The 288,358-nt window shown below is 40.2% G+C and overlaps 4 protein-coding genes across 6 annotated transcripts in view; 2 read left to right on the top strand and 2 right to left on the bottom strand.

Moving 5' to 3' along the window:
* The window catches only part of LOC103120162 (collagen alpha-6(IV) chain), a 414,904-nt gene extending 348,777 nt beyond the window's left edge, over nucleotides 1-66,127 (top strand). Inside the window, exons 14-46 of one of the 2 annotated variants that reach the window (XM_060182558.1) lie at nucleotides 4,290-4,349; nucleotides 5,661-5,705; nucleotides 6,200-6,253; nucleotides 16,504-16,573; nucleotides 17,622-17,729; nucleotides 19,666-19,815; nucleotides 20,709-20,795; nucleotides 28,007-28,167; nucleotides 28,728-28,907; nucleotides 29,564-29,747; nucleotides 32,960-33,013; nucleotides 35,117-35,188; nucleotides 35,468-35,575; nucleotides 36,390-36,611; nucleotides 36,990-37,151; nucleotides 38,398-38,568; nucleotides 39,249-39,392; nucleotides 39,807-39,932; nucleotides 40,700-40,881; nucleotides 43,956-44,019; nucleotides 44,957-45,031; nucleotides 45,689-45,796; nucleotides 45,885-45,992; nucleotides 46,215-46,286; nucleotides 46,601-46,726; nucleotides 54,004-54,120; nucleotides 54,456-54,617; nucleotides 54,822-54,920; nucleotides 56,623-56,769; nucleotides 57,656-57,772; nucleotides 58,679-58,870; nucleotides 62,094-62,380; nucleotides 65,539-66,127. In XM_060182558.1, the coding sequence (XP_060038541.1) occupies nucleotides 4,290-4,349; nucleotides 5,661-5,705; nucleotides 6,200-6,253; nucleotides 16,504-16,573; nucleotides 17,622-17,729; nucleotides 19,666-19,815; nucleotides 20,709-20,795; nucleotides 28,007-28,167; nucleotides 28,728-28,907; nucleotides 29,564-29,747; nucleotides 32,960-33,013; nucleotides 35,117-35,188; nucleotides 35,468-35,575; nucleotides 36,390-36,611; nucleotides 36,990-37,151; nucleotides 38,398-38,568; nucleotides 39,249-39,392; nucleotides 39,807-39,932; nucleotides 40,700-40,881; nucleotides 43,956-44,019; nucleotides 44,957-45,031; nucleotides 45,689-45,796; nucleotides 45,885-45,992; nucleotides 46,215-46,286; nucleotides 46,601-46,726; nucleotides 54,004-54,120; nucleotides 54,456-54,617; nucleotides 54,822-54,920; nucleotides 56,623-56,769; nucleotides 57,656-57,772; nucleotides 58,679-58,870; nucleotides 62,094-62,380; nucleotides 65,539-65,799 (4,275 nt within the window). In that variant the 3' untranslated portion in view covers nucleotides 65,800-66,127. The remainder of the gene's footprint in view (nucleotides 1-4,289; nucleotides 4,350-5,660; nucleotides 5,706-6,199; nucleotides 6,254-16,503; nucleotides 16,574-17,621; nucleotides 17,730-19,665; nucleotides 19,816-20,708; nucleotides 20,796-28,006; nucleotides 28,168-28,727; nucleotides 28,908-29,563; nucleotides 29,748-32,959; nucleotides 33,014-35,116; nucleotides 35,189-35,467; nucleotides 35,576-36,389; nucleotides 36,612-36,989; nucleotides 37,152-38,397; nucleotides 38,569-39,248; nucleotides 39,393-39,806; nucleotides 39,933-40,699; nucleotides 40,882-43,955; nucleotides 44,020-44,956; nucleotides 45,032-45,688; nucleotides 45,797-45,884; nucleotides 45,993-46,214; nucleotides 46,287-46,600; nucleotides 46,727-54,003; nucleotides 54,121-54,455; nucleotides 54,618-54,821; nucleotides 54,921-56,622; nucleotides 56,770-57,655; nucleotides 57,773-58,678; nucleotides 58,871-62,093; nucleotides 62,381-65,538) is intronic. The other variant, XM_060182559.1, reaches the window with a different exon arrangement.
* Nucleotides 66,128-70,292: 4,165 nt separating this feature from the next.
* ATG4A (autophagy related 4A cysteine peptidase) lies at nucleotides 70,293-169,388 on the bottom strand. The gene is made up of 13 exons (XM_007530516.3): nucleotides 169,229-169,388; nucleotides 100,121-100,231; nucleotides 97,450-97,521; nucleotides 93,848-93,946; nucleotides 91,184-91,285; nucleotides 90,926-90,998; nucleotides 88,316-88,395; nucleotides 87,197-87,384; nucleotides 86,997-87,075; nucleotides 75,270-75,415; nucleotides 74,042-74,098; nucleotides 71,537-71,645; nucleotides 70,293-70,834 (listed from the first exon to the last, which is right to left on the bottom strand). Exons 1-13 carry the CDS (start codon nucleotides 169,236-169,238, stop codon nucleotides 70,764-70,766), a joined length of 1,197 nt encoding a protein of 398 aa, XP_007530578.1. The 5' UTR covers nucleotides 169,239-169,388; the 3' UTR covers nucleotides 70,293-70,763.
* A 21-nt stretch (nucleotides 169,389-169,409) lies between these two features.
* PSMD10 (proteasome 26S subunit, non-ATPase 10) lies at nucleotides 169,410-195,248 on the top strand. 2 transcript variants are annotated; one of them, XM_007530518.3, is made up of 5 exons: nucleotides 169,410-169,652; nucleotides 172,771-172,869; nucleotides 174,701-174,847; nucleotides 175,503-175,669; nucleotides 194,495-195,248. In XM_007530518.3, the coding sequence occupies exons 1-5, from the start codon at nucleotides 169,539-169,541 to the stop codon at nucleotides 194,646-194,648; spliced, it is 681 nt and encodes a 226-aa protein (XP_007530580.1). In that variant the 5' UTR covers nucleotides 169,410-169,538; the 3' UTR covers nucleotides 194,649-195,248. The 2 variants fall into 2 exon arrangements, with proteins under 2 accessions (XP_007530580.1, XP_007530581.1); XM_007530519.3 differs by having other exon boundaries at nucleotides 175,503-175,590.
* Nucleotides 195,249-205,543: 10,295 nt separating this feature from the next.
* VSIG1 (V-set and immunoglobulin domain containing 1) lies at nucleotides 205,544-271,465 on the bottom strand. Its single transcript, XM_060182655.1, has 9 exons — nucleotides 271,449-271,465; nucleotides 270,909-270,997; nucleotides 269,390-269,482; nucleotides 231,165-231,328; nucleotides 214,050-214,248; nucleotides 210,126-210,281; nucleotides 209,604-209,723; nucleotides 206,915-207,068; nucleotides 205,544-206,018 (listed from the first exon to the last, which is right to left on the bottom strand). The coding sequence occupies exons 1-9, from the start codon at nucleotides 271,463-271,465 to the stop codon at nucleotides 205,733-205,735; spliced, it is 1,278 nt and encodes a 425-aa protein (XP_060038638.1). The 3' UTR covers nucleotides 205,544-205,732.
* Between the last annotated feature and the right edge of the window lie 16,893 nt (nucleotides 271,466-288,358).

The raw sequence follows: 288,358 nt of genomic DNA on the forward strand, positions 1-288,358 counted from the left end.
CTTTATTGTAAACCATTAATCCCCAGTTAAAAACAATAGGAAAAAAGTGGTCAAAATTTAGAAGACTGAAATTTTCTTTTTTCTTTTTCTTTCTTTCTTTCTTCTTCTTTTTTTTTTTTTTTTTTATAACCAGAGCACTGCTCAGCTTTGGCTTATGGTGGAGCAGGGTATTGAACCTGGGACTATGGAGCCGCAGGCACGAGAGTATCTTTGCATAGCCATTATGCTCTCTACCCCCACCTGAAGACTGAACTTTTCTAACTTCTCAAACTTCAAACTTTTGGTCACCACTGTAGGACCAAGCAGGACAGACTTCCAATGTAGCTTCCAAAGCATCAAAAATGACTCCCCCCCCCCTCTGCCATGACTTAACCTCCCCCCACCCACCCACATGCTTCAGTCTCCATCCTACCTCCTCCACTTGGAGAGGTTGCCCTTGTTGTGGCTGCAGGTCTAGCCCATCCCCATGTCCTGCACTGAGGCCACATGCACTAGAGAAGCTCAAGCAGAAGGGAACTGATGAGTCTCAAAGGAGTGTTCCTCAAAGGAGCAGACCTGAAGTCGTGTCTTTCACTCAGCAGTGGGGCCTGACACCCTAAGGTGCCACACCTGTATTCCCAGCCTGCCTTTTCCTTGCACTTCCTGGCTCACTCTGCTCAGGGGCCACCCTTCTTACTTCTGACCACGTGATCACAGTTGAGTTATTTCCAGGCCATTAACACTGGAATGAAAACACCAGGGCCCTGGAGAGTAGGCCTATACATGTACTCTAACAAGACCTTTCCAGCCATGGGCAAGAAGTGCTGTGGGAGCAATGGGTGCAGGACAGGGTCAGGTCCCAGGACATCATGCAAGAACAACTTGTTCAGGAACCCTGGTCAGTGCCTCCCCGTGATGGGAGATAAGATGAGCTTACAGTCCAGTATCTTGCCAAGGCAGATATTCTGTTGGCTTCCACCCACCCACCCATACAGAAATTGCTTTCACTAATCGTTTTTCCTTTTCAACATTTTGTACATTCACTTTTTTTTTTCAGACTGTAACACAAGCGCTCAGGCTGTTTCTCTGAGGAAACAAGAATGCAAAGGTTTTTTTGTTTTGGTCGGGTTGTTTGTTTTGTTTCTGAAGGAGAAGGGCAAGTGGAGATTGTCCATATAGGCAAAATAGGATGGCTGCGGTGAGGAGACTTTTTTTTTTTTTTGAGGTTTGACTTTTCTTTTCCTCACTGTTACCATTTACAACAGTTTATTTTTAATTTTTTATTTATAAAAAGGAAACATTGACTAAACCATAGGATAAGAGGGGTACAACTTCACACAATTCCTACCACCAGAACTCTGTATCCCATCCCCTCCCCTGATAGCTTACTTATTCTGTAACCCTCTGGGAGTATGGACCTAAGGTCATTGTGGGATGCAGAAGGTTGAAGGCTGTCTTCTGTAATTGCTTCTGTGCTGAACATGGGTGTTGACAGGTGGATCCATACTCCCAGCCTCTCTTTCTCTTTCCCTAGTGGGGAAGGGCTCTGGGGAAGCAGAGTTCCAGGACACATTGGTGGGGTTATCTGTCCTGGGAAGTCTGGTTGGCATCATGCTACCATCTGGAATCTGGTGGTTGAAAAGAGAGTTAACATACAAAGCCAAACAAATTATTGACTGATCATGAACCTAAAGGATGGCATAGTTTGTTGGGTTTTTATTCCACTTAACCTGCAGTAACATCTCTTGGAGAAGACAGTGTAATATAGACCTTCTCTTTCCAAGTTTTCATGCATAATCCATCTTAGTTCTTTAAAAGTTTGTGGCAGCAGTTTGGGCTGCCATTGCTTCCACAGAGAGGACTGACCAGGAAAGCAACATCAAGTGTTTGACTTCAGAGGCCTCTCCTTCCACCAGGTGGCAGCATGATTTGTTTCCCATTTGAAATGCAGAAGGGAGATTTCAACTAAGTTTGGCTTCGGTTTGAAACACACATCTTTTTCTTGTTGTTAAATTTATTCATTCATTCATACGATAGAAGCAGAGATAAATCAAGAAGGAAGGGGGAAATAGAGAGGGAGAGAGAAAGATACCTGCAGCACTACTTCACTGCATACAAAGCTACACACACACACACACAGATCCACTGCTTCACTGCATACAAAACCCCCTCCATACACACAGGTAAGGACTGGGCTCTTGAACCCACATCCTTATGTATTGCAACATGTGCACGCAACTCAGTGTGCCCAGCCCAAACCTGAAGGTATTTCAAATAGAAATCCTCTACAGTCCATGCTCCCAGAGGCTTAAAGAATAAGGAAAGCCATCAGGGGAAGAAATGGGATATGGAGTTCCAGTGGAGGAATTGTGTGGAATTGTACCCCTCATATCCTATGGTCTTGTCAGTGTTTCCATTTTATAAATAAAAACTTTAAAAAAAAAAAAAGAATAAATCCTCTACAGTGTGAGAGGTCTGAGCTACTTGACACACACCTACAGATGGAAAGATGGGGAAAAAAGGACAAGAAGGATTAAAGAGAGGTTACAGACCATCTCATAGTCTCCTTTGGACTATGAGTATTCTATACTACACCTAGAGAGAAATACACAAAAAGGGTGCTGTAGTCATGTTTTCCACAATTACAAGTTCTTCCCACTAGTATCAACTCCAAATATCAACAGAGTTCTACATTTGTGGTCCCAAGACCCAAATTCCTGATACCCACAAATACTTGGACCCACAGATAGAGAAATCTGTTGATCATAGCAGCACCTTTTGTAATAGTCATAACCTAGAAGAAACCTTTGTGCCCAACAACTGATGACTGTCTAAAAAAGTCTGTGTTATTTCCCTTCTGTTCTTAATTTTTCAACTTCTGTCTATGAGTGGGATCATCCCATATTCATCACCATCTTCATGAGATGAAGAAGGTGAAGTTGCACCAAAGGAAAATACTTGGGGGGGGAGTTTTAGGTCCTAGAACATGATGGAAGAGGAGGACCAAGAGAGGGTTAGATTGTTACATGGAAAAAATGAGAAATGTTACACATGTATAAACAATTGTATTTTACTATCAACTGTAAACCATTAATCTCTCCAATAAAGAAAAATAAACACTATTTTTAAAAAAGTTGTGTTATATATACACAATGGAATACTACTCAGCTATTAAGAATGATGTATTCACTTCCTTTACCTCAATTTGGATAGAGCTTAAAGGAATCATGTTAAGCAAGATAAGCCAGAAAGAGAAGGATGAATATGAGATGATCTCACTCATGGAGAGAAGTTGAGAAATAAGAATGGAAAGGGGAAACACAGAGTAGAGTGTGGACTGAGTTTGGTGTATTGCACGAAAGTAAAGGTCTGTTGGGAGGAAGAGGCTCTCAGTTCCTGGCTTATAGTGGTCGAGAAGGACCTAGGCTGGGGGTAAGAGTGTTTTGTAGAAAATTGAAAAATTTTACACGTGTATCAGTAACTGTATTTATTGTAAACCATTAGTCCCCCAATTAAAAAACCACATTCCTATAGGATGGTTGGTAATATGTTCTCATAGAGCCCTGGAGTGGAAATCTGAAGACTTTTCCATCTCATGGAGACTGTAACCTACACAAAATGCTTTGCCCTTGTTAAGTGTTAATTTTCCTACTGTAAAATCAGTTCGATTAGAAATGTACTCATGTCGGGAGTCAGGCAGTATTGCAGCAGGTTAAGAGCATGTGGCGCAAAGCGCAAGGACCGGCATAAGGATCCCGGTTTGAGCCCCAGGTTCCCCCCCTACAGGAGAGTCACTTCACAGGCGGTGAAGCAGGTCTGCAGGTGTGTATCTTGTCTCCCCCCCTGTCTTCCCCTCCTCTCTCCATTTCTCTCTGTCCTAACATCGACGACATCAATAACAACAATAATAACTACAACAACAATAAAAAGACAAGGGCAAAAAAAAAAAGGGAAAATAAATAAATTTAAAAAATACAAAAAAGAAATGTACTCATGTCTATACTGTTATTTCATTATGCTTAAATATATATAATTCTGTTTGTAAAAAGAAATATGATTTAAAACATCAAAGGAGATTTTGAGTTATGTTCATAAGGAAGATATTCATGAAATTAATTTGAAATATAGTCCAAGTTATATTTAGGCCCTATCTGCTTCTCATAAAGTGACAAGAGACTCAGCATAACTACTGCCTCCAATGGGAGATTAGTGCTGATCTGAAATTATCTTTTTGCTTTGGATGGAGCCAAAGGACAGATGAGGAAATTAATGTTATAACTTGTATTTTTGTTTGTTTGTTTTTTCTTTAGGGATTTGGAATTCCTGGAGAGAAAGGAGAAAAAGGACTCCCTGGATTGCCAGGACCTAGGGTATGAACCTAGCATGTTGCTTGTCTGAGTCTGTGAAGTCACTGGGTGCATGTTTTGCACGTGCATGTTTTGCACATTCATGTTTTGTAACTTGACAGCCACCTAAACTTCTCATGTTTATTTTTCTCAACTCTCTCAAAAGCCCCTAAGACCTCCTTCTCTTCATTTTGCCCCATTTCCCTAATTAAGTGGCTCCCTTGGAAAAGGAGTAATGGAAACCAGGCAGTGGCACACCTGGTTGAGCACACTTGTTACCATGCACAAGGACCAGGGTTTGGGCCCCTGGTTCCCACCTGCATGGGGAAAGCTTCATGAATGGTGAAGCTGGGATGCAGGTGTCTCTCGGTCTCTCTCCCTCTGTATCTCCCCCTCTTAATTTATCTTTGTCTCTATCCAATAATAAATTAAAAAATTAAAAATGGTACATTAAAAAAAGAAGTAAGGTAACCCAAATGCTTGATAATTCCACAGCTCATTTACTCTCCTTGCCCTCCTGTACAATTATCTTCTGAGCTAAAGGATGATGTAAATGTTGTCATGCTTTCATTTGGTTCTATATCCTAAGGGAGTGTGGGCATGTGGGTGGGGAGGAGGGTTTGATGTGATGGAAGAGAACTTATCAAGTGTAATCTTTATAGGACAGAAACAAGTCCAAGACATTTTAGATTAGAGTGAGTAATGTTTAAAGTCAACAGTCCCCAATAATAATCCCACTTAAAGTGGAAAAATAACTATTAGCCTCTCTGATTCTGAGCTTTAGGGACTAAGACCTCAGCTTATAAGCAATTGACCAGTCTTAGTTTTAAAGAAGTAACATTTCAAAGGACTGTGTTTTCAGTTTGCTTAGGAAACTTGTTAAGAGTCTTTTGGATATTCATTAATATTCATTCATTACCCTGCATTTTCTTTCTCCACTCTTTCCTACTCCTAAATCTTGAAAACACGTAATCACCAACAAAGAATGCATTTGGAGTGAGAGACAAGAGGCCCTCCCACAATCTATTTAAAAATCCTCATGACTTGGAACTAATACAGAATAAGTATAATACCACGCAGTCCTTCTACCAAATTCCTGCTACTACTTAAAATGTTTCCATTTATTTAGCTCTTTAAAAATGCTCTGTGTAGCTATTCAGCCTGATGGATTAGTGCTTAGAAATAAGTCATTAAGGCAAGTCTAGGAACAATGTCCTACCTGATTTTAGGAGCTGCTAAATCCTGAACTCAGTTGGATATTTTTGTTATGTAAGTCAATGGCTTTTTCTAACTTAAGCTATTAATCTTTCTAAGGAACCTCTATTCTCTTTACAGGGTCCCATGGGTTTTGAAGGAACCGAAGGCCCTTCAGGGATTCAGGTATTTTGGTCAAATGTTAAAGACTTGACTCATAAAATCCTACTCAAAGGTCGGGTTGCTTTACTTTAAGTGGCCAAAAATCGAAATGGAGACACTGTTAACAATATTGTTCACCTGTCTTTGACTGGTATAATCACAGCACTCACTTCTTTTGTTTTCATCCAAGAATATGAGTATCCAGTGCTAAGTTTTGTGCCATATCATGCCATGATGGGACCATACTTCATTAACATGGTTTCAAGATCTAGCAAACCAGCCTGCTTGTAGTTATGTTTAATCATAGGTTTCTTGTATTTACTCACGTGAAATTTGACTATCTAGTGTCATTTTGTCTTCTGGAACACTTAACTTCTAGAGTCAGACAGAATCTATATATACACCTGGAATGCCTCAAGATCCATACATACACTGGATTTGCTCTTACCTGGTTCACATACCTGTCCCTGTTGGGTTCTGAGACATTCAACTTAGAAATAACTATGTTTCTGTCACAGGGCACAAAAGGATCCTCAGGTTTCCCCGGGCTGAGTGGATTTCCAGGAATTAAGGTAATTTTGGGAAGTGAAAAATCAGGGGTTGGGGAAGCAGAAGTGTGAACAGTTACAGTAATGCTATTTAGATCATTTGGGCTATTGTAATCAAATACACACTCTGTCTAGCTAATATATAACAAGTGTATTTCTCACAGTATTGAAGACTGGAAATCTGAAATCAGGTTGGATTCTGCTGAAGACCTCTCTTATAGACTATATACGCCTTATTGTGTCTTCACATGGTGAAAAAGACAAGCTATTTATTTCTCAGATTTAGTAATGTATTTTATTATGTTGTATATATTAGGTCAACATTAATTTGGAATAATTTTATCAGTAGAAACAGAAAATAAGTAAATGTCTTGGTATCCTTTTTAAGTAGTAATGATACAAATTTAGTTGCAGATAAGACAAGTGAAATTGTTCTAGAAGTAGTATTTATCTGTTTTAATATTTGGTTATCAAATGTTTCCTGAAGACATGCCAACTCACACTGACCAATCATAGGGGAGGGGGCACACTCACAGCCACTCACCCAGCCTTAATCTCCAGAATGAATGGGAACCGGAGAGTAACTCAGGTCCAGCAGGCCAGCATCATCCTTCCACCCAATGGGGAGCATCTAAGGCTGTCTTCTGGCTCCAGGCACTGAAGCCCCTGAAGAGAAAAAAACCACTTGGTAGTACATAGGCATTTCCATCAGGGAGGGGTTGTCACAAGGCAGAAACCTGTTGAAAGAGAGAAATGGGATCCAAGACAAACTATTTTAAGGGATCTTTTGTATTGGCAGTAATCTCAATCATGAGGGCTCTGTACAAATAACTTAATCATACCCAAAGACCTCACCATCTAATACTATCATCTTGTGTCAAGAGAGACTCCTGACACACTGATGAAAAGATTCACCAAAATAGAGTAGAAAGGAAGCAAAGGATGATTTATTAGAAATATAGTGCGAAGAGTCAGCAAGCAGGGTAGAGAATAACTAGCTATCCTGAGAAAAAAGAGGCTTGGGTTTTCTATTTATTTATTTATTTATTTATTTTTTATTTAAGAAAGGATTAATTAACAAAACCATAGGGTAGGAGGGGTACAATTCCACACAATTCCAACCACCCAATCTCCATTTCCCACTCCCTCCCCTGATAGCTTTCCCATTCTCTATCCCTCTGGGAGCATGGGCCCAGGGTCATTGTGGGTTGCAGAAGGTAGAAGGTCTGGCTTCTGTAATTGCTTCCCCACTGAACATGGGTGTTGACTGGTCGGTCCATACTCCCAGTCTGCCTCTCTCTTTCCCTAATAGGGTGGGTCTCTGGGGAAGCAGAGCTCCAGGACACATTGGTGGGGTCTTCAGTCTAGGGAAGCCTGGCTGGCATCCTGATGACATCTGGAACTTGGTGACTGAAAAGAGAGTTAACATACGAAGCCAAACAAATTGTTGAGCAATCATGGACCCAAAGCTTGGAATAGTGGAGAGGAAGTGTTAGGGGGGTATTCACTGCAAACTCTGGTGTACTTCTGCTTTCAGGTATATATTTTGTATTTTATGGATACGTGTGAACATATGCTCTCTCTCACAGAAACTGGTGTATATCTAGGTTTTGGGACTTTGTTAGAAAGTAAACCACCTGAAATGAAATTAGAGTATACTATGAAAGGAAAGGTCTCACCCGAGTAATGAAGTTGAAGGGTTGTCATTCCACATGTGAAGTCTCTGGACACAGTCTGAAGTGAAGCATGTTGGGGTGGTAATTGTTGTGTTGGTTAGGTTGTGATCGGCAGATGCAATATTATTTGATATGGATTGGGAGAGGCATACGGGAAAGTGGGCCCATCCAAAAGTTCCAGGACTGGAGGAAGTAGAGGCTCTATAGTGGAGATGTGAGGTTCCTGCTGTCTTAGGGTTCAAAAAGACAATGGATAGTTAATGTTATCATCACATTATTTGGTAATTGGGTTAACTTTGAAAAGTCCTTTTGTTAGGGTTTCCTGTACAGTATCCAGTATCTTGTATATAGCTGTGCTATTGGTTGCTTCTTATCTACTTGGTCTAGGCTTTTGAGAGAGTCCGCATATCAAATACACAGCCTATATATTAAAAAGACTCAGTCTGTGTTTTAAAAACTTCGAGACATACAATTAATTTTCCCCCTCTCATATTAATTAAATAGTGATTTATATGACTACACTTTACTAGGAGTGTACAGAAACACCATTCCCACCACCAAAAGACTGTGACCCATCCCTCCCACCCACAACCACCCCCCCCACTGGCCCAGGAAGCTGCATGTCTACCCCTCACCACAGGGTTATTACTTTGGTGCCCTACTTACAATTTGGTCAGGTCCTGCTTTTAGTTTCCCTTTCAGATCTTCTTACTCAACTTCTGTTGATGAGTGGGATCATCCCATACTCATCTTTATCTTTCTGACTTAGTTCACTTAACATAATTCCTTCTAGCTCTGTCCAAGATGGGTCAGAGAAGGTGGGTTCATTGTTCTTGATAGCTGCATAGTATTCCATTGTGTATATATACCACAACTTTCTCAGCCACTCATCTGGTGTTGGGCACCTGAGTTGCTTCCAGGTTTTAGCTATTATGAATTGTCCTGCTATGAACATAGGAGTACACACCTCTTTTTGGTTGGGTGTTATGGAGTCCTTGGGGTATAAGCCCAGGAGAGGAATTACTGGATCATATGGAAGGTCCATGTCTAGCCTTCTGAGAGTTTTCCAGACTGCTCTCCACAGAGGCTGTACCAATTTACATTCCCACCAGCAATGTAAAAGGGTTCCTCTGTCCCCACAACCTCTCCAGCATTTGTTGCTGCTGTCCTTTTTGATGTATGCCATTCTTACGGGAGTAAGGTGTTATCTTAGTGTTGTCTTAATTTGCATTTCTCTGACAATCAGTGACCTAGAGCAGTTTTTCATATGTTTGCTAGCCTTTTGGATCTCCTCTGTAGTGAATGTTTTGTTCATATCCTGTAACCATTTTTGGATGGGGTCATTTGTTTTTTGGTGCTAAGTTTGCTGAGCTCTTTATATATTTTGGTGATTAGTTTCTTGTCTGATGTATGGCATACGAAGATCTGCCATTCTGTGAGGGGTCTCTTTGTTTGTTTAATAGTTTCTTTGGATGTGCAGAAGCTTTTCAATTTGATGTAGTTCCATTGGTTTGTTTCTGCTTTAGTCTTCCTTGGAATTGGGTTTGATTCATCTGTTGTTAAGGTTCGGAGGCTCCAGCCGGCCAGGCTAGCGTCACGGTGGTAGACAGAGACAGACTCGTGGACACACGGCTGGGCTGAAAAGCTGCAGTTTAATCTTTATTCACGAACGGGCAAATCACCACACCATGTGCTTTTCCATCATTCTCCCTCTGCTGCTGCTGCTGGTACTCTGAACGTCCTTAGCATAGGGGGCGGGGAGAAATAGGGGCATGAAACTAGCAAGGACCAAACCATTTCTCTCAGAGGTTGCGGGAAGCGGGCCAAACCAACATGAAGAATACCAATGTTTTCCTCTAAGTATTTGATTGTTTCTGGTCTAACATCCAGGTCTTTGATCTATTTAGAGTTGATTTTTCTTTCTGGTGAGATAAAGTGGTTCAATTTCATTCTTCTGCATGTTACAATCCAGTTTTCCCAGCACCATTTATTGAAGAGAGCCTCCTTTTTCCATTTAGTCCTTTGAGCCCCCTTATCAAAGATTAGATATACCTAGGTCTGGGGATTTATTTCTGGGATTTCAATTCTGTTCCACTGGTCTGTGTGCCTATTTTTGTTCCAGTACCATGCTGTTTTGATGATGATGGCTTCATAATATAGTTTAAGGTCTGGGAGTGTGATGCCTCCATTTCTGTTTCTTTTCCTTAAGATGGTTTTGGCAATTCTAGGTGTTTTCAGGTTCCAGATAAATGATTGTAGTGTTTGTTTTATTCTCTTAAAGAAGCTTGGTGGAACTTTGATGGGTATTGCATTAAATTTGTATATGGCTCTGGGGAGAAGATTCATTTTGATAATATCTATTCTTCCAATCCATGAGCATGGGATATCTTTCCATTTCTTGGTATCAGTTTCTATCTCCTTGAGTAGCGACTCATAGTTTTCAGTATATAAGTCTTTCACATCTTTGGTTAACTTTATTCCTTGGTTTTGCTGAAACAGTAAAGGGGATTTCTGGATGTCTTCTTCTTCAGATTTAGTGTTTGCATAAAGAAATGCCAGTGATTTTTGTACATTGATTTTGTAGCCTGATACCTTGCTGTATTACCTAATAACTTCCAGTAGTTTTCTGCTGGATTCTTTAGGTTTTTCTATGTATACTATCATATCATCTGCAAATAGTGAGAGCTTGACTTCTTCCCTTCCAAACTGTATTCCTTTGATTTCTTTCTCTTGCCTGATTGCTATGGCAAGAACTTCCAATACTATGTTGAAGAGTAACGGTGACAGTGGACAGCCCTGTCTATCCCCGATCTGAGGGGGAATGCTTTCAGCTTCTGTCCATTGAGTATGATGTTGGCTGTAGGTTTGCTATATATAGACTCCACTATCTTGAGGAATATCCCATCTATTCCCATTTTTGTAGAGTTTTGAGCATGAATGGGTGTTGGATTTTGTCAAAGGCCTTCTCTGCATTTATTGAAATAATCATGTGGTTTTGGCTTTGCTTTTATTGATGTGGTGAATGACATTGATTGACTTACGGATGTTGAACCAGCCTTGCATTCCCGGGATGAATCCCACTTGTTCGTGATGAGCAATCTTTTTGATATGTTGCTGTATCCAGTTGGCCAAGATCTTGTTTAATATTTTGGCATCTATGTTCATCAGAGATATTGGTCTGTAGTTTTCCTTTTTTGTTCTGTCCCTATCAGCTTTTGGTTTCAGGGTGATGTTGGCTTCATAAAAGGTGGAAGGGAGTATTCCTGTTTCTTCAATCTTATGGAAAAGCTTAAGAAGTATGGGTACTAACTGTTTCCTGAAAGTTTTGTAGAATTCATTTGTGAAGCCATCTGGTCCAGGACTTTTGTTGTTGGGTAGGTTCTTAATAAAGGTTTCAATTTCTTTGTCTGTGATTGGTGCATTCAGATTTTGTAGTTCTTCTTGGTTCAGTTTTGAAAGGGCATATGCTTCTAGGAATTGTTCCATTTCTTCCAGATTCTCTAGCTTGGTGGCATATAGTTTTTTATAGAAGTTTTGCATGATTCTCTGGATTTCTGTGGTGTCAGTTGTGATATCTCCTCCATCGTTTACAATTCTATTAATTTGAGCCTTCTCTCTTTTTTGTTTGGTGAGTCTGGCTAGGGTTTGTCAATTTTGTTTAATCTTTCAAAGAACCAACATTTGGCTTCATTGATCTTTTGTATGGTTCTTTTATTTTCGATGTTGCTTATTTCTGCTCTAACTTTAGTGATTTCTGTCCTTCTGGTTGCTTTAGGGTTCCTTTGTTCCTCTTTCTTTAAGTCCTTGAGTTGTGCAGTAAGGTCGTTCATTTGAGCTTCTTCTTGGTGTTTAATATGTGATTGTATGGCTATAAGTTTCCCTCTCAGTACTGCTTTAATTGTGTCCCAAATATTTTGATAGGTTGTGTCTTCATTTTCATTTGTTTCCAGAACATTTGAATTTCCTGCTTGAGTAAATCTCTGACCCAGTGGTTCTTAAGGAGTATGTTGTTTAGTTTCCAAATTCTGTGACTTTTACTAATTGTCTGTTTGTTGTTAAATGTTAGTTTTACTCCACTGTGGTCTGAGAAGATACTTGGGATGATTTCAATGTTCTTGAATTTATTGATGTTGTCTTTGTGGCCTAACATGTGGTCTATCCTTGAGTATGTGTTATGTGGATTTGAAAAGAAGGTGTATTCCAGTTTTTTGGGGTGAAGGACTCTGAAAATGTCCAAGAGGTCTAGTCTGTCAATCTCTTCATTCAATTCTCTTTTATCTTTGTTGGTTCTCTGCTTTGTTTATCTGTCTAAGTGTGAGAGTGGGGTATTGAATTCTCCCACTATTATTGTATTACTATTGATGTATTTTTGAAATTCTTTCAGTAAGTGCTTGACATATTTAGATGGTCCCTCATTGTGTGCATAGATGTTAATGATTGTTAAGTCTTCTTGGCTGATTGATCCTCTAATCATTATGTCCTTGCTTACCTTTTATTACTTTATTTAATTTAAAATCTATCGTGTCTGAGATGAGAATGGCTGTTCCTGCCCTTTTTTGTTGTCCGTTAGCCTGTCTGATAGTTTTCCATCCTTTCACTTTAAATCTGTGTTTATCTTGTTGTGACAGATGGGATTCTTGCAAGCAGCATATGGTTGGATTATGTTTTCTGATCCATCCCCCAACTCTGTGACTTTTGATGGGTTTGTTTAAGCCATTGACATTTATTGATATTATGGATTTAATGTATTGTAGTGCCATTGTTCTAAAAAAAATTTTTTTTTTGCTCTGATATATTGCCAGTATTATAGTGATGTTCTTGTTTATAAGAGGTCTTTTAGAACCTCTTTCAGGGCCGGTTTGGTGATGGTTGCCTCCTTTAACTGTTGTTTGTCTAAGAAGGTTTTGATCCCTCCATCTAGTTTGAATGAAAGTCTAGCAAGATATATTATCCTTGGTTGAAACCCTTTTTCATTCAGGGCTTGATAGATATCTTGCCATTCTCTTCTGGCTTTTAGAGTTTGAGTGGAGAAATCTGCAGATAATCTTATGGGTTTTCCCTTGTATGTGACTTTTTGTTTCTCTCTTACAGCCTTTAGGATCCTTTCTTTATCCTTACTACTTCTCATTGTGACTATGATGTGTCTTGGTGTCTTCAGATCTGGGTTGATTCTGTTTGGTACTCTTGGGCCTCTTGAATCTTGATGTCCTTTCTGTTATTCAGGACTGGGAAGTTTTCTTCTATGATTTTCTCTAGAATTTTTCCTTCCCCTTCCTCTCTTTCTTTATCTGGCAGGCCAATTATACGAATGTTACTTCATCTGAGATCATCCCATATGTCTCTGTTGTTGTTTTCAGTGTATCTCAATCTCTTTTTAAGCTCTTTCACCTCTTTCTTCATTTTCTCTAATTCATCCTCTGTCTGAGTAATTCTGTTTTCTGCTTCTGTTAATCTGCTTTCCCTTGCCTGAGCTTCTTTCTTCATTACAGCTATTTCAGCTTTCAGTTCTCTAATTGCCTCAAGATAATCAGTATTTTCCTTGGGGGTCTCAACTGTTGTTTCCCTAATACTGCCATTCCTTTCCTCCAATGTTGTTTTCATTTCTGTGACTAGTAAGTTTATTATTGCTTGCATACTTTTCTTATCTATGTTTACTTCTGGCTGATTTGTAGTTTCTTCTGGGCTCTTGTCTTCATTCATTGGAGTAGCAGTTTTATTTGTTTTTGATCTACCCATTTTTTTGATTTATGTGTTTCTTTTTTATGCTCTGTTGTTCCTCAGTTGTTGTGTCTTGAGCACAAGTAACACTGTACTAAATACCTTTATGACAATTGCACTCACCAACCTCAGGAATTACAGTAGCAACTGAAGCAAGTATTGAGGCAGTTTAATCACTACCAGTTAGCCAAACAATTTCTCCAGTCCGTGAAAAAATAGTAACCAAATATCATTGAAGAAGAAAGAGAAAAGAAAGAAGGGATAGCAAGAATAGACAGTTATGCAAATCTACTATCCACTGTATATTCTAGGCGTAACAAGAGGGGAAAGGGAAGTAGAACAGAGATACACACATAGAAAGTCCACTCAGAGTCAGATTTCTTCCCCCAAATAATTCACAAATTCAGAAAGGCAAAGAAGAAGGAAGAAGTGTATGACAAGATAAAAAAAAAAAGAAAAAGAAAAAAAAGAAAAGAGAGACAAGTGACAGAAAAGGGAAAAGATAAGAAAAAGTGCTGTAATTAAAGAGCAGTGAAAGGAAAGGTTTTTTATTACTTTATTTTTAATTTAATTTAACTTGATTTGTTTAATTAGCTAGGAGGAGAAGGGAGGGGAGAGTCTGTAGAGGAGGTTGGAGTAAGGAGACAAGTTCCTCCCACAATAGATAAGATGCCCAATACCCTATCAATGAAAGATACCCTAAGAGTTAATTCTGATCAACCTAAAGGGGGGGAAGATATATGCCTTTATATAATATTAATAATAAAATAGAGCAGGGTAAAAAAAAACCCTGTCCCAGATTACCTCAAACCTCGTGATCAGAGGCAGCTGATTGTTTAGAATGAGGAAAAAAAAACACCTCAGGACTAGACAAAGATAGCTGAAATAGACAGTTATGCAAATCTACTATCCACTGTATATTCTAGGGGTGACTAAAGGAGGAAGGGAAGTTGAGCAGAGACACTTGCAGTGAGAGTCCACACTGAGTCAGAATTCTTCCCAAAATAATTCCCAAATGTGTATCAGTGAATTCAAAAAAGCATACTGTTTGGTGGAGTGGGGGCTGGGTCCTGTGGCTTTGGAAGCTGTAGGATTAATGAAGAAAGGATGACAAGAATGAGAAAAAGAAAAAGAGAGAGAAAAAAGTAAAAGATAAGAAAAAGAACAGTCATAAAAGAGTGGTGAAAGGAAAGAGTTTATTTATTTATTTTTCATTATTTAATTAGCTATGCAGGGTAAGGTGGGGGGGGTTGGCTACTTAGAAAGAAAAAAGGCCAGAGGTTTCAGAAGGGTATAGACTTAGAATGAATGATACTCCCTGGTGGGACAGGAATTTGTTAAAGACAGAAGCTCAGCAGGGGAGCCTGCTAGGAGCTGGTCCCCAGGGACTGGTTATGGGGAGGGTAGAAGGGGGAGGAGGTGTGCTTAATAATTAAAAGGAAAGAATTTTCCCCCCTTTTTTCTACTCTATTTCTTAACCCAAATTAAGTTATAGTCACCTCCTTGGTGTCACCACTAGGACCCCTTATTGACTGGCCTACTAAAGGCAGAAAACCCTACCGTTTCCAGAAGATGTGGTCAGAGCTCAAGCCACTAGCAGCTTCTCAGTCCGCCATCTTCCGGGAGCCCTGAGGCTTGGGTTTTCTATAGTGAACTTATAACTACATTATAGTGTAATTTTTATTCTCTAGCCTTTGTCTATTTCTAATGAACTCTGTTGCCCACCTGTTCTGGTGGTCTATTTCTTGCTCTTCTTTGAAGATAGTGATTTTGTTATTGGTGTTTTGCTGGGTTATTCACATATTCTTATACTCACAGGAATGTGTTTACGGAGATGTGCTGAGAAGTATAATGTCAGCCTTTAAGTCATAGACCTCACAGGAGTGTCTTTATTAATTTAATGTTCACCCTTGGCACCTTGATCATTGGGTTTTCCATATGAGTGAGCAGGTAGAAAAGGAAGATTTGGACCCTAACAAATTCCAACATAGGAGATGAAGTAATTTTAATATTTCAACATTTTAGATAGCTATCCCTCTTATGCAATGCATGTAACCTACTTTGGTGAATATTCCTTTGATAAGACTTGGTCAGTGGAAAAATAAAAGGCAAAGGCTATGGAAGCAAGTTCACCTCTATAAAACAAAATATTTTATATTGTTTGGAACTGTTTAAAGTTGCAATTTTTAGTTGGGGACAGATAGCGAAATAGTTATACAAAGATACTTTCATGCCTGAGGCTTCACAGTCCCAGGTTCAATCCCTTGTACCACCATAAACCTGGTAAAACAAATACAAAAATAAATAAAGTTGCAAATTTTAATTTTCTTATTTATAAGTACTCTATAGACAATGCATGCCATTATTTCCCATGCCTAGAGAAGATAGCCCCCACTATCCCAACTTGACTATGCCATTGTATTTGATTCTGGTATCTATGTTTTGGGGAAAACGAAACTCCTCTGATTTCCATTGCTTAGCATCATTCACTGGCAAAGGCAACACCAGTATTAGAGGCCCAGGCTTTCTGTGAGTGGGGAAAAATGCTTAATATCCATTCTCTCCATAGGGCCTCATGGGTATAACCATGTTGTCAATTCATATGATATGTTTCCCAGGCCCAGAAGCTAGCTGTCCTGCAGAAGGGTTGCAAAATAGGGTTAGGGTTCGTTAATCTTGATGCCAGACATCTGATCTGCCTTGTGTAACCTTTATTTGAAATTTATTATACTTCCAAATTGAGCTGAGGACTACTTGGTCCTGGAAATCAGGGGTTACAGGAAAAGGAAACTTTTCTCCTAAGGAATGGCTTTAAGCATACATAACCCTTGAATTATAAGATCATGGAAACATTGCATTTGATATATTTAATCTTTACAGGGTGAAAAGGGTGGCATTGGCTTGCCAGGCCCAGATGTTTTCACTGATACAGATGGTGCTGTGATCTCAGGTACAACTTTACATTAATTTAAGTGGAGAAGAAAAGACAGGGAGTTAGATCCTATAGCCCCATAACTGTGACAAGGACAATGATGTACTGCTAAACCTAAAACTCTCAAAGGTCCCTCGTGGATCCTAAGCTTAGGGAATGAAGTTATTGTCAGTATCTTGGGAACTGAAACCAAGCTCCATACTCAATTTTGTGTTGGACCTGCCTAGACTAGGATTTGTGTTAGCTTTAGCCTAGATTTGATAAATAAATAAATAAATAAATAAATAAATAAATAAAATATGTTCTAATGCAGCACTAGGAAATATTGATATATTGACAGTTGGGCTAATATTAGCCTGAAACTATGGGGCACTTATACATCCCATGACTGTTCGAGAATTAAGATGTAGAAAGCTATCTCTGACCAAGGCAGTAAGTAGTTGACAGTCCTCAATAATATAATGCTTTGAAAATTTGTACTCACCATTCCTTGTTCTATTTATTGCGTGTCTGTGTTTTCCCTTTGCTTTCTCCAAATATTCAGACACTCAGTATCTCCAGCCTCTTCTTGTTTAACCAAAGGCTTCTGCTGTAGTGTCTTTTCCACCGAGGTCTTCAAACTTGCCCCTCTCCTTACATCCTCGCAGGCTCATGCCCAGTTTGGTAAATTTACAGAAGCTGAGATGTTAATTGTTGACAACAGCTTCCATTTGTGCCACTCCCAGGAAACTTGTGTGGACAACATGATTAGTAGTCTTTAGCATCTTCAGCCAATGGTAGACATGTGAGGCATAAGACAGATGAGTAGGAGGAGGGGAACCTTTCTACTACTCACCAGATATTTACGTGGAAGGCAAGCCCTGGCCAGTCCAATTCTAAGTAGTAGAATCTTACCTCAAGTTTAACCATTCTTGTATGAGGCTATTAGCATCTGGAGACCTATGAAGGATAAGAGAGACACATCTAGCCTGAAGATAGCTCTCTGCCACTCTTCATGGAATTTTATGGCATTTGTGTACATCTTCTGTGTGTACTTACTGCATTTTCTTTCTCATTTTAATGCTAGGTTATCCTGGAGACACTGGTATGCCCGGCCTCCCAGGCCTTAAAGGAGATAAAGGCATCCAGGGCCGACCTGGTCCCTCTGGCATCCCTGGATTACCAGCTTTACCAGGTAAAATGAAGTAATCCACCCTCGGCATGGATCAGGCCTCTACCCACTCTGCTGCCCACAATTCCTTTCTGTTAGGTCTAGACACATATCTAATTAAAAATCCAGGGAAAGGTAGACTAGTCCGTAAACTACACTTGCATTCCACTGCAAATTACAACAGTAATATGGCCTGAGTATACAGTTTTCCTTTGTCTTTAATAGAGCACCCAGAGATGGGCTGACAACTTCAGTGATCACTAAGGTTCATATCAATCAGTGGGAACCTGGTTGGGCTGCTAGAACTCTTCCGTGAGTGTGCGATCCCAGGTGATGCTTGTCAATATTACTGTGAAAGCCTAAAGGAGACAGTTTATCCAGACCTCCACTGTGCTTAAATCAGACACTAAAGGACCATAGGATCCTGTGACTAACACCATTAGACAAATTATCAATATAGCCATATGTCACTTAATAATATTATGCAGGTGGTGTCCAAATGTAAAACCTCAGATATTAATTTATTATTATTATTATTATTATTATTATTATTCTGCCTCCAGGGTTATTGCTGAAGCTCGGTGCCTGCACTATGAATCCAGTGTTCTGGAGGCCATTTTTTCCCCTTTTGTTGCTCTTGTTGTTTATTTTTGTTGTTGTTATTATTAGTGTTGTTGTTATTTCTGTCCTTGTTTTTGGATAGGACAGAGAGAAATCGAGAGAGGATGGGAAGACAGAGAGGGGCAGAGAAAGACACCTGCAGACCTGCTTCACCACTTGTGAAGTGACCCCTCCCTGCAGGTGGGGAGTGGGGGGCTCCAACCAGGATCCTTGCACTAGTCCTTGCGTTTCGAACCATGTGCTTAACCCACTGAGCTACCAATCAGCCCCTTATTATTATTATTATTATTGTTATTGTTATTGTTGTTGTTATTTTAATTGTCACCAGGGTTATTGCTGGGACTCGGTGCCTGCACAATGAATCTACTGCTCCTAGAGCCATTTTTTTCTCCTTTTTTTTTCTCTTTTTTCCTTTCTTTCATTTGATAGCACAGTAAGAAATTGAGAGAGCAGGAGAGATGAAGAGGGAGACAAAGGGTTCAGGTGGTGGCACACCCATTTAAGTGAACACATTACAATACACAGGGACCCATGTTCCAGCCCCTGACCCTCACCTGAAAGGAGAAAGCTTCAGGTGTTGTGAAGTAGGGCTGCAGGTGTCTCTTTCCCTCTATCTCCTTCTCCCCTCTCACTTTCTTTCAGTCTCTACTCAGTAATAAATAAATAAAATAAAAAAGGAGAGGGTAAGAAAGACACCTGTAGCACTGCTTCACCACTCTAGAAGCTTTCCTCCTGCAGGTGGGAACTAAAGGCTTGAACCCAGACTCTAAAATCTTTGGAAAGAGGCTGCTTGTGCTATTAAAGCAGTCACTTTGCACAGTCAACTCCAGTTTCATCTATTTTTTTGCACAGATTACAATATCTTTTTTTTCCTTGAAGAGTCGTATTCCAGGATATCTTAACTTCTTTATCCTATAATCTGTTGATGGACATTTAGGTTGCTTCTACTCTTTGGCTATTGTTAATAATGCAGCTATGAACACAGCAGTGTATATATTCCTTAAAATTAGTGTACTGATAGAAGTACTGATGCCCCTAGTACCAGTGAAGAAAAAATTAAGCAAGAATCTAGAGATTCTGGAGGATTTTTTTTTTCCAATTTGGCCACTAAGATGTTCTGTGTCCCTATGTTTCCTCACTCCTGTGGACCTCATTTTGTCCAGAGATTAGGGTAGGCTGTGCCTAAGGAGCTTTATAACTGATTCAAGAGAAGGCAAATGTTATCCCAAATTCTACCTTTGGAGTCACTTCCTAACATGTAAGAATATCCAACTGATTAGAACAACCCTGAAAAGTAGGATGATACCATTAACATATTTGTGGGGGTTTATCCTTCCAGGTGCTGCAGGTGCCCGAGGACCCCAGGGAGCTCGAGGCCTGAAGGGAGACCAAGGAAATGTAGGCCACAAAACAGTTGGGGCAGCCGGCACCCCCGGCAGAGATGGCTTGCCAGGCTTACCAGGCCTACCAGGCCTACCAGGTTTGCCCAGTAAGTTCATTTCACTTTCTAGTATTGGGACTTGATTGTGATTCAGACTGAAGACCAGTCATGATTTTTGAGAGGGGTGGTCATCTCATTAATGAAACAGTCAAGCCAAGGTGCATGATAACTTCAGAGAGAGGAATAATGAAGGTCCCAGGTCTTCAGACTCAGAGGTTTAGTCACTATGATAGCAAGACTGTTCATCAGGGAGCAAGGAAGCTAGTGCTACCTCAAGAGAACAAACTTGATCTAATGCTTTCTGACTTGAACACACCTTGCATTCCACTCATCATACTCCTCAGCCCTCTAATCCCTGGTCTTAAAGCTCCTATAGAAGCAGCATTGACTTTTTCAAGCTGCTCCTAGTCCAAAGGCTTCATTGGGGAGGGCTGAGAGTCTGACTATTGGGAAATCAATCCTCAGGATGACTGCTCAGGCATTCATAAGAGTATGTTCTCCCTAGATCTTCCTCCTGGGTGTGGGGCTTTAGATACTAGGAGGAAGAATGGACATAATCTCAGCATGTTTGTAATCTGAATCTCCCATGACTATTGTACCTTGCACCCTCTTCCTCTTTTGTCCTAAGGAGTCATTCTGTGATTTGGGACAACTGAGTCATTGAAGCTTCTTTGTTCATTCTTGTATCCCCCATGTTTAGTCGAATCGGACCTAGCAGAATTCTGTACATAGTAGCAGAGTGAATTGACCCAATGAAGGATGTGCTCACTGCAGAGTTCAGGTCCTAGTCTTGGATTTAATTTTCTTTTCTTGAACCCTGCTCTACTAACTGAGCCTCAAGAACCCAGGTCTTGGTAACTGAGCTGCTGTGGTAAGTCAGGAGAACCATCAGGTTAAGCATGAAAGCATGTGAAAATCTTTTATGTTTCCTTTTTCTGAAGGTCCATCTCTCCTACAAAACACAAGATTCCCTGGTCTCCGAGGAGAACGAGGTCCAAAAGGAAAACCAGGCATAAAGGGAGCAAAAGGTGATTTGGGTTCTTTTATTTATTTTTTAATTTATTTTTTATTTAAGAAAGGATAAATTAACAAAACCACACAACGACACTGGGTCCATGCTCCCAGAGGGATAGAGAATTTGGGTTCTTTGTACCACAAACTTCTTGAGTAATGCTTTATGTGGAAGAGTAAGTCAAAAATCATTAACATTATGAACAGAAGCAGTCTTGGATCTTGTTGCGGGGGGGAGGGGTCAGGGATTGATTGTAGGACTGTTGGATATGCTATATTTGGGGCTGTAAGACAGCGGAGAGGTTGACAATTGAAGTCACATGGGAGAAAGCAATTGACAGACATGCTACTCTTTCTCTTCCCTCTCAATTTTTAAGGCTAAGATCTCAAGTCACTTATCATCACCTTTAATGGAAAGGGGTCTAAACAGGCCTAGACTTGGCATGCAAACAAACAAACAAACAAAAACTAGCAAGCCAGTGAAATAGTTCAGTTTAATTGTGCACTGCTTTGCCATGTGTACTACTCAAGTTTGAGCTTGGTCCCTAAACTATTGAAGGGAACTTTGGTGTTGTGGTCTCCTTTCCTCTCTCTCTGTTTCTGTCTCTATCTAAAATAATAAAGCTGCAGGTGACAGAGCACTTGGTTGATAGCACATGTTATCAGGTGCAAGGGTTTAGCTTCAAACCCCAAGTCCACACCTGCAAGCAGTGAGGCAGTGCTGCAGGTGTCTCTATCTCTCAGCCTCTCTATTTACCCCTTCCTTCTGCTTTCTCTTTGTCTCTATCCAATAAATAAATAAAATATTAAAATAGCAAAAATTTAAATGATGAAAAATGAATAAAAATGAGAAAACCAAATGGATCTAGGAAAATAAATCCAGTTACCACTGGTACTGGAGAACTAATTCACTATCTAAGCCTTTGGCTGCACTCCTTTCTCCATCTTCCTGCTGCTTTTGGGTCATTCCACTATGGGGAAGGATCCTAAAGTTCAAATAAATCAGTTCATTACAGTTGCATCCCAGGTCAGGATAAAGAAAAGTTAGAATTACTTGGGGAAAAAAAAAGCATCTGGGGATGGCCTAGGGGATTCAAGTATCTGTAATATCTCCTTTTTCTTTTAAGTAATTAAGAACTCTATGAACCTTAAATAAAGAAGTGCTACCTTACTTCTCTCCTTTCTCATTGTCCTATCATAAAATGCCACTACTAGATCCTGGTGCATGATGGAGGAGGAGGACCTAGGCTGGAGATGAGAGTGTTTTTCAGAAAATTGAGAATTTTTTTACATGTGTATCAAAAACTGTACTTACTATAAACCATTAGTCCCCCCAGTTAAAAAAATAGGATTTAAGGGACTAGGCAGTGGCACACCCACATAGACTGCACACATTACCATGAACAATGAATGACCCAGGCTTAAGCCCCCAGTCTGCACATGCAAGGGGGGGATCTTTTTTAATTGTTTTAATTTATATCGGTGATTTAATATTTATTTACAAAATTACAAGATAACAGGGGTATAACTCTGCACTGTTCCCACCACCAGAAAACTGAATCCCCAATCCCTCCATGATAAGCTACAGCAGTTCTCCCAAGGTTGCAGATATAGGTTAACTATTATTTCTACAACTATCTATCTATATTTTATATATTTGCCCTTATTTTATTTTATTTATTTATTCCCTTTTGTTGCTCTTGTTGTTTTACTGTTGTGGTTATTATTGTTGTCATTGTTGTTGGATAGGACAGAGAGAAGTGGAGAGAGGAGGGGAAAACAGAGAAGGGAGAGAAAGATAAACACCTGCAGACCTGCTTCACCACTTATGAAGCAACTCCCCTGCAAGTGGGGAGCCAGGGCTCAAACCTGGATCCTTACGCTGGTCCTTGTGCTTTGCGCCACCTGCGCTTAACCGCTGTGCTACAGCCCGACTCCCATATTTGCTCTTTTTTAAGGCCTCATCTTCTTTTCCTTTCCAAGTCACACATACACCTATTACTATACCCAAATACTCCTCCCTTTTTCATCCTCTGTCTCTCTCTGAGTCCTGATGGAGTTGAAGTTCAGAGTCTTCTGGTCATCTTTCCCCTATCATTTCTCCCACAAGCCATGAAGAAGTGTTGCAGTTGTCCCACTTCCTCTCTGTTTCCCTCCTCAACTTAATTTCACTCTGTCCTATCAAATAAATAATTATTAAAAATAATATCAAGTAAAGAAAAAGATTTCATTCAACAGTTTTTGAGAGTACCAGATATACTTTAAAAATTATTAGGGGCCAGGCAGTTAATGTACCCAGTTGAGTACACATGTTGCTTACCATGTGCAAGGGCCCAGGTCAAGCCCTTGGTCCCCACCTGGAAGGGACAAAGCTTCACAAACTGTGAACCAGTATAGCAGGTGTCTCTCTTTCTCCCTATCACCTCCTCCTTTCTCAGATTCTCTGTCCTATAAAATAAAATAATTAATAAATAAAATATGTAATCTAAAATTTTATTATTGATGTGGTAGTCGTTTACAAGATTTTAAGATTAGAGGGTATAGTTCTAGATTGCATCCACCACCAAAGCTCTGTGCCCCCTGCCAACAATGACCACCACCATAGTTCTCACAAAATCTTAGAGACAGTTTGGCTAGTTCTTCTGGTTTTTGTTTATTTGTTTATTGCAAGTTCATGTGTTTCAAGTCTTTATACCCCACATAATAATGAAACAGCCCAGTAGTTGTCTTTTACTTCCTTACTTCATTGAGCATAATCACCTCTAGTTCCATACATTTTGTCCCAGAGGACAGAATGCCATTTTTTTGATCGACATGTAATACTCCATTGAGTAGATGTCCTATAACTTCTTTACCCAGTCACCTGTTGATCAGTGTTTAGGCTGTTTCCATATATTGGCTATTGTGAATTCTGCAACTGTGAACACGGGGCGTGCAAATGTACCTTTGAGTCAGTGTTTTCATGTGTTTTAGATAAATGCTGAAGAGAGGTAGTATTGCTGAATCATAGATATTTAAATTTTTTGCTTATTTAATCAATCTCCATACTGTTTTCCATAGGGGCTGAACCAGTCTGAATTCTCACCAGCAGTGTATCAGAGTTTCTTTTTCTCTACAAGCTCTCTAACACTTGCTATTTCTTGTTTTGTTGATGTGGACCAGTCTCACAAGTGTAAAATGGAATCATAATGTAGTTTTAATTTGTACTTCCCTAAACAATAAGTGAAGTGGAATATTTCTTCATATGTTTGTGGACTATGTGTATCTCTTCTCCATAAAACTGTCAGGAAGGGCAACAAATAGGGGAAATGGCCTCCAGGAGCAGTGGATTCATAGGGCAGGCACCAAGCCCCAGCAATAACCATGGAGGCAAAAAAAAAAAAAAACTGTCAAGAATATCAGTGGCACAACTTGTAGGGCACATATGTTACCATGCCTGATAACATATGTGATAACATATAGGTTGCAAGCCCCCAGTCCCAACCTGCAGGGGGGAAGCTTCAGTAGTAGTGAAGCAATAATGCAGGTATCTTTCTTTCTCTCTCCCTCTCTGCCCCCCCCATCTTTCAATTTTTCTCTTTTTCTATAAAAAAATGGCCTCCAGGATCAGTGGATTTATCATTTAGACTCCAAGCTCCAGAGATAACTCATATTCAACTAAATTAATTAGATGAAAAAGAAAACTGTTTTTCCAGATCGTAAGAGTAAACAAGAGAGAAGGATGGTAGTAATAGTGCTAGTGACCCCTTGAAAGTTTTTTTCTTCCAGAGGCATGACCATGGCATAACAGCTGCCTCATCTCACTCCCCTTATCAACTAGTTAAAACAATGAAAAATCACCGGAAAAATCACCAAATTACAACTTGAACTTTTTTTTTCTTTTTTATTTAAGAAAGGATTAATGAACAAAACCATAGGGTAGGAGGGGTACAGCTCCACACAATTCACACCACCCAATCTCCATATCCCACCCCCTCCCCTGATAGCTTTCCCATTCTCCATCCCTCTAGGAGCATGGACCCAGGGTCATTGTGGGTTGCAGAAGGTAGAAGGTCTGGCTTCTGTAATTGCTTCCCCGCTGAACATGGACATTGACTGGTCAGTCCATACTCCCAGACTGCCTCTTTCCCTAGTAGGGTGGGTCTCTGGGGAAGCGGAGCTCCAGGACACATTGGTGGGGTCTTCAGTCTAGGGAAGCCTGGCCGGCATCCTGATGACATCTGGAACCTGGTGACTGAAAAGAGACTTAACATACGAAGCCAAACAAATTGTTGAGCAATCATGGACCCAAAGCTTGGAATAGTGGAGAGGAAGTGTTAGGGGGGTACTCACTGCAGACTCTAGTGTACTTCTGCTTTCATGTATATATTTTGCAGTATTTTACGGATATGTGTGAACATATGCTCTCTCTCACAGAAACTGGTGTATATCTAGGTCTTGGGACTTTGTTAGGAAGTGAACCACCCGGAATGGAATTAGAGAATACTATGAAAGGAAAGGTCTCACCCGAATAATGAAGCTGAAGGGTAGTCATTCCACACGTGAAGTCTCTGGACACAGTCTGAAGTGAAGTATGTTGAGGTGGCAATCATTGCATTGGTTAGGTTGTGATCGGCAGATGCAACATTATTTGATATGGATTGGGAGAGGCATACGGGAAAGTGGGCCCTATCCAAGGGTTCCAGGACTGGGGGAAGTAGAGGCTCTATAGTGGAGATGTGAGGTTCCTGCTGTCTTAGGGTTCCAAAAGGCAATCGATAGTTAATGTTATCATCACATTATTTGGTAATTGGGTTAACTTTGAAAAGTCCTTTTGTTAGGGTTTGCTGTACAGTACCCAGTATCTTGTATATAGCTGTGCTATTGGTTGCTTCTGTTGAATTTCTTAAGAAATCACAGGCACTAGACCAACCCAGTGACTCATGATAGAATCTCCCCTCCTTTCCCCACCATCATATACATAAACAAGGAAATCCAACACTGTAGCCATAGAGCTACCTGCTGGCTCTACAACAGAAGCCCTGATAAATTCACAAGCTTAGAAGTACAGTGATGTCTGAAATTACAAATGATCAAACAGACAAAGACCTAGAAAAAATGACAGAGATAGAATTCAGAAAGTTACAAAGGCAATTTAACAAATTATTCTTGGCATACAGACATAGTAAATTCAAGAACTCAGAGAATATTTCACCAAAGACTTAAAAAACACAGGGGAAAAAATCAAGCAGAGATGTAGAGTGTGAAGGACACTTTGAGTGCAGTCCAGGCTCAGCTAGAAGTCCTAGGAAGTAGACAAAATTAGGTTGAGGATGGAATTTCAGAGCTAGAAGATAGAACCACTACTCTCTGAATTTAAAGCTGTTGGAGGGAAAAGGATTAGGAAAATGAAGCAATTGTCTGTAAAATAGCAGATTCCAGTGTGGAGTTGTACCCCTTCTACCCTATGGTTTTGTTAATTTATCCTTTCTGAAATAAAAAATAAATTTAAAAAATTTAAAAAATAGTAGGATTCCATCAGAAAGATGAATGTAAGAGTTGATAGAATTTCTGATAAAGAATAGGCATTTTTAGTGAAGAAAAATATTTCTTACCAGGGTTATTGTTGGGGCTTGATGCCTGAACAATGAATCTACCACTGCTGGTGGTCACTTTTCCATTTGTTTTTCCTTCTTTGTGATACAGGGTGAGAGATAGAAATGGAGTTGGAGATAGAGATGGAGATGGAGAGGATGAAAAAGAGGGAATGAGAAGCAGAGACTGCTCCATGGTTTGTTATGCTTCCCCCCCAACCCCCCGCAGGTAGAGATGAGGGAATTAAACCCAAGTCCTCATGTGTGGCAATATGTCTCTATCAAGTCAATCAGCACCCAACCTGAAGAAAATCCCCAGTATAACCTCCATAGTTCTCTTAAATTCTTAGAGATAGGTTCATTATTTTTTTATTTTTTGCAATTTCATGTGTTTCATTTCTCTGTATTCTTTTTAAATTTTTATTTATTTATTTTCCCTTTTGTTGCCCTTGTTGTTTTATTGTTGTAGTTATTGTTGTTGGTGATGTCATTGTTGTTGGATAGGACAGAGAGATGGAAAGAGGAAGGGAAGACAGGGAGGGGGGAGAGAGAAAGATAGACACCTGAATACCTGCTTCACCACCTGTGAAGCAACTCCTCTGCAGGTGGGGAGCCAGGGCTCCAACCAGGATCCTTACACTGGTCTTTGAGCTTCATGCCACATACACTTAGCCTGCTGTGCTTTCGCCCAACCTCCCATTTCTCTATATTCTACATAATAGTGAAACCATCCAGTAATTGTATTTCACTTCCTTAGTTCACTAAACAGAATCACATCTATTTCCATCCATCCATTTTGTCCTGAAGAATACATCATTTTTTTCAAATGCCAAGTAATACCACACTGACTAGATATGTCATAGCTTCTTTATTCAGACATCTATTGGTGGGCATTCAGGTTGCCTTCATAGTTTGGCTAGTGTGAATAATGAAGTTATGAACATGGGGGTGCATATATTCCCTTCAAATCAGTGTTTTCCCATCTTTTGGATAAATGCCTAACAGTTGTATTGCTGGATCATATTTCCTGAGAGAGACAGGAAGAAAGTGAGAAAGTTCAGAGCATCATTCTGGCATATGTGGGGCCTCATGATTAAGAGTCCAACATATTAGTTACTATGCCACCTCTCAGATCATAAGAAGAGAGCTTCATAGTGACTTGTACTCCAAACTCTCAATTAGTGAGCACAGTTCAGTGGTTCTCAACTCTGTCAGCATACTAGTTTTACTGATGCCTAGCACCCCCCACCCCCACTAATAAATTCACCAGTTAAGATACACATGGATGGAGAATGAAATTAGATTATCTGAGTCCTCTTCTCTCCAATCTTTCTGATTCCCTCCATGAAATTGTTCAGTTACAAATTGTCACTCAGGGTAGCTGGGCAGTGGTGCACTTAGTAGAGGGCACATGTTACAATGCACAAGGGACTCAGATTCAAGACTCCAATTTCCATCTGAAGGGGGGAGCTTAATGAGTGGTGAAGCAGTGCTGCAGATCTCTCTCTCTTTCTCTCCTTCCCCTTCTTTCTTGATTTCTTTCTGTATCTAATAAATAAATGAGTGAATGAATTAATAAAAACTTTGCCACTCAGGTCTTCCTTCTTCTTGGGAAGACAGCTTACTCTGCTTAATGTTGTCTTTCTTTCTCCCAGGGGAATCTGGTTTTTGTGCTTGTGATGGTGGCGGTTCCAACACTGGATCACCTGGGGAGCCGGGTCTGACTGGACCACCTGGACTCATAGGCCTTCCAGGACTAAAAGGAACCAAAGGAGATCCAGGCTCTGGAGGTGCACAGGGCCCATCAGGGACACCAGTAAGTCTTGCCAAACTTACACCCTGAGAAAACAGTGAGAGGTTTCAAGTGCTTCTTACTTCTCACCAATCACTTTATAAAACATGTTAAAGAAAGATGGGGATAGGACAAAGCTTCAGGGATTTGATCTGTAATAAATCAAACTAGATAGTCTCTGAAGTCTCTTTCTACTTTAACCTACCTATGTTCCCTCCTCTTCTCACTCTATAAATCTCTTCCTGACTTCCATACAATTGTTTACATTTGCCTAGAAGAGTTAGGCTCTACTCCTTTGGGGCTGAGTGGTGGTGCACCTGGTTGAGCACATGTGTTACATTTGCCTAGAACTGCTCTTGTCCTAAAGATAAATTGGAATTAATAAAAGGTTACCATCATCAAAGGTTCCAAAGTCTAGAAAGAATACAGAAGGGAAATGTGTGACTGTTATTCAACACGAGCATAATCAAGTTCCCAGAACAGTGCCAAAATGTACCCAAATGTCTGCTCTAGGTCAGTTTATACTAGATACAAGAATCCTGTGATTGTATCTTCTGATTATCCCCCACTTGTCACTGTTTTAGGGTTTATTTGGACCTCAAGGACCTACAGGACCCAAAGGAAAGAAGGGGGAATCGGCTAGCAGTACAGAATCTGGGATGCCAGGAGAGAAGGGTGATCCTGGCCCTCAGGGTCTCCCTGGTGAAAAAGGGACCTCAGGCAAGGATGGATTTCCAGGTTTACCAGGTCTTCCAGGCCTTTGGGTAAGTTGGCCATTCCTCACTGACTAATTCTTACATACTCACATTTGATGTAGAAGGAGGTGATTCTGATTACCTCTTGACCATGAGACAGGACTAAATAGCATCTAGAATATCTTTCTGCCTCTGCCACTAACACTGCATTTTGGACTTCTTTTTTAAAATGATATATACATTTTTTTCTATGACTGGGTTATTGTTTCATTTGATCAATGCTTCATAATCTCAATGGTCTTACCCCTTTAAGGAATCTGCTACCTTCTGTGTCTGGGGGGGTTATTATCCTTCTCCTCTCTGTTGTTCACTTCTCCCATTTTGCATTAGCACATCACCCTGAGCTTGGAAGGGTCATGCCTACTAACTAAACTCAGAGGACTGATATAAATTCTAACAGAAAACAAAACTGTTCACACTGATTATCTCTTTCCCATAATGACTCTCCCACATAAGTGTTTTTTTTTTAATCTTTCTCTTCTTTCTATTTTCCTTAGTTCTCTTTTTCTTCTTCTTATTTTTTTTTAACCAGAGCACTGCTCAACTCTGGCTTATGAGAAGGTTGAACCTGAGATCTTAGAGCCTCAGGCATAAGAATCTTTTTGCATAACCATTATGCTGTCTCTTAATGGGATTTTCATTTTTTTTTCTTATGTGTTTTCTAGGGTGATAGCAGACAAGGCTTCCCAGGTGGGAAAGGACTACCAGGACTTCCCGGGGAAAAGGGTCATATTGGTCCAGCTGGTCTGCCAGGAATTGGACTACCAGGAAGTCATGGACCTCGTGGACTTCCTGGAGATCAAGGAGTAGATGGGTTACCAGGGCCGCAAGGTCTCCCTGGGCTTCCAGGTGAGTTAGGGATCAGATGGCTTTGGACTTGGAAAATGGATTCATTGAATATATGTGACAGAGGTGCATGAAATGTATCTTATGAAGTCACTTGGCTGGCTATAATCAACCTTCCCTTTTTTTGCCTCCAGGGTTATTGCTGGAGTTCAGTGTCTGCACCACAAATCCACTGCTCCGGGAGGCCATCTTTTTCCCTTTTGTTGCCCCTTTTTTATTGTTACTGTAGTTATTACTGATGTTGTTATTGATGTCATCGTTGGATAGGACAGAGAGAAATAGGGAGAGGAGGGGAAGACAGAGAGGGGGAGTGAATGATAGATACCTGCAGACTTGCTTCACCGTTTGTGAAGCGGCTCCTCTGCAGGTGAGAAGCCAGGGGCTCAAACTGGGATCCTTACTCCAGTCTTTGTGCATCACACCATGTGCGCTTAACCCACTGTTCTACTGCCCAACCCCCAGCTTTCCTATTCTTTAACCCTCTGGGAGTATGGACTCATGGTCATTATGGGGTACAGAAGGCGGAAGATCTGGCTTTTGTAATTGTTTCCCGCTGAACGTGGGTATTGTTAGGTCGATCTATACTCCCAGCCTGTCTCTCTCTTTCCCTAGTGGGGCGGGGCTCTGGGGAAGTGGGGCTCCAGGACACATTGGTGGAGTCGTCTGCCCACGGAAGTCCAGTTGGCATCATGGTAGTATCTGGAACCTGGTGGCTGATAAAAAGAGTTAATATATAAAAGCAAACAAATTGTTGCCTGATCATGAACTTAAAGGCTGGAATATTGCAGATGAAGCTTTGGGGTCATGGTATCGTTTCCCCAGACAATAACTGCCCCCCCCCCGCATATCAGATGTCAAGCTCAGGAATTAACTAGTATAGTCATGCGCCCTTTGGGATCTACTTATATATTTACAAGTGAGAGATGGAGAAAGAGAGAGAGAAACATAGCATCACTCTGGCATATTAAATACCAGGGATCAAATGGAACCTCATGCTTGCAGGTCTGGCACTCTCTCCACTATGCCACCCCCCAGACTATAAAACAATGCTATTTTTTTTTTCACTGTCCTCAAACACAGTATGTGACTTAACAGGTCCCAAATTTTGTCAATATTGCCCTTGTTCTAGAAATCTCTTTTCTTTATGCAGTCACATTCTATTTGTCTTTTGGTGTCCAAAATAAGACCTCCTTCTAGTCCCCTGATCTCCACAGTAAATCAGATATGTTGCTTAAATCAGATATGTTTCTTCCATTAATAATTTCCTTTTCCCAACTGTAAGCCTCTGGACACTAGAAAAGGTGAGTAATGCTTGTTCACATTTTTCAACCAGTACATAATACAATGTTCCATAGAAAACTTACATATACTCAGAGAAGCAAAGTCCTTTCCAATACCACTGAGTTTTTTTTTTTAATTTTTATTGTGCTTCTATGATTTTTTTTTTACCAGACCACTGCTCAGCTCTGGCTTATGGCGGTGTGGGAGACAGAACCTGGACTTGAGAGCCTCAGGCATGAAAGTCTCTTTGCATAACTGTTATGCTATACCCCTACCCTATGAAATTTATTTTTATAGTACCATTCAGCAGATGCTAGATGAACTCCTGATTTCTTAGATGTGTTTCTCTTCTTTCCACTTTATAACCAGGTCTTTTACATTTTTATTTATTTTATTATCTATGTTTATGAATTGGCTCAATAAGGATGAGGATACAGGTTAAAATGGATACAAGATTCTTAAAACTAAGTTAGTATTACAGTTAACAAACTCATGTAAAGGCTGTGGGGAATTTTATCAAGTAGTTAGGGAGCTTAAGATATTAAATCTATTCCCCCTGACATGTCATATTAATAGTGATTTACCAAAATATAAATTAATAGGATTAAAATTTCATACCTTTCTTTCCACCCAGAGTCTGCGTCCTGCCCTTTCCCCCCTAAGTAACCATTATAATTTTCCAAACTAAATATGGATTGTATTGTGTCTTGCTTATTTTAAGTATGTTCTCTAAATTCCACATATGAGTGAAACCACCCTGTGACATTCTTTTATCTCTTAAGACAACTAAGTTTTAAAGTTACAAAAAATAAAACATCTTTAAAATTCCAAGCCTTCTAATATTATTGACATTACAGCTGCTTGAAAATAGGATGCCAACAAAAGAAAACCTATGGAATCATTTTTACCCCAAATTTCATTAGAACCTGTATACAGAAAGTTCTTATGAATATAGTAACACAGTTATGCATAAAATGTCTTTGGAGTACTAGACTCCTGAAATTTTTTTCTGTTCAGAGTGTTAGCTTTCTTAAGGTATTCAAAGATAATTAATCAAACCTTTCTTTCTACATAATTTTATCTCCATTTGAAAATTTATTTTTATCAGAGCATACATCAGCTTTGGTTTATTGCTGGTGCCAAGGACTGAACCTGGAGCCTTGGAGCTTCAGGCATCAAAGTCTTTTGCATAACCATTAGACTCCTTGTTCATCACAGTTTTGTTTTTTACCTTCAGAATTACCGCTGGGGCTCAGTGCCTTCACTATGAATCCACCTCTCCTGGAGGCCATTTTTTCCCTTTTGTTGCCCTTGTTGGATAGGATAGAGAGAAACTCAGAGAGAGGAGGGCAAGACAGATAGGCATCTGCAGACCTGCTTCACCTCTTGTGAGGCAACCTCTCTGCAGGTGGGGAACTGAGGGCTCGAACTGGAATCCTTATGTAGGTCCTTGTGCTTTGAGCCATGTGTGCTACCGCCCTGACCCCCACCACACAGTTTTTTAAAAACACATAAACCAGGAGTCTCAAAGATTGCACTATAACATTTACTGTTGCCATGAAAAATTAAGATGTTGTTTCTGAATGTTGTCATTTCAACTTCTGGTGGCCCAGACTGGGGCATCTGCATTACCAGGAAAGGGAATGTTTTCAAAAGTCCTTCAACTTAGAGCTGTGAATTATTACAAATTCTGGGCAAGCAGACAACTGAATATTTCCAAAGAGGCTCTGCTCCAGATGTTCACAGTGATCAATCACCCCAGTTATTACTGGAGTTGCCTCTGTGTCCTTGATCCTGTGTGGATGCCAGCATTTTACATTCATTCCACACAGGGAATTTGCTTAGTGGGTATATCTGGGCTGCAGACAAGACTTTCCTTGTACCTCAAGAGGTCCTGTGCTGGTTTAATTTTCTTCTTTACTTGATTGATTCAGGTGATTGCTGCTGCAGAGGGAAGGCTGATAAAGGAGATTTAGACACAGAGGGAGGTGAGAGTGTTGAGAACTCTAACAGTTCTCAAACACCAATGTTGATAAATAGATTACAGATTCTCACAATTACCTGAGCACTACACTGGAGTCTCTGGTTGGGGAAGACTGTTCCTAAGGCTGGACTGCTCTAGAGGCTGGTTTCCTTCATCACGCATGTTGATGGCTTGACTGATTTCTGCCTTAAGTATTTTCATTTTCTGAATTTAACCAAGACTGTAACTTACATTGGTTGGTATCCGGAAGAAGTTATGTATGTCTTATGGTTAATCCATGGACCCAGAGCAAACTGAGATGTTAAAATCTCAATGACTAGAAGGGGAGCTTTTTATTCTAAAGATTGATTGTGGCATTAGTATGGAAAGTCTGATTAGGTCATTTTCACTTATAAAACCAAGTATGGGTGGGTAGAGCTGATTTCTGTTTTGTGTGTGAGATGGGGGGTTCTGATTTAATCTAAAACAGGGACAGAAAGAGCCAGAGACCACCAGTATGACTTGAAGGCCCTATCTTTCCACAATTTTGACCCTCTGCTTATAATTACACATGTGTGATGTGATGTCTAGAACTGGTTTAAGACAAAAATCTATAGTATGCCCTTTATTTCCTCTGATTTCTACTTATCTTTTCTTAGACCATTATTTTCCTTGTACTGAAACCTATCCATATTCCTGTTCTTGGCTTCCTCCTCTAGGGTTTTGTTTTCATCTGACTGCCACAGATGAACAGAATCTACTAGAGTGACCTTATACATTTGGGATAGAAGGCTTCTTTCTGTCTCTGTGTCTATGTCTTAATCTGAAAAAGTCATCCTGGAGCAGTGAAGTGCTAGAGATGACAATAAATAAATAGAATCCTGCCCACACTTAATAATAGAAAGTAGTATGTAAGCTCAGGTCTGTCTGACTTCCAAATCCAACATCTTAACCAATACACTATACTGTTCAAATATTTTTTTTATTATTTAGAAACAGAACAAGTGAACCAAAAGTGCTATTGAGTCTTCTTCATATGGAAATATAGGAATGGAATTGGAGGCAGAATGCCAGCCAGTTGAGTAAGCAGTCTGAACCATAGGTTGTAAACACATCTTTAAGAAATGCAATTTGTGATTTATTTTAAGTGAAGGCATAAACTATAGCAGTTTATCAGAACTGTTGGTTCTGTGGCTTAAAGCAGACCTTAGGGGGTTTTTAATGAATAGGCAAGACTAATTTTACTTAGCGTAGCAATCATACTTTGTAAATGTGTAAATGGCACTTTGGGGAGCCTACTAGTTGTTCCCTAGTATTTTGTTAAACCTCCCCTTTGTGATCTTATACATTCTTTTAATTGGCATTATGAATGAACTGGGAAGATTTTCCTGGGAGGACTATAAACCACCAATTTAAATATCTTAAACACTGGAATTGACTACCCTTCTTGTGAATAGCCAAGTTCACAGTTTCAGATGAAGAGCAGAGGGAGGGGCCACTGTCTATCCCAGCGAAGAGAGTGACTCCTAGTGCTTGTCCAATACAGACCTATGGGTATACCTAAACAAGGACAATCATTAGATTTCAGTAGACCTAGATAAAGTCTATCCAAAGAACTCAATGTTTTATGAAGGCCTCATTCCAAGAAAATGACACACAGATGAATTTGAGAAGTCTTGACTTCAAATTCTTCACTTTGTTTATGTAAGCCTTATTGAGTCCTTGGAAAATCCCAAGTACCCATTCCTAGATGTTCTATCTGAGGGCAGGGTAAGTAGGTAATTGTTAGGTGCTGCTATTCTTGCATAGGTCATATCTAGGAAACCTTGGTGTAGCTGGTAGGCCACCTATGCACTGCATATATGACTGGCCGCCCACCAGCACTGAGGGTTTGGGAAGTATCATCCTGGCACTTAGACACATCTTACAGTTTTCTCTATAAGCAATTACACTAGGAGTAATGCTCAGGAGCTTCTGATGCCATGATTCTTCTGTCTAGGCTCCCCTGCTGTTAGATGGGAAGAACTTGGTTGACCAGTTAGATGGAATGAAAGTAAGGAAGCGTGGCAGGAAGGAATATTCTCAGATTTGGTAGGTTCACCAGATCTTTATATGTTACCACTTACAGGTATCACCTTGCCTTGTATTATTCCTGGGTCATATGGTCCATCAGGATTCCCAGGCACTCCCGGATTCCCAGGTATGGAATGAAATAAAAGAAAACTGAGCATACTTATAAGGGCCATGAGCCAAAGGGTGCAGAATCTAACCTGGTATTATATGGGGACACACATTCTTCCTGAGAGGGCAGCCTGGAACAAAGCGTGGATGGGACAAGTAGCTTCTAGAGAAGGCTATGTGGGGAGGTAGGAATAAGAGAGACCCTATAAGAACCTAGGATTCCTGACTAAATGTGACAAATTATACCTAGTCACATGGAGTTTTCTCTCCCCCTCACAACTCACATTTGACTTTTCAGGCCCAAAGGGAACCCGTGGCCTCCCAGGCATACCAGGACAGCCTGGATCACATGGGAAGAAAGGAGAACCTGGAGGTCCAGGGTTGGTTCAACTCCCCAAATTGCCAGGTAAGGAAAGGAGCTTTTCTTCTTTCACCTGCTTCTTTGCTGTGAGTGTGTGTTTGGATCGTGATTTCCATCCACCAATTGGAGGAAGTGTGGTGTACACTCTGTTGTGGGTCTGGTAGCTTTAATTTCACACTCAGTCTGGACAGAGTTTATTCACATGCTGTTGTTACAACCTGAGCTTCATTAGTCCACACTGTACCAGTGATACTCAGACTGCATCAGAACCACCTGCAACTTGCTGAAAATACATATTATCAGCTACCACCAACCCAAACCTACTGACCTTAAACTCAGGAGGTGGACCCAGCAATCTGGGCTTTAACAAGCCCACCCTGTCACAGGTGCCCTTGACATATCCACACACACTCTTATTTGAAAATCACCCCTGCTCTGCAGTATAGGGTTTCTCTTGGGACATAAGCTTGGGGCTTATTGGTACCTAGGTTCCCTCCACCACTCAGGATGATGGAGACATGACAGCAGTAGTAAGATGACACCCGAAGACACTAGTCCTTTGACATGAGGCCCCAGATATAACCTGTGCTCTTTAACTACCATATAAACCCGAAAAAGGGATATTGAGTACTACCCTCAGCCTGCCTTAATGAGATAGAACCTTCTACATGTCACATGGTGCAACATCAGTCTCTGTGATGAGTTGTCCCAGGGCCAGGAACACTCGACCTTTAACAGAAGTGCCATAAACGAGAATGTTAATTTTCAGAGTAGAAGAAAAACTGTCTCAGACACCTCCACCCAAACCAGTTGTTTCTAAATCTCCATGGCCTTTCATGTTTTGCCTCTTTGCACTTAGGATTTCCTGGACCTCGTGGGGAGAAGGGTTTGCCTGGGTTTCCTGGGCTCCCTGGAAAAGATGGCTTGCCTGGAAAAGCTGGCATCCCAGGCTTAGCAGGTTCCAAGGGAGCTCCTGGTGACATCTTTGGTGCTGAAAATGGTGCTCCAGGAGAGCAAGGCCTACAGGGATTGCCAGGGGACAAAGGATTTCCTGGAGACTCTGGCTTCCCAGGACCCACGGGTGACTCTTTTATGTCCCAATTACTTAACAATTCACAGAAACACCTCTTAGTAACCCAGCCACTTGCATGACTATCTGCATGAATCTTGGGTTTGGATTAACCAGGGGGTTCAAATACAGTGTTGTTTGCCCCACCCCTCTTACAACTCTTTAAACTACCCAAGTCCATTCTCCTGTCTTAATATTCCAGAAGTAACTGTAACCAACAGATTTCTTACAATGCCTCTGAATGATTTCTGGGACTAGCAGCAAGACTGGACCCGAGAAGACAGAGACACCTGGGATGAATCCTGGGTTGAGAGTCTCTGCTGGAACTTGGTTAGGTGACCCCTATTAGTCCCTGCTAGGCTGTGATCATCTGTTATTTCTTTTCCTCAGGTTTGCTGGGGAAGTCGGGTCTACTGGGCCCCAAAGGTGAACGGGGCAACCCTGGAGCACCAGGCAGTGTGGGACAACCGGGCTTCCCAGGCCCTGCTGGCCTATTTGGCATCAAAGGCAAACCAGGACTTCCAGGAATGCCAGGATTTCCAGGCATTTCAGGTAAGAAGTCCTTTAGAGGAAGAGCCACAGCTTGATAACTTAAGCTAACAAGGTCAATAGCAGCTATACAACATGGTCAGAGCTTACAAGGAAACCCAGCCTTCCTAAAGTCTTAGACTTCAAACCTCAAGTCAACATTGCAAGGCCAAACAGGACAGCTCAGTTTAGCTTCCAAATCACCACAAATCACTCACCCACTCCTGACTTCCGGTCACATGACTGCAGTTGAGTTATTTGCAGAACCACTGATATTCTTTGTGTCTCCCCTACCCTTCTGTTTTTCTGGAACCTTTACACAGGCCTGTGAAGGTGAGAAAGCTGCACAGATGTTCACAAACTAACATCCCACCAGCATGCAGGCTGACAAGGCCTGAGGTCCACGAACTCATGCTGTGTGGTTGCCCCTACCCTCCATTGAATTTCCTTCTCTTGTTGTGGAATCCCATTCCTAGACTCCCATTAGATTCCTGGGGCTAGCAGCTACTGGATGCTTTTCAATCCATAGAAAGCCAAGTCAGCCATTCACTGAGGTACTTGGGGTCCCAAATACCTCTGTCCTCAGTGATTTAATCCTTTGTGTTTTTTTTAATTTCCCTGCTTTGTACCTGAACATTCCACTCTGGCAGCCATTCAGGAAGTTAATCCCATTGACCAAGTTAAAGCTTGGTGAAGGGAAGTCTCAGAATACCTAGGAGACCAAATGGGCCTAGGGGATTTCTACAGTGCTTGGCACCAGGGGGTCTTTCAACCTTAATGCCAAATAACTGCCTGATTTAACTGCTTGCAAGAAGGATTAAAAGGGCAGCCCTGTTTCCAGAGCTCCCTGCCAGGTTGAAACAATAGCTCAGCTTTAACCTCTACTGTCCCGATTGGCTCAGGAAACGGCCATTGTGGTGCGATTAAGAAGGGGACTACCAGGAAACCAGAGCTCACTTGCCACCCTGGCACCCCTGAGCTCCATTCAGAGGCTAAAGTGTGAGCCACATTCATCAAGATGGAAAGTTATGATCAGAAAGGGGTTGCTCACCCTGCCAGCTACTGTGCCAAACTGGGTGGCAGATTCCAAGGCTTGAGCCAACTAAAAAAGAACTCTGCCTATTAGCAGCCTGCATAGTCATTTGCCAAAGGCCACTTACAAAACCCAAGAAGCCAACCAACCAGAAACTATGGGAATGGGCAGTGACCCAGATCTGGACAGAGCCTTTCTTGATGGCTACTCCTGTTGTTCTCTCCTATGCTGACTCAGGACATTCTGGAAAGAAAGGTCCAAGAGGCAATAAAGGTCTTCCTGGACCAATTGGCAAGAAAGGTCTGCCTGGACTGAAAGGTGTTCCTGGATCATCAGGGCTGATTGGCTTCCTGGGGAGCACAGGCCTTCCAGGGACATCTGGGTTGCCAGGGCTCCCTGGTCTGATGGGTAAGTGACCAGGAAGGGAACAAATGGCGACAATGTGTAGCTTCTGTACTGCTCAGCTTATACCTTTCTCTCTGCCTGGCGATGAAGAATGGGAGGGACTTCTGTGACAAGGCCAGTGCGAAGAGAGTCTACCACACCAGGGGCATCACCCCCACTGCCTGCTGGGTGGAATGCTCGGCTGAAGAGCATAATCAATAAAGCCCAGGACAGTAACAGTCATGTGAAGTGAATTCATTTGTCTGACTCCTGCCATTGATCTGGGCAGAGAGTTCTCATTGCTTGTGATTACTCTACTAGACACCGGGGAATGGCTTGGTGACATCTACATTTTCTACAATGGAAAGTGACTGGTCCAAGTTCCTACAACAGATTAGCAGCAGAGCCAGGCTGAAACTGTGGCCACAAACTTTTTATTCCAATGCTACACATAAGGTCTAAGTTGGTGAATCATAGAAGTATCCATACCTCTACTTTCCTGTCTGTTGCTTAGTGTCAATGGTGGTATAAGGCATAATGGTGAAGAACTTGGGTTTTGTTGTTAACTAACAAGTTATAGGCTTGAATCTCTTTACTGAAGCTTCCTAGCCATGTAACTTTGAGTGGATTATTTAAGTTCTTTGAGTTTTTGTGCCCTTGTAGGGGGAGCAGAGTCAATAACAGAAGTTCTTCTCTCTCAACAGGTGAGAAGGGCTCTGTCGGACTGATGGGCTTTCCAGGGGTGCCAGGTCTCCCTGGTATTCCTGGTGCCAGTGGTCTGAAGGGGTTGCCTGGGGCAGTAGGCAAAGTGGGGCCATCTGGACAAGCTGGCAAACCTGGTGAGAAAGGTGAGCTGGGGAATTGAACTCTGGAATTGCCCCCATACTTCCCAAGTCCTCTTTTTATTTGTTTATCATCTCTCCACAGCCTGAACTAGTCTTATGGTAACTAATAAGATTTGAGGCTCTTGAACTAAATCTTTCTGAATCGAAAGACCTAATGACTGACTCACCACTGCATGTCAGAGGCCTTGTGATAAATACACAGTGCACAACGAGGGGATTCTGAATATAGTCTAAAGTGTGTGGTGAACTGTGGGTAGTTGAAACAGTACAGACACAGAAATGCAAAGTTGGGGCATGAGGGTCAGGAAAAAACTAGAAGAGCCCAGAAAAGGAACTTGATCATGGTGAGGGTGCAATGGAAATGAAAAATCAGCCATGCTGTCCCCATATCTAAGCTCACATCCTCCATTCCTGCAGGAGACAGAGGCCAACCAGGACCAGGTGGAAGACCCACTCCAAGACCTTCAATGCTGAACCTCCTGTTCAAAGGAGACAAAGGCTCTCAGGGTTCAGATGGATCCACCGGATTTCCTGGACCTAGAGGTGCCAGGACATAGAATGGGCAGGAGAAACACCCCCCAAAAATTAATGACCAAACTTAACACCTTCTTGAGTAAAGATCCCAAATACAAGCCTCCTCAGATGTATAGTCATGGTGTCTGTAGGTATTCTAGAACTGCCTTCGGTAGGTCTGAACTGTGCTGTACTCTAACACAACCAGATTTCATTACTAATGTGGACTCAAGTGTTTGACACAGACTGCTGTACCCCTGAAGAGCTGGGCAGACAGTGGTACATGGGAACCTGGCAGCTTTCCCAATGCTGAATTTACCTGGTACTCCATAATTCTAAAGCATTCTCACTCTACTCCCATCTCCGCTCTGCCAGTAATTGTCCGAAGACCTCCACTTTACCTGCTTGTGACCCTGATTACCTGCACCTTGGGGCACATATTTTCACTGCCTCTGATTCTTTTCTTTTTCATTCTTTCTTTTTTAAAATTATTGTCACCAGGGTAATTGCTGGGTCTCAATGCCTGCAGGATGACTCCGCTGCTCCTGATGGCTTCCCCCCCTTTTTATCCCCCTTTTAAAAATTATTTAATAGGACAGAGAGAAATAGAGAAGGAGAAAGAGGGGAAGAGAAAGATACAGTATTGATTCACCACTTGTGAAGCTTTTCTCCTGCAGGTGAAGACCAAGGTATTGAACCGGGGTCTCTGTGCATAGTAGCATGTGCACTTTACTAGATGTACCACCACCTAGTCCCCCTCCAAGTTTTTTTTTCAAATCATTTTGATTCTTTCCCAGGTAACAAAGGAGAAGCAGGCCTCTCTGGGCTCCCAGGCTTGCCTGGAACGCCTGGATTCCCTAACACCATCAAGGGACTTATTGGAAGGCCAGGCCCCCCTGGTTCCATAGGACTAAGGGGATTACCTGGCATGAAGGGATCCCCTGGAATCACAGGTTTCCCAGGAATTCCAGGAGAAATTGTAAGTGTGTCCAGATCCTTGCCTGTCTACTAGGGATGGGCCTCCACAGAAGGGGATATGGCAGTAGTGCAGCGGATTAAGCGTACATGGCACAAAGCCCAAGGACCAGAGTAAGAATCCCGGTTCAAGCCTCCGGCTCCCCACCTGCAGGGGAGTTGCTTCACAGGCGGTGAAGCAGCTTTGCAGGTGTCTATCTTTCTCTCCCTCTCTCTGTTTTCCTCTCCTCTCTCCATCCTATCCAACAATGATGACATAAATAACAACAGCAACAATAACTACAACAATAAAACAACAAGGGCAACAAAACGGAATAAATAAATATTTAAAAAAATTTAAAAGAAGGGGATATGGCCTCATAGCCCTTCTTTCTGATCCCAACCCACTTTCCAGACCCTTCCCCTAGCTCGTGCCCAGAGTTCTCACCTTGATTTAGAAAGTTCTCCTTGGGCAGGGTTAGATAGCATAATGGTTATGCAAACAGTCTCTCATGCCTGAGGCTCCAGAGTCCCAGGTTCAATCCCCTGCACCACCACAAAACCAGATCTGATCAGTGCTCTGGTAATATATATAAAGAAAGTTCTTCTCATTCTTCCTTGGATATCCCCTCCTATGGGCCTTTGCTCTTGCCCCCCCCCCACCAAACACAAAACGCGCGCGCACACACACACACACACACACACACACACACATGCCTACTCTGTAATTGCCTAGTAACTGTCTCTTTTCATGCCACAGCCCAGGCACCTGCTCCTTCAAAAACCCCCAATCACCCACCATGCTGACACTCTACATTCCTCCCTGATATCTTTACTCTCTTAGGTTCTATATGGATCCATTTGCCTCAGTGAAGTTGAATTTGAGAACAACTGAAGAACTACCTTATGTGCTGGCCTGCCTGCCTGCCTTCTTTCCTCCCTCCCTTTCTTCCTTCCTCCCTCCTTTCCTTCCATCCTCCCTCCCTCCCTTCCTCCCTCCCTCCTTTCCTTCCTTCCTTCCTCCCTTTCTCTCTTTCATCTTCATTGCCAGCATCCTAAGTTCACTTTGGGCTTTCATCTAAATTCAGAACAAACTTCCTGATATTTTGATTCCAGAAAGGTCTTTGTTGCCACCAGAGGAAGCAAGTCCAGTTTCTGTGGGTCTTCTTAAAAGGCAGGATAGTGGAGTAACTTGGATTTGATTTAGTTTTTAAGAGAGAGAGAGAGAGAGAGAAAGAGAGAGAGAGAAGGATACTACTCAGCACCAAAGCTTTCATAAATGCAGTGGAAGCTAGTTTCAAACCTAGGTCGAGCACATGGTCAAGTAGCACACTATCGAGGTGAGCTATTTCATCAGCCAAGAGACTTGAGTTTGAATATCAATCCCATCCATCACTTATCAGCTTATCAGCTCTGGGATCTTGTGCATATCACTTAACTTCCCTGACCCTCACCATTTTTTACCTGTGAAAAATGAGAATGATATTTAAACCACTTTCAACAGTAGTGAGGATTGAGCAGGCTGATATGAGGCAAGCATTTAGTGTTCTGTCTGCCCCACGGCAGGCTCTGAACAAATAGCAGCAATAATAGCAATATTGAAGGAACTAAATGAGCTGAGTCATAGAGCACCTATGCTCCCTGCAGGCAAAGTATCTGCCCTTTAAAGCTGTCATTCTTTCTGGTGGGCAGAACATGCCACATCACACATACACCTCCACACATCCCTGGAGTAATTGCCAAGGAAAGCATTCTAAACCGGATATCCTGACTCTTTGCATACTGGAGGAGGGTTAAGGGGTCAAAGTGGGAAGGAATTATGAGAGGGGTCCCAAAATGAGCAGTGGCTTTGAATCTGTCCACATTCAGGGAAAATCCAGACAAATAGAGTGTCCTGTGTAGTGGCACAATGAACACAGTGCCCCAACTCAGAGCTGAGCTTTCTACTCCTGGTAATGAGTGACACATGTCTTTACTGGGTACATCTCAAACTGAATCAAAGTGGTAGCATATACCAGGAGGAAATCTTCTGATAGCAGCTGATATGCTTTCTTTCCATACTCAGAGAGCATGTTGGACACCAGCAAGCAAAGACAGGCTTTCCTGATAAAATGGTAACAATAGCTCAAATTCAGACATCATCACCAGCACATATAAGCTTGCTACCCAGTGGCGGGAAGGCTGTACATTCCTTGCAGTAGCTGTAATAGAAGGTTAGCCTCTCATACAAAGCAACAGTTTCTTTTGTGCATAATGCTTGCAAACCTTTGGCACAGGTTGTGGCAGCCAACTGTCAGCTGAACACACTAAGTTCATAGACCAACTGTCATATATATATATATATATATACATATATACAAATTATATATATTATATATATAATTTTTTTTCCTTTTACCACTAGATTTATCTCTGGGGTTCAGTGCCTATACAAGAACTCTGATGCTCCTGATGGCCATTATTTTCCTTTCTTTTTAATATATATTTTTTTATTTTTGGATAGAGACAGATAAATTGAGAGGGGAGGGGGAAATAGTAAGTGAGAGAGATAGAGAGACACCTGCAGCCCTTCTTCACCACTCATGACTGCAGGTGGGGGTCAGGGGCTTGAATCTGGGACCTTGTGCACTGTAACGTGTATACTCAACCAAGTGCGGCACCTCCTGGTCCCTATTTTTCTTTCTTTTATGATTGAGCCACACACAGAGAAAGAGATGGGAGAGAGAAGGAGGGACACATGTAGCACTGCTCCACTACTTGTGAAGCTTTCCCCTTACAGGTAGGGACCTGGGTCTTGAACCTGGGTCTTTGCGTATGGTCATACGTGCGTTCTACCATGTGCACACTGCCACACCCCTACATCAGGAAGTTATGAATGCCAAGATTTGAAGACCAAACATCTCCCCTGAATACCCAAAATGCATGTTTCTGACCTTCAGTCATCACCTTCCCTTCTGTATGATACCCCTGACCCAGGTCCATTAAGATCTCAAAGCGTGGCTGTTATCTCTCAGGCAATGGCTCAGGGATGGTAGAGGGACTGAAAGGTGGGAGGCTTGAGTTCTTGGCAGACATATTAATTTGCTTATTGCTTTAAAGGGTTCACCAGGTCTTGATGGGATTCCTGGACTCCCAGGAACACTTGGCCTCACAGGCTCCAAAGGTAATGAACATTGTGTCCTTTAATATGCACAAGATGAATTTCTAGTGATCTCTAGTATTGTACAGGAGACAAACCCTGTTTTAGGGGAAGCACTTGAAATGATTTGCATTTCTCCCTTGGTCAGCGCCTCATTGAATTCTTAGTTCCTCAAAGACCTGAGACAAACCGTGGTGACTACCTAACTCTCCATGGCTTTCTTGGGGCTCAAAAAAGGCTTTCTTTTTGGCTTTGTGGTTTCGTTAAAGGGGAAAGAGTAGGGGACAGCATCTGTTCCCCATTCCGGAGGTTCGCCACGCATGATCTCAACAAAAAATGAGGAAAAAACATGATTTTCAGGTACTTTAAACTTTATTGAAAACAAAACATGTTAGGGTATGAGAGGGAGAGAGAGGTTGAGGAGAAAAAGAGAGAGAAAGTAACTTACAGCATTTTGTTGGTCACATGGTAATACCAGAAAGAGAACGAAAGAGAGCAAGATGCAACCTTTTAAACCCAAAGTCCCGCCTACACCTTCCAAGCCACACCTGAACCCACTCCTATTTCTGGGTAGTATGTTTTCCCTCAACAGTTTGACCCACCTGTTTGCCAGATCCAGCAAAAGTGGAGAACCTTGGGTCTAGCTCATTTGACAGGAAAAACTTACCATTCTTGCTGTCATCACCACTCCATTCTGATGATGTCCAAGGGTCTCTTCTTATCCTCTTTTCTGCCCATACTGATCCTAAATATGTATTTGGATGTCCTAAACATAGCAGAAGTCCATACCTATAGCTAGATAGGGTACTTACCCCTTGTTTGTGATCATTCTCTTTTTACCCAGTGTGTAATTTTCCAGAGACTTTCTCTGATGATACTGACTCTGAAAAGATTTTGTATCCCCAAGATGTCTTTGCTATAGCATCTACTCCCCATTTGAACAATATATTGATATCCCCAGGAGACCGGGGCCAGACTCTTGGAAGTTCTGGCATCCCAGGACCCAAGGGACAGCCTGGAGAATCTGGCCTTAAAGGTAAGGCTGCTGAATTTTTCCTCTTGTGGCTCACAGATTCCTTTAAAATGAAGACTGGTGAGGGGATTTTGGAAGTCTTCTAAAAGTTCTACAACATCCATCCAGTGCAGAAAATGCTGTACCCAACATGTGTCCATTCATAGCCAGCCCACAATTTCTCCCAGAAAAACAGCCTACTTTCCCTTCCTGACTCTCATAGACATTTTTTTAACCTGGGTACTGCTCAGTTCTGGCTTATAGTGGTGCAGGGATTGAATCTGAAACTTTGGAGGCCCAGACATGAGAATCTCTTTGCACAACCACAATGTTATCTTACCCCTGCCCCTCTCACAGACTTGTCAAAAACTTGAGATAATGACATCTTCCCCATTGGTTCATAGTTATCTGAATTGCTCCTTGACCATTTCTACCTAAGGTCTTACCTCTAGGGATGCTCAAAACAAGTTCATTTAAACATAAAAGAATAAATTTCATACTTTTCAATTGAGTGGAACCCTTCAAACTATGAAAACAACCACCACACACCTCTTCAGTGTTTTTTCATGGAGTCAGCTCCCTTGATAGCTCACCATGGCTTCATCTTCCTGTTGTCTCTCTACTGTGCCAGACCACACTGTCTGAAATGTGATTGCTCATTCAATATTCTTGATTTGGTAGGTATGAAAGGACAAAATGGTCTAGTTGGCGATGTGGGTTTCCCAGGGAGCAAAGGTGAAGATGGGAAAGTTGGTGTTTCTGGAGATTTTGGCCTTCCTGGCTCCCCAGGTACCATGCTAGAACTTTATTCTGAGAAAGTGAATATAGGCTACATACCATGACCCATCCTGAATGTCTGCCTTGGTTTCCCTTTTAGGACTCTCTGGAATGGCAGGCATGGTTGGAAGTCCAGGCCTTCCAGGTTCTCCTGGCCATCCAGGGGCAAGTGGGCCTTTGGGACCACCTGGTTTAGCAGGAGCCAAAGGTATGTACAGTCTGCTGTAGTCCACCCACCCCCTCTCAGAAATCATCCTTGGGGTGATTAATCACTTATGTGTAAAAAAATAAAGAGAGAGAAGGGAAGAGAGAGAAGCCATAACCTCTAAGAATAAGCGTTTTAGAATGTTCTTGGGGTCAGGTATTACCTCTTGCTGATCCATTGTGATTCAAACTTCTTGGAGACATTGCTCATGCTCTTTCCCTTCAGGTTTTCCTGGACTTCCCGGTTTGCAAGGACTGAATGGTCTTCCAGGAACCAAGGGTAGCCATGGAACTCCAGGTAGGGACCCTCATGGGCAAAGAGGTTAGTATCTATTCTTCTAGAAGTTTGGCAAGAGCTGACCTTGAATTTCCAACTGACTGTACATCCCATATCCTAGGGGTCATAGATCACCTCACCAAGGACCAACTTGAGGTTCCCTTGGTGTTAAGTGGAAAGAAAACAAAAGTTGTACTTCTACCTAAATGAACTATCTTTCCCATTACTTTATTATTCAGTTTCTGTTTGTTTGGCAGGAATCTCGGGATCCCAGGAAGTAAGCTAAAAGTGAGGACCTCACTCCAACTGACTTCTGTCCTCCTATCTCTACATAGGACCTAGTATAAGTGGTGTGCCTGGAGCAGCTGGCCTGCCTGGTCCCAAAGGGGAAAAGGGATCCCCAGGAATTGGTGTTGGAACTCCAGGGAAGTTGGGGATGAAAGGACAGAAAGGTAGCCAAGGTAAGTGAGCCTCCTTAGGTTTGGGGAGATAGTATGACTATGTAAAAGACTCTCATGCTGGAGGCTCTGAGATGCCAGATTCAATTCCCAGTACCAACATAAGCCAGAGCTGAGCAGTGCTCTGGTCTCGGTATCTCTCTCTGTCTCTCTCTCTCTCTCTCTCTCTCTCTCTCTCTCTCTCTCTCCATCTATGTATCTATCTACCTTCTTCCCCCTCTCTATCTTTTTAATTAAAATAATTTCTTTTAAAGTGAGTCAGTCAAGCCTTGCAGCTGGAGCACATAAGGGCTATTCCATTCACAAGGTAGAGCTTTGCTTAGCATCTCCAGGAATCCCGGAAACTCAATGTTACTGACTTCTGAAAAAGAGAGCTGGTCATGCCTAAGATTATCCAGACAGAGGGTACTGTTCAGTGAGGATCCTTTCTAACTTCCAGTTTTTCTACCCCTCTCCTATTTATTTAGTTTTATTTATTTTTAACTAGAGTAATTGCTAGAGATCCATGTTGGGATGACACCTCTTTTCTGGCAGCCATTTTTTTCCTTCTAATTTGTTTACTTGGTAGATGGTATGAGAGAGGGAGGGAGAGAGAAAGAAGGGAAAGGTGTGAGAGAGGGAGGGAGAGAGAAAGCAGCACTGCTTCACTGCTTGTGAAGCTTTCCCCTGCAGGTGCAGACAGGGGCTCTTGAATATGGGTCCTCCAGATGGTGTGTGCTCTACTGGGTGTGTCACCACCCAGCCTTGTCCCTCTCCTTTAATAATTTCCAGGCCTTTTTTTTGGTACTCTTGTTTATAGCCTGGGTTCTGTGGTTCTGAGGGACAGGGCTTATGCACTTAATGAGAGTTTTTGCAGAAAATTCTTTGGTAGCCAGTATGGGTGACAGTTGAGGGCCCAGTGTGACTGCTGGAAGAAGTCCAAGACTAAGAAGAGAACAGTCTCCCCTGAACACATATACAGCAAGTAATGAGAAATTCTTGGCTTTGCCAGAAATAAGGCATCACTCACTCCTTCACTCATCAATTTATCTCAGATCCTTTTCGTTTCTTTCTTTCTTTCTTTCTTTCTTTCTTTCTTTCTTTCTTTCTTTGCCTCCAGGGTTATTGCTAGGACTCAGTGCCTGCACTATGAATCTGCTGCTCCTGGAGACAATTTTTTTTCTATTTTTGTTGCCCTTGTTATTTGGATAGGACAGAGAGAAGTTGAGAGAGGAGGGGAAGACAGAGAGGGGGAGAGAAAGATAGACACCTGCAGACCTGTTTTACTGCCTGTGAGGTATACCCCTGCAGGTGGGGAGCTGGGGGCTTGAACCAGGATTCTTGAGCCAGTCCATGAGCTAAGCTGCATGACCACCTGGCCCCCCCTAAGGTTCCTTTCTTAAATCTCCCTTCCCCACCTCTCAGACAGAATGAATCATGTTTTTTTTTTTTCTTTCCTTATGGATATTCTGAAGACTCACTCAGTGTAAACGGGACATGAACTTTATGTTGTATCACAATAAAGTGCTTGGATTGGGGGGTGACCAGGCTATGGACACCTAGAAGAGCACTCATATTAACAAACCCCTGTCCCCACCTATAGGTAGAAGTATCACAAGTGATAGAACAATGCTACAGGTGTTTCTTCTCCTCTCTGTCTCTCTCTGTCACTATTTCTGTCTATTAGAGCAGAGCAAATAAATAAAGTACATGAGTTGTGAAGCCAGGCCAACTGGCTTCAAATCCTAGCTTTCATCCTCACTAGTTATAGGAGTTTGAACAACAATTTTTTAATCCTAAATGAGTCCCTAGTTTTCCTATTCAGAAAAATGGACATAATAAGAGAGTCTACCCCATAGGTTAGGCAAGGAATCAATGAATAGTGAGATCGTCTATGTAAAAGTGCTTAGTATGTGCAGTGCCTGTCATACTGTAGGTCTTCAAGAAATGTTGGTCATTATGTTATGGCATGTTATCAGGAAATCATGTTTGCAAAATGTTCTCTTTATTGCTCCACCACATTTTCTCTCTTCACCCACTTGTTTATATAATGTAGCTATGTTTTCCAGGAACTATAGCCATTATTTATTTCTTGGCTATAAGTTTTACTGATACATCTTTTACTGATACATCTCCTCTCTCTCTCTCTCTCTCTCTCTCTCTTTCTCTTCCTCATTATTCTTTCTTCTGACCAGGATCAACCTTTTCTTTTCTGAAAACCAGTAACATCTGCACAGTGAGAACTCAGCAGGGGCTGAGCCTATAGGAAGACTGCATGGACATAGGAGATAGAGGAGATAGGACCTAATGGAAGCATATGGCATTTCCTTACCTGTTTCCAAACCTTGTCTAAAGGTAGCCATTAAATGATTCATTAGCTCTAGCTATCTGGAGTAATTAAAGGCAATTACAAATGTAGTAAGCAGCATATGTCAGGATAGATACATTTCAGGAACATAATTGGGGGAGTAGCAAGTAGCAAAGGAATGCATTTGATGTGGTTCCAGTGATAAGCATTTACACATAAGCAAATTCAAATAAGCTACTGCTTAGGGATACAGATATGAATTGTCCTACTTTGATGAGAAAGGAAGGTGAACACAAAATTCAAGAATGGTTACCTCTGAGAGAGAGGAAGAGCTGGGGTCTGTGAAAAGAGTGCAAAGTAGACTGGGGAGAGGACATTATGGATACAGAAAATACTTTCATGTCTGAGGCTCTGAGGTCTCAGGTTCAATCTCGGACACCACCATACACAAAAATTTAGCAGTGTCCTGGCTTAAAAACACACAGAGGAGAAGAGGAGAGAGACAGAGAGAGAGAGAGAGAGAGAGAGAGAGAGAGAGAAATCTTTGAGCTGGTAAAATAGCTTACTTGGATAATATGCTGCTTAGCCATGACTGTCCCTTACCTCACTGAAAGATATGACAGTGTTGTGGTCTCTCTCTCTCTCTCTCTCTCTCTCTCTCTCTCTCTCCATATTTGAAAAGGAAGTAAAATATAATATTTTATTTTTAAAAAAGAGTGTAAAAAAATAGAAGTAGACTAATAATATTGTCTGGGAAGATGGTGTCAGAGTTGATAATAGGATTAGAAAGCAGCATCAGGAGGACAAAGTGTCTCTCCCAAACTTGAAGAGAACATTTAAATACAATTAATCATTTATCCCATAGATCTGATAAAGGGCCCATATATATTCATTAGTACAGAAGCCTGTACAACTTCCAAGTCCTTGTCAGTCTGTGTTCACAGTTCATGGTCACAGCTGTGAACATTATAGACTGTACTCATTTTAGTACCAGTTTTCTTCAAGCGGCAGAGTAGGATGACCCAGCCTCCCTTTGGAGAGTGGGGCAGTCCCTATCATTGCTAGTTCAGTGAGGGTACAGTCCTGAAGAAGAAGCTCTCATGAAAGGGCTTATGATGACTTTCCCAAGGGATGTGACCAGTAATGGTAGAGATTGGGATCTATTAGATCTAAGCCCATATTATCTATGGAGGAATCCAAGTATTCCCTGTTTAGGACCCTGGGTGATAGGGTGGCCTGACAGTGGCCAAAAAGTCTGTCATTATGTATGCCAGTCTCTTGGCCTTTTACAACTTTTGTAGTCCCTTCTTTACGTGACAAGCTTGAGTTATCTCCCAGTTGTTAAAGTGTTGATTGTCATTTGTTGTATCCAAACTGGTGTAAGGTTAATGGGGTCTGGCCTCAAGTTAGGGAGGAAATACACCTCGGATCTCAGTTGTATCTAAGTTAACCTTGAGTTTTACAGGATTTATTTGTTTGGTGATTCTAGCAAAGGTTGTCATAGAGATAATAACTGTCCTTTAGTTTATAAATATTTTCCAGTATATCTCTTGGAAAATTGTACACAGTGTTTCTTCTAAAGATTATCAGGGGTGGGTAGGAGTCACGTGGTAGCGAAGTGGGTTAAGCACACGTGGCACAAAGCACAAGGACCAGCATAAGGATCCTGGTTTGAGCCTCTGGCTCTCCACCTGCGGGGGAGTTGCTTCACAGGTGATGAAGCAGGTCTGCAGATGTCTATCTTTCTCTCCCCCTCTGTTGTCCCCTCCTCTCTCCATTTCTCTCTGTCCTGTCCAACAGTGATAACAATAAAACAACAAGAAAAAAAGAAGATTATCAAGGAGTTACAATAATGCTGATGTTGTCAGAAACTAACAGATGTATCTTACATTTGTGTAATTAGTTGAGTAGATAAAGTGATTGAGGGAAGTGAAGTAGAGGGTAGGAGAGGAGAGTAGCCAAGCTTAAGTAATAAATGTTTGATTAGAAAACTTAGGGTGCCTTCTTTAGGCTATTCTTCTTGATTGTTAAGCTAAATAGTTCTAAATCTAATCATAGAGGACTATTAAGCACTTTTACTTTGATATATAGTTGCCCCTAAATAATGTATTTGTGTATACAGGCACCCAATACCCTAGGCCCCAGCATGTATCTGGGATCTGTAACTTTATTAGATAAAGCAGCATCTGAAGTATAACTAGGTAGTCCCATGTGTTAGGAAAGGTCTCATCAGATTATTGGGGTTAGAAGGTAAGCATCTCTGGCTTGGCATCTCTGGATAAAATATGAAGCAAAAAGTCAGTGGTGGCATAATGTGGCATGGTGGAACTTGGTTGCACTGATTTAGTTGAGGTCAGCAAAGGCAGTATAACAGGGTAAGGGATTGAGAGGGGAGGCATCAGGAAATACAAGCATAGTCCTAGAGGTCCCAAGACTGGAAGAAATACGAATTTTAAAGAGAATGGGGAAGGTTGTTTGTAGCCTTAGGGTTTCTAGCCTTCTGAAAGTTCTCCAGACTGCTTTCCATAGGAGATGGACCAATATACATTCCTACCAGCGCTGCAGGAGGGTTCCTTTGCTCCCACAACCTCTCCAGCACTTATTATTTTCTTAAATTTATTTATTGGGGAATTAACGTTTTACATTCAACAGTAAATACAATAGTTTGTACATGCATAACATTCCCCAGATTCCCATTTAACAATACAACCCCCACTATGTCATTCATCATCTTTCATGGACCTGTATTCTCCCCACCCACCCACCCACCCCAGAGTCTTTTACTTTGGTGTAATACTCCAATTCCATTTCAGGTTCGACTTGTGTTTTCTTTTCTAATCTTGTTTTTCAACTTCGGCCTGAGAGTGAGATCATCCCATATTCATCCTTCAGTTTCTGACTTATTTCACTCAACATGATTTTTTCAAGGTCCATCCAAGATCGGCTGAAAACGGTGAAGTCACCATTTTTTACAGCTGAGTAGTATTCCATTGTGTATATATACCACAACTTGCTCAGCCACTCATCTGTTGTTGGACACCTGGGTTGCTTCCAGGTTTTGGCTAATTACAAATTGTGCTGCCAAGAACATATGTGTACACAGATCTTTTTGGATGGATGTGTTGGGTTCCTTAGGATATATCCCCAGGAGGGGAATTGCAGGGTCATAGGGTAGGTCCATTTCTAGCCTTCTGAGAGTTCTCCAGACTGTTCTCCACAGAGGTTGGACCAATTGACATTCCCACCAGCAGTGCAGGAGGGTTCCTTTGACCCCACACCCTCTCCAGCATTTGCTGCTGTTACCTTTTCTGATGTATGACATTCTCACAGGAGTGAAGTGATATCTCATTGTTGTCTTGATTTGCATTTCTCTGACAATCAGAGACTTGGAGCATTTTTTCATGTGTTTCTCGGCCTTTTGGATCTCTTCTGTGGTGAATATTCCGTCCAAGTCCTCCCCCCATTTTTGGATGGGGTTATTTGTTGTCTTGTTGTTGAGTCTGGCAAGCTCTTTATATATGTTGGTTATTAAACTCTTATCTGATGTATGGCATGTAAAGATCTTCTCCCATTCTGTGAGGGGTCTCTTGGTTTGGGTAGTGGTTTCTTTTGCTGTGAAGAAGCTTTTTAATTTGATGTAGTCCCATAGGTTTATACTTGCCTTAGTCTTCCTAGTAATTGGATTCGTTTCATTGAAAATGTCTTTAAAATTTATGCGGAAAAAAGTTCTTCCAATATTTTCCTCTAAGTATCTGATAGTTTCTGGTCTAACATCCAAGTCCTTGATCCACTTGGAATTTACTTTTGTATTTGGTGAAATACAGTGATTCAGTTTCATTCTTCTGCATGTTTCAACCCATTGTTTCCAACACCATTTGTTGAAGAGACTTTGCTTTCCCCATGTAATAGTCTGGGCCCCTTTGTCAAAGATTAGATGTCCATACATGTGGGGCCTCATTTCTGGGCTCTCAATTCTATTCCACTGGTCAGTGTGTCTGTTCATGTTCCAGTACCAAGCAGTTTTGATGACAATGGCCCTATAATACAGTTTGAGATCTGGGAGTGTGATGCCTCCGGTTCTGTTCTTTTTTCTCAAGATTGTTTTGGCAATTCTAGGTCTTTTCTGGTTCCAGATAAACATTTGTAGCATTTTTTCTATTCTCCTAAAAAATGTGCTTGGGATCTTGATGGGGATAGCATTAAATTTGTAGATGGCTCTGGGTAATATATTCATTTTGATGATGTTAATTCTTCCAACCCATGAACATGGAATATCTTTCTACTTCTTTGTGTCTTTTTCAATTTCTTTGAGTAGTGACTCATAATTTTCAGTATACAAGTCTTTCACTTCTTTGGTTAGGTTTACTCCTAAATATTTTATTGTTTTAGTTGCTATATCTTTCTTTCTCCATCCCCACTCAGTTTATTTGTCTTTATCAAATGGAATGGAATGGAATGGAAAGGAAAAAAAAAAGGGAAGGAAAGGGAAGGGAAAGGAAGGGAAGGGAGGGGAGGGGAGGGGAGGGGAAGGAAAGGAGGGGGAGGGGAGGGAAGCAAAAGCAAAGGGGGAAAATGGCCTCCAGGAGGGACGGATTGGTTGTGCAGGCACCCTGCCTTAGTGATAACCCTGGTTATTAGAAAAGAAAGGAGGGAAGGAAGGGAAGGAGGGAGGAGGGGGCACTGAGAAACTTCAGTTCAAGGTGCTAAAGTCACTCCTTCTCTTCTTCCTGATTTGGGGAAAATCTGCCTAAACTATTTGCAATACCAATGAAGTTGGGAGCTAGAGCTTTCCAAAGCACTCTTCTAAAACTCAGCGCCTGCTCGAAGTCCTTCTCTGTTGTGTTTGTCTGCGGACTACCAAGGAAAAATGCGGGGAGAGGCGCCCTCTGCTGACGTTCCCTAGTCTAACACCTAGCTAAGCGCTTCCATTTTCCCTGAAAGAGCTCCGCCCTCTTCTGGGCACACAGATCACTGCAGCCCCGTTTATTTGCAGGCTTCCCTGGTCTCCAAGGTCCAGTTGGTCTCCCTGGTGCCCCTGGCTTCTCCTTGCCTTCAGTCCTAGCAGGACAGCCTGGTGACCCCGGGCGACCAGGCCTAGATGGAGAACGAGGTAAAGACAAGAAGTCCAAAGAAAACTGGCCATGACATTTTGTCTGGAGTTTGGGAGGTCCCATACACAATTCATTTCTGTCCCTATTAGTGGACATGCATGAGTCTGCTCAGTCTTATAGAAGCCCCACCCCCACCAGACCCAGTAGTGTCTCAGGGGCCAGGAATAGGCTGCTAAAAGGGTTTGGGAAGATTTGGGCACTGTGACCCCACATACGGCAAAGATTCATGTTCTGCCCTAGAAATGGGCTTTGATTTCCTTACACTTACTAGGTCTTCAGTAGTGGCTGCTTCCTACTCCTCTGTCTCTCATCCCTTTTCTAATCTTATCCTTAGGACGCCCAGGCTCCCCTGGGTCCCCAGGACCTCCTGGGCCATCCTCGGATCAAGGTGACACCGGAGACCCTGGCTTCCCTGGCATCCCTGGCCCTCTAGGGCCTGAGGGAGACCAAGGCTTTCCAGGTCTTGCTGGCGTCCCTGGAGAGCTAGGACTGAAAGGTATGGCTTCCTGGATGGATGTTGGACCTATTGTAACTCCACATTCAGATGTGGCCCCTTCCAGCCACCCCATGAAGAGGGATTACAGATACTGGGAGGGTGTTATTCCTGCCCTCACCTTGGCCTAGTACCAAACCACCCCCCTCACTGCCACCAGCACCACCACAATGGGCCCTGACTTGCTCCCCCTTTGGACTTTGCCAGGCATGAAAGGTGATCCTGGCTTCATGGGAACTCCAGGCAAGGTTGGGCCACCTGGAGAACCAGGATTTCCTGGGATGAAGGGAAAAGCAGGGCCAAGAGGTGAGTTGAAAGCACCTTCTAGGCTGATCCTAAGCCTGATGGGCCTGGGGGTACCATTCCTTCAAGAGTCATCACTTACCAAACCACACCAAGAAAGCCTGGAGATCTGAAGGTTCTGGCTCAAGCTCCTGCAAAGAGGTATTGGTTCTACTTTCTGGGTACTTCTACCCCTGTTAGCTTCCAGGAGTGAAGGCCCCTGTTGCTATCCTGCAGTGGGTTCTGCCACTTACCTCCACTCTCTGCACCATGTACTAGATCACCACCCACCTGTTTGCTCAATCCGGAAGTGAAGTACCACCTTCTGCACCCTTCTCCCACTCTCCCCACTCATAGATACCAATGCATTAACAAGCCCAGGAGCTCAGATTTTCTACATCAGCCTGGTGCCCACTCACCTCTCACCTTCACTGCTACCTCCCAGAATCAAGCCACCAGAACTTCTTGTGTGACTCACCACAGTAACCCACCAACTGCTATCCCTGCTTCCAATGAGCACCTCACCCAACAATAATTTCTCCACAAACTGACTTGAGAAACTGTATCCAAATGTACATCATCTACTGGCTCCCTTTGGCGAAGGAAGAAATGAATTATGCTCCATAAGGGCCGTGTGACAATTCCCTCTTCATTCTCATTATCAACCTATCACAAGACTCTTTCAGTCATCCCAGAATGCCATACTGACTGAGCACAGGGCCTTTGCCCAGGCTAGTTCAGCTTTATGGAATGCCCTTTCCCCCATCTCATAATGTTTTTCATGGTTTCCACCTAAATACCACTGTTTATAAAAGCCACTCATCGATTTGTAAAGCACATTCTCCACCTTATAGGTATCTCTGCTCTCTCCCAGAGGCACTGCACTGTGCATTTCCAGCAATGTACTTCTCTCAGCATGCAATAAGATGAATGGTGTTTGTCAAGTGATGCACTTTCCATCTTTATCTCCATAAAGGTCTCTCTTAGGCCAGTGAAATAGCTCACTTGGATAGTACACTGCTTTGCCATGTGCATGAGCCAGGTTTGAGCCTGGTACCCACTACACTGAAAAAAGCTTCAGTACTTGCTCTCTTTCTTTTGTATTATCTCTCTCTCTCTCTCTCTCTCTCTCTCTCTCTCTCTCTTCTCTCATTCCAGAGTGGTGGAGTGAAGCCTTGGTGGTGACAAAAAAATCTATCTTACTCACAATTCTATCACCAGATCAACTAGAGCCTAACACAGTGTACGCACTTAAGAAGCACTAGTTCAGTGAATTAATGAGGAGATTGGCTTGTTAGGTTTGTTATAAAACAGCTGGCCAGGTTCCCTAGGCCGTGATGCTGTTATCCTCTAGAGTTGGACATAGCCATTCAACCTTTTTGAGACAGCGATAATAACCTTTCTGACCAGTGATAATTAAACACCTCAATAAATCAAAGGCTAAGGCCACCATATTTGCAATGAACTTGTCTGTTGTGTTGCCACACCTGGTGCTGAGTCCCAAGAAGACTAGATGAACATAACCTAGTCCCTGCACTCAAGAAGCTACCAATCTACTAAGGAGATAGATGGGTAGAGAGGACATTGTAAAAAGCATGGCAAGAGCTCCTGGGAGTAACCAGCAGGGATTATAGAGACAAACAGGAAGGGGAAAAAAGATGTAAACCCATCCTGGCTTCCTCCTGTGCCTCCCATTGACGCTTCCATTCTACCCAATTGCTCGCAGGCTTTGCTGGCCTACAAGGTGCCCCTGGAAAAACACCAGTTGCAGAAGTCTCCCAGGCCCCTCCTGGACCCTCAGGTCTACCAGGCATTGATGGTGTCCCTGGTCTCACAGGGGACCCCGGCATTCAAGGTCCTAGAGGACAACAAGGTGAGAAGGGTGCTGGGGAAAGGGGAAATCTTAGGGGAGCCAAGAGAGCCCAAGTGGGAGGATAGGGCAACTGTGGGAACCTCTACTCCAAAGAAGCACATCTGTCAAGTGTTTCCTCTGCTTCCAAATTTCTGGCCAAGTTGAGTAGTAGTTGTATTTGGCTTTAGAGAACATATGTGGGGGCCAGGTGGTGGTGCATCTGGTTAAGCGCACACATGACAGTGCAAAAGGATCCAGGTTCAACCCCCTGGTCCCCACCTATTCTGGGAAAGCTTCAAGAGTGGTGAAGTGCAGTTGAAGGTGTCTCTCTGTCTCTCTCCATTTCTATCTCCCTCACCTCTCTCAATTTCTCTCCATCTCTATCCAATAATAAATAAATAAAAATACTTATATAAAAAAGAGAACATATGTGCAGAGCACAGAAGCTGCTCCAGACAGTCGGTGGGGAACAAAGGGCACCAAATAAAGTAGAGGACTGGGAGACAGGAAGCCTGGCTTCAAATCCCAGGTTTGCCTCCCTCCACCCCACCCCAAGTAAATTAGCTGTTTCTCTGGCCTGCCTCCATACCCTCATTTCTGCTGTGGGACAACCAGTAGTTCCCATAAATACTTCCCAGCATTCTGGGAGGAAGAGAGGAAGGAAGCAAGAAACTGGTGCCAATGGGGTTTAGAACGGCTATATTCAGAGCCAGGAGACAGGGTAGAGATGCCCTGACACAAGAAAGGACAAGCCCATAAGGCTTGGCCCTTAATGCTAGATTCACTCCTAACTGGTAATGAGTGTGGTGACTAATGGACGTGACACAAGAACCCCCTTTGCTGAGGGAAGCTCCTCAGTGTCCTCCAATTGAGTAAGAACCCCAGAATGAGCCTTCTTTCCTTCCAGGCCCCAAAGGTTTACCTGGCATCCCCGGCAAAGATGGCCCCAATGGATACCCTGGTCCACCTGGGGCTCTTGGTGATCCTGGTCTCCCTGGACTACAAGGCCCACCAGGATATGAAGGTCTCTGGTGCTGTTGGGTTAAGGGGTACAGAGGACTTCAGTGAGGGTTTGAGGCTTGGGGTTGAGTCAAACTCACAAACCTGAGAATTAGAAAGCCTGACTATAAAGGTGGAAACCACTCAGATTAAAAATCTGAGCTCGAACCCCTTCGCTCCCCAGACCCTTCTGAGCCTGTGACTATTTCATTAGAACTCTTGCATTCTTGAAAGTGAAGGGCTATTCCAAACCCTCATCCAGGTTCTCTTCCAGTTCTTAAGAGCTATCGGTTCATTGTAGCATGACTCTTTACCTTCCCTTCTGGCAAGGAAGGGGGCCAGCAGGGCACACAGGGATTCTGGCATGGGTGGGAGAGATAACAAAATCTGAGATAAGGTCTGGCTGTTCTACCACTTACTTTCCATTTTATGGCAAAATAGTAAACCAGTTATACTGAATAGAAAACAGCTTCAAAGTTTAGTGGGAAGGTACTTAACTCCATCTTTTGTGGGGCAGGATTTTACTTTGCTAACTCCAACTCCACTCCCTTGCCTCTGGTTCAGCAAGTCTATATGTACTTTATCTCCTGTGACAACCTGCAAGGTCAGTCCAAGAAGCAATCTCTCTGTCCTATCCTTCCTTCCTAGAGCCAAGTAGCTATAGGAGAGAAATGACATCGTGTGCTCAATAACATGGGGACTGTCCCTGGACTCATCTGAGTTAGCATTCTATCTCCACCACTTACAGGCTGCAGGGTCTCTGAGGTTTTGTGTTCCCTCATCTATGAATTGGGGTGATCAGGTTGCCCTGAGGGTCAAGTAATCTGCATGTGTGCATGACATGCCTTGATCCATCATGTGTATGAAATGAGAGTCTTCTGATATGACTGGCTGCACCAGGCTTACCCTTTTTCTGTGCTCTCCTTCTCAGGAGCTCCAGGGAAGCAGGGCACCTTTGGAAGACCTGGACTGCCCGGGCAGAGTGTGCAAGTGGGCTACACCTTGGTGAAACACAGCCAGTCAGAACAGGTGCCACAGTGCCCTGTCGGGATGACTCAGCTGTGGGTGGGTTACAGCTTGCTGTTCGTGGAGGGGCAAGAGAAAGCCCATAACCAAGACCTCGGTAGGTACTGTCTCTGACAGTCAGTCTTGGTCACTTGTCTGCACAAGGACCTAGAGTGACCCTCCTTGCTCTTCTCAGCCCCTGGTGGCCCCACTGTTGGGCAATGGGTTATGAACAGTAGCACTTGGAATCAAGCAGATGTGGGTGCTGACAGCTGGCATTACCATTTACTAGCAGCATACCCCAGGACAAGTTACTCAATCTCTTTAAACTGCCAATTCTTCCTTAATGAGCGAGACTAATTTTAGTACTTACCTTGGAAACTGGTGCAAGAATTGCATGAGTCACCCAATGCCAAATGCTTACAACAACGTTTGGCACATATGAAGCATCCATTACATGTGAACAATTATTAGCAATGTTAAATACTATGACCCATGGGGCCATAGTGATTACCCAAGAATTAAATTGTATTAACTACAGGTATGCTGACCCTGAAAAGCACATTTAGTCTATTAAATGCTTGCTTTACAAAGCAGATTAATCAGGAATCATTATTCAGTTTATTTAAAGGATTCTTCGTGGCCAGAAGGTGGCTAGTAGAGCACATCTGTCACTATGTGTGAGGGCCTAGTTTTGAGTCCTGGGTTATCACACAGCAGAACCTGCATGTGGGAAGCTTCACAAATAGTGGAGTTGCTGCTGTAGTATCTAGCCCCCATCTCTCTCCTCCTCTCCCTCCCCCTCCCTCTTACTCTCTATATCTTGCTGCCTCTCACTTTCTATCTAGAGGAAAGAAAAACATGACTGTTGAAAGCGTTGGCATCAGGGGCCAGGCAGTGGTGCACCTGGTTAAGCACACACATTACAGTGTGCAAGGACCCAGGTTCAAGCCCCTGGTCCCCACCTGCAGGGGGAAAGCTTCAGAGGCAGGATTGCAGGTGTCTCTCTGTCTCTCCCCCTCTCAATTTCTTTATCCAGCACTAAATAAATAAAAAGAAAAAAGAAAGGAAGGAAGAGTTGGGATCAGGCAGGCACTTAGCCCCAGCAATTAGTGTCAGAAAAAAATCTTTGGGGGCTGGGTGATGGTGCACCCAGTTGAACATGCATGTTATCAAGTACAGGGACTCAAGTTCATGCCCCTTGTCCCCATCTTCTGGCAGGGAAGCTTCATGAGTGGCAAAGCAGAGCTGCAAGGTGTCTCTATTTTTCTTTCCCTTTCCAGCTCCCTTTCCTCTCTCAATTTCTCTCTGTCCTATAAACTTGTGTGTGTGTGTGTGTGTGTGTGTGTGTGTGTGTGTGTGTGTGTGTGATTTAATAATGATTGACAAGATTGTGGAATAACAGAGGTACAATTCCATACAGTTTCCACCACCAGAGTTCCATATCCCCTCCCCTCTATTGAAAGTGTTCCTATTCTTTATCTCTCTGGGAATATAGACCAAAGGTCTTTATGGGATGCAGATGCTGGACGGCCTAACTTCCATAATTACTTCTGCACTGGACCTGGGTGTTGACAGGTCAATCCATACCCCCAGCCTCTTTCTGTTTTTGTCTAGTGGGATAGGGCTCTGGGGCGGTGTGGTTACAGGACAGACTGGAGAGTTCATCAGCCCAAGGATGTCAGGTTGGCGTCATAGCAGCATCTGCAACTTGGTGACTGAAAAACATTAACATATAAAGCAGGACAATTTGTTTAATAATCAGGAACCTAAAGGTAAACTTATATCAGATGAAATTTGGAGTCTTCATATTGAAAGGAGCTAGTAAATCTATTATAGGTATATTCCAAGGGGGCCATGACTTTACTAATTTTTGACCAAGCCCAACAGCTAACATGCAGGTAGGTTAGGAGTATTATCAGGGAAGGTGGTGTCAGAGTTGAGGATAGAACTAGAAAGCTGGGGGAGCTGGGCGGTAGCGCAGCGGGTTAAGCGCAAGTGGCGCTAAGCGCAAGGACCGGCATGAGGATCCCGGTTCGAGCGTCCGGCTCCCCACCTGCAGGGGAGTCGCTTCACAGGCGGTGAAGCAGATCTGCAGGTGTCTGTCTTTCTCTCCTCCTCTCTGTCTTCCCCTCCTCTCTCCATTTCTCTCTGTCCTATCCAACGACAACGACATTAACTACAACAACAATAAAAAGACAACAAGGGCAACAAAAAGGAAGATAAATAAATAAAATTACAAAAAAAAAAAAAGAATGGTTAACTTAAAAAAAAAAAAAAGAACTAGAAAGCTGGATCAGGGCAGAGAGCAGAGAGTAGCTCCCAAGTATGAGAAAAGTATATGAATACCATCATGGGCCCTGGTCTATATCTGTGTTCTATAATTTTGTTAGAAAGTGTGCCACCCAAAATGGAACTAAGGAGTCCTTTGAGGTAGGAAAGGTCTCACTAGGATATTAGAGCTGGTGGGTTGACATCCCAAACCTGGTGCTTCTGGACATAGTACGAAGTGAAACATGTTGAGGTAGCACTGGATACACTGACATTTTTTTAATTTGAACTTTTCATCATAATCATCCCTGGTTTATTGGAAATAGAACTTGAAGGGGCCAGACACTGTTGTATCCAGTAGAGCACACACATTCCCATGTTCAGGGATCCAGGTTCAAGCCCTCATTCTTCACTTGCAGGGTAGAGGCTTTATGAGCAGTGAAGCAGTGCTACAGGTCTCTCTCTTTTTCTCTCCCTCTTGAGGTCCCCCTTATCTCTCAATTTCTGTCTCAGTACAAAAAAAGGATTGCCAAGAGCAGTGAATTGGTCATTCAGGCACCAAGACCTAGCAATAACCCTGGTAGCAAATAACAATAATAACAACAAATGAGAATTTTTACAATTAAAAATAGATTTGCACATGGCGCAAAGTTCAAAGACCCATAGAAGAATCTCAGTTCGAGCCCCTGGCTCCCCACCTGCAGGAGAGTCACTTCACAAGTGGTGAATCAGGTCTACAGGTGTCTATCTTTCTCTTCCCCTCTCTGTCTTCCCCTCCTCTCTCCATTTCTCTCTGTCCTATACAACAATGATGACATCAGTAATAACTGTAGCAATAAAATAAGAGCAACAAAAGGAATAAATAAATAAAATATTAAAAAATATATTTGATCAAAATAATTCAGTGGCCATGGATGGTACAGAGAGGTGTCTTCACTCTGCTATAAACAAATGGTTGGCTGGGAACTTATAGCATCATCCAGCCCAGCCTCAGTTTCTTTTGGAGAATTCCAGCCCTGCCCCTCCCTTTGCCAGGCCTTGCCTAACTCTGCCTACCTTCTATCCTTCAGGGTTTGCTGGCTCCTGCCTACCCCGATTTAGCACCATGCCCTTCATCTACTGCAACATCAATGAAGTGTGCCACTATGCTGGGCGGAATGACAAATCCTACTGGCTCTCCACCACGGCCCCTATCCCCATGATGCCCGTTGGCCCGACTCACATCCCCCAGTACATCAGCCGCTGCTCCGTGTGTGAGGCACCGTCACGGGCCATTGCAGTGCACAGCCAGGATGTCACCATCCCACAGTGTCCCCTTGGCTGGCGCAGCCTGTGGATTGGGTACTCCTTCCTTATGGTAAGACCCTGTACTTGCCCCTCCCCCCCTACACAATGTAGATGCAGAGGGTAGGAAGCTCTAGCAGGCACCTTCAGACTGGTCTCCACATTCAAAGACACTGGGCAGAAAGTATGGCATGTGAAAAGAAGGAAGATAATCAGCCTGTGCTTATATGAAGAGAAGAGGACCCAGATCTGTATGAATGAGCAGAAAGTGGCAGCCTGCACCCAGTGGCTCAAGGCTGAGACTATCTGCAACTCACAAAGTTCCCGGCATCTTCATGCCTTTGCTTCTATTACACCATAAGCAAGGGAAGGAGCCTACTGTGATCTAGATGGACAGTGAGGGATCAGCTGTCCCACCCAGGATCAGGTCACTTTATCACTTGTCACACATAGGGTGCAGGTGTATGGCATTCTCCATTTTTATTCCCTCCCCACATCAACATCCTCTAGCCATTGGCATCTCCTTTCAGGAGACTCAGGTGAAGGCATGATTTGTTTATTTATTCTTCTGGGGGTTTGTTGCCTCTCCACTAGTTAGAAGGCAGTGGCCAGCAGGCTGTGTGTCTTGCTAAGAAAGAGTTAAAGGAGACCAAGAGAAGGCTCACATTGTAAAACACACACATTACTATTTGAAAGGACCTGGGTTTAAGCGCCTGACCACCACATGGCAGCTTCATAAGCAGTACTGCAGCCTGCGCCCCCCCCCTCCTTTATCTGAGGAAAAGAGAGTACCCTGAGAGCAGTGTAAACTCTGGTGACAAAAAACAAACAAACAAAAACCTGAGAACATCTGTAAGGATGCATTCCCTGAATGGCTGGGGACCTTTCAAATCCTTGGCTTAGATAACTCCCAGGGAACACAAGTGTAGCACTCAGTCACTGGAGTACTGTGCTTCAGCAGAACATCTTACCCAGGTTGCCAGGGGGCAATGTGATCAGAGCACGTTTGAAGAAATCCCAGTGACCACAATTCCCTTTACATTAGTGCACCTGCCTGGAAGGAAGTACTGCCTTGTTTTGCTCTTTGTGGATTGGGAAGTTTATTACAATACATAATGCAGTCAGCTCACCTATCCTTCTGTCCTGTGCACCACACAGACCAAGGAATACATAGAGAAGGCCATGGACATCTACAAGGAATGGTACAAGAACTGCAGATTACACCTGCTTTGTTTATGAGCACACTAATTTAAAGAACCACTTTCTTCTTCTTTTCACACAATTCTAACCTATTTGCATTCTTATTTTCTCCAGGAATTGTGTGAAAGTGGGAATCTGGGCTTCCTAGAAAGATATCTGGAAACAATAAGCATGCTTACTACATACCTGAGTATAGGAAATTTGTCCAACACAAAAACTAACATTCACAACACATCCTGCAGTTTAAATGCACCGTGTCAAAACAATACTTTTGGGGATCATTTCTATAGTTTCTTAAAATCCACAGTATTTGGGAGGTGAGTGGTGGCTCACACAGTAATGTGCACATGTTACCATGCACAAAGACTTGGCTTCAGGCCCCCAGACCCCACCTGCAGTAGGGAAGCTTTACAAGCAGTGCTACAGGGATCCCTTCTCTGTCTCTAAATCGTCTATTAAAATAATGGCCAGTGAGTATGGCAAAGATATACAGGTACCCAGTCTTAGTGATGAATCTGGTGGCAACAACAACAATAATATCCAGTATCTACCATCTAAAAAGACGGGGACATGTATTGTTTATTCTGGAAAGTTTTCTGAGGATCAAAATTAGGAAAACTATGATGTTTCCTTTATTAAGAATGGTCATTTGTAATGGAGTCTCATTCTCCCAGAGTCTTGTATTACCAAAGCAGAACTTGAAGTAAGGATATCCTGGACATGCAAATTGGACATGTTTCCAATTGGCCATTTGCTGAAAGTGGTTTATATCATTCCTTTTCCATACCTCCTACAGTTCAAAACTGATGGGAAGAAGGTTAAGAGGGTGTGAAACCTCCTAGGCTATGTCTTAGGTGGAACATGAAGGAATCACGTTAAGTGAAATAAGTTAAAAGAAAGATAAATAACAGATGATCTCACACATAAGTGGAATTTAAGAAACAAGGCAAGAAAATGGAAAGAGGCTCAAGTTTGGACTGAGTGGGTACATTGCAGCAAATCAAAAGACTTTGGACTAAGGGAGTGACACAGAGGGAAGACATCAGGTCTCCATTACAAGATGAACAATGAAGAGGAACTTGGGTTGGTAATAGGAGTAGTGTGCAGACACACAGGGAGATAAGAAAATGCACTTAAGTGTCAACAACTGTCCTATACACCATTACTTCCCCCAATAAAACGATTTTAATAAAAGATACAGGTGTGGAGAGGGCAAGTGAACAGAGAGGGACAGCCACTTCTGGGTATAGTGACAGGAAACTCTTAGCTCATGAGTTAAGGGGATGTCCCAAATGGGAAACTTCAATTTATATGCTGAGTGGGCAGGTGCTAAAGTGAAAACTAGGAAGCTTGGCTAAACACAAGGTTGGCTTGTCCTCCACAGATCACCAACTCTTTGTGGCACACTAAATCAAACTTATAGGGAGTTCTAATGCAGGCTTGTCATTTCAGAAATAAAACTATTGACAGCTAGACTGAGGAGAGATAGACCCATTGGTGGGTTCATCTGTGGGGAAGTGTTCTCTTCCTTCAAAGTGCTGTCAGAAGAACCTCATTCCTCAGCCTATTGCATTGTCCTTTCTCACACTTGCCTAGCTGCAGAAATAAATGATGGGGACATCCACTTATTAACATACCACAGAACTCAGTGAAATACAGCAGTTTGGGAAACACTGGCTTCAATGTAGAGCTACCCATACACAGGGGGTTTGGAGGGATCTAGGGAGTGTGTGTGTGTGTGTGTGTGTGTGTGTGTGTGTGTGTGTGTGTGTGTGAGAGAGAGAGAGAGAGAGAGAGAGATCAGGAGGGGTGGTCCTGTCCTGAGTAGCTATGGGGGGTGGAGGGGATAAGGGGTAAGCAGAGATGCCTGTCCCCAGACACAGCTTGTGGTATACTGACTAGAATCTGGGATGAACCAAGAGGCCAGAGTCTTGGCAGGGAGCATAGTGCCTACTGGAGCAGCAGGAGCAGCAAGGCAGTTGTCACTGTTGAGTGGGCACAGCTCAGCCATCACCTTTCTGTCTGTTGCAGCACACAGCGGCAGGGGCTGAGGGTGGAGGACAGTCCCTGGTGTCACCTGGCTCCTGCTTGGAGGACTTCCGGGCCACTCCTTTCATTGAGTGCAGTGGTGCCCGTGGTACCTGCCACTACTACGCCAACGAATACAGCTTCTGGCTGACGACCGTGGAGGAGAGGCAGCAATTTGGGGAGGAGCCTGTCTCAGAGTCACTGAAAGCAGGGCAGCTCCGCAACCGGGTCAGCCGCTGCCAGGTGTGCACGAAAAGCTTGTAGGCTGGTACCTGCCACTTTATTCTTCCTAGCAGTTCACCTCACAAGCCCAAAGAAGGACAGCTTAAGCCCTCTTGCTCATCTCTTCCCCATCAGAGGTGCATTTGAGCAGACTGGACTCAGGACACCACTACCTTCAGGCCCAGCTGGTGAGCCTGCACTGCTGAGATATGCTGTCCCATTTCAGTCAACCTGGTGCTGTAATTTTCTTCAGCTATTCTGGTGACTACTCTTGGTTACCTCAAAATGACCTGATGGGCTACCACCTTCTTAGACTGCCAACTTTTCAAACTCTGTTTATCGCAAAGCTCCCTGTAATAGTGAATAAAAATTTTTTTTGAAGTTTCGAGATTCCTGCTCATGATTTGATTTAAACCAGAACCCAGTGTTCTGCATTTAAAAATAAAAATTTTCCGGCAATCTTGCACTGTGTAATGGCACACTGGGTTGAACACATACATTACTATGCACAAGGACCTAAGTTTCAGTCTCCACTTCCCACCTACATGGAGGACACTTCACAAGGGGTGAAGCAGGTTTGTGGTTGTCTTTCTTTCTTTATTCCTCTCTATCTTCCCCCTCCCCTTTCAATTTTTATCTGTCCTATCAAATAAAATAGAAAAGAAAAAAAAAGGAAAAATGGCCATAGGGAGCAGTGGATTCATAGTGCTGGCACTGAGCCTCAGTGGTAACACTGGTGATAAGTAAATAAATAGGGGGCCGGCAGTAGCACAGTGGGTTAAGTGCACATGGTATGAAGCACAGGGACCAGTGTAAGGATCCTGGTTCGAGCCTTCAACTCCCCACCTGTAAGAGGGTCATTTCACAAGTGGTAAAGTAGGTCTGCAGGTGCCTATCTTTATTTCCCCCTTTCTGTCTTCCTCTTTTGATTTCTCTCTGTCCATTTCAGCAACAACAACAGCAATAACAACAACAACAACAACAACAAAGGTGACAATAAGGGCAACAAAATGGGAAAAATGGCCTCCAGGAGCAGTGGATTCGTAGTGCAGGCACCAAACTCCAGTGATAACCCTGGAGGCAAAATAAAAATAAAATAAAAAGAAAGAAATAAAAGGGGCTGGGTGGTGGTGCACCTGGTTGAGCATGTGTGTTACAATGTGCGAGGACCCTGGTTTGAGCCCCCAGTCCCCACCTGCAGGGGGAAGCTTTGCAAGTGGTGAAGCAGTGCTACAGGTGTCTCTCTGTCTCTCTCCCTATCTTACCCCTTCCCTCTAGATTTCTGGCTATCTCTATCCAATAAATAAAAATTTAAAAAACTAATAAAGTGATGCTCTGACTTAAAAAATAGAAAATAAATGAATAAATAAATAAATACCTTGCTGGACATTTATGGATGTCTTGATTCTGCACAGGACAAGCCCTACTTTTTTTTCATAAACATATTTTATTTATTTATTGGATAGAGACAGAAAGAAATTGAGAGGAAGAGAAGAGAGGAAGAGAGACACCTGCAGCACTGATTTAGTACTTGTGAAGTTTTCCCCCTGCAGGCGCAACCAGGGACTTGAACTCAAATCCTGAACATTGTAACATAGGCGCTCAACTAGGTGCACCACCATCTGGCCCCAAGGGAGGTGCTCTGACAATTTTTTTTCAATTATAAACTTCCCAGAACACTTTGTAACTATGTCGACATGAGGCAATTCCTTCAGGATGGTTCTTAACTTAAATATTGGGTTGTTGGAAATGTCATGATACGTTTTTGCATAGAAAATCATATAGAACTACATCAAGACTTTTCTGGCAGTCCAATATTAAATAAAATGTGCCAACACAGACAGAGCCCGCCAGTATAATCTGAATTATTTTTACCTTCACTTCCTATTTAAATAATATACATGGTGTCAGTTTTTTACCTGTGAAATAAATTAATTAAAAATGAACATTTAACTCTTTGGGAATTAGTGAAAACTTTTCTCAAGCACATCCAACTACAATGTATGAGTACCACTGGAGCCATGGGATTCCCGCTAAGCTTTACAACAAATAAAAAATACAATTAAAGTCAGGGGGTAATGGGGATGGGTGAAGTGCACATGTTACAGTGTGTAGGGACCCAGGTTCAAGCCCCTTAGTCCCCACCTGCAGGGGGAAAGCTTTGCAAGTGGTGAAGCAGGGCTGCAGATGTCTCTCTGTCTCTCTCCCTCTCTATCTCCCCCTCCGTCTCAATTTCTGGCTGTTTTTATCCAATAAATAAAGATAAATGCAAAAATAAAAATAATAAATAAATGAGAGCTAAAAAAATGCAGGGGGTAGAAAGAGTCCTCGAATAAGCAATAAATCCATAGCCTGTGTCAGGGTAAATCTACAACTACTTTTTATCTCTGTCACATGCTAGAGTTCAAGGAAAGAAATTCTATGCTTCCAGAGCCTCAGGACTATTTACCAATAAATAAAATGAGAGAAATTTTGAAATTGCTGAAGTAAAATTAAGATAGCTACACAAATAGAGGATGTACATAAAATGCATCCTCTGGGAGGATAAGCAAGAAATTAATAACAGGGAGTTGGGCAGTAGCACAGTGGGTTAAGCGCACGTGGCACAAAGCGCAAGGACCGGCATAATAAGGATCGTGGTTCAAGCCCCCGGCTCCCCACCTGCAGGGGAGTCGCTTCACAAGTGGTGAAGCAGGTCTGCAGCTGTCTTTCTCTCCCCCTCTCTGTCTTCCTCTCCTCCCTTGATTTCTCTCTGTCCTATCCAACAACGACATCAATAACAATAATAATAACTACAATAATAAAACAAGGGCAACTAAAGGGAATAAATATTTTTAAAAATTTTAAAAAGAAATTAATAACATTGGAAGCTTTCGTGGGAGGGGAGTGACCTGTAGGAGGGAGAGATTTCACTAGAAACCATTTTGAATCTTACATATTTTTAATCACTGGAAACTATGACCTGCTGCAAACAACAATGACAAAAAGTGGAATTTAAGGAAGCAAGTATTCCAATATACCTGAATACACAAAGACTTGGTTTTGTGCTAGCTTTCAAACTCAAGTTACTGGTCTTCCTCAGGACCAAGCTGAAGATGGAGGTGGAATCCATACAGTATAAGAGAGCCAGGAGAAGAAAATAGGAAGACACTACTGGGACTGAGGTACATCCATGTAGGACCCTGGATAACAAGGTCATTATGAGGAATACCTATTTTTACTTCTTTTTAAAAAATTTTTATTTATAAAAAGGAAACACTGAAAAACCACTGGATAAGTGGGGTACAACTCCACACAATTCCCACCACCAGAACTCCGTATCCCATCCCCTCTCCTGATAACTTTCACATTCTTTATCCCTCTGGGAGTATGGACCTAGGATCATTATAGGGTACAGAAGATGGAAGTGGGGTTTACAGTGAACAATATGAATACCTATTTTTTAAAAAAAATTATTGAAATTCAAAATCTTGCCAGTCCTGAAATTAAATCATTTAAAAAACTTTTTCAGTATTTTTAACTTTTATTAATATTTATTTATTGAGTGGAGACAAAAACTGATATGGAAAGGAGAGATAGAGAGGGAGCGAGAAAGCTAGATACCTGAAACACTACTTCACCACTCATGAAACTTGCCCCCCTACAGGTGGCGCCTGGGGGCTTGAACCTGGGTACATGGTTACATGTGCACTCTACTGGGTATACCACCCAAACCTAGCCCCTATAACATGGACTTGTATTTGATGCACAAATTAATTGTCACCCACCACTGGAATACTTGTAATTATGACTGCTGATTAAAATGGACTCTCATTCAAAGACAATTTTTAGTGTCCCAGAAAGGTTCAGTCCACAATCAGCAAACTGCAGCCTAAGGGTGGGCCAAATCCAAGTCGCCAACTGTTTTTCTTATAGTTTCGTTCTTTTTTCCTTTCCTTCCTTCCTTCCTTCCTTCCTTCCTTCCTTCCTTCCTTCCTTCCTTCCTTTCTCCCTCCCTCCCCCTCCCTCCCTCTCTCTCACTCTCTTTCTCTTTCTTTCTTTCTTTCTTTTTTTCTTTCTTTCTTTCCAGCCACAAGAGGGGATACTGTGAATAAGATGTTGGCCTCTAAAGCATGAAGTCCCAAGTTCAATCCCTGCATACCAATGTTAGAATGTTCTATTTTTTCTCTCCTTAATACATAAGCAGATCTTTAAAAAACAGACAAAAAATTGTATTGGCTTATAGCCCAACACTTTGGCATGCATATTGACTATTCCTGCCTTTGTGCTTCAGTAGTAGAGCTGAGTAGATAGCCTACAGAGCCTAAAATGTTTATTATGACCCTTTACAGAAAAAAACCTTGATGGCTCTTTATTCAAGTGATCATTTTGTTGTTTTAAAAACAAGAAGATATCTGATAAGATAGCTATAAGGATGTGGGACCATGACCTAAACAAGAAATATACCAACCAACACATTTGATGTAATTTCTTTGACTTTTCAATATAAATCACAATGATTTTTAAAACAGACATTTAAATCATTGAACAGGAACTTTTTTCCCCTGACACAGCCACTTTATTATTAGCACAAGAAAACAGATTACAGATTGCTTCTTAGTATTTAGCCAAAAAGAGGTTACACCTTAAAAGGGTGAAGAAGCACAGGGTAACCATCTCTTATCTGCTGGTGCTAGAAGCAAGGTGGGAATCCTCTGCCTTCCAAGTGTCCACTTCCTTATTTCAGTAGCTGAAGATTCGTGGCCATGTAAGACAAGCTGAGACTCAAAGGACAACTCCTAATCTTTCTGTTCCTAGATTCCATGATTGTTCTAGTTCTTTCTGGAAAGGGGGGGGGGGTGTTTGTTTCTGATAAGTGATAATTGGCTCAGATATGATTGGTATCAAGTTTGCATGTTGTTGGCATATCAGGCACTTGCTGACTAGAAAAGTTTTATGTAATTAGTTCATGTTCTTCTGGTACCAGCTGGAAGACAGATTTCTAAGTCGATTCCCCACTCACTATATTACACACTCAGAATCTCGAAGTCTTCCTCCAGGTCAAATTCCTCTAATTGTTCAGTAGAGTCAATGAATTCTATCAGGATGCAGAAATGAGAAAGAAGAACGATTTGACAAGTTGAAGCAGACAGTGCATCACTTAGACTATGCACTTAGAATTGCTTTGCTGAAAGAAAAGCTCACATGGAAGAGACTTACAGATAGTCTCTTCTATTTTTAATTATTTACAGTGGTAATATATTTAATTTTTTCTCTATGATGCAAAATAGGGGGCTGGGCAGTGGTACACCCAACTGAGCACACATTTTACCATGTTCAAATCAAATTAAATAAGTAAATAAATAAATGAACACTGTGTTAAAAAAGAAGCAAAATGATCAAACTTATTATATAATTATATTCACTACAATTAGGCTGAGGGTCAGCAAGACTTTTGAGGTGAATTATGAAGTTCCCATGACCCCTAATTTGTTGTTCTGCCATAATCAGAACATAGAACATAGTCTAGCCATTTTGATTTTGCATAGAACTTTTACACAGAACCTATTTTCTTCTTCAAATGTTCTTTGAGATTAGTATATGTCAGTTCACCAGAAGACTAAAGTAATCAGAAGTACCATTCTTTCATCAGTCCAGCTGAGTAGAACTGCTATATTCTACAGAAAGCCAAATTAGCTCCTGGCTGGTAAAAATAAACAAACAAACAAACAAACAAATAAATATAAAATTTGCTAATTGTGGGTCTGTTGTTTGGAGAGTCCCCTGAAGAAAAGCTTACCTGCCCCAGTGGTTGTCACTTCTGGCTTAGCAGGAGGAACAAAGGGAGGCCAGTGTGATGGATGTTTCTGAACTAATTCAAACATCCTTAAATTTTCCTTCAGAATTTCCTGAGGAGACAAAGAAATAGCTGAAGACACTAGAAAGTCAGTACATTTCATTGGCAATCTATGACTCCAAAACCCAAGAGTGGCCTACTTGGTGAAAGGTGACAGCAAAGGCCTGGCAAATACACCCATCCTCTACCTGACCCTTCTGAAGGCCCAGCCCTCCTCAATCCTACATAGAATTGGCCAGGAAGGAAGGAAACTGGAGGGAATATTTGATGGAAGCACAGTTCTCATTGCCTATGCTCCGTCAGGAGGATCGGGAAACAAGTGAATCACAAAGGCTCAACTCAGTTGAGAGGTGAGATGTTCTTAAAGTATTGGCTCAGAAGAATGTTGGTTACTCAAATTAAATCTGCCCCAAGAGAATATCAGTACATATTGTTCTGACTTCTGTTTTAGACTAGCATTATGGTGCATGTCCTAAGGTAAACAGCATAATCTTATTAGACATTTCTTTTCATTTTGGTTTTAAATGTGATAGAGGGTTTTGCTGTGTTCTGAAATGTAATTAATTCAATTTAGAAAAGCAGTCTCAGGGCCAGGTGGTGGCACACCTGGTTAAGGACCCAAGTTCAAGCCCCTGGTCCCCCATATGCAGGGAGAAAGCTTCACAAGTGGTGAAGCAGAGCTGTCGGTGTCCCTCTGTCTCTCCCTCTCCCCTCTTAATTTCTCTTTGTCTCCATCCAATCAAAGAAAAAAAGCAGCTTCCATGATGCCTCAGCTAATAATTAACCTGGGCTTCAGATTCATCTGGGGACAGTGGTGCTAATCATGTATTCATTTGTTGAAGAAAAAGATTCTCTCCTGACACTTACAAAAGACCCTGGGTGCCCATCACTCCAATTTCTTTGCTTTACTAATAGGACATCCTGTTTCCTGCCACCCCATCCAGAGCCCTTTAAACTACTCCCTATGATCTCCATTTAGTGTTTGAAAGAGGGCTGATCTCTAGCTTCTATATATTTGGCTTGTGTTAGAAGCTGAGGAGGAAGGAAGCAGATGCAAAGATTAGGAAGCTAGCAAAATACAAAATATCCTTGAAATACAATATATGAAAAAGGAAGAAAATACCGACTTTCTTTATTATTTCTGCAGATTATAATAAATTGTTTTGAAGTGGCAGGGTATCTATAGTTTATATCACTAAGATGATTAATAGAGAGGAAAGCTTCCGAAACCATGATGTACTACATTAAATGATAGTATATTTAAAAAGTAGTTTGGTGGTGGGTGTGGTGTGGAACTATACATGGTAGCCTTACAGTTTTGTAACAAACTATTAATATCAACTAAAAATTTTAAAAAGTAGTTTAATCATTTCAACTTCTCAGTGTTATAAAGTAAAGACTTAGTGGAAGGATTTAGACTGAGTTATAAGAAATCGGGATTTTTAGATTAAGACAACAGAATATTAATTAAATACTTTTATGACACAGAGGGTTAATAAGATAGAACATTAAGTAGCTAACTTAGATATCTAAGCATATTTGAAAACACAGTACTTATTGGGAATCAGGTGGTAGCACAGTGGGTTAAGCACAGGTGGCACAAAGCGCAAGGACCAGTCTAAGGATCCCGGTTCGAGCCCCCAACTCCCTACCTGCAGGAGGGTCACTTCACAGTCAGTGAAGCAGGTCTGCAGGTGTCTATCTTTCTCTCCCCCTCTCTGTCTTACCCTCCTCTCTCCATTTCTCTCTGTCCTATCCAACAATAATGACAACAATAAAAAAAATAAGGGCAACAAAAGGGAATTAAAAAAAACAGTACTTATTTGTTTCCCCAAATATATGTAAAATTCTCCAATCTCAGTGCCTTCCCCTTGCAATAATTTCAAGCCAATCTAGTTTTATGTTACTATTAAAACATATTGAACATAGGTATACACAATTCATAGCTGCACAATCTGTAATAGCTAAATCATGGAGACAGCCTAGGTGTCCAACAACAGATGAGTAGCTAAGAAAGTTGTGGTATATATACACAATGGAATACTACTCAGCTATTAAGAATGCTGGGTTCACCTTCGCCTCATTGTGGATGGATCTTGAAGAAGTTATGTTAAGTAAGATAAGCCAGAAAGAGATGGATTAATGTGGGATGATCTCACTTATGGACATAAATTGATAAATAACAACAGAAACAGGAAACACAAAGTAGAAATTGGAGGTTTGGTGTACTGCACCAAAGTAAAGGACTCTGAGGCGGGGTAGGCAGCTTTCAGGTTCTGGTGCAGGATAGTGGAGGAGAACCTAGGATGAAAGTGTTTTGCAGAAAACAGAAATTTTACACATGTACCAGCAACTGTATTTACTATAAGCCATTAATACCCCAGTTAAAAAATACTTTTAAATGATCACATTGAATAACTTTCCTTTTTAAGACTAAGAAACACATACCTTTTGGACAAGGCTACACCAGCTATCAAAGTCTTTTTCTTCTTTGCAGAAAAATCCCTTGAGGGAAAACAAAGGAACATAACTTAGGACTGGTCAGGGGCACCAATGCAGGCTATTTATTTTGCAAGATGGATCACTTTCCCCTGGGCTACATGTGCTTCCCAGCTAAAAGGAGAACTGAGTGGATTTCTCTCTCTCCTCTAGGCATTGTTGCATAAGGTATACATACTTACATTTGTTCTATCTTCTCTCTCTCTCTCTCTCTATCTCTATCTCTCTCTCTGCCTATCCTGTTTTCCCTTTCCTGAGCCCTCTCTTATCATGCTGTAAGATATAGTAACTTGAAGCTCAAGCTCCAAAACATAGAGTTAACTTCTTGAGTCAGTGCATAAACTCACATATCTATAAAGAAGAGTAAATGAGAACTGCAATCAGTAGCCGAAGTATGCCTTTGTCTACAGGCAATATTTAGTAAGATGTTTTTGACCTTAAAGTAACTGTTAAAATAAGCGAACCAGTATCCTCTTTCATCATCACCAAACCAATTCTATAGTAGTGAATGAATGGTTCAAAGTAAAAAGAGGACTCAGTTCTCAGTCACTGATGCTCTGTAAATCAGGATAAACTGAGAGAGAGGACAGATAGGTTTCAAAACCACTGGCTACTTTACCAGAATATGCACCTCCAACATGTCCAGATGGCAGGAGAGGGACCTCAACTTCCTGGGTGGAATGCCCAGAGAAATAAGCACAGTAACCCCAGAAATTCTTGCTGCCTTTTTTCTCCCCAGTTGTGCCCTACGTCATTACCTGCTGCCTGCACTGCAATACTTAGAAGGCAAGAAGGAGAAGGTAGAAACATAATTCACAGTAACAAACAAACATTTATAAAATTATTACAATGCTCCAGGCACTGTGCTAAGTGACTTACATAAAGTATACCTCATACAGCCCTACAAAAGGGGGGGGGGGCTATTGTTTAGCTCATTTTAGAGACAAGAAGTTAAAGAGATTTTTCCTAAGTCCATAACTAGTAAGTAAAAGGTCTGAACTTTAACTTGAGTCATTTGGTCTCAAGATCCATCCCATCCCCACTGTACTATGCTACCTCTTATGATGAGCAAATATATTCTAGTCAATCTATCTAGAAACTTTAGGAACTCCTAGGGCACAAATCTATAACAAGGCAACAGCACACCTCTTGGCCCATCCAAGCTTCAGATACCCACCAATGCTACAGAAGGATCCAAGTTCAGGATGTTCATTCTTTGTGGAGATTGCAGGCAATGGAAAGTTTGGTCATCAACCATTCCATTCTCTTCAGTGTCAACAAAGGTCTGGGTTGTGTGAGGATCCAAGAAAATGAGTTCATTTCCTATTGTGAATGAGACACACTTAACCTCCGAGGAACCACTGGGTCTGGCTCCACTGCTGTCCTTGGGAGGAGACTCTCTGGTTTCTCTAGGCCCTCCCATAGCAACAGTGAGAATGAGATGATAGAAAGCCTGAAGTAGGGTGAGCATGCTTGAAAGAAGCCACCCACACCCAAATCCAAACATTCAATGAGAAGATTTGCCCTAGCATTTAAATCTCTACAAAATTCACAATGGAAAATAGAAAGTATCAAGTTAGGCCAAAGGTGAGAATGAGAGAATACAGATGACAAGGTAGGCTCTGTGAGCAGCAGTAGCAAAGAGGCGGTAAGTAGATCCATCGAATTGTGAGTCTACATACAAGTAGAGAAAATCTGGCTTCTTCCAACATTGGAAAATTTCTTGTTCTCAACCACTGATTCTAAGACCTATGTTCAAAGTGTATAACTGATAAAGAAGAGAGTCTTGGTCTCTGAAAGAATGGGAAGTTCTGATCTGCTGTGGATGCAGATATCAGGGAAGAAAATGACTGTCTGATTAGCTAGTAAGTTAGTCATTGTTAGCAAGCTGGTAATTTCTATTGGAAAATATTACCTTGATCACATTAACATCAGTAAAAATATACCTCACTAGGGAGATTTTTTTTTGAGGTTATGGGCCCTTGCAATAAGAAAACAACAACAACAACAACAACATAAAATCTTCATTCAATTGAAAACAAAACAAAGCAAAAACCCTAACCCCAAAACAACCAGGGGAAATAAACTCTCTACTTTTCTCTGCTATTCAAATCGCTGAGAGTCCCTCTATCAGCAGCATACAGAAGAGGCAAAAATACCTACAGGGACACTCCAACCTTACTATCCAGCTTGAGGGCCCTTTGACCCTCTGAGTTCTAGATTGGGTCAGGTAACCATGTGAGATCTAAGTGCAGCAGGATGATGGGGATAGAGAGAGATGCCCTAAGATCAACCTGGGAATGGTGTCAGGACTGTGCTGGTGATATTCATTTACAAAGAATGTGTTTATGTCTGATGGATTCATTTGTCTCTATCATAGAACTGGGAGACATCACTTAACTATACAGTTTTAACTGCCTTGACTTGTTTTGATTTTTCAGACCAGTGCACTGCTCAGCTCTGGTTTATGGTAGTGTTGGAGATCGAATCTGGGAGCTCTGGGGCCTTGGGAATGAAAGTCTTGTACACTGTGCTGTCTCCCCAACCCTAATAGTCTTGTTTTTTAATCCAGGGTGACTCCACCTACTGCTATTACCTCACAAGGTAGTCTAAGAGCCAGAAGGTTTCACCTCTGCTAGGAAATCTTAAACACAATATAAATACAAGGTGGTCACAGGATTATCTTGTTTCAACTCAAAAGCATTCCCCTATTAATAGACATTTCAGAGTATATGGGAACCAGTACCCTCACGTGACTTGATTAATTAAAGTCTGGTTATATATTTCACCTAGATCAAGTCACAATTAAGAACAACTGTCAGGATAGAGTCTACCTAAGATCACAGAAGGTAATAGGAACAAAGTTGTACACAAGAATAACAAAAAGTAAAAGTGATGAGAACTGAGCCACTTGTCAGAGTGTTTCAAGTTAAGGTACTGAGAATAATAATAGAATCTTCTCTGACTCTATGCCTTTTTCTTCTTTTCTTTTTTTCTATGCCATTTTCTATGGAGGGCAGGTGTGTGTGTGTGTGTGTGTGTGTGTGTGTGTGTGTGTGTGTGTGTGTGTGTGTGTGTGTGTGTGTTTGCACAATGAAGAATCTGTCAGCTCTCTGTTTCTGAAAAGACACAAAGGACTATGGAAGATTTATAGGGGGCCAGGTGGTAGTGCAACAGGTTAAGTGCACATGGCACAAAGCACAAGGACCAGCACAAGGATCCAAGTTCAAGCCCCTGGGTCCCCACCTGCGGGGGGGGGGGCACTTTATGGGTGGTGAAGCAGGTATCTCCCTTTCTCTGTCTCTCCCTCCTCTCTTAATTTCTGTCCTATTCAACAACAGCAATAACAACAATGGCAACAAAATGGAAGAAAAAAAAACTATAAAGTTCTGAAAACTATGTGGGAACTAAGCCAAGGTCTCTAGCAAGGCCTGAGGAAGAGAGGCAAGCTGGTCAACTTCAACTAGCTGCCACGGGCTGGGGGGGGGGGGGCAAGGGGTGCAGGCACTGGCGCAACCAGCTAAGTTAACATATTACCAAGCGCAAGGACCCAGGTTTGATTCCCTGCGCCTGCAGGGGGGACACCAAAAGTGGTGAAGGAGGTCTGTAGGTGTCTATCCTTAACTCCCTTTCTCTATTTTCCCCTCTCAATTTCTCTCTGTCCTATCTAATAATTAAAAAAAAAAAAAGGAAAAAAATGGCACCAGGAGCAGTGGATTCATAGTGCTGGCCTGGAACCCCAGCGATAACCCCAGTGTTAGGGGCAAAAAAAAATTGCTGCAGAGAGAGGATTCATGCTATCGATCTTCAGGTAGCCACAGACTCTATCCAATAATCTCTCTAAGCAGGCCAGATCTGACAGTCAACTGGGAGCTTCTCCTAGTGAGCAAGGGGCTTCTAGGGAAGTGATGTGATGTGGTAGGGGTTATGGTCAAATTGGGGTCAAACCCTGACTTTACCACTTTCTTGCTAGTTGACCCTGGTAAAACAATCATTCATAGTCTCAGTTTCACTATGTATAAAATGAAAAATAGAGATCTCTACCTTGCAAGGCATGTTGTGCACACAATATCCCTACACACACCTGTAGATATACTTTAGCTAGCCTATATATTTATATGTATTACATAAAGTGTGTACATATTTATGTATATACAGTATATAGATATGTACACACATATATGTATATATTTACAGAGAGAGAATGTTACAGAATTTATAGAAGATTGTTGTTCCACTAGAAAACATCATGTTAAGTGAGATAAGCAAAAAGTGAAGGACAACTACAGAATGATTTAGCTTATAAGTGAGACCAAATAAATAGGGACAGGGAGGGAGAAAACAAAGTGAAATGTGAACTGAGCATTGTGTACAGCATCAAAACAAGGAACTCTGGGTAAGGAGGGAGGGGTGGAAGAGGACTTCGAGAGCCTGGCACATAATTAAATTATACTCATGTAACAATGACTGCACTGTAAAGCATTAACCTCCCCAATTAAAAAAAGGATTGTTGTTTTAAAATTAGCAGTTCTTTATCTGTTCCCTCCCTCCAGACATTCTCCCCAATCCAGACCCCTCTATACATTAAGGGAATAAATCAAAGAAGAGGAGTTGGTGGGACTCTGGGACCTCAAGTGAATGCTACACAAAAGTTTTATGAAAAGTAATCTGTAAATAGGCATTATATGAAGATCTGCCCCATGAATGCAAATAGAACTAATGTCAGGAATTTTGGTCTCAGTGCTCAGTGCTTTAGCATAACCCAGCTGTGATCCAGGTGGAAGAAATAGGTCCTTTGACTTTCATAAAGTGCTCACCAATCCTCAATGAACCCACTAGTCATCATAACCCAGTCACCCCAGAAAACAGGAGGGCTACACCAGTTTGGTGAATTCTTTCCAGGTAGTATGAGATAAGGGAGGTCAGAAGACCCAGGAATAACTAAAACTCCTCTCACATTATTTTCCAAATCTGATTGAAATTTTTTCTTAGCACACACAGTGGGAACTTGTTTTTTGCAATGCTGTTTGGCAAGAACCTAAAAGCTTAGAAACAGAGGACATTTAAATTTATATAACTTTCAGGACTAGCTTTTGCACTTAAAAAATAAAAAGTTGGGAGCCAAGATGGCAACTTGGAGACAACAGGCGTGAGCTCTGCAAGGAGGCTGCTTTAAACTTGGGAAGTTCAGGTGAGGGTAGGAGTTCCGGGCCAGTGGTGAAGGATTAGTGTAGAGGTGGGTAAGGGTGGTACCAAGGAAGAGTGATATAATTCACCCTTGCGCTGGCAAACAGGGGCCAAAAAGGACAAAGGAAACAAGGATTCTGCTGGGATTGGGATTTGCTATTTTATTTTATTATTTTATTTTATTTATATTTTATATTTTATTTTATTTATATTTTATCTTATCTTATTTTATTTTGCTATTTTGCTCTGCACTGTCCCAGCCACAAGACAACCCCTATACCAGCTACCAGCTTCTGTTAGGCCTCCTGTGGAGCTAATTTCTTTATGAAGTTTCCTGGACAGCAGGAGTATCATCCAAAGGAGGGGGGATATTTCCCCCAAGCAAAGGCTTTTTTTTAAGGGGACAGGAGCTCCATCTGAGTGACAGAATATCTGACCAATCAGGGCCTCAGTCTTGCCTGGGTTAGATTACCTGACTTCCTTCCCTCTACCTCTTCTTTGATAGTTGGTTCTTGCAGTTGTTTTGTTTTTCCTTGGTTTAGGAAGTGGGCGAGGCTGTGTGCAACAATCTGGGGTGGTTTAATCTGTTAGGTTTTTTTTAATTCTGTTTTATATTATTATTATTATTATTATTATTTGTGCTTCTCTCTTTTCCCTCCTCTCCAGGTTGACCAAAATTAGCTGTTGTTGATTTTTATATTGATAGGTGATTGGGTGTGCTACCCATTGTGGGAGGAACTTCTCTCTCTTTCTCTCTCTCTCTCTCTTCTTCAGTTTTCTTTTTCTTTCCTCCTAGCTGATCAAAAAAAAATCTCTTAATCTCTTTCCTTTCACTGATTTTTTTCTCTCTTTTTTCCTTTTTCTTTCTGTATTCACTGGTACTAATTAGTGAATTATCTTGTGGTAGAAGTCTGACTCAGTATACTTTTTCTCTCTCTTCCTGAGTCTCTCTCTTTTCTCCTTTCTTTTCTCTGCCCACTATCTCTAGAATTTATAGTTGACAGTTGATTTTTGTAATTGTCTATTCTTGATTTTTCTTCTTTATTTTTGTTTTGTTTGTTTTTATTTTAGTTTTGCTTGGCTAATTGGTTTTGGTCGAACTGCATTAATCTTTGCTTCACTTGCTACTGTTGAACTTTCTGAGGTCTGTGACTTCATTTGTGAAAAGACATTAGTTTAGTGTGGCTTATACACACACAACACAATAACCAAAGAACAACAGGACATAAAAATGCAAACCACACCAATAACAAAAATACTCAAGAGCAAATAAAACAGCTACAGCAATTAATCAGGACAGGAACTCAAAAAAATTCAATTAAACCAGAAGCAACTATAAATAAGGAAAAGATCAAACAATAATTGACCTATCAATCACAGAAATGAGGATAGCTATTGAGGAAAAGGCTATCAGAAATAGGGAAACAACAGATGAGACCATCGGGGAAAATACTAGCTACCTGAAGGTAATTAGAGAACTGAAAGCTGAAATAGCTGAGCTAAAAGGCTAACTAATAGAACAAACTAATACTATAACTGAGCAAAATTTAAAAAAAATAGCTGAACTGAAGAAAGAAGCTAAGGGTAGGGAAAGCAGATTACAAAAGCAGAAAACAGATGAGGAGCCACACGGAGGATGAGGATGAGTTAGAGAAAACTAAGAAGGAAGTAAAGAGCTAAAAAAGAGATTGAGAGACAATGAAAACAACAACAGACACATGTAGGAGGGATGATCTCAACAGAATTATCACTTGCATAATTGGCTTACCCAAGGAAGAAAGAAAAGATGAGGAAGAAAACATTCTAGAGGAATAATAGAAGAAAATTTCCCAGTCCTAAACAACAGAAAGGACATTAAGATTCAAGAGGCCCAGAGAGTCCCAAACAGAATCAGCCCAGACCTGAAGACACCAAGACACATCATAATTACAATAAAAAGAAGTAAGAGTAAAGAAAGGATCCTAATGGATGCAAGAGAAAAACAAAGTCACATAAAGGGGAAAACCCGTAAGACTATCAGCAGACTTCTCCACTCAAACTCTAAAAGCCACAAGAGAATGGCAAAATATCTATCGAGGTCTCAATGAAAAGGGGTTTCAACCAAGGACAGTATATCCTGCCAGAATTTCATTCAGACTAGATGGAGGGATAAAAACCTTCTCAGACAAGCAACATTTAAAGGAGGCAACTATCACCAAGCCTGCCCTGAAAGAGGTTCTAAAAGACCTCTTATAAACAAGAACATCACCAAAATACTTGCCATATATCAGAGCAAATAAAGAGTTGTTGAATAATGGCACTGTAATACCTTAAATCCATAATATCAATGTCAATGGCTTAAATCCACCCATTAAAAGGCACAGAGTGTAAGGATGGATCAGAAAACACACCCAACCATATGCTGCTTGCAAGAATCCCACCTGACCCAACAAAACAAACACAGACTTAAAGTGAAGGGATGGAAAACTATCATACAGCCTAATGGAGCACAAAAAACGGCAGGAACAGCCATTCTCATCTCTGATACAATAGACTCTAAATTTAAAAAAGTAATAAAGGATAGGCAAGGTCATTACATAATGATCAGAAGATTAATCAATCAAGAAGATTTAACAATTATTAACATCTATGCACCCAATGAGGCCCATATAAATACATCAAATCCTTCCTGAAATAGCTACAGAAATACATCAGTAGTTATACAGTAATAGTAGGAGACTTCAACAACCCATTCTCACACTTAGACAAATCAACTAAGCAGAGAATCAACAAAAACAAGAACAACAACAAAAAAAAAAAAAGAGAATAGTGCAGCGGGTTAAGCATACGTGGCACCAAGCTCAAGGACCGGCATAAGGATCTGGGTTTGAGACCCCGGCTCCCCACCTGCAAGGGAGTCGCTTCATAGGCGGTGAATCAGGTCTGCAGGTGTCTTTCTCTCCCCCTCTCTGTCTTCCCCTCCTCTCTCCATTTCTCTCTGTCCTATACAATAACAATGACATCAATAATAATAATAATAACTACAACAATAAAACAATAAGGGCAACAAAAGGGAATAAATAAATAAATATTTAAAAAGAAGAAAAAAAGAAACAAGAGAATTAATCGAAGAGATGGATAGACCAGACCTACTGGACATTCTCAGAGTTCTTCACCCCAAGAACATGGAATACACATTCTTTTCAAAACCACACAGCACATCTTCAAGGATAGACCAAATATTAGGCCACAAAGACAGTATCAACAAATTCAAGGGAGGTCTATTTTCACCATTACTCTTCAACATAATATTGGAACTTCTTGCCATAGCAATCAGGCAAGAGAAAGGAATCAAAGGAATGCAGTTTGGAAGGGAAGAAGTCAAGCTCTCACTATTTGCAGGTGATATGATAGTATACATAGAAAAACCTAAAGAATCCAGCAGAAAGCTACTGGAAATCATTAGGCAATATAGCATAGTGTCAGGCTACAAAATCAATGTCTAAAAATCAGTGGCATTCCTTTACACAAACACTATGTCCAAAGAAGTTGATATCCAGAAATCACTCCCATTCACTGTTGCAGCAAAATCAACAAGATATCTAGGATTAAACCTGACCAAAGAAGTGAAAGACTTGTATACTAAAAACTATGAGTCGCTATTCAAAGAAATAGAAGATGATACCAAGAAATGGAAAAATATTCTGTGCTCATAGATTGGAAGAGTTAATGTCATCAAAATGAATATTCTATCCAGAGACATACACGAATTTAATGCAATACCCATCAAAGTTCCATAAAGTTACTTTAAGAGAATAGAACAAATGAGTTAAGTGATAGCGCAGCGAGTTAAGCGCACGTGGTACAAAGCGCAAGGACTGGCATAAGGATCCCAGTTCGAGCCCCAGCTTCCCACCTGCAGGGGAGTCGCTTCACAGGCAGTGAAGCAGGTTTACAGGTGTCTATCTTTCTCTTACCCTCTTTGTCTTCCCCATTTCTCTCTGTCTTATCTAACAATGACAGCATCAATAACACCAACAATAATAACTATAACAACAATAAAAAACAAGGGCAACAAAGGGGAAAATAAATAAATCAAAAAAATTTAAAAAGATAATAGAACAAAATTACAACCATTTATCTGGATCCAGAAAACACCTAGAATTGCCAAAACAATCTTGAGGAAAAGAAATTGAAATGGAAGCATCACACTTCCAGATCTCAAACTATATTATAAGGCCATCATCATCAAAACAACCTGGTACTGGAACAAAATAGGCATACAGACCAGTGGAACAGAATTGAAAGCCTAGAATTAAACCCCCATACCTATGGACATCTAATTTTTTATAAAGGAGCCCAAAGTATTAAATGGAGGAAGGAGGCTCTTTTCAATAAATGGTGCTGGGAAAACTGGGTTGAAACATGCAGAAGAATGAAACTGAACCATTTATCTCACCAGAAACAAGTGGAGGGTGGGGGGTAGATGTTCAGCTTCACTGGGGGTAGGGAGAGGACAGACCTTTGGTAGTGGGAATGGTGTTACTATACACTCAACTTATAGTCTCATCAATCACTATTTAATTAATATGAGAGGCGGAAATGGATTGAATGTCTCAAACTTTTTGATGCATAGACCATAGTTCTGAGTATATGTCTCTTCAATCTAAGCACTTAATATTTCAAATTGGTAATCAGATGGAATTTTAACAGTGGGCTCAAATTGTTAATACATTTCTAATAATGACTTGTTCTTTGAAATATTAAATCTCCTAAAAGCTTAGACTAGAGAGAACAGAAGCAACTGGTGGCATTACTTTATAAGATAGAGCTATATGTAAATAGCATAAAAGGACATAAATTATAGTGAAGTCTTGTATGATACAGCAAATCCTAACAATGGGATTTTCAAAGTCAACCCAATTGACAAATAATTTGGTTATAGCAATAACTGTCTATTGCCTTCTTAAACCCTTAGACAGCAGGAACCTTCCCCTTTCTCTGTCAAGTCCATATTTCTCCCAGGCCTGGAACCTCTATGATGGGGCTCACTTTCCTACATGCTTCTCTCAATTCATACCAACTGATACTGCATCTGCTGATTCCAGAAAAGCAGTGCAACCAATACCACCTTAGCCTGCTTCACTTTGGAACGTGCCCAGAGATGTCAGGTGTGGAATGTCAACCCTTCAGCTTCATTACTCTGCCACCAGGTTCCAGATGCTACCATGATGCCAACTTGACTTCCCTGGACAGATGACCCCACTAATGTGTCCTGGAGCCACACCTCCCCAGATCCCTGCTCCACGAGGGAGAGAAATACACAGGCTGGGAGTATGGATCGACCTGCCAACTCCCATATTCATCAGGGAAGCAATTACAGAAGCCAGACTTTCCACCTTCTGTACCCCAGAATGATCTTGGGTCCAAATTCCTAGAGGGATAAAGAATAGGAAAGCTATCAAGCGAGGGGATGGGATACGGAGTTCTGGTGGTGGGAATTGTGTGGAGTAGTACCCCTCTTATCCTATGGTCTTGCCAATATTTCCATTTTGTAAATAAAAATTATATATAAATAAAAAATAAAAATAAATAAGTCTCCATGGCTCCATATTTTCTCAGATCAGTTTGCAGTTATTATATAATGCCACTAGGTGGCAGCATTAGAGAGAGTGGGGTGACTGGAAAACTCCCACTTAGAAAAAGTGCAACAAGAGATGCTAAGGACAGAAAGAATTGGTGTCACCCTTCCTGAATGTGTCTGGCTAGTTTTCTGAGTGCCTTACCACAGTAAACAAGTAGGTCTACACAAAGCAGTGTTATTCACTGGACTTGGTAAAACCCAGTTGAAAAGGATAGCAGTCAACTACAGTGACAGATAGGACATGTGAGGCCTATCACCATGTGAGGTGACAGCACGAAGGGTCAGGTGTTAGCCCTCTTTTTCCATAAGAGGAACCAGAGACTCAAAGAGTTGATATCCTTTTCCAGCAAGTGGAAGACTGGAAGCCTAGGTCCTGTGTATCTGTTTCCACCCCACCTTCACTACTAGTGAGGATTGTATTGTTATATGGGAATCTGGGGAATGTTACGCATGTACAAACTATTGTACTCACTGTTGAATGTAAAACATTAATTCTCCAATAAAAAAATAAAAAATAAAAAAATGTTAAACTGTTAGGGACCCGGGCCAGCAGAACACCAGATGAAACACTCACATTAGCATGTGCAAGGTCCCAGGTTCAAGGCCCTATTCCCCACCTGCAGGGGGGATGCTTCACAACCAGTGAAGTAGGTCTGCAGTTGTCTTTCTCTCTCCTTCTCTATTTCCCCTCCTCTCTCAAATTATCTCTGTCCTTTCAAATAAAATAGAACGGAAAAATGTAAATGAGAAAGAGAGAGACCTGCCAGGAGCCATGGATTTGTACTGTTGGCACTGAGCCCCAGAAATTAACCCTGATGGACATAAAACAAAAACAAACAAACAAAACAACCTGTCACTAAGACTTTATGAAAACTATGGTGGTTATTCTTGGGAAAGGGAGGTGGGCTAGGGAGATAGAGCATAGAACTGTAGTGGTGCATGTGGTGTGGAACTCTATCCCTGTAATCTTACGATCTTGTCAACCATTATTAAATAACTAATAAAAATACATTAAACAAAATAGAAGCTCAGAATGTTGGGTCCCACCCCAGATCAGCTGCACCTGTATTTTGTTAGGTTGTCAAAGTGATCCATGTGCATACACATTGAAAGCTTGAAGGGTGATGTGAAAACACCTATCCTATTGTGGGGAGGTAAGAAGACATAGGACCAATGTGTCTACAAGTATCCTATAAATCACTTTTCCCCCCCCAATAGAATTATTTTTAAAAAAGGATTTTGAAAATGTTTTGGGAAACACTGGTTTAACTCACCTTGTGTGCCAAGGGTTTAAATGTCTTTAGTGACAGTGAGTAAGTTGGGTTTCCAGATATGTCAACCTAAGCAGACTGCTCATTAGGGCCTGTGGTTAAGAGGTTAGTGAACTGAAAAATCAGCTTCTAATATGAGAAAAGGGATACCTCCATCTGTCTCTTAGAATTCCCACTCAGGCATGGCCTGGAAAAAAAAACAAGCCAGTAGGCACAACTCTGTGGGCTTGAGAAGACAGAAGACCCTCCTAGCATGAATACCTGAGCCCCAGTAAAAGAGGGACCAGCTAGGCCAGGGAAGGAAGACCCCACAACTCTGGGTCCTACAGGAAAAATGGAGATGTATTGAAACAATCTTTGACCTTTAAGTGGTTTTTGTTTTGTTTTCTTTTGTTTTATTATTTTTATTTATTTGATAGAGATGGTCAGAAATTGACAGCAGTGGGGAAATAGTGAGGAGGAGAGAAACCTGTAGCATTGCTTCACCACTTTTGAAGCATTCCCTCTGCAGGTGGTGACTGGGGGGGGGGCTTGAATCTGGGTCCTCGTGCATTATAATATGTGCGTTCAACCAGGTGTTCCACTACCTAGCACCCAGCTTCTCAAGAGACAAAGGAATTGAGGCATTGACTGTGTTCTCCAGAGGGCACATGGAAGTGATACTTTCAACAGATTAGGCCAGAGACAAAAAGAACTCAGCAGAGGTCATGGTATCTCTAGGCTAGACAAGGGTCACTATTGGAATTGTCTGGCCTCCCATGCAAACCTTCTGCCCAGCTTCCCCTAAACCCCAAGAACTTACTTGTGATTCCTCTGGTCTTACCTAAGAATCCTATGAAATAATAGGCGTTATTTGGTTTTCCTCCTAATGCCCCTAAAGACTGTGGCATCTTAAAACACTCCTGGAGGGAAAGACAATGCAAGGCTCTCAACTCACTTGTGGACTGCTGCTCACGGATCTCCGTGCTCACATGGCAGTGTGATGGGCAGGCAGCAATGGGCTTGGGAAAAGGTGCAACTTACTTTGAAGGCATCAACATAGACAGGATTGATTTGGTTGATACCCAGGCGAAGGGGCACAATGAGCAGTAGGGGTTTCCAAGCTGGGCAACAGGCAGCAATACCCTTACTCTGGTTGGAAGCATTCAGAGAGTCAAGAGAGCTCTCACCAGTTGGGCCAGCATTCAAGGGAGAGATACAGCACATTTTTTCTAGAAATGAAAGACAAGAGTGCTGAGTTATCTAGTTCTAGGGGACTCTCAAAGGGGAAAACTAAGGGATGCCTCCTATGACTCCCCACCCCAAATGTGGAAGGCCCCCTGACTTCCATCCCAGGGCCCAGTTCACCCCATTTCGACAGGAAACCCAAATCACCCTTCTAGCCCTTAATTATCTTGTTTTGTCAAATGAATAACTCACTTACCTCTCACCAGATAATATAGACTCAATGAGAAAAATCTCATTTCTCAACTAGTTATCAAGGACCTTTTAGAAAGGAACTCTATCTTCTGCATACACTTTCTCAAATCTCATGGCAGAGAATGCAGAGCTGGACAAAGAGGGAACCCCTAAATAGTTTTATTGGTAGTTTTATTGGCTGCCCACTCTGGGTATCTTGCAAGTAAAGGGTGTGATGTCTCACTGAAAGGCAAGAACACCTAACTGCTTTCCCCCTTTCAGAAAATGAAATTTAAGTGAATAGGAGCACAGGGGACAAATAACCAGAATCTAGTGTCCCCCTCAGCAATGGTTTCCTGGTGAGGCAAGTCATGAAACCAGTGTCGGGGCCAGGCCAGGTGGTGTCACACCTGGCTGAGTGCACATGTTACAATGTGCAAGGACCCTTGTTCAAGTCACCAGTTCCCACCTGCAGGGGGAAGCTTCACGAGTGGTGAAACAGTGTTGCAGGTGTGTCTCTCTGTCTCTCTCCCTCTCTAGCTCCTGTTCCCTCTTGATTTCTGGCTATCTCTATCCAATAAATAAAGATAATTAAAAAATTTAAAAAGAAGCCAGTGTCTCCCATTTTCTTTCTGTCTCTGTCTCTCTGTCTCCGCCTTCTTCTCTTCCTTCTCCCAGCTTTCTAAAAAGTAAGGAATACCTCATTACCCACCAACTGGGATGGTAAACACACTGGGAACTCACTGATATCTTCGATGACCACTGTGTTATCCATTGAAACATAAACAGCCAGGGAATTCCATTCATCAAATAAAGCCAGTTTTCTGCAGAGGAGCATACAATGAAATCACCATTGTGGGAAAGGTATAAATGAGCAGGGAGCACTATAATCAATGTCCAGTCACCAAACACTGAGTGAGCCACAGAGAAACGGGTTCAGTCAGCTGTGGAACATTTCATGCATGTCTCAGACCTTGAGAATGCCACACAACTGTTTCTGCAGCTCAAAAACAAGAGCCTGCTTTACAAAATGAAGAAGTTCACCTAATAAACGTTATTGGTACTGAGTGAAAGAGAGAAAGTTGCCTAGGGCTGAGAGATTTTTGTTTTGTTTAAAGACATCCTGACTTTCAGTTCTTAAAAAACAAAAGAAAACAAAAACATACGGGCATATTATTTGGGAAGCATAGGTAACATGGAGAATAATCTCCAGGGAAATCCAGAGAGAGAAATCTCTTACACCTTTCCTTACCTACACTGAGAATGTTGTTCAGGAGACTCTGGGCTGCAAATGGCCTTGGTGCAGGGTCTTGCTGATTAACAAACAGGTGAAGAGAGAGCAAGCATGCTGAATTGCATGACTTCAGAGATTTGAGAGAAAAATCCCTCTAAAAGAGAGATTATCTAAGGTCTAACTAAAGTCTCATGCCTATTTTTCCCTTGTCTTCTTGCCAGTTTGAAATCAGACATGTCTAACATGGCTAATTCTAGGATTCCTGGGTAAAGCCCAGCCCCCATTTGACAAAAGAAGAACCATCTCTCCTAATCCAAAATGCCTTCTAGGATGAGGATAATGAACATTACACTTCTAGTTCATTAGTTTGAACATGCCCCCTCCCATCACAGGAACATCACTATCATCTATTATTGTTAATGATAATAATTATGATGATTGAGAGAACACTTAAAATTTTTTTCTTTTCTTTTTTAACTTATCTGAGAGAACAGAGAGAAACTGAGATAGAGGGGGAGATAGAGAAGGAGAGAAAAAGAGAGACATCTATAGACCTGCTTCACTGTTTATGAAGCTCCCTCCTGCAAAGGACACCTGATGATTTCAGTCTCCTGATGTTTAAATCCAGCCTGACTCTGGCTGCTATTTTCATTCATATGTCAGTATCCATTGAGCCCCGTATACCAGGTAGTTCTACTTATTAGTATTGCAGATATGAACAAGACAAATACTATCTCTACCCTCATAGTGTTTTCATTCAGAGATTATTTGTCCAAAAAGAGAGTAAGAAGTGAGGTAGACTGCAAGTATAAGTGCTGATGCTAATCACTTCACTTGCCTCTAAAATGCTCATCTTGATCCACATGGCCTTTTGCTATAGGAGGTATGTTCTGGGATTTAACAGGTTACCTGCTAGAGTATCCCTCTGGGGTGCTCCGAGTATACAAAGAGATTAAAAGCCAATTTTAATATGAGCTTGGGGTTTGTCCCCTCCGAGACATGCTAAATTTATTGAGGCAAAGGGCTGTGTTGGCCTAGCACTTAAGCACAGTAAAGGGAGTCAGTAAAAATTAACAATATTTGTATACTTTTCCCATATTTGGGAGCTACTCTCTTCCCTGATCCAGCTCTCTAGTCCTTTTTTCCAACTATGACACCATCTCCCCAGACAATAACTTGGGGCCGCCTGCATGTTACCTGTCAGGCTCAGGCAAAAACTAGTAAAGTCATGGGGCCCTTGGAATATACCTAAAATAGACCTACTAGCTTTTTCCAAAAACAGAGACCCCAAATCTTCATATGCAATATTCTAGCCTTTAGGCCCATGATTAGTCAACAATTTGTTCTGCTTTATATCTTAACTCTTTTTCAGCCACCAGGTTCCAGATGCTACCATGATGCCAACCAGACAACCCCACCAGTGTGTCCTGGAGCCCCACTGCCCCAGACCCCTGACCCACTACGGAAAGAGAGAGACAGGCTGGGAGTATGGATCAACCTGTCAACACCCATGTTCAGTGGGGAAGCAATTACAGAAGCCAGACCTTCCAACTTCTGCACCCCATAATGATCCTCGGTCCATACTCCCAGAGGGATAAAGAATAGGAAAGTTATCAGGGGAGAGGATGGGATACGGAGTTCTGGTGGTGCGAATTGTGTGGAATTGTACCCCTCTCATCCTATGGTCTTGTAAATATTTCCATTTTATAAATAAAAATTTTAAAAACTGAATGAATTTTATATTATACATGGTAGGAGTCTATGCCTTGCCCACATTGGTTCAGTCTCTCCCACCTAGTATATTCCTTCTGACTTTAAAGTGATCCTGAAGTTGATAGTTCCCATATATGTCAGTGCCAGTCCATGGGGGAGGAGGGTGATTGAATGAGCTTTGGGATGCCACCACATACACTCAGTACCAATAACTACAACACTCTCATATACCAATACAGACACATATATTACATGTTTCAACTGTGTGAGCAAAACGGTACAGACATTTAATAGCTTAGTGGGATAGAATGGCAAGAACAGTTAGATTCATGGGAGGTGGGGCTGGTGGTAAAGGGAGGCATAGGAGACAGGAGAAGAAGGTGGATATGCCAAACACTTTTACTTACTTTAACACCTGTGCAACTGTATTTGGTCCAAACCATTCACCAATTGATTTCCCTTCTCCTACACCCATTTGTGCTGTTTTTTTTAAATAGAAAAACAATAATAAACACATTAGCAAAAAAATCTTCCAGAACTCCACAAAATGTTAATTAAAAAAAACAATCAAGCAGATGTCCAACTTGGCAAATCAGCATATCACATAGGGGGCAACAGAAGCAGGTTGTAAGCATTACCATTAAACGACAGATTGGTGATCTTACCCATCTGATGAATAGAATAGCAACAGTCTTTTCGATCTAGGAAGCACTGTAGGATCTGCTGGTATTCTTTGGGTTGTTCTTTTTGTTTCTCCCAGCTCCAGTCTTTTTAGGGAGGAAAGAAGTAAAAATCATTCATATGACTCTTCACTTCCCTGCATTCTTATAGGGAACTATGAAGTTAGAAGGAAAACAAAGGAACTACTTCAAGAAGGCAGGGGGGAATCAATGTTCAAGTTGGAATATCCCTAAGTTTCCTTAATTTTGATGACAAAGACATCTGGAAAGTAATTGCTTTCAAAGACTCAATGGATATAAAGTAAAAGCAAAACAAGCAGTTGACCCAGGAACTCACTTAGCCCAAGAGCAGCAGATGGAAAAATACTGCACAAAAATAGAGTCACAACGGCCTTTCTGGACAGCTCTCCAGTAATTTGGAGGCCATAAAAAAAACTGGCAGTGTATTTATGTAGCACTCCAACACCATCACATCTTATAGATGCATAGATATCAATGACTTATTTCTTTTTATTCTGGCAGGATTGCTAAGACAGTCTCATGAGGGGAAGGACTATTCCAGCAAACAACAGTTAACAGGAAGATATACAAGATGTGTAACAAGGGAAGCTTTGAAAAAAAAATGCATGCTGCCCATTTTGCACAGCTATGAAAAAAAAAACACATACTGAGCTTTGGTGTGTGTGGGAGCGGGAAGAAGCTTTGCTATCAAGTTTTCCTGATGACAAACATCAAAATAATTAACATTTGTGGGGATTCTAGCCCTCCAAAATCCCACAGGGAATACTAAGTACTTTCTAAGGACAATTGCAAAATTCTCCCCAGTCACCACCATGGACAGATGCATCACTCCCACACCCTTAGCTTTTGGATCATGTTTAATGGAACAGAATTTTGAGGCTTAGATTGATTCTAAGATATAAATTTATCTCCCAAGTTTTGAGAGAGAGAGAAAGGAAGAGAGAGAGAGACTGAACCTATAACTGAGAAACATACTTGAAGCCAAAGGGCCATAATCTCCCAACACTTTAATTCTTTTTCTTTCTTGCATTTCTGAAACCAGTTTTAAACTTCAAATCCAAAAGAGTCTTTGGATGGTGACTCACATCAAACCTTTATACACACACACACACACACACACACACACACACACACACATATTAGCTACCAAAATTGTCCAAGTCTCGGAACTCTTGATTAGCTGGCCACTAAGTATCGTAACCTTTTTTTTTTTTTTAACTGATGGCAATCATAAGTTCACATCCTGCCTCAATTGTAAAATAACTGAATAGAAAACACTTCTTTACAAAATTCCACCAACTAATCTTAGCCACAAGAGCTATTTCTAAATTCTTCCTGCTCCTTGCTTTTACACTGAAAAAAAAAAAAATCAGGATTGCTGACGGTGGGCTTTTTATCCAGTTTGATTCCCACAAAAATCACTTGCAGAATAATCATCTTGAAGTGCTTTACAAATAGAAGCAAACTAAATAGAACAGATTTACATCTAGAATTATGAATATAGTAGAGAAATTACTAGATAAAGAACCAAAGGGCTGTGCTGACTTCTCAGATTGATGCATTTCTGCTGTTTGATTCTGGAAAAGTCACTTTTTGACGCTCAACCTCTTCATCTGTCAAATAAATTATGATGCCACTCAGGGGGAACAGGCATAGGAAACCCTAAAAACTGCAAAGAAGGCAGGAAGCTCTAAAACCTTCCCAAACCAACCTGATAACTGTGTCAGGATTTATGAGATTGGTCAGTGGGGAAAAAAGGTATGACATTTTCATAATCAGAGATCTCAAGGAGCGGCAGTCAAATAATTCAGCAGAACACTCTCATCAGAAGACGCACTTTCACTCTCACCCGCATGTCAAACTAGACTTTCACCCAAGTGCCTACAATGGCATCCAGCCAATATCAGTCTAGATGCCCACTGGGAATCACATACATGTCTTTAAAAAGCAAGACTTCCAGAGGGATAAAGAATGGGAAAGCTTCCAATGGAGGGGATGGGATACGGAACTCTGGTGGTGGGAACTGAGTGGAACTGTACCCCTCTTATCCTATGGGCTTGTTGATCATTATTAAATCAATAAAAAAAGAGAGAGATGCAATTGCAGATTCTTAATCAAGTGGCCTCCCGAGAAAGCTAATTTAAGGGTTCCTTTGTCATCAGATGTATATCTTCAGTGAACCCAAACCAAAATAGCACCAGCTCCCTCATTAGACACTTCCTTTAGGCCATTCACATTCATCACTAGGTAGATATTTTTACAGAGGTCAAGAAACAGACTTAACCACCACACCCTTCTTCCTGCTGTCTTTGTTATCTGACCAGTTTAAGAACTCACTTGAACAATAGCAAAAATGGAAACTCTAAATGGCACACCTGCCTCAACGTTCTGTTCTGCTCCAGGAAAACAGCTCTCTGGCTTAGTGAGTCATGAGGAAATGCTGGCTGTTTCTTGCTCCTGAGAGTCTTTGTTGACTATTCAGTTTAACTATTTGAGCTTGTTGCATGCCTTTTAGGACCTGTAGCTTTATTACTGAATTTCTGAGGAGCTTATCACAGATACCAACCAACAACAATAAGTGCTCCTTTGGAGGTCTCTCTGGCAGTCTAGAGAACAAATCTGACTTACCTCTTCCCAAGTGTCTACAGACGAGGGCTTGAGCCAGCATCATCTGTCCACAGCGCAACATACATCCCCAGCCAGCATCTGATGAAGGGCCCGTTCCCCCTGTTGGCAAAATGGATGGAAATGAAAATAAATTCCTTAAATGGTCCTTTCTTAAAGCACCAGCCTACTTGTGAATTATGCAAGACAAGCATAAATACTCTGAAAGGAGGGGCAAGTGATATAGCCAGATACGAAACACACTTACAAAAATAATGTTGAGTTAATCAAAACAGGCTCCATGACCAAAGACAAAATAAACAACTGAAGAAAATAAACCCCTTACATTTTCTGCTTGGAGATTTGTAGATAGGCATAGATATTTTGTTTTGATTTTGGATATAGATTCTTTTTCTTTGAAATATATTTTATTATTGATTTAATAATAGTTTGAAAGATCATAAGATTATAGGGGTATAGTTCCACACTGCACCCACCAGCACAGTTCTAAGCCCTATCCTCACCCCTACTGGCAGACTGTCCCCTCCCTCCAAGGACAACCATTATAATTTTCACAAAGTCTTGTAACAGTTTGACTACTTTTTTCTCCACAAATTCATGTGCTTCAATTCTTTATATGTGTATATACAGTTTCATGTATGACAATCAACACTTAGTCAATACCATGGCATTATCTACCTGACCAAATTTGAATTTGCACAGTTCACTTCTCAGGGAAGCCAATCTTAACCTTAGTTAAAGAATAAATACTTTCGGAGCCAGGCAATGGTGCACCTGGTTAAACACACATACAGGGACCCGGGTTCAAGTCTATAGGGGGAAAGCTTCATGAGTAGTGAAGTAGAGCTGTGTCTCCCTGTCTTTATCCCTCGCTATCTTCCTGACCACTCTCAATGTCTCTGTCTCTTTCCAATAAATAAATAAATAAGGAATAAGTGCTTTCGAAGGCAATCATCAAAAATGGTGAAAGAGACATGGGAAACCCTTGACTGTTCTAAAAATAATTTATGGAGATCTGAACAGCAAGAAGGACTAGATAACATAGAGGGAAAAGTCCTACTTTTGGCATCAGAAGATCATTCTCCAATCCAAGTCTCATCTACAGACTGGGGATAACCGTACATAACCTGCATAGTATCAGTGGGTATTATAGAAATTAAGTGAAGGAGTTTCTGTGAAAGTTTTCTACAACCCACTCAGGATGTTGTAAATATTTAGTGCTAGGCATATGCTCATAGTTTAATAGACTATTAATAAATTTTACTTGTTCCACATCTCTAACAGGTTCCATTTTAAGAACACTTGATGTAATGAAAATCCCATGTATGAAGCCAGAGTGAGCTCAATATCCTTTTTCAAGGCACCAATGAAATCAGATAACTTGGATGGCAGAGGAGACATTCTGCTTTCAGTACTTCCTTTCCCAACTTGGAAGTAAAAACTATGCTACAATCACAATCTCACAAGGCTGACTTTAAAGTAGATTATCAACCTTGTAAGACAAGTGAGTCAAGTTAGCTGCCTCTTCTCTTTTGTGAGAACACAGAGAGAGACAGAGACAGAGACAGAGAGACAGAGAGAAGCAACAGAAAGATGAGTAGGACTGAACCAAGTCATAAGCTGGACAGGGAACCCACTGGTTCTTGCTAACCCAAAGGTGGGGTTTTAGATCAGATTAGTATCGAAACATACAACAAGGGCCATATAAAGAGGAGATTATTGGAGACTAGGCAGTAGTGCACCTGGTTGAGTGCATGTTACACTGTACAACAACATGGATTCAGCCTCCAGGCCCCACCTGCAAGAAGAAAGCTTCACAAATGGTGAAGCTGAGCTTCAGGTGTCTCTCTTTCTCTTTCCTTCTCTATCTTATCTTTCCCTTCTTGCTGGCGCTCACGTGGGTGGCCTCACAACTGTTGTAGCTGCTGGCTTTCCTGTCACTGATTTAAGGGATGCAAGTGATGCAGAAGGAAAGTCCAGGAGAAATTAAGATATGAACTTCCAATTTTATTCAGAAAAAGACAAGGCTTATATAGCAAGTGGAACAAAGAACATTTTTCACATATGTCAGTGATCATAGGTTTTCAAAAGGTCAGTACCCCTATGGTGGGGAGGGCTAAGGAATGACGGGAATTGATGAGATACCAAAAGGTCAAAGCAGTTAGTTACCATGAAACAAGAGTTGTTATTTACCTAAAGGTATTAAGAAAATCATGGTGGTTAAACCAGTAGAGTGAGATAAAACAGAGAAGGGCAGAGTATTGATGTAAAGCATGATGATCAAAGAATGAAGGAGGGTGTGTGTGGGTCTCATTGTTAAGTAACTGGCAAGGCAGTGTGATGGAGTATACTTTGTATGTGATCAAAAGATGGTAAACTTATAGTGAACATAGTGAACTTTAAGTGAAATTTCAAGTAGGCAACCATTTGGTTTGCTGCAGGGGAATGAGTTAAGTGTGAGAGGTTGCAGGCCTCTGTGAAGCCTGGGAGACTGACAAGGGGAAACTGAGTCAGAAGAGCATTTCCCTCCAAGCTCTATGCTCAAAAGGGTGAGACTGACAGTTGGGGTGTCTTTTCAGACCTCCATCTCAAGGATGGGGGAGGTCCCTTATGCTCTACCATGCTTTCACATAATCCTACACCTTCTCTCTCTCTCTCTCTCTCTCTCTCTCTCAATGTCTCTCTGTCTCTATCAAAGAAATACTTAAATAAAAATAATTTTAAATAAATATAAATAAAACTTTAAAGAGAGAGAGAAAAATCATTTATAGCCAAAACACTGTCAGAGTTGAACAGCTCAAGTTTCCCAGCCTTGCAAAGATCTCTTTACCCAAAGAAAGTTATGTTTCAAATCAGTGGGCACTAAAACAAACAAACAACAACAAAAAACCCTTCACTTTTGGCACTTGTTTAAAAGGTTGCTTTCACTCTAATTACTAGGTACAGTCAAATTTCCTCATAGAAAGACAACTTCTGTCATGTGAGTTTGGTATCTTTTCCTACAGAATTATGCTATTTCAAACACACACACACCCCTACCTGCAAGCACACTATTGCACAATTTTTCTCTAGAGAACACATAGTTACTTAGCTTATTGAGCTCTCCTCTGTTCCAGATAACAGTTGTTACATTAACCACCTATAATAGAAGTAGCTCCATGAAGATCTACCACAATTCATCTCCTAGTGGCAAGGTACTTTAATTTCACAAGGAAAAAAAGAAATCAAATTAATTCTTTTCCTTCCTTCAAGACACAATTTCCTTTAACAACTAAGTAGCTCCAAAAAGCAATGGATTATAATTTCCTATCGAACTGCCTAAATTAAAAGTTCCTTAGACTTCTTCCTCACTCTCAGAAAACAAGTAATACTATCTGATACATGAACATTTGCAAAGAGGATTAAAAGTATGCTAGCATTACGTATGATCAGTTTAGAACTGTACATCATGAGGCACTTCAGCAATGAAACTTTTGGATAAAGTATAAGACTATTCCCTGTGAATCAAATGGTTTGCCTCGATGATTTAGAAAGTCTATGAAGTCACAGATAACCAAGGTGAAACTATCTAAAAGAAAGAGAGCACAGTAAAGCTACTCACTTACCAATTGGTGAAAATTTCCTTCTGTATGTAAACCATAGGCGAGCACTTATGTCACACAACAGCTTAGATTTTTCTGCAATTAAATGTGAAATTAAAAATTAAACCACTATAGCCCATCTACAGATACCTACCATAAATTTCTGAGTCAACAGCAAACATTTTCAAATAACCAGTCAATCCCATTGTTCTAGGGCTAAAGAAATCTGTTCCTTCTCAGTAAATTCAGTCTGTGAGAAACCTGTCAGCAGCTAGAGAGATGGTTTAGTAGGTAGAGCACAGTAATTGTATATGTGAAACTCCAGGTTCAATCCTTGGTACTACATATGTAGACATGATGTTCTAGCTACCTTCCCTCACTTACTCCCTCTTCTTTTTCTCATACCCCTGCCAACATAAATAAATTAGGAGTCAGGTGGTGGTACACTTGGGAAAGCAGGCATATTACAATGTGCAAGAGTCTACCTGCCACACTGCTTCACCTGAAGAAGGAAAGTCTCACAAACAGTGAAGCAGTGTTGCAGGTATCTTTTTCTCCATCTCTCTCCTTTCCTCTGAATTTCTCTGTCCCTAGCCAGTAAATGGATATATATATTTACCAGGGTCATCTTGGGGTTTGGTACTTATACAACTCTATTATTCCTGGTAGTGATCTTTTTTATATAGGGAGGGAGGGAGAGAGAGAGAGAGAGAGAGAGAGAGAGAGAAGAAGAAGAAGAAGGAGAAGGAGGAGGAGGAGGAGAAGGAGGAGGAAGAGAAGGAGGTAGAAGAGGAGGAGGAGGAAGAGGAGGAGAAGAATGGAAAGAAGAAGAAGAGGAGGGAGAGGAGGAGAAGGAAGAAGACAGAGAAGGAGAGACACCTGCAGCACTGTTCTACCTTTCATGAAATGTTCCCCTTGCAGGTGGGGACTACAGGGTTTGAACCCAGGTCTTTTTGCATGATAATATGTATGATCTACTGGCTGAGACCACCTGGCCCCATAAGTAAATCTTAAAAAAGAAAGTACTTAGGGCTCAGGAGATAGCTCACCTAATAGAGTGCACAGTTTGTCATGTGGCAGGACCTGGGTTCAAACCCTAGGCACCACATAGTAGCATCATGCAAAAGGAAAGCTTCACAAGTGGTGGAGCAGTACTGTAGTGTTTTGCCTCCTCTCTTTCTTTCTCTCTCACTCTACATCTCTCACTTTCTACCTAAAAGTAAAAAAGGAAAAGTCTGCTCAGAGTAATGGAATTGTGCAGGCTTGAATCACCAAGAAATTCTGGCAGAAAAAGACTTAGATGGTTAAGTCTGCAATGCATGTTATAGCTGCTATTATATACTCCTCTCAAATGTTTACACCACTCCTTCCCTTCACCAACAATCTCTGTACCATCCAAGTAGCCTATGTACTAGAAAGGCCGGGGGAACTGCACGGATATTTTATTTTATTTATTTTTCCACTGGGGTTATTACTGGGGCTCAATGGTTGTATGATGAATCCATAGCCCCTGGCTGCCAATTTCCCTTTTTCTCTTTCTTTTTAATTTTGATAGAAACAGAGATAAATTGGGTAAGGGCGAGAGAGGGAAATGGAGAGAAAGATATTTATGTAGCACTGCTTCAATGTCTGTGAAGCTCCCTCTCTGAAGGTAGAGACCAGGGTTTTAATTGTAAGTCCTCAAGAATAGTAACTTGTGTTTTGCCAGTTGTGTCACAACCCAGTCCCTGTATGAACATTTTAATACTTTTCCTTTGTATTTTTTAAGGGGGATGTAATGGTTTACAGTACTGTCTTTAACATACAGACACAGACTCTTATCCACCCTTGGTTGTGTCTAGGAGATACAACAAAATTTCAGTGTCCCTTCATTCTGTCCCTGTCCCTCATTTTACAGAGTCCTTTGTTTTGATGTAATATGCCACTCCCAGTCAAAGTTTCACCTTATGTTTTCCCCTACTGTTCTTTGTCCTTAAGTTCCACTTATAAATGATATCATTCAGTAAAGGTACTTGCCAATTTTTAGCATTTGAACTTGGGTATATTTGCAGTTTGGAGATTTCTGCTGTCATGGAATGCAGAACTAGAAGAGATCATCTCCAGTCCCTTCATTTTAAGTACAGGTAAAGAAATGTAAGAGTCTTCAAGAGGAAGTGATATTTTTAAGGTAAGAGAAAAATCAAAATAAAAAGGTTCCCCTCACTATTAGCTCTGGGTTCTCTCTACTGCTGAAGATTCTACAATCCAAATGATGAAACCACTCTTAGGATGGCAGCATTTTTAATCTACACAGAAAAGGATATGAGTAGAATGAGAAGTGTGTAGCCCACTCATAAAAGACTATAAACAGGTTAGTGACACCAGGAAGAGGAATCCATGTTTTCTGAAACCCAGGGATTATAGATTTGAGAGTAGGAGAAATTTCTTAAGGAAAAGAATACAAACACATGGCATTTTCAAATAGTGCAAGCATCTTCATAGTATGTGAACATAATTTTGGGGATATTGGCCTTGGATAGGACCTGTGCAAACAAGGTGTCTAAGGTTGAAATTTCCTTGGGTACAAGGAAAATACATTTGGGAATAGGCTTAACCATCCTCAAAGTAATGGTCTACCAACACAAAGAGAATACAAATATAGGATCAGACACCGACCTCATTTTGGTTCTCCCAGGTGAGTGCTAACAAACTGTACCTGTTTTAAGGAGATGCTGTTTCCCCAAGATCCATACCAACTCATCTGTATCTGGAAATTCTTCTAAGTAGTCAGGAAAAATAGTAATCTGATTTTCATACTTGGATAAAACTGGAAGAGAAGGAAGAACATATAAATGAAATTTGATAGGGGTGGCTTGCTTTGGTGGTTTACTGATTACCATCTTTATCCTGAAGGTGAAAGCTGAAAGCTCACAGACTCAAATCTGAAGGAAGAAAATTATTTTCCTTAAGGAATAAAGAGGTGCTGGGTGGTGGTGCACCTGGTTGAGCACATATGTTACAATGTGCAAGGACCAAGGTACGAGCTCCTGGTCACCACCTACAGGGGGAAAGCTTTTTGAGTGGTGAAGCAGGGCTGCAGGTGTCTCTCTGTCTTCCTCTCTATCATCCTCTTCCCTCTCAACTTCTTGATGTCTTTATCCAATAAATAAAAGAATATATATATATATATATATATATATATATATATATATATATATATATGATGAATAAAGATACAGAGCTCAAAATCCTCAAGTAGACAGTTTCCACCTTGGTCACTTCTTTAGGCCTTCACTTCCTCATAGTCCTACTTGGCATCATCCATAAAATAATTATTTGGTTAGTTACTTCAAAACCACTTCTTTCCTGGGCTTTCTTTTCAAATAGGCATTTATCTAAATGTATCAAGGTAACTCACCACAGGAAAATCTGAGGTCTCCATCAGCCAGTGCTTTAGAATTAGGTACAACAAGACTGAAAGATTATACAACTGTGATATGGGCCTAGAGACCAGACACTTTAATTGTACTATTATTTGCCATCTGATCCACATATGACCTCTGCAAAGATATATTCTGAAGCTGGTGTCAATACAGCTTGACATAGGGATTCACAAATGACCATGGTTATCTTAGCAAAAGTGACAGAATACAATATATTTGAACACCATGTGCTCATATACACTGTCAGACCTGGAGATTACACAATGTAGAATGAGTTAGTATTCATTTTGGTACCACTTGTGGAGGAAGGGTCTGCTAAAAGAATCAAGATTTGTCAAGCTGCGCCGCGGAAAAGAGAGAGAGGAGATCCGGAGCAAAGAGGGAACACAAATCTTTATTGTTGGGTCAGACGGGTGGTTCAGGCCACGTGGAGTCAGCAAAAAATGGCTGTCCCCCGCTACCTCACCACCAGGCAAAAGAGAATGAGCGCAGAAGTGGGAGGGCTTTATAGGGCAACAACCAGGAGTGACGTGTCGGGACAGGATTGGTTGAAAAGGGCACTGCAAGGATATTTCAGGAAGTGGCAAAACCTGAGGGCAAAGACTGCATCTGTATAATTCCCCAACATCTCCTCCTTTTCCTTTATATCTAATGGACACAGTAAGGAAATATAGAATGGAGCAGGCTTAAATGTTTTTAAGGAATGCCATGCTCAGGTGGGAAGATGTAGGACATTTTTGTGGGGGAGGGAAGGCTTAAATGGCCGCCAACCTTGTGAGATTTATGTGTCCTCCCTGTGCTCAACCCCTCTTTAGAGAGAGAGACTTACCTGGAGGGACTCATCTCATAGGTTAAGCTCTGCCAGGCTCAACCATCTCCTCACATTATCTCTACATCTTTTTCTACCTTTCTATCTAGTCACCACATTAAGATGGTTCAATGTCTGTAAAAGACTCTATCTATGACAGAGGAATAGTAGTGTAGGGGTGAGTAGAAACCTTTTGGGCATAAACCTAAATGATATAACAAAACAGGAAAGGACAAGTAGGGGAGCAGTAAGAGCCAGTGTGATGCCAAGGGGAGGCTTGGTGCACAAAGGGGCATTTTCTGTCTTTGGGGGTGTCTCCTGCTTCTGGGGGAATTTCATGTCTCAAAGGGCATTTCCTGCCTCTGGGGCCAGTATGTAGTAAGGGGGGTTTTCCTACCTCTGGGGACAGGGCTTGCAGGTGGGAGAGCATGCCTGCCAAGTGAAGGGGCTGTTCAGCGTTGTACAGTCCCCAAGGCAACTGGCTGTAAGCTCCATGAACTACTGCAGGTCAGTCTTTGAAAAACCAGCAGCGTGAAGGGAAGGAAGCTGCTTTAAAATTGTGTAAAGTGTCCAAAGGGTATACCAGCAAGTCCGATAGAAGTCTCAGTCCAAAGTAGATGGCTAGGGGAAGAAATGGCAGGGGATGAAACACTGCACTTCTATCTCCATGAGGAAGGTCAGCCACTGAAATTCCGTTTTTCTGTAGAGTGTGAGCTGGAACCGCCAAAACGTGACAGGCAAAGCAGAAGCAGGAAAGGCAAACAGGCAGTAAAAAGTTTCTGTCTTTGGAGTATGTGAATCAGGTTCTTCAGATCACGTCAGGTGACATCTAGGGTTTCGGGGGGTGTGCCACTGTAGTCGTGCCATCTAGTGGGTGACGTCAGGGTGTGCAGGGGTTCAGATGCTTTTTTCCGGGATTCCTGTGAAAGAAACACAATCTGCTTCTTGAGGTTAGCAGGGCATCTGATTTGAATTTTTTCTTTTATAGAAAAAGAGGTTTGGTGCCTTAGCCAACTGAGTATTGGGGGACGAGATACATCAGTTAAGTGTAGAAGAATATGTGAATGTTGTTAATTCACATAAGTTGTATATGGAAGAACTTTTTATAGTTTAATACCTTACCATATGAACAGATGATTCTTCATATGAAGGCTTGATAGCTGTAATCACTTACTTGTGAAAAAAAATAAACTTGTAACAAGTTAGAGGTTTACTGCAACTGATAACTCGATGATTATAATTGGTTTAAGTATCTTATAAACTTGGAAGGTCTTTCTTGTTTCATTTTAAGGCTGCTTAACCAATTTAAGCTCAATAAAATGTGGTAAGGCAAAGAGGCATTGTTAGAGCCTCAGGCATGAGAATCATTAGCATAATCATTGTGCAATCTACCATTCCTGATTGAGAAGGTATTTGAGATCTTTACTTATCAATATCATCTTATTTAACCTTTTGTTACACCCATTCAAGATGGAGACACACCCTAGGTGTGCGCAGGTTTTTTTAGACCAACTTAGTTAAAATATATTGATTTTTAACTAATTTTTACCTCAGACTTTAAATGTAAGTTAATTTTACCTTTATGAGAACTATGTTGAAAACCTTTTTCATTTAACTTTGCCTGGTAAGAATGTAGCCTTAAAGTTACATTTTTAACCTTAAATTTAATGTTTACCAAACTTTAACACACACATAAACATGGCCTTCAATACACAAGGAGAAAAACTTTTGTTATGAAGACATGTCATTTTAAACATGAATTTAGATCTGTATTATCTTAGTTGAACCATTTTTACTCACACAGTTTAAGACTACTGAAAGAAGAGAGGTTAGACAGAAGCAGGCTTAAGATATTTAGAGAGAGTGAGGTGGGGAGAAAGAAATGGTAGGGAAGTTTTGTTTTTGGGCTCTGTGAACTAATTTTTTATATTCTGCTATTTTGTATGAGGAGTCCCAGAGGGCGTCCTGCCTCTGGCAAAAGTGGCAGAGGGAGGGGCCGCAGAAGCTGTGGAAGCAGCCTAAGATATGTCTGCCAAAATAGGAGTCTGGGCGACAGCCTCATGGTCAGCTAGACTAGGGCTGCTTCTCAGGCCAGAGTCAGTGCTCCTTAAAGGAGACATGGGAGGGGACCCTGCACATCTCCCAAGCACTGCTATCATGGTCAAGAGAATCCACAGTGCAGCCCCAAGTGAAACATCTCTGAGATAGAAAGCCTGTCCCATGTCCGCAGAAGGTCAACTGGCTGTATACTTACCTGCCTCTGGGCGGGTCGAGCCCCACGTTCAGGTGCGTTCAGGCGCCAGGTGTCAAGCTGCGCTGTGGAGAAGAGAGAGAGGAGATCCGGAGCAAAGAGGGAACACAAATCTTTATTGTTGGGGCAGATGGGTGGTTCAGGTCACATGGAGTCAGCCAAAAATGGCCGTCCCCCGCTACCTCACAACCGGGCAAGAGAGAACGAGCACAGAAGTGGGAGGACTTTATAGGGCAACAACCAGGAGTGACGTGTTGGGACAGGATTGATTGAAAAGGGCACTGCGAGGATATCGCAGGAAGTGGCAAAACCTGAGGGCAAAGACTGCATCTGTATAATTCCCCAACAAAGATTAACTGATACCAATTGTAAAAGCCTATCTCAAAAGTTATGAGCAATATTCTGAGATTAAACAATATGTCAGGTAGGAATAAATGAAGTATCCCCAAGCCAGTACTAGTTTAACAGAAAAACCTATTAATATTTATAACCAGAAGAATCAAACTGAAAATAGATTTCATGGTCTATGGGGCTGTTTCTATAAGAAACTGTATTTTTTAAATTTTTTAAAAAATTTATATTAAAAAAGGAGACATTAATAAAACCATAGGATAAGAGGGGTACAACTCCACACAATTCCCACCACCAGAACTCCGTATCCCATCCCCTCCCCTGATAGCTTTCCTATTCTTTTTTTTAAATTTTCTTTCTTTCTTTCTTTCTTTCTTTCTTTCTTTCTTTCTTTCTTTCTTTCTTTTTTTGTTTTATTTATTCCCTTTTGTTGCCTTTATAGTTTTTTTTATTGTTGTATTTATTATTGTTGTTATTGATGTTGTTGTTGGGTAGGACAGAGAGAAATGGAGAGAGGAGGGGAAGACAGAGAGGGGGAGAGAAAGACAGACACCTGCAGACCCGCTTCACCGCCTGTGAAGCGACTCCCCTGCAAGTGGGGAGCCGGGGGCTCTAACTGGGATCCTTCTGTCAGTCCATGCGCTTTGCGCCATGTGCACTTAACCCGCTGCGCTACCGCCTGACTCTCAGCTTTCCTATTCTTTATCCCTCTGGGAGTATGGACCCAGAGTCATTGTGGGATGCAGAAGGTAGAAGGTCTGGCTTCTGTAACTGCTTCCCCACTGACCATGGGCATTGGCTGGTTGATCCTAAGGTCTGGTGGTGGCACACCTTATTCAGTATGCATGTTACAATGCTCAAAGACCTAGTTCAAGTCCTCAGCCACCAACTGCACAAAGGAAGCTTCAGTAGTGGAGAAGTGCTTCAGATGTTTCTCTTCCCCTCTCAATTTCCCCTTCACTTCTCAATTTCTCTCTGTCCTATCATATATATATATATATAACAGAGAAACTGTATTTCAAGCTCAAAGACACAAAACACACCTCTTTTAAGCTTTTGTAGACTCACCAGCCCCTCAGGAGAGGGGAGCTCTGAGAAGGTAGGGACCCTTTACTATAGCTGCAGGATCTCTCCCACAGATCTCAGAGAAGCCTACCCCATGGACATAGTTCCTTGTGCAAATGGCATTGTGAGATATGCTCAAATCACTTGAAAGGACAACTTGTTTTCTTTTAGCTTTGTTATCTAAGGCAGGAGCATGACTGTTTTCATAGAAAGAAATGTGCCCCACTTCCAAATGAGTCATTCGTGATCATGAAAACAGATTTACCAGTTCAAAATACTTGGCTTAACTGTAATTGGACAAGCAAGTGGTTTTAAATGAATACAGACTGGAAAGGAAGAAATCAAACTATCACTATTTGCTACTGTCATGATAATATACCTAGAGAACACTAAAAGTCTCCACCAAAAAAAACCCTACTGGAAATAATTAATAAATTCAGTAAAGTAGCAGAATACAAAATCAATATACATAAATTGATGGTATTTCTGTATAAAAGAAAGGAGTCAGAGGAAAGGGAAATTAAAAACCCAACCCCATTTACAGATAAACTCAAAAAGATAACATACCTTTGGAGTGAAAGTAATGAAAGAGGTGAAGGACTTTTATAACAAAAATTATAGGACACTGTTAAAAGAAACAAAGAAGAAGGACATACAAAAGTAGAAGAGCATTCCTTGTTCCTGAATTGGATGAGTAAACATTATTAAAATGGCATTCAACCGAAAGCAATCTACAATTTCAGTGCAATCGCTAACACAAACCCAATGGCATTTCCTCTTTTTTAAAACTTGATTTCTTATTTTGGATGGAGACATACAGAAGTTGAGAGGGAAAGAGAAGATAGAAAAAGAGAGAAAGAGAGAGAAAGAGAGAGAGAGAGAAAGAGAGAGAGCACTGTTTCACTGCTTGTGAAGTTTGCCACCTGCAAGTGGGAACCTGAGACTTAAAATTAGGTCCTTGTGCACTGTAATGTGTGCACTCAATCAGGTGTGCCAGCACCTCGCCCCTATCACAATGACATTTTTCAAGTAATTGCACTAGGTATCTAAAATTGTGTCGAACCACAAAAAGCCATGAATTAGCAAAGCACTTCTGAGAAAAAAAAGGAAAAAGAGGGAGCTATCATGTTCCCGAACTAGAGATGAATATGATACTGGAATAGAAATGGACACTTGGATCAAATTAGGAGACCTGAAAGTGCAGAAATGAGCCCATACATATACAACCACCTAATATATGAAAAAGAAACCAAAACTATTCAGTGCGGCAAAGAAGGTCTCTTCAATAAATGGTTCTGGGAAAATATTGGCAGCACTCATTTACATTTAAATTTTATAGACATCTTCAGCAACATAAATCCAGTTGCAAGGAAGACTAAAACAAAAACAAACCAATGGGGTGACAACAAATTGAAAAGCTTCTGCACAGCAAAAGTAACCACCACCCAAACAGCCTTACAGAAGAGATCTTTATATGCTATACATCAGATAAAAGGCTAATAATCAAAATATATAAAGAGATCAGCAACAAAAAAATGACCCCATCCAAAAATATGAGTAGATATGAGAGGATATGAGTAGAATATTCTTTAAAGAAGAGATCTAAAAGGCCAACAGGCATACAAAAATTGCTCCAAGTCACTGATTGTCAGAGAAATGGAAATAAAGACAACAGTGAGATACCACTTTATCCCTGTGAGAATGCCATACATCAGAAATGACAGCAACAACAAATTCCAGAGAGGCTGTAAGGGCAAAGGAACCCTGCTGCACTGCTGTTGGAAATGTCAGTTGGTCCAACCCCTGTGGAGAGCAGTCTGGAGAGCTCTCAGAAGGCTAGAAGTGTACCTACCCTACCCAGGACCTACCCTGCAATTCCTCTCCTGGGAATATACCCTAAGGAACCAAACACACCCATCCAAAAAGATTTGTGTATACCTAAGTTCATAGCAGCACAATTTGTAATAGCCAAAACCTAGAAGCAACCTAGCTGTCCAACAACAGATGAGTGGCTGAGAAAGCTGCTTTTCTGAGTAAAAATACTTGGAATTGCTTTCCGGCTCCAAGAGTTCCAGAGTGTATCTCCTGCGACATTAGCTCGGCAGGAGTTCCTGATCCCTCTCCCACACAGCGTAGGTTGGCTCCAGTTGAGTTCTCTCCAACCCAGAGAGCACTTGCTCGGGAAGAAGCACCCTCAGGCTATCCCGGCAATTAAGAATGATGAATTCATCTTCTTTACCTTGACATGGATAGATCATGAAGGAACCATGTAAAGTGAGATAAGCCAGAAAGAAGAAGGAAGTATATGGCATGATCTCATTTATAGACAGAAGTTGAGAAAAAAAGACGAGAAAGGGAAACAAAAAGCAGAACTTGGACTGGGCTCGGTGTATTGCACCAAAATAAAGGACTCTGGGGAGGGGGTGTGTGCAATTTCAGGTTTTTGTGCATGATGGTGGAGGAGTTCCACCATGATAAGTCGTTCCACTTCACTTATCAGTAGAGAAATGCAAATGAAGGCTACACTGAGATGAGATACCACCTCTCACCTGAGAGAACAGCTTAAATAAAAAAAAAAACAGGAAATGGCAGGTATTAGAGAGGTTCTGGATGAAAAGGAACTCTGCTATACTGCTGGTAGGAATGCAAACTGGGGCAGACACTTTGGAAGACTCTAAGAATTCTTAAATAAAAATGGAATTACCTTATGACCACCCTTAGGCACTTATCCAACAAACACTCAAACACTAATTTGAAGGGACATATGAACCCCTATGTTCATAAATGCACTATTCACATTAGCCAGATATGACAAGCAACCTAAATGTCCATCAACAGATGACTTGATGAAGAAGTTATGGCATATATATTCCATGGAATACTAGTCAGCAATTAAAAAAAAAAGAAAAGAAACTGTGTCCTTTGTACAAAATGGATGGAACTGGAGGTGATTATGCTTTGCAAGATATAAAAGACAACTACTAGATGGTTTCACTCACATGTGGAATCTAGAGACTGAATACATATGACCTTGAAAAATTAAAAAAAATAGAAGCAAGCAAACTGTTTCTAAGACTTGTGAGAATTATGGCGCTTATCTTTGGGAGGTGGGAGGGTAGGGATATGGAACTTTGGTGGTTGGTATGGCATAAAATTATACATTGTAATCTTACAATCTTGTAGAATACTATTAATAACAAATAAAATTATGTTAAAATAATAAAAAATACTTGGCTTGCACTTTAAGTTATACTATGTACCATCAACATAAGTTAAAATTATAAGTATGGGAAGGTTTGATGCTAGAAACACAGCCATCCAGGGATACTACCTTCCTTAAAACATATTACAGAAAGTTAACAATGCAGGGATTTAAGTAGCCTTTCTCCTCGAGATGTTTTAATCATTAAGGCTACAGTCTCGGCAATATTTCAAATGGAAAGAAGGCAGTCGTTCCACTCCTCAGTGCAAACTCATCAAGGAGTCTGTGCTATCTCAGCTTTTCTGCTACTGGACTCAGCCCCTGGATCTTGCCCAGGAAATACCAGGCTAAAAATGATCACTCATATCAGGCCATCCTCAGGAGGTGGTAGACTGAGCAGGTATAAATCATGCTGTATACCTATACCTTACCATCCTGCTCTTTACCTCTCACAGGCAGGAGACGTCAGGTTTAAATGAACATCCAGTGTAACCAAGACAGAAAGTCAGAAAAAAATGTAGCATGAGAGCAGTGTTGAAGAGGGGCAACCATTTTTGGATTAGCACTGGTAGGGGTAAGGGAATATACAGTATGTGTATATGAACCTGGACTCTTTTTTGGTACTGGGCAGAAAAGAAATGATGTCTGTATTGCCATCCTGTGTCAACAAGTCATTGCCCTGTTAGCTTGTCAAATTAATACAGTTCCTTAAGTCTGAGAGCGCTTCACTTGAAATGGCTCTGAACAAGGCGGTAGCCAAAGAATTTTCCCCTTGAACTTCAGCCCTTCTCAAACCAGCAAGAAGGTCATTGCATTCTCTGTACTCCCTGATTTTACTCTTAGAAGACAGACTCCCTTTTGTAGATAGCTAGTAGGCATATTTTAGTTATATTCCAAAGGGCCTATGGATATACTAGTTTGTTTCTTTTTTCCCTGAACCTGAAATCTGATATGCAGGTGGATCCAAATTGTCTGGGGAGATGATCTCACAGCTGGAAAAGGACCAGAAAGCTGGATCAGGAAAGAGAGTAGCTCCATAATATGAGAAAGGGGTATAAATATTGTTGACTGTAAACCTCAGCTATTTGATTTGGTCTGGGGCCCATATTCAGCTTAGGAGCCTATGTGACCTCTGCATCCCTGTAGATATGAGCTCAGCTCCAGAGCCCTTCCCCACTAGGAAAAGAGAGAGACAGGCTGGGAGTATGGATCAACCTGTCAATGCCCATGTTCAGCGGGGAAGCAATTACAGAAGACAGACTTTCAACCTTCTGTATCCCACAATGATCTTGGTTCTATACTCCCAGAGGGTTAAAGAATAGGAAAGCTATCCATGGAGGAGATGGTATACGGAGGTCTAGTGGTAGGAATTGTGCGAAGCTGTACCCCTCTTATCCTATGGTTTTGTCAATGTTTCCTTTTTATAAATAAAAAAATTAAAAATAAAAAAAGATCTGAGCTCACATTCTGTGGTCATGAGTAGGAACATTCCAAGCTTCCCCAATATCATATCACCCCATCTTCCTCAGGTGTAGCATACTAGCTATCTAAAAAAAGGAAGACCGCCCCCCCCCAACTCTTCATCTGCACTATTCCAGCCTTTAGGTTCATGATTGTTCAACAATTTGTTTGGCTTTGTATGTCACTCTTTTTTCAGCTACCAGGTTCCAGATGCCAATCAGATACGGAGATCTAGTGGTAGGAATTCTGTGGAGTTGTACCTCTCTTACCCTATGGTTTTGTCAATGTTTCCTTTTTATAAATAAATAAATAAAAATAAAAAATAAAAAAGAAGACAGACTCCCATAATGCAATGCATTGGGCCATAGCCAGTCTCCAGTAGGAGTCACATGAATGAAACAAATGAGAGCCAGAACAAAGATGAGATTAACAGGAGAGAAAAGCATATTATACACAAAGTCTGGGGAGGAACAGGGAATAGTTCTTCTCTAAGAAGAACTCAGAGAGATACAGTAATAATTTGAGGGGGCCCGGGAGCAAAACTAAACCTTTTAGAGCACCAACTTGCATGCATGCCTGAGGCCCCAGAAACTAGAGGTTCAATGTTCAGCACCACCTTATTCCAGAGATAACCTAATGCCAGAGCTGGTCCTCTTTCACACTCCCTCCTTTTTCTCATAATAAATACACAAGTCTTTTTAAAACTGAAGAAATCTGAGATGTGGTTAAGATGCAGATATGAAACCATATTCCTAACAATTTTTATTTTAAAATTTCAAAACTACTTCTGTGTTATCTTTAAAATCAATAAGCCACAGAAGATTATTATAAATTTTTTAAATATTATAATTCTCATATTTACAAACCAGACAGCAGCCCTCATAATGGTCTCCTGCCCTTTCAACTAAATTAAAGAGAAAGATATTCTATAGGAGGAGCTACAAAGACCGCAGTTGGACTGAGAATTCACATCTACAATATCAGATGGACAACAGACTTTTCCTGTGTCTATTTTACTTTAATAATAATAATGCAGCAAAATCTCTGCTATATTAGCTTAGTGGCCAGCTAATGAATAAAGATTTCCTTAACCCCTGACATTTGGTAATTTTTTAAAATAAGGATTGACAAGATTATGGGATAAGAGGGGTACAATTTCACACAATTGCCAATACCGGAGTTCCACATCACCTCCCCTCAACTACAAGTTTCCCTGTTCTTTATCCCTCTGGGAATATGGACCAAAGATTTTATGGGGTGCAGAAAGTGGAAGGTCTGACTTCTGTAATTGCTTCTCCACCAGACATGGACATTGGCAGGTCAATCCATACTCCCAGCCTGTTTCTATCTTTCCCTAGTGGGGTAGGGCTCTGGGAAGGTGGGGTTACAGGACACATTGGTAAGGTTCTCTGCCCAGGGAAGTAAGGTTGGTGTCAGGGTAGCGTCTGTAACCTTAATTCTACCATAACATTTCCTTTCTGCCTGTGCAAGAGCTTAAGAGCAGACAGGAAGATTAGGGTCTTCAATGGCTTTTCTTGCATGTAGGTACAGCCCTAGGAAGGCAGACAGCTTTGAGTGGACAAACGATCTAGGACTTGTGAAAAGTTTCAGAAATAAATTGGAACTTTCCAAAGCCTCCATGGACATCTAATTCTCTAACTTTTCCTTTTATTTTTTCTTTTTTTAATTTTTTTTTGAGAGAGATGCAGAGAGAGACACACACACACAAAGAGAGAAACACCAGAGCACTGCTCAGTTTTGGCTTATGGTGGTGCGGGGGATTAAACCTGGGATTTAGGAGCCTCAGGCATGAGGTCTGTTTGCATAACCATCATGCTGTCTCCCCCGCCCCTAACTTTTCCTCTTTTTTTTTTTTCTCTCTCCGTGTTATCATTGGGACTCAGTGCACAAATCCACTGCTCCTGGAGGCTATTTTTTCCCTTTTGTTGCCCTTGTTGTTTACAACTTTTCCTTTTAAGCTCTTCCGGATATTCACTGCACCAGGCAGCAGCAAAGTTAACCAATTGCTTCTAATGGTTAAAACAACAAGAAGAAGGAAGAAGGAAAAAGAAGAAGAAGGAAAAAATAGAAGCAGCAAAAGGAGGGGGAGAGAAAAATGCTTCCAGGAAAGAGCATCTGTAGCTCCAAATGAAGGCAAATAAATATAGCTTTATGAGTGGTCTCTTCCTAGGAACAACTTGACAGATCAGCTTATGGCAATTCTCTAGAAATAAGACTTTCATGCATAACATTCCCCAGTTTCCCACTTAACATACAACCCCCACTATGTCATTTATCATCCTTCATGGACCTGTATTCTCCCCACCCACCCACCCCAGAGTCTTTTACTTTGGTGCAATACGTCAATTCCATTTCAGGTTCTACTTGTGTTTTCTTTTCTTTCTTTTTGCATGTACAAACTATTGTATTTACTGTTGAATGTAAAACATTAATTCCCCAATAAATAAATAAATAAATAAATAAAGACTTTCATGGGAGACTTGGCCCTATGCTATCCCCTCCCACCCTACTCCACCCAGTGACTGCCAGACTGCTGGCTTTCCCATTACTGCAGGATGTGGGTTCACAAAGGTACCACAGAGCTAAGAGCAAGGGATAGGAATAGAGCACCACAACGGTAACTATTCCTGCCAAAATGCAGCTGTTTTCTCAAATAAGTAATCTCTAGATTGTTATAAATATTTTATTAATTTCTAGAACTCTGAAAACATGGACTCTAACCATTTCTTACGTGGCTATTTCATTGCTATTAGCAATTGGATTTTCAGAGTTCCTCACCCTCCCTACCACTTTTATAGCTGCCTTACTTTAGTAATATGCTTTCCAGAGACTGGCTATGTTTGTAATTGCTATTTTGTAAAATTGCAAGTAAATGAGAATTTCTAGTAACTAAAGATTTTGAAAGGGCTACCAGAGATACTTAATAAACAGATCAAGACTCACAAATTCTCTAGAACCTGTGTCCCACAAATAACACAACCTAATGTGAAATAACAAAGTTATAGAATCTTAGAATTAGCAGAGACTTGACATGCCATAAGAAATCTTCCTTCAGAGTAGGGCACCAAAGTAAAAACCCTGTGGTGAGGGGGAGGGTGGACATTCAGCTTCCTGAGGCTGCAGGGTGGGGGTGGGGATGGGGGTGGGTGGGTGGGATGGGACACAATCTTTTGGTGGTGGGAATGGTGTTTATGTACACTCCTATTAAATTGTAGTCATATAAATCACTATTTAATTAATATGAGAGGGGAAAAATTTATTGTATGTCTCGAACTTTTTAAAGCACAGACTGAGTCTTTTTAATAAACAGGCTGACTCTTTGATATGTTGGCTCTCTCAAAGGCCTAGACCAGTGAGAACAGAAGCAACCAGTGGCACAGCTATATTCAAGATGTTGGGTATTATACAGCAAATCCTAACAAAGGGACTTTCCGAAGTTAACCCAATTACCAAAGAATGTAATGATAACAATAATTATTCATTGCCTTCTTGAACCCTAAGACAGCAGGAACCTCACATTTCCACTATAGAGCCTATATTTTCCCCAGTCCTGGAACCTTAGGGTGGGGCGCACTTTCCTGCATGCTTCTCTCAATTCATATCAAATAATATTGCATCCGCCAATCACAACCTAATCAATGTAACGAGTGCCACCTCAGCATGCTTCACTTCAGACTGTGTCCAGAGACTTCAGGTGTGGAATGGCAACCCTTCAGCTTCACCACTCGGGTGAGACCTTTCCTTTCATAGTATTCTCTAATTCCATTCCAGGTGGTTCACTTCCTAACAAAGTCCCAAAACCTAGATATAGACCATGTCCCCTGAGATAGAGCATATGTTCACACGTATCCATAAACTAGGGCAAAATATATACCTGAAAGCAAAAGTACACAATAGACTGCAGTGAGTACCTCCCAACATTTCATCTGCACTATTCCAGCCTTTAGGTCCATAATTGTTCAACAATTTGTTTGGCTTTGTATGTTAACTCTCTTTTCAGCCACGAGGTTCCAGAGGCCAGCATGATGCCGACCAGACTTCCTTGGACAGATGACCCCACCAATGTGTCCTGGAGCTCTGCTTACCCAGAGACCCACCCTACTAGGGAAAGAGAGAGGCAGACTGGGAGTATGGACTGACCAATCAATGCCCATGTTCAGCAGGGAAGCAATTACAGAAGTCAGACCTTCCACCTTCTGCAACCCACAATAGCCTTGGGTCCATACTCCCAGAGGGATAGAGAATGGGAAAGCTATCAGGGGAGGGGATGGGATATAGAGATCTGGTGGTGGGAATTGTGTGGAGTTGTACCCTTCCTATCCTACAGTTTTAGAAAAAAATATCTTCCTTCTAGTTACCTGATTCTAAAAGCATGCCAGGCTACAGCTCTTTCCAAAACAGCCTTCTCATCTATATATAGACATATACAAATATACTGTCACATCATAGCTCCCAAAACATAATAAAACACACATAAAAGATGTGACACAAAGACGGAACATTCATCAACATAGTAATATTCCATGTACAGAGTACCTACTATATATTAAGCACAGTGGATAAAGCATCCATGAGATGTATCCTCCCTGTTTTATAAGCTTTTAAAAAATGTTTTAATTGTCAGGAGTCGGGCGGTAGTGCAGCAGGTTAAGCGCACATGGCGCAAAGCACAAGGACCGGAGTAAGGATCCCGGTTCGAGCCCCTGACTCCCCACCTACAGGGGAGTCACTTCGCAAGTGGTGAAGCAGGTCTACAGGTATCTATCTTTCTCTCCCTCCCTCTGTCTTCCCCTCCTCTCTCCATTTCTCTCTGTCCTATCCAACAGCGACGACAACAACAATAATAACTACAACAATAAAACAACAAGGGCAACAAAAGGGAATAAATAAAATATTTAAAAAATTAATTGTCTCTATTTACTTATTGGATAGAGACAGACAGAAATCAAGGGGAAGCAGGAGACAGAGAAGTAGAGAAAGAAGACACCTGCAGCACTACTTAACCACTTGCAAAGCTTTCCTCCTGCAGGGGGCTGGGAACTTGAACTTGGTCCTTGCACATTATAACATATGCACTCAACCAGATGCATCACCATGCAGCCCCTATCACAAGCTGTTAAACTAATAGCAACAGTGAAGTAAATACTCTGAAAGGAATGTGACCGTGGAGACAATAAAAGGTTAGGAAAAAAAGAGTAAAAATGGAGGGAACACTCTTCCTGACTTACAACTATGTTACATGGTTACAGAGGGATAAATTGAGATTTCACTTCACACTTGTGGGAATATCATATATTATAAAGAACAGAAACAAGTGCTGGCAAGGATATGGTGGGTAAAAGGAACTATTCTATACTTTTTGTTGATGGGACTATAAATTGGTTAAATCCCTATGGAGTCTGGAGTTTCCTTAGAACATTGGAAATGGACCTACCATGTGATCCATCAATTCATTTCCAAGGATTCTATCCAAAGACCACAAAAACACAAATATAAAGAGATCTGTGCACAAATGTGGAAACCACCCAATAACAGATGAGTAAATAAAGAAACCGCAGTGTGCGTGTGTGTGTGTATGTATATATATATATATATATATATATATATATATATATATATATATATGTATGTGTATATATATATATATACAGTGGAATACTTCTCAGCTGTAAGAAATGATGAAATCTTTTCTTTTGCTACATCTTGTATAGAACTTGAAGGAATCATGTAAAGTGAGATAAACCAGTAGAAAGATAAACACCAGATGCCTCCACTCATAGATAAGGTTTAAGAAACAAAGGGAAAACACAGGGTGAAACTTGCTCTAGTTGTGGTTTATTGAAGTAGATCCAAGGACTCTAAACGGGGAGGTGGAATGGGCTTGACAAGGGGTTGGGGGCCCAGTGCACTATGGGTAGAGGAAGATGTCAGTTGATAGTGGACATGGTATGCAGATACCTATAACGGGGAGACAACTTTCCTATAAATTATTATTTTCCTCAATAAAGTGATTTTGAAAAAGAGTGGAATCAAAGCTGCTGAAATTTAGTGGCAATAAGATACAAGTGGGAAGGGAGAAGGGAGGAAATTCCTAGTTGAAATAACACCCTAGGGGGGTTTGACAAGCAAATGAATGTGGGTAGAGGCTAGGAAGAGAGAGAAAATAACCTGCAGTTTTGAAGTATGGGTGATAAAATCATGGGATAAAAACATGATAGGAGGGTAGAGAGATACTAAACTTAGTCTAGTTAGAACACACCAGACTCAATGGGCTTGGTGGACAAAAAGCGTAGGGTTAACAAAAGTGAAAAGGAAATCAACTTGCACAAGGATTGTGAAACAGTGCAAGGCAAGGGTGTCATGGTAACTCACTTGGATAATGTGCCTTCTTTGTCCTGAGCACAACTGATGTTCAAGCCTGGCCCCCACCACACTGAAAGGAGCGGCAGTATTGTGGTGTCCTTTCTGTCCCTCTATATCTGTCTTTGTTTTCATATCTGAAAAAAAATCTATCTGGAGCAGTGAAGTCCCAAATGGATGACCAAAATAAAGGGGGGGGGGGGCAAAGAAGATGGTAGGTTAATTAGCATAGCTTAGGAAAGCAGAAGAGATCCATATGGATAAAACTGAATACACATATGCACACACACACACACACACACACACACACACACACACACACATATATATACATCCTCCAGATATCTACCATGGGGGAGATGAGAAACAGTACCCATATGTCAACAACTATACTGTAAACCATTAATACTCCCTCCCCCCAAAAAAGTCTTCACCCCTTCCCCTGAGATAATATAGTGTCTGGTCTTCCCAGTCTCTGTTCTTTTATACACAGATACTTTCCCATCTTTATTTCTCTTATCCCTAGTGCTCTAGTTTTTTTTTTTTTGTTTGTTTGTTTGTTTGTTTTGACAAACTAGAACTAGAAGAAATTATGTTAAGTGTGATAAGCTAGAAAGAGAGAGATGAGTATGGGATGATCCCACTCATAAACAGAAGTTGAGAAAGAACAGAAAGGGAAACACAAAGCAGAATATAACTGAGTTTGGAGTATAGCACTAAATTAAAAAATCTAGGGGGGTAAGGTAGGGAAGGGTAGATTTTCAGTTCCACTGTAGGGGGGTAGGAGTAGGGACACAGACCTTTGTTGGTGGGAATGGTGTTAATATATTCTTCTATTAACTTATAGTCTTATAAATCATTATTTAGTCAATATGAGAGGGTAAAAACAGATTGACTGTCTTAAGCTTTCTAATGCATAGACTTCAGTTCAGAGTATATATTCCTTCAATATAAGCACTTAAGGTTTCAGATGAATAAACTGATTGAATTTTAACATTGAGGTTAAATTGTTAATGCATTTCTAATAATAATTTTAAATATTAAATTACCTATAATCTTAGACCATGAGACCAGAAGTAACTGGTCTTGTCAGTATATAAGTTATAGTTCTTTGTAAATAGCATTAAATGACATAAATCACGGTAAGGTCTTGCATAGGACAGTGAATCTTAACCATGGGATTTTCAAAAGTAAATCAAGTTCACAAATAATTTGGTTATAATAATAATTATGTATTGCCTTCGTAAGCTGTAAAACAGTCAGGAACCTTTATCATTCTCTATAAACCCATTTTTCCCCCCAGTCCTGGAACCTCTGGGGCTTTGCTCATTCTCCTTCATGCTTCTCTTGAACCATACCATTTGATACTGCATCGGCTGATCTCAACTATATCAATGCAACCAGTGCCAACTCTGCATGTTTCACTTCAGACTGTGTCCAGAGAAGCCAGGCCTATAATGTCAACCCTCCAGCTCCAATACTTGGGTGAGAACTTTTCTAGCTCATAGGACTCCTTAGTTCCATTTTGGATGGCACACTTCCTAACAAAGTTACAGAACCTAGATATAGACCAGGGCCCATGAGATAAGACACATGTGCATATGTATCCATAAGGTGGGGAAAATAAATACCTTAAAGTAAAAGTGCACAATAGTCTACAGTGACTCAATAAATGTAGCAAGCAAGTATAAATACTTTAAATAGATACCATAAGGAACTTAATCAAATATTTTCTACTTAGACCTAGATACCCTCCTCACCTACTCTCCACTTCACTACCCTCAATTACTCTATGTCCAAGCATGTCAGATAAAGCAAAGACTATAAAAGCTGGATAAGGGCACAAGACCAGCACACTTTAATGGTGGCCCTTTTGGTCACTACCAGGCCACCCCATCATCCGGGGCCCCAGTCAGGGAATCCTTGGATTCCCATATAGATATGATAAGCCTAGACCTCTAACAGATCCCTCTCTCCACCATCACTGGTCATCTCCAACAGGAACATCATAAACCCTCTTTGGGGCCCAGCAACAGTTAATGGTATTTATATGCTTTTTCAAAACTTGGGAGCTACTCTCTGCCCTGATCCAGCTTTCTAGTTCTATCCTCAACTCTGACACCATCTTCCCCTACAATACGCCTGGCCTACCTGCATGTTAGCTGTTGGGCTCAGTCAAAAATCAGTAAGGTCATAGATCCCTTGGAATATACCTAAAATAGACTTCCTAGCTCCTTCTAATACAAAGACTCCAAATTTCATCTGATATAAGTTTACCTTTAGGTTCCTGATTATTAAACAACTTGTCCTGCTTTATATGTTAATGCTTTTAGTTACCAAGTTGAAGATGCTGCTATGACATCAACCTGATTTCCCTGGACAGATCATCTCACCAACGTGTTCTGGAACCCCACATCCCCAGAGCCATGTCCCACTAAGGAAAGATAGAAACAGGCTGGGGTATGGATCAACCTGTCAATGGCCCTGTCCAGTGGAGAAGCAGTTACAGAAGCCAGACCTCCCACCTTCTGCACCTCATAAAGATTTTTGGTCCATATTCCCAGAGGGATAAAGAATAGGGAAAATTTCAAGAGAGGGAATGGGATACAGAGTTCTGATGGTGGGAATTGTGTAGATTTGTACCCCGTCTTATCCTATGGTCTTATCAATATTTCCATTTTATAAATAAATGTTTTAAAAAAATAATAGGAAAACTTTAAATGGAGGGAAAGAGAACTATGGTGGTGAGAATTGTATGGAATTGTACCCCTTTTATACCACAGTCTTGTCAGTCATTACTAAGTCACTAAAAATGTTTTTTTTTTAAAGAAAAGAAGTGATTCTAACATAATAGAATTTGTTTTAAAAAATAAATCACTGGACTTTTTATACATCAAAAAAAGAAACTGAACAGAACAGACACTATTAGAGTGTATCACATATAAGGATGGATAGTTTTTCATGAAAGTTGTTTTTGTGTACATAAACAGGGTTGCATTATATATTTCTCATTGTATTAGAAACATGTTTCTCATTCTATTGTATTGTTTAATGAAAAAAAGTTAGAAAGTCACTACTTGAGACCTAAAATATAGTACCTAATAGCCATATGCAGGTTAGTGAAAACCAAACACAACTAAAAATTCAGTTACTCATTTACACTAGTTAAACTTCAATAGATTGCTACATGTATACAGTTTGGGGAAGTGCAGTTAGAGCATAGTTCCTTCATCAAAACATTCTATTCAATAGTTTTATTGTAAGGATCTTTCTATGGTTCTATAGAAGGCAGAGATAGGTTTAGTTGTTATGAGTTGTACTCTGTGCTCTTGGAGGAATATATAGGTTCATGTGTGTCCTTAAGTAGGACTGTATTAAAATTTCTAAATAAATTAGCCAACAATTACTCACTAATTTATGAATCTGGGTCAGTGAGAAATACAGAAGAATCATCTATATAATTATCCACTAAATTCTAAATGAACAAACTAAAGTCATACAATTATAATCTAGTTAAAGACTTTAGACTTATGTAAATGAGAAAACTAAAAATAAAAGGGAATGCATAGGCAATTGTTGACATAACATCAATTGCCGTCAAATTTTTAAAAGAGAGGAGGGTAAATCAATCAGCCTTGGAGTCATCAGGGCAAATATCAAGAAGGATGCAGGATTTGCACTAGTCCTTAGACTATTATCTGGATTTACATGAGTAGGTAAAAAGGGGAGAATACCCCAGATGTGAAGGACATTATAAACATATGAATTTTGGAAAGAGGGTAGTTTCTGGGAATTATTGGGAAATGAGATTAGAGAGATGATTTGGGGGGTGGGTAATCAGCCAGTGGAGCCCAAGTTTTAGGGCACTTTCATATGATTCTTGAAAATTCAAGTTATATTTAAAGAAAATCTCTTGAGAGGGGCTAGGCAAAGATTATTTGTTCTTTGTTAATAGTTCAGGGTGCTGTCTCTCAGAGAGGTAATATGACTTGCCTATGGTTATAAAACCAGTGAACAGGATAACCAAAACTAATCTCACTCTTTATATACTTTTCTTCCCACTAAACTTTGCCACTAGAGTAAATAAAAATGTTGACTTGAGGCACTGGAAACAGGAAGACCAATGACAAACATGTTGTAATAATCCAGGCGTGAAATGTTGAAGATCTAACCTAAGGTAGCAAGAAGCCAGATACTAAGGTTATATAACATACTATAAAACAAACTGATAATGCAGTGCCCACTGTTTATAGGGGAGAGTACAAGTAGACATCCTGAGATTAGAATTCTGTGGTTATTTTAAACTGGAAGTGATCTAAACTACTCCAAAGGAATAAGTATTAACAGCGTAATTCATATACTTGGTCCAGATTTTTCCAGACAGCTGGAGGCAGTGTTTTGGACACAGTTCCTAAGCAAACAACACTTTATGCATGTGTGCATTTTTATGAGCCATTTCTCCCTTGGTAGTGTTTCTTTCCTCTGTCAATTTCAATTTTCATTTCTCAGAACTACTGATCATATAATCTCTTACCTCATCTAGACTTCCAGTGAGGGTAAGACTAGTATAGAAAGGTCAAGGAGCTACAGGCCTTAAAGTTTTTCAGCATTACTGAGTCAAGCTATTAATAATTATTAGCTTAGTGATTGCTTAAGTAATAGTCTCTCATTAAGAAAGTACAAAGATATGTCATTGCCAGACTAGCCTTAAAGGATCTTTCCGACCAGTACACTAAACTGCTCAAAAACTTCCTACTACCTTCAAGACTGCTCTAACTGATATGAATCAAATACAGACTCATAAGCTTGGAATTTAAGGCCCTCCCCAACTGTTCACTTACTATATTTCTGTTCCCCCCTCCATTTATTTCTCCATCATAAGACCTAATTTTAATAGTCCAAATAAATCACATGGTACACGGGTGACCCTTTATTCATTCATATTCTGTCTATTCTTAAGTTCTACCTAAATTGCTACTTTCTCTGTTAACTCTTCTTTCTCAATATCCCCAACACTATTTGATCCTTCTTCTAACCTTTTTTTTTATCATTTTTTACTAGTAACTCCTCTATAGGTATGGTTACACTGTACATTAGATTATTGGTATTCACAAGCATGTCATCACTCTGTTAGCAGAATGAACTCACATCCCAGTTGACATAATGCTCACCTCTATATCCCTTACCTATAGCTCTGATCATAATACCTTAAAATAAGTAGTTCCTAAGAATAATTTATTGAATACATGAGAATATTGACAAATATCTAAAATTATATTAACATGTCGATATAAACAACAATCTAACAATCCTCTGCTGAAAGCTTACCATTTAACTAGCACTGTGCTAAGTCTTTGGGACAGCAACCTATTTTACGAAATGTTGAGTCTCGTAGAAAGAAGGAGAGATGTAAAATTTGTTTTGATAGAGTAAGGTTAGAGTCTTCACAGAGATAGAAAGAGCATAACACTGGGAAATTTTATGCATGTACAAACTATTGTATTTACTGTTGAATGTAAAACATTAATTCCCCAATAAAGAAATTAAGAAAAGAAAGAGCACAACAGAGAGTCATTATTTAAGTTAATAAAACACATACACACACACACACACACACACAAACACACACACACACACACACAGAGAGAGAGAGAGAGAGAGAAGTGAAAAGAAATGTTGGCAAGATTTAGCTTTAAAGGGTGAGTTAGAGTTAAATTAATTGGGCAGAGGAAGGTCATTCCAGTCAGAGAAGACTGTATACTGAGGGTTGAGGGATTGGATTAGAAATCTCACTTGTGTGTGTGTGTGTGTGTGTGTGTGTGTGTGTGTGTGTATGGGGGTGGGGGGCGTCAGTACTGATAAGGGTTAAGTCTATAAAGGTAGGTGAAGCCAAGAGATGTCATCCTTTGAAGCTTTGATAAGACTTTGGACTTAACTCAGGTTGTGTGGAGCCCCTGAAGGGTTTCAAATATACCCAGAAGGAAGTCTAGTCTGTAGAACTGAAGCAATACAACAAGTACTTGTCTATATACCAAATCCTAGGCTTTTGTTTTTACATTCCCTAACAAACAAAATTCTAGGAACCAGACAGTGACGTACTTGGTTGGGCACATACATTGCCATGCATAAGGACCCAGGTTCAAGACCATGGTCCCCACCTGCAGAAAGGAAGCTTCACAATTAGTGAAGCAGTGCTGCAGATATCTCCCTTTTCTCCCCTCGACCACCTCTTCCCTCTCAATTTCTCTTTATCCTATAAAATAAAAATAATAAATAAATATTCTTCTTTGGTCAGGTTCATTCCTAGGTATTTTATTGATTTTTCTGCAACAGTGAATGGGAGTGATTTCTGGATGTCTTCTTCAGATTTAGTGTTTGCATAAAGAAATGCCACTGATTCATGTACACTGATTTTGTAGCCTGATACCTTGCTATATTGCCTAATAATTTCCAGTAGTTTTCTGCTGGATTATTTAGGTTTTTCTATGTATACTATCATATCATCTGCAAATAGTGAGAGCTTGACTTCTTCCCTTCCAATCTGTATTCCTTTGATTTCTTTCTCTTGCCTGATTGCTATGGCAAGAACTTCCAATACTACATTGAGGAGTAATGGTGACAGTGGACAGCACTGTCTAGTCCCTGATCTGAGGGGGAATGCTTTCAGCTTCTGTCCTTTGAGGACCTTGCCCTCAACTTGGATCAATAATGGTAGAGAATGTTCCATCCTCCGAAATGGTACATACTCTATGGTACAGCTGAGGAAGATGGGTCAATATTGGGGCAGCCTGGAATGTTCCTACTCATGACCACAGAATGTGAGCTCAGATCTACAGGGATGCAGAGGTCACATAGGCTTCTAAGCTGAATATTAGCCCCAGATCACATCAAATCAATGGAGTTTACAGTCAACAACATTTATACCCCTTTCCCATATTAGGGAACTACCCTCTTCCCTGATCCAACTTTCTGGTTCTTTTTCCAGCCATGACATCATCTCCCCAGAAAGTAACTTGGATTCATCTGCATATCGTATTTCAGGAGAAAAAAGAAAAAGAAAAAAACCAGTATAGCCACAGGCCCTTTGGAATATAACTAAAATATACCTACAAGCTATCTGCAAAATGGAATACCCCCAAGTCTTCATCTACACGATTCCAGCCCTTAGATCCATGATTGGTCAACAATTTGTTTGGCTTGGTATTTTAAATCTCTTGTTAACCACAAGGTTCCGGATTCTAGCATGATGCCAACCAGACTTCCCTGGACAGACAACCCCACCAATATGTCCTGGAGCTCTGCTTCCTCAGAGCCCTTCCCCACTAGAGAAAAAGAGAGACAGGCTGGGAGTATGGATCTACCTGTCAATGCCCATGTTCAGCGGGGAAGCCAGACCTTCCACCTTCTGCATCCCACAATGACCTTGGGTCCATACTCCCAGAGGGTTAAAGACTAAGAAAGCTATCAGGGGATGGGATGGGATGGGATAGGGAGTTCTGGTGGTGGGAACTGTGTATAGTTGTACCCCTCTTATCCTATGGTTTAGTCAGTGTTTCCTTTTTGTAAATAAAAAATTTAAAAATAAATAAATAAATATTCTAAAAATAAATTAAATTCTGCTAAAAATCTAAGGCACATATATTTTGCTGGGAAGGGGTTAAGGTGTGTCTCTGTTTTGTGGCATGCTCAGCAGTACTGCACAGGGGGGATAAATGTTGAATCCTCTCCAGGCACTGTACTCTCCATTTGGAGCATATTCCCAGTTTTCTCCTCTGTTTATAGCTATCTTACCCGCTTCCCAGACCACAGGAATTTTCTTCATACTCTTTCAACATCACACTTCATTAGTAAACACTGCCAGTAGACATATGATGCTTCAAAATTCTTTACCTTTAATGTAATGTGAAATTAAACCACCAGTTCACTTTTTGAATTACATAAAATGATATGTGTGTGCCTTCATTTTTCAAAAGCAAAAGATGTCTACCAAGCTAATCCTTAGGCAAGGTTCTGAAAAGTGAACTAGATTTTCCAGTGTTACTTTATGATCCTTTGAGTCACACTGCCTAAGAAGCCAATTTAACTCTACCCAAGAAAAAGAGATAGTTTGTCATAAAAATGATGTACATCTATATACCAGACACCAGAAAAATTAAGATCTACCCACAAGCATGAAATATCCAGCTTACCAACAACATACATATAAAAAGCCTTTCTATTATCTGACATAGAATCTTAACCTGCTAAATAAAACAGATAAAATTTTATCTCCAAAAAAACTGAGTTTTCTTATAAGAGGCCTAGCCATCAGCTGTTTGAAAAGATTAGTCTATGTAAAATTAATTCTAAGTTTAAAACATCTTTCTTAAATTTTACCTACTCTCATAATCCTACTGCTAAGTTCATATCCAGAAAAAGTCTAATGCTTAAATGTACAGAAATATAAGGTCAAAAGTATTTGTAGTGGGGACTAGGCAGTGGCAACCAGGTGAGTGTACAGCATTTGAACTCCTGCATCCTCTCTGTAATGGGACACATCATGAGCAGTGAAACAGTGCTACAGAAGTCTCTCATTTTCTCTCCCTCTTTCTCAATATGTCTCTGTCCTATCAAATAAAACAGATTTAAAAGGGGGGAATGGCTGCCAGGAGCTGTGAATTCATAGTGCCGATTCTGAGCTCCAACAATAACTCTGGCAGCAGTTAAAACAAAACAGTGTTCATAGCAGTTTTATTTATACTCTCCAAAGATCTAGACACAACCCAAATGTTTATCAACAGGGTTGCTATAGACTGAATACTTAGATCCTCCTTTCCAGATTCATAGACTGAAACCCAAAGGGATGGTATTTGAAGGTGAGGTATTTGGAAGGTAATTAGGTCATGATGGCAGGGCAATAATAAATGGAATTGGGGCCTACTTTAAGAACACCAGACACTTCTCCATACCATGAGGACACAGCAAAAAGTTGGCCATGTATAAACAAGTAAGCCGGCAACAGACACAAAACCTACTAGTGCCATGATTTCAAACTTTCTAGGTTTTAGAACTGGGAGAAGTGTTTATTGTTTGATCCTACAGAATTTTGTTACAGTAGCCCCAACTAATCTAAGTCAAGGGGAGATGAATAAATCAATTGTGGTAAATCATACATACATAGTTTACACATTAACCAAAAGAGCTAGCCTATAAAATATGCAAGCCATGGATGAATTTCACGGACATTATGTTAAACAAAAGAAGCCAGACACAAAGCAGAACACAAAATATGATTCAATTTCTATAAAATTTGAAGTCATAACTAAATTAATCTATGATGACAGTGACCAGAATAGTTGTTAACTATTGTAGGGAGCAATTACTAGAAGGAGGCAAGGAAAAAACTTTGGAAGGAGAATGTAAATGTTCTAAGTCTTGATCTGGTTTGAGGTTACACATACATAACATTGAATTGTACACTTAAAACATGCATATTTTACTGTATATGAGGAATATTTCAACTACAAAAAAGGAATATAAGCTTCTATATTGGATTTCCCCCTGGTGTAGATTACCAATATAGATAAAAATTATGCTAATAAGAAACCATTATGTTGTTATTAGGAATAGACATATAGTTATGAACTTACTCTGCCTTCCTACTGAGAAGAAAATATTTCATTATTGAGAATAAAGACACAATATTATATCTATCCTGCCTCCCTGTACATACACACAATAAATCCAAATTCAGGTAATTTTGAGCTCCACATATTAATCTAGATATAAAGTCAATTTATCTGAATGTTTCCTTTTTTTAACCAGAGCACTGCTCAGCTCTGGTTTTTGGTGGTACAGCAGGTTGAACCTAGGACTCTGGAGCCTCAGGTGTGAGAGTCTATTTGTATAACAATTATGCTATCTACCCCTGCCCAGTTTATTGGATTTTTAAACTAGTACCATTCTATTTTAATTTTTTATTATCTTTATTTATTGAATAGAGACAGCCAGAAATTGAGAGGAAGAGGAAACCTGGAGAGGGAGAGAAACAGAGAGACACCTGCAGACCTGCTTCACCACTCGCAAAGCTTTCCCCCTGCAGGTGGGGACCGGGAGCTCAAACCTGGCTCCATGTGTACTGTAACATGTGCACTTAACCAGGTGCACCTCCACCAGGCCCCACTATTCTATTTTCAAAGGCTCACTTTAATTAAAAAAAAAAACTCATACATTTGATAAAATATTCCTTTCTACTACAGCACTATAGCATTAATGGTCTTCATCAGAGGGGTATATTGAATTTGTTGCCCAAATCTTGATGAAAGAAAGCATATTAAGCTAACTAGAACATTGGCTGATAAATTAAAAGAGTTGGGTTCTATTTCTGCTAAGAATTTTACTAGTCAAGACACTTCAGGCTTTTTTGTTGTTGTTGTTTTATGATTGTGCTATTTTTATTAGTGATTTGATAATGATTGACAAGACTATGGGATAAGAGGGATACAGTTCCCACCACTAGAGTTTTGTATGCCATCACCTCCATTGGGAGGTTCCCTATTCTTTATCAGTCCAGTCTTCTAAACTCTACAAGGTCCCCTTTATACTTAAATGAGGATAAGCTTTCCCCAAGGCTGTTGTATGAATCAAATGAGAGGGTTAAGCGCACATGGCGCAAAGAGCCAAGGGCAGGCTTAAGGATCCCTGTTTGAGCCCCCAGCTCCGCACTTGCTGGGGGTTGCTTCACAAGTGATGAAACAGGTCTTCAAGTGTCTATCTTTCTCTTCTCCTCTCTGTCTTCCCCTCTGCTCTCAATTTCTCTCTGTCTTATATAACAACAACAGCTATGACAACAATAACCACAACAAGCGCAACAACAAAGGCAACAAAATGGGGAAAATGGCCTCCAGGAACAGTGGATTCATAGCGCAGGCACTGAGCCCCAGCGATAACCCTGGAGGCAATAAATACATAAATATATAAAATAATCAAATGAGAAAATGGATGTTAAAGTGCTCTGTAAGCCTTGAAGTGTTAGCTCCCCCCAAAGCTCAGTGTTTAATTAGAATGTTCTCTATGGATGGCCAGTAGAAAATAACCTTAAATTTCAAAACTTTTATTGTGTTTTCATATACTTCATTTCCTAGGATCAGCAAGTACACTAAAATTCTAATATTTCTAAAGAGTAGAATCAAATCCAAAGTAACAAATACCATAGATATATATGTATAGGGGAGTACAGTTAATAAGTGTCATGCTTACTTTTCCAAATTATGAGTTTTAGATATGTCTGTAATTATATAATATTCATTACATTCAGTTCATACTTCTAGAAATTTGAAATTCATCTGCAACACTCATACCATAGTTCCCTCCTTTAAAATTAATTTCATAATATTTCCCCCTGAAGGGTGAACCCATTTCTACTTTCTGCCAAATAACCTGACCATTACAAAAATTTTAAAATATTCCTCACCATTAGTCAACTATTCATTCTGCCTTATATCTTAACTCTTTTTCAGCCACCAGTTCCAGCCGCTATCATGATGCCAACCGGACTTCCCTGGGCAGATGACCCCACCAATGTGTCCTAAGTCCCCACTTCCTCAGAATGCCACCCCACTAGGGAGAGAGAGAAACCGGCTGGGAGTATGATCAATCTCCCAACACCATGTTCAGCAGAGAAGCAATTACAGAATCCAGACCTCCGACCTTCTGCACCCCATAATGATCCTGGGTCCATATTCCCAGAGGGACAAAGAATAGGAAAACTTTCAAGGGAGGGGATTGGATATGGAGTTCTGGTGGGGGGAAATATATGGAATTGTACCCCTCTTATCCTATGGTTTTGTCAATACTTCCATTTTATAAATAAATAAATATGTTGTTAATATATACAATGGAATACTACTAATCTATTAAAAACAATGAAGTGGAGACTTCCGGAGGTGGGGCTACAGAGCAGTAGCAGCTGTGTTTCTCTCCTCTCCTCTCCCAGGTCAATTAGGAATACCAAAGGAGACCACCTGGAACCACAACAAGACAGGACTAGAACGACTTCAGGAAGCCACCGAATCACCAGTGAGTGCAAATTTCCACAACTGTGAACCCTTTAAGTACCTTACTGAGACACAAGTCAATCCAGGCAAGAGTGATCAGTAATTTGAAAAGTACTGAGAGAGGGACCTCATGACATACTATATAGAATGGTTAAACCAACAAGAAGAAAAATTGGAGAAATGAACCAGGACAAGAGTCCAGCTAAAAGCCTCCCAAATGTTGAAACACAAAATAATGAGGTCAACATCCAAATACTAGTAAAGGAAATAATCACAGGAGTGAGTAAAGAGAAACTGAAAACAACAACAGAGACCTATGGGATGACTACAAAAGAAATAATATATGCAGTATTGGCTTACTAGAGGAAGAGAGGGAGGGGAAGAAAACATTCTTCAGGACCTAATAGCTGAGTTCTCTAGTCTAGATAATAACAAAGACATAAAGGTTCAAGAAGCCCAGAGGGTCCCAAACAGAATTAACCCAGACTTAAAGACACCAAGACACATCATATTTAGAATGGAAAGGAATAAGGATAAAGAAAGGACCCTCAAGGCTGCAAGAGAAAAACAAAGGGTCACCTACAAAGTAAAACCCATAAGATTATCAGCAGAATTCTCCACAAAAACAATACAGGCCAGAAGAGAATGGCAAGATATCTATTGAGTGCTCAATGAGAAAGGCTTTCAACCAAGACTACTATATCCTGCTAGACATTCAATCAGACTAGATGGAGGATTCAAAACCTTCTCAAACAAGCAACAGTTGAAAGAATCAACTATCACCAAGCCTGCCCTGAAAGAAGTTCTTAAAGGTCTCCTATAAACAGTCAGACCACCAGAAATAGGTCATCTATTAGAACACTCTAAAAATCTATAAGAATGACGTTAAAATATCTTTAATCTTTGATATCAATAAATGTCAATGGCCTGAATTCACGTATTAAAAGGCATAGAGTAGGACAATGGATCAGAAAACATAACCCAACAATATGCTGTCCACTGGAAACCCATCTAACTCAACAAGACAAACACAGACTCAAAGTGAAAGGATGGAAAACTATCACACAAGCCAATGGCCCAAAAAAAAGGGCAGGAACGGCTATTCTCATAACTGACATAATAGACTTTAAAATAAATAAAATTTTAAAAGATAGGGATGGACACTACTTAATGCTCAGTGGATCAGTCAATCAAGAGGACTTAATAATTATTAACATCTATGCACCCAATGAGAAGCCATCTAAATACATCAAGCATCTGCTGAAAGAGCTACAGCAATATATTAACAGCAACATAGTCATAGTAGGGGATTTCAACACCCTACTCTCTCAACTTGACAGATCATCCAGGCAGAAGATAAATAAAGACATGAGGGAGCTAAATGCGGAGATAAACTGAAACTATCGGACATTTTCAGAGTCATTCATCCCAAGAAATTGGAATACACATTCTACTCAAGCCACATGGGTGGTCATTCTCAAGGATAGACCATATGTTAGGCCACAAAGACAGCATCAGCAAATTCAAGAGCATTGAAATCATCCCAAACATCTTCTCAGACTTAACAATCAATAAAAGATTATAAATAGTCTCAAAATATGGAAGTTCAACAGTACACTACTTAACAAGTACTGGGTCAAAGAGTAAATCAAGGAAGAACTCAAAATGTTTCAAGAGTTCAATGAAAATGAAGACACAAGCTATCAAAATATTTGGGACACAGCTAAGGCAGTACTGAGAGGGAAGTTCATAGCCATACAAGCACACATTAGGAAACAAGAAAAAGCATAAATAAACAGCCTGATTACACATCTTAATGACCTAGAAGAAAAAGAACAAAGGAACCCTAAAGCAACCAGAAGGACATAAATCACTAAAGTTAAGGCAGAAATAAATAACATTGAAAACAAGAAAGCCATACAGAAGATTAATGAAAGTATATGTTGGTTCTTCGAAAGAGTGAACAAAATCAACAAACCTTTAGCCAGACTCACAAAACAAAAAAGGGAGAAGACCCAAATAAATCAGATAGTAAATGAAAGAGGAGATATAACAACAAACACCACAGAAATTCAGCATATCATGCCAGGTTTCTTTGAACAACTATATGCCACCAAGCTAGAGAACCTGAAAAAAATGGACACTTTCCTAGACACCTACAAACTTCCAAAATTAAGTAAAGAGGAACTAGATAACATGAACAGGCTCATCACAGCTAATGAAATTAAAACAGTTATCAAAAACCTTCCCAAAAATAAAAGTTCTGGACCAGATGGTTTTACAAATGAATTCTAAAAAACCTTCAAGAAAGAGTTAATACCTCTACTTTTAAAAGTCTTCCAGAAGAATGGAGACACTGCAATACTCCCATCCAGCTTCTATGAGGCCAACATCACTTTGATACCAAAAGCAGACAGGGACACAACCATAAAAAAAAAAACTAAAGACCAATATCTCTAATGAACATATACGTTAAAATACTGAACAAAATCCTAGCTAGCCGGATACAGCAGTATATTAAAAAGAGATTGTTCATCATGACCAAGTGGGGTTTACCCCAGGCATGCAAGGTTGGTTTAATATATGCTAATCAATCTACCTGATCCACTACATCAACAAAAGCAAGACCAAAAACCACATGGTCATATCAATAGATGAAGAGAAAGCCTTTGACAAAATATAATATCCCTTTATGATCAAAACACTACATAAATGAGAATATATGGAAATATATCCTGAAGATAGTGGTGTCTATATATAGCAAACCTACACCCAACATCATACTCAATGGTGAAAAACTGGAAGAATTTCTGCTCAGATCAGGTACTAGACAGGGCTGCCCACTATCACCATTATTATTCAACATAGTGTTGGAAGCTCTTAACCATAGAAATCAGGCAGGAGCAAGGAATTAAACGGATACAGATTGGAAGAGAAGAAGTCAAACTCTCCCTGTTTGCAGATGACATGATAGTATACATAGAAAAACCTAAGATATCCAGCAAGAAGCTTTTGGAAATCATCAGGCAATACAGTAAGGTGTCAGGATACAAAATTAGCATTCAAAAGTCAGTGGCATTCCTCTACACAAACACTAAGTTAGAAGAAGTTGAAATCCAGAAATCAATTCCTTTTACTATAGTAATAAAAATAATAAAATATCTAGGAATAAACCTAACCAAAGAAGTGAAAGACCTGTGTACTGAAAATTATGAGTCACTACTCAAGGAAATTGAAAAAGACACAAAGAAGTGGAAGGATATTCCATGTTCATGGGTTGGAAGAATTAACATCATCAAAATGAATATACTACCCAGAGCCATCTACAAATTTAATGATATCCCCATCAAGATCCCAACCACATTTTTTAGGAGAATAGAACAGATGCTACAAATGTTTATCTGGAACCAGAAAAGACCTAGAATTGCCAGTCTTGAGAAGAAAGAACAGAACTGGAGGCATAACACTCCTAGATCTCAAATTGTATTATAGGGCCATTGTCATCAAAACTGCTTGGTACTGGAACATGAATAGACACACTGTCCAGTGGAATAAAATTGAAAGCCCAGAAGTAAGTCTCCACACCTATGGACATCTAATCTTTGAAAAAGGTGCTCAGACTATTAAATGTGGAAAGATGAGTCTCTTCAACAAATGGTGTTGGAAAAAATGGGTTAAAACATGCAGAAGAATGAAACTGAATCACTATCTTTCACCAAATACAAAAGTAAATTCCAAGTGGATCAAGGACTATCACATACTTAGAGGAAAATATTGGCAGGACTCTTTTCTGCATAAATTTTAAAGACATCTTCAATGAAACGAATCCAATTACAAAGAAGACTAAGGCAAGCATAAACCTATGGGACTACATCAAATTAAAAAGCTTCTTCACAGCAAAAGAAACCACTACCCAAACCAAGAAACCCCTCACAGGATGGGAGAAGATCTTTACATGCCATACATCAGACAAGAGGCTAATAACCAGAATATATAAAGAGCTGCCAAACTCAAAAACAAGAAAACAAATAACGCCATCCAAAAATGGGGGGAGGACATGGACAGAATATTCACCACAGAAGAGATCCAAAAGGCCGAGAGACACATGAAAAAATGCTTCAAGTCTTTGAGTGTCAGAGAAATGCAAATAAAGACAACAATGTTATTCCACTTCACTCCTGTGAGAATTGTCATACATCAGAAAAGGTAGCAGCAGCAAATGCTGGAGAGGCTGTGGAGTCAAAGGAACCCTTCTGCACTGCTGGTGGGAATGTAAATTGGTCGAACCCCTGTGGAAAGCAATCTCGAGAACTTACAGAAGGCTACAAGTGGACCTATGATCCTGCAATTCCTTTCCTGGGGATATATCCTAAGGAACCCAACACACACATCCAAAAAGATCTGTGTACACATATGTTCTTATCAGCACAACTTGTAATAGCCAAAACCTGGAAGCAACCCAGGTGTCCAACAACAAATGAGTGGCTGAGCAAGTTGTGGTATATATACACAATGAAATACTACTCATCTATAAAAAATGGTGACTTCACCATTTTCAGCAGATCTTGGATGGACCTTGAAAAATTCATGTTAAGTGAAATAAGTCAGAAACAGAAGGATGAATATGGGATTATCTCACTCTCAAGCAGAAATTGAAAAACAAGATCAGAAGAGAAAACACAAGTAGAGCCTGAACTGGAATTGGCATGTTGTACCAAAATAAAAGATTCTGGGGTGGCTGGGTGGGTGGAGGGAATACAGGTTTAAAAAATGATGACAGAGGACCTAGTGGGGGTTGTATTGTTATATGGAAAGCTGATAAATGTTATACATCAACAAACTATTCTATTTACTGTTGAATGTAAAACATTAATTCCCCAATAAAGATATTTAAAAATAAAAAACAATGAAATATATATATATTCCTCACCCTGAATTCCATGTCAGAGTTCTGAAAACTCCCTGTCAGAAAGTCCCAAATGGAAGGTGCCTTTCCTTATGTCACCTTGTGAAGCATATGTGTTTGATGAGAAGAAATAGTAGAGGCCAAAGTTGTCTCAGTATACATTCTGTAACGAGCTATTCTCTTCCCTTGGCTAAGCAGGAAAGCCACAACTGGAAAGCCATGCAGTGCACAAGGAGCTGGACAGAAGGAAACATTAAGGTGATTTGGTTATGAGCCCTAATGATTCCTGCCGCTGGAAATTCTTGTTCTTAGGCCTACAACTAAGATCTCTATACAGATAAATAAACCTAACTGACTAGAAGGGTAAATCGTGAACCTCTCTAAATCCTTGAAGAGCACTTCCGTCATGCATCAAATACCAGATAAGAAGGCTTTATTTAACCTATTGAGCTGGGAAATGGGGATCAATTGTACAAAAGTAGACTGACAACAGCAATGAGGGTTTTAAAAGGAGAGAAAATTGTAAAGCTCTAATATAGATTCACAAACACACACACACACACACACACACACACACACACACACACACTCTTATAAACATACACTATGCTACCTGATTTAGGCTTGAAAGCTTGTGTCAAACAATAACTATTTTGTAGAACAATGACAGGAACCCCTCCATAGTTCCGTACTCTGAAATTCCTGGAATAGAAAGTTTTAGCAAAGGAGTTTTAGTTAATAATTAACTTTATTCAGTACAGAAACTGGGAAATATTATGCATATACAAACTATTGTACTTACTGTCAAATGTAAATCATTAATTCCCCAAAAAAGAAATTTAAAAAAGTTACAAAAACATTGCAGAAATAAGCTAGAGGCAACAAAATAAATGGAAACACATTTGTGTTCAGGATCTCAAGGATTTAATATCAAGTTGTACAGACTACCCAAAAGTCCACAGATTCAGTACACTCTTTAAAAATCCCAATGATATTTTTCCATGAATAAATGCATTCACCCTAAAATTTATACAGAGTCTCAAAGGATCCCAAATAGCCAAACAATTTTAAAAATTATTTTATTTAATAGAAACAGAGAGAAATCAAGGAGGAGGGAAATAGAGATGGAGAAAGAGGAACACCTACAGAACTGCTTCACCACTCATGAAACTTTCCCCCACATGTGGGGATCAGGGGCTTGAACCTGAGTCCTTGCACACTGTAACATTTCTACTCTACCAAGTGGGCCACCACCTGACCCCAGCTAAAACAACTTTTAAAAGGACAAATTTGGAGAATTCAAAACTCCCAACTTCAAAACTTCAGTAAACAAAGCAATGTGATACTAGCATAAAGACAGCCTAACAGTCTAGGGGGAAAGCAGAGAGCTCAGAAATTAAATCTTCATGAACAAGCGAAAATGGTCTTTCACAAATATACCGAAAAACACTCAACAGCAAAAAAATAATCTTATAGATAGGGAGTTGCACAGGGAGTAGAGTAGAGGTCTTGTATGCATATGGTTCCCAGTTTATTCCCTAGCAATGAATATGCCAGAGCTCAGTAGTACTCTGTTTCTCTCTCTCTCTCTCTCTCCCTCTCCCTCTCTCTCTCTCTCTCTCTCTCTCTCTCTCTCTCTCTCCACACACACACACTCCCTCTCTCTCTTTCTCTCTCTCTCCTCTCTCTCTTCTTTTTTCTCTCTATCAAACAAAAATAAATGAATTTTTTAAACAATAAAAGAACCCAAGGTTCCAGAGGTCTTACGTTCAGACATCAGCACTGCCACATGCCAGAGCTGAGCAGAGTTCTGGTCTATCTCTCATAAAAATTTTGTTATAATTGATGGGGTTTACAATTAACAATATTTATACCCCTTTCCCATATTAGGGAGCTACTCTCTTCCCTGATCCAGCTTTCTGGTCCTTTTTCCAGCCATGACATCATCTCCCCAGACAATAACTTGGATCCACCTGCATATCAGATTTCAGGCTCAGGGAAAAAAAAAAACTAGTATAGTCACAGGCCATTTGGAATATAATTAAAATATGTATACTAGCTATCTACAAAAGGGAGGACCCCCCAACTCTTCATCTGCACTATTCCAGCCTTTAGGTCCATGATTGGTCAACAATTTGTTCGGCTTTATATGTTAACTCTCTTTTCAACCACCAGGTTCCAGATGCTAGAATGATGCCGACCAGACTTCCCTGGACAAACAACCCCACCAGTGTGCCCTGGAGTTCTGCTTCCCTGGAGCCTTTCCCCACTAGGGAAAGAGAGAGAGAGGCTGGGAGTATGGATCGACCTATCAACACCCATGTTTAGTGGGGAAACAATTACAGAAGCCAGACCTTCAACCTTCTGCATTCCACAATGACCTTGAGTCCATACTCCCAGAGGGTTAAAGAATAGGAAAGTTATCAGGGGAGGAAATGGGATACAGAGTTCTGGTGGTGGGAACTGTGTGGAGTTGTACCCCTCTTATCCTATGATTTAGTCAATGTTTCCTTTTTATAAATAAAAAATTTAAATAAAAAATTTGTTATAAATTTTCTAATAGAACAAAATATATTTTAGTTAGACATAGACAAAAGACTTCAGTATACAGTTCTTGAAAAATGATAAATTAATGGTTAAAAAGAATATGGAAAGATACAAACACTATCAAATAATAGAGAAATGTAAATAAAAATTTTAGTCAACTATCATCTTACACCATTACCTCACAGTGATCAGGATGACCACAGAACACAATAATAGGAATGTGGGAAAAAGCATTATCACTGTTGGTAGGACTATAAAATGGAGAACTGCTTTAGAAAACAATATGGTGGTTCCTCAGAAAGCTAAAAAAAATAAGACCTAATAATTCTATTTCTAGATGTAAATCTAGAAGAATTTAAGTCTGTGTTTTCTAAAAGTTTTTATTCATTTATTTGTTCATTTTGGATAGAGACAGAGAGAAATTGAGAGGGAAAAGGGGTGATAGAGAGGGACAGAGAGACTCCTGCAGCACTATTTCACCAATTGTGAAGCTTCCACTGTGAACGTGGGGGCCAGGGGCTTGAATCTGGGTCCTTGCGCACTGTAATATGTGTATTTTACAAGATGCACTAATGTTCAGTCCTTTGAAATCAGTGATTCAAAGAGATTGGCCACCCACATTTACAGAAGTATTATTCTCCATAGTCAAGAGGCAGAAACTATCTAAATGGCTATCAAAGGATAAATGAATTTAAAGTATAGTACATATGTATAGTGGACTACTTGTTATCTTTTAAAATGAAGGAAGCCCCCATTACACACTACAACATAGATTAATCTCAAGGACATTATGTTAAATGAAATAAACAGTCACGGATGAATACTGTATCATTACACTTGAATGTAATGTCTAAACTCATTAAACTAACAAAAACAGGATATAGAATGGTCATTATAAAGGACTAGGAAAAAAGTAAGTTGTCATTTGATGGGTATAGAGTTTCAAGTCGTCAAGATGAAGATATTCTCAAGATATATTGGGTTGTCAAAAAAGTCATGACGTATATACTCTATGTTTTTCTATACAAAAAATGTGTCATGACTTTTCTGAAAGTCCAATATTTCATGCTAACGTGAATGAACATTATTAACACTGTTAAACTGTACACACAATTTTCAGTTAAGATGGAAAGAAGTAACTAGATTTTCACTGGTATAAATACTATACATGTTATTTATAAAAAGGAAAAACTGACAAAAACCATAAGAGGGCTACAACTCCACGCAATTCCCACCACCAGAACTCCATATCCCCTCCCATTCCCTGATAGCTTTCCCATTCTTTTTTAAATATTTATTTATTTATTTTCCCTTTTTGTTGCCCTTGTTGTTTAACACTGTTGTGGTTATTGATGTTGTTGTTGTTGGATAGGACAGAGAGGAGGGGAAGACAGAGAGGGGTACAGAACGACAGACACCTGCAGACCTGCTTCACTGCTTGTGAAGCAATTCCTCTGCAAGTGGGGGCCCTCTGGGGGGTCCAACTGGGATCCTTACGCTGGTCCTGCGCTTTGTGCCATGTGCGCTTAACCAGCTGTGTGCCACCGTCTGACTCCCAGATTTCCTATTCTATAACCTTCTGGGAGTATGGACCCAGGGTCTTTATGGGGTACAGAAGGTAGAAGATCTGGCTTCTGTAACCGCTTCCCCGCTGAACATGGGCATTTAACATATCACCAGTACTTTAAGTAACCACTTATTCAACCTATTTCCAAGAAAAGATAACACAGTTTCTTTAATCTCTCTAATACATACAGCCTAAAGCACTGAAGCCTCTGGATCCAAGTAATTAAAGCCAATGAATTACCTGATGTTTTGCTGCTGTTGTTGTTTGTTTGTTTGTTTGCTTTACGGACTATATCCTCAGACTAATGATAGAGAAGTCAGCAACTCAGAAGTGTCATAGGTGCATACCAAAAAAATCCCTGAGGGAACATCATTATAAGCCCTCTTGTGGGCTTCTTCAGGACCATACCCTGGTAAGGGCTGCCCCACTCTCCAAAGAGAAGCTGGGTCATCCTACTATGCCACTCAAGGAAAATTGGGCCTGAAATGAGTGGAGCCTAGGATGCTCCCAGCTATGACCATAGACTAGGAACACAGACTGACAAGGACTCGCAGGTTATGCATGCTCCTGTGCTAAATATGAATAGATATGGACCCCAATCAGATTGGTGTGGTAAAGAGTTTATTGTATTTATATATTTTCTTCAAGTTTGCAAGGAGCTCCCTGCCCTGATCCAGCTTTCTAACCCTATTCTCAACTATAACACCATCTTCCCAGACAATATTTTTACTCTACCTGTAGGTTAGCTATCAAGCTCCAGCAAAAATTACCACAGTAATGGGCTCCTAAGAACATACCTAAAGTAGACTTCCTATTTTCTTACCACTCTAAAATTCCTATTCTCATCTGTTCTATTCCTATTTTATGGCTCCTGATTACTAAACATTTTCCTGCTTTATATTATTTTTTAATTTTTATTTATAAAAAGGAAACACTGACAAAACCATAGGATAAGAAGGGCACAACTTCACATAATTCCTACCACCAGAACTCCATACCCCATCCCCTCCCCTGATAGATTTCCTATTATTTTTTTAAATTATTTATTTAATTTATAAAAAGAAAACATTGGCAAAACCGTAGGATAAGAGAGGTACAATTTCACACAATTCCCACCACCAGAACTCCATATCCCATCCACTCCCATGTAGCTTCCCTATTCTTTATCCCTCTGGGAGTATGGACCCAGGGTCATTATGGGGTGCAGAAGGTGGAAGGTCTGGCTTCTGTAACTGCTTCCCCGCTGAACATTGGTGTTGGCAGGTCAATCCATACTCCCAGCCTGTCTCTCTCTCCCTAGTGGGGTGGGGTTCTGGGGAAGCGGGGCTCCAGGACACGTTGGTGGGGTCGTCTGCCCAGGGAAGTCCAGTTGGCATCATGTTAACATCTGGAACCTGGTGGCTGAAAAAAGAGTTAACATATAGAGCCAAACAAATTGTTGACTAATCACGAACCTAAAGGTTGGAATAGTTCATATGAAGAGCTGGGGGCTCCCCATGTTCCTGCTTTATATCTTACTGCATTTCAGCCACCATGTTGCAGATGCTACTATGATTTCATCCTGAATTCCCTGGACTGATTACCTCAACAGTGTGTCCCAGAACCACACCTTTCTAGAGCTCTACTCCACTAGGGAAAGATAGAAACAGGCTGGGGGTATGTATTGAATTGCCAATGTCCATGTCCAGTGGAGAAGCAATTACAGAAGGCAGAAATTCCACCTTCTGCATCTCATAAAAAATTTTCGTTCATACTCCCAGAGGGCTAAATGTTAGGAGATTACCAGAGGGCTCTGAACTCCAATTCTATCAAGACCCAGAGGTAGAAGAGGAAAAATAAGTAAATAAATAGTATGGACACTCAGAAGTAGTAGGTGTGTCTTAGAAAGGAAGATAAGCCCCAGAGCAGTCACTGAGGGTACAGGTTGTCCTGCCAATGTCCATGTCCAGTGGAAAAGCAATGATACAAGCCAGACCTTCCACCTTCTGCACCCTATAAAGAATTTTGATCCATACTCCCAGAGGGATGAAGAATAGGGAAACTTCTAATGGAGGTGATATGGAACTCTGGTGATGGGAATTATATTGAATTATACTTGTTTTATCCCACAATCTTGTCAATCATTATTAAATAATAAAAATAACAATAAAAGTAAATTAAATTTTAAAATAAAAAAGAAAGGAAGAGAAGGTAGGACCACACCAAAAATGGATATATATATATATATATATATATATATATATATATATATATATAGAGAGAGAGAGAGAGAGAGAGAGAGAGTGAGTTATAGAAATAATAGTCAAATCATATCTGTAATCTTGGGAGAACTAATGCAGTTTCCAATGGAGGGAATGAGGCTATAGAACTCTGGTGGTGGGGAAGGTATCAAATTATACCCATTACCTTATAATTTATTAAATCACTAATAATGTTTTTAAATCACCTGAAGAACTCTGGTAAAAAAAAAAAAAAAAAAAAAAGGAGTAGCTAACCTTGCAAGACAGAAAGCCTTTAGGCAATATCTTTCATATTCTAGTCAAGTACCACAAAGAAAATGTGGCCCCATAGCCATACCTATCAGCAAAGATCAAGTGAGGAGCTTGTTTTCCACTTTTATCTTGTTGTAATGAATCATATACCCCTTTTGGGTGGGTAGTGGGGAACCTGGTTGAGCTCACATGTTACAATGCACAAAGACCCAGGTTCAAGTCCCAGGTCTGCATCCTGAGGAGGGGGGCTTCACAGTTGGTGGAGTAGGGCTGTAGGTGTCTCTGTCCATCTCTATCTCCCCCTCTCTCAATTTCTCTGTCTCTTCCCAAAATATAATAAAATATGTATTTTGTATTTTTTATAATTTTTATTTATAAAAAGGAAACACTGACAAGAACCATAGGATAAGAGGGCTACAACTCCACAGAATTCCCACCACCAGAACTCTGTATCCCATCCCCTCCCCTGATAGCTTTCCTATTCTTTATCCCTCCAGGAATATGGACCCAGTGTCATTATGGGGTGCAGAAGGTGGAAGGTCTGGCTTCTGTAATTGCTTCCCCGCTAAATATGAGTGTTGACAGGTTGATCCGTACTCCCAGCCTGTCTCTCTATTTCCCTAGTGGGGCGGCACTCTGGGGAAGCAGGGCTCCAGGACACATTGGGGGGTCGTCTACTCAGGGAATTTCGGTGGGCATCACGGTAGCATCTGGAACCCGGTGGCTGAAAGAAGAGTTAATATATAAAGCGAAACAAATTGTTGACTAATCGTGAACCTAAAGGCCAGCCTGGATTAGTGCAGATGAAGATTTGGGGGGGGGGGGTCTCTGTTTTGTAGATAGTTAGTAGGCCTATTTTAGGTATATTCCAAAGGGCCCATGACTATAGTGGTGTTTTTTGTTTGTTGGTTGGTTGGTTTGCTTTTTGAGCTTGACATCTGATATGCAGGTGGATCCAAGTTATTGTCTGGAGAGATGATGTCATGGCTGAAAAAAGGACCAGAAAGCTGGATCAGGGAAGAGAGTAGCTCCCAAATATGGGAAAGGTGTATAAATATTGTTGACTGTAAACCCCATCGATTTGATCTGATCTGGGGCCCATATTCAGCTTAGGAGCCTATGTGACCTCTGCATCCCTGCAGACCTGAGCTCACATTCTGTGTTCATGATTCGGAATGCTGGGGCCTTAGTCAGGGAGTCCTGAGATACCCAAACAGACAAGATAGGCCTAGACCTCGAATAAATCCCACTCTCCATTGTTACTGGTCATCTCTATCAGGAACAACACAATAGACTCCTCTGTGGGCCCCCATAGGACCTTGACCACAACATGGATCAACAACAGTAGAGAATGTTCCATCCTCTGAAGGGAGGCTGGACAACATACTCTATCTTCCACCTGAGGAAAATGGGTTCTGAAAATATGTATTTTTAAAAAGAATTATATACCCCTTTCCACCTCTCCCTACAGTGGTCTCAGAAAAGTCAGGATGGTATCAGAAGAGATCTAGTATGAAGCTAACTAACCCTGTTTAGTTCACCACTTTTTATTTTTCTTTTTTTAATGGCATCATTTTTTAATTTTTTTATTATTTTTATTTACTTATTGGATAGAGATAGCCAGAAAATGAGAGGGAAGTGAAGTGGGAGGGAGGGAGGGAGAGATAGAGATGGAGATAGAGATAGAGACCTGCAGTGCTACTTCACCACTTGCAAAGCCTTCCCCCTGCAGGTGGGAGCCAGGGACTCAAATCTGAATCCTTCCACATTGTAACATGTGTGCTTGACCAGGTATACCACTACCCAACCCCTTAGTTCTCCTTTTTTCTAAAACAAAGATTTATTATTTCTATGTGAATAGGAAACAGTCAGATGGACATAAAAAGAGAGACAGAGGGAAGCTGAGAGTAAAAGAAGAACAGAACATAGCTTTGCCATTTGCAGTGCTGGTAAATGGACTAGGGCATGACACATGCAATTTTTTTTTGCCTCCAGGGTTATTGCTGGTCCTTGGTACCTGCATTAAAAATCCACTGCTCCTGGTGGCCATTTTTTTCTTTTTCTTTTTTTCTTGGATAGGACAGGGAGAAATTGAGAGAGAAGAGGGGATAGAGAGAGGGAGAGAAAGACACCTGCAGACCTCCTTCACCACTTCTGAAGCAACTCCCCTGCAGGTGGGGAGCCAAGGGCTGGAACCAGGATCCTTGTGTAGGTCCTTGCAATTCGCACTATGTGGGTTTAACCCAGTACACCACCACCCAACCCTCTTCCAGTACCCTATTTGCTAAACAACTAAGTCCTAAAATTGCATTTTTGTAATGTGGTGCTGAGAAATTACCTCGGGACCTCATTCATGTTTGATACTACTGAACAGCCTTTCCAAGCCAGTTTTCTTTTCCTTATCATTTGAGAGAAAATGAGGTACAGACAGAGTGAGGAAAATAAGAGCACAGCCCTGCTCCACTGGTGTCATCCATACTGCTCCTATGTGGTACCATGATTTGAATTCAGGGACCCACTAGTATGATAAGGTATATGTTCTACCAGATGAGCTATTGCCTGATCCTTCAGTTTGCTTTGTAATCATGAGTTGCTGCTACCCCCACCCCACCTCAGTATCAGTGAATGGTGAATGGGGACTTTAACTTCCACCTTTTCATAACATGAAACAAATGTCCAGTGCAGAGCAGAAAATTATTCATCATAACAATGAACCAGGAACATTTCAAGTTGAATGAGAAAAACAATCAACATACACCAGCATTGTGATGGCATATATATTGATTTGAATTATCTAACAAGGATTTTAAAGCAGCACCACTCAAGTACTTTAACAAGCAATGACAGACATGCTTGAAACAGATTTTAGTAATAAAATTCTCAGCAAATAAATGAAGTTGTCAAGTGAATAGGCACTTTAGAACTGAAAAATATAATAACTAAAATGAAAACCTAACCAGATGTGTTCACCAACAAATAAAAGGCAATGCAGAAAAGAATCAGTGAAACTGATGATAGAAAGGTAGAAATTGCCAAATCAAATCAACAGTAAATACAAACTAAAGTGTTTATTTATTTCATGAGTAAGATAAAATGAGGGAAAACAAATCAGAGCACCACTCTAGCATATGCTGTGCCAAAGATTAAACTTGGCATCTCATGAATACAAGCCCTGTATACTATCAATAAATTACCTCCCCTGCCAAAAAAAGGAACTTGTTTAAAAAAAAAAGCAAATGGAGATTCAGGGACACATCTGAAAACAATATATCAAACATTCAGATTGTTGTTGAAGAAGAGTAGAAAAAGTGGGGATAAAGTATTAAAAAAAAGAGTGACTGATGAACTTAAAACTACTTAAAAAACAAAGCCCTTTTAAAAACAAGTAAATAACAACAAGGGTGATAGCATAGTGGTTGTGCATAGGATTTGCAAGTGAGAAATCCCAGGTTTGATCTCTGGAACCACCAGTAACTAGAGCTGAACAATATTCTTCTTATTCTGATGATGATGATGATGACGATGATGATGATGATGACGATGATGATGATGACACATTTTAGCTTAAAATAAATAAATAGCACCCGGGGAGAGGCTCAGTATGTAGAGTACAAGACTTGCATGCACGACGTCCTGAATTCAAACCTCAGTACCACATATGCCAAGTCTCTTAATACCTCACATGCACACATTTTAAGGTATTAAAATAAATAAAATAATTGATATTTTCAAAATTTGACAAAACACACAAACCTACATATTTAAGTAGTTAAGTGAACTCTAAATAGAATAAATCCAGCAAAAAAAACCTAACAAGATAATACATTGTTATCAAATTCCTACAAACAAAATAAAAACTTTTGAACAAAGTGAGAAAAAATGATAACCTACTTATAGGAAGAAAACAATTTGAATGAGAGCAAGTGCTGGAAAAAAAAAGAACCATCAACTCAGAATTCTATAGCCAGTAAAAATATTCTGGGGATCAAATTAGTTTCAGATAAAGAAAATCTAATATGTAAATCACATTTATATATCTTTTCTTCAAGTTTGTGAGCAACTCTCTACCCTAATCCTGTTTTCTAGCTCTACTCTCAACTCTGACACCATCTTCCCAGACAATATTTCCACTCCCATGTTAACTATCAAGATCAAGCAAAGATTATTAAGACATCGGCACTTAATAACATTACGAAAATATACTTCCTAGCTTCCTTCTACCCTAAAGTCCCTACTTTCTGCTCTATTCCTACTTTATGGTTCCTGATTATTAAGAAGTTTGTCCTGATTTCTATCTTACTGCATTTCTGCCACCAAATTCCAGGTGCTACTATGATTCCATTCTGACTGATTCCATCTTAACTCTCCCAGGCAGATGACCTCACCAATGTTTCCTGAGACCTCACCTCTCCAGAGCCCTAACCAACTAGTAAAAGATAGAAATAGGTTGGGGCTATGGATCAACCTGCCAATGCCCAGGCCCAACAGAGAAGCTATTACAGAAGCCAGAAGTCTCACCTAGAAGAATTTTGGTCCATATTCTCAGAGGGATAAACTATAAGGAAGTATCTTTTCTTTTCTTTCTTCCTTCCTTTCTTCCTTTCTTCCTTTCTTTCTTTCTCTGCACAACTGCCATACTTTATTTTATCTTATTGGGGGTTTTCAGTATAATTTTTAATACATAGGTTACAGCCTGTCATCTCCCCTTGGTTGGTTTCTAGGAGACACACTGGAACACCAATGTCCTTTCAAATATCCCTTTCTCTCTTTCCCCAGAGTCCTTTTTTTGGTGCATTACGCTACACCCAGTACAAGCTTCACCTTATGGCCTCCCTTAATGTCCTTCATTCTCAAGTTCCACCCATAAGTGAGATCATTAAATATTGTTATTTTTCTTTCTGGCTTGTATCATTCAGCATAATGCTTTTAAGTTCTGACCCCAATACTACAAAGGAGATGAATTCATAGTTTGCTGTTTTTGTTGTTTGGTTTGGTTTGGTTGATTTTGCCTCCAGGATTTTCACTGGGGCTCAGTGCCTGCACTACGAATCCACTGTTCCTAGAAGCCACTTTTTCCCTATTTTGTTGCCCTTGTTGTTGTGGGATAGGACAGAGAAAAATTGAGAGAGGAGGGGAAGACAAAGAGGTGGAGAGAAAAATAGATACCTGCAGACCTGCTTCACTGCTTGCAAAGCTAACCAGAACACTGAACAGTTCTGGCTTATGGTGGTGTGGGAGATTGAACATGGGACTACAGAGCCTCAGGCATAAGAATCTCTTTGCATAACCATTATGCTATCTACCTTCCACCTAGGAAATTTCCAATAAAGGTGATGATGGAAGACAGAACTCTGGTGGTGGTGGTAACTGTATGGAATTATACACATTACCTTTTGATCTTGTAAATCAATATTAAATCACTCATAAATTATAAAAATAATTTAAAAAAGAAAATCTAAGAGATCATCACAATGACAAGCATAGGGTAAATAAAAATATAACCCAATTATATATAACCAACAAGTAACTCAATATAGATCTCACTTATGCCTATAATCTAAGAGACAAACTCATATGAACAGAGATTAGCCTGGTGATTGCCAAAAGTAGGATATGTGGGTATATGTAGAAGATGAAAGAGATCAAATGTAAAATTCCAGTTATAAGATAAATAAATCCAGGGTAAATAAAGAACAGCATGATGACTATAGTTAACAACACTGCCCTGCATACCTCAAAGTTGCTATAAATAAATAAATAAATAGCAGAGCATGCAACAATGTGAGGTGATAACTGCTAATTTATCTTATTTGTGATATATACATATATCAAATAATTATGTTGTACATTTTTTACTAAAATGATGTTGTATGCCAATTATATTTCAATAAAACTGGATAGAAATTGTTCACACCAAAACTCCTTTACAGATATTGAGAATTCAGATAGGAAGTTACAGAATCCCATGTGTTAAAAAGCATGTACAATGAAACAGGCAAGAAGAGAAATTTAACTTCACCTATATCAGTCTTCCCCTAAGTCAATAACTCAGAGAGAATGCCCCAATCTACAACTTGGGTGAGGATGAAAGCAGAACTTTCTTTTTAAAAAATATTTACTTATTTCTTCTCTTTTGTTGCCATTGTTTTTTTTATTGTTGTAGTTATTATTTTTGTTGTCGTTGTTGGATAGGAAAGAGAGAAATGGAGAGAGGAGGGGAAGACAGAGAGGGGGAGAGAAAGACAGACACCTGCAGACCTGCTTCACTGCCTGTGAAGTGACTCCCCTGCAGGTAGGGAGCCAGGCGCTCGAACTGGGATCCTTATGCCAGTCCTTGCACTTTGTGCCACATGCTTAACCCGCTGCACTACTGCCTGACTCCTGAAAGTAGAACTTTGTTTAACAGCCCTAGTGTTCAGAGGGCTTCCCAAAGAACAAGTATGATCTGAATCAGATCACTGATGAAATTGACATACGCTGGATATTGGAATTGATTTTCTCAGGTTGATTAGAAGATGTTACACCATTTGAAGAGTTTCAAGAGAAACAGGGAATGTGCATCTACCATTCTGAAGTTTCAGAGGGATCTGCAAAGAATTGGTACCTATCTCACTTGAATTGGGTCACTGATGGGGATCTTGCAGACACTGGATATTGACCACTGAAAATGAATAGGATTGGGTAGCCTCCTACAATAGAACCAGAGAACATGCATTATTACAGATAGACATGAGCAGGAGATAAGTCATTAAAAGACTTCAGAAACTCCAGAACATGTAGTCCAGCAGACTGATGAAGTGTTTCACTGCAGTAATAGTTCATAAATACTGTGCAAAGTGACTGGATTATCAAATACATAAATCAGAACACAAATCTACACAACACACAAAGAACAGGAAAATAGGGACACACACAAAAAGGAAGATATTAAATCTCCAGAAACTGACCCTTAAAAATAGATATACTGGGGGCCAGGCAGTAGTACAGTGTGTTAAATGCACATGGAGCAAAGTGCAAGGACCAGAGCAAGGATCCTGGTTTGAGCCCCTGACATCCCACCTGCAGGTATGTCACTTCACAAGCAGTGAAGCAGGTCTACAGGTGTCTATATTTCTCTCCCCATCTCTGTCTTCCCCCCCTTTAGATTTCTCTCTGTCCTATACAACAATGACAGCAATAACATCAATAACAATAATGACAACAAGGGCAACAAAAATGGGAAAAAACAGCCTCCAGGAGGGGGGCGGAGCCAAGATGGCAACATTGGAGCCACAATGCCATGAGCTCCAAGAGGCAACAGCTTGCAACCCGGATCATTGGATAGGGTAGGATACTGGGGTATCTGTAGGAGGCTGAACATGGGCTGGTCAGAGTGACACCAAAATACAGTCCCATAACTCTCTCTTGGGCTGACAAACAGAGGTCAGGGGGACAAAGTAAAATCCTTTGATTATTTCTGAGTTCACCTCCACAACCCAGTACCAGCCCCCCCCCCCAGCACACTGCAGCACAGCCATTCCTAGCAGGCTCCCTCCTGAGCTATTTTCTTTACCAACGTTCCTGGCTCACCAGGAGTGTCATGCCAACCTTCTTCCTTTAACTTCTCTTTTTTATAAGTGGCTGGAGCTCTATTTGAGTGACAAAATACCTGACCAATCAGAGCTTCATCCCTGCCTGGGAAAGACTACCTGGAGGGTTTTCTTTCTTTCTTTTTTGGATACTTCTAATTGGCTGGGTATGCTCAGGCTGCCTGCAGCCAATCGAGCGATCCAAGCTGCATACTGAATGTTAGGGGTTTTCTACTCTATTTTATTTTATTTTAAATACTACTATCATTATATACACATGTCCCTTTTCCATCCACCTTCTCAGTTGTTGTTTTTTCCATTGCTAGGTGACTGGGTGTCCTTTCCATTGTGAGAGGAACTTGTTTCTCTCCACCTCTTCTCTCCACTCTCCTTTTTCCCTCCTCTTAGCTAATTAAAAAAAAACTCTTTCTTTTCACTGCTCTTCCTTTTTTCTTCTTTCTTTCTTCCTTTCTATTTTTTTTTATTCTTTTCTTCCTTCCTCCTTCTTTTGTTTTCTGAATTCACTGATACTTGCTTGTGAATTATTTTGGGGGGAAAAAGTCTGACTCTATGTGTGTGTGTCTTCTCTACTTCCCTTTCTCCCCTTTTTATCCCTAGAATTTATAGTGGACAGTAGATTTGCATACTTGTCTATTCTTGCTGTCCCTTTTTTACTGTCTCTTTTTTTTTTTTTCTATTGTTTGGTTGCTATTTTTTCTTGGACTGGAGGTGTTGTTTAGCTAAATGGTATTGGTTGAACTGCATCAATCCTTGCCTCAGTTACTATTGTTGTAATTTCTGAGGTTGGTGACTGCACTGGTCATAAAGGTCTTTAGTGTGACTCAAAACACAACAACTGAAGAATGACAGGACAGAAAAATAAAAACCACATCAATAAAAAATGGTTAAACCAAGAGCAAATAAATATGCTACCACAATGAATCAGGACAGGATCCCAGAAATAAACAACATCGAAAATAAGAGAACCATACAAAAGATCAATGAAGCCAAATGATGTTTCTTTGAAAAATTAAACAAGATTGAAAAACCCCTAGTCAGACTCACTAAAAAATGGGAGAAGACCAAAATAAACATTATTGTCAATGATAGAGGAGAGATCACAACTCACACCACAGAAATACAGAAAATCATGCAAGACTTCTATGAAGAATTATATGCAACCCAGCTAGAGAATCTGGAGGAAATGGAAGAATTCCTTGAAACATATACCCTTCCAAAAATGAACCAAGAAGAACTACAAAGCCTAAATGCACCAATCACAGACAAAGAAATCGAAATAGTTATTAAGAATCTTCCCAACAACAAAAGTCCTGGAGCCGATAACTTCACAAATGAATTCTACAACACTTTCAGGAAACAGCTAAAACCTATACTTCTAAAGCTCTTCCACAAGATCGAAGAAACAAGAACACTCCCTTCCACCATCTATGAAGCCAACATCACCTTGATACCAAAAGCAGATAGGGACACAACAAAAAAGGAAAACTACAGACCAATATCTCTGATGAACATAGATGCTAAAATATTAAACAAGATCCTGGTCAACCAGATACAGCAGTATATCAAAAAGACTAATCATCATGACCAAGTGGGATTTATCTCAAGAATGAAAGGCTGGTTCAACATCTGTAAGTCAATCAATGTCATTCACCACATCAATAAAAGCAAAACCAAACACCACACAATTATCTCAATAGATGCAGAGAAAGCCTTTGACAAAATTCAACACCCATTCATGCTCAAAAGACTACAAAAATGGGAATAGATGGGAAATTCCTCAAGATAGTGGAATCCATATATAGAATACCTATAGCCAACATCATACTCAATGGACAGAAGCTGAAAGCATTCCCCCTCAAATCAGGGACTAGACAGGGATATCCATTATCACCATTACTCTTCAACATAGTATTGGAAGTTCTTGCCATAGCAATCAGGCAAGAGAAAGAAATCAAAGGAATGCAGGTTGGAAGGGAAGAAGTCAAGCTCTCACTGTTTGCAGATGATATGATAGTATACACAGAAAAATCTAGAATCCAGCAGAAAACTACTGGAAGTTATTAGGCAATATAGCAAGGTGTCAGGCTAGAAAATCAATGTACAAGAATCAGTGGCATTTCTTTATGCAAACACTAAATCTAAATAAGAAGATATCTAGAAATGACTCCCATTCACTGTTGCAGCAAAATCAATAAAATATATAGGAATAAACCTGACCAAAGAAGTAAAAGACTTGTATACTGAAAACTATGAGTCACTATTCAAGGAAATAGAAAATGACACCAAGAAATGGAAAGACATCCCATGCTCATGGATTGGAAGAATTAATATTATCAAAATGACAATTCTTCCCAGAGCCATATACAAATTTAACACAATACCCATCAAAGTTCCACCAGGCTTCTTTAAGAGAATAGAACATAAACTGCAATCATTTATCTGGAAGCAGAAAACACCCAGAATTTCCAAAACGATCTTGAGGAAAAGAAACAGAAATGGAGGCATCACACTCCCAGAACTCAAACTAAGGCCATCATCATCAAAACAGCCTGGTACTGGGACAAAAACAGGCACACAGACCAGTGGAACAGAATTGAAAGCCCAGAAATAAATCGCCACACCTATGGACATCTAATCATTGATAAGTGGGCCCAAAGTATTAAATGGGAAAAGGAGGCTCTCTTTAATAAATGGTGCTGGGAAAACTGGGTTGTAACATGCAGAAGAATGAAATTGAACCACTTTATCTCACCAGAAACAAAAATCAATTCCAAATGGATCAAAGACCTAGATGTCAGACCAGAAACAATCAAATACTTAGAGGAAAACATTGGTAAAACAGTTTCCCACCTACACCTCAAGGACATCTTTGATGAATCAAACCCAATTCCAAGGAAGACTAAAGCAAACACAAACCAATGGGACTACATCAAATTGAAAAGCTTCTGCACATCCAAAGAAACTATTAAACAAACAAAGAGACCCCTCAAAGAATGGGAGAAGATCTTCACATGCCATACATCAGACAAGAAACTAATGACCAAAAAATATAAAGAGCTCAGCAAACTTAGCACCAAAAAACCAAATGACCCCATCCAAAAATGGACAGAGGATATGAACAAAACATTAACTACAGAGGAGATCCAAAAGGCTAACAAACATATGAAAAACTGCTCCAGGTCACTGATTGTCAGATAAATGCAAATTAAGACAACACCAAGATACCACCTCACTCCTGTAAGAATGGCATACATCAAAAAGGACAGCAGCAACAAATGCTGGAGAGGTTGTGGGGACAGAGTAACCCTTTTACATTGCTGGTGGGAAAGTAAATTGGTACAGCCTCTGTGGAGAGCAGTCTGGAAAACTCTCAGAAGGCTAGACATGGACCTTCCATATGATCCAGTAATTCCTCTCCTGGGCTTATACCCCAAGGACTCCATAACACCCAACCAAAAAGAGGTGTGTACTCCTTTGTTCATAGCAGCACAATTCATAATAGCTAAAACCTGGAAGCAACCCAGGTGCCCAACACCAGATGAGTGGCTGAGAAAGCTGTGGTATATATACACAATGGAATAGTATGCAGCTATCAAGAACAATGAACCCACCTTCACTGACCCATCTTGGACAGAGCTAGAAGGAATTATGTTAAGTGAGTGAAGTCAGAAAGATAAAGATGAGTATGGGATGATCCCACTCATCAACGGAAGTTGAGTAAGAAGATCTGAAAGGGAAACTAAAAGCAGGACCTGACCAAATTGTAAGTAGGGCACCAAAGTAATAACCCTGTGGTGAGGAGTAGACATCCAGCTTCCTGGGACAGTGGGGGGTGGGAGTGGGTGGGAGGGATGGGTCACAGTCTTTTGGTGGTGGGAATGGTGTTTCTGTGCACTCCTAGTAAAATGTAGTCATATAAATCACTAGTTAATTAATATAAGAGGGGGAAAATTAATTGTATGTCTCGAAGTTTTTCAAAACACAAACTGAATCTTTTCAATATATAGGCTGTGTAATTTATATGCAGACTCTCTCAAAAGCCTAGACCAAGTAGATTAGAAGCAACCAATAGCACAGCTATATACAAGATACTGGGTACTGTACAGCAAACCATAACAAAAGGACTTTTCAAAGTTAACCCAATTACCAAATAATGTGATGATAACATTAACTATCGATTGTCTTTTTGAACCCTAAGACAGTAGGAACCTCACATCTCCACTATAGAGCCTCTACTTCCCCCAGTCCTGGAACCCTTGGATAGGGCCCACTTTCCCGTATGCCTCTCCCAATCCATATCAAATAATATTGCATCTGCCGATCACAACCTAACCAACACAACAATTGCCACCTCAACATGCTTCACTTCAGACTGTGTCCAGAGACTTCACGTGTGGAATGACAACCCTTCAACTTCATTACTCGGGTGAGACCTTTCCTTTCATAGTACACTCTAATTTCATTTCAGGTGGTTCACTTTCTAACAAAGTCCTAAAACCTGGATATACACCAGTTTCTGTGAGAGAGAGCATATCTTCACACGTATCCATAAACTACTGCAAAATATATGCCTGAAAGCAGAAATGCACTAGAGTTTGCAGTGAGTACCTCCCTAACACTTCCTCTCCACTATTCCAAGCTTTGGGTCCATGACTGCTCAACAATTTGTTTGGCTTCATATGTTAACTCTCTTTTCAGTCACCAGGTTCCAGATGTCATCAGGATGCCGGCCAGGCTTCCCTAGACTGAAGACCCCACCAATGTGTCCTGGAGCTCCGCTTCCCCAGAGACACACCCTACTAGGGAAAGAGAGAGGCAGACTGGGAGTATGGACCGACCAGTCAACGCCCATGTTCAGCAGGGAAGCAATTAAAGAAGCCAGACCTTCTACCTTCTGCAACCCACAATGACCCTGGGTCCATGCTCCCAGAGGGATAGAGAATGGGAAAGCTATCAGGGGAGGGAGTGGGAAATGGAGATTGGGTGGTGGGAATTGTATGGAATTGTACCCCTCCTACCCTATGGTTTTGTTAATTAATCCTTTCTTAAATAAAAAATAAAATATATATATAAATGATTAAATATAGTGATATAAACAAAAAATAAATAAAAAATAAATAAATAAAACAGCGTCCAGGAGCAGTGGATTTGTAGTGCAGGCACAGAGCCCCAGAGATAACCCTGTAAGCAGCAAAAAAAACCCTAAATTTCTTGACAAATAATTTTTAAAAATCATCATAAAGATGAAATAGAAGCTCAAGGAAACAATATAATATAAAGAAAGCTTTGATTTGAAAGGCTATATACACCTCTATGTACATAGCTACATTATTTACAATGACCAAAATATGGGCGTAATCTAAATGGCTAAGACAGTTCACTGGAAAATGAAGTTACTGGATTAATATTCAATGAAGCACTCTTCTGCAATAAAGAAGATGAGATTGTATAATTGAGACATGATAGATGGAACTAGAGGTGATTATACTAGAATAAACAAGAGATAAAAGATAACTACCAGATGGTTTCACTTATATACGAAATATAAATGGCTAAAGCAAATAAACTTCTAAAAAAAATAGTAACAAAGCTGTCTCTGTGACTTTTGGGAACTATAATGGTAACAAGGAGAGGGCACAAGACATTGGTGAAGGGTCCTGCCCATACACTTACTAAGAATGGGCATTAAATTATACCTCATAACTTATAATTTTGTAAAAATAAACAACAAATTAATATGACTTGAAAAAGAAATAATATATAAACTAAATGATAATAATAAGAAAGTAGGAGAGATGAGACATAGTCCAATATGAATGATTTACCATATGCCTGACCCAAGCTGGAAATATGACACCACATGGGAGTGTGATTGTGCTGAGGAAAGCTCCAATGATTTGTTGTCTCTCATGCTTCAGTGTCTCTCTCTATGTCTAACTGAATAAAAAAATGGACCAAAGTAGACACACACACACACACACACACACACAATTTCTAAAATCACCAGAATTAAAATTTGAACCTGAAGAATACAATAGCTAAATTAAAAAATTCACTGGAGAATTTTATAATTGGCATGATTATACAGGGGGAAAAAAGAGTAAACTCAAAAAGGCGATTTAGGTTATTTAAGGGAGTTGGGCGGTAGTGCAGCGGGTTAAGCGCACATGGCACAAAGTGCAAGGACAGGAGTAAGGATCCTGGTTCGAGCCCCGACTCCCCACCTGCAGGGGAGTTGCTTCACAAGTAGTGAAGCAGGTCTGCAGGTGTCTATCTTTCTCTCCCCCTCTCTGTCTTCCCCTCCTCTCTCCACCTCTCTCTGTCCTATCCAACAACAGCGACATCAATAACAACAACAAAAATAAAACAAGGGCAACAAAAGGGAATAAAAAAATAAATATAAAAAGGGTTATTTAAAATTATCCAGTAAGAGGGATAACAAAGAAAAACAAATGAAAGGACAAAAGATCAACAAGAAAACAAAGTACAGAACCTAGATATAGAACAGAGCCCAGATAAGGCACATGTGTGCATACAGCGATAAGTTGGGGGAAAATATATACGTTAAAGTAAAAGTGTGCAATAGTCTATAGTGACTCAACAAGTGCAGCAGTCAAGTAGAAAGACTTTAAACAAAAGGACACCATAAAGTACTTAATCAAATATGTTCTGCATAGACTTAGATACCTTCCTCACCTACTTCCTATTACCTTCACTCTTAAGTGGATAAAGTAAGGACAACAAAAGCTGGATTAGGGCAAGACAATGGCACATTTAATGATGGCCCTTTTTTTAAAAAAAAAAAAATACTTATTTATTTTCCCTTTTGTTGCCCTTGTCTTTTTATTGTTGTTGTAGTTATTATTGTTATTGATGTCATCATTGTTAGATAGGACAGAGAGAAATAGAGAGAGGAGGGAAGACAGAGAGGAGTAGAGAAAGACAGACACCTGCAGACCTGCTTTACCATCTGTGAAGGGACGCCCCTGCAAGTGGGGAGCTGGGAGCTCAAACTTCTTCTTCTAGCATTTGCCCTTCTTCCGTAGCCAGTCAACAGCGTCAGGTTGAGCCTGATGTAAAGTTTCGAGACCTCCTCCTGAAATCCTCGGATCTTGCGCTTTGCGCCACGTGCGCTTAACCTGCTGCGCTACCGCCCAACTCCCTTGATGGCCCTTTTGGTCACTGCCAGGCCACCCCATTCTCTATTCAAAGAAGGTGATTGGGCGTTAGCACAGCAAGTTAAGCGCACATGGCCCTAGTCAAGGAATCCTTGGATTCCCATATAGACGCAATGAACCAATGCCTCTAACAGATCCCTCTCTTCACCATCACTGGTCATCTCCATCAGGAACAATATCAGAAACCCTCTTGTGGGCCTCTATAGGACCTTGTCCTCAATGTAGGTCAACAGTGGTGCAAACTGCTCCACTCTCTAAAGAGAGGCTGGGTCAATAGAAGTGCAACTTAGAATGTTCCTAGATATGACTATAGAACGCGATTTCAGACAGACAGGGATTCAGAGGTTACACAGGCTTCTGTGCTAAATAAGAATACACATGGGCCCTATGTCAGATCGAAGGGTTTACAGTTCATAGTATTTATATACTTTTGCCTCATTTGGGAGCTTCTCTCTGTCCTGATCCAACTTTCTAGTCCAATTCCCAACTCTGATACCATCTTTCCATATTGTAAGGCTCAGGCAAAAAATTGTAAAGTCATAGGTCCCTTGGAATATACCTAAAGTAGACTTCCTAGCTTCTCAAACATGAAGACCCAAATCTCATCTGCTCTATTCTTACCATTAGGTCCCTGATTATTAAACAATTTGTTCTGCTTTATATCTTAATGCTTTTCAGCCTGATATATGTTACAGATAGAACCATGATTCCAACCTGACCTCCCTGGGCAGAAGAACCTCACCTTCCCAGAACCGTACCCCACTAAGGAAAGATAGAAACAGGTTGGGAGTATTGATTGGCATACCAATGTACATTCTGAATGGAGAAGCAATTACAGAAGCCAGATGGTCCACCTTGTGCACCCCATAAAGATATTTAGTCCATACTCCCAGGGGGATAAAGAATAGGGAAACTTCCAATGGAGGGGATGAGATATGAAACTTTGGTGGTGAAAATTTTATGGCATTATACTCTTCTTATTGCTCAATCTTGTCAATTATTATTAAATCACTAAAAAAAGGAAACAAAAACATAAGCAGCACTATAAATTAAATAAGACTACTAGATACCTAATACCAGCATAATTGGAATTATTCTCAAGTAAATACAGAACATTATCCATGACAGATGACATGTCAGGTCACATAACATTCTTTCCAAGTTTATTATGGAAATTAATAGTTTACAGTAAATACAGTTGTTGGTATATGTGTAAAATTTATCAGTTTTCTGCAAAAAATTCTCACCCCATGTCTAGGTCCTCCTCCTCCATTTCTTCACCTCATCTTGGAGCTTGAAGGAATCATATTAAATAAGATAATCCAGAGAGAGAAGGATGAATATGGGATAATCTCACATAACATTTTAATAAATTTTAAGATATTGAGACCATGCCAAGGGTTTCTTCTAACCATAATGGAATTAAATGGAAGAATAATGAAAGAAAGAAAACTAGAAAATTCAGATATATGTAAACTTAACATCTTATTCTCAAACAGCCAGTAATTCACAGAACACATCAAAAGGGAAATTAGAAAATATTTTGAAACAAATGAAGGTAAAAGCAAACATATAAAATTTTGTGGGATGACAGGGCTGCCCACTATCACCATTACTAATCAACAAAGTGTTTGAAGATCTTGCCATAGCAATCAGGCAGGAGCAAGGACTTAAACGGATACAGATTGGAAGAGAAGGAGTCAAACTCTCCCTATTTGCAGATGATATAATAGTATACACTGAAAAACCTAAGGAATCCAGAAGGAAGCCCTTGAAAATTATCAGGCACTATAGTAAGGTGTCAGGCTACAAAATTAACATACAAAAGTCAGTGGCATTCCTCTATGCAAACACTAAGATAGCAGAAAAAGAAATCCAGAAATCAATTTATTTTACTATATCAACAAAAACAATAACATATCTAGGAATAAATCTAACAAAAGAAGTGAAAGACTCGTATACTGAAAATTATGAGTCACTACTCAAGGAACTAGGAAAAAGATAAAAAGAAGTGGAAAGATATTCCATGTTCATGGCCTAGAAGAATTAACAATATCAAAATAAATATACTACCCAGAGCCATATACAAATGTAATGCAATCCCCATCAATGTCCCATTCAATTTTTTTTTAGGAGAACAGAAGAAAAGCAAACAAACATTTATCTGGAACCAGAAGAGACCTAAAATTGTGAAACAACTCTGAGAAGAAAGAACAGAACTGGAGGCACTACATTCCCAGATTTAAAGCTATATTATTGGAATCAAAACTGCTTGGCACTAGAACACAAATAGACACACAGAGCAGTGGAATAGATTTGAAAGCCCAGAAATCAGACCCCACACCTATGGACATATAGACTTTGACAAGGGTATCCAGACTATTAAATGGGGAAAGGAGAGTCTCTTCAACAAATGGTGTTGGAAAATTGGTTTGAAATAAGAAGAATGAAACTGAACCACAACATTTCACCAAATACAAAAGTAAATTCCAAGTAGATCAAGAACTTGGATGTTAGACTGGAAACTATCAAATACTTAGAGGAAAGTATTGGCAGGACTCTTTTGCATCTAAATTTTAAAGGCATCTTCAGTGATACAAATCCAATTACAAAGAATATTAAAACAAAAATAAACCAATGGGACTACATCAAATTAAAAACCCTCTACACAGCAAAAGAAACCACCACCCAAACAAAGAGACCCCTTACAAATGCGAGATCTTTACATGATATACAATAGGCAAGAGGCTAAGAACCAAAATATATAAAGAGCTCACCAAACTCAGCAACAACAACAACAACAAAAGATCACTTCCAAAAATGGGAAGAGGATATGAACAGAATATTCACAACAAAAGAGATCCAAAAGTATATTAAACATATGAAAAAATGCTCCAAGTCATTGTCAGAGAAATGCAAATAAAAACAACAATGAGATACTACTTCACTCCTGTGAGAATGTCATACATCAGAAATGATAGCACCAACAAATGCTGGAGAGGTTGTGGGGTCAAAGGAACCCTCCTGTACTGTTGGTGGGGATGTCAGTTGGTCTAACCCCTGTGGAGAACAGTCTGGAGAACTCTCAGAAAGCTACAAGTGGACCTACCCTATGACCCTGCAATTCCTCTCCTGGGGATATATCCTAAGAATCCAAACACACCCATCCAAAAATATTTGTGTAAGCCTATGTTCATAGCAGCACAGTTTGTGATAGCCAAAACCTGGAAACAACCTAGCTGTCCAACAACAGATGAGTGGCTGAGAAAGCTGTGATATATAAACACAATGGAATACTATTCAGCTGTTTAAAGGGGTGAACTGACCTTCACCTCATCTTGGATGGAGCTTAAAGGAATCATGCTTTAAGCCAGAAAGAGAAAGATGAATATGGAATGATCTCACTCACAGACAGAAGTTGAAAAACAAGATCAGAAGGGATAACACAAAGTAGAACTTGCACTGGAATTGGTATATTGTACCAAAGTAAAAGACTAGGGAGGAGGGGCTCAGGTCCTGGAACATGATGGCAGAGGAGGACCTAGAAGGGATTGAATTGTTATGTGGAAAACTGAAAAATGTTACACATGTAAAAACTATTGTATTTTACTGTTGACTATAAACCATTAATCCTCCAAAAAAGAGATTTTTTAAAAGAAATTATGGCATGTAGCAATAGCAATTCTTTTATTTGTTTGTTTGTTTATTTAAGAAAGGAGACATTAACAAAACCGTAGGATAGGAGGGGTACAACTCCACACAACTCCCGCCACCCAATCTCCATATACCATCCCCTCCCCTGACAGCTTTCCCATTCTCTATCCCTCTGGGAGTATGGACCCAGGGTCATTGTGGGTTGCAGAAGGTGGAAGGTCTGGCTTCTATAATTGCTTCCCCGTTGAACATGGGAGTTGACTGGTCAATCCATACTCCCAGTAACAATAGCAATTCTAAGAGGGAATTTTATACTGATCAATGCATAAGTTACAAAAGAATTAAAATTCTCAAGTAAATAATCTAATCTAGTCTATTAGGGATTTGGTGGTGGCACCCCCATTTGAGCACACAATTTACCATATGCAAGGCCCTAGTTCAACCTCTGGGTATCACCTGCAGAAGGAAAGCTTCCCAAGTGGTGAAGCAATGCTATCATTGTCTCCTTCTTTTCTATTTCTTAATTTCTCTCGCTCCAATCAAAATAAATGAAAAAAGAAATTAAAATAGCATTATACCTCAAGGTAGTAGAAAAGGAAGATCAAACTAAGTTCCAAGTTAGCAGAAGAAAATGAAGAGTATAAATAAACCAAATTGAAAAAACAATATAAAATATCAGTATGACTTATAGCAGAGAGAGAGAGAGAAAGACCGAGAGAACAATAGGGCCAGCAAGATAATTCACCTAGATAGAAGACTGCTTTGCAATATGCATAACCCAGGTTCCAGCTCAGGCCCCATTTGTTGCTCTGGCATCTTTCTCTCCCTCTCTGTCTTTTTCTCCTTCTTCCTCTCTCTTTTCTTTATGAAAAAAAAAGTGAGCTTGAAGTAGTGACGCTCAGGTGATAACAAGAGAAGAAGATCAACAGATCAACAAATTTATTAGTCTAATATATGTATATTTATACATATATTCAAATAAATAAAAGCAGGCGTGAAAGAGGATGTGTTATAGCTGATGTCACAGAACTTGAGACTATTATGAACAATCATATGCCCACTGACTAGATAACTTAGATGAAATGGATAAATTCATAAAAATAGGCATCTCTCCCTATGTATCTACCTCTCATGAAATTACATACATACATACATAGTCACACAGACACACACACATGAACACACAGACACACTTATATTGCCTATGTTACCAAGAATGAATTAAGCATAAATAGAACATCTGACAGAACTGTACCTAGTGAGGAGTTTAACCAATAATCAAAAACCTCCTATCCCAAGATCAGGTGGATTCACAGGTGAAATCTATCAAATATTTCAAAAATAATTAACTTCTTTCACAGAATTAACTTTCAGCTTATTCGTTCACTCTTTTTAATTTCTTTTTAAAAATATTTTATTTATTATTGGATAGAGACAGAGAAATTGAGAGGCATGGGGGGCATAGAGAGACGGAAAGAGACACAGAATGGTGAAGCAACCCTGCTTCACCATTCATGAAGCTGTTCCCCTGCAGGTGGGGACCAGAGGCTTGAACCTGGGTCCTTGCACATTGTAATGTGTGTGCTAAACCAGATGTACCACTGCCTGGCCCCCAATTTTTTTTTAAAGTCCTTGATGTGGTGTCACCATTCCAAGCTTTAAAAAAAAAAAAAAACATAGAAAGAGTAACAAAGGGAGAGAGGGAAAAATACCAAAGACCAAAGCTTCATCTAGTACAGTGGGGAATGAGTTCAAACCTGGGATATGCACATGACAATGCAGGGACATGATACAGGGGAACCATCTTGATAACCTAAGTCTTACATTTATTCTTTTTAAAGAATTACAGAAGTCAATTCTCCTCAACCCCCCCCGCCCACCAAAAAAAAATCTTAAAAAGAATTACACTTCCATATTCATTTCGTGAGGCCAGTACTCCCTAAAGCCAAAGCTGAAAATAATACTACCAGAAGAGAAAATACCAGACCAATACCCCTGATCAGTACAAAATAAAAAATCTTCAACAAAATACTAACAAACCAAGTTCAACAGCATATCAGAAGGATCACACACCAAGACCAAGTTGAATTTACCCCTGGAATGAAAGGATGACTCAACATATACAAATTAATATGATAACCACAATGAGAATGAAGGAATCATATTTGTTGAGGTAAGCCACAGAAAGAAAAACGAATACCTGTTGATCTCACTCATAGGTGGAACTTGAGAAACAAGGACAGAAAGGTAAAACACAAAGTAAAACGTGGACTGGGTGTGCTGTATTGCACCAAAACAAAGGGTTCTGGTGAAGAAGGGGGAGGGAAGTAATGGAGGGATCTTTGGGGCCCTGGTGCATGATGGTAGAAAATGACTCAAGTTGGGGGTAGAAAGTGTTTTGTAGACACCATGAGGAGATGAGAAATTGTACCCATGGTTCAACAACTGTGCTGTAAACCATTAATCTCCCACTAAAGTGATTTTTTTTTCTTGCCTCCAGAGTTATCGCTGGGGCTCGCTGCCTACACCACTGCTCCTGGAGGCCATTTTTCCATTTTGTTGCCCTTGTTGTAGTTGTTATTGTTGTTATAGCTGTTGTTAGTGTTGGGTAGGACAGAGAGAAATGGAGAGAGGAGGGAAAAACAGAGGGGAGGAAAGAAAGACACCTTCAAACCTGCTTCACTGCTTGCAAAGCGACTCCCCTGCAGCTGGGAAGCAGGGGCTGGAACCAGGATCTTCATGCTGGTCCTTGCACTTTGTGCCATGTGCGCTTAACCTGCTGCACTACCGCCCAGCCCCTCATTAAAGTGATTCTTAAAAATAGTGCTAATAAAGGGAGATATTACATGATCATCTCATTAGGTGCAAAAAAAATTTTTTTTTTGCCCCCAGCGTTATTGCCTTATTGCCCCGGGGCTCGGTGCCTGCACCACGAATCCACTGCTCCTGGAGACCATTTTTCCCCTTTTGTTGCCCTTGTTGTTCCATCATTGTTGTGGTTATTATTGTTGTTGTTGTTGTTGCTGTCGTTGGATAGGACAGAGAGAAATCAGGAGAGGAGGGGAAGACAGAGGGGGAGAGAAAGGTAGACACCTGCAGGCCTGCTTCACCGCCTGTGAAGCTACTCCCTTGCAGGTGGGAGCCTGGGGCTCAAACTGAGATCCTTAAGCTGCTGGTCCTTTGCACCACCTGCGCTTAACCCTCTGCACTACAGCCGGACTCCCATGACTTTTCTAATGTAGAGCATTCTCACAGGGAGCCAGGGGCTCAAACCCTCCTTAGCTCCACGTGCCCTTAACCTGCTGCGCTACCTCCCGACTCCCCCCCCCCAAAAAAATTTTTTTTGAAAAATTCAACTCCTTTCAGTGTTGAAAAGCTGAATATTCTAAACTCAACAAACTAGGGGCCAGGCATTGGTGCACCTGGTTAAGTGTACACATTACAGTGCACAAGGACCCAGGTTCAAGGACTGTAGGAGGAAAGCTTCACCAGTGGTAAAGCAGGGATGCAGGTGTGTGCCTCTCTCCCTCTCTAACTCCCCCTCCCCTCTCAACTTCTCTAAGTCTCTATCCAATAATAAATAAATAAATATGTCAAAATAAATAAAGTAAACTCAAGCTAGAAATAAAGGAAATTACATCAACATAGTAAAGACCATGTATAAAACATCATATTTAGTGATAAAAAAAAAACAAAGAATTCCTCTAAGAAGAGGAACAAAAAAAATGGATACCCATTCTCAACACTTCTATTCAACGTAGTACTGGAGCTCTAGCCATAATTATAAAGGGGTATATGTGTGTGTGGTGGGTGAGGACTATTCTACAATCTTTGTTTGCATGATGGTCGACCAAAAAAAAAATCCCAAGAAATTGACAGAAACAAAATAGAATCCAAACTCATAGAACTTAGTAAATCTAGCAGCATTACAGGGTAGAAGATGGTCAGGTAACAATCAATTTATACATTAGCAATGAACATACAGACACCAAAAATAATTGATTATTTTTTAGGGGTTTCCCTTTTCTGGCATGTTCAGTGCTAGAAACTGAACTCAGTGTCTCTTACATGTAAGTTCTGTGCCCTACCCAGTGAGTAGCTCCCCTAACAGAAATAAAAATGTTAAATACAATACTATCAACAGTAACAAAAAGAGAGAAAAATAAATACTTGTAACCCTAGCAAATATGTATAGGAATTAAATACTGAAAGGTAAACAATGCTGAAAATGCTAACAAAAGAATATATAGGCGAATGAAGAGAGATACATTGAAAGAACCAATATAGTAAAGATGCTAGTTCTGTATAAATCAATATGTAGGTCTACTACAATTCCTGCCAACATGATAGCAATTATTTTAGATATAGGTGAGCTTACTCTAAAATGTGTTAGGAAAGGCAACAGAAAAAATAAGAATAAATTAGGAGGAATCACTCTACTCAATTCTAAAACTTATTCTAGAGAGATAGTAATCAAGACTGTGTTGTAGCACAGAGGGTTAGACACATGGATCAATGAATCAGAAGACAGAACCCAGAATATATGTACAACATGCTCATTTCTTAATAAGGATAGTGCTGCTCTAGAGTCTGAAGAACACATCATATCCACACAACTGTAGGTAGAGTTACAGCCCAAAGAGCTCTAAGAGGAATTAATATTGTATTATTTGAGGTTTACATTTACACAAGATTTCATATCCAGCGATACTGAACAGTGTGTTATAGTGTCTAAGTGACTAGGGCTTTAGAATAGCATAGTCTTGGATTTCAATTTTAGCTTCAACTTGTACTAACTTGTCTGACCGCTGGTACAACTCCACTTCTCTGTACGTGTATTGCCCTTTGATAAGAAGTTGAGGACTGAAGGACAATAGCCCTCATCTCAAAGAAAGTCCAGTATCAGCCTCCAGCTCCCCACCTGCAGGGGGGGTCGCTTCACAGGTGATGAAGCAGGTCTGCAGGTGTCTATCTTTCTCTATCTTCCCTTCCCCTCTCAACTTCTCACTGTCCTATGAAAAAAAACATCGGAAAAATAGCCATAGGAGCAGTAGATTCATAGTGCAGGCATTGAGCCCCAGCAATAACCCTGGAAGCAAAAAAGAAAAAAAAAAGGAAAAAAGAAATAATGCCTGAGGCTCCAAAGTCCCAGGTTCAATCCCCTGCACCACCATAAGCCAAAGGAAAAAAGAAAGAAAGCCCAATATCTGACACATAGAGTGTGTAAATTTCAGATATTATATTGTTATATATTATATAATATGTATTATAATATTATATATTCCATACATCTAGGACATGAACATGGTTTATACTAGGACCCAGAATCTGAGTGGCTAGTAGGAAAGGCAATAGGGGACATTCAATTATATGAACAGCAAGGGAGTCAGTCCCTAACAGGGTCCCTTTTGACTCTTAATAAACAGCACACACATTGTTCCTCCACAACTTGGGGCCAGCAACAAATAAGGACTTCTCCTTTAAAAAAAAAAGCCAAAGGTTACCTTAGGTATCTTAAGGGATTAAAAAATAAAAGTTAGGGGAGTGCGGTAATGGAGCGGGTTAAGCGCACATGGCGCAAAGTGCCAGGACTGGTGTAAGGATCCCGGTTGGAGGCCCCAGCTACCCACCTGCAGGGGCGTTGCTTCACAAGCGGTAAAGCAGGTCTGCAGGTGTCTATTTTTCTCTCCCCCTCTCTGTCTTTCCCTCCTCTCTCCAATTCTCTCTGTCCTGTCCAACAATGACATCAATAACAACAACAATAAAAGGGAATAAATAAATTAAAAAATAAAAATAAAAGTTAGTCAACAAAGAACAGAAGCACAACATACTGTCTATACAAGAAGATTATGCAAACAAGTTATTAAGTAGGAGAGGATCATGGAGTCAGTTTTTCCAGTTGTTTTTAGCCATCAAATCCAATACTCTGCTACATTGTTGTGGTAAAATATTGCTATATCCCATCCTTTGTAAATACAAAATAGCAGGCCTACTATAACTCTAAAGTCAACTAAATAATCACTTATTGAACACCTACTACATACAGGAGACTTTATTCTATACCAGCCATCAACGCTCCATGCTTTCTGACTAGTAAACAATATATGAATGGTCTTTATATGCTTAAGCTGCTGGAAGAAGAATGCCTTCAGCCACTATTATCAAACACTGAGTGGCTCTGGAAATTTGTTTCAGTCTTGACATTTTCTAGTTCTACCTAGTTACAAGCCACAAAGGCATTTGTATATGAAACTTATACTGTAGTAGCCATTTCCACCACTAACTGCTGTGCAGATGTCCCCTCAGGCTAGTGCCAGTTCCCGAGAGTTGGGACATTCTCGGAGCACCTGTTCTGCCATGTTGTCCCCTCAGGCTAGTGCCAGTTCCCGAGAGTTGGGACATTCTCGGAGCACCTGTTCTGCCATGTTGTCCCCTCAGGCTAGTGCCAGTTCCCGCTAGAGTTAATAGATAGAAGTGCCCTTCCAGGGTTGCATTGGATCGACCTTCTCGTGGTACATCCCGTGAGTACCCATTCATTGGGGAAACTGACGATCCTTCCTAGGATCCTTCCTAGCTAGGATCCTTCCTAGCCGACTGAATCCACATGGATCCCAGTCACTTTCAAAGCCAGCAACAAGCAGCTCCTGACAGCTTTGCTGTTGACTGGCTATGGAAGAAGGGCAAACGCTAGAAGAAGAAGTGCCCTTCCCAACCAATCCTGTCCCGGCTCGGCACTCCCGGTTTTTGCCCTATAAATCCCTTCTTCTTCCGTCCCTCTCTTTCTTGCCCGCTCTCTTGCCAGCTTTTCACTTTGGTGATTAGACACAGGGAAGGTTGTTGCTCCAGGCAACCATTTTGGCTAGCTCCACGTGGCTGAACCACTGTGCTCTCACCCAACTCTGAGGTGCCCCCGCGAATAAAGAATTGTGTTCCCTCTCCACTCTGGATCTCCTCTCTCTGTCTCTCTCCTCCGCATCACAGCACAACAACTAAAACCGTCACAAATAATATTAAAATGAGTTATACAGTCCCCACGCTCTACCAAGTTGAAATGACAATGAGATAGCACCTCAAACCTATTAGAATGTCTACAACAACAACAACAAAAAAGACATTGGGGGTCAGGTGGTAGCACAGCGGGGTTAAGCGCACAGGACAGGAAGTGCAAGGACCCGCATAAAGATCCCAGTTGCAGCCACTGGCTCTCCACCTGCGGGAATGGGGGGTCACTTCACGGGCGGTGAAGCAGGTCTGCATGTGTCTATCTTTCTCTCCCCCTCTCTGTCTTCCCCTCCTCTCTCCATTTCTCTCTGTCCTACCCAATAATGACATCAATGACAAGAATAATAATAACCACAACGACGACGATAAACAACAAGGACATCAAAAGGGAAAAAAATAGCCTCCAGGAGCAGTGGATTTGTGGTGCAGGCACGGATCCCCAGCAATAACCCTGGAGGCAAAAAAAGAAAAAGACATTATTAAGTGTTGTTAAAGATATGGAGACTTTCTAACCTTGACCCATTGCTCAGGGGAGGGGAAATGGTGCAGCAACATTGGTTCATAAAATGTCTTGCAGTTTCTTTTTTAAAAAATATTTATTAATTTCCTTTTTGTTGGCCTTTTGTTTTTATTGTTGTTGATGTCGTCGTTGTTGGATAGGACAGAGAGAAATGGAGAGAGGAGGGGGAGACAGAGAGGGGGAAAGAAAGATAGACACTGGCAGACCTGCTTCACTGCTTGTGAAGTGACTCCCCTACAGGTGGGGAGCCGGGGGCTCAAACCGGGATCCTTACTCTGGTCCTTGCACTTTGCTCCATGTGCGCTTAACCCACTGAGCTACCGCCCGTCTCCCGTATCTTGCACTTTCTCACAAAGTTAAATATAGAGCTATCATATGGCCCAGAAATTCCACTCCTAGATATACACCTAGAGAAATAACAACAAATGCCTGCACAGAAATTTGTACTTGAACGCTTACAAAAGAAGTATTCACAGTAATAACTAGAAGGTAGAGAAAATTCCATATGCCCATTAACTGGTGGATGGATAGCTAACATAGTCATATAGTGAAATATTATTCAGACATAAAACAGTAGGCACTGACACACACTCAAATGTGGATAATCATCAAATACATCATATTAAATGAAAGAAGAAAGGCTCAGAAGATAACATGTATAATTTTAAAAATATTTTATTATCTTTATAATGACCACAATCTTTATTTGTTAGATAGAGATAGCCAGAAATAGAGAGGGAAGGGGAGATAGAGAGGGAGAAAGACAGAGAGACACCTGCAGCACTGCTTCACCACTGGCAAAGCTTTCCCCCTGCAGGTGGGGACCAGAGACTTGAACCCGCATCCTTGTTCATTGTAACATGTGTGCTCAACCAGATTTGCCACCACCTGGCCCCAACATGTATAATTGTGCTCTATGAAATGTCCAAAAAATAAATAAAGACTTAAAAAACAGAAATAAATGTGTGTCTATTATGCCTGGAAGTGGGAGGGACTAAAAATGGATATGAAGCTTCTTTTTGGAATGATGTAAATGGACATGAACGTTCTTTTTGGAATGATGTGAATGATGTAAATAAGACTGTGAGGATGGCACTACAACTCTAATTCTACTAATAATCATAAAATCATACACAAAAATACATCATGTGAAATAAGTCAGACACAGAAGACTACCTATTGCATGATTTCATTTAGACAAGATTTTGAAAATAGACAAAATTATAGAGTTAGAAAAAAATTAATGGTAACTTGGCATTAGGAGTGGGCATGAAAATTAAGCAAAACTGGGCATGAAGAGTCTCATTGTGACGATGAGAATGTTCTCATATTGAATATGATGATACCTACATTATTCAGTAAAGTCACCAAAATTATTTAATTATACATTCGCAATGAGTGAAGCTTATGATATCAAATATATCTCAATGAGGCTGTTAAAATAGAAAATGAGGGACCCAGAGTGGAACACCCAGTTGAGCACACACATTACTATACACAAGAACAGGATTCAAACACTTGGTTCCCCACCTGCAAAGGGGAAACCTCATGAGCAGTAAGATAGTGCTGCAGGTGTTTTTCTTTCTCCCTCTCTAGCTTTCTTTCCTGTCATTTTCTCTCTGTCTTATCAAATAAAAAAAGGAGAGAAATAAAATAGAAAACACGCTACTTGGAAAGTGGCACAGTGGCTAGAGTATTAGATCTAAAAGCACAGGGTCTTGAATTCTATGATGATGATGATGATGATGATGATGATGATGGTGGTGGTGGTGGTGGTGGTGGTGGTGGTGGTGGTGGTGGTGGTGGTGAGACAGAAAGAAATTTAGGGGTGGGGGAGATAAAGAAGGAAATAAACAGAGAGACACACATGCAGCCCAGCTTCACCACTCGTGAAGCTTTCCCCCTCTGCAGGTGGGGACCAGGGGCTTGAACCTGATTCTTGTGCACTGTAATGTGAGCTTAACCAGATGTGCCACTGCCTGCCCCACACCTAAGTTCAGTCTCTAACACCGCATTGCCAGGATGACATTCTGGTTCTCTCTCACTCTTTCTCTTATGTCAAAAAGTGCATAAATATTTTTTAAAGATTTTATTTATTTATTAATGAGAAAGATAGGAAGAGAGAAAGAGCCAGACAACACTCTGGTACATGCGCTGCCGGGGATTGAACTCAGGACCTCATGCTTGAGAGACTAGTTCCTTAGCCACTGTGCCACCTTCCAGACCACATAAATATTTTTTAAACATAAAAAAATAGAAAATAAACAGTAGAACAAGGGTGAGTGTTACACAAAAACTCTATACTATCTTTGAAATTTTTCTATAAATCTAAAACTATTTTGAAAGTGAAATCTTATGTAAGTAAAAATTATCAAGAATATGTTAGCAGATTTGCATTAGCATCTGGCAGTACTTTTGATGATGGAGAACAATGCAAACCACAATGAAACAAAATGATATCCCCTCCAGAAAGAATTTCATTATTCTCATTAATAGTCCTGCATTACAAAAACAAGTAATCAAAAATTGATACCATAATTTAAATTTCATCAGTAAACATTTGTTGGCTTCTCTGTTGTTTTATAAGTAACTACAAAGTATTCTTGATTTTACCTTTACACCCACAAAGCCTGAAATATTTACTACCGGGCTCTTTACAGAAAGTTTAGCAAGCCTTGTTGTACACCATAGCAGGATAAACATAAACACAATTAGTCTCTTTTTTGAGTGTATTCTTATCACTACCTCATTTTAGCATAATGCCCTTCTAGACATGCCCTGTAAAGGATAAGCTTTGCATCTCTCCTGCTACTGCACTACTTAGAATGTCCATAAATAGAAACACTTATTAGCTTAATATCAAAAGCCTCGATGTCGTCGTTATTTTTGTGCTATTTTAGGGCGAACACCAGACTACAGTATAAACTTGACTCCCCGCAAGTAGTGAAGTCATCAGGCCACGTACTCATGGAGGTTTCTTAAAAACCAAGCAGTTCCTATGGCATCACACCCTGCCTTTGGCATCACCCAGGCACATCACTTTTTAGGGTGTGATATGTTGTCACTGTTATGCTGAATCTTACCCTGATGCCATTCCACCGAGATGTCAGGATAATTTACCCTTACTCTTTGCACTCCTTTGGCAGCGGCAGGGAGGGGGAGGGTAGCTGCAGCCACCAGTTTGAGCTCAGGAGGTAGTAGCTCCAAACAGTGTCCCTTCCGCCTGCCACTGCAGGTCACTGCCACCATAGGGCAGGACCTTAAAGCTCCCACAACTCGCTTGCCTGATCCCCCGCACCCTTTTAGCTTGGCCAACTCTTTGGACCAACAACGCCCACCCACCCGGGTTGCACACGAAGCCTCTCCCCGTACCTGACTCCATTCTCCAGCTGTCATCCTGGGCCAATTCCACTGGCCACTTGACTATGGTGGCCGCAAAGGACCCTGGTACTTGTAGTTCCTTATGGTTAGGGATCAAGTTGGTGAGGGCGGCAAAGGCTTCTCCTAGCCCGGAACTGCCCTTAGACTGCAACTCCCAGAGGCGCCACGCAATGGGATAAAACTGAAGAAACAAGGGCTATTACTGATTGGTGGAGCTCTAGCAATTCTTTTGATTGGCAGTTGCAGTCAGAGACGTGAGGCCAACGTGGGTCGTGCTTCTCTGAGATCCTGGGGAAGCGAAATGGAGGGGTGTGTATCCAACCTAATGATTTGTAACCTGGCCTACACCGGGAATCTGGAGGAGCTGAAGGAGAGAATTCTGGCCGATAAATCCCTAGCTACTAGAATCGACCAGGTAAAGCAGCGCCGAGGCCTCTCTGTTACTGGTGATGGTGGACTCAACGTCCTACGTGGCTGCCCGGCCAAGCTGAGGCCAGCTCCGTGCGGGCCCAATTCCAGCCCCTGCGCCTCCTCTTTACCCAGGGGGTCGATTCAGGATTCACAATCTGATGGCGCAAGCCAGTCCTGCAGACCTCAAATAAATTTTTTTAGAATAGGATTTGAATCTTGAATATTTGAATGTAAATGTCCAGTCTTTGAGATATCTTCAGAGTCTAAAGCATGAGTGCATTTTTAATGTGCTTCTTACTGGTGATTATTCTGTTCAGTGACGCAAGTGTAATGCAACGTCCCCTCTGTGCTGGGCAATTTGCTTGGGACAGTCAAGTGGAAGCAACAGACGTTAATAAACTAATAACAAAAACATATGTCTAATGACAAATTGCGGTGCATATTCTGGAGAGAAGTGTATATGTTGCTTTGAGAACATATAAAAGGTGGAATTCAGCTAATTTCTCTTCAAAGAGCTGACTATTGTTTTATTGAAAAGGTAAACAAGGAGAGAAGGTTGGTTAAATCATTGAAGGATGACTGGGCTTTCTTCCTGGAGGAAGAAAAGGCCTAGACAAAGCTGAAACAAAAGTAATGACCATTAAGAATGCCTTCTTGCACATTTTCATAATGATACAAGGTATACTCAGTAAACAAGTATTTTGTAGATTGCTTCCACTTTGATAAGAACCCTGCTGAGTTCTAGCAAGATGGTTGTCACATACTGGATAAGTTTCCATTTTGTAGAACTAGAAGTCAGTAAGATTATTTTTTTTTTCTGCAACTTTCCTTTGTTGTGCAACCTGAAAAATGGCTTTTACCTTTACCTAGTCATTATGGTCTAATGACATTCACTACATTTAATGTAATGATATTAATTTAATGATACTTCTAACCATTTTTCATGTCGATGGCATAAAAATGGAGAAACAATTCAAATCAAGAGATTTAAGAAATCAACAACAAAATACAACTGTGAATCTTGTATGGATCCTGATTGTAATAAGCCACCTGTAGACAGACATCTGGAAGATGGTTGGGGAAATCTGAATACAGACTAGTGTTAAATGTTACAAAGGAAATATTTATTTTAATAGGTTTAACAGTAACTTCATTACTATGTAAGAAAGTATTTTTATTTTTCCAGTTGTTTGAATGAGTTATTCCTTTATTTTTATAGCAGATCAAAGCGTATGATGGTGGTGATGGGGACTGAGCCTGGGACCTCCAGGGTCTTAGTCATACAAACTAATGTACTAAAACAGAAAACTATATGTTCAACCTTCTTTTTTCTAGATACTGAAATATTTAGGGATGATATATCTTGATATTTATAATTTTTTTTGTTGTTGTTTTTTAAACCTCAGCAGCAGAAAAACATGAAGAAAATATGTGCTAAACCTAGGCAATGGAAATGTGATTTTCTGTTATAGTCCTTTTATTTTTAAGTGTTTGGAAGTTTTTGTAATAAGATTGTATATACAATTTTCTTATACATAGGTCTGAGGAATATTTATATATCAGTTACTGAAAAAAGAAATCTTTGAGAAATATGACTAACTCATCTTAATTGATTATTTTAAAGTAGTTTTAGGTGATCTTAAGTAGTTGTGTTTTTTTTTAATTTCTTACCCATAAAGTTCATTTGTTCTTTCCAAAGCACCTAGAAATGTCAGAATCAGAAAAACTGGATTTTGTTCTAGCTTCAACATTTACTAGCTATGTGACCGTGGACGAATTATTTATCCTGAGGAGTTTCAATGTCCTTATCAGTAAAATGGGGGGGGGGTGACACCTACTATATAACATCATGGGGATTAAAATAATTGATGCATGCAGAACTCCTAGCACAGAGTATGTCAAAAAGGTACATAAATTATGTAAATTGCCAAACCTCAGTTTCTGTCACAACATTGAAGTAATTGCCTTGCTCTCTGTGGTCAAGGTTATATTCTACCCATCAATATATTCTCACCATACTACTAAACCTTAGTCTCTCTCTCTCTCTTTTATTATTTTTTATTTTTTTATTTCTTTATTGGTGGATTAATGTTTTATAGTAAACAGTAAAGTTGTACATGCATAACATTTCCCAGTTTTCCACATAACAATACAACCCCCACTGGGTCCTCTACATAGTGTTCCAGGACCTGAATCCTCCCCACCCCCACCCAGATGTGGCCTTTTTTTTTTTTTTTGGATGAGTTTGATCAGCTCTTTATATATTTTGGTTATTAGTCTCTTTTCTGATGTATGGCATATAAAGATCTCCTATTCTGTGAGGAGTTTCTTTGCTTTTGTTTGTTTCTTTGTTTCTGGATTTCTTCTTCTTCCAACTTAGTGTTTGCATTAAGGAATGCCACTGACTTTTGTATGTTAGTTTTGTAGCCTGACAACTTAATATGTTGTCTGATAATTTCTAAAAGCTTCCTGCTGGATTCTTTAGGTTTTTCGGTGTATACTGTCACATCATCTGCAAATAGTGAGAGTTTGACTTCTTTTCTTCCAATCTGTATCCTTTAATTCCTTGGTAAGAACTTCCAACACTATGTTGAATACTATTAGTGATAGTGGACAGCCCTGTCTAGTACCTGATCTAAGGGGAAATGCTTCCAGTTTTTCACTTTTGAGTGTGATGTTGGCTGTAGGTTTGCTATATATGGACTCCACTATCTTGAGGAATTTTCCATCGATTCCCATTTTTTGTAGCTTTTTGATCATACTCTCTCCTTCCTTTAAAAAATATTTTATTTATTATTTATTTGAATGATAAAGATAGAGATCCCAGCAGTGCTCAGCTCTGGTTTATGGTAGTGCTGATGATTGTGCCTGGAACTGCTGAGCCTCAAGCACCATCAACACATTTTGCATAACCATTATGCTGTCTCCCCAGGCCACCTTTGTCTCTCTTATTTCTAGTTATAAGGTTGTAAGTTAACCTACCCTAGTGCACTCCATTCTTGTTTCCAAACTAATGATTTACTTCCCCCAGTATTGTTATTATTATTATTTTGCTTTCTTGCCTTAGTTCTTCTGTTTCTCTCTAATAATATTAGTTTTACTGTCTTTTTTCCCCCTTCTAGGACAGCAGAACTGCACTACATTGGGCATGCTCAGCTGGACATACAGAAATTGTTGAGTTCTTGCTGCAACTTGGAGTGCCAGTGAATGATAAAGATGATGTGAGTAGTAGGAGAAAAAAATGATAAATTCCCAGTTATCTTTAGACAGCAGGTTGGTGTTTACTGAAGCATAATTATTAATATCACAGACAAAACTGTAACCCTTCTGACTAGGAAGTATGGTTTCAGTCAACAAGCACAAAGAAAGAGTGCTTGTACTGTTTTGGGATGTTAATTATACCAGTCATATTCTACAGTTCAAGGTGAACATTGTGATCAGGTCCTACTGCAGGGATCCCTACAAGATTACAAATCTTTTTTTATTATGTTGGGTTTTGGGGCCTAGATATTTTTTATTGTTGTTATATTTAAATTTATTGTAATGGTATTGACTTTATTAGGTTAAGTCTAGTAAAAGCATACAGATGAAAATAATTAAAGAGGCAAAGGTTCCTTTGTATTATATATAATAGCAAATAAATAAAGATAATTTAGGGCCGGGTGGTGGCGTACCTGGTTGAGTGTGCATATTGCAGTGCTCAAGGACCCAGGTTTGAGCCCCTGGTCCCTACCTGCAGGGGGGTAAGTTTCATGAGGGCTGCAGGTGTCTCTCTGTCCTTCTCCCTCTCTACCATCCTCTCCCCTCTCGATTTCTGATAGTCTCTATCCAATAAATAAAGATAATAATTTTTTTTAAAAAAATAAAGATAATTTAATGGAGAGATGGATAAGTATAGTAGAGATTACCATATCATAAAATTATATAAAAAGTTATGATTCCAAAGAATGACAGAAAAATTATCACAACCTAATAAATGGAAAATGAAACTCAGAACTTTATATCCGATGATTTCTAGTAGAAAACATATTGGGGAGCTAGGTAGTGGCTTGCCTGATTAACCACATGTACTAGTGCGCAAGGACTGGGGTTTAAGCCCCTGGTCCCCACCTGCAGGGGCAAGACTTCACAAGTGGTAAAGCAGGGCTGCAGGTGTCTCTGCTTCTTTCCCTCTGTATCACCCTCTCCCCTCTCAAATTCTCTCATGTTTCTATCCAATAATAAACATTTTTTTTAAAAAGTGTATTAGAATTAGACATATAATATTACCTCTGTATATAGTTTCAGACTCTTCTGCCATGATTAATAATGGAGAAAGGATTTTTTTTTTATCATTTTATGGGGTACTTAATGGTTTACAGTCTAGTTGTTGACACACTTGTACAGTGTCATGTCTCACCATGATAGGTGTCTACAAAACACTCTCACCTCCAACTTACATCCTTTTCTTTCTTTTGTAAAATATTTTATTTATTTATCAATGAGAGGGATAGGAAGAGAGAGAAAGAGAAAGAACCAGACATGTGGTTCTTTTTCTGGTAATGTGCTGCCAGGGATCGAACTCAGCTTGAGATCCCCTCATGCTTGAGAGTCCAATGCTTTATCCACTGTGGCACCTCCTAGACCACCTTATATCTTTTTCTTTTTAAAAAATATTTATTTATTTATTTATTCCTTTTTGTTGCCCTTGTTATTTTGTTGTTGTTATTGATGTCCTTGTTGTTGGATAGGACAGAGAGAAAATGGAAAGAGGAGGGGAAGGCAGAGAGGGAGACCTGCTTCACCACCTGTGAGGTGACTCCCCTGCAGGAGGGGAGGCGGGGGCTGGAAACGGGATCCTTAGGCCGGTTCTTGTGCTTTATGCCATCTGCACTTAACCCGCTGCGCTAACGCCCAACTCCCCTTACATCCTTTTCTATGATCATGTACCAGGACCTAAAAGCCCCTCATCCAGACCTTCCTCTTCACATAGCTCTTTGTGAACCCTGCCTAAATGTTGATTGTAATCTCTGTGTCTTATCTGTGCTTTTTGTACTGCCATCTCTCTTGCAGGCAGGTTGGTCTCCTCTTCATATTGCAGCTTCGGCTGGCCGGGATGAAATTGTAAAAGCCCTTCTTGGAAAAGGAGCTCAAGTGAATGCTGTCAATCAGAATGGTTGCACTCCCCTACATTATGCAGCTTCTAAAAACAGGCATGAGGTAGAGTTTTATTCCAAGACTACTTATTTTGAATTCTGAACCTATATATAAAAGTATATAGTAGACCTCACTTTTTTAAATATAAAATGAAAATATCAACAAGACCATAGAATAAGAAGGGTTATTACACTTCCACACAGTTCCTACCACCAGAGTTCTATATCCCATCCCCTCCCCTGATAGCTTTCCTATTCTTTATCCCTCTGGGAGCATGGACCCAGGATCATTATGGGGTGTAGAAGGTGGAAGGTCTGGCTTCTGTAGTTGCTTCCCTGCTGAACATGGGCATTGGCAGGTCGATCTATACTCCCAGCCTGTCCCTATCTTTCCTTAGTGGGGCAGAGCTCTGTAGAGGTGGGGGGTCCACTGTTCATTGGTGAGGTCCTCTGTCCGGGGAAGTCCTGTTGGCATCATGGTAGTATCTGGAACTTGGTGGCTGAAAAAGCATTAAGATGTAAAGCAGAACGAATTGTTTAATAATCAGGAATCTAAAAGCAAGACTATAGAGGATGAAATTTGGGGTCTTCGGCTGTCACTCTCAGGCAAAAATTAGTAAAGTCATGGGCCCCTTGAAATATACCTAAAATAGACCTACTAGCTTTTTTTTTTTCCAAAATGCAAATCTTGCTTTTTAAGAAATTTCCTGTCTTTCTAGATTGCTGTCATGTTACTGGAAGGAGGGGCTAACCCAGATGCTAAGGACCATTATGAAGCTACAGCAATGCACCGGGCCTCATCCAAGGGTAACTTGAAGATGATTCATATCCTTCTGTACTACAAAGCATCCACAAATATCCAAGACACTGAGGGTAACACTCCTCTGTAAGTGACAAGTAGCAGTCATTTCTGTTCTGGCTAACATTCACTGCACTAATTCTTACACAGTATTTTCTTTTATTTATAAATGTAATACTTGTTTGTGACAAAGAAATGTGAAAGTATGCAGAAATTTAACCTATCATCTTGCCACCCAGAAATACATACCAATTACATTTTAAAGTATTTCCTCCTGTTCTTTTGTTTGCAAATGCACATAATTTACTGTTTTTGCAAAACCAGTGTCAAATGTGTATGTAGTTTTGTCTTGTTCATTTTACTTTATAGCGTATTGTGTTTTCCAGTGTTTTTCCATATATTTAAATGGCTCCCCTCTCTGTCCATATATATATAATTATTTTCACATACACTTACATATTTCTATTTTATGGCTATACCATAATTTAATCATTCTTCTATTTCTATGTATTTAATTTATATTATGTTTTCCACTGATATAAATAATGCTACATTAACCAGCTTTGTACAGAATCTTTGGCTATATCTCCATTTATCTCCTTTGTAAAGATTCCTAGACGTAGAATTATGAGGTCAGTGAGTATCTATATTCATTTTAAGCTTGGGCCTAAACACATACACCATTTCATTGCTACAGGCCATATTTTCTCCATCCAGAGAGAGAGACAGAGAGGTTCACTGGAGTTTCCTCTGGTATCATAGAACTTCCAAATTTGGTGCCTGCCCTCAACCAAGAGCCTCATGCATGGTGGGGCCCTTGCCCCACCCAGTGAACCGTATCTTCAGTACTAAATACATTCCTCTTTTTCCCCTCAATTTGAGGCTATTAGTTTTGTTAAAATTAATATTAGTGATTTAACAGTAGTTTATAGGATGATAACATTTCAGGGGTATAGTTTGATACTTGTGCACGGTGTGTGTACACCACTGTGCACCACCACTGTGCACAACACCAAAAGTCCTTTGCCCCTCCCCACCACCCCCAGTATACACACAATTGCCATAAAGTCCAAGATAGTTTGGTTGCTGTTTTCTAAAAGTGCATTTGCTTAGTTTTAATTATATTCCACATATGAGCAAAACCATCTGTTAGTTTTCATTTGAAGCATAACCAACTTCAGTTCCATCCATTGTGTCCAAAGAGACAATCTAGTATTTTTTTCTTTTTTTCTAATATTTATTTATTTATTCCCTTTTTTGTTGCCCTTGTTGTTTTATTGTTGTAGTTATTATTGTTGTTGTCATTGATATCTTTGTTGTTGGATAGGACAGAGAAATAGAGAGAGGAGGGGAAGACAGAGAGGGGGAGAGAAAGATAGACACCTGCAGACCTGCTTCACCACCTGTGAAGCAATTCCCCTGCAGGTGGGGAGCCAGAGGCTCGAACCGCTGGTCCTTGCACTTTGTACCACCTGCGCTTAACCCGCTGCACTACTGCCTGACTTCCAATCTAGTATTTTTTTTAATCTCAGAAGTATTATTCCACTGAGGGAAATATATATTCCATAACTTTTTCCAGACATTCTGTCCTTGGGCATTTAGGTTGCTTCCATATTTTAACTATTGTGAATAGTGCAACTATCAACACAGGGGTGTATATAGCTCTTCTAATTAGTGTTTTTATGCCTAGGAGTAGTATTGCTGGATCACAAGGTACATCCATTTTCATTTTTTTATTATTTTTATTTGCTTATTGTATGGTAGAGACAGCCAGAAATTGAGAGTGAAGCGGAAGATGGGGAGAGACAGAGAGACACCTACAGCCCTGATTCACCACTTGTGAACCTTTCCCCCTGCAGGTGGGGACCCGGGGCCCAAACCTGGGTCCTTACACATTGTAACGTGCACTCAACCAGGTGCATGACCACCTGGCCCCCATTTTCATATTTTAAGCACTCTCTATGCTATTTTCCATAGAGGCTGCATCAGTTTGCATTACCACCAACAGCATACCAGAGTTTCCCTTTATTGTATATTCTTGCCAGCACTTGTGGTTTCCTGTTTTATTATGTAGACCATTTTCACAGTTGTGAGCTGGTATCTCATTATGGTTTTCATCTGTATTTCTCTAGGATATGTGACATGGGAGTATTTTAATATGTCTATGGGCTGTCCAAATGTCTTCTTAGAGGATGATCTGTTCTGATCTTTGCCCACTTTTTTTTAGAGAGCCACTTACTTTTTGTTGTTGAATTGTATGATTTCTTTCTGATTTTGCTATATCAATCCCTAGTGAGATGTGTGATGTAGAAATATCTTCTCTCAATTACTAGGTTGCATTTTCATTCTCCTGGAATTTTATTTTTTTATGTAAAAGTTTTAAAATCTGATGTAGTTTCATTTATTTATTCTTTCTTTAATATTCCCTTATCCATGAGGTTGAGTCTACACATAACATTGTTGAGGTTAAGGTCCTTAAATATTTTGACTATATTTTCTTTTATCTATTTTACAGCTTCTGGACTAATATCCCAGATTTTAATCCATTTGGGGTAAATTTGGGTGTATAGCATTAAGTAATTATCTCATTTCCTTTTTCTACGTATGACTGGCTAATTTTCCAAACATTATTTGCTAAAGAGCTTTTCTTAGGGGCCAGGTGATGGCGCACCTGGTTGAGTGCACATGTTACAGTGTGCAAGGACCCAATTTCAAGCCCCTAGTCCCCACCTGGAGGGAAAAAGCTTCACAAGTGGTGGAGTAGTGTTGCAGGGGTCTCTCTTTCTCTCTCCTCTATCTCTCCCTCCTTGATTTCTGGCTATCTCTATCCAACAAAAACAAATAAAGATGATTAAATTTTTTAATTAAAAAAGAGCCTTTCTTTTCTCCCACTGAATGGTTTTGACTCCTTTGTCATATATTAGGTTTCCACATATATATGAATTTATTTCTGTGTTCTTTATTCTGCTCCACTGGCCTGAGTGCCCATTTTTGTTCCAATGCCACACTGTTTTAATTACTATTGCTTTACAGTATAAATGGAAATTGGGAAATGTGAGACCTCTATTTTTTCCCCCTTTTCTCTCAGAATTGCTATATGTGGCATTTTGTAGTTCCACACAAATTGTTGGGCTGCTTGTTCAGTTATCTTGATGAATGCTTTTCGGGGTTTTGTTTGTTTGTTTGTTTTGTTTGTCATTTGGAACCTATAAATCGCTTTAAGCAGAATGGTCATTTTTGACTTTTTTTTTAATCTGATCCATGAACGCAGGACAGCCGTCACTTATTTGTGTTTCTGTTTCTTTGAACAAAGATTGATAGTTACACACATCTTAAAGACGACTGGTACTTATTGCAGAATTCCTTCTAGAGAAATTAGATCATTGTTCCTGACTCATAGCATTTTAGAGTACCTATCATTTACTTATCCTTTTGTTATAGGAAAGTAGTATTTCATACTTGTACAGTTTATCATTAAATACCATTAAAAATGAGTGTGAGAAAGGAGGATGACAGGATCAGAACACTGTTCAACATTGGCATAGGTGATGGCATGGACTGAGCGTGTGGCCTCTAGAGCCTCGGGCATGCAAATTAGTCCTCACCAGGCTGCAGTATCTCCACAGCCCTAGTTAAACATTTTCTAATGCCTATGACTTCATTGCTATCCCTCTCTAAAATTTAACTTTATGTCCCTTTCTACTTTCTTTTGTGGCAATTAATTTTTACTGATTTTCAAATATACCCTTGATATGTACCTTGGTATGTCATGCCTGTTGAAAATATATTCTTCCCAGTCCTTTTGGTGGTGTTCAAGATTTAACAAATCAATCAATCAATCAGTGTTTTCAAGTCTTATGAAGTCAAACTAACCTTCTCTTGTGACAAGAAAGTTTGTCCTTGTCCCAAAATTAGTTAAATGTTCATCTAGATTTTACTGTAGGGCATTGTTCTCAGCATGTTGCTGGTTTGGGTTGAGAGCTGATGTTATTGTTTTTTCATTTAATTCAGAAACAACTGGAATTGATTTATGTGTATGACCTAAAGGCATAATATTTATTTGGCCTATAATTTATTGAATGGTGACTACTTGCAACTAGAAATTCTGAATCTCCTTTTTAGTACAAAGTAAGATACAGTCTTCCCAGTTTGGTTTTGAGAAAGCTTTTTTAATCTATATTTATTTATTGGATAGAGACAGCCAGAAGTCAAGAGAAAAGGGGGAGATAGAGAAGGATAGAGATAGAGAGACACCTGGAGCCCTGCATTACCACTTGTGAAGCTTTCCCTCTGTGGGTGGGGACTAGGGGCTCAAACCCAGGTCTTTGCACACTGTAACATGTACTCTCAACCACGTGTGCCACCACCCAGCCCCGAGAAAGCTTTTTAATTGAAACATACGAACATGCAAAAAAAAAAAAGGAGGAAGAGGAGGAGGAAGGAGAAGAGGAAGAAGGGATAGCTAAACTGCCTCTAAGATTCTATGAGAACTCTACCCTGGGAGTGGAACCAAAAAGTAGGAACAGAGCAGATGAGATTAGGGATCTTACTGTGGAAGGAAGTTAGGAAGTCCATTTTAGGCATATTTCAAGGGCCCACAACTGTCATGTTTTTTTTTTTTTTTTTGCTTGAGTTTGATAGCTAACATGGATTTGAGAAAATGGTGTCAAAGTAGAGAAAAGGGCTAGAAGATTAAATTAGGGCAGAGTATACCTCCCATTCTTGAAAAAAATCTATGAGTAAAATTAACTGTTTACCTCATCCACCTGATCCAGAGCAGGTGTATATGAGTCTGTGTAACCTCTAAGTCCTGTTGATCTAACTCGCAGTTCATGGCTGTTGTTTTCGAAGGGTTATGTTGTTTTCGCCGGGCTGGCTTCACGGGCGGGTAACAGACGACCAGGGACTCATGGTTGAGCTGTAGGCAGTGTCTCTTTATTCAAGCAGGACGCAGCACAATCTAAGACGAGCTAAGTTAAACTCAAAGTACAGTACTGTAAAACTCACAATGCTGTCTTTATATATACTTGCCAAGTAAGGTGGAAACAGGATATGACATAGAGAGGGTGGAGAGAAAAGTGACTGGTGAAAATCAGAGTGTGACAAAGAGGGGGCAGATTAGGCGAGAATCCTATCACTGAACCACAAATGCCCTGGAGGGAGGGTGGAACTTGTTAACAGTGGTTATGTAAATAGAATGAAGTGGTTATGTAAATAGAATAGTGTTAAGCAGGGGGGATTTAAACCAAATGAAACAGAAGGGGTCTCATGCATACCAACAATGACCACAGCTGGGAACATTGCAGGTTGTACTCATTTCGGAACTAGTCTCCATCGAGTTGCAGGGCAGGAGGACCCAGCCTTCCTTCGGAGACTGGGCCAGTCACTACCTTGCTACTTTATGGCAAGGGCAAGGTCCTATGAAGTCCAGCAAGAGTACTTATGATGACGTTCCTGATGGAAGTGACCATTGATGTTGGAGAGAGGAATCCATTATAGGTCTAGGTCCCATCATATTTGTGTGGGAATCCAACGATTCCCTGACTAGGGCCCCAGATGATGGAGCTGTCTGATCTTGACTAAAAAGGCCATTATTAAGTGAGCCAGTCTCTTGCTTTTTTCTGCATTGACAATTGATAAAATCATGCGATTTTTATCTTTCTTTTTGTTGATAAAGTGGATTACATTAATTGACTTGAGGATGTTGAACCATCCCTGTTTTCCAGGAATGAATCCCACTTGGTCTTGGTGGGTTATTCTCTTAATGTGTTGTTGGATTTGATTGGCCAAGAATTTGTTGAGGACCTTTGTATCGGTGTTCATCAGGGATACAGGTCTACAGTTTTCATTTTTGGTGGAGTCCTTTCCTGCTTTGGGGATCAGGGTGATGTTAGCCTCATAGAATGTTTTTAGGAGTGTTCCCTCTTCTTCTGTTTTCTGTAAGATTTTGAGAAGGATGGATGTTAGTTCTTCTTTGAATGTTTTATAAAATTCGTTAGTATAGCCATCTGGACCAGGCTTTTGTTCTTGGCAAGCATTTTGATTACTGTTCTTTACTATCCATAGTTATCCATAATAGACTTACGTTATCTTTTGTATCTCTACCTCATCCGTTGCAATATCTCCCCTCTTGTTTCTGAGTGATTTTGCTATAGCTCTCTCTCTCTCTCTCCCTCCCTCCCTCCTTAGTGAGTATAGTTAGTGGTTTATTTTATTTATCCTTTCAGAGAACTAGTTCTTGGTTTCTTTAATCTTCCTAAGGGTCTTTTTTTGTTTTCTATTTCACTGATTTCTGCTCTGATTTTAACTATTTCCTGTCTCCTGCTTACTGTTGGGTCTCTTTGTTGCTCCACTTCTAGTTGACTCAGTTGGGTTGTTAAGTGGTTTACTACTTGATTTCTCCTTTTTATTAATGTGGGCCTTTATTGTTATGAACTTCCCTCTCAGGACTGCTTTTGCTGCATTACATAGGGTCTGATAGCTGGTTTCTTCATTTTCATTAGTATTGAGGTAATTCCTAATTTCTTTTTTTGATATCGTCAATGACCAATGTGTTTTTCAGAAGCATGTCATTTAGTCTCCAGACTTTGGGCAATTTATTTTCCTTTTTTGGTTAATTTCTGGTTTCATGTCTTCATGGTACAAGAACACACATTTGATCATTTTAATATTTACATATTTGTTTAGGTTGTCTTTGTGGCCCAGCATGTGGTCAATACATGCGAAAGTTCTTGTGTACTTGAGAAGAATGTATATCCATTTCTCTTGGGATGGAAAGTTTTATAAATATCTGTTAGGTCCATTTCATCTGTGGCTTCATTTAAGATCACTATTTCCCTATTGATTTTTTTGTCTAGATGTTCTCTTTTTTAAATATTTATTTATTCCCTTTTGTTGCCCTTTTTTGTTGTAGTTATTGTTGTTGTTATTGATGTTGTGTTGGATAGGACAGAGAGAAATGGAGAGAAGAGTGGAAGACAAGAGAGGGGGAGAGAAAGATAGACACCTGTAGACCTGCTTCACCACCTGTGAAGCGACTCCCCTGCAGGTGGGGAGGTGGGGGCTTGAACCCAGATCCTTACACCGGCCCTTGCGCTTTGCACCACATGCGCTTAACCCACTGTGCTACCGCCCGACTCCCCAGATGTTCTATCTCTTGCTGTGGACGACATATTAAAAATATCCAACTATTATTGTGTTGCTGTCACTGTCTCCCCTTAAGTTCTGTTATTTGTTTTATATATTTGGGTGCACCTGAATTTAAGGCATATATATTTATAATGGTTATATCTTCTTGCTGGATTAATCCTTAGGCCATTATTTAATGTCCCTCTCTGTCTCTGCTTACTTTCTTTACCTGAAAGTCTATTAGAGAACAGAAAGAGTAGCTGTCCCTGCCTTTTTCTCTGAGTTGTTAGTTTGGAGTATCTTGCTGCAGCCTCTTACATTAAGTTTCCTTTTATCTTTTCTTTGGATGTGTTTTTTTGAAGACATTTAATGGATGCATCATGTTGTTCAATCCATTTAGTTACAGTGAGTCTTTAGACTGGTGAATTTAGGCCATTCACATTTAGTGTGATTATTGATATATATGGTTTACTTATGTCCATTCTAATTTTTACTTTGAGTTTGTTTTAAATTATTGAGTCTTTGCCCATTTGTTTCTATCTTTCCTTTTGTGTGGATGAGTTTCTATGGTAATTTCCTCACTATACTGTCTGTGAATCTCTTCCTTGTTTTGTTGTTATCAGTTTAACAACTAGCATTATCTATCTAAAAATTCTTTTTATTTTGATCTTGATTAGCAAACATTTGCTAGAATTGCTTTGTCCTTTAATTCCCTCCCCTTTTCTGCTTTGTTGTTCTTTCCTATTTTTATTGTGTTTTTAGTTCTACTTTACTGCTGTTTACCTCACTCAGAACTGTATTCTTTTGCTTCCTCCTTCCTTGTGGGGTTCTGTTCAGTAATTCTTGTTAGGTGGGGTTGATTGTGGCAAATTCCTTTAGGGCTTGGATATTTAAGAAGACCTTTTTTTTTTCTCCTCATATTTGAAGGATAATTTTACAGGATATAATATTTATGGCTTGAATTCCATCTCTTTTAGTACTTTGAATAGGTCATTCCACTCTTTCCTTGCCTCTAGAATTTGTGACGAGAACTCTGATGAAAACTTGATTGCTCTACATTTGTATGTAACTTCTTTCCTTTCCCTAGAAGCCTGCAAATTTTTTTTCCTTCTCATTGAGTTTTGGTAGTTTTATAGTTTTATAGCCTTTGTGTAGGCCATTTTGCATTTATGTACCTTGGTGTCTGTACTGCCTCTTGAGTAATTAGATATTGCCTTAGTAATTGAGGATTGTCTAAGTGAGAAAAATTCTCAGCTAAAATTTTTCGGGAAATGGTCTCTGGTCCTTTGACCCTTTCCTCATCCTCAGACATTCTTATCACTCTTACATTAAACGTTTTGATGGAGTCTGCAATTTCAGAGTCACTTCATTCTTTCTAAACCTTTCCTCACCCTCATCTTTAAATTTAAAGAGTGGACTAATTATATCTTCTAGATTGAAAATCCTTTCTTCTGCTTGTGTGAATCTATTTCCTAAGCCTTCTACGTGAGCTTGAACTGCACTCAGTGTCTTTCACTCCCTGCAGTTTTGTCTCTTGTTTTTCTTTCATGCTTCCTAACTGCTTAGTGAATTCTGATTGAAGTTCTTCTTTCAAGCTTTGTAGTTTCTTAGAAGTCTATTTTGAGTTCCTCTTTTGTGTTTAATTATATAGTGAAATGTTCTTTCAACTCTTGATTATGTTTCTCCATATTATGCTTAGATTCTTGTAGAGTCAGTCTTCATAATGAGCCTTCTATAATCTTTATCTGATAGTTTCTCTACATCTATAATTTCTTGGAGTCCCTCTGTTTCATTTCTATCTGATATGGCATGGTTACCTGCTTAGTTTTACTAGTTGTCTTATGTATTTATTGTGCTGGTTATTGCTGGCCAGCAGATGGTGCTATTGTTATGATCTTTAGACTTTTGTTATATATATATTGCAATAGAGGGGTGGTGGCTAGGTTTGGGCTTTCTTATAGTCACAAATGCTCCCTGGTTTTTCATGTGTTCTTGCCTGAAATTCAGAAAGCTAAAACCCCTGAATCAGAGCTTGAAAGGTTGTAGGCTCCTTTTTCTCTCCTCTGGCACTGGGAGCTACCTTCACTGATTGCTGCTCATAAAGGCAAAATGGTGTTGTGCTGTGCCACTCATAGTTCTAATTTTCCAAATTTGGCTTTAATCTCACACAATTTTCTCATCCCAACTGTGCACATGCTAGCACCTACCTAAGGCTACAATGTTTCAGCTATAGTTGGTGGGTTCTGTTGAAGTCTATTGTTATATTTACTTGTTGCTTTGTGGGAGGGAGACATCTAATCCAATCCCGTTACTCTGTGGCCACACCTGCCAGAAGTGGCACCATGAATTTCTCATATACCATCTTTATTGTGGTGTAGAATATTCTTTCTGTTTCCTATTACGGGTTTTATCATAAACAGGTATTGAGTCTTGTTGAATGCCTTTTCGGATATATTGATATAATCATGTGTTTCTTCTTTCTTTTTAAAAATTTATTTACTAGTTATTTTATAATGGTTTACAAGACCATAAGATTACAAGTGTATAGTCCTGTTCTGTACCCACCACCACATTTCTGTACCCTCACGCTACCCCAGACCTCCCCTCTTCCTCCCAAGCATATTTTTCACAAAGTCTTAGTGATGGTTTGGCATTTTTTAATGAATGTATGTGTTTCATTTCTTTATAGTGAAGATTTGACTGAAACCATACATTAGTTGTCTTGAAGAAATTCAGGTCATTTGGTAACAAATATAAATTATAACAATAAGAGTACTTGAACACAAACACCAAATTAAAGAACTTCAAGATATTGTATATGATATGGTTAAATTAAATGAAAAATATTATAAGAATGATTAAAAGTACTAGAGAGAATATGACATCATTTAACAAGACATAGAGCACTACATACATGTAAATATGTTATATATAAAAGTATTGTATAGGAGTCAGGCAGTAGTGCAACGGGTTAAGCCCACATGGTGCAAAGCGCAAGGACTGGCATAAGGATCCCGGTTCGAGCCCCAGGCTCCCACTTGCAAGGGGTCACTTCACAAGTGGTGAAGCAGGTCTGCAGGTATCTGTCTTTCTCTACCCCCTCTGTCTTCCCCTCCTCTCTTGATTTATCTGTCCTATTCAGCAACAATAAAAACAGTGCTAACAACAACAATAATAAACAAGGACAACAAAATGGGGAGAAATAGCCTCCAGTAGCAGTGGATTTGTAGTGCAGGCACCAAACCCCAGCAATAACCCTAGAAGTAAAAAAAAAAGTTTTGTACATGGGGCCAAGTGGTGGTACACCTGGTTAAGTGTACATGTTACAGTGCACAATGACCCAGCTTCAAACCCCCAGTCCCCACCTGCAGGGGGAAAGCTTAATAATGTTGAAGTGGTGCTGTGGGTGTCTGTCTTTCAATCTTTCCCTCTCTATCCCCCTTCCCTCTCAGTTTCTGTCTGTCCTATCAAATTAAATAAAGTTAAAATATTTTTAAAATATGATACACACACACACCTAAGACCATCTTAACCTCTTTTTGTTTCACTATTCTTTTCCTAGACATCTGCTACCCATTTCCTCCTCCTTTTTCATACTTTAAAGTTGTACCATATTTTTATGACTTGTATTTCTGGTTCTGTTTTACTGTATATCACATTTTGGAAAGTTGAATGTTCCTTGTTTCCTTCTCTGTGGCACTCCTTTCACTAACTTTTGCAAGGCAGGTCTTGTAGTGACAAACTACTTTAGTTGCTGTATATATAGAACTGTGTTTGATTCTTCCTTTATATTTGAATGATAGGTCTGGTGATGGTCAACTCCTTTAGTTCTGATATGTCTGGTACTGTTTTTGACTGCTGCTTCATAGGTGAATGATAGTCTTGCAGAGTAAAGTTTGGTTTTGGCAATTATTGTCTTTTAAAACCTTGAATACAACACTCCACTCTCTCCTGGCCTCCAGGATTCCTGCAACACACACACACACACACACACACACACACACACACACACACACACACACACACACACACACACACACACACACTGTGCAAGTCTGACTGTGCTGCCTTAGTCACGTTCTTCTTTTCCTTGGAAGCTTTCTTTTTCTTTGTCCTTGACTTGATAGTTTCACTATAGTGTGATTTGTAGGTCTATTTGGGTTTAGGAATTTGGAAGTTCTCTCTGCTTCTTGGTCATCTGTATTCTTACCACATCCCATATCTCAGATTTAAGTCATTGCTCTGCTCTTGTTTCTTTGAATATGATTTCTGTTCCCTTTTTTCTCTCCCCTCATTCTGAGAACTCTAAAATTCTGATACTTTTATTTCTGACAGTCTTCAGTCTCTCAGAGTTGCTTCTTTTTCCCTAAATCTTGTTTCTCTTTCTACTTTGAAGTCAATGACTATGGCCATTTTGTCTTCTGTTTCTGAAGTTCTCTCTTCTACATGGCAAGTCTGCTTCCTTGACTGGCTATTTAAGACAGGAATGCATCCAAAGTGTCCATCATATCCTGTAACTCTGTTTTTAAGTTTTCCATTTTTCCTATCAAGTGAATCTTTGAAGTCATGATTTATTATCCTTATATATTGGATAGAGACAGCCAAAAATCAGGAGGGTAGGGGAAGATAGGGAGAAGGAAGGATAGATACCTGCAGGCCTACTTCACCACTTGCAAAGCTTTCCCCTTGCAGGTGGGGACCAAGTGCTCGAACCTGGATCTTTGTGCATTATAACATGTGCACTCAACCAGGTGCCCACCACTCGGCCCCTCTATTTTGATTTTTGTTGTTGTCCATAGGTGTGGCTGGGTTCTGTTTTGCAGTGAGCTGCGGAGGGAGGGGAGCAACTTTGAAAAAGTGATGCAGTATTATGGTACCTCATATCCATTAAGAGGAAGAACTCAGATCTCCTTCTCTTCTCAGACAAATTCCTGGAAGTAGGAACTCTGCTGTGAGGTCAAAGTCACTTTTCTTACCTGTAGGACAATCTGACCCTAATCACTAGGGTCATTGTGGCATCTGGAACATCTTAGAGTTGAATAAGCTTCCCAGATGCCACAGGTGTAGTGTGTTTCATCCCCAATTCCTCTGAACTATTCCCTGGATTTTGCTTGGAGCCTGTGGCTTCTACAGCTCTAAACAGAAGTCTAGAGCAATGGGTCCTTTCAGCCTGTGACATAGATTTGAAACAATTGTGAATATGGTATCACATTACTCCTTGAGTCCTCTCCTCCTGCTCCAGCTGTCCATGCCCAATCACAAACTTTTAGATAGTGTTATTTCCCTCTTTACCAGAAATCCCATCTGTTCCCTGATACAATTTACTGAGTTATTTTATTGTAATATTAGTTTCCTGAGAGAGAGCCAGCTTTCCTTTATTAGGTCACGGGAGCTCTGTTCTGGAATTCCCCTGTCTTTCTGTTTCTAGATGTGGAGTATTATATCAATTGACTTGTTTGTGTTAAACCATCCCTGCATCCCTGGGAGTTAATATCGCTTGATGTTGATACATTATTCCATTATTGTGTGGTTGGATTTGATTTGCTAAGATTTTATTGAGGATTTGTACATCAATGTTCAACAGGGATATTGCCTATAGTTTCCCTGAACTTTTCTACTTTGATGAGCAAAGGGATATTGATCTCGTGTAATGTATTTGGGAGTGTTCCGTACTGCCACCTTGATATTTTTGGAAGAGTTTGTGTATGATGAGTCTTAGTTCTTAGAAAGCTTTGGCAAATGTGTCCATTTCTTCTCAGTTATTCAGTTTATTTGTATGCTGATGTTCATGATTTCTTATGATCCTTTATATTACTGAAATATCAGTTGTACTTTTTTTCTTTCTTTGTTTTTTCCTCCAGGGTTATCGCTGGGGCTTGGTGCTTGTACTATGAATCCACTGGCCCTGTAGAGCAGTCATTTTTCCCACTTTGTTGTCTTTGTTGTTATTGTTATTGTTGTTATAGTTGTTGTTGGTTAGGATAGAGAGAAATCGATCGAGGAGTGATACATAAGACACCTGCAGACCTGTTTCACCACTTGTGAAGTGACCCCGCTGCATGTGGGGAGCCAGAGGATCGAACCGTTATCCTTATGTCGATCATTGTGCTTTGCCGCTATGTGCACTTAACCTGCTGTGCTACTGCCCAGACCCCTGTACTTCTACTTCTTTATTTCCTGATTCCTTTTTTATATTTATTTATTTTTCCTTTTGTTACCGTTGTTTTTTTATTGTTGTAGATATTGTTGTGGTTATTGATGTCATTGTTGTTAGATAGGACAGAGAGAAATATAGAAAGGAGGGGAAGACAGAGAAAGGTAGTGAAAGACACCTACAGACCTGCTTCACCACCTGTGAAGCGACTCCCCTGAAGGTGGGGAACTGGGGGCTCGAACTGGGATCCTTACGTCGGTCCTTGAGCTTTGCACCACATGCGCTTAACCTGTTGCACCACCGCCGGACTCCCTCCTGATTCTTTTTTTAAAATATATTTATATATTTATCTTCCTTTTTGTTGCCCTTGTTGTTTTTTGTCGTTGTAGTTATTATTGTTGTTATTGGTGTCATCATTGTTAGATAAGACAGAGAGAAATGGAGAGAAGAGGGGAAGACAGAGAGGGGGAGAGAAAGATAGACACTTGCAGACCTGCTTCACTGCCTGTGAAGCGACCTCCCCTGCAGGTGGAGAGCAGGGGGCTTGAACCGGGATCCTTACACCAGTCCTAGAGCTTCGTGCCATGTGTGCTTAACCCACTGTGCTACCGCCCGACTTTCTCCTGATTCTTTTTTATTATGGCTTTCCCTACTTTTTTTCTTAGTCTATTGAGAGTTTATTTATTCTTTCAAAGAAAAAATGTTTGGCTTCATTGACCTTTTGTATCATCTTTTTGGTTTCCATTCCATTTACTTTGCTCTGGTGTTTATTATTTCCCACCTTCTGACTTTGGAGTATTTTTTGCTGTTTCTTTTCTAGTTCCTTCAGATGTTTTGTTTGCTTATCTGACGTCTTTATTAGTTAATGTGGGCTTTCATTGCTGGGAACTCTCTTAATACCTCTTTTGTGTCCCATAGGGTATGATAGCTTATCTCTTCGTTTTTGTTGTTGTTGTTGTTGTTTACCAGATAATTTGTGATTACCTTTGATTTGTTCATAAATCCTAGTGTCATCCATAAGCATGTTGTTTAGTCTTCACATGTTTGTGATTTTTATCATTTTATTTCGGTTGTCAATTTCTAGCGTTATATTACTGAGTCAGGAAAGTAGCTTGTGGAGCCCAGAAAAATAACTCACCATGTAGGCTGCATATCTTGTTCAAGCTCTGGCACCACAGGGGTGGTGCTATTGAACCATAGGAAGCACTGGTGCAGTGGTGTCATTGTCTGAATGAAAAAGAGAAAAGAAGGAAGGAAGGAAGGAAGGAAGGAAGGAAGGAAGGAAGGAAGGAAGGAAGGAAGGAAGGAAGGAGGGAGGGAGGGAGGGAGGGAGGGAGGGAGGGAGGGAGAAAGGAAGAAAGGGAGAAAGAGAGAAAGAAAAAGCCTGTAGTACTGAAATGCACATGCTCTGAAAGAGAGAGAGGTGTACTGAGTGGTCCTGCAACTGGCATTATGCACATTTTACTACTAACAATGGCACAGGTAGAAATCCCTGATACTCACCTGTAAGGGGGAAGCTTCACAAGTAAAGAAGCCATTCTGCAGGTATCTTTCTTTATCTCTCCTCTATCTCCCCTTCCCTCTTGATTTCTCTCTGTGCCTATAAAAATGGCTACTAGGGGTGGGGACATAGAATAATAGTTATGCAAAAAAAAAAAAACTCTCATGCCTGAGGCTCTGAGGTCCCACATTTGCTACCCAGCCCCAACATAAGCCAGAGCTCAGCAGTACTCTGGAATCTCTATCTCTATCTCTCTCTGTCTCTCATACACACACACTAAAATAAAATAAACAGTATATTATATAGTATATGACAGTATATTATATATAATATAATAATTTCTTGAAACAAATAAGTGAGTTAAATGGATGCCGGAACTTGTGGATTCATCATACCCAGCAATAATCCAGGTGGCAAAAAAAGAATAAAAAACAAAGAAAGAAAAGCAAGCAAGTAAAGACCCTTGTAATTTCAAGCTTTACATATTTACTAAGACTGCTTTTGTGTCCAAATACATGTTCATTCCTGAAATATCCCATATGCATTTGAGACAAATGTGTATTTGCTTTATTTGTGTGGAAATTTCTATGTATATCTATTAAGTTCACCTCATCTTTAGCTTCCTTTAAAGGCCACTACTTTTATGTCTTGGTTAGTTTTGTCTATTTGGTCTGTCTCTTGGCAATGGGTATATTAAGAACCCCTGCTATGGTTGTATTGCTGTTTCATGTATGTGGTCACACATTGTATTTGTGTATATACATTGATGACATATCTTTGCTTGGCTGATGCTTTTTGATCATTATGTAGTATCCATCTCTGTCCCTTATAACTTTGTTAGTGAAAGTCCATTTTTTGATAAGATAATAGCAGTCTCTGCCCTTTTTTCTATATTTTTATCTTGGAACACCTTTCACTCTAAGCCTGTTCGTTTTTATGCAGTATGTAAATTTCTTGTATGTTGCCTGTTCTTTTTGTTTTAATATCTTAGACCTTTAGTTTATTTTCAATTTTCTGAGAATAACAGAAACCACAGCACTGAGGTAGTGGCAGAGCTCAAACTTAGGTCATGCACATGGCAAAGTAGTATACTATCCAAGTGACCTATTTTGCTGGATACTACCTTTTCATATATATGGTTTTTCCATGGTGGTTCTCTTAGTTTCTTCTGTGAACCTCTGTTCCACATTTTTAAAAAAAATATTTATTTATTCCCTTTTGTTGCCTTTGTTGTTTTATTGTTGTAGTTATTATTGTTGTTGTTATTGATGTCGTCACTGTTAGGACAGAGAGAAATGGAGAGAGGAGGGGAAGTTAGAGAGGGGGAGAGAAAGATGGACACCTGCAGACCTGCTTCACCACTTGTGAAGTGACTCCCCTGCAGGTGGGGAGCCGGGGGCACGAAGTGGGATCCTTAAGCCAGTTTTTGTGCTTTGCGCCACGTGCGCTTAACCCGCTGCAATACCGCCAGACTCCCCCCACGTTTTTGTTTTATGGTTACCCTGTCTTGGATCTGGTGTAAGAGCAAACACTTGCTGCGTCTCCCCATGAAATATGATTTTGATTGGATTTGCTGTACATAAACTCAACAAGATTGAGGAATTTTTTCATCAATTCCATTTTTTAATGCTTTCATCATAAAGTGGTGCTAGCTTGTTCTTATCAAAAGTTTACTCTGTATCTATTGAAAAATTGTGAGTATTATATATTAATTGTGTTAATGTAATGGATAAATTTTGCTAGTTCTCATATGTTGACCCATCCTGGCATCCCTGGGATAAATCTCACTTGGTCATAATATACAGTCATTTTAATATATTGCTGTATCTGACTTGTTAGTATTTTTTAATATCTTAGCATCTATGCTTATCAGGGATATCAATCTATACCTTTCTTTTTTTCTTTTTTATATTTTTATATTACAGAATTACATGTCAACAGGGGTTTGAATCCACACTATTCCCACTACCAGAGTTCTGAATCTTCATTCTCCCCACTGCAATTCACCACTGTTCCCCTAGAGTTTTAGACGTGGGCAGGCCATCCATCTTCTCTACAATTATCTGTCCACATTTAAACATAGTTGCCCCTTCTTTTTCTGATTCACTCCTTTCTTTCCCTCTAAGACACTCATGACATCATAGCTACCTCCGTATGCCCCTCTCCTTTTCCTTCTCTCTCTCTCTGGGTGCTGATGGAGCTGGAGTGCAGAGCCCTCTTATCTTCATCCTGTCACTTCTCCCCCATTGGGAATATGGATCACGATTGTTTATGGGGAGCAGATGATAGGAGTTCTGGCTTCTGTAGCTGCTTCTCTGCTGAGCATGGGTGTTGACAGGTCAATCCATAACCCTAGCCTGTTTCTATCTTTCCCTAGTGGACTCTCGCACTGGAGATGCGAGGGTCGAGGACACATTGGTGAGATCATCTGACCAGAGGAGTTGGGGTGGAGTCTTGGTATCATCTGCAGCCTAGTGTCTAGAACTAGTCTATAACTTTCTTATTGCCTTTCTGCCCATTTTTGGTATCAGGGTGATGTTGACTTTGTTTCTTCTTATGAAACTTTTTTCAACAATTCTGATAAGATGGGTGTAGTGGTGAAAAACTCCCATTAACCTTTGTTCACCTAAGAAGTACTTTATTTCTTTACAATGTTTGAATTATTATTTTGCATGACAAAATATTTGTGACTGGTAGTTTGAGTATGTTCTTCCATATCCCTCTCCTAACCTGTAGAATTTCTGCTGAGAAAGAGGGTGAAAACCTGACAGGGCTGCCTTATATGTCTCTTTCTTCCTTTATATAGGAACCTGCAAAATTTTTCTTTGTCCTTGATTTTTTAATAGTGTTATGATGATGTGTCTTTCTGTGTATCATTTTTGGATTCAGGAAATAGAATGTTCACTCCACTTCCTAAACATTTATATTCTGGCTGTTTCCAAGATTTGGAAAACTTTCAACTATTTTTTTTTAATGCAGCCTCTGCTCCCTTCTCTCTACTCGTCTCAAAATTCCTGGTACACTGTATTTGTTTTTCTATTGACGCTGAAATTTCTTATTGCCTCATTTTCCCATAGCATCCCCCCCCTTTTTTCCATTTGAGAGATTGTATTGTATCATCTAGTCCTGATGGTTTCTCTTCTGCATAATTGAATCTATTTTCTTTTTCCTTCCTTCTTTTTTTTTTCTTTTTGCCACCAGGGTTATTGTGGGGGCTCTATGCCCACAAGATAACTCTACCACTCATGGTACCCTGAATTTACTTCTTAATCTTTCCAGCTTAGCATGAATTTCATCCAATGTGCTGTATGTGTCCTGTATCTATAGAAGATCTTCTTTAAATCATTTTTGTTTGTTTATTTTGCTTTCAGGATTATCGCTGGGGCTTGGTGCCTGCACTACAAATCCACTGCTCCCGGAGGCCATTTTGTCCCCATTTTGTTGACATTTTCATTGTTATTGTTGCCATTGCTGTTGAAAAATCAAGAGGAGAGGGAGAGAGAAAGATAGACACATGCAGATCTGCTTCACTGCCCGTGAAGCGACCCCATGCAGGTGGTGAGCCAGGGCTTGAACCAGTATCCCTAGGCCCGTCCTTGTATTTCGTGCCATGTACGCTTAACCCACTGTGCTACCACCTGGCCCCCTTCTTCAAATCTTTACTCTATTTAATGAAAGGTTCCTTATGTTCCTGCATGTCTTGAACTCACCTGTCTTGGAATATCCTTATAGTTAATATTTTAAGTTCGTTCTTAGACAAGTCCACTGGTTCTGCCTTTTATTTCTACCATGAACTCATTTTTTTAAAGAGGGTTCATTGTGTCTCACAGGATTTGGACATCTAGATTAGTTTCTGTTGTTTACCTGCAGTGGTGCTATCCCTGTTCAGATTGAGTTCTCCTTTTTTGCAAAACATGACAAGGAACAGGAGAATATTGAAGAAAATTAAAATTTAAATGGCTCGTGTTATTGCCAAAGAGAGATTTTAATACATAATCAGTCTTTGCCATGCAGGTTAATTTTACTTTCTTGATAAAATAGCTTTCCAATATTATCTAACCTAATCATATGCCTATCAGGAAATCATAATTATCACTTAACTTTGGTCTTTGTGGTTCCTTCATTTCAGACACTTAGCCTGTGATGAAGAGAGAGTGGAAGAAGCAAAACTGCTGGTGTCCCAAGGTGCAAGTATTTATATTGAGAATAAAGAAGAAAAGACACCGCTGCAAGTGGCCAAAGGTGGTCTGGGCTTAATACTCAAGAGAATGGTGGAAGGCTAACCAGCGTGGATTTATTCGTACTTTGTATGTTTTGTGATTGTCTCCAGTGTTCTGGAAACTAATGTACTTGTGCATAGGACATTATTAAAAACAGTGACCTTCTCTCACCTTCAAAGTCTTGTGAACATACTGAGTATTGTTCTTCTTTCTGAAGTAATTATTGTCAAATTACAACCTGTTTCCAGACATTGAATAATTGTAGAGATTATTCTACTATCGGTGTATGTCATTTTATATTGAATTTTGGATCTGAGTAATTCTGTGTCTGTTGTGAGTTATCAGTACCCTCCCATGCACCCTATTTACCCCACATTGTGGCAAAAAGCCATCTCATTATCACCAAGCCAATTGTTCTGCCCCCTGTGTAGGTATATTCCTGAATATTTCTCCTTACAGTTGAAATGCATCCTAACTTGGTTTTCAGGCTCACTCGGAGACCTGTGTCAGGCATTTGTGCTTTTTCACCTGTACCATTTATGTTTGTTATAAGAGTAATATTAATGTATTTGAGAGGACCATATTTTAAGTTGAAGAGCATGCTATCAAAGTTTCAAATTCATAAACTCTTAAAATAATAAAAATACAGCCTATGTACTTGTACCCATGGATCATTAATGAGTAATAAAGTGTATTTTTTAAAATTGTATTTATAAAAAGGAAACACTGACAAAACCATAGGATAAGAGGGGTACAACTCCACACAATTCCCACCACCAGAACTCCATATCCCTTCCGCTCCCCTGATAGCTCTCCTATTCTTTTTTTAAATATTTATTTATTCCCTTTTATTGCCCTTTTTGCTTTATTGTTGTAGTTGTTGTTGGGTAGGACAGAGAGAAATGGAGAGTGGAGGGGAAGACTGAGAGGGGGAGAGAAAGACAGATATCTCCAGACCTGCTTCACCGCTTGTGAAGTGATTCCCCTGCAAGTGGGGAGCCGGGGGCTCGAACCAGGATCCTTACGCCTGTCTTGTGCTTTGCACCACCTACACTTAACCCACTGCACTACCACCAGACTCCCCAGCTCTCCTGTTCTTTAACCTTTTGGGAGTATGGACCCAAGGTCATTATGGGGTGCAGAAGGTGGAAGGTCTGGCTTCTGTAATTGCTTCCCCGCTGAATATGGGCATTAGCAGGTCAATCCGTACTCCCAGCCTGTCTCTTTCTTTCCCTAGTGGGGTGGAGCTCCAGGACACATTGGTGGGGTCATCTGCCCAGGGAGTCCCTGTTGGCATCATGATAGCATCTGGAACCTGGTGGCTGAAAAAAAGAGTTAACATATAAAGCCAAACAAATTTTGATAATTATGAACCTAAAGGCTGGAATATTGCAGATGAAGACTTGGGGTCTCCGTTTTGAAGGTATCTGGTAAGCCTATTTTAGTTATATTCCAAAGGGCCCATGACTATACTAATTTTTTCCTGAGCCTGACCTCTGATATGCAGGTGGACCCAAGTTATTGTCTAGGGATATGATGTCATGGCTGGAAAAACTAGAAAGCTGGATCTAGGAAGAGTAGCTCCCAAATATGGGAAAGATGTACAAATATTGTTGACTGTAAACCCCATCGATTTGATCTGGGGCCCATATTCAGCTTAGGAGCCTATGTAACCTCTGCATCCCTGTAGTATGTTATTTTTAAGTACCTATACTTAAGTCATCCTATTTTGAGAAGAACGTGAAGCTTGTAACAGAAATGTATTTTGTGATTTGTAGTTCAGAAACACAATGTCAAGAGCATCTCCAAATTTTCTTTCAAATCACTTGGACAGTTAATCAATATTCTTAGTAAATGTACTTCTCAGGTTTTGGTACTATAAAGTCAATAAAATTAATTAAGCTTGAACTGCACCTAAAATCTTTAAAAAGAATAATATTCTGGGGGTGGGTGGCAGCTCAGTGGGTTAAGCGCACATGGCACAAAGCACAAGGATCAGCATAAGGATCTTGGTTTGAGCCCCCCGCTCCCCACCTGCACGAGGGTAACTTCACAAGCAGTGAAGCTGGTCTGCAGGTGTCGATCTTTCGCCCCCTCTCTGTCTTCTCTTCCTCTCCTCTCTCCATTTCTCTCTGTCCTATCCATCAATAACAACAACAGTAATAATTACAACAACAATAAAAAAACAAGGGCAGCAAAAGGGAAAATAAATGGATAAATATAAAAAAGTAATATTCTAAATTACTATTTAAATGTGAAACAAGAAGAAATTAATAATTGTAAATTTGTTCTCAATCTAGGTAAACAAATTATTACTAGTCATAAATTATAGGGAGCTCCAGTCTTCAAATTATTTTATTTACCAGAGCACTGATTAACTCTGGCTTATAGTGGTGCAGGAGATTATACCTGAGACATCAAAGCCTCAGGCATTAGAGCCTCTTTACATAACCATTACACTATCTCCTCCCACCTTACAAATTATTTTTTAATTTGAATTTTATGGTGCAAATACTGCTTGCAATAAATTGACTAAGTAAATCCAAAGATTTGCATTTGTTTTGGGTCAGCGATTTAATGAACAGTAGTTAATGTGGGTTTTGTTAACATCAACTTGTATTGATATGTCTTTTTTAAAGAAATATTTTTGAGTGCCCATCTTTAGAAATATGAATAGAGGGAGTTGGGCAATAGCAGAGCGCAGGTGGTGCAAGCACAAAGACTGGAGTAAGGATCCTGGTCCAGCCCCCCGGATCCCCACCTGCAGGGGAGTCGCTTCACAGGCAGTGAAGCAGGTCTGCAGGTGTCTTTCTCTCCCCTTCTCTGTCTTCCCCTCCTCTCTCCATTTCTCTCTGTCCTATCCAACGATGACAACAATAAAACAATAAGGGCAACAAAAGGGAATAAGTAAATAAATATTTTTTTAAAAAATTAAAAAATATATGAATATAGAAACATCTTACAGAACTTTTACATGCCATCAGAAGTAATCTCTCTCCAATATCTTTGGTGTGACTGGAGAGAAAAGTCGTATCCAACAGGTTCTATTTATTAGGACTGAAGGTATTTACCCTTCATGAATATTAAGTTTATTGCCTAAAATAGTGGGCATTGTAGATGAAAATGGAAATCCATCCTAGTTCTTTAATAAACAATGCAAATGGAGCCAGGCCTCAGATGATTTGGGAGCCAGAAAATAGTTCATCCAGTAGAATACAAACTTTACTATGTGAAAGATCCATAGTTTGAGCTTCATCACCACATGTGAACATCATGGGTGGTGCCAGTGGAGCTCTATGGATGGTGGAGCTGTGTTATTTCTCTTGCCCCTCTCCTTCTGTCTCTAAAATAATGAAAAAAAAATCGGCCCAACAAAGCTTTTCAGCAGTGGTATCATACATCTGCAAAGCAGAATTACACATCGGGATATGAGATGCAAATGTTAACTTCTAAGCTTAAAATATTAGGGTGTAAGACCATCTGGTCTTGTACCGATCATTTGGAGATGTGTGGTTTTTCAGTTACTGGGTATTTTGGCCCCTTTTAGTCACAGAATACTATAGTTTGGAGGCCCTTTCCAGTGCAGTACAAACTGCAGCCTTCCTCCTCTGTGATCAACATGGTGCTGTTGATAACATGTGAGACCTTACAATGATTAGCAAAGCCATGTATTCCACGAGGACAAGAACTACACTGATTCTTGCTACCATCTATCACCACTTTACTTCAAAGTAAGCAGTCAATAAATGTTCAGTGGGTGATTGAATAGACCAATAACTTTGGGGGGAAATGAGGGTGAATAATTTGTAAAAAAAAATGATTTCAATAAATCCTAGTTGCTAGATGAAGTAACAAAGATGAATAACATTGCTGAGAATCTTCTCTTGTGATAAGAAATGGTTAAGGAAGTCAAGGCTGGTTTGGGATTCAGTTGGGACTACCAACTTGAATTTTTAACTACCGATGGCCAAATAAATCAGGTTGCACCATCTCTATGAGAATTAAACAAATAAGCCATTTCTACTGTTAAATAAACAACAACAAAAACGGGGGCTGGTCAGAGATGCACCTGGTTAAGTGCACATATTACCAAGCAAAAGGATCCGGGTTTGAGTCCTCCTCCCCAGCTGCAATAGAGACGCTTCACGAGCAGTGAGGGTCTGCAAGTCAGTGAAGAACTAGGACTACGCAGCGGTAGGCAACAAATTCAGCTTCAAAAGCCTGAGATGCTCACAGTCAGACAGAACCCCAAATTTAAAGCCCTACAGCCCCTTTATGCATTGATATAGTACTGTTACTATCCAAGTGAATTGTTTTGCCAGCCCAAAATGTTTGTCACCTCCCCCCCCCCCATTAGAGCTGTGCTCAGCTCTGGCTTACGGTTCTTCTTCTAGCGTTTGCCATTCTTCCGTAGCCAGTCAACAGCGTCAGGTTGAGCCTGATGTAAAGTTTCGAGACCTCCTTTGAATCTGGAGAGGTGGCAGTCGTTGACTATGTGGGTCATAGTCTGTCTGGAGCTGCAGGGGCAGTTCGGGTCATCTCTGGCTCCCCAGCGATGGAACATAGCGGCACACTGGCCATGGCCTGTTCGATAGCGATTGAGGAGGCCCCAATCATAACGTGCTAGGTCAAAGCCAGGTTGACGCTTGCAGGGGTCTGTGATGAGGTGTTTGTTCTTTACCTCAGCTGGCTTATGGTGGTACTAGGGATTGACCTGAGACTCCAAGCATTAAAGTCTTTTTGCATCACCACTATGCCATCTCCACAGTAGTTTACACGATAGCTTTTCATGACTGAAACTGGGAAATTTCATGTTTAGTCCCCAGCACCACCATAAACCAGAGCTGAACAGTGCTCCGGTCAAAAGAATACCTTTGAGGGACCAGCTGGTGGCATACTTGGTTGAATGTACACACTACCAGGCAACAAGGACCCGAGTTCAGGCCTGCAGGGGGGAAGCTTTGCAAGTGGTAAAGCAGTGTTGCAGATGTCTCTCCTTCACCCTCCTGATCTCTCTCTCTTCATCTCAATTTCTGTCTCTATCCAATAAAATAAAAAAGTCTGAAAGTCTCTGTCTCTCTCTCTCCTCTCCCTCCCCTCCCAATCCTCTCTCAACTTCTTTCCTAATAAAAACTAGAAAGGGGGAAAAAAAAAAAAAAGGCCGCCAGGAACAGTGTATTCATAGTGCTGGCACGGAGCCCCCTGGTGGCATTAGAAAAATGTTCAGCAGAGAGGCAGCCAGACAGTCCACCTTCTGCACCCCATAAAGAATTTTGGTCCATATCCCCAGAGGGATAAAGAATAGGGAAGCTTCCAATGGAAGGGATGGGATATAGAACCCTTGTGGTGAGAATTGGGTGGAATTGTACCCCTTGTCCTACAATCTTGTTAATCATTATTAAATCACTAATTTTAAAAAATCCCTTGGTTTCCTTATTGGAAAAGTTCATTTTATTAGACAAAAGATATAGGAGACAAAGTTTTGTTAGGCTACATAGTTTCAGAATTCACTAAAAACATGAAGAAATGATGTATTAAGCGTTACCAATAGAATATTAAGGAGGCTGGCCCACAGTAACCTTATGAGTAGGTGGAGTAATTGGTAACCCACTTGGTCTGATTTAAGACATACTGAGAAGACTCCTCCAGAAATATCTTCCGAGTTGTTCCAGTGCATGATATTCTCCCATTTAGATACTTTGGATTAAAGGAGTATCTGTGTTCAAAAATCTCCTGTTAAATGGTAAATAATCTTTAAAAAGCTAACTCCTTGGAGGTTGAGCGGTAGCACAGCGGGTTAAGTGCACATGGCGAAACGCCTAAGGACTAGCTCAAGGATCCCAGTTCGAGCCCCCGCCTCCCCACCTGCATGGGAGTCGCTTCACAGGCAGTGAAGCAGGTCTGCAGGTGTGTCTTTCCCCCTCTCTGTCTTCCCCTCCTCTCTCCATTTCTCTCTGTCCTACCCAACAACAACGACATCAATAACAACAACAATAACCGCAACGATAAAAAAGGGGGGCAACAAAAGGGGGAGAAATAGCCTCCAGGAGCAGTGGATTCATGGGGCAGGCACCCAGCCCCAGCAATAACCCCTGGAGACCAAAAAAAAAAAAAAAAGCTAACTCTTATCAGCTTGTATGACATCACACAATGATAAAATCAGCAGTGGAAAAGGGTGGTCAGAGAGTGACTACCCTCTGAAAGGGTGGCATAGATAGAGATAGGCCCCAAACAACTAATACTGCCTGGGTGAGGAGTGTAGATATGCCTGGGAGCATGAGAGCTCCAGGGAAATAGAAAAGAGATTCAATATACCACCAAAGATTAAACTCACCTACTGATTTCCTAACCTCACCCAGCTGGATTCTCTCTATAGGCAATGTTTTTGTTTGTTTCAAATCCAGTCCTTTCCACCCATTCCTAACAAGTCAATTGTGTTGATTTCAGCTCATGCTAGGTTATTAAGATCAATTTGAGTCGTGATTGTCGTAGGGTAATCATTTCCCCTAAGAACAAAACATCCGGGAGTCCGGCGGTGGCGCAGCGGGTTAAGCGCACGTGGCGCAAATCGCCAGGACCTGCGTAAGGATCCCAGTTCGAGCCTCCGGCTCCCCACCTGCAGCGGAGTCGCTTCACAAGCGGTGAAGCAGGTCTGCAGATGTCTTTCTCTCCTCCTCTCTGTCTTCCCCTCCTCTCTCCGTTTCTCTGTCCTATCCAACAACAACGACATTAATAACCACAACAATGTTAAACAAGGGCAACAAAAAGGAAAATAAATAAATAAATAAAAACTTAATTTAAAAAAAACAAACAAAACATCCGCAGGATTTTTTAACTGTTATTACTGCTACCAGGGTTATTACTGGGGCTTTGAGCCTGCATGACAAATCTACTGTTCCTGGTGGCCATTTTTTATTTTTCTTTCTTTTAGATATGATAGAGAAAAATAGAGAGGAAAGGGGGAGACACAGTGGAAGACAGACCGAAAGACACCAGCAGCCCTGTTTTACCACTCATGAAGCTTCCCTCCCCCTTACAGGTGGGAGCAGGAGCTTGAGGCTGAGTCCCTGTGCTTAGTAACGTGTGTTCCAACCAGGTGTGCCACCGCCCACCCCGTCCCCAGATTAATTTAAGTGTGCCTTGAGTGTCTTTAAATTGCTGATCTTTACTCTTGAAGGGATCACATTAAATAAGGTAAGTCAGAATACCAGACGATCTCAGCTATAAGCGGTATTTAAGCAGGAAGGGCAGGGAAGGTAAACACAGAGTGAAGCTTGGACTAGGTCAGGTGTACTGTAGCAAAACAAATGAATTTGGACTAGAAGTTGTAGGGAGAAAGTGTCAGGTAGGTATCCAGTACAGGATAGAAAAGAGGGACTTGGATTGATGGTAGCAGTGGAGTGCAGACACCTATCATGGAGAGATAAGAAACTATACCATTATGTCAAGAATAAAATGTTGAAAAAAATTAATGGAGTGAAAATGTGAACATATTTAATTTGGTCATTTTGATCATTAAGAGTAAATAAATAAATATGAAAAGGCAGACACTTCAGGACTAAAGGTGCAACAAATGTAGAAAATAAAACTAGAACATCACTTAGCACCCTATACAAAAATTAACTCCAGGGGGCCAGGCGGTAAGCACCAGGTTAAGCGTGCGAGGCACAAAGCGCAAGGACCGGTTTGAGCCCCCAGCTCCCCACCTGTAGGGGGGCGTGTCTTCACAGGCGGTGAAGCAGGTCTGCAGGTGTCTGTCTTTCTCTCCCTCTCTCTGTCTTCCCCTCCTCTCTCCATTTCTCTCTGTCCTATCCAAGAACAACATCAATAACAACAGCAATAATAATAACCACAACAACGATAACAACAAGGGCAACACACAGAAAAAATGGCCTTCAGGAGCAGTGAATTCGTAGTGCAGGCACTGAGCCCCAGCAATAACCTTGGAGGCAAAACATATTACAAAAATTAACTCCAAATTAAATACTTGAGTGTTAGATACCAAAACATGAAATACATAGATGAAAACATAAAAGATTCACTATAGGACCTTGAAATCAGTGGTTTATTTGGAGATCAACTCCATTCATAAGGAACACTAGAAAGGTAAATGAGAGCATCAAATTTAAAAGCAGTTGCAAATCAAAAGAAACTACTACAAATATAATAATACAGTCTAGTAAGTAGCAGAAAACATTTACACATTACAGGTCTGACAATGGGTGTATATTACAATTTGTCATCATCAATGACAATAATAAAACCCACAAGATAAGTGAAACTTGGCAAAAATCTGCATTAATTGTGTTCTGTTTGGTTTAGTTTGGCTTTACAGTCAGCTCACCTTTCATCTCTGGTTATTGGTGGTGCCTGAGATAGAACTTGAGACCTTTCACATGCAATTAATTCCTTGTGCTACTGCTGTTCTCTCTGGTCCAAAAACTAGGTAATTTTTATTATAATTTTTATTTATAAAAGTTTAATAGATTTTTGCCCATTGCCACCAGGCTTATTGCTTAATGACAAATTCACATCTCCCAACAGCCATCTAATAGAACAAAGAAATTGAGAGGGGAGGGGGAAACAGGGAGAGCAACAGACATGTGAAGTACTTGCTTCACTGTTCACAAAGTTTCCCTCTCATGAAACTTCTCACATGTAGGTGGGGAGTGGAGGCTCAAATGGGTCCTCACATGTGGTAGCATGCATGCTTAATCAGGTGCACCACTACTCGGCCCAGCCCTTGGTTTATTTCTTTTTTAAGAGAAAGAGAATGGAAGGAAGGGAAGAGCTTTGTTCCTGCATAAGTGGTACTGGGGAATTGAACTCGGGGCTTCACATATGTAAGCCCACTTTATGTAGACTTCATATATGAGTTAAAACTACCCAGTAGCTATATTTCACTTATTTCCCAAAACATAATCCTTTCCAATTCAATCTATTTTGTCTCCAGTGTTATTTTTAATGGCCAAGTAGTATTCCACCGAATATATATATATGTATATATATGTATATATATACATATATATGTATATATATATATATATATATATATATATATATATATTCCCGTGTCTTCATTTAGTTATTGATGAGCATTTTGGAATATTCAATATTATTATACATAATTCAGCTACGAACATAGGGATATATATATATTCGAAATTAATATTTTGTGTCCTATGGATATATACCTAGAAATGGTATTGCAAGATCATAAGGCACTTTTTCATGTTTATTTTTAAGGAATCTCCATAGCATTTTCCCATAGGGGCTGCACCAGTTTTCACTTCTACCAATAGTGTACTGAGATGAATTTGCAAAAAGTTAAATAAACCAAACTGACTTTTAAACTGTGTGGAAACTGTAGTGATTATTGGAGGGAACAGGGATTGGGGGAAGAGGTGGAGATAGGTAGCTATATTTGGCACAGGAATTTTGGTGGTATTGCAGTGAGTTTTATACATGCATATATGTGTATGTAACTATGTGTATGAGTGTGTGGGAAGCTATACTCCTAATCTTATATGTTAAGTCAGTGCCTACTTTTAAAAGATAAAGTTAATCTCTAATGGTGGGGGAAAACTTAGTGGCTGTGTACCAATGGTTTCCTAGGTACAGGTTGATGGTGGAATTGTGCAAAGGATATGGGGAACATTTTGGGATAATGGAAAACCTATTTAGACTGTTGTGTTGAACTAATGGGTGCATACATCTGTCAAGACTCATCAAATCACACACTGCTAATGGTGCAGTTTATTGTACATATGAATAAATTTGTTTATAAAAGATTTTCTCCAATAAAATTATTAGAATGAGAGCATGAGTATTATTATTGAAGCTAAAAATAAGAACAAAACTGACTAAATAAATGAAAAAGGCTCCTTGTAAATTTCTTCAGGGTAGGAAGGGAGTAAATTGGGATGTGGAAGAAATATGATTAATGGAAGAAAGTTTTATCAGCTGAAGAAGTGTTATCAATACACTTTAGTTACTATTTGGCACTCATACAAGAATGATATCTCCTCATCAATGGAGAATATCCTAACAGTAACTACAGATTAAGTAATTAGTTCTGATTATAAAAAACAGTAGATTAAGTCTTCATCTAAAAGTTTCCTAGTCTGACCCCCTCATAATTAGATAGCACTGGACATAGAAACAACATAATACCTTATTCAAAATCAATGTTACATCACCTATGATGCCAACATTTTGTATTCAATGAAGGGGAAAAAAGGTTTGTTAGTTTGTTGTTTTTTTTTTTTTGAACAAAGAAAAATAATGGATTATTTAAAAGCAATTGCTGTGCTCATATACTGGATAGTAGGATGGTCCCTTAAGCAATCTAACACAATAAATGAAACATTGCTTTTAAGGCCTGGTTTTAAATGCTAAGTACCAATTAGTATGTCCCATCTATATACATCAAGATTTCTGATATATTTTGGAATTCTTTTCCAATATATGGGATACTCCTGGTAAATTATTTTTTGTTGTTTTTTAAAATATATTTATTTATTATTGGATAAAGACAGAAAGAAATTGAGAGGGGAGGGGATATAGAGAGAAAGGGAGGGAAAAGAGACACCTGCAGCCCTACTTCACCACTTGTGAAGCTTTCCCCCTACAGGTGGGGACCAGGAGCTTGAACCTGGGCCCTTGCACACTAGAATGTGTGTGTTTAACCAGGTGTGCCACCACTTGACCCCATAAATTATTTTTTGTAGTGACTATTGTTTAAGTAAATAGAAGAATCTTGGAAACTAAATCTAGAAGTAATATTGATTCCAATTAATGATTGTCTCATAGTAGGTACATATGGAGTGCAGGAAAGAGCTGGAACTAGAGAAATATGGTTTGCTGATAAACAGAGGTATTGTTGCATTACACCTTCAAATGAGTTAGAAATTACTTGTTTTGGCATTGATTATGCTTTCATGATTGTAAATACGCTGTACTGGTAACGCAGTTGAGTTTATTTAGTAGTTGTTTTTACCAGTTTATTTTGGATTAATGGTAGGCGTTCCTTGTTGGGAGAGGGTTGGTGGAAATAGAGGAAAGAGTTGGGGTATTAGCTAGGTCAACTGAATTCCAAATGACAGCAATGGTTCTTTAGTGATGAGTATTACCCTTAGCCTACCAACCTATGACTTAGTCACTCTCTTCTCCTCATCACATAAGGGCTCAACTACAATGCTGGGTTTGTTGGGTTCTGCTTTAGGCTCTGGCTGGGGTTCAGGCTTTGGCTCCAGTTGAATCTCAAGCTCAGGTACTGAAGTAGGTTCTGTGGCAGACATAGGCTCATGATCTGGCCCTAGGTTGGAATCAGGGCCAGTTTTGTTGGTAGATGACTTAGTTGCTTCTTCCCGGGTAGCGTCTTCAGCTGGCATTTCGTGACAACCTGTACTTTCGTCTATCTTTGTCATAGGTCTGCAAGAAGAAGACCCAGGAAAGAACAAGTTAGGGAAATGCTAACTTTGAAATTTTATGTGGAGTCACAAGCTACATAGTTACCTTCAATATCCATAAGCCCCAGTCTATTCAGGGCCTCTGTGGTTTCTGATATTCTGATTCACTGTCAGACTATGTATCTCTAACTTTAGGTGTAGAAAGGTTAGGTTTCAACAATATAATGAGAACTCAAGAGAGACAGACCAGTGTTTTTAGAAACGAGGAAGCTAATGCCATTCTATAAGGGTCTAAAGGTCTCATAAGCTCTTTGAGGTTCAAATCCATGCATGGCTTTGATACATTTTCAACTCCATCTAGCACAATACATCAGCTGCTCGATATCCAACAAATAATCATGGAAGCATAGAAATTGAGCAATAAACAGTTGAACCAGGGTGATATACAGACAAGAAGAAAATAGCAGAATAGTTGGGAAACATGAGCTGTGGACAAGGCCACACTCTCACTTCTATGAATCTATTAATCCCATGCTTATTTATCCTCATGGTTCCATGTCCCGAAAACTATTAAAAGATGTAAATTATGACTGTAGCAGTAGATATTAAGGAATTTGAATATGATAAAGAAAATATTTTCTTGTATCTCAGATTTGTTGTCATTTAAAGAATGTGTTTTACATAAAGTACTCAGAAGAGAATCTGGCACAGAGAACATTTGGAGATGAACATTTTTTTTATAAAATAAAGATGGCAGCCATCATCATTCTTTTACTAAGCAGTACTAGTAAGATATCAAAAGTTACTGCTGATGTCCTATACTAAAGGGAATATTTAGGAAGAGTTGACTGAAAGAGATTTGATCCAAGGAACATCTGAATTCAAATAAAGACACACACACACAAAATAAAATCTTACTCGAGTTCTGTGGCAGTTTTAGAACTTCTCTTCCATTCTTTCCCCTTTGCCTTTGCCTTTGCTTTGCTCCTTGCAAAGCATACAACAGAGATGATAATGGCAGCACCTACCAGGGTACCCACCAATGCCCCAACAATGATTCCAACTTCTGGATCTGGAGGATACAAGTAACTGATTAGGATGCTAGAACATACTATGCATTTGTGACCAGTAGCGAGCCGACATACACTAGGAAAGTGACTTGTAAGGATTGAAAACATGGAAACTTCAATCTGCTGGGTGAACTCACAAGTAGGAAAAGAACACTGACTTGATGACACAGCTTGCCAATTCACATTTACACACCAGAAGAAAACAACATGCCAAATTGGGGAAGGTAGGGTCCTTTTAAGATGGGGACTAGAGTGAGTCTACAGTGTACACTTGCTTGGTCAGGACATCACGGAGCCACAATCTGATCACCGGACAAATAAATGATTTCTTTTATAGACAGAGATACTTCACCAGGCTTTTCCAGAGTTTAGGTGAAGTAAATCCTTAAAACTTTCTCCCTCTTGGGGCTGGGTGGTGGCACACCTGGTTGAGCGCACACATTACAACACTCAAGGACTTGGGCTCAAGCCCCCAGTCCCCACCTGCAGGGGGAAAGCTTCATGAGTGGTGAAGCAGGGCTGCAGGTGTTTCTCCGTCTCTCTCCCTATCTCCGCATTCCTCTCAATTTCTCCATCTAATAAAAATAAAGATAATAAAAATTTAAAAAGAAACTTGCTATTTATCCCTGTAAACAAACTGTTAGCTCCTTGAATGTGAGGCATTTTGCTCACCTCTGTACCTCAATTACATAGAAGAGTTCCTGGAATATAGTAGATACTCAGTGAATGCTTGAGGAAGGAAGGCAGGAAGGCAGGCAAGCAGGAAGGAGGGAAGACAGTAAAATACCAGGCACCATTAAGAGACTTCAAAAAGAAGCACATCTCAAGCAGGATTTGTCAGAGTTTCTACATCTGCAGTCTGTGTCTCTAGAAAGGCAAAAAAGGATTGAGCCAGATGCAAAGAAAAATAGCAGAGAGGATCAAGAGGCTGGCAGTAGAACCAGATCAGAGTAAAGCAAAGACCAAGATGAGGTTCTTTCACACTGAAAACAACTGAATGTGCTAAGAGAATTAAGAAGTGATCTAGAAATGGAACATGTTTGATTCAAGACAAATAAAGGAAGAATTCTCAGCTTCATGGGAGAACAACGATCCAATGTAACTAGCCATCTTTACATCCTGGATATGATAGGCTAGGGAGATATGTAAAAGACTTTCATGCCTGAGATTTAAAGGCCCCAGGTTCAATCCTCTTCACCACCATGAGTCAGAGTTGAACAGTGCTCAAGAAAATAAAGTTAAATGAAAATTACATATATATATTATATATTATATATTATATATTATATATATATATATATATATACATATATGATGATAGACTCAAGGTAAATTGGAAAACCGTGAATAGATGGAACAAGCATTAAGTAGCCCTTGAAAGGCATGGTAAGACATTTCTTGTGACAGTTTGCCCCTGGGTTGGCCCAACGTGAGGATACCAAGTCTTTATATCTAAAGATAGAGAAACTAATTACTGGGGGCCAGGTGATGGTGCACCCGGTGAAGTGCACACATTACAGCGTGCAAGGACCTGGGTTCAAGCCCCCAGTATCCACTTACAGGGGGAAAGCTTAACAAGTGGTGAAGCAGGGCTGTAGGTGTCTCTCTGTCTCTCTCAGTCCCCTCTCCCCCTTCCCTCTTAATTTCTGGCTGTCTCTATCCAATAAATAAAGATAACGATAAGAAGCAAAAAGAAATTAAAATAAATAAATAAATAAAAGAGAAACCAAGTACCTTTGAAATGGAGGGTAGAGTTTTAGAAGCATCCTGGCTCAACTAGTAACTTGCCAGATAACCCTGGATAAGTCACTTACCTTTCTAAATTTCTACTTGCTTTTCAGTCAAATTAAGCTAACGATATTTTCCTGCCTTCTAGACAGGATAGTTGAAGGACCAATATAATGTTGACACCCAAGTGGCACATAATTCATACCATAAATCTTAGTTACTTTGACTGTGGGTGTGTGTGTGTTATCACCACTGACATTAGAGACTGATCCTACCACACTGGTTGATAACTACTAGAAAGTCTGTGAGCGACTTTTTTTTCCACATAGATGGATACAGTTTTATCTGTGTTATCAACATAACCACCAACAGAAATTCAGCATGGTATTATCGGCAAAGCTGCTGTGTATGTCTTGAATAGTTATATGTATCATCTGGATTTTTTTTGAAGGTTAAATTAATCTTTTTTTTTTCTTTCTTTTTTTATACCAGAGCACTACGCAGCTCTGGCTTATAGTGGTCCAGAGGACTGAACTGTAGAGCCTCAGGCATGAGAGCCTCTTTATATAGCCATTATGCTATCTACCCCCGCCCAAGTTTAAATTCATTTTTGTAAGGAATCTAGACAATGTTACAAATGTCATATAAATGTCAGGTGTCAAGAGAGCCATTTATCATAGTAACCTATAATAAACACAAAACTTCTCTAAAGAGGAAGAAGGATGAAAAGAGGGCTTCTAATTAATTCACATAACTAGCAGGCCTAGGATACTCAAGGAGAAACTGTTAAAGTAGTATGATCAACTTACATGAAGATGTTAGATCAATTTCACAGGAGCTATTGCCAAGGTTGTTGACAGCAGTGCACTGGTAATAACCTTGTTCAAAATTTGTCAGATTTCCAATATACAAATGTCCAGTGGTTGGGTCTGTCAAAATCAGGAAACAGACTTGAAATTTCATACGTGAGTACAGCTCATATCCATGTGGCATATCTCTAAGTCTTCACCAACTTCCTCCTCCGTCACTCATACTGGTCTCCTTTAGCAATGCCCTGGATCTGACTAGACACTTTGGGACTATTACAATGGTACTAGAACTATGCCTAATCCCTTCATACCCACCAACTAAGAGACCAAAACAGGGCTGACTTTCAGAAATTGGGGAGATTAGATTAGAATCATCATGTTGGGAAATAAATATTTTTTTCAAGTCCCCTCTCAGAGGAACAGATAATTAAGTTCTAAAGAGTAGCCACTAGTCACACAGGTATGCAGTCAGCCAATCACACAAACCACATGATGCCAAAGGCTACCAAGGATTGTACTTACTGAAGCTTTCTTTCACTGGGATGATGTCTTTTCCCTCAAGTTTATACCAGTAGTACACAGGAGATGGTGTCCCAAGTGTAGAGAGGCACGAAAGTGATATAGGATGGCCAGCTTCTGGTACTCCTTGAATACTGCAATAGGGCTTAGAAGGTTTGACTGAAAGGTAATGACAAAGAGTAAAACTCCTGTGGAATGAATATCACTGTGCCACAATTGCAGTAAACTTCTTCATTGGCATTTTGTGCAATCTATGTTTGTTTAAGCTTTTAAAAAATCATTTGGGCTAAGCCAAAAGAAAGAGCGAGACAGACAGACAGACAGACACACACACACACACACACACACACACACACACAGATGTATACCAGATGATGTCACTCATAAGTGAAACTTAAGAAACAAGGACTGAAAGGGGAAACACAAAGTGAAACTTGGACTAGGTTTGGTTATTGCACCAAAATAAAGAACTGAGGAAAGAGGGAAGGACTGGGTTGGGAGGGCATTGGGGTCCTGGTGCATGATGATGTAAAAGGACCTAAGCTAAGGGTGAGGACATTTTTCAGACACCTACCATGAGGAGATGAGAAATTGTACCCATGTGTCAACAACTGAACTGGAAACCACTACCCCCACCCCTGCCAATGAAATGATGGAAAAAAAAAAAAAAAAGCAGTTTCCTGGTTGGACCAGTAGGTGGGAGTAGAGCACTTCAGGGGTTGGCAGTCTGCAGTCACCAGGCCATTAAGATTCTAATAGCATCCAGGGTGTCTGCCTCCTCCTCAGCTTCACAGTCAAGAATTTCCGCATTGTGTCTTAAAATATGCCTTTATTAAAAACAGTCAAGTGTGAGCAAACATTAAACGACTAGGGACATAGTTTATATGTGTGAATCACAGTTTTAAAGGAAAGTAGAGCCCTTAAATAATTTGAGATCAGCTGTTGTTTATCCATTTAAAAAATTGTTTAATTAATGCCATATTTCTTTTTCCTTTATGAGTCATTTTGGGCATTCCTCTGGGAGGGTAGCACAAAATGGCTGGAAGGTTTGAATTTGCCTGTGTCTGTAGTCACTCTGGGAAGCCTACTGGTTGTAATGGGGGATGGGGAGTGCTCTACACAGTACTGAAACCTTTATTCTCCCATCAATCCACAAGCATTCACTTGAGTGTTGTCACTGGACAAGGCAGTAGACATTGAAAAGCAACTGACACCATCGTGAAGAAGGGTGCTAGATGAGGTGAGAGATGAGAGGATAGGGCCGCTGGGGCTAGAGAACAAGGGAGATCAGAGCTTGGAGAGCTTCATCGGGCCTGTATTTTCATCTGAGAGCTGGAGGAGCACAGAAGGAATTTAAGTCAGAGAAGAACAATGTTCTTTTTCACCCTTTAGATGAATCATTTGACTCCAGGAGGTCACTTAGCAGTCTGGTGATCTACTGGATCTGGGCATGACAAAAGGATGGGATCAAGGGTCCCAGGCTTTTCATCAGAATGGTTGGAGTACATGATATTTCTGTCAGCGCCATAAAGTATGAACTGAGGGTCTCCCCAGCACAATTTTCCATTCAGAGAGAAGAGAGAGGGCGAGAGTGAGTAAGAGAGAGCTTTCTCTATCTTTCTCTTTATATTAGTGGTAATAGTCTTTCTCTTCCTCTTTCTCAAAAAAAAAACCTAGAAACTATTTTGAAACTGACAATTTTTAAAAGCCTTTTTACAGCCTTTATAGAAGAACAGAACAATTTGACTAGAAAATTAAATGAGGGCATTTCATCACAAAAATTGAACAGCAAGGCATGAATTAACTGCTGGACAAAAACATGGAATGAATCTCATTCACTTCTTGGGCCCATAATTAAATATAGACTTTTTTTTGGATGACCACATTTTCTCCTTTTATTTATTTATTTTTATTAACAAAACACTTAGGGAATCATCTTGAACCACCTCCCAATCCTATATATTTTCAAAAACTACCAAGTCAGGATTGAACTGTAATTTACTTCATCTAGTGAAAGTCCCCAGTAGAACTCAGATGGTCTACTGGCAAGTCCACTGATGAGCCATTTCACTTTACTACTTTCAATAGAATTGGAATGAGAGTAAGAGGCCCAACTCAAGAAAATAAATGAAAATGCTTCTGTGTGTTTTTCTCAGACCTCTTTCTCTAAATCATTTTCTTTTCACATGCCAAATTGCAGAATGGAAGACACCACTTCTTCCAAATGCATAGAGCATAATGATGTAGTCATCTAACTGGGTGTATTTCAGAGATTTCTTTTGCACAGCTGGCATACCTAATATAAATGTGTCATAAGGATGGCCCTTCTAACCACTTGGGCCTTTGCCTACTATCACCCTCCCACCCCCATCCATCTGAACTGTGTCTTGCCCACAGCATTGGCAGATGTGAAGCTGTACCCCTGAGGTGACAACAGTCTTGTAAAATAGCTTTCTCATCATCAAAATCTATTTCAGGAATCAGGATAAAATTTAATGGTGCCCTGTCATCTCAGTCCCTCTTTCACTTGACACACCATTGTAAATCTTTCAAGTCAGCACAAAAGTAACTTTCTCTACTTCCCCATGCACAGTGCTTAGCTCTTTCTCCTACAATCATCCAACTCTCCTCTCTGACCTCCACTGTAAGCATCTATGTTAAATGGCTGTTTCTTGCATAGATTCTGAACTTTTGGAGGACTATCACACTGACTTTTACATCTTGCCATCTCTGTTGCCTAGCACAGTAACTGGAAATATGCTCAGTGGTTGTCAAGAGAATATACACAGAAATGAATGAATTCATGGACTTGATGCTGATTACTGAACACTATAAACCTGAAAGGAAATAGCACTACTTCTCCCCACAGTTGACCTCCCTACCCATCTGCCCCTGGCATATTCCATGCCTCGTCAGGGCAAGCAAAACAGGTACCCATGTGCAATCAAATTTGAGAAATTTTTTGAGAAAGCTGTCACTCTCAAATTCTCCAGCAAGCATACATGTATAGACTGCTTTTATTCTTGGTCTAACTAGTGAAAATAGATTTTTAACAGTTCCCAAACTCCACAAACTCATTTGCCTCTTAACCTGTCCTGGATCTCTGATGCTTAAGGGCAAGTTATGAGAGCCACTGAAGGAACAACTCATACAAAGCCTTATGGGAAAGAACAACTCATACAAAATTTTATAGGAAAGAAAAACTCAGAGAGGAAATGACCTCTCCACTTTTTGTGGAAGTTGGTTGGTAACTTGGGAGACACTTTAAACATATGGATGCCAACATTTTTATCTGCCCTAGAACTAGTGAGAAATCCTTTCCTGGGAGAGTTGATATTTGAGTTTAGAAGACCAGTCATATCCAAGGGAACTAAAACGGTGATGTATGAATGCTAACACATCAGGAGTGAGGGTCAGAGGACTTAGGTTCAAGCTCTTACCATGCTACTCAATGACTTCAAGGTGATCTGTCAACCTTTTTTAATCATTTTGAAATGGTGTTATAATTCCTGTCCTGTCTTTACATGTCTTTTTATGAGATTCAAATAGTCACCTGGATAATCAATGTTCAAGGGATTTGTAGGACTTGTACTCTTATCTAGTGGCTTTTTGCTTCTCACTGGTTCTGGGGTGTGCATCCAACTAGAGACAATCAAAAGGATCCAAGATTATTTATCCATGATTCTGGAAATAGCTCAACATGAGGCAATTTCTGCAGTCCTTTAAGTTTGGCAGTTGTATTTTTCATGAGTGGTTTCCCAGTGCTACTAAATGAGTTGGCTTAGTGGTTTGTGTTTCCCTGATATAAACATGGAGGATATTTACCCCTGGGACTGAATTGTCACCATAAATCACAGCCCTGGTTCATTCAATGTTATGAATGTTTACAAGAAAAAAAAAGGCAGAAAAAAAGGTCACAGTCCATACCTAACACACTGACACTGATGATGCCTTGATTGCTGCCAGCAAAATCAGGGGGGTTGTTAACATCACAGGTGTAGATACCACTATCTGCTGGTTGCATATGCGAAATAGTGATAGATGCGTTGCCTGTTTCATTAGACCCTACAATTCGATTTTTAAATCTCCCAATGGCTGTAGCTTGTCCACCTTCAGCATAGTAAATCTAGGATAGAAAAAAAATGACAGAAATGAGATCTGGAGAAAATCTAGGATCAGTATAAACTACTCAGAACTTCCTTCTATCCATTGTCACCTTCTTTGACCAGAAGTATCATGCTCCCCTCCATGGGGAATAGATCCCTATGGCTAAGGTTTCTCAATTCAGCAAAGCATATTAGCTTTCTCTACAGCTGTGCATGGCCAGTAGCTCATTTGTTCTCAAAGCAGTTCTATGATATTACCAACTACATGAAGAAGACATGCTTGCCTTAAAGACACTGAACAGATAGAACAGATGGTATCCATCTCCTAAGCTTAGGCTAAAACTTACACAATCACCTTAGGAGTCTGTGTAGAGTATGCCTGTGCTAGTATACAGGAAGCAAACACTTAATGGGAAAACGAGATCTATTATATTTCTATTTTCTCAGGGGTAGAGTGTACACTTTGCAAACATGAGCTTGTGTGTTCAACTCTCAGCACCAATACATAAATAAGCAAATGTTTTAAATTTTTTGAGTTTACTTTGCTCAGTGGAAATTTCTAGAAAATTTGGTTGCTCTAAAAGTGAGAATGCTCATACTCCTTTCATACACACATACTCCAATGGATAAGCAGAGATGAGTTCATCCTGTTCTTTAGAAGAGCAATGTTAAAAAAAATATCAATGTTTCAGAGCAGAGAGAACCCTGAAGAATCATCTGGTCTTTTCCCTCTTGGTGGTGTCATGAGGATGACACAACATAGTCCAGTAAGTGCCCAGGAGATAGTACAGTGGCAGCACACAGGGCTTACACATAGATGAAACTAATAAAAGATCTAGGAAGTGCTTGCTCAAAGGCAGCTATTACCTTTCTCCTTGGGAGACCAAAGGAAGTACTGGAATTACTATTCTGGTTAAAAGAATAAAACTACCCAAACAGACACATATTAAAGAACTTGACCAAAACTACAAGTATTCCTTTATTATATATTATAATTTCTGGATTTAAGAAATAGCTGTATTCTAGTCCCATCTTTATTGCAGAACATAGTAATTTAGATCATGGTGTGATGGAGACGGTCTACCACTCAGTGGGCTTGGCGTGGCCTTCAGCCACAGTTTGACTTTGTGACATAGTAGTTAGGGAAGTTAGCCCCTTGAGCATGTTTCCATGGCAACACACTTTGTGACATAATAGTGCATTGCTCCAACTTTGGTTTCTGTATCTGTTCTTCTCTGAAGTACATGCATTTCCTGACCACATAAGTTGATTTTAGGTAGTGTGCTAAATGAACCCTCAAACAAAATTACTGTGTTTGAAGAAGAACTACATCTCACACATCAAATCTGTGAATTCATGGGCATTATTGTTTAGAACTGGTAGATATTTTTAATATTTTAAGAGGTCAGGGGGCATCAGGCAGTGGTACACCTGGTAGAGTTCACATATTGCCATGTGCAAAGACCTAGGTTCAAGTCCCCAGTTCCCATCCGCAGTGGGACATTTGAGTAGTGAAGCAGTTACTATAGTTATCCCTTTATCTGTTCCTCTCTACTTCCCCCTTCCCTCTCAATTTGTCTCTACAAAAACAAATTAATAAATAAATAAGATTTTATGAGACCAAGTAAATATAGAATATATCATTAAATAAATAATGGTGCTAATAATATACAAGCACAACAAAAGTTACAAAGAAATATGAATGAGAAGATTGGAAATCACTGGTCTGCGTGATCCCTGAGGTTCCTTCACAACACAGTATATATATACTCCTTTCGTTTGTTTCATAAATGTGTGTAATTCTAGTCACTTATTCAATAAGCAGGCATTATCTTAGGTCATGGTGCTAACATTTCCATAAAATACTCTAGGAGAGCCTTAAGTCTTATTCAGGTCACTTCATTTCACAGAAGAAACTGGAGCCCAAAGATGTGGGAGGGGGGAGAAAAGACACACAGAGGACAGTTGGGGGCAGTTCTGGAATAGACTTCTACTAATAGACTCCCCTTGTTTAATGTTCTTTATGTTTAATAGTCTAATTCGAGAGGGAAGGCAATCAGCAAACCAAAAGGTGTTGTCTAGATAAAACTGAAATGTATTATCCTCCAAGTATAAAACCTATGTATTTTCAAAGCAAGGAAGAAAAGTAGGGTCTGAGGGGAAAATCAAAGAGGATATAAGAGAAAGAAACTTGTCTCTGACCTCGAGCTAACATCAGCCAGCTTTCTTTTTTTCCCCTACATGAACCATGTATACTTTAGCTACTCATACCTGCTGAAATTACCCTTTTTCCCTCCGAAGGGTCTTACTTGACTTAAGCCAGAAATCCAGTGTGAAGATACTCAAGTGGGCCAGGACACTCTACTCATCAAAGGTTTATTACCTTCATTTGAAATGACATCCAAGAGATAAAGCTCTCCTTTCATTGTATTTACTGGTCAGCATTTGGTTTATTTTCTAATCAATAACTGGAAATCCCAGGGATCCTTACCTGTTAACAGAGCCTGCAGTTCACTCAGGAAGCCCTCTTTAGCCCAGACATCTATTCACTTCCCCTGCTCCCTGGAAGACTAGGGGAAGCATCTTGTTTTATACTGAAGCTTAATGAGGTCACAATGATGTGTGACATCAGTCCTGCCTACAGCTCATAGTAGATCCCAGAGAGTCTAGGTGTCAGACCTTGTTTCCTCCGGGGACAGGGGTCTGCACATATGTTTTAGGCCAGCACTACGATCTTAAGAAGGAATCACCCTAACAGTCTCACAGCTGAGTATGAATCTAAGTGAAATGAGTAAAAATAATAAATTTCTACTGTGGACTTTGACCAACCTTAACTCTTCACACTACAGTCTAATAAACTTTACTCTCTCATAAATAACACAAAAACTGTCAAGGATGGGGTAAGGAGAGATAACAGGGGGATCTAAAAGGGAAAGGCCTTGACCTCAGTGTGCCATGTGAGAAGGAAAGTCCCCAGGATCAAACAAAGGCCAAACACATAGCTAGAGGGGCTTTCTATTAGGGGAAGTCCACACTGGTACAGTGTCCTTGGAGAGGAGGGAAAAAAAAGACCTGAAATGTTTTCCTGAACAGGCTTATCTAATCACGCAGGAAGGAGTACAACTTGTGTTCCATTTTCTCACAAAAGAATAACTCCTTTAAAAATCAAAGTTGAACAATGGCCTGAGCCCAGCCAGTGATCCTGTGAGGCTTGTGCACATTTCAAAGCAAGCATATTGTCAATGTAGAGATCAAAGCAATAAAGGTCCAGGAAAAGCCACTGATGTTCAACAGGCCATATTCTTTGGGGTGGGAAGGTGAAGTCCTAGTTAAGAAAACCCATCCATGAACTCCCTTAAGTGGTGCTTGTTAACCTTTTGTCCACTTGCCCTTTGCAATTGTGTTCATGGCAGACTGCCCTATTTTTTCCTCAAGGTCCTCTCTCCCGACCCCTTGGTGATGTTAGAAGTTGCTGTGTTGAGTCATAATAGCACATTAGCTAGAAGAGCATTTGGGAGATCAAGTCACTCATTCTTTGCTTATTTATTTTATTTTATTACTTGTTTCAGTAGAGATGGAAATCAAGAGGGGATGGGAAGATAAAGAGGAGGAGAGACAGGGAGACAACTGCAGCACTGCTTCAACACTTGTGGAGTTTTCACCCCTGCAGGTGGGAGTCAGGGGCTTGAACCCAGGTCTTTGCACATTGTAGCATGTGTGCTTGAACAGGTGTACCACCACCTGCTACCACTTCACTCATTTCTTCTTCTTTTTAATATAGAGGGCTTTTTTTATTCCTTTCTGAACCCTAACATTATTTTTTGTAAAATGTTTTATTTATTTATTTATTTTCCTTTTTGTTGCCTTGTTATTATCATTGCTGTGGTTATTATTATTGTTGTAACTGATGTTGTTGTTGCCGGATAGGACAGAGAGAAATGGAGAAAAGAGGGGAAGACAGAGATGGGGAGAGAAATATAGATACCTGCAGACCTGCTTCACCACTTGAGAAGCGACCTCCCTGCAGGTGAGGAGCCTGGGGCTCGAACCAGGATCCTTAAGCTGTCCTAGAGTTTCTCACCATGTGCATTTAACCCTCTGCACTACAGCCAAACCCCCCAACATTATATTTTTGTCTATGGTAAACTTTAAGAATTTATACTTCCTAATTACACATAGACACGATGGCACTGACATTTTAATATCATTCAATTCCTGCTCCATCCTCTAACATTTTACCTCTTTAAAGTAAGTGCCCAAGTTTAAGGCTTACATTTGCTTCTATGGGGAGAGAGCACATAACCTGAACTTGACTTTAGAAATTAAGCTCTGGGACTGAGGAGATAGCCTAATGGCTATGCAAACAACTTTCATGCCTGTTATCCTGAGGTCCCAGTTTCAGTCCTGAGCACCACCATAAGCCAGAGATGAGCAGTGTGATATATATATATATATGACAGGCAGTAGCACACCTGGTTAAGCACACACACTACAATGTGTAAGGAACCAGGTTCACACCCCTTCCTCACCTGCAGAGGAAAAGTTTCACCAGTGGTGAAGCAGAGCTGTAGGTCTCAGGCTCTCTCTCTCTCTCTCTCTCTCTCTCTCTCTGTCCCTATTTCCCACTCCCCTCTCAATTTTTCTCTGTCTTTGTACAATAATAAATAAATAAAATTAATATATATAAAGAGAGAAAATTTAATTCCAAGCTAGTCAACAACTTTAGTGCTCTTCAATAGCTCTAAAAGTTAACAAATTTAGTTTAAGTCCTCCACGCCTGGAAACTATTTAAATTTCCTATTTTATTATATCATTTTATTTGTAGTTCATGTTCTCTAAAACTGAGGAGCCTTCAAGGAGCCAGATGGATATTAGAAATATGGAAGTTGCTGGGGCTACAGCATAATGATTCTGCAAAAGACTTTCATGCCTAAGGCTCTGAGGCCTCAGGTTCAATCCCTAGCACCACCATAAACCAGAACTGAGCAGTGCTCTGGTCTTTCTCATTAAAATAAAATAAAAGAAGTATTTTTTAAAGAAAGAAATACAGGTAAGAGCTGAAAGGGAGAGACTTATGAATAGTGATAAGACAACAAAGAACAATGACAATTGGAATGGACTCTTGGATCATCATAAACAAGCAAAAACTAAAACAACAAAACAGAAACCACAGGGCTGGTCAACCAATATGCATTTGACCCAGAGTAAAATCTGACCTAAAGGCCTCCATTTTCAATCGCTGATTCATTCTTTTCTGTTACAGAAAAACACTGAAAACTCAGCAGAGAAAGTGATTCTGTCAAGGACATGAAATTAATTTATAATCAGACCTAGAATCAGGAGTTCCTGATTCCCACTGAGAACCCTGAGATGGTCCTCAGAGTTCTATCCTAGGCAAGGTAGATGATTTCCTGGATACCTTCCCCTCTATTAGTCATTCCACCCCCAATCCAGCCAGACCTTTCTCCTGCCAATTGGTGCTATTCATGGGCCTGATGCTTCCCATGGACATGAGCTTACCATGCGATGCCTTCAATGATTGCCAGCTGCAGTAACAGCATTTCCCTTCCTATGCCAAGTTCCTATTCACAGGAGGCCATGCAGCTGGGAGCCAGATTTATAGAAAAGATCCCCCCTCCCAGTTCTGTAACATTGCCTTCTTACTAGAGGCTAAAGTGTAAACAGAAAATGTTGAAAGAATTCAGTCTGTTTTCTGTCTGAGTCCAAGTTGGAGTTATTAAATGCATTTGGCCTCCAGAGCTGTTTGTGTAAGTTCCTTTTGGGAATGTGGAGAGCACCGGAGGCCACAGTAAGCCATTGATTTTTCTCCTTCCAGCTTCTTGCTTTGCTGCACTGCTCAAAAAAGGGCAAACTATGGGAGCAGAGGAGAGGAGTATTACAACAGTGTCAAGGTCAAAATTTTCTCTGTACTGTGCTGGGATGAGGAGTTGGCCTGAGACTGCACACAGAGAAGAAATCGAAGACCAAAAGGAAGACTTCCATACCCCCAACTACTCTCCTATTTGCCTGAGGTTGCAATTTGGGGTGCTACTTTTAAATGAATTTGTGGAAAGTATCAAATGAGATGAATTTCTCAAATTTCTTCTATCTATTTCATATGGAGATACAAAGAGATTTTCACATGACAAAAAGAGAGGGAGAGAACTTTGAGTTCAGAGACTTATACACACACACACACACACACACACACACACACACACACCTACCTATGAACCTATATCCCTGAAATTTTATAATCTTTTAAACCAATGTTAAGTCAGGAATAATAAAATACAAATACACACATCCTAAAAAAAAATTAAGGGTCGACTGGTAGTGCACCACATTACCATGGGCAAGGACCAACGTTCCAACGTTTAGGCCCCCAGGCCCCACTGGCAGGGAGGATGTTTCACAAGCAGGGGAGCAGGGGAGCAGTGCTGCAGTCATCTCTATTTTTCTCTCTTCCCATCTAGCTGTCTTTCAGCTTCTGTCAAGAAAGGAAGGAGGAAGGAGGGAAGGCAGGAAGGAAGGAAGGAAGGAAGGAAGGAAGGAAGGAAGGAAGGAAGGAAGGAGACAAAAAAAGGCTACTGGGAGTGGTAGAATTGTAGTACAGGCACCAAGACCCAGTGATAACCCTGGTGTGAACAAGAAAAAGAGAAAAAAGCCACTACTCTAGTGCACTTGACAATGAAGACTGAAGTAAGAGCCTCAGGCATGCAAGCCCTGCGCTTTACCAGCTGAGCCATCCCCTAATCTGGCTTCTATATATGTATATCTGTAGAAACAAGGTTTAATGTGTTTTCTTTTTTTTCTTTTTTAATCAGAGCATGGTTCAGTTCTGATTATTGGTGGTATAGGGGATCAAACCTAAGGTCTTTTGTAACTAAGTTCTATCCACTGTCCCCACGCTATCTCCCCAACCCTACATGCATTTCTATCACCAGTCCCTAACAGTATAGGATTAAACTGACTTATCAGCTTTAGCAAGAATAGGCACTTAGGGAAATGAGACACGTAATAGATCATTTCATGGGAGGTACTGTTGGAAAGAGAAAACATGTAATGTTTCTCATTGAGGATATTTCTGGTGCATTGCAAGATATTTGTCATCTCTGGCTACGTCTCAGAATGCCAATAATGGATCCCAGCTTTAGCAACCAAACCAACACCCCAGTCATTTCCAAAGCATCTGAAGAAGTGAAATGCCCCCACACTTCTGAGATTTTAAAATCATTTGACACAATGCTACCTGTAGAGGTCAGGCCAGTTTAGAGGAATCTGAGCAATCGCAGAATATGAGAAGAGGCCCTCAAAAGGACTTTTTAAGGAAGCAAAGGAGCAAATGAAACAAAATAGACTTTTTAGACTATAAAAAGAAAATAGTAGTTGCTAGGAGAGAAGAGGGCAAGGGGTGGGCATATTGACTAAAAGGCATCAGCTTTATGGAGATGGTTAGAGGCTAAAATTCTGCTAAAAAGACCTCCCTGTGCAGATGTCCTCACCAATGCATCCTGGAACCCTACCTCTCCAGAGCCCTACCCCGCTAGGGGAAGACAGAAACAGACTGGGGGATATGGATCAACCTGTCAACACACATGTCTACTGGAGAAGCAATTATAGAAGCCAGACCTCCCACCTTCTGCACCCCATAAAAATCTTTGCTCCATACTCCCAGAGGCATAAAGACTAGGGAACCTTCCAGTGGAGGGTATGGGATATGGCACTCTGGTGGTGGAAATTGTACCCCTATTATCCCACAACCTTGTAGATTATTATTAAATCACTAATAAAATAAAGTTTAAAAAGTTAAAATGTTGATATATAAGGCCTTACAGTTGAAACAAAATAAAATATTATAAACCAAGGTTGGTCCAGGCCATATGTAGCCTGCAAAATCATACAGTCTGACACTGCTAAGGCAACCATAGCTTTTTTCCATAGCAACAGTAAGTGCTAGTTTTTAAGTTGATGATTTTGTGTGGTCTGCGAATGGTGTTATAAATATTAAAAAGGCCCTTGGTTAAATAAATAATGTTCCCCACCCCTGTTGTATCAACATTACTTTAATTATTTAAAAAGTCATTCACATTATATGTGTTTTGGGGAGATAAGAATAGCAGAAAGGTTCTTCCATTATAGGTAGTCTAGAAGAGTAGGCATTGTCTGAGAGACACGTGCTCAGTTGGGCCAATTTTTGCTCTGCTCATGGGAAAGTGACTTTTCTTTAGTTTTAGCTGTGACTGGCTGGGTGAAAGGGAAAGCCATTGAGGTGGCTAAAGGAGTATCATACCAGTCAAGACTGCTAATCTATTATGTATGAATATCACAATGTCCTTAGTCACTTATCTGTTGTTGAATATCTGGGTTACTTTCAAGTTTGGGCTATTTTTTTTAAATTTTTTTTATTTAAGAAAGGATTAATTAATAAAACCATAGGGTAGGAGGGGTACAACTCCACACAATTCCCACTGCCCAATCTCCATATCTCACCCCCTCCCCGGATAGCTTTCCCATTCTCTATCCCTCTGGGAGCATGGACCCAGGGTCATTGTGGGTTGCAGAAGGTAGAAGGTCTGGCTTCTGTAATTGCTTCCCCGCTGAACATGGGCGTTGACTGGTCGGTCCATACTCCCAGTCTGCCGCTCTCTTTCCCTAGTAGGGTGGGTCTCTGGGGAATCTGAGCTCCAGGACATATTGGTGGGGTCTTCAATCCAGGGAAGTCTGGCCGGCATCCTGATGACACCTGGAACCTGGTGATGCAAACTCTAGTGTACTTCTGCTTTCTTACTTTGGTGCCATACTCCAAACTCAGTCAATTTCTGCTTTGCGTTTCTACTTCTTTTTTTTTTTTTTACATACATAACATTCCCCAGATTCCCATTTAACAATACAACCCCCACTATGTCATTCATCATTTTTCATGGACCTGTATTCTCCCCACCCACCCACGAGTCTTTCACTTTGGTGTAATACTCCAATTCCATTTCAGGTTCAACTTGTGTTTTCTTTTCTAATCTTGTTTTTCAACTTCGGCCTGAGAGTGAGATCATCCCGTATTCATCCTTCTGTTTCTGACTTATTTCACTCGACATGATTTTTTCAAGGTCCATCCAAGATCGAAAACGGTGAAGTCACCATTTTTTACAGCTGACTAGTAGTCCATTGTGTATATATACCACAACTTGCTCAGCCACTCATCTGTTGTTGGACACCTGGGTTGCTTCCAGGTTTTGGCTATTACAAATTGTGCTGCCAAGAACATATGTGTACACAGATCTATTTGGATGGATGTGTTGGGTTCCTTAGGATATATCCCCAGGAGGGGAATTGCAGGGTCATAGGGTAGGTCCATTTCTAGCCTTCTGAGAGTTCTCCAGACTGTTCTCCACAGAGGTTGGACCAATTGACATTCCCACCAGCAGTGCAGGAGGGTTCCTTTGACCCCACACCCTCTCCAGCATTTGCTGCTGTTACCTTTTCTGATGTGTGACATTCTCACAGGAGTGAAGTGATATCTCATTGTTGTCTTGATTTGCATTTCTCTGACAATTAGAGACTTGGAGCATTTTTTCATGTGTTTCTCGGCCTTTTGGATCTCTTCTGTGGTGAATATTCTGTCCAAGTCCTCCCCCCATTTTTGGATGGGGTTATTTGTTGTCTTGTTGTTGAGTCTGGCAAGCTCTTTATATATGTTGGTTATTAAACTCTTATCTGATGTATGGCATGTAAGGATCTTCTCCCATTCTGTGAGGGGGTCTCTTGATTTGGGTAGTGGTTTCTTTTGCTGTGAAGAAGCTTTTCAATTTGATGTAGTCCCATAGGTTTATACTTGCCTTAGTCTTCCTTGTAATTGGATTCGTTTCATTGAAAATTTCTTTAAAATTTATACGGAAAAAAGTTCTTCCAATATTTTCCTCTAAGTATCTGATAGTTTCTGGTCTAACATCCAAGTCCTTGATCCACTTGGAATTTACTTTTGTATTTGGTGAAATACATTGATTCAGTTTCATTCTTCTGCATGTTTCAACCCATTGTTTCCAACACCATTTGTTGAGGAGACTCTGCTTCCCCCATATAATAGTCTGGGCCCCTTTGTCAAAGATTAGATGTCCATATGTGTGGGGCCTCATTTCTGGGCTCTCAATTCTATTCCACTGGTCAGTGTGTCTGTTCATGTTCCAGTACCAAGCACTTTTGATGACAATGGCCCTATAATACAGTTTGAGATCTGGCAGTGTGATGCCTCCGGTTCTATTCTTTTTTCTCAAGATTGTTTTGGCAATTCTAGGTCTTTTCTGGTTCCAGATAAACATTTGTAGCATTTGTTCTATTCTCCTAAAAAATGTGCTTGGGATCTTGATGGGGATAGCATTAAATTTGTAGATGGCTCTGGGTAATATATTCATTTTGATGATGTTAATTCTTCCAACCCATGAACATGGAATATCTTTCCACTTCTTTGTGTCTTTTTCAATTTCTTTGAGTAGTGACTCATAATTTTCAGTATACAAGTCTTTCACTTCTTTGGTTAGGTTTATTCCTAGATATTTTATTGTTTTTGTTGCTATAGAAAAAGGAACTGATTTCTGGATTTCAATTTCTTCTAACTTAGTGTTTGCATAGAGGAATGCCACTGACTTTTGAATGTTAATTTTATAGCCTGACACATTACTGTATTGCCTGATGATTTCCAAAAGCTTCTTGCTGGATTCCTTAGGTTTTTCCATGTATACTATCATGTTCAAGTTTGGGCTATTACAAAGTGTGTTGCTATGAACATAGGTGTACATTGATCATTTCAGATGGGTATGCTTGCTTCCTTTGGATATATCCCCAGGATGGTAATTGCCAAGTTATAGGGTAGAAACTTTCTAGCACTCTGATAATTCCCCAGACTACTTTCCACAAAGGTTGGAATAATGTTAAGTGAGATAAACAAAAAAGGGGAAGGATGAATACCAGATGGTCTCACTCAAGGGAATAACTTAATAAACAATGGCAGAAAGGGAAAAGACAAAGTAAAACCTGTACTGGTGTTGGTATATTGTACCAAAGCAAAGGACTCTGGGAAATGAGAGGGAAGGGAGAGGATTGGGGAATGGCTTTTGGAATGATAGTACATGAAGGCAAAACGACCTAGGCTGGGGGTGAGTGTGTTTTACAGACACCTATGATGGGAAGATGAGAAAGAAACAACTTTACTGTAAACTATTACCCCCCAGTAAAAATGATAAATAAATATTAAAAAAAACTTCTAGTGTGCATATCAAGGTTCCAGAGTTATGTTCAGCTTCAAGTCTCTGCTGAGTGGCTGGTGCTCTGAAACTGTCCATCTCTTCTGAGAGGACTTTATTAAGAGGAAGGCTATGATAATGAATATCCTGGTTCTCCTGATCAGAAGATTTGTATGATACATCTGCCATCGCTAAAAAGCAAAGAACTTCTTCGAGGGGAAGGTCAAAAAACGGTAGCATTCTCTCTGTGGATATTAAGAAATACTAGACCTTGAAGTCAACCACTTTTTTTAGCAGTGATTTTATAATGGTTTGCAAAAGTTAAGGCTTCAGGGCTTAACTGTATTCACCACCAAAGTTCAACCCTTCCTATAATCCACATAGTACTTACAAAATCTGAAAGTTTTGTTGTCTTTTTTCCTCTGTCTATCTATCTATCTATCTATCTATCTATATGTCATATACTTTAATTCTCTACATTCGCCATATGAGCAAAACCTTGTGACTGTTGTCTTTCACCTCTTACTCCATTCAGCATAATCACTTCTAGTTCCATCTATTTTGTCCCAAAGGATACAAAATTAGCACAATGATTTGGGAGGGAGGGAGAAAATGAGTTTACAGCTAAAGTTGGCTACTGCTTTTCTAAAAGCAACTATTATGCCCTGAAACTTTTGAAGGAAATATAAATAAATAAATAAATAAATAAATAAATAAATAAATAAATAATTCCAGGTATGGACACAAGAAAGCAAACTCAAGACTGTGCTGGTTTGGCCAAGGCCTTGTGCTGGTCTGGGTAGTTACCAATCTCATACCCTCCTGCCCCAGTCTGAAAAGTGGGTGCCACTGTTCTAGAGACTCCTAACAATGAGAGGGTCCAGTAGTATACCAAGAGGCATTCTTACCTGAGAGGTCCAGCTACATCTTCCCCGGGCATCTCTTGCATGCGCCATATTTAGACACTGACTGACTCTTTTTTCCTCCATACCCTCAGTACTGAGGCACGGGATGTGCTGTGTTTGAGTAGAAATGGGTGGATCTGAGAGCTGAATGCTACATTGAACACTTCCACATAAACCCAGAAGTTGAATTGAAACAGTACTTGTCACTCAGATGGTCAGTCTGGCAAGATCTTACTCTCACACAACATAGAATTGCCTAAGAGCACAGCAGTCTTTTTTTCCTCATCCCCAAACAATCACCAATCATCCCTACATTGACATATAATATGCTGCACAGAGTTTTGAATGCATGGGCATGCTCAAAGAAGCAACAAATCTGAAAAGGCCAAATCCCATATTGCAAAGTATCATATCAACTAAGGTTCTTTTTATTGGGAAGGATTCCTGTTAAGGGGGTAAGGTGAAGACAGAGAAAGGGTCTGTCCCTATAGCCACAGGAACCTGAAAGGTAGAGAGGCTCTAGAACCCGTCTTGGGTTAGGATGTTGAGCTACACTACATGTGTCTTGGTGGGCTGGATTCCCTAGTACCCATAACTCAGGGATACAAGGGGCAGAAAAAAATTTAAACAGAGAAATACATGGTCACTTAGATCAATGCTTGTTATGGTCATGGGCAGGTAAGGGTTCTGTAGTTTTAACAGTGATTGGTTAGGTGAAAAAGAGAAAGCCATTGGAATAGCTAGAAGGGTACCAGACTAGTCAAAACTTCTATTCTAGTCTGCATGTCCCAGATACTATAGTTATCCATGGTAAGAATTCTTTTTTTTTTTTTCCCCTCCAGCGTTATTGCTGGGACTCGGTGCCTGCACTATGAATCCACTGCTTCTCGCAGCGTCTTTTTTCCATTGTTGTTGCTGTTATTGTTAGTGTTGTTGTTGCTGCTGCTACTGTTGTTGTTGTAGTTGGATAGGACAGAGAGAAATTAAGAGAGGAGGGGAAGTAAATAGGGGGAGAGAAAGATAGACAACCTGCAGACCTGCTTTACTGCTTGCAAAGTGATCCTCGAACTGGGATCCTTGCGCTTCCCACTATGTGCGCTTAATCCAGTGTGCTACCACCCGCCTCCCTAGAAAAAGAATTCTAATAGTAACTCACATTCCTTGAATGGTCACATTGCGGAAGACTTCACAGTTATATAACACCACTTTATAGATAAGGAAGTCTTAACCTCTGAAAGGTCAAGTAATTTGTCTAAGGACATCCAGTCAGCAAGTAAGTAAAACATCAAAGAGTTGAACTAACATCCATGAAGAAGTTTCCACTGCAGCTCTTTTTTTTTTTTTTCCTCCAGGGTTATTGCTGGGATCGGTGCCTGCACCATAAAACCACCGCTCCTGGAGGCCATTTTCTCCCCCTTTTGTTGCCCTTGTTGTTGTAGCCTCGTTGTGGTTATTATTATTGCCATTGTTGATGTCGTTCGTTGTTGGATAGGACAGAGAGAAATGGAGAGAGGAGGGAAAGACAGAGAGGGGGAGAGAAAGATAGACACCTGCAGACCTGCTTCACCGCCTGTGAAGCGACTCCCCTGCAGGTGGGGAGCCAGGGGCTCGAACCGGGATCCTTACTCCGCTCCTTGCGCTTTGCGCCACATGCGCTTAACCCACTGGGCCACCACCCACCCCCTCCACTACAGCTCTTAAACTACTCATTTTTTTAAAAGCTGGGAAAAGTACACGCCTGCAAGATATGAAGAAATAGGGGAAGGACTCTAGTTTTCTGGAAGTAGGTAGCCTAAGGATAGTTGTAATGAGGATCCTCCTGGGAACAAGTTATCTATATGGAAAAAGAAAAGGAGAAAACTTATCTTTTGGTGGGTGTTTTGCTGGCCCTACTCTACTCTGTCTTCCATGGGGCTCAAGTACAGACACAGTGCAGTTCTCATGCACTTGTAGAAACATCTAGAATGTTTTAAAGTTAAGAAGCATGTTCACATTGATCCAGTGCTCAGTGCAAAAAAAAAATCCTTTGATTTGGACATCTTAAAAGAGTAGATACCGGGGGTCAGGCGGTAGCCAGTGGGTTAAGCACACATGGTGTGAAGTGCAAAGACCGGCATAAGGATCCCAGTTTGAGCCTTTGGCTCCCCCCTGCAGAGGGAGTCACTTTATGGGCGGTGAAGCAGGTCTGCACTTGTCTATCTTTCTCTCCCCCTCTCTATCTTCCTCTCCTCTCTCGATTTCTCTCTGTCCTCCCCAACAAAAACGACATCAATAATAATAATAACCACAACAACGATAAAACAACAAGGGCAACAAAAGGGAGAGGGAAGCCTCCAGGAGCACTAGATTCATGGTGCAGGCACCCAGCCTCAGCAATAACCCTGGAGGCAAAAAAAAAAAGAGTAGATATCTTAAATTACTTGCCTTTGACCTGACATTTTGATGAATGAAGCAAATGCTAAGTTAAAAAAGTAACTCAATAAATATGCTTTGTTAATAGGTTTTCTTTCCAAAATGCCTCTAAGAGATTGTCTCAGCCTGAGACACACTCAATTCAATTACTTACACCTTTATTTTCTACATGTGCAGGTTGAGGAGAGACTGTTTATCACAAGATCCTTCTTCCCAACATTTCTCAGCCCCTCACTAGTCACCTCAATCCGTCAAGGGAATGGTTTTATAAATATCAGTGCCAGACCAGGCATAAGGAAGAATATGTCTTTCTGAATTCAAACTGAACTGTCTGTTCTCCTGGTGACTGGATTTGATCATAAACCATTTTAAGATACATGAGCAAGGCTTCTCTAAATCCAGTCTCTACTAGTAAAATGAGAAGACCTTCAAGCCTACAAAAGCAATGCATTGAGAAAGCTAGTCGAGAAACCAAAATTTTAAAGAAAGAAAATCATGTGATAACTGTCATCTAGTTTAAGAGATCCACTATCAAAAGAAAGGGATGATTTTTTTGACTAAAGCATGTATGGTTTGGGGTCAGGAAATTTCAGATTAAAAAAAACATTTCAGATGACAAATAGTAGTAGAATTACTGTTGCTGAAAATGATGTTTATAAGGAAGAAAACTTAGAGGGGTTTATATTTTTCTATGTGCTTTTACATGTGTTCTGTCAGCTGCTATTCCATGAAATATATAGATGACCAATGCTTTTCTACCATATTTTCAAGAGGGTCACATAGTGACCAAAACTGAACATATTATTTAACTTTGACTAGAGAGTGGCATTGATGGAACCTCCTCTTAAACAGCATTTCCTGCCAAAGAAGTGTTCAGACAAACAGAAGATTCAGGCACCTCCGAATGTCATTGATGACTGAAGTCATACTGGCCAAAGTATTATTCTGCTAAATTAAAGATCTCTTCACTCTCTGTCCCTGACCTTTCCCCAATCTATTTAACTCACTCTCACTTGATATTTCTATTAAACAGAACCTTTCTTTTCCTTCAAGATCCCATTAAATTATTGCCAGTTGTTATTTCCTTCCTTCCTTCCTTCCTTCCTCCCTCCCTCCCTTCCTTCCTTCCTTCCTTCCTTCCTTCCTTCCTTCCTTCCTTCCTTTCTTTTTTATTTATAAAAACGAAACACTGACAAAACCATAGGATAAGAGGGCAAAACTCCCCACAATTCCCACCACCAGAACTCCATATCCTATCCCCTCCCATGATAGTTTTCCTATTCTTTAACCCTCTGGGAATATGGATGCAAGGTCATTGTGGGATACAGAAGGTGGAAGGTCTGGCTTCTGTAATTGCTTCCTTGATGAACAAGGGTGTTGACAGGTCGATCCATACTCCCAGCCTGCCTCTCTCTTTCCCTAATGGGGCGGGGTTCTGGGGAATCAGAGCTCCATGATACATTGGTGAGGTTGTCTGTCCAGGGAAGTCTGATTGTATTGCCAATTATTATGTATATAATTTATTTATTCTCTTTTGTTGTCCTTTGCCAATTATTTTAAATCTTGCTAATTTGTCTCTTCTCTGAATTCATTTTGGATCATGTATTCTTTTGAAAATCTTATGACATATATATATATATACCTTTTTGAGATATTCTAGGTACACCCTAGAATATCCATGTGTACATGCACACACACTTTTAAGTATACAAATTTAGTCTGGGCTAATTAAAAAAACAAGAATAACCCTTAAGGTAAGATTAAAAAATATCACTGTCCTTCAACTTTTACTCACACTCTCTCCCCTCTTGGCAACCTTTCCCCTCAGGTCCTAGCTTAGCTGTCCTATACCCTGTCCTCCTGCTTCCCTTCATTACAAGTGGGTTATCACTAGTAATTTGGAAAGTCTCATTCCATTTTGACTCAGTGAAACACAATGTGCTAGCTTATTTGACAAGTAGATTCCAGGTATTAAGTTTGATAGAAATCAGACAGTCATCTAGAACATGAATTTGAACTTGGGTGTTTTGGAATTATTTGGGAAATATTATAATAGTAGTATCTCTCATAATATTGGGTGGAGTGTAGAGGCCACTTCAGAAATACACTTCATTTCACCTATAAGAAAGATTATTCTTGTCTACCCTAGAGAGCAGATATACATGATGTTGATCTACAGATAATTAAAATAACAGGCTATAATTGAACCTGAAGAGAGAATAAAGGCCACTTTAGTGATGTCTTCTGCAAGTAATTACTTTCAAACATTTGTTTTATCTGAGGTTATGCTGCTGGCTCTCTATTCCTTCATGCGCCGACAACCAAATGTTTTCTTTCAGTCATTACTATGAAAGGGAAATAAATTAGGGGAAAAGTCCTTACAGTATCTGGTTTTTGATTCTTCTCATTGTGAAATGACCACTGGATGGAAAGCATCTTCCGAGAGGCCTCAGTCGTGGTGTAGGTGCAGAGGAGAGTGACATTAGATCCAACTGTCACGTTCACAAAATTGTATGGGGTGGTTACTTGCACAGTACTAACTTGACCTGAAAAAAAAATCATTAAAATGATGAAACTTTTTCATCACAAAATACATTGAGAAAAATTTTCATATATTCTGCTCTTTTTCTAGTTGGATGTTTTTATTATTTACTTTTGACTTTTGAAAGTTGTTTATATAATTTAGATGACACTATTTTTTGACTATTGTTGATGTTATTTCTTCTTTACAAAGCTCTATATGTATACATTTTATTTATATTCATTGTTTTTTTTGTGTAGTGATTATAACATCTAGTTCTAAATAAAAGAGTTAAGAGTGGACATACTTGTTTGATTTCCAATATTAGGGGGGAAACGTTCAACATTTCACCATTAAGTGGGATGTTAACTATAGATTATTTGTAGATTTTTTTTATCAAATTGAAGTAGTTCTCTTCTGTCATAGGTTGTATTGTGTTCCTAGGAAAAATATACCCAAGTTCGAACCCCTGGTCCCTATGAATGCGACCTAATTAATGATCTTCATTTGCAATGCAATTAAGTGAAAAATCTTCAGATGAGATCATCCAAGATTTAGGGTGGGTGCTATATCCAATGGCTACTGTTCTTGCATGAAAAAGGAAAGGAGGATTTGACACAGAGGAAAGGCCATGTGGAGAGAGAAGAAATTACAGTGACATATCAACAAGCCACAAGTGCCCAGAATGTCTATGAGGCATCTAGGAGAGGAGGGCAAGGCACAGATTGTCCTTCATAGTCTCCAGAAAGGATCTATCAGGTCAGCACATTGATCTGGAACCTTTGGCCTCTGGAACTATGAAAGAATGGATTTATTTATTTATTTATTTATTTATTTATTGTCATCAGGGTTATTGCTGGGCTCAGTGTTTGCATGACAAATCCACTGCTTCTGATGGCCATTTTCCCCTCCCATCCCTCCCCCTCCCTCCACTCCTTCCTTCCTTCCTCCTTCCTTCCTTCCTTCCTTCCTTCCTTCCTTCCTTCCTTCCTTCCTTCCTTCTTTTTTTCCTTCCTTCTTTCCTTCCTCCCTTTCTTGCTTGTATTTGATAAGACAGAGAGAAAATGAGAGGGAAGGGGGAGGCAGAGAGGGAGAAAGGTACCTAGAGTACACTACTTCACATCTCATGAACCCTCAACCCCCTGTATGTGAAGGCCTGCAACTTGAGCATGGGTCCTTAAGCATGGTAATATTTGTGCTCTATTGAGTGTACCACCACATGAACCCTGTTTCCTCTTTTATTTTTATTTTTTTAATTTAGTTTCCCTTTTGTTGCCCTTGTTTTATATTTTTTATTGTTGTTGCAGTTATTGTTGTTATTGATGTCGTTGTTGTTAGATAGGACAGAGAGAAATGGAGAGAGGAGGGGAAGACAGAGAGGGGGAGAGAAAGACACCTGCAGACCTGCTTCACCGCCTGTGAAGGGACTCCCCGGAAAGTGGGGAGTCGGGGGCTGGAACGGGATCCTTAAGCCTGTCCTTGTGCTTGGCGCCAAATGCGCTTAACCCGCTGCACGCTACCGCCCGACTCCCCTGTTTTCTCATTTTAAATTACCCAGTTTGTGGAAATTTACTACTGCTACTCTTAGAAGAGTTGGCTTGGTGAAACTCAGAGGATTTTTAGGGCAACTAAAATATTCTGTGTCATAATATAATGGTGGGTACATGTCAATATACATTTATCCAAACCCACAATTTTTTATTGTTAAGAAACTCTTATTTAAGGAGGCTGTGTGGTAGTGCAGTGGGTTAAGTGCATGTTGCACAAAGCACAAGGACCTGCGTAAGGATCCCGGTTCAAGCCCCCGGCTCCCTACCTGCAGGGGTGTCGCTTCACAGGTGGTGAAGCAGGTCTGCAGGTGTCTGTCTTTCTTTTCCCCTCTCTGCCTTCCCCTCCCCTCTCAATTTCTCTCTGTCCTGTCCAACAACAATGACAGCAATAATAGTAACAACAATAATAGTAACAACAACACCGATAAACAACAAGGGCAATAAAAGAAAAAAAAAAGAAAAAATCATATTTAAATATTTTACTACGGCAGGTTTTTTGTTTGTTTGTTTACCAGAGCATTGTTCAGTTCTGATTTATGGTGCTGGGGGATTGAACCTGGGACTTTGGAGCCTCAGGCGTGAGAGTCTGTTTGCACAACTAATATGCTATCTACCCTCCACCCAGACAGTTTTTTTTTTATTTTATGTTTTGATCAAGTTTCTGCCACAGATTTTAGCCTACTACAATGGGCTGGGTTTTTTGCGAGGGGTTGCCTCCAGGATAATTGCTGAGACTCAGTGCTTGCACTACAAATCCACTGCTCCTGGAGGCCATTTTTTCCCCTTTTGTTGCCCTTGTTGTTTATCGTTGTTGTTTCTATTATTGTTGTTATTGCTGTCGTTGTTGTTGGATAGGACAGAGAGAAATGGAGAGAGGAGAGGAAGACAGAGAGAGGGAGAGAAAGACACCTGCAGACCTGGTTCACCGCTTGTGAAGCAACCCCCCTGCAGGTGGGGAGTCTGGGGCTCCAACAAGGATCCTTATACCGGTCCTTGCACTTTGCGCCACGTGTGCTTAACCCCCTGTGCTACCGCCCGGCCCCTTGGGCTGTGTTTTTAATGGTAGTCTAATTTCTAGAGTTTTTGAGTGTTGTCTTGTTCTGTTTGGCTTCTGTGGTGTTAGTGGGACTTCTGTTTTTCCCTGAACCTACTTCATAAGAGTGCAAAAGGGTTATTTCATGTGAGTCTCTCAGGACAAACAGTTTGAACATTAAGAAAGCAAGTCATTGGATTGATTATCACCTGGATTTCAGGATTTAATGCCGTGGTCTCTTTCACAGTCAAGCCAACTAGCCCAGCTACTTCTTAGCCTGAATTTAGCACTCGACATGGTAACCAGTGTCTCCATGAATTGAGAGAATTGCTTTAGGGTGCAAACCAATGCAACAATTTGTAACCCTAGGACATTTCCTTCTTCCCAAAATTCCCCTCCCAATGTTTTCCTAGTCCCTGAGATGAGAGAGAGAGAGAGAGAGAGAGAGAGAGAGAGAGAAGACACACACCAGAGCAGCACTCTGGCATATGTAATGCCAGGAATCAGACTCAAGACCCCATAATTCTAAATCCAGTGCTTTAGCCATTATGCCACTTCCCAGGACACCCCACATGTAATTACTGAGCACCTAGAAAGTGGTTGGTATAACTGTATGACTGAATTTCTAATATATGTTTTCAGGGAGACAATTTATAATATTTTAATTGGAATTAATTTAACTTATTCATATGTGTAAAGTAAACAGTGTAAATTTAGTCTTAAACTTAAAGTCATTCTTTGTTGGGGGGAAATTTCACTTCCTTTGAATTAACTGATTCTAAATTGAGAAAATTACTTAAAGAAAATCCAAAATATCTCTACACTAAAACAATGGAGTAAATAGCAAAATAAAGATTAGTACTTGATATAAACAAGACTAAGGATTTAAAATTTATTAAGTAACCCAACTGAATTAGAAAATAAAACAGTCAAAATCTGTGGTTGAAATATGAGTAACTGCTTTTAAAAATTGTTGTTCACTATTAAAGAAAAGTAATTCAAGGTTCATACGCTCAAGTTAATATTTTAGAAAAAATTTAATTTGTTTTGTTTATTTATTTAATACTATCAATATGACAGATTTTTTATTTACTTATAGGGATATTATTAGTTTCCCTCCTATACCATCATAAAAATATCTTCCATTTAGCCTAATGCATTTTGAATAATTTTATTCCAACAAATTAACATGTAATAACTTTGTTTTGAGGGTTGGAAACATCAGAACCAAATGATCATGCATTGTTTGAGTACAAAATCAAGGTTGAAATATACTACCATTCCAAAATGCATAGTACATTTCTCCAGAGAGATGAAATGAAATTATTAACATATCTTTCAAACATATAACTCGTACCCAAAATAATTGTGCTTATACTTTTTTCCAGAAAATAGCAGTGATTAAGATTATTTACTTAGAAGTCAGGCGGTAGCACAGAGGGTTAAGCGTACGTGAAGCAAAGAGCAAGGACTGGAGGAAGGATCCCGGTTCAAGCCCTCAGCTCCCCACCTGCAGGGGGAGTCGCTTCACAAGCAGGCGGTGAAGCAGGTCTGCAGGTGTCTGTCTCTCTCTCCCCTTCTCTGTCTTCCCCTCCTCTCTCTATTTCTCCCTGTCCTAACAATGACGACAGCAATAACAGCAACAATAATAACTACAACAACAATGAAAAGCAACAAGGGCAACAAAAGGGAAAATAAATAAATATAAAAAATTATTTTCCTGAAAAGAAATTTAACTTAAAATTTCCTAAGAAGTTATCAGAAAGATTTGATCAAAATGAAATATGCCTTGCTTCATTGTAGAGAAAATAGATGTTAAATATGTAGGTGGAAATCATTTCTATATGCTGGAGAAATTTGGAAGGTAATCTATTTTTTTTAATTTTGTTGGAGGTACTAATGGTGTACAGTAAACAGTGAATACAGTTGTTGGTAAGTGTGGAAAATTTCTTAGTTTCCTGCAAGACATTCTTTTTAAATTTATTTTTTATTTATAAAATGGAAATATTGAGAAGACCATAGGATAAGAGGGGTACAATTCCACATAATTCCTACCACCAAAACTCCGTATCCCATCTCCTCCCTTGAAAGCTTCCCTATTATTATTTTTTTATCCCTCTGGGAGTATGAATTCAAGGTCATTATGGGGTCATTATGGGGTGCAGAAGTTGGAAGACATTCTAAGCCCCCACTCCCCTCCAACCAGCTTCCTCCACCATCGTGCACCAAGACCTGAAAGATACTCTATTGTTTTTTCCAGCTTTGAAATAGAATTGATGTATTAGACTGTGTATGCATTCAAGGTGTAGAACTTGTTGCTTCTTTGACGCATTTATCTATTGCAAAATGATCACCATCATAGTATTAGCATCTACATAATATCACATAATCACCATTTGTCATAAAGAGAACATTTAAGGCCTACTATCACAAACTTCCAAGCATTTACAATATAATATTGACTACAGTCATCATGGTGTACATTCATTTCCAGAAATTTTTTGCCTTTAATTTAAAGTCCGTACCCTTTGACCAACATCTCATTTCCCCCAGCACCTGGAAACTGCCACTCTACCCTTGCTTTCTTGGAGTTGGAGTTTTTCTATTCCACATATAAGTGTAATCATGCAGTGTTTGTCTTTCTCTAACTGATTTATTTTATTTAGTATAATGTCCTCAAGGTTCATCTGTATTGTCACCAGTGGCAGGATTTCAGAAGATAATTCACTTATTCAATAAGCATTCATTATGTACCCATTGTGTGTCAGATACCATGTTTGATACCATTAAAATATGGCATTTTCCTAGCCCGATAAAAGGACCAGGCAACACATCAAATTGTACATTAATGGAAATATTGCCAGTAGCTTCAAAGCTATATCTGGAACAACTAATGAATGCCACAGTGTCAGGTCCAGGTTACTGAAAGGTTTCTCTGGCTTCCACACGTAAGCACAGTACAAGGTATTACACCAAGTTTCTATACCTTATGCCGGGCCTTGCGCTTTGTGCCACGTGTGCTTAACCCACTGTGCTACCGCCCGACCCCCAAGTTTCTATTCCATCTGCTAGGCAGACACTGTTTTATTTTGTTTGGAGTCAGCTAGATTGTATATGTAAAGATATTCAGTGTAAGCTGCACAACAAAATTAGTTATATAGCAAGTTATATAGCAAGGTAAGGACAAAGTCACAATAATGATCCTGATATCAGCTAAGGAACATTTAAATGAGAGTTGTACACAGTATATAAATCGAATTCTGTAATCATATATATATGAAACAAAATAAGAAATTCACTCCCATTCTAGAGTGGTAAGATTCTAGTGATTTATACTTTATATTTACACATGTCAATGCTTTCCAAACTTTCTATAATGACCATGCATTACAGTAATAATCAGTAAATTTACATAAATGTTAGTTACAATGAAAACCATTATGTACTTGCTCCAAAACTCATGTCTGATATAGGTACTCATATAGGGAACTAGGTGTTGACTACATGTGCAATTTTAAGAGGCTGGTACAGAAGACCAGAAATGACCCAATTAGCTAACGACAGAAGTTGTTGAGGATGAGACAAAGACTATCTTTTTTAAAGGTTTAATTTGAATATTCCCATGGGGGGAAAGGGAAATACCAACATGTGCTCCTATGAAAATGGGAATTGAGAAAGATGAATTTTTTTTCCAGCTTGGAGTAGGGATAGATCACTGCATAAATGTAGTATTGCCTTCTAGTTCCAAGAAACATGGACATTATGAACATTTTCTTTTTCCACTTAATATTTTCCTGAGCATTTTCTTTCATAATTAAATGCACTCAATAAACCTTATTCTAATAACTTCTTATTATCACTGGTAGTTTGAAAATATAATTTTGGGGCAAGCAATATTATTATATATACCATGGAGTGAAGTTATCATAAGAACAGGCTCAAAATGTATTTGGTATATGAAAAAATACTGAGGATTTTTTAATTAGTATTCTTTCTGGGAATCTAATCAACATCAGGATTTTGACACAAAAAAGGAGTTTATTTTGTTCAAATCTGGAAAAAAGAAGCCCATAGGGTGCACAATGGTGGGCTACTCACACCCTTTACAAAATGTAGACTTTAAACTTGGAAAAGTGTAATTTATTAAATGTTAGCACACAGTGAGTTTAAGGGAAATGCTTGAAGTAAAACAGAAAACTAATAATAATTATGGTACAGTCTTTTGCTACTGATTGAATTTATTTGTTCACCATTCAAACAAAAAAGCGAAAAATAAAAAAGGAAGGAGTGAAGGAAGGAAGAAAAAAGAAGAGAGATATGTGAAGAAAGAAAGTAAGAGAGAGAGAAAGAAAGGAAAGAAAGAAAGGGAAAAAGAGAGAAAGAAACTACAATTATCCTGAGGAATTCTTAATTCAGAAGTGACACAAAACAACTACAAGCTACCTCCCCCAACCGCCCTCACCCCCACCCCAAATATCAGCATGGTACATATTTGCTAAGCAAGAGTTCAGAAAATTATTCGACTCATTATACCAATCACAATTAGTTTGAGAGTACTTTGAGAGAGTGGAATGGCAAGGTGGGGAAGGGGTGGGGGTTATTTTATGTAAAAACCTGCAATTTCAGTTTAAACTCCATTCCCAATCATCTTTGAGGGTTTGGAGCTCCCTTCCTTACCTGCGAGGCAGTTTAGGATCACAAAGAACTTCAAAATTGAGAACACCATTGTGCTGAGGTCCATTCAGTGCAGCCTGGGGCCTGTAACTTTCCTGGGCTAAGCTGAGTCTCAGACTGGCTTCTTCAGTCACCCCAACGTTTGCCAGGCTTATCTGCTGGCATCACCAAGCAAATAAGCCTCTTTGGGTTTACTTATTGAGTACAGACCTTTCACAAAGTAGATCTGTGCTTTCTTTGAAACACTTTTCATGGGGTGTGTTTCCCTGAACTATTTGCTATTGTGTTGATAATGAACCCACGGATTTATTTTTTTTTCTCTGTCACCAGGGTTATCACTGAGCCTGGTGTAGGCACTATTCTCAGCAGCCACCTTTTCCTTTTTTTTTCCGATTTTTTTTTTCAGTTGAAAAGGACAGAGAGAAGCAGAGGTGAGGAGAGAGAAAAAGAGACACCTTCAGACCTACTTCAACACAGTGAAGCTTCCCTCCTTGCAGGTGGGGGAGCCGGATTCAAACTGGGGTCCTTATATTTGGTAATGCCTATGCTTAACTGGGTGCACCACCGCCTGCCCCTCCCCCCTGATTTAAATTCTTCAGACTCTTTGTACATAAATTCTTTAAGTTTTCTTGTTCAAAATCAATCACATTAAAAAGTCATGGGGGGACAGTAGAGTTGGAAGAGAGCCTAAGCAATAGAAGCTGACAGGGCTAATTAAATTCAAATATTTCCATGGATGTCTCAAAGCATTCACTAGCCTCCTTTCACAAATTAGGTTAGCAAATTGGTGTGGTAAGATTTCCTCAGTAGACAAAGTTCACAGGCAGGGCACAGGGATTATGGAGCAGAAAAAGGTTTATGTCTGTATATCACACTTTCTTTTGAAGATCTAACAATCCTTGTACCCTCCACCAAAACTGGCGGTAGAATGAGTTCCATACTTACTCTTCTGGGCCATATACTCCAAAAAGCACTTATCCACTAACTCAGTTTTAAAAGTTGAGTTAGGGAACATAAGCCACAAGGCTTTCATTAAGTGAATGTGAATTTTTGCAGAACTAGATTCCTAAAGCCATGCTGTAGGGTTTCCTTGGAACCGGAGGTCACAAAGAAGGAATGACAGGTGACACAGGTAGGGATACTTCCTGTGAAATTGAAAATTTTTTTATTTGATTATTTAATGATTTTTATTTACTGACAAAAACCATAGGATAAGAGGGGTACAAGTCCACACGATTCTCACCACCAGAACTCCATATCCCACCCTCACCCCTGATAGCTTTCCTATTATTTATCTCTCCGGGAGCATGGTCCAAGGAGCATTATGGGGTGCAGAAGGTGGAAGGTCTGGCTTCTGTAATTGCTTCCCTGTTAAACATGCACGTTGACAGGTCAATCCATACTCCCAGCCTGTCTCTCTCTTTCCCTGGTGGGGCAGTGCTCTGGGGATTTGAACTTGACTTTGAAGCTTCATGTTCAAGTTACCTAGAGGCACATAAGGGCTTTTGCTGGCTCTTCCCATGCAAGTCTCTAGGTTCTCTTGTTTCTGCCTCTGCAATGGGGCTCAAGTTTGTCCCTTCATCAGTCTTCCCCTTCTGGGTTTAGGGACTCAGTTCTTCATGGCTGGCCTATTATAGTAATTTCTTAGCCTCCCTGATTTCTTTCTCTTTTATTCTGTATTCCAGCCATACTACAGTGTTCCAACCCTTATCAATCATCTTCAATGACACTGTGACTGCCTATTCCATCACGTCCAAAGCCCTTGATTTGGACTTCCAGACTTCTAAGATCTTGCCCTAATCTCATACGAACTTTGCTCAGGCTAAATCATCCACCTGGAAAATACTGTCAAGATTTATTGCCTCAGAGTGTTCAGTCACCTGAAATATCTACAAATTTCAGTGATATGTTTTATGAACTTTAATTTACAAGAAATGCTTGACCCCTCCATCTCACCTTTGTCCAGCCAGTTCCCCACTATTTCTCAGAAAGCCATTTTCTTTCCGTCAGGTCTGATTCCTTTTTTAATCCTTTACCTGCCTATGCTCATGTCCTATGTCAGAACTTGGCTCCTGGTGAATTCTATCAAGAATGATTTCCTCCCTTCTCTTTTTCTAAACATATTCTTGGCACAGGTGAGTTATGCTGTGTCATGTGAAATTTTTGATGAATCCACATAATGTACCTCTATGAACCCCCTTGGATTAATTCTCATTGCAGGGGACTGGGCATTGGCACACTTGGCTAAGTGCACATAGTACTAAGCAAAATGACTCAAGAAAGGATCTAGGTTTGAATCTCTAGGAATTTATGGGAACTATGGGGGTGGAGAGCTCAGAACTTTGGTGGTGAGTGCAGTGTGGAGCTCTGTCTGCAATCTTGTAATTGTTTAAGACATTATAGAATCACTAATAAAAATCACGATAAATTAAAAATAAAAGCCAAACAAACAAAACAGAAATTATGTGGCCAAAATGTATTCATAAACCCACTGACTGGATCCAAGAGGTGAAGGAGTAACAGGTAGTAGAGAGGCTCCTTTCCTTTCCCAAGACATGGGATGAGCCCAAGTCAATACTAGCCACCACCCATAACTAGTGAAGGCCATGGACAACTGTGTTCCTTTCTGCCCCTCCCCTCATGGTCCCCTGTGTTTCTAGGTTGAATCAAGAGAGGATCTTCCTCAGTGTATGTTGGATTCCAAAACTACTTTTTCATTTCTCACCTTATCCTTCCCTGAAGTACACACATTTCCTTTGTACAAGTAGACACCAGATTCTTGTTAGGAGGGGAAAATAAATTGCTGTGACCATTCCTCAGCCTGTTTACACTATTGGAAACAGAATGCTTGTTAGCCTACCGAATAAACCTATGACAAGGAAGTTGGGTAATGAATAAAAAGAAATGGATTAAGAAAGGTTTTGCAGAGTCAGGCAACTGGTAGGAAGCCTCTATGGAAGCCCACATTAGTCCTTCTCAGCCTTGATTTTGACTCAACTGAGTTTCTAAAAGGCCCGTTTTTGTCATAATTTCGACTCCGTAATGGGTGGGGTAAAGTGCATGATTGAAGGCTATTTCCAAAACCTATTTGTACCAGATTTCTTGTACAAACAAAACACTTTAGAACATTCAAGTAAAATGTCTGCACTACCATTAAGTGGGGCATACCTGAGACCTGAGTAGAATTCTGTCAAAAATAGACTCCTCTTGCAGGTACTCAGTTCTCTGCTTCTGATTGAATTTTGATGTTACTGACTATTGCTCAAAAGAAGTGGATCATTGAGTGGCACACAGATCACTGTTAAATGTTGTCCACATTTCTATAGGGCCTTGTGATTTTCAAACTGCCTTTCAACTTTGTCTTCACAACTGGCAGTAAAATAATTAGGGCAGCCATCATCCACCTTCTCTCTCTAAAAATGGAGGTTCAGAAATGTCACATCTTTCCGAAGGCCATGTAGCACACACCAGATGTCTACCACATCACAGAGTGTGAATGTGACCTGACATGCTGCTGCCTCTGGGAGTCTTTCTAGGGAAAGTTCAGAAATTGGTGATATCTGATTTATCCCTCACTTTTCAAATTTAAACCTTCTATATGTGTTACTTTTTTTTTAATTTTTAAATTTTTAATTTTTTTTCCTCCTCCAGGGTTATTGCTGGGCTCGGTGCCTGCACCATGAATCCACCGCTCCTGGAGGCCATTTTTTCCCCCTTTTGTTGCCCTTGTTGTAGCTTCGTTGTGGTTATTATTATTGCCCTTGTTGACGCAATTCGTTGTTGGATAGGACAGAGAGAAATGGAGAGAGGAGGGGAAGACAGAGAAGGGGAGAGAAAGATAGACACCTGCAGACCTGCTTCACCACCTGTGAAGTGACTCCCCTGCAGGTGGGGAGCCGGGGGCTCGAACCGGGATCCTTAAGCCAGTCCCTGCACTTTGAGCCACATGCGCTTAACCCACTGCGCCACCGCCCGACCCCCTACTTTTTGATTGTAAAGGAATTTCAAATAGCAAATAAATAGGCACAGAGAAAAGTGAAGATTCACTTACTTATGCATGTAATCCCAAGCCATGCTAACAAACAAGAGAAGTTTCACATACCCACTCAGCCCACACAATACATATGTTATTTTATAATGTTTTCCCCTTGAAATCACATTTACTGTACTTTTATATCAACATGTTCAGTTACATTTATAGATCTATCTTAGCCACTTCCAAATGCTGAATAGTATTACACAGTATGGATGTACCACACCTAACTCCCATGAGTGAATTTTCAGGTATTTTTTTCTTCTCTTTTTTCCCAGTTTCTCCCTACTATAAACAGTGATGAGGGCTAGGAAGGTAGCATAATGGCTATGCAAAAAGATTCTCATGCCTGAGGTTCCAAGGTCCCAAGGTCAATCCCTAGCACTACCATAAGCCAGAGCTGAAGAATGCACTGGTTAAAAGAACAATTTTTTTAAATGTTGAAATTAACATCATTTTTTTCTACATACTTGCACATGTGTGTGGTTGTTTCTGTGGAATAGATATCTAGAAGTAGAATTGCTGGAACAAAGAGCATGAATATTTGCATTCTGGGTAGATTCTGCACAACTGTCTACTGATAATTTTTTTTTCAAATCTACAGTGCACCAGAGTATCTTTTTCTTCATAGTCTTAATAGCAATGAAATTATCAGTCTTTTATTTTAATTGGTATCATGGGTGAAAACTGGCAAAGCATTGTTTTGACTTGTATCTCTTGAATCAGGTCAAGCTTCTTTTCATAGGTTTACTGACTTAATTGTTATACATTTCCCTGGGAATGGCTGCTTATGGTCTTAGAATTCTTTTTTTCCAATAAGTTACCTGCCTTAACAATTTGGGTCTAAAAAAACATGGTATACACACAAAAGTAAACTCCAAATAGATCAAAGATTTGGATACTAGACCAGAAATATAAAATGCTTAGAGGAAAACATTAGCAGAACTCTTTCCTATGCAAATTTTAAAATCATCTTTAGTGGGGAGTTGGGTGGTAGTGCAGCAGGTTAAGCGAATATGGCAAGAAGTGCAAAGACCAGCATAAGAATCCTGGTTCGAGCCCCAGGCTCCCCACCTGCAGAGGAGTCGTTTCACAGGTGGTGAAGCAGGTCTGCAGGTGTCTTATCTTTCTCTCCCCCTCTCTGTCTCCACCCTCCTCTCTCCATTTCTCTATGTCCTAACAATGATGACATTAATAACAACAATAATAAAAACAAGTGCAACAAAAAGGAAAATAAATAAATAAATTTTTTAAAAATCATCTTTAGCGACTCAGATCCAATTGCAAGGAAAACAAAAGCAAAATAAACCAATGGGATTACATCAAACTGAAAAGCTTCTGCACAGAAAAAAGAGCCGCAACCAAAAGAGCAACACTTCCTACAGAGTAAGGGAAGATCTTTACATGCCATACATTAGACAAAGAGCTAATAATAAAAATCTGTAAAGAGCTTGCATATATATATTCTCATCCAGAAATGAGAGAATATGGACAGTATCGTCACCAAAGAAGATATCCAAAGGGCCAACAGACACGTGAAAAAATGTTCAAAATCAATTTCATATCAGAGAAATGCAAATAAAAACAACAATGATATATCACTTTAAACATGTGAGGATATCAAACATTAGAAAGGTTAGTAACAACAAATGTTGGAGAGGATGTAGAGAAAAAAGGAACACTGCTACTCTGTTAGCAAGAATGCAAATTGTTGTATCACCACCCCTCCTCCCCACCCCCAGCTGTGGAAAACAGTCTGGAGAACTCTCAGAACATTAGAAATACATCTACTGGGCAGGAGAGACAGCATAATGGTTATGTAAACAGACTCTCATGTCTGAGGCTCCTAAGTCCCAGGTTCAATACCCTGCACCACCAGAAGCCAGAGCTGAGCAGTGCTCTGGTGTTTCTCTTTGTGTGTCTCTCTCTGCATCTCTCTCAAAATAAAATTAATCAAAAAAAAATTTTTTTAAAAGAAAAGAAATACATCTACCCTATGACCCAGAAATTCCACTCCTGGGAATATATTCAAAGGAAACAAATGTGCCCCTCTGAAGAGATTTATGTCTACCTATGTTCATAGCAGCATAAATTGTAATAGCCCAATCTTGGAAGCAACCCAGATGTCAAATGACAGATACATAGCTAAGAAAGTAGTGGTACATATACTCAATGGAATACTACTCAGCTATCAAAACTGATGAAGCCATCTCCTTTGCTTCATCCTGGATGGAACTTGAAGGAATTATGTTAAGTGAGATAAGTCAAAAAGAAAAAAAAAAGCACCGGATGATCTGACTTTTAACTGGAACTTAAAAATCAAACCAAAAAGGAATACACAAAGTGAATCTTGGACTACGAAGGGAGTACTGCAACAGACAAAGTACTCTGGGCAGGGAGGGGTTGAGAGGGTGTGAAAGGGGTTATGAGGTATTATTGTTCTCATATGTCAACATTTATAATGTAAACCACTAACCACCCCCTGACAATTTTTTTAATTGTCCTATGTGTGCACAATGGAATACCACTTAACTGTTAAAAAAATGATGAAGTCATTTTTGACCACAGAATACAAGTTTGGACCTACAAGGATGTAGAGGTTACATAGGCTCCTATGTTGAATATGGGCCCCAGATCAAATCAGTGGTGTTTACAGTCAACAATATTTATACAACTTTCCCACATTTTTTAGCTACTTTCTTCCCTGATACAGCTTTCTAGCCCTTTTCCCAGCCATGGCATCATCTCCCCAGACAATACCCTGGGTCTGCCTGCATAACAGATGTCAGGCTCAGGTAAAATTTAATAAAGTCAAGGGCACTTTGGAATATACCTAAAATAGACCTACTAGCTATTTCCAAAATGCAGACCCCAAATCTTTATCTGCAATATTACAGCCTTTAGATTCATGATTAGTCAACAATTTGTATGGCTTTGTATGTTAACTCTTTTTCAGCCACCAGGTTCCAGATTCTATCATGATGCCAGCCGGACTTCCCTGGACAGATGACTCCAGCAATGTGTCCTAGAGCCCCACATACCTAGAGTTATGCCCCACTGGGGAAAGAAAGAGACAGGCTGGGAGTATGGATCAATCTGTCAATGCCCATGTCCAGCGGGGAAGCAGTTACAGAAGCCAGACCTTCCACCTTCTGTACCCCATAATAGCCCTGGGTCCATACTTCCATGGGGCTAAAGAATAGGAAAGCTATCAGGGGAGGGGATGGTATATGGAGCTCTGGTGGTGGGAATTGTACCCCTTTATCCTATGGTCTTGTCAGTGTTTCCATTTTATAAATAAATAAATTTTAAATGATGAAGTCATCTCATTTGCCTCATCTTGAATGGAACTTGAAAACATCATGTTAAGTGAGATAAGCCAAAAAAAAGGGGGGGGTGGCAAATACTGAATGATCTCTCTTATAGTTGGAACTAAAGAAATAAGAACAGAAAACAACCCGGATGTCCAACATCAGATGAGTGATTAAAAAAGTTGTGGTATATATACATGGTGGAATTCTACTCAGCCATTAAAAATGATGAGGTTGTCTCCTTTGCATCTCCTTGCATGAAACTTGAATACATCATTTTGACTGAGATAAGTCAAAAAGAAAAGGATGGATGTCAAATGATCTCACTCAAACCTGGAAGTGGTGTTTCTCATCCTCCAATCTAATTTGGTGTCTGCCGTCTTTGTGGTCTGGTTTTTAGTCCTGGAATTGTTCACTAACCCCTTTCAGTTCTCAAGCCACATGTTTCTGTACTCACCTGTGGCTTAGGTGACTTTCTTTCTTTCCTTCCTTCCTTTCTTTCTTCCTTCCGTCCTTCCTTCCCTCCTTCCTTCCCCCTTTCCTTCTTTCTTTCTTTCTTTCTTTCTTTCTTTCTTTCTCTCTTTCTTTCTTTTCCTAAACCATCATTACTTTAACTAGGACCTGGACGTGGTACATCTCAACTGCCACACTCCCAGTTTGACACCAGCTGTCCCTGTGTTTGATCTTTTAGTCCTGGGAATCACTCTCTCACCCCCTTTCTGTCCATGAGCCACAGTATGTACTCACCTGTGCTTTGGTTAGATTTTTAAGCAATCCTGGTCATATTTTGTTGAGTTTTCATGCGATTTTCATTGTTTTCCCTAGTTGATGGGGACAGCAAAAATACTGCAGTTGCTTCTCCATAGCCATGCCTCCAGAAGTCCCCCTTCCCCATTTCCATTGCTACTACACTGTTTTGCCTTGCCAGCATCAAATACCACACTCACAGTACTAGTGTCCTACTTTGTCTCCATCTCCTTAATCTACTCCCATGACAGCAGATGAAGTGACCCTTTCACATATAAAACAGGGCGTTGGGCGTTAGTGCAACGGGTTAAGAGCACGTGGCGCAAAGCGCAAGGACCTGAGTAAGGATCCAAGTTCGAGCCCCCAGGTTCCCACCTGCAGGGGGATCACTTAGCAGGTGGTGAAGCAGATCTGCAGTTGTCTATCTTTCTCTCCCCTTCTCTGCTTTCCCCTCCTCTCTTGATTTCTCTCTGTCCTGTCCAACAACAATGACAACAACAATGGGCAACAAAAGGGCAAAAATGGCCTCCAAGAGCAGTGGATTAGTAGTGCAGGCACTGAACCCCAGTGATAACCCTGGATACAAAAAAAAAAAGGAAAAAAAAGAGCCTATCTAACTTTTGTTTGAGATTCCCCAATAGTTCCCAATGCCCCCTTAGTGTAAAAGCCAAAGTCTCTCAAATATCTTTGAACACCTGCCTAAAATAATCTGTCTTGTCCACTACATCACCTCTTTGACCTCATATGCTAGCATTCTCTTCCCATCACTTTGCTCCACTGACATTGCTTTCTTTGCTAACCTTCAAACTAACTAGTTGTGCTACTACTTTTTTTTGTTGTTGCCTCCAGTCACTGGGGTTCAATGCCACTGCTTCTGTTGACTTTTTTTTTCCAATTCAATAAAACACAGAGAAATTGAGAGAGGAAAATGAGATTGAGAGAGGGAGAAAAAAAGCAACATCTGCAGACATGCTTCACCACTCATGAAGCAACCCTCCCACAGGTGGGAAGCAGGGCCTCGATCCTGGGTCTTTGTGCTTAGTACTATGTGCACTTAACCAGGTGCACCACCGCCCGGTCCCTCATACTCGCACTTATTAGGGCATTTGCGTTGGCTGTTAAATTCTGTGACATTTTATCCCCCCCCCCATGTGTCAGCTCTCTCTCATATCCTTTAAGTTTTTATCCTAATATCAGATTTTGGCAACATCTCCTTTGTGCACGTGGTTTTGAACTGCAGCTTTCCCTCGCTTCAGCCCTCCCAAGTGTTTACTTTTCCATCCAGTTAGCATTTAAGGTATTTCTGGTTTACTCATTTCCAAGGATCTTGAACCATGACTTACACACAGAGGGAATGAATATATTTATAAAATGAATTTATGGGTCAAAATTCAATCCATTCGGAAGTTATTTTTGTATTGCATGAGATAAAGTGAAAGACCTTTTTCTTTAATGTCCCAATGTCTTGAATAAGAGTAAATTATTATCTTTAGAAGGAATTTTCTCTTTGGAAATAGGCAGGCTATTTATGGTTCATTCTAATGGCTAAGGTAGGAAATCGAGTTCAGTGATGTTGTCAGGAAGCAAAGCATAAGGTAACTAGTTTTACTGTGTTTGAGTGACTTAAAAGTTGGCCCAGAAGTCAGTCTTAGGTTTCTAAAATGCAGAAAAAGGTTATTCGTATGGCACCACCATGAGAAAGAAAGACAGACATAAACAGAAGCAGAGATAGAGATATAGAGGGGCCTGGGTAATATATGCCATTGAAGTAGCCAAGAGAAATCAGAGTTCACTGGGTATATATGTATTTTAACTTTTTAAATGATTGTAGAGAGGGGCAATCTAGTCAATAATTAGAGTTTAAATTTTTAATTCATTTCTATTAGAATAACTTCAAAAATGTTTCAAAAATTCTTTATTGAACTTCAGCATCATTGAAACTTTATTCCTATTCCAAGTTCCTGAAAAGCATCTCCATTTATATGGCCCACTAATACTTAACTACCTGTGTTGTCCTCTTTCTCCAAATCCATGCCATGCCCCAACTACTGTTTTTTTTAATGTTTATTTATTTATTCCTTTTTGTTGTCCTTGTCGTCATTGTTGGATAGGACAGAGAGAAATGGAGAGAGGATGGGGAGAGAAAGATAGATACCCGCAGAGGCAGACCTGCTTCACCACCTGTGAAGCGACTTCCCTGCAGGTGGGGATTCGGGGGCTCGAACCGGGATCCTCACACAGGTCCATGTGCTTTGCGCCACGTGCTAACTACTGTTGATGGTACCCTCATTATAAGTTCTCACCAGAGTATTAGTTTACTTCTATTCTTGTTTTCTCCCGGCCATTTCACTAAGATCAAATCCTGCTGAGATCTTCCTTTCAGTTCATCTTCCTTCCAATTCCTGTCATGTCCTAGCTCATTCCTTTATTTCTCGTTTAGATAGTTGCAATAGACTCCATGCCCATCTCCTGACCTTAAATTTTCCTCCCTCTTTCAAACATTTCCTTTATAATGCTAACAGAAATGTTTTCCTAAAGCCCAGCTTACCCATGACATTCTCATGCTCAGTCTTCCCTGATTTCCTCATGCTTGAGAGTCCAATGCCCTATCAAGTGCACCACCTCCCAGAACACTTCCCTGATTTCCTATCACTTTTCTACCTATACATAGTTATCTTTATCTCCTATGAAATGCATCCTCCAACTAACATTTTTTAAATTTCTTTATTTTCCCTTTTGCGCCCTTGTTATTTATTGCTGTTGTAGTTATTACTGTTGTTGTTACTCATGTCGTCGTTGTTAGATAGGACAGAGAGAAATGGAGAGAGGAGGGGAAGACAGAGAGGGGGAGAGAAAGATAAGACACCTGCAGACCTGCTTCACCACCTGTGAAGTGACTCCACTGCAGTTGGGGAGCTGGGAGATCGAACAGGGACCCTTATGCCAGTCCTTGCGCTTCACGCCATGTGTGCTTAACTCACTGCGCTACCGCCCGACTCCCCCAACTTACATTTTTTATTCTCTTCTCCAGCTCTCAAAAAATCTGCTCATCTGGACTGGGTCATGGTACACCCAGTTGAGAGAAAATTTCAACATGAGTAAGAACGCAAGTTTGATCCCCGTCCCCACCTGCAAGAGGAAAGCTTCACGATTGGTGAAACATCCTTGTAGATGTCTTTATCTGCACATTCCCCTCCCCTTTTAATTTCTCTCTGTCCTATCAAATAAAAAAGTAGAAAAATGAAGAAAAAAAATGGCCATTGGGAGTGACGGATTCATCGTACAGGCACTGAACTCCAGCAATAACTCTGGTGACAATTTAAAAAATCTACACATTCTGTGAGTTTCATCATAAATGCTAAGTCCTCTGTAGATTGTCTCTTATTCCCACATGATGTGATATCTCATTTATGGCATTAGCTAGTGCTGTTCACACATCACTTAGACTATCAGAGCCATTTATGAATAGATCCTCTTCATACTTCTAAGGATGCAAGCTCCAAAGGATAAGGTAAATTAAGGGCCACATACTTGATTTTACAGACATGCTTGCACACACACACACACACACACACACACGTGCATGCGCACACACAGTGTTATGAATTAGGCAATGCACTAAGTGATTTTCATGCATTATCTCACAGATTTGACTTAAAAGTCTTATAAGGTAGATAATATAATATGTATTCTATAGACAAAGAAACCAAAGCATGGGAAAATTAGGTAATGTTCACAAATCTTGTATATAGCAACAGGTAGATCTGAACTCAGACTACTTGAGAGACCACAGTATTCTTGCTATATAACCAGTGCTCTATTCCCCACTCAAAGCTAGTTTTCTGTTGTCAGCAGGTGACACCTATTGACGCCCACTCTTCCCCCATCCTTTACTGAACAATATATTGTGCAGCCATTTTTATCTCATTCCATCAGTTTCCTATTGTGAAAATGGCTCCAATCTCTGGTAAGAATTTTATTGCTAAACCTAATGCTCATGGGGAAATTTTCAAAGAGCACAGAAACAACAGAATCAGGACCACACCCCAAGTGAACTAGTTCCAAGATATTCCCTCTGAACTTATGGTAGTATGATAGCATTTGGTGAATTCTCTTTTCCAACTTTCTGGTATTTCTATGTGACTAACTGAAATGGTAACACTTTTTTAGACATTCATGATTCAGAAGGCAATCCCAAACCACATCAATCTATTTTTATCAATAGTAAACTGCATATTGTAACACGGTGGTCCCAACATATATTCCAGAGTGTACAAACTAGACCATCTAAGCTTGAGTAAATGCATATATGACATTTGTACAACTTCTAAACCATCTAATGATGCATTTATCAGAACATCCCCTCACCACTAAACAACACACAATTGTATTTGTTGAAACACAAACTTTGAACAGCGTCATCACAAAACTTTATCACTCCATATTATACTCACGGAGCCAGACGGTGGCATACCTGGTTAAGTGCACACATTATAGAGTGCAAGGATCCAGGTTCAAGCCCCAGGTCCCTACCTGCAGGGGGAAAGCTTCACAAGTGGTGAAGCACGGCTGAAGGTGTCTCCCTGTCTCTCTCCCTCTCTATATCCCCCACTCATCTCAATTTCTCTCTGTCCCTATCCAATAATAAGTAAATAAAAAATTTTAAATTATTTATTTATTCCCTTTTGTAGCCCTTGCTGTTTTATTGTTGTTGTAGTTATTATTTTTGTTGTCATTGTTGCATAGGACAGAGAAATGGAAAGAGATGGGGAAGACAGAGAGGGGGAAAGAATGATAGACACCTGCAGACCTGCTTCACCGCCTGTGAAGCGACTCCCCTGCAGGTGGGGAGCCGGAGGCTCAAACCGGGATCCTTATGCTGATCCTTGGGCTTTGCGCCACCTGCGCTTAACCCGCTGTGCTACCGCCTGACTCCCAATAAAAGATTTTTTTAAATTAATACTTAGTTTCCTTGAACGCAATAGAAAGAAGATATGACAAGTGACTCTACAATTCCCTGTGCTTACATACACTAGAAGGTGTGACTCTCAAATGAATTATGATGCTCTTATATAGTGAAAGAGTTCTCCTTCCCTTTTCTTCTTTTCTTTTTTATTGTTGTTGATATCGTCGTTGTCAGGACAGAGAGAAATGGAGAGGGGAGGGGAAGACAGAGAGGGGGAGAAAAAGATAAACACCTGCAGACCTGCTTCACCATCTGTGAAGTGACTTCCCTGCAGGTGTGGAGCCAGGGGCTGGAACCGGGATCCTTACGCGGGTCCTTGGCTTGCACCATGTGCACTTATACCCACTGCACTACCGCCCGAGTCCCCTCCTTCCCTTTTCTAACCCCATGTGTTGGGACTAGAATTTCTCTCTGTGGTCAAGCAAAGTGAACATACAATTCTTAAATGTGCTTCTTGGGCATCTCAATGTGAGTCATTTAGAGGCCTCCAGAGAACTTTCAGAAGTAACCGCAGTAAGACTTGGAAGCAAGGGGACTACAGGAATTTATTCAGGTAGGACCATAGGGGTTCCTGTCCTCTTGAATTTGGAAAACCTGAAGGTAGGGATCATAGAGAAAATTCTCCCTCAGAAAGTAGTGTTTTAACAATAAGTATGAGTCAGCTTGCATTGGGTAGCCTGGGATTGCTTACGGAGCGATAGTAGAGAGGTTGGAAATGGTTAGTACCAGGAACTTTATGTTAACCGATAGTGTGACTCAGCCTGCTATGTACATTAAGATGTTTGGGGAAGCCTACCCCTAGGTAATTTGTGTTGACGCATTGTACAAATATATGTCACAGACTCTGCTCTGAGAAAGGATCACATGTATATGCCACCGCAAGTTCTGCACATGTGTATGCTTGCACAAGCACACGTGTCTGTGTATGCACATGCACATACACACACACACATGCACACACTCACTCACACAAGAATACATACTCAATCCAAAAAAGTCATAGAAACCATGTTCAACACCGAGATTCAAGTTTGACACCCCACCATTGAAGGAAGCTTCGGCACTATGGTTTGTCTCATTTTCTCAGCCTCCCTTTCTTCTCTGTCTCTATAAAATAAAAGTCACCGGAGTCGGGCAGTAGTGCAGCGGGTTAAATGCACGTGGCGTGAAGCATAAGCATCCTGGTTCGAGTCCCCGGCTCCCCTCCTGCAGGGGAGTCATTTCACAGGCGGTGAAGCAGGTCTGCAGGTGTCTCTCTCTCTCTCCCCTCTGTCGTCCCCTCCTCTTGAAGCAGGTCTACAGGTGTCTCTCTTTCCCACTTTCTGACTTCCCCTCCTCTCTCCATTTCTCTCTGTCCTATCTAACAACAATGACATCAATAACAACAACAATAACTACAATAACAATGAAAAACAACAAGGGCAACAAAAGGGAAAATAAAATAAATATAAAAAAATAAAATAAAAGTCACAGACCCTACAATGTCTTCCCATCAAGCAAATACTATTTTGAGCTAAAGCAAGAAAAATCTCCTTCTTCTCATAAGATTTCAGGGCCCTGTTTTTTCTTTGTTCTTTTTCTTTTAGCCAGCTCAGCTCAACACTTCCTTAAAAAATCTCATGTTAGAATAAGGGTAAACCTAAAAACAATAGATTCTTCAGAATCCAAAAAAAAATGAAGAGTTTCATAGTTTCCCAAGCTGATTAACAATACTTGTGGCATAATAATACATGCTACCAAATGCTGAAGGCTTAGTAGGTAACTGCCAGACTCGGGGTTTAAGTGTTTACTTATATTATGCCTCACAATAATTCTCAAAAGGAGGTATTAGTTATACACCTCTTTTTTTCTGGCTCCCTTTTCTGCATGCTCCATGCCGGCTCTGCTTCCCAGGACCCACCATGCTGCCTCTCACTGGAGAGACTGAAGACAATTTTTAGGGTTCCCACAATGCCTTGAAGCAGCAATTCTACAGGGAAGAATATAGCTGACACCAACAAAATAGAAATGTGCAGGCTCCCCCCTGAGTTTCCAGGCCTCAACAAATTGTTTTTCCTCCTTCTCACTCAGAGGGTTCAATTGTGTCTCAAGGTCTGAGAACTCCAGCCTCAAACTAAACTGGGAGACTGACCAAATGTCTCCTCCATGCCATGCCACCATCCATTCTAGCATTTTCACTGTGGCTCCTAGCTGTTTGTACTCTAGAGCTTCTCAGGGTCATTCAATAGTGAGCTCCACCTAAATTTCTCCCAGTGTTTTTTGACAGTCTTGAAGTCTTCTAGAGAAGATATAGCCTTTATTTCCACAGTTCAGGAGAATAACATAAGCCTGCTTCTGAGCAAGCCTGCTCTCTTCTTGGTCTCATCCCTCAAGATGGTGTCCACTTTTACTTGTGAGGAATGGCTGATGGCAGAAATATCAGGGTATTTGAGATAGAAAAAAATGATAGAGGGAGGATGTTCAGGAAAAAGAGAAATTGGGACTTCATCTTGGGATTTCATTTTTGGAATCACAGGAGTCGGTGAAGGTTTCTCAAAGACTATAAATCACAATATAATTGCATATTTGTACACACACGCAACCACCACCACCGCTGTTTTGCTATAAGTAACATAGCTTATACCTGGGTACAGTTACTCAAAGAGGGTCAAAGAAACTCCAGTTCCTGGATAAGAAATCAGGTACCTACAACACAGAAAGAGATGGGACACAGATTTGGTGACAGTGCCAGAACAATGAGTCCAAATTTTTCGTTTCACAGAGCACCACACTTGCCCTGAGTCTCCCAGCTTTTCGGTAGGTTGAATAAGCAGTAGAACATAGAGATTTCCTGGATCTCTTGGTGTAACTTCCTGGGAGAGGAAAAGGTGTAGAATATGGAAAACAGAGACTTTTTCTAAATGGCTTGGTATCAGATGAATAATAGCTCTGGAGATCTTCCCAACTGGGTGGAGGTATGAAGCCTGGTCCCAGCCCCAACCAGGAGGAAATAATTTCAGCCAATCTCCACTAGCTTATGACCCTCCCAAAGCAAACAGGACCTAGTTTCAGGTGGGACATGCATCTGAGACTCTTACAGAAAAGGCTCTGGGTAGATAGAGAAAGCTAAGAGAAACAGACTTGTGCACTGACCTATGCATCACCCCTCAGCACTGTCAACATGCATGCATGCAAGCTTGACATTCTTTTGTTTGTTTTATTATTTTTTGTATTTAGAGACATGAAGACCTGCTTCACTGCTTGTGAAGCGACCCCCCTGCTGGTGGGGAACCAGGGGCTTGAACTGGGATCCTTACGCCAGTCCTTGCGCTTCGTGCCATGTGGGCTTAACCTGCTGCACTACCACACGACACCCTAAAGTTGACATTCTTTCCTCCATTATTCAGCTGGACTTTGCACTCAGTGGGTGGCAAGGTGGGAGTGATGACAACATGGTTTAGCCCTATATGACTTCCCTGATGTCATCATCCACCACTCTCACCCTTACTATCCCCTAAATCTTGGACTGCCTTGTTGTTCCTCAAACCTAGCAAATATGCCCAGGGCCCTGGAAATTAGCATTCCTTCTTCCTGGTGTGTTCTTCTCCAGCTACTTGTATAGGTTGCTTGGATCTTTGCTTAAATATCAACTTCCTAGAGACCCATTTGCCAACTACCCTATATAAAAGCACACCTGTCACTCTGTAAACACTTCTCATGTTATTTTCTTTTAGCATACCCACAACCTTACATTATATTACATTTTATGTTGTATGCTTTACATTGGATATTTAAAAAATATTTTATTAACTTGTTCTTTTAATTAAAGAAGGAGGGGGACAGAGAGAGTGACTAGAGCACTGTTTAGGCTGTAGCTTACGATGGTGCTGGAGACTGAACCTGAGACTGCAGAGATTTATGCATGAAATTATTTTGCAAAACCATTATGCTGTTTCCCCAGTCCTATATTACATGGTTTTTAGTGTCTTCCCATACTACAATATGAGCTATATAATGGCAAGAACTTTGTCAATTTAACTTCTGTGTCTCCCTCACATGGAGCGGTATCTAGCACATAATGGTACTCAATAAACATACGATAGGTAAACAATTTAATAATTACAAGAATAAGTCTATATTTTTCTTTAGGAATGTTTTGCATGTTAGCAAGTGACATTATTTGCATATACTTAATCATTTACCAAACAAATACTTCTTGTATACCATTATGCTCCAGTTCTTGCATGCTCAGTCTAGTTGAAAAGAAAAATGAATAGACAAGGAATGAAAATCCAGTGCACTAAACACCACCCAATACTTTTGAGTCACAGCGGTTGGTAAGGTTTCTGAAGACCATATGCCAATAATAGGAGATATTACTCAGGAGAAGGATGTTGCAGGGAGGCTGTAGAGAAGGAAACTTCAATCAGAGGTGACAAAACATTTATAAATATGGTCAACAACTTCATCATGTTGGGCTACAGACTGACAGGGAAGGAGGTATAGGAGGAGAAACAAAGCTGGAGATGAAGCAGAGGATCTGGCTAGAGGAGTTAGCCTGCTGTACTACATACAGATGTAAACCTTTAAGTCAGACACCAATTTGGTGAGAGGCAGCCTAATAATTTGACATATCAACTGACTACATTCTAAAGTATTTCACACAAAAATCCATAATTTAGGGCCAGGGAAATAGCATAATGGATATGCAAAAGACTTTCATGCCTGAGACTTCAAGGTTCCAAGTTCAGCCCAAAGCATCACCATAAGCCAAAGCTCAGCTATTCTCTGGTTAACAAAAGTCCAGTTTTCTGGAGGCATGGCCATAGAGTAGTATTTGCCACATGTTGCTCCCCTGAACAATTAGTTAAAGCATAGAAAAGTCACCTTAGGGATCAGGCAGTGGTGCACCCTTTTAAACAAACACATTACATTATGCAAGGACCCAGGGTCAAGCCCCTTATCCCCACCTGTAAGGGGATAGCTTCCCAAATGGTGAATCAGGGCCGCAGGAGTCTCTCTCTCCATCTTTTTCCCTCTCTATCTCCTCCTCCCCTCTAAATTTCTCTCTGTCTCTATCTAATAAATTAATTAAATAAACTTTTTAACAACAAAAAAAGAAAAGTCACCTGAAAATTAATCAAATTACAACCTGGACTTCTTTAGAAATGTAATAAGCCACAGGTGGATGCAGACATGTTTGGTCATTGGATGAAAAAAAAAAAAAGGTGAGAGAGAGATTCTCAGGACTTAATGGCATGATTAATGGCAGCTTGTTGTTTTATTTTTGGTAGTTATGCAACAAAGCACATTGTTGGAGGAAAGAAGGCAGGGAATTTCTAGATATTTAGCCTACGTACTCAGAGGTATCAGAATATTTGAACTACCCACAAGGATCACCAGGATGTATAGGAAAAACCTTGCTGAGACTAAACTTTTGTGGGATTCTCATGCCCTGTCACCAGCTAGGGAAACAAAGCCTGCTTGTTCTTTGAACAGTCAGAAGAAATAAATTATCCAAAGATGTTACTCCCCCCAATCCTGGAAACACCTTGGGGAGACTCTATATTGACATCACAGACACTAAAACAGCCTGGGAATAGATGGTAGAATATCCACTATTTTTTTATTATTTAATAATTAAAAAAAAGAATATCCACTACGTCACTGTGATCTATAAACAGGGAATTCAGCACTGTAGCCATTGAACCACCTACTGGCACAACAACAGAAGTCATACTAAATTTGTAGGTTGACAAATGTAACATAAACAATGACATTAAAACAACAAATGACCAGGCAGTCACATATATGGAGAAAATGAAAAAGACTGAGTTTAGAAAACTCATTATGAAGTCTGTAAAATAAACTAAGCTTAACATACAGACACAAAATCAGGAACTCAGATCATTTCACTAAGGAGTTACAAAATACAGAAAGAAAACTCTAAACAGAGCTGCAGGGCTTGAAGGATATTTATTTATTTATTTATTTGCCTCCAGGGTTATCACTGGGGCTTGGTGCCTGCACTATGAATCCACTGCTCCTGGAAGTTATTTTTTCCTTTTTGTTGCTCTTGTTGTTTATCGCTGTTGCTATTGTTGTTGTTGGATAAGACAGAGGGAAATCGAGAGATGAGGGAGGAGAGAAAGATAGACACCTGCAGACCTGTTTCACCACCTGTGAAGCAACTCCCCTGCAGGTGGGGAACAGGGGCTCAAGCCGGGATCCTTAGTCCAGTCCTTGCACTCTGCACCATATGCACTTAACCCGCTTCGCTACTGCCCAGCCCCCAGAGGATACTTTCAATGTAGTTGAGGCTCAGGTACCAGGCCTAGGAAATAGATTAAATCAGGTTGAGGAGAAAATATCTACACCCACCAGACTCTGGGAACTGAAAGTTGTTGGAGAGGGAATATTTAGAAAAAATGAAGCACTTTTTTTTTTGGGAAATAGCAGACTGCAAAAAGAAAGTAAAATGTGAGTTATTGGAATTCCCTGAGGAAGAAGAGGAGGAGCAGAGAATACATTCAAAGAAATCATAGCAGAAAAAGTTCCACACCTGGACATAACAGCTCAAGAAGCTAAATAAACATCTATGTTCCTGAATCCAAAATGGCACATACCAAAGTACATCATAGTAGAACCAAAAACAAAAGAGAAGGAAAAATATTACAAGCTTCTAGGAAAAGGAAGGAATAACATACAGAAATAGTACCAACAGGCACTCATCAGATCTTTAATGAATTTATTTATTTATTCATGAGAAAGATAGGAGGAGTCCCCACCTGCAGGGGGAAGCTTCACCAGTGGTGAAGCAGGGTTGCAGGTGTCTCTCTGTCTCTCTCTCCCTCTCTATCTCTTATCCCTTCTCGGTTTCTCTCAGTCTCTAGCCAATAATAAATAAACAAATGACTTTTTAAAAAAGATAGATAGGGAGAGAGAGAGAGAGAGAGAGAACCAGACATCACCCTGGTACATGTGCTGCCAGGGATTTAACTGGGGAACTCATGGTTGAGAATCCAATGCATTATCCACTGTGCCACCTTCTGGACCACCACTCATCAGATTTCTCATCACAAACCTTAAAGGCAAGGAGGAAGTGGAATGGCATATTCAAAGTTTTAAATGATAATAACTGCCAGCCACAAACACTCTATTGTGCTAAATTATCCTTCAAGTATGAGTAGTAAAGCTCTTCTCAAAATTCAGAAACTGAAGGAATTCACTATTAATAACCCTGCCTTGCAAGAGTTACTGAGAGAAGTCCCACATGAAAAGAGGAAGCAAAGAAATTACAACTTTAAATGAAAGTCAGAGTAGTAGAATTTAACTAGAATCACAACACGAAAAATCATAGAGAAAGGGAAAGAGCAATTGGGGCTGAACAATATAGTCAAATGTTGGTAAAACAAGACCAACTTAAAAAAAAAGTTTGTAGATGTTGTACATTAGACACAATACTCATTATAAGCACAAAACAAACTATAGCACAGAAACAAATATATATGGCAAGACTATTATATAAAACAATCCACATAAAGTAACAAGCAGAAGCAAATAGGAAAAGAGTCAACAAGAAAAAAAAACGACCTCAGAATAAAAATTAGAATTATGGGGAGTCAGGCAAAGGTGCAGTGGGTTAAGGGCACGTGGCGCCAAGCACAAGGACCACTGTAAGGATCCCGGTTTGAGACCCCGGCTCCTCGCCTACAGGGGAGTAGATTCACAGGCTTCGGTGAAGCAGGTCTCCAGGTGTCTATCTTTCTCTCCCCTTCTCTGTCTTCCCCTCCTCTCTCAATTTCTCTCTGTCATATCCAACAACAACAACATCAATAACAATAAGTACAACAATAATAAAAAAAAACAGCAAGGGCAATAAAAGGGAAAAAACTAGAATGACTATGAGCAAACAGCATTTATCAGTAATCATCTCAAATGTGAATAGTTTCGGTTCACCAATAAAACGATTCGACATGATGGGAGTTGGACAGTAGTGCAGTGGTTAAGTGCACATGGTGTGAAACACAAGGACCGGTGTAAGGATCCTGGTTCGAGCCCAGGTTCCTCACCTGCAGGGGGATCGATTCACCAGTGGTGAAGCAGGTCTGTAGGTGTCTACCTTTCTCTCCCCCTCTCTGTCTTCCCCTCCTCTCTCCATTTCTTTCCGTCCTATCCAACAACAATGACATCAATAACAACAATAATAATAACCACAATATTGTTAAACAACAAGGGCAACAAAAGGGGGGAAAAAGTAGCCTCCAGGAGCAGTTGATTTGTGGTGCAGTAGGTACCAAGCCCCAGCAATAACCCTGGAGGCAAAAGAAAAAAGATTCAACGTGACTGAATGAATTAAAAAGCAAGATGTATCTAAATCTATGTCTTCAGGAAACAAACATCTGAAAGACAAAGAGAAGCTTCACCTGATAGGATGGAACAAGATGCTCCAAGTGAATAATACAGAAAAAAGGGTAGTAACAGCTACTCTGCTATAAAATAAAATAGACTTTCAGGCAAAAAAAGATGATAACAGACAGAGTTGGGCAATACATATTGGTCAGGAAACTTCCTAGAGATCCTTTGGCCAACTACCCTATATAAAAGCACACCTGTTACTCTGTAAACACTTCTCATGTTGTTGTTTTCTTTTAGCATACCCACAACCTTACATTATATTACATTTAAAAATATTTTATTAATTTGTTCTTTTAATTAATTAAAGACACAGAGAGAAAGATACAGAAGGAGGAGGAGAGAGAGAGTGACTAGAGCACTGTTTTACTGTAGCTTATGATGGTGCTGGAGACTGAACCTGAGACTGCAGAGGATAGGAGGAGAAATAAAGTTGGAGATGAAGCAGAGGACCCGGCTAGGGAGTTAGCCTGCTATACTACATACAGATGTAAACAATGCAACAGAAAGACATAACCATCATCAATGTATACAGTCCCAATATGAGTGCACCCAAATATATAAAACAAGGATTTAATGACGTCCAGGGGGACATCCACAGCAATACAATAATACTAACAGATTTTAACAAAGACTGGATGGTGGTGCACTTGGTTGAGCACACACATTACAGTGCACAAGCACCCAGGTTCAAGCCTGCAGTCTCCACCTATAGGAGGAAAACTTCACAAACTTCACAACCAGTGAAGCAGTAATTCAGAGTTCTCTCTCTCTCCCTCTCTCTCTCTCTCTCTCTCTCTCCTACCTCCTTCCCTTTTAATTTATCTCTGTCTCTATCTATGATTAATTACAAACACACTACTCACAGCAAGAAACAGATCATTGGGATAAAAAAATCATCAAGTAAATAAAGGTTTTAAATTAAGTCAAAGATGAGACAAACTTAGCAGATATATTCAGAACCTTTCATTCCCCCAAAGAAAAGAGTATGCATTATTTCAAGTGCATATTAAATATTTCCAAGGATTGTCCATGTTTTGGGGCACAAAGACAGCTTTAATAAATTTAATATTTAAATCATAAAATTTCCTGACCATGAGATGGTGAGATTAGACATTAACTAAGAGAAAGAAAGAAAGAAAGAAAGACACCCAAAATATGGAAACTGAACACTACACTTCTGAATAACACCTGGATCACTGAAGATATCAAAAGAGAGCTTAAAAATTACTTGGATACCCTGGGTCCATACTCCCAGAGGGATAAAGAATAGGAAAGCTATCAGGGGAGGAGATGGGATACAGAGTTCTGGTGATGGGAATTGTGTGGAGTTGTACCCTTCTTATCCTATGGTTTCTGTCAGTGTTTCCCCAACAAGGAGGAAATAATTTTGACCAATCTCCACTAGCTTATGACGCTCCGAAAGCAAACAGGACCTAGTTTCAGGTGGGAAACACCCTTTTTATAAATAAAAATTTTTTAAAAACTTGAATAATAGTGAAAATAGAGAGACCAACTACCATGCTCTGTATGGTGTAGCAAAAGCTGTCCTAAGAGGAAAGTTTTGAGCAATACAGGCCCATACTATCAAGCAGCAAAGATCTCAAAGAATTTAACATCACAACTGAGTCAACTTGAAGAGAAGCAACAAAGAAACCCAAGTCAGCAGGGGGAAGGAAATAGTCAAAATCAGAGCAGAAATAATGGAATGGAGACCAGAAAAAATGATACAAAAGATTAATGAAAGCATAAATAAAAAAGATAAAATACAGGCGAGACTCACAAAAAAGAAAAAGAATTCTGTGAGAAAAAATAATCAGGAACAAGAGTTGAAATTACAACCGAAGATGGGGAGATACAAAGAATCATATGTGAATACTGTGAACAATATTATGTAAATACATTGGACAACCTAGATGGCATGGATGCATTTCTAGAATTATACCTCCTGCCAAGTTTACTTGAAGAGGAAGTAGGTAGTTTAAATAGACCAATCACTGGTATAGAAATTGAATTAGTAATCATCTTCTTTCCAAGTATAAAAGCCCAGGTTCAGATGACTTTACTAATGAATTCTGTATGATTTTCAAAGAAGAAATAACACTGGTTCTCCTCAAAGTCTACCAGAAAAGTGAAGAGTGGCAATCAGTTTCAAACAGGTTCCATTAGGTTAACATCAGTATTACCCCCCAAACAAGGAAGGACTTCACCAAAATAGAAAACTGTACTACACAACACAGCTGTTAAAAATGATGAAGTTTCCTTCTTTGCTTCCTCTTGGACATTAAGCGACATGAGCAAAAAAGAGAAAGACTAATACCAGATGATCTCACGTATAGGTGAAACTTTAGAAACAAGACCAGAAAAAGGAAAACACAAACTGCAACTTGGACTGAGTAGGAATTATTGCACCAAAGCAAAAGTTTCTGGGGAAGGAGGTGTGATTCTGTTTGGGAAGATGTGGAAATGGACTTAGGGCTACCAATGTGCCTGTATCAACAACCTTATTGTACCATTAACCTCACCAAAAATGAAAGAAAAGAAGAAAAGAAAAGAAAAGAAAAGACCAGTCCTATATGACTATCAGAAGAGAAGATAGGGGCGGGGGAGATGGCATAATGGTTATGCAGACAGACTTTCATGCCTGAGACTCCAAAGTGTCAGGTTCAATCCCCCGCACCACCATAAGCCAGAGCTGAGCAGTGCTCTGGTGTTTCTCTCTCTCTCTCTCTCTCTCTCTCTCTCTGCAACTCTCTCAGAAATAAAATAAATAAAATTTTAAAAAAAGAGAGAAGAGAAGATAATTTTCAACGATAGTGGTTTTGTGTGTCTTTGGGGGCATGTCAAAACATTTGCATTATCACAAAAGAAATATGATGGCTAGCTAGCAACGGGATTCATTCTGCAACAGATAAGGAGAGGCTGAGAAAAGAAGCAATGCATAAATTTACTCATTTATCAAGTCTGTTCTTAAAACTGACTCAGCCATCTCCTTCCCCAAAGACCTCTTCCTTTGGGATGTTTGATTGAAATTGGGTGATCCAATTTCCTTCTTCCTCTTTTCCTAATCTCTATCTACTGTTCTAGCTCCTAATCTCCAGACACTGGAAAAATAAAGGATATATTTGGGTTGTCAGAAAAGTTATGACACATTTTTTTTTATTGTTGGGTTTGTATTTTTCTCTCCTGTTATTGTGTTGTGTGAGTACAAGCCACACTAAAGTCTTTTCACAAATGTAGTAACAAACTTCAGAAAATACAATAGTAACTGAAGCAAAGATTAATGCAGTTCAACCAAAACAGGTTAGCCAAGCAACACCTTCATTTCAAATATAAAGAAAAAGAAAAAGAAAAAAAGACAAAGCAAGAATATACAATTACAAAACTCAACTGTCAACTATAAAGTCTAGAGATAGTAAGAAGAGAAAGGGAAAAGAGAGAGAGAGAGAGAGAGAGAGAGAGAGAGAGAAAGATTCCACTCCAAGTCAGACTTCTTCCACAAGGTAATTCACAAATGATTGTCAGTGAACAAAGAAAAAAAAAAAGAAGCAAAAGGAAAGAGAGTTTTCAAAGCAGCTAGGAGGAAAGAAAAAGAAAATTGGAGAAAAGAAAGAGAAGCAAGTTCCTCCCACAATGGATAGCACACCCAATCACTTATAATGGACAAGCAACAACAGTTAATTTTGGTCAATTTAAATAGACAAACAATAATAATAACAACAACAACAATAATGAACCCTGTCAGCCTTCAGATTAAACCACTCCAGATTGGTTGCACACAGCTTTGCCCCCTTCCTAAACAAAGCAAACAATTACAAGAAGCAACTATCAAACAAACTCAAGAAGTAGGGGGAAGAAAGACAGGTAATCTAACTAATGCAAGACTGAAGCTGACTGGTCAGGAATTCGGTCGCTCAGAGCTCCAGCCGCCTTCAAAAAAAAAAATCAAAGCACAAGGACCAGCATAAGGATCCTGGTTTGAGCCCTGGCTCCCCACCTAGAGGGGAGTCGCTTCACAAGATGTGAAGTAGGTCTGCAGGTGTCTGTCTTTCTCTCCCCCCTCTGTCTTCCCTTCCTCTCTCCATTTCTCTCTGTCCTATCAAGCAACGACAACAACAATAATAACTACAACAATAAAACAACAAAGGCAAAAAAAGGGAATAAATAAAATTTAAAAAGAAAAGAGCTTTTGCTTGGGGAAATATCCCCCCTTCTTTGGATGATATTCCTGCTGAGCCAGGAATCTTGATAAATAAATTATCTGAAGAGACTTCCAGAGGCGAGGCTACGGAGCAGCAGCAGCTGTGTATTTTTCCTCTCTTCTCCCGGGTCAACGAGGAATACCAAAGGAGACACCTGGGACCTCAACAAGAAGGACTTCAGGAACCCACCAAATCACCGGTGAGTGCAAACACATATGACTCATGGACAGAGAGGAGCCTAGGGAGAGATTAAGTCACTGGTAACAGTCTGCAGTTTACCAGTTGAGACACCACCTCCAGTCTGTTTCACCAACAAAAAGATGGCTGAAGGGAGGAGAGGACTCCCCTAAGAATCACTAAATGCAACTTTGAGTCTCCATTGCTACTGCCCTCAGAATCTGGAGCAGTGAGTGGAGGCCCTGTGCTGACACCAGGATACAGAGAACTACGGAGGAAACTCAGGAGAAGATCTATACCTCAGTGCCTTAGTGGTGTGGCTGTGAGAGCCTCTTTGCATAACCACTGGCTTATCTCTGCCACACCTTGCTTCATCCCTTGGTCAGTAGTCAGGGATTAATCTAAGAAGCCTACTTAGCCCAATCCAAACCAAATAATATTGCATCCGCCGATCACAACCTAACCAAAGAGACGATTGCCATCTCAACATGCTTCACCTCAGACTGTATCCAGAGACTTCACGTGTGGAATGACAACCCTTCAGCTTCATTACTCGGGTGAGACCTTTCCTTTAATAGTACACTCTAATTTCATCTCAGGTAGTTCACTTTCTAACAAAGTCCCATAACCTAGATATACACCAGTTTCTGTGAGAGAGAGCTTATGTGCACACGTATCCATAAACTACTGCAAAATATATACCTGAAAGCAGGATTACACTAGAGTTTGCAGTGAGTACCTCCCTAACACTTCCTCTCCACTATTCCAAGTTTGGGATCCATGATTGCTCAACAAATTGTTTGGCTTCATATGTTAACTCTCTTTTCAATCACCAGGTTCCAGATGCCACCAGGATGCTGGCTAGGCTTCCCTGGATTGAAGACCCCACCAATGTGTCCTGGAGCTCAGCTTCCCCAGAGACACACCCTACTAGGGAAAGAGAGAGGCAGACTGGGGGTATGGACTGACCAGTCAACGCCCATGTTCAGTGGGGAAGCAATTACAGAAGCCAGACCTTCTACCTTCTGCAACCCTCAACGACCCTGGGTCCATGCTCCCAGAGGGATAGAGAATGGGAAAGCTACCATGGGAGGGGGTGGGTTATGGGGATTGGGTGGTGGGAATTGTGTGGAGTTGTACCCCTCCTACCTTATGCTTTTGTTCACTAATCCTTTCATAATAAAACATTTAAAAATAAAAAAAAGAAGCCTACTTAGAGTTTAAAAGCCCTCAGGCTCCTATAGCCTACAGGGAAGAAAGAGAACAAAAGAGGCTTTTAAGCCACTGTTCTCTAACTCAGGGATTAAAATAAAACTGAAACAACTGAAATTTCCACAACTGTGAACCCTTTAATTACATTACTTAGACACAAGTCAATCCAGGCAAGAGTGATCAGGAATTTGAAATGGACTGAGAGAGGGACTTCATAAAATACTATATAAAATGGTTAAACCAACAAGAAGAAATATTGGAGAAATGAACCAGGACAAGTGTTCAGCTAAAAGCCCCACAAAGGGTGAAGCACAAAATAATGAGGTCAACATCCAAGCACAAGTTGAGGAAATAATCACAGGAGTAAGTAAAGAGTTTGAAAGAATTGTCATCAGAAATGCAGAAACAACCAATGAGACTCTGGAAGAAAACACTAATTATCACAAAGTTATTAGAGAACTGAAAGATGAAATAGTTGAGCTAAGAACACAACTAGCTGAACAAGCTACAACAGTATTAGAAATCATTAAAGTTAGGGCAGAAATCAATAATAGTGAAAATAAGAAAATAATACAAAAGATCAACAAAAGTAAATGTTGGTTCTTCGAAAGAGTAAGCAAAATTGACAAACCTTTAGCCAGACTCACAAAACAAAAAAGGGAGAAGACCTAAATAAATCTGATACTAAATGAAAGAGGAGATATCACAACAGACACCGCAGAAATTCAACATATCATGCGAGGCTTCTATGAACAACTATATGCCGCCAAGCTAGAGAACCTGGAAGAAATGGACGATTTCCTAGATACCTACCAATTTCCAAAACTAAGTAAAGAAGAAGTAGATAAGATGAATAGGCCCATCACAGCTAATGAAATTGAAATAGTTATCAAAAATCTTCCCAAGAATAAAAGTCCTGGACCAGATGGTTTACAAATGAATTCTAAAAAACCTTCAAAGAAGAACTAATACCTTTACTTTTAAAAGTCTTCAGGAAGATTTAAGACACTGGAATACTCCACTCCAGCTTTTATGAAGCCATCATCACTCCAATACCAAAAGCAGACAGGGACACAACCAAAAAAGAAAACTACAGACCAATATCTCTGATGAACATAGAAGCTAAAATATTGAACAAAATTTAGCTAACCGGATACAGCAGTATATTAAAAAGATTGTTCATCATGACCAAGTGGGGTTTATCCCAGGGATGCAAGGTTGTTTTAATATACGTAAATCAATCAATGTGATCCACCACATCAACGAAAGCAAGACCAAAAACCACATGGTCATATCAATAGATGCCGAGAAAGCCTTTGACAAAATACAGCATCTCTTTATGATCAAAACACTACAAAAAAAGGGAATAGATGGAAAGTTCCTAAAGACAGTGGAGTCTATATACAGCAAACGTACAGCCAACATCATACTCAATGGCGAAAAACTGGAAGAATTTCTTCTCAGATCAGGTACTAGACAGGGCTGTCCACTATCACCATTATTATTCAACATAGTGTTGGAAGTTCTTACCAACAATCTTAGCAATCAGGCAGGAGCAAGGAATTAAACGGATACAGATTGGAAGAGAAGAAGTCAAACTCTCCCTGTTTGCAGATGACATGATAGTATACATAGAAAAACCTAAGAAATCCAGAAAGAAGCTTTTGGAAATCATCAGGCAGTACAGTAAGGTGTCAGGCTACAAAATTAACATTCAAAAGTCTGTGGCATTCCTCTATGCAAACACTAAGTTAGAAGAATCTGAAATCCAGAAATCAGTTACTTTTACTATAGCAACAAAAACAATAAAATACCATGAAGTAACCTAACCAAAGAAGTAAAAGACTTGTATGCTGAAAATAATGAGTCGCTACTCAAGGAAATTGAAAAAGACACAAAGACATAGAAAGATATTCCATGTTGATGGGTTGGAAGAATTAACATCATCAAAATGAATATACGGCCCAGAGCCATATACAAATTTAATGCTATCCCCATCAAGATCCCAAACACATTTTTAGGAGAACAGAACAGATGCTACAAATGTTTATCTGGAATTGCCAATCTTGAGAAGAAAGAACAAAACTGGAGGCATAACACTCCCAGAAGACATAACACTCCCAGATTTCAAATTGTATTATAGGGCCGTTGTCATCAAAACTGCTTGGTACTGGAATAAAATTGAGAGCCCAGAAGTAATCCCCCATACCTATGGACATCTAATCTTTGAAAGGTGCCCAAACTATTAAATGTGGAAAGATGAGTCTCTTCAACAAACGGTGTTGGAAACAATGAGTTGAAACATGCAGAAGAATGAAACTGAACCACTATATTTCACCAAATACAAATGTAAATTCCAAGTGGATCAAGGAGTTTGATGTTAGACCACAAACTATCAGATACTTAGAGTAAAATATTGTCAGAACTCTTTTCTGCATAAATTTTAAAGACATCTCCAATGAAACTAATCCAGTTACAAAGAAGACTAAGGCAAGCATAAACCTATGGGACTACATCAAATTAAAAAGCTTCTGCACAGCAAAGGAAACCACTACCCAAACCAAGGGACTCCTCACAAAATGGGAGAAGATCTTTACATGCCATACATCAACCAAGACGCTAATAGCCAAAATATATAAAGAGTTCACCAAACTCAACAAGAAAACACATAACCCCATCCAAAAATGGGGAGAGGACATGAACAGAATATTCACCACAGAAGAGATGAAAAAGGCTGAGAAACACATGAAAAATGCTCCAAGTCTCTGACTGTCAGAGAAATGCAAATAAAGACAACAATGAGATACCACTTCACTCCTGTGAGAATGTCATACTTCAGAAAAGGTAACAGCAGCAAATTCTGGAGAGGTTGTGAGGGCAAAGGAACCCGCCGGCACTGCTGGTGGCAATGTAAATTGGTCCTACCCCTGTGGCGAACAGTCTGGAGAACTCTCAGAAGGCTAGAAATGAACCTACCTTATGATCCTGCAATTCCTCTCCTGTGGATGTATCCTAAGGAACCCAACACACCCATCCAAAAAGTTCTGTGTACACATATGTTCTTAGCAGCACAATTTGTAATAGCCAAAACGTGGAAGCAACCCAGGTGTCCAACAACAGATGAGTGGCTGAGCAAGTTGTGGTATATATACACAATGGAATACTACTCAGCTACAAAAAATGGTGACTTCAACATTTTCAGCTGATCTTGGATGGACCTTGAAAAATTCATGTTAAGTGAAATAAGTCAGAAACAGAAGGATGAATATGGGATGATCTCACTTTCAGGCAGAAGTTGAAAAACAAGATCAGAAGAGAAAACACAAGTAGAACCTGAACTTGAATTGGCGTATTGCACCAAAGTAAAAGACTCTGGGGTGGGTGGGTGGGAGAATACAGATCCAAAAAGGATGACAGAGGACCTAGTGGGGGGTGTATTGTTATATAGAAAACTGGGAAATGTTATGCATGTACAAACTATTGTATTTACTGTCGAATGTAAAACATTAATTCCCCAATAAGGAAATTATATATATATATTAGCTCTACAAGAGGCCAACCAGGAGCAGCTGTCTGCCTCACTCCTCTGGTGTGGGGGCTGGTCTTGGAGGGAGTGTAGCACAGAGAGAAATAGCAAAACCCAAAACCACCAGCCCAATCCGTGTTTCCTTCGTCCTTTTTGGCCTCCATTTGCCAGCCCAAGGGTGGGTTATAGGGCTCTTCCTTGGTTCCACCCTCACCCCCCTGCTGCACTCCTCCACCACTGTCTCAGAAATTCTACTCTCACCTGAAATTCCCAGGTTTAAAGCAGCCTCCTTGCAGAGCTCACACCAGGTGTTGTCTCCAAGCTGCCATCTTGGATCCTCCCCTACACATTTTCCTATAGAAAATCATAGACAAACAAGTTGTAAGTTTCTCAACAATCCAGTAGAACCCTTACAAGTTTATATAGATCCCACAACTCCTCTACTATTTTGGCTTTTTCCTTCTAGCGTCCAGGACACTAGAGGGAACATGCCCATTATAGTAGATATTGTAAAGGGAAGCTTAACTCCTTGTCCTAGTGTCTACAGACTACAGTCTATCTAAAAAAATGGCCAACTGGACATGGGTGACATTTATATAAGAATAAGGGCTACTAATCATATATTATATTCACATTTTCCCAGCCTAAATACTATCCTGGTTTCTATATCTCTAAATTCAACACACTTTACAACAGCTGATTCTGTTTTATTATTATTGTTATTTTGTGTATGTATGTGTTCCTCTAAGCCCTGGTTTCCAGTTCCTTTTCATTTCAACCTGGAGAAAATAATACACAAGATTTCACTGAAATGCCTTTATACTGATCTTAGGTTCTCAATCACAATCTCAAGGACTTATACTGGATCCAATATGTAGGTGAGTAGCTCTGCTGTTTACATGCTATCTTCTCAAGAGGGCTTTCTGTATTTCTCAGAAATTGGGAAAAGGACACATAGTTTTCTGAGGATAAATAACTGTTTTATTTAACTAATGTCCACTATGTAAGCCATAGTGTTAATCTAAGGAGGCAAATATTTCTTAGCAGACAGAATTATAGCCGTTCAAAACTACTTTTCCTGGGAAGTGGGCGGTAGCACAACGGATTAAGTGGCGTGAAGCACAAGGACCTGCGTAAGGATCCCGGTTTGAGCCCCTGGCTCCCCACCTGCAGGAGAGTCACTTCACAGGCAGTGAAGCAGGTCTGCAGGTGTCTCTCTTTTTCTACCCCTCTCTGTCTTCCCCTCCCTTCTCCATTTCTCTCTGTCCTATGCAACAACGACAATAATAACTACAACAATAAAACAACAAGGGCAACAAAAGGTGAAATAAATAAATAAATAGAATTATTTTTGAAAACCTTCTTTTCCTCTATAACCAAAATAAAATATAAAGGATTTATAGTATATTGCAACTGATGGATTATTAACTTTCCTGATTTAGCTGCCATCACTGTAACATGGCTAAAAATAGCATTCCTTGAGCTGCTGTGGTAAGTCACTACAGAACTAGCCTTTCACATACTCAAGGCTAATATTCAGTATTCTCATTCTCAGGCAACCTTGTTAGTCTGTCGTTTATCTGTGTATACATAAAAGTGGTGAGCAAGTTGGTGGGGTTTCATCTCAGAAAATTAAGGAAATGAGGAATTCACTCACTAGAGACATTTATCTCTACTATATAGCTAGCATATCAGGTTTTTTCCTTGGGCCAGTAGCTGCAGTTGCTAACATTCAGGCCCCTATTCAACTTAACTCTTCAGTAGTTCAGTATCTTCTCACCAACAGCACCCAAAGATTCTCTGCTCTCAAACATATTTCCTATGAACTGTTGTTTCTGCCCTCGTATCACTGCATATAGGGGTTCTACTCTTTAAAAGTTCAGATATAATCTAGACATATTCAGATATAACCATGAAATTAATCCTTTGAAGGTGCACAATCTGGGCCAGTAAAATAGCTCACTTGGATAGTGCACCACTGCTTTTCCATGTGTGCAACACAAGTTCAAGTCTTACCCCACTGCATTAAAGGAAACCTCGGTCTTGAGGTCCCTTAACAATCTCAATCTCTCAATCTCTCTCTCTCTCTCTCTCTCTCTCTCTCTCTCTCTCTCTTTCTCTCTCCTCCCTCCCTTCATCTGAAAATATCATCTTGGAGTAGTGAAACTCAGTGATGATTTACAAAAAAAACCTACACAATTCAGTGTTTGTTTTTATTGTAGCCACAAAATGACACAACTATCACCATTATGTGATTTCCAATTTCCTCATTCCCCCTACCCTAACAAGCCCATATGCATGAGTGGCCACTTTTCATTACCCTTTCTTCCCAACCATTGGTTGTAATTAATTGACCTTCTGTCTCTATAGATCTACAATCTGGACAACTCATGTTAATTGAATCAAACAATGTGTAACCTTTTGTGGCTGGCTTTATTTTCTTTCTTTTTACTTGTCACTGGGGCCTCATCGGCTCTTTATGCCTGCATGATTCCATATCCATGACTTCTGACCACTCCTGAAAGACTGTTTTTTTAAGTTTATTTTCAAATACAGGGTGAAAGGGAGAAGGAGGAGAAGGAGAGGCAGAGGGAGGGAAAAGGAGGGAGGAAGGAAGAGGGAGAGGGAGAGGGAGAGGGAGAGGGAGAGGGAGAGAGAGAGAGAGAGAGAGAGAGAGAGAGAGAGAGAGAGAAGGAGAGGGAGAGGGGATACGTGAGAGAGACTGCAACAGCAGTGCTTCACAATTTATGAAGTTTTTCCTTCATTTGGTGCTCCCATGTGTTAACTAGGGGCTGAAACCCAAGTCCTCATACATCTCCCTCCCCACTCAGTGACAGGCTTCTTTTTTCCATTTAACTTTTTTTGCCACCAGAGTAATCCAGTTCACTGCCTGCAGTATGACCAACACTGCTCCTGGAAGCCAATTTTTCTTTTTCTTCTATTGGGGTAAGGGAGACGGAGAGATACCTGTTGCACTGCTCCACAATTTGTGAAGTTCCACCCCTGAAAATGAAGACCTAAGGCATGAAACTTTGTACATGGTAACATGTACACTCTTCTGGGTGCACAAGCACCTAGCCCCTTCTTTTAAATGCTATTTTCCCACTTTATTGGGGGATAATAGTCTGTGATATTGTCATTGACACATAAGTACAACCTCTCATATCACCATGATAGGTGTCTACAAGACAATCTGTCCTTCAACCTAGGTCTTTTTCTATCATCATACGACAGGATTCCAGAGCCCCTCCACCCCATCCTATCTCTTTCCCTCCTTCCCCAGAGTCCTTTGCTACGATGTAATACACAAACCCCAGTCCAAGTTTCACCTTATGTTTTCCCTTACTATCTGTACTTATTAAGTTTTATCTATGAATGAAATCATCTGATATTTGTCCTTCTCTTTCTGCCTTACGTCACTCAACATTATATATTCAGCTTTTGTCTATATATGACAAATGAGATGACTTTGTCATTTTAACAGCTGCATAGTATACCATTGTGCATGTACACCACAACTTTCTTTTTAAAACTTTTATTATTTCTATTTAGTCATTGGATAGTGAAAGTCATAAATTGAGAGGGCAGGGGAGATAGAAAAGAAGAGAGACAGAGAGACACCTGAAGCACTGCTTCACTCCTTGCAAAGCCTTCTTCCTTCAGGTGGGGACTGAGGCTTGAACCTGAGTACTTATGTATTGTAACATATGCACTCAACCAGGTACACCACCACTGGGCCCCACCACAACTTTCTGTCATTGAGCACTGGGTTTCCTCCAAGTTTGGGATATTATAAATCGTGCTTCTATGAATATAGGTGTGCGTAAGTCTCTTTGGATTGGTGTCTAATTCAAAACATTAAAGGGGCATCCATGTTGTAGTATGATTGAGTACTTCACTATATTTTCTTGCTAAGTAATATTCCAGTACATACATGTAACAATTTGTCTAACCATTCATCAAATGATGGATATTTGGCTTGTTTCCACATGCCCAAATTTGAATTATTTATAATTTATTTATAATCACTATAATTTGGATATGCAAGCACTATTTACCAAAAGCATATTAAATATACTTCCCTTCTCAAAGATAAATCAGCATAGCTAAGTGAACTTATAATGTTCACTTCAGTTTACCAGCTATCAAGGAAAACATATGCAGCCAGTAGAGTGTGCACATGACCATGTGCAGGACCCAGGTTCAAGCCCTTGATTCCCACCTGCAGGGGGAAAGTGCTTTCAAGTGGTGATGCTGTACTTCAGTCCTCTCTCTTTTTCTATCTTGACCTACCTCTCTGTCTCCCTTCTATCTCAATTTCACTTTTTCTATCAAAAGGAAAGAAAGAAAGAAAGAAAGAAAGAAAGAAAGAAAGAAAGGAAGGAAGGAAGGAAGGAAAGAAGAGGAAAATAATGTCTCTCAAGAGTGATGGATTTATTGAGTAGGCGTAGAGTTCCAGCAATAACCCTGATGAAAAAAAAATGGAAGAGGAGGAAAAGGAGAAAGGGGGTAGGTGGGCAGGAGGGAGGGGAGTGAGAGGAGGAAGACTTGAGGTATCCTTGGGACCAATAAAATCAGAATTTATATTCAATTAAAAAGATGAACAGGAGACATCAGGGAGGTGTGGTCATAGAGTAACAGGGAGTGGATTGGATCTCCCACCAAAACAACAAAGAAATACAGGATACCCAAACAGAATCTATCAACTACAACTGAAACGCCCATAGCCTTAGGTGGGTGTTTGTGTGGTTGGAGTAATAAGGGGCTCGACTGAAAGTCAAACACAATAAAGTAGAGCTCCAGGAGACAAGGTACTGTGCCATTTTGCCTCTACAAACAGTAAGCAGTGAGGGTAGTTCCCAGTGCTGGAGGAAAGAGAAAGGAACTTATGACCTCTTAATCTTTGTCTCTGGGGGTTATAGCCTTCTGAATTTAAAGCAAGGACACAACAAACAATATAGCATCTGCAACCATAATTTGGCTCATCCTGCCTCTACAGGACCTTGACCTCAATATGGAACAACAATGTTGGGAACTGCCCCAGATTCCGAAGGGAAACTGGGTCAACATACTATACCACTCCTGGAAGACTGGTACATAAATGTTAAATAACCAATACCAAGGCACATTATTGTAAATCCATCAAAACTCAGTAACAAGGGAAAAATTTACAAGCTGCTAGGGAAAGGAAAGTAGTCACATACAAGGGGTTGGACAGTCACACCGGGTTAAACGCATGTGGCACACAGCACAGCAAGAGGCTTAGGGACCCTGGTTCAAGCCCCCAGCTCCCCACCTACAGAGGGGTTGTTTCACAAGTGGTGAAGCAGGTCTTCAGGTGTCTATCTTTCTCTCCCCCTTCTCCCCTCCTCTCTTGATTTCTCTCTGTCCTATCCAACCACAATAACATCAATAATAACAATAGCAACAACAAGGGCAACAAAATGGGAAAGAAAACAGCCTCCAGGAGCAGTGGATTCATGGTGCAGGCACAGAGCCCCACCAATAACCATGGAGGCAAAAAGTAAAAAGAAAAAAAAGTTACATACAAAGGTAGAGTTATGAGACTTTTATCAGCTTTCTCTTCACAAATACTTGAAGCAAGGATAAAATGCAATGATATATTCAAATTACTAAAAGAGATGGAATTCCAGCCACAAATTTTGTATCCTACAAAATTAGCCTTTTTATAGAAACGAGAAATAAAGGTCTTTTCAAATATCCAAAATCTGTAGGAATTCATCATAATCAACCCAACCTAACAAGAATTATTGAACAGAATCCCACAAGACAGGAGGAAGCAAAGGAATAAACACTCTAAGTGAGGTGAACAGCAGAAGACAAGAACCAAGAACAAAATAGGAAAGAACACTAAAACAGGTAAGGGGAGGGAATTAAAGGACAAAGCAGCTCTATCAAATGTCTGTTAGTCAAGATCAATGTTAAAATACTTTTCTTAGGTACACAATGTTAGTTATTACATTTATGGTAACCACAAAACAAGGAACAGAGCTTTACATAAAGTACAAGAAAAATCAGTGAGGAACTCATCATAGAGACTCGTCCAGAACTTCAGGGAGGCTTGGATTATGGAGTAGCTGCCATAAGACTTATGCTCTCCCCAATACAACTTTTGTACACCACAAGAGATCAAATTGGACAAATAATCTACAGCTGAAAAAAATCTACAGCCTCAGGTGGGTGCCAGCATGCAAGGTTGGGGAAAACGGGAGTGGGCTGGAAGACAAAGTCGGTCAAAATAAGAGCTGTGGGGGGACAGCACTCGGCACTGACCCACACCATCTTGGACAGTAAGGCAGTTATCAGACTCCCCAGAAGAAAAGAAATTGGAGCTTAAAACCTCTCAATCTTTGACTCAGGGTTTTTATTGTTAGTATTATTATTTGTAAGTATTCACTTTTGTTTTTTCTCAGTCTGAGTTTAATACAAAGACAAAACTCAGCCCACAAGATAGCCCAAAACATCCCTCACTCCACCCACTGCCACAGATTCAAATAAGTGGAAAGCAAAGACCACAACAGCACCACCTGCTGGCCAACAATAGCCAACACCATACATCTGAAAGCAAAGAGGTAGACAGTTAAACAGCATGCCACATCACACAGAGAGAAGTAAATCAGACAAAATCCAAGAAATTCCAGATGCAGAGTCAATCAGAGACATACTATATAAAACTTATGAGACCTGTCAATGCTCATGTTCAGTGGGGAAGCAATTACAGAAACCAGACCTCCCACCTTCTGCACCCCATAATGACCCTGGGTCCATACTCCCAGAGGGATAAAGCATAGGGAAGCTATCAGGGGAGGGGATGAGAAACGAGTTCTGGTGGTTGGAATTGTGTGGATTTGTACCTCTCTTATCCTATGGTTTTTGTGTTTCCTTTTTATAAATAAAATTGGGGAAAAAGAAAGCATATGAGAACTCTATAAGAATATAAACATTTTACTTTGGAATTTGATAAGAAGCTACAAAGCGTGAAAGAAGAAGTCAAAGCAGAGTTCACTAAGCAGTTAAGCATCATGGAGGAAACATTTCAAACAGAACTGCAAAGACTGAAAGACATCTTTAATGCAGTTCAATCTCAGGTAGAAAGCCTAGGAAATAGACTCAAACATGCAGAAGAATGAATTTCCAATCTAGAAGGCACAATTAGCCCACTCTTTTAATTCAAAGATGAGGGAGACTAAAGGTTTAGAAAGAATGAAGCTACTCTCTGTGAAATTGTAGACTCCGTTAAAAGGTAGAATATATGAGTTATAGGGATACTTGAGGAAGTAGACCAGGTCAAAGGTCCAGAGGTAATTTTCAGAGAAATTTTAGATGAAAATTTCCTTCAGCTAGGAAATTCTCAGAACAGACCTATTTTGGAGTCAGATCAATCACCCAGGTTCACAAATCCAAAACGATCAACACCAAGGCACATTATCGTAAAATTATTAAAACTCAACGACAAGGAGAAAATTTTGCAGGCTTCTAGGGAAAGGAAAGATGTTACACACAAAGGGAGAAATATCAGACTCTCATTAGATTTTTCTTCACAAACCCTAGAGGCAAGAAGAGAGTGGAATGACATATTCAAGGCACTAAAGGAGAGGGAATTTCAGCTATGAATTTTGTGTCCTGAAAAATTATCCTTCAAATATGAGAGAGAAATAAAGGTACTCTCAAATATTCAAAAACAAAATGAGTTTGCCACAATCAACCCCACCTTACAAGAAATGCCAAATGGAGTCTTACAGGAAAGGAGGAAGCAAAGGAACACATGTTCTCAGTGAGGTGAACAGCAGTAGAATAGAAACAAAAACACACTAAAATATGAAAGAACAACAAGCAAATAGGGGAGGGAATTAAAAGACAAAGAAGCCCTATCAAATGTTTGTTCATCAAGATCAACTTAAAAAAGACTTTTCTAGATACACAATACTTGTTATTACACACATGGTAACCACAAAACAAAACAGAGAATAGAGATTTACAGAAAACACAAGAAAAATCAGTGAGGAATTCACTACAGAAACTCATCCACATAATAGGTTAGATAGAAACAAATGGACAAAGACTCAACAATTTAAACTCAAAACAAAAATCAAAATGGGCATAAGTAAACCACATATATCAGGAATCACCTTAAAAGTGAATGGCCTAAATTCACCTGTCAAAAGACTCAGAGTAGCTAAATGGATTAAAGAACAGGATCCATCAATTGTATGTCTTCAGGAAACACACATCCAAAGAAAAGACAAATGGAAACTGAATATAAGAGGTTGGAGAAAGATGTTCCAAGCTAATAACTCACAAAAAGGGCAGGGACAGTTATCCTATTCTCTGATAAAATGGATTTTCAGGCAAAGAAATTAATCAAAGACAGAGAAGGACACTACAAAATGGTTAAAGGATAAATCTAAAAAGAAGATATGACCATCATTAATATATATCTCCCCAACTTAGGAACACCCAAATATATAAAACAAACCCTTACTAAATTCAAGGGAGACATTGATAGCAACACAATAATAGTAGGAGTTTTCAGCACACCACTCACAGCAAGAGACAGACCATATGGACAAAAAAATCAACAGAGAAATAGCAAACTTAAATGAAACCATAACTGAAATGGACCTAATAGACATATACAGAACTTTCCATCCCAAAAGTAATGGATACACATTCTTCTTAAGTACACATGGAACATTTACAAGGATTGAACATATGCTGGGCCACAAAGACAATCTAAACAGATACGTAAATATTAAAATTATAAAATGCATCCTCTCAGACCATGAAGGCATGAAACTAGAAATCAACCAAAAAAGGAAAAGAAATTTCCCCAAAGCGTGGAGACTAAACAATATGCTGCTGAACAATAAATGGGTCATTGAAGAGATCAAAAAAGAAATTAAGCGTTATCTCAATACCAATGTAAATGAAGAAACCAGCTATCAGACCCTATGGAATGCAGGAAAAGCAGTGCTGAGGGGGAAGTTCATAGTAATACAGGCCCACATTAATAAACAGGAGAAATCACTAGTAAACCATCTAACAAGCCACCTCAATCAACTAGAAGTGGAGCAACAAAAAGAACCAACAGTCAGCAGGAGACAGGAAATACTCAAAATCAGAGCAGAAATCAATGAAATAAAAACAAGACCATCAGGAAGATTAATGAAACCAAGAGTTGGTTCTTTGAAAGAGTTGGTTCTTTTAAATAAACTAGATAAGCCACTAGCACTCACCAAGAGAAAAAGAGAGAATGCTATGGTAACGTCACTCAAAGACGAAAGAGATATTACAAGAGATGAGGTAGAGATTCAAAAGATTATGCAAGAATATTATGGATACCTGTATGAACCAAATTTGACAACTTAGAAGAAATGGGCACATTCTTAGAATCATACCCACTACCAACCTTGACACCAGAAGAAGTAGATAAACTTAACAGACCAATCACTAGTAATGAAATTGAAACAGGACTTGGACTTCCAGGGGGCGTGCAGACTTCCACTCTCCCTCATACAACTATCGTACACAAGAGATCGAATTGGACATATAATCTACAGCTGAAAAAAATCCGCAGCCTCAGGTCATGCCACCTTCCAAACACCGGGCTTCAGATGCTACCATGACTCCACCTCGACTTCTCTGGGCAGATGATCTCACCAATATTTCCTGGACCCTCACATCTCCAGAGCTGTGGTTCACTAGGGAAAGATAAAAACAGGCTGGGGGTATGGATTGACCTGTCAAAGTCCATGCTCAGTGGAAAAGCAGCTACAGACGCCAGAACTCCTACCTTCTACTCCCCATAAACAACTTTGATCCATACTCCCAGTGGGGGAGGAGTGATAGGATGAAGACAAGAGGTCTCTTCATTCCAGCTCCATCAGCACCCAGAGAGAGAAGGAAAAGGAGAGGGGCATATGGAGGTAGTTATGATGTCATGAGTGGCTTAGAGGGAAAGAGAGGAGTGAATCAGAAAAAGAAGAGGCAACTATGTATAAATGTGGACAGATAGTTGTAGAGAAGATGGATGGCCCATGTCTAAAAATTTAGGGGAACAGTGGTGGATTGCAGTGGGGAGAGTGAAGATTCAGAACTCTGGTGGTGGGACTGGTGTAGATTCAAACCCCTGTTGACATGTTCTTCTGTAATATAGAAATATAAAAAAGAAACTCATCCACAAAAAAGGTCAGATAGATATAAATGGGCAAAGGATCAACAAACTCAAAACAAAAATCAGAATGGACATAAGTAAACCACACATATCAATAATCATCCTAAATGTAAATGGCCTAAATTAACCTGTCAAATGACTCACAGTAACTAAATGGATTAAAGAACAGGATCCATCCATTATATATCTTCAGGAAACACACTGTGTCAACAAAAAGGAAGATAAAAATCACACAATTATATCAACTGATGCAGAAAAGGCATTTGACAAGATCCATTGCCCACCTATGAAAAAACCCTCCAGAAACTTGGAATGAAAGGAAAATTCCTCAACATAATAAAAGGTATATGTGATAAGCCCATGGCTAACATCATAGTCAACAGGGAAAAACTGAAAGCTTTTCCCCTAAAATCAGGAACTAGGTAAGGATGCCCACTCTCACCACACTGATTCAACATAGACCTAGAAGTTCTGTTGATTGTCATCACAATCAGGCAAGAAAGAAATATCAAAGGACTCCAAATCAGAAAGGATGAAATTAAACTATCATTGTTTGCAGATATGTTGCTGTAACTAAAGGACCCCAGAAACTCTGCAACAAAACTACTGGAAATCATCAGTAAATTCAGTAAAGTAACAAATTATAAAATCAATACCCACAAATCTATGGAATTTCTCTACACAAAACATGAGCTAGAAGAAATGAAACTGAAGGAAGCAGTCCCATTTACAATTGAAACTAGGCCACCAATTAACACCATACACCAAAATTAACTCAAAATGGCTCAAAGATCTGTATATTAGATCTGAAAGTATAAAATACATAGAAGAACATATTGGTGAAACATTTCATGACATTAACACTGAAGATGTATTTAGAGACTTCACCCCATGAGCAAAGGAAAGAAAAGTAAGATTAAACAAATTGGACTATATCAAATCAAAGTTTCTATACATCAAAAGTAAATTCTATAAGGATAAACAGGAAACTTAGCTACTGGAGAACATATTCACACACACCATACTTCAAACAAGCAGTTGGTATCAAACATCTATAAAGAACTCATACAGCTCAACAAAAAGAAAAAGAACAACCCAATAAAAAGTGGACAGAAGGTATGAATAGATAGTTCTCCAAAGAAGAGATACACATGGCCCACAGATATATGCGGAAATGCTCCAATTCACTCATCACCAGAGAAATGCAAATTAAAACCACATTGAGATATCACCTCACACCTGTGAGAATGGCCTTCATCAACAAAATAGGAGAGGCTAAGTGTTGGAAAGCATGTGCAGAAAAAAGGAATTCTATTACACTGCTGGTGGGAATGCAAACTGGTACAACCAGTATGGAGAACAGTATGGAGAATCCTTAAACAAATACAGATGGAAATAGCTTATGATCCAGCAATTCCACTCCTAGGCATGTATCCAAAAGAGATAATAACACTAATTTGAGGGGATATGTGTGCCCTCATGTTCATACCTGCATTATTCACAATAACAAAAATCTGGAAACAACCAAAATACAGTTTGACAGATGACTGGATAAAAAAAGTTATGGGACATATACTAAATGGAGTTCTACTCAGCAATAAAAAAAACCACTTTGTATCCTTCAGGATAAAATGGATGGAAGGTGAGAAGATTATGCTTAATGAAGTAAGCCAAGAGGTAATTGACAACGACAGGATGGTTTCACTCATATGTGGAATTTAGAGAACTCAACACATGAACTTGAAACAAACAAACAAAAAGCCAACCATACTTAGATTGTGAAAATCTATAATGGTTATCTAGGGCGTTGGGATGTGCACACAGATCTGTGTCAAGAAATGTGTGAAATTATAATCCTATCAGTTTATAATACCATAAATCACAATTAATGTAATATGTCAGGGGAAAATAGATTTAATAGTTCAAATTCTCTAAATCCCTAGACTATAGCTCTAAGTATAAATATTTGCTTTATATTAAATATTTAATATTTAATATTTTTGTTTTTAAATGTTTTATTAGTAATTTGATACTGATTTACAAAATCACATGTCAACAAAGTTATAATTCCACTCTGTTCCCATCACCAGAGTTCTGAATCCCCAATCCCTCCACTGTAGTCCATTTCAGTTCTCCCAAGGTTGCAGACATGGGTTAACTGTCATCTCTACAACTATCTGTCTACATTTGGACAGAAATGCCCCCCTTTTCTTCCAGATCCAGTCCTCTCTTCTCCTCCAAGTCACTTATAACCCTATTACTACATTCAAATGTCTCTCTTCTGTTCCTCCTTTCTTAAGTGTCCTGTTGGAGCTGGAGTTCAGAACCCTTTTATCCTCTTCCTCCTATTACTTTTCCCTAACTGGGAATATGTATGGATCAGAATTGTTTTTGGGGTGTAGATGGTGGGAGGTCTGGCTTCTGTAATTGCTTCTCTGCTGGACATAGGCATGGGCAGGTTGATCTATACTCCCAGCCAGCCTGTCTCCGTCTTTCCCTAGTGGGGTAGGGCACTGGGGAGGTGTGGAGTGAACAGAAATTTAAATGTATTCCAGTGTGTTTGTTTTTAGTCACTGGACAGGTGCTGGTGTTATCCTGAGGAGAAGGAACACTGGTAGGGGGTTTGACTAGATTTAAAAGAGAATACAGGTGGCGGCCAGGTGGTAGCACATCAGGTTAAGTGCCCATGGTATGAAGCACAAGGATCCCAGTTCGAACCCCAGGCTCCCCACCTGTATGGGGGTCACTTCTCAGGCAGTAAAGCAGGTCTGCTTCCCTCCCCCTCTCTGTCTTCCCCGCCTCTCTCGATTTCTTTCTGTCCTACCCAACAACAACAACATTTCATATTTTTTAAGATCAAACTATGACACACTGGACTTGTTCAAGGAGCTCTAAAATTGTTCAAGGAGCCCTAAATCTCTCTCTCTCTCTCTCTCTCTCTCTCTATATATATATATATATATATATATATATATATATATATATCTTTGTAAACATCTAAGTCATAACTTTAGTACATATAGATCAAAACCATTTGGCCCTGCCATTACTAAAATACAGAGATTTTCAGATATCGCTGAAGGGCACAAAGCACAGTGAATTCTTTGGAAGTCTCTGGTTTAGGGTAGTTTTATGGTGGGAGAAAGGTCCTGGGAAGGCCCACAAGAGGGCTTATGATGATGCTTCTGATCAGTGGTAGTGTACAGAGGAATCTATTAGAATAGGAATCTATTTGATAGCTAACATGAAGTTAGATCAAAATATTATCTGAGGAAATGGTGTCAGAGTAGAGAAGAGGACTAGAAAGTTGAATTAGGGCAGAGTAGCTCCTATTCTTGGCTAGCTATCAAACTCAAGCAAAACCTGCCATAGTCAGAAGTTGAAAAAACAAGATCAGAAGAGAAAACACAAAGCAAAACCTGGACTGGAGTTGGGTGTATTGCACCAAAGTAAATGACTCTGGGGTGGATGGGTTGGGGGGGTATACAGGTCCTAGAAAAAGATGACAGAGGACTTAGTGGGGGTTGTATTGTTATGTGGAAAACTGAGAAATGTTATGCATGTATAAACTATTGTATTTATCGTCCAATGTAAAACATTAATCCCCTAATAAGGAAAAAAAGAACCCGCCGTAGTCGTGGTCTCACAGAAACATGCCTAAAATGGACTTCCTAGCTTCCTTCCACCCTAAGGTCCCTAATCTCATCTCTTATGTTCCTGCTTTTTGGTTCCTGTTCATTAACCATTTTGTTTTATTTTATGTCCTGATGCCTTCCAGAAATTTAGTTGCAGAGGCTATCTTGATTCCATCCTGACTTCTCTGGGCATACGATCTCACCAATGTGTCCTGGAACCTTGCCTCTCCAGAGCTCTCAACCACTAGGGAAAGATAGAAACAGGCTGGGGGTATGGACTGAACTGTCAATGCCTATGTCCACCAAAGAAGCAATTACAGAAGCCAGACCTTCCACCTTCTGCATCCCAAAAACAAGTTGGACTCATACTACCAGTAGGGGAGAAGTGATAGAAGGAAGAGGATAAGAGGGCTCTGAGCCAGAGAGAGAGAGAGAGTAGGAAAACTGGAGGGAATGGGGATTCAGAACTCTGGTGGTGGGAAAGATATGAAATTGTACCCCAGTTGACATGTAATTTTGTAAATCAATATTAAATAAATAATAAAAATAAATAATAATTTATCCTAATGAAATAAAACAAAAATGATGAATAAATTTATCCAACAAAGAGCAAGAGATATGCACTTGATACTACAAAAGGTATGGTAAAAATTAAAGGTCTAAATAAGTAAAAGACACCTGATATTCATGAGTTGTTGGAAAACAGTATTGTCATGATGGTAATAGCCAATGAATTGATCTACTCAAAACAATACTTATCAAAATGTTGCTCCTTTCTTTTTCTTAAGAAATTGACAAGCTGATTTTAAAATTGATTTGGAAATTTATGATTCAGCACTTCAAAAACTAACTTGGAAGACTAAGACCTCCCAATGTAAATAAGAACTTACTATAAATCTACAGTTGTCAAAACAGTTTGGTACTACCAAAGGATCAGATCCATGGATAAACAGAATAGAACTGAGAGTCCAAAAATAAATTTATACACTTTCAGTCAAATGAGTTTTGATATGTCTGTCAAGATCACTCATTGAAGAAAGAGCAGTTCATTTTTTTCAAGAGATTGTGTTAAACCTCCATGTTAACTATCAAGCTTAAGCAATGATTATTAAGGTTTCCTAGTTTACTTCCATCCTAAGGTTCCTAATCTTAACTGCTCTATTCCTACTTTTGGGTTCTTGTTTGTTAAACATTTTTTCCTGCTTTCCATCTTACTGCCTTTCAGACACTAAGTTCCAGGTGTTGGCTATCATTCCATCCTGACCTCCCTGGGCAGATGACCTCACCTCTGTTTCTCAGAGGTCCTATCCAACAACAACAACAATGGCAACAATAACAATGACAACAACAACAACAAGGGCAACAAAATGGGAAAAATAGCCTCCAGGCGCAGTGGATTCAGTAGTGCAGGCACCAAGCCCCAGCAATAACCCTGGAGGCAGAAAAAGAAAGAAAGAAAAGGAAAGGAAAAAGAAAAGAAGGCTGGGGAGTATGGATCAATCTGCCAATGACCTTGCCTAATGGAGAAATGATTACAGAAGCCAGAACACCCACCTTTTGCACCCCAATAAATAATTTTTAGTCCATACTTCAAAGGGGTAGAGGATAGGGGAAAAAACAAAAAGGCTCTGAATCCCAGTTCAACCAGGACTCTAAGCATTTGTTACCAAGAATCTTGTTTGTGTACCATCGCAAAAGGAAAGGGAAGCTAGAAACATCAGAGAAAGTCAGGCAGTGTTTCCCTTATTAGAGAGAAGGGGTAGCAAAAAGGACACTCAGAGGTAAGAGGTATAGGTGTGACTTCAAAACGTAGTGAAAGCAGGAAGCAGAAAAATGGACAAATTTTGTAGATAAAGATAGATAATTGTACATATAAAATCAAACCATATATGTAACCTTGGGAGAACTATTACAATTTCTAATGGAAGGGGTAAGGTCACAAACCTCTGGTGGTGGTAACCAAAAGTCAGGGAATCTGTAGATTTCCACAGATATGATGGGCCTACACCTCTAACAGATCCCTCTCTACACAATCACTGGTCATCTCCATCAGAAATAACATCATAAACCCTTTTGTGGGCCTCTACAGGACCTTGCCCTCAGTGTAGAACAACAATGGTAGGAACTGCCTCACTCTCTGAAGGGAGGCTGGGTCAACATACTCTACCACTGGAGGAAGACTGGTCCTGAAATGAGTGCAGCCTAGAATGTTCCTAGCTGTGACCACGGATTGCGAGCTCAGACTGACAGGGAAGCAGAGGTTACACAGACTCCTTTGCTAAATATGAATACACATAGGCCCCAGGTCAGATCGATGGGGTTTACACTTAATGGTATTTATATACTTTTCTCATATTTGGGAACTACTCTCTGCCTTGATCCAGCTTTCTAGTCCTATTCTCAACTCTGACACCATTTTCCCAGACAATGCTTTGAGCCCACTTGCATGTTAGCTATTGGGCTCAGGCAAAAATTAGTAAAGTCATGGGCCCCTTGATATATACCTAAAATAGACTTCCTAGCTCTTTCTAAAATGAGGACCCCACATCTTATCTGTTCTATTTTTACCTTTAGGTTCCTGATTATTAAACAATGTTCTGCTTTATATCTTAATGTTTTCCAGCCACTAAGTTGCAGATGTTACCATGACACTAACCGGACTCCCCCGGGCAAGAAAGTGGAACTTCATCTCCCGAGTCCTACCCTATCAGAATAACATAGAAACAGACTATGGCTATGGATTGACCTGCCAACGTCCATGTTCAGAGAAGAAACAATTACAGAAGCCAGACCTTCCACCTTCTGCAGCCCATAAAGAACTTTGGTCTATACTCCCAAAGAGATAAACAGGAAAGCTTTCAGTGGAGGAGATGAGATTCGGAACTCTGGTGGTGGGAATTGTATTCCTCTTATTCTATAATCTTATCAATCATTACTAAATCACTAATAAAAATATACTAAAAATAAAAATTGAAATCCAAAAGAAAGAAAAAACTCTGGTGGTGGGAAACATTATGGGATTATACCCCAATTATCTTATAATTTTGAAAATCAATATAAAATCACTAATAAAAAAGAGACTGTGTGAAACAGATGAATGTGTCTGTGTGTACATGAGGAAGGACTCTGAACATATACATCATACAACATGCCAAAATAAACTCAAGGTGAATCAAAGATATAAATGTAAAAAAGTGTAAAAACTAACAATATGAAATGCCTGGAAGAAAGAACTTATCAGAAATACTATACTTAGATAAAAGTAAAATAATGAATGTTTTCACTCGGGAGCCGGGCGGTAGAGCAGCGGGTTAAGCTCCGGTGGCGCTAAGCGCAAGGACCGGCATGAAGATCCCGGCTCGCATGAGGATCCCGGCTCGAGCCCCCGGCTCCCCACCTGCAGGGGAGTCGCTTCACAGGCCGTGAAGCAGATCTGCAGGTGTCTGTCTTTCTCTCCTCCTCTCTGTCTTCCCCTCCTCTCTCCATTTCTCTCTGTCCTATCCAACAACGACGACATCAACTACAACAACAATAAAAAGACAACAAGGGCAACAAAAGGGAAGATAAATAAATAAAATTACAAAAAATAAGAATGTTTTCACTCATGTGGGCTATAAAAAGAAACAAAGCCGAGAAAATTAGCAAAATTAAATGATGCTAAACTACTGAACTTGGACTGTAGAACTGAACTTACCAAGCAGGACTAGCGAGGAATGGGTTGAAATGACAAGAGGGGATTCATTACTTTTGAAGAGGGATATTGACATTGTAGTGTTCAGTGTGATGTGGTAACATTTCGAGAAAGTGTGACTTACTTCTCTAGTATTTCTAGTCTTATAAACCAAGATTACCTCAAAAACAAATAAACAATAGCTAATAAATAAAATTAAGCAGAAAAGAAGCACACAAGGGGTGAGAGATAGATTGAGTCAGATCCAGGAGTGAAAGCAAACAAGGAGCGAAGAGGTTGAGATAAACAATCACTCAACGAATGAAAGCTATTATCTTAATCACATTATTTCCTTCTCTAGGTATCAAAGCCTGTGTTCATTATCATGTGGCTGTCTTCTCTAAGAATGTCAGAGGTGGAACTCTAGAGATCACTTATATAGCTGTGGATTTGTCAACTATGGCCTTTATTCTTTGAGGCATGATCCTTCCATTTCCAATTTGTTAAGAATTTTTACCATACATTGGTGTTACATCTTTTTAATTTATTTTTCCCTTTTATTGTTATTTTTTATTGTTGTTGTAGTTATTATTATTGTTATTGATGTCTTCATTGTTGGATAGGACAGAGAGAAGTGGAGAGAGGAGGGGAAGACAGAGAGGGGGAGAGAGACACCCGCAGTCCGGTTTCACTGCCTGTGAAGACGCCCCTGCAGGTGGGAAGCTGGGGGCTCGAACCCGGATACTTACGCAGCCGGAGCTTGCGCTTTGTGTCACGTGAGCTTAAGCTGCTGCGCTACCACCCAACCCCCACCCCACCCCACCCCCCGTTACATCTTATTGACTGCTTTATCAGCAACTATGGATATCATTATGTGATTTTTCTTTTTCTTTTTGTTGACAGGGTGTACTACTCACTGATTTACATATGTTGAACCATCCCTGCTTCCCCGGCATGAATCCCACTTGGATTTCCACTTGTATTAAGGAGTTATACTCTTCCTGAATTTCTTTTGTAGGTAATCTTGGTTTCTTTTTCACTATCTTCTGATTTGATGTTTATTATGTGACTCCTGCTGAGTTTGGGGCAGTTCGTTGCTACTTTTCTAATCTACTCAAATGTGACCTTTTTTTCACAGTGCAGGACTTGTACAGGTGCAATAACATTACCCAGGCCACCATTTCATTTAGAAAGCAAGACAGGAGGTGAAATATTATCAGAGTTCTCTCTGATGCTATAACATCTACCATGTGATGCTGGGTACCTGAGCTGCTTGCATAGCAGGGCAGATTCCCTACCTACTTTGCTATTGTTTTATTTTTTTCTATTTATTTTCCCTTTTGTTGCCCTTGTTGTTTTTCATTGTTGTTGCAGTTATTATCATTGTTATTGATGTCATTGTTGTTAGATAAGACAGAAATGGAGAGAGGAGGGGAAGACAGAGGGGGAAAGAAAGATAGACACCTGTAGACCTGCTTCACCGCCTGTGAAGCGACACCCCTGCAGGTGGGGAGCCAGGGGCTCTAACCAGGGTCCTTAGGCTGGTCCTTGCTCTTTGCACCACAGGCTCTTAACCCGGTGGGCTACCGCCCAACTCCCCACCTACTTTGCTATTGTTCCATCCTTATTCAATTTTTTTCTTCGTTAATGTGGGCGTATTTACTTTGAACTTCCTTTGTAATACTACTTTTGCTGCATCCCATACCATCTGATAGTTCAACTCTTCGTTT

The sequence above is a fragment of the Erinaceus europaeus genome, chromosome X (genome assembly GCF_950295315.1).
Source record: "Erinaceus europaeus chromosome X, mEriEur2.1, whole genome shotgun sequence".
Taxonomy (NCBI): Eukaryota; Metazoa; Chordata; class Mammalia; order Eulipotyphla; family Erinaceidae; genus Erinaceus; species Erinaceus europaeus.

Excerpts from the sequence above, each read along its gene's own strand:
- VSIG1 (XM_060182655.1), bottom strand. Across the intron at positions 207,069-209,603 it reads AATTGATCTAACATCTTCAT|ATCCAGAAGTTGGAATCATT; the intron begins GTAAGTTGATCA and ends TGTATCCTCCAG. Across the intron at positions 206,019-206,914 it reads AAAACTGCCACAGAACTCGA|ACCTATGACAAAGATAGACG; the intron begins GTAAGATTTTAT and ends TTCTTCTTGCAG.
- PSMD10 (XM_007530518.3), top strand. The coding sequence starts at position 169,539 with ATGGAGGGGTGTGTATCCAACCTAATGATTTGTAACCTGGCCTACACC. Across the intron at positions 169,653-172,770 it reads TAGCTACTAGAATCGACCAG|GACAGCAGAACTGCACTACA; the intron begins GTAAAGCAGCGC and ends TCCCCCTTCTAG. Across the intron at positions 174,848-175,502 it reads CTTCTAAAAACAGGCATGAG|ATTGCTGTCATGTTACTGGA; the intron begins GTAGAGTTTTAT and ends CTGTCTTTCTAG.
- ATG4A (XM_007530516.3), bottom strand. Across the intron at positions 93,947-97,449 it reads AAGGAAATTTTCACCAATTG|GGGGAACGGGCCCTTCATCA; the intron begins GTAAGTGAGTAG and ends TTTTGCCAACAG. Across the intron at positions 87,385-88,315 it reads AGTGGTCATCGAAGATATCA|AAAAAATGTGCTGTATCTCT; the intron begins GTGAGTTCCCAG and ends TTTCATTTCTAG.